At 41.3% G+C, this 248,700-nt stretch overlaps 2 protein-coding genes across 2 annotated transcripts; one reads left to right on the top strand and one right to left on the bottom strand.

Annotated features, from left to right (window-relative positions):
* The first annotated feature begins 8,004 nt into the window (after positions 1-8,004).
* On the top strand, positions 8,005-33,975 carry CHST7 (carbohydrate sulfotransferase 7). Its single transcript, XM_030849856.2, has 2 exons — positions 8,005-9,674; positions 31,046-33,975. The coding sequence occupies exon 1, from the start codon at positions 8,180-8,182 to the stop codon at positions 9,641-9,643; it is 1,464 nt and encodes a 487-aa protein (XP_030705716.1). The 5' UTR covers positions 8,005-8,179; the 3' UTR covers positions 9,644-9,674; positions 31,046-33,975.
* Positions 25,451-181,519, bottom strand: SLC9A7 (solute carrier family 9 member A7). The gene is made up of 16 exons (XM_030849855.2): positions 181,070-181,519; positions 109,764-109,963; positions 107,732-107,809; positions 101,806-101,882; positions 98,809-98,921; positions 82,656-82,761; positions 82,182-82,323; positions 81,120-81,225; positions 79,774-79,862; positions 79,568-79,681; positions 77,249-77,360; positions 74,190-74,343; positions 59,095-59,158; positions 50,020-50,102; positions 41,893-41,998; positions 25,451-38,178 (listed from the first exon to the last, which is right to left on the bottom strand). Exons 1-16 carry the CDS (start codon positions 181,395-181,397, stop codon positions 37,957-37,959), a joined length of 2,094 nt encoding a protein of 697 aa, XP_030705715.1. The 5' UTR covers positions 181,398-181,519; the 3' UTR covers positions 25,451-37,956.
* Positions 181,520-248,700: the final 67,181 nt, after the last annotated feature.

Below are 248,700 nucleotides of genomic sequence, written 5' to 3'. Positions count from 1 at the left end.
AAAGAAAAAACAATGAAAAGAATTGAGGACAGTCTCAGAGACCTCTGGGACAACATTAAACAAACCAACATTCAAATTATAGGGGTCCCACAGAAGAAGAGAAACAGAAAGGGACTGAGAAAATATTTGAAGAGATTATAGTTGAAAACTTCCCTAATATGGGAAAGGAAATAGTTGATAAAGTCCAGGAAGCACAGAGAGTCCCATACAGGATAAATCCAAAGAGAAACATGCGACGACACATACTAATCAAACTATCAATAATTGAATACAAAGAAAACATATTAAAAGCAGCAAGGGAAAAACAACAAATAACGTACAAGAGAATCCCCATCAGGTTAAGAGCTGAAATGTCAGCAGAAACTCTGCAAGCGAGAAAGGAGTGGCAGGACATATTTAAAGTGAGGAAAGGGAAAAACCTACAACCAAAATTACTCTACCTAGCAAGGATCTCATTCAGATTCAATGGAGAAATTAAAACCTTTACAGACAAGCAAAAGCTAAGAGAATTCAGCACCACCAAACCAGATTTACAACAAATGCTAAAGGAACTTCTCTAGGCAGGAAACACAGAGAAGGAAAAGACCTATAATAACGAACCCAAAACAATTAAGAAAATGGGAATAGGAACATACATATTGATAATTACCTTAAATGTAAATGGATTAAAAGCTCCAACCAAAAGACATAGACTGGCTGAATGGATACAAAAACAAGACCCGTATATATGCTGTCTACAAGAGACCCACTTCAGAAATAGGGACACATACAGACAGAAAGTGAGGGGATGGAAAAAGGTATTCCATGCAAATGGAAATCAAAAGAAAGCTGGAGTAGAAATTCTCATATCAGATAAAATAGACCTTAACATAAAGGCTAGTACAAGAGACAAAGAAGGACACTACATAATGATCAATGGATCAAACCAAGAAAAAGATATAACAATTATAAATATTTATGCAACCAACATAGGAGCATCTTGATACATAAGGCAAATGCTAACAGCCATAAAAGGGGAAATCGACAGTAACACAATCATAGTAGGGGACTTTAACACCCCACTTTCACCAATGGACAGATCATCCAAAACGAAAATAAATAAGGAAACACAAGCTTTAAATGATAAATTAAACAAGATGGAGTTAATTGATATTTATAGGACATTCCATCGAAAAACAACAGAATACATATTTTTCTCAAGTGCTCATGGAATATTCTCCAGGATAGATCATATCTTGGGTCACAAATCAAGCCTTTGTAAATTTAAGAAAATTGAAATCATATCAAGTATCTTTTCTGACCACAATGCTATGAGACTACATATCAATTACAGGAAAAATTCTGTAAAAAATATAAAAACAAAGAGGCTAAACAATACTCTACTTAATAACCATGAGCTCACTGAAGAAATCAAAGGGGACATCAAAAAATATCTAGAAACAAATAACAATAAACACACGATGACCCAAAACCTATAGGATGCAGCAAAAGCAGTTCTAAGAGGGAAGTTTATAGCAATACAATCCTACCTCAAGAAATAAGAAACATCTCAAATAAACAACCTAACCTTATACCTAAAGCAATTAGAGAAAGAAGAACAAAAAAACCCCAAAGTTAGAAGAAGGAAAGAAATCATAAAGATCAGATCAGAAATAAATGAAAAAGAAATGAAGCAAACAATAGCAAAGATAAACAAAACTAAAAGCTGGTTCTTTGAGAAGATAAACAAAATTGAGAAAAAATTAGCCAGACTCATCAAGAAAAAAAGGGAGAAGACTCAAATCAATAAAATTAGAAATGAAAAAGGAGAAGTAACAACTGACACTGCAGAAATACAAAGGATCATGAGAGATTACTACAAGCAACTATATGCCAATAAAATGGACAACCTGGAAGAAATGGAAAAATTCTTAGAAAAGCACAACCTTCCAAGACTGAACAAGGAAGAAATAGAAAACATAAACATAACAATCACAAGCACTGAAATTGAGACTGTGATTAAAAATCTGCCAAGAAACAGAAGCCCAGGACCAGATGGCTTCGCGGGAAAATTCTATCAAACATTTAGAGAAGAGCTAACACCTATCCTTCTCAAACTCTTCCAAAATATAGCAGAGGGAGGAACACTCCCAAACTTGTTCTACAAGGTCACCATCACCATGACACCAAAACCAAAGGAAGATGTCACAAAGGAAGATAACTACAGGCCAAAATCACTGATGAATATAGATGCAAAAATCCTCAACAAAATACTAGCAAACAGACTCCAACAGCACATTAAAAGGATCATACACCATGATCAAGTGGGGTTTATCCCAGGAATGCAAGGATTCTTCAATATACGCAAAGCAAGCAATGTGATACACCATATTAAAAATTGAAGGAGAAAAACCATATAATCATCTCAATAGATGCAGAAAAAGCTTTTGACAAAATTCAACACCCATTTATGATAAAAATCCTCCAGAAAGTAGGCATAGAGGGAACTTACCTCAACATAATAAAGGCCATATATGACAAACCCACAGCCAACATTATTCTCAACGGTGAAAAACTGAAACCATTTCCTCTAAGATCAGGAACAAGAGAAGGTTGTCCACTCTCACCACGATTATTCAACATTGTTTTGGAAGTTTTAGCCACAGTAATCAGAGAAGAAAAGGAAATGAAAGGAATCCAAATTGGAAAAGAAGAAGTAAAGCTGTCACTGTTTGCAGATGACCTGATACTATACGTACAGAATCCTAAAGATGCTACCAGAAAACTACTAGAGCTAATCAATGAATTTGGTAAACTAGCAGGATACAAAATTAATGCACAGAAATCTCTGGCATTCCTGTACACTAATGATGAAAAATCTGAAAGAGAAATTAAGGAAACACTCCCATTTACCACTGCAACAAAAAGAATGAAATACCTAGGAATAAACCTACCTAAGGAGACAAAAGACCTGTATGCAGAAAACTATAAGACACTAATGAAAGAAATTAAAGATGAAACAAACAGATGGAGATATATACCATGTTGTTGGATTGGAAGAATCAACATTCTGAAAATTACTATACTACCCAAAGCAATCTACAGATTCAATGCAATCCCTATCAAACTACCACTGGCATTTTTCACAGAACTAGAACAGAAAAATTCACAATTTGTATAGAAACACAAAAGACCCTGAGTAGCCAAAGCAACCTTGAGAAAGAAAAACGGAGCTGGAGGAATCAGGCTCCCAGACTTCAGACTATACTACAAAGCTATAGTAATCAAGACAGTATGGTACTGGCACAGAAACAGAAATATAGATCAATGTAACAGGACAGAAAGCCCAGAGATAAACCCACGTACATATGGTCACCTTACTTCTGATAAAGGGGGCAAGAATATACAATGGAGAAAAGACAGCCTCTTCAGTAAGTGGTGCTGGGAAAACTGGACAGCTACATGTAAAAGAATGAAATTAGAAGACTCCAAAACACCATACAAAAAATAAACTCAAGGGCTTCCCTTGTGGCACAGTAGTTGAGAGTCTGCCTGCTGATGCAGGGGCACGGGTTTGTGCCCCAGTCCGGGACGATCCCACATGCCACGAAGCGGCTAGGCCTATGAGCCATGGCCACTGAGCCTGCGCGTACGGAGCCTGTGTTCCACAACGGGAGAGGCCACAACAGTGGGAGGCCCGTGTACCGCAAAAAAACAAAACAAAACATAATAATAATAAACTCAAAATGGCTTAAAGACCTTAATGTAAGGCCAGATACCATAAAACTCTTGGAGGAAAACATGGGCAGAACACTCTATGACATAAACCACAGGAAGATCCTCTTTGACCCACCTCCTACAGAAATGGAAATAAAAACAAAATAAACAAATGGGACCTAATGAAACTTAACAACTTTTGCACAGCAAAGGAAACCATAAACAAGATGAAAAGATAACCCTCAGAATGGGAGAAAATATTTGCAAATGAAGCAACTCACAGAGGATTAATCTCCAAAATTTACAAGCAGCTCATGCAGCTCAAAATGCAAAAAACAAACAACCCAATCCAAAAATGGGCAGAATACCCAAAGAGACATTTCTCCAAAGAAGATATACAGATTGCCAACAAACATGAAAGGATGCTCAATATCACTAATCATCAGAGGAATGCAAATCAAAACTACAGTGCATGACTCTTTTGTCATGAAGAACCTAGGGGTAAAGCAGGAATAAAGACGCAGACCTCTTAGAGAACGGACTTGAGGTTATGGGGAGGGGGAAGGGTGAGCTGTGACAGGGCGAGAGAGAGTCATGGGCATATACACACTAACAAATGCAGTAAGGTAGATAGCTAGTGGGAAGCAGCCGCATGGCACAGGGATATTGGCTCGGTGCTTTGTGACAGCCTGGAGGGGTGGGATGGGGAGGGTGGGAGGGAGGGAGACGCAACAGGGAAGACATATGGGAACATATGTTTATGTATGACTGATTCACTTTGTTATAAAGCAGAAACTAACACACCATTGTAAAGCAATTATACCCCAATAAAGATGTTAAAAAAAAAAAAAAAAAAACTACAGTGCAATACCATCTCACACCGGCCAGAATGGCCAGCATCAAAAAATCTACAAACAATAAATGCTGGAGAGGGTGTGGAGAAAAGGGAACCCTCATACACTGTTGGTGGGAATGTAAATTGATACAGCCACTATGGAGAACAGTATGGAGGTTCCTTAAAAAACTACAAATAGAACTACCATACGACCCAGCAATCCCACTACTGGGCATATACCCTGAGAAAACCATAATTCAAAAAGAGTCATGTACCCCAGTGTGCATTGCAGCTCTACTTACAACATCCAGGACATGGAAGCAACCTAAGTGTCCATCAACAGATGAATGGATAAAGAAGATCTATACAGATATATATGTCTTTATATATAAAGATATATACAATGGAATATTACTCAGCCATAAAAAGAAACGAAATTGAGTTATTTGTAGTGAGGTGGATGGACCTAGAGTCTGCCATACAGAGTGAAGTAAGTCAGAAAGAGGAAAACAAATACCGTATGCTAACACATATATATGGAAACTAAAAAAAAAAAAAAAAAAAGGTCATGAAGAACCTAGGGTCAAGACGGGAATAAAGACTCAGACTTAGTAGAGAATGGACTTGAGGATATGGGGAGGGGGAAAGGAAAGCTGGGACGAAGTGAGAGAGTGGCATGGACATATATACACTACCAAATGTAAAATAGATAGCTAGTGGGAAGCAGCCGCATAGCACAGGGAGATCAGCTCGGTGCTTTGTGTCCACCTAGGGGGTGGGATAGGGAGGGTGGGAGGGAGACGCAAGAGGGAGGGGATATGGGGATATATGTATACGTATAGCTGATTCACTTTGTTACACAGCAGAAACTAACACAGCATTGTAAAGCAATTATACTCCAATAAAAAAGTTAAAAAAAAACCCACAAAACTAAAAATAGAACTACTGTACAACCCATCAATCCCCCTACTGGGCATACACCCTGAGAAAACCATAATTCAAAAAGAGTCATGTACCACAATGTTCATTGCAGCTCTATTTACAATAGCCAGGACATGGAAGCAACCTAAGTGTCCATCGACAGATGAATTGCTAAAGATGATGTGGCACATATAAACAATGGAATATTACTCAGCCATAAAAGGAAACAAAATTGAGTTATTTGTAGTGAGGTGGATAGACCTAGAGACTGTCATACAGAGTGAAGTAAGTCAGAAAGAGAAAAATAAATACCGTATGCTAACACATATATATGGAATGTAAAAAAAAAAAGTTTGAAGAACCTAGGGGCAGGACTGGAATAAAGACGCAGACATAGAGAATGGACTCGAGGACACGGGGATGGGGCAGGGCAAGCTGGGACGAAGTGAGAGAGTGGCATGGACATATATACACTACCAAATATAAAATAGGTAGCTAGTGGGAAGCAGCCGCGTAGCACAGGGAGATCAGCTCAGTGCTTTGTGACCACCTAGAGGGGTGGGATAGGGAGGGTGGGAGGGAGATGCAAGAGGGAGGAGATATGGGGATATATGTATATGTATAGCTGATTCACTTTGTTATAAAGCAGAAACTAACACACTATTGTAAAGCAATTATATTCTAATAAAGGTGTTAAGAAAAATATAATGGTCTGGGGGCTTCCCTGGTGGCACAGTGGTTAAGAATCTGCCTGCCAGTGCAGGAGACACGGGTTCAATCCCTGGTCCAGGAAATCCCCCATGCCGCAGAGCAACTAAGCCCATGTGCCACAACTACTGAGCCTGCACTCTAAAGCCTGGGAGCCACAACTACTGAAGCCTGTGCACCCTAGAGCCCACGTGCCACAACTACTGAGCACACGTGCCACAACTACTGAAGCCCACACTCTCTAGGGCCCACGTGCTGCAAGTACTGAGCTGCACGCTGCAACTACTGAAGCCCGCGCACCTAGAGCCGCCCTCCGCAGCAAAAGAAGCCACCACAATAAGCCTGTGCACCACAGCGAAGAGTAGCCCCTGCTCGCTGCAATTAGAGAAAAGCCCGTGCACAGCAACGAAAACCCAACGCAGCCAAAAAAATTAATTGATTAATAAAATAAAAGTAATGGTCTGGGGTTTCTTAGCTGAATATGAAAAATTGAGAAGTAAGTGGGGGTAGTGGTCAATGAGGTTGGAAAATAGAGAGGATTTGAACCAGTGGCTGAAAGGAGAGGGAACTGTGGACAAAAAGCAGAATGCCTGAGCTAGTGATTTCAGAGGTGGAGTCGTTGCTGTGATGAAAAAGACTAGAGGAGAAGATCTTTGGAGATATTTCCACTTTTGCAGTTTGAACACCTTCCCCTGGTGGAGATGAGTACATTTGCTTTCTATCGTCATTAACCTTACAACACCTTCCCCAAGGGGGTGTTCATTATCCTCCCGAAACAGAGCAAAAATTAGCGTTTTTAGTTCTCTTGGATTTCAGGCACTCTGATCTGCCTCTTGGACTTCCTGTCACTTTTTCATCCACCCTTGAGTACATGTTCCTCCTTATGGGTCCTTTTATTTTTTTTAACTTTTTATTTTATATTGGAGTATAGCCGATTAACTATGTTGTGATAGTTTCAGGTGCACAGCAGAGGGACTCAGCCATACATACACGTGTATCCATTCTCCTTATGGGTCCTTGTAAACACTGAGCTCCTGAGAAATTCCACCATCCTACCACTCTGAGTCTGTAAATGTCTTTTGCTCATGTGTGTCATAATAGGCTAGGTTATTCTGTGCTAACAAAGGACCCCAAAATCTCAGGCTGGAAGGTATGGAGGCACTAAAACTTATCTGCATTTTACAAATGAGTAAACTGATCTTCAGGGTGTCTGTAAAACGTGCATGGCCCTCAGCGGGCAAAATCCTAGGAAGACGACACTTATATTTCCGCAAAGGCTACACCTAAACAATTAAATGCTCTGAGTGAACGCAGTTGTGCTTCCAATTCCTCTGGACCACGATGCACTATGCAATCTGCGTCTTTATGCTAGTGGAGAAGTGCTCCCATCCAGAACTCAGTAACACCCACCCCGGGGCTGACGGGGGCGCTGGATGTAGATAGTGACCAGGGGCCCCATTCTAAATAGTGTGGAGGCGAGTCTGCTTACGACAGAGATGGCCAAGCAGGGGACATAAAACAGGAGAGACAGTGGAGTTCTCCGGGTGGGGTCCACGTTCTGTCACTGGGTACATTCTGTACACACGAGCCCCTCCCTTGCCTGCACTCAATTCATGAAGACTTGACTTCATCACGGAGGGGTTGGGGAAAGGTGGGGTCTGGCTCCGTGCGCCCCAGCCGGCGTCCCCCGCCCCGCGGCAACCCCTCCCAGATCAGGCAGAGCCCTGGACGAACCCCAGCGGGTACAGAGGCGGGGAGAAGCTGCGGGGTGGAAGGCGGGGCGGGCCGCTGCCTAGCCGGCCAATAGGCGGCTCTCCAGCGCGGAGCCTGGAGAGGGCAGGGGATTCGCCACTAGCACCACCGCCTCCAGAGTTTCCCTTGTGGATGCACAGCCCTAGTGACTCCGCTCCTCCCGGCGCAGAGGGGCTCCAAGAGGCCGGAGGAGCGCACTCGGGACGGGATTTCCGAGGAAAGGGAGAGGAAGGGCGCCCCACCCGCTCTGGAGGGGTTCAGTGAACGATGAAGGGCCGGCGGCGGCGGCGCCGCCGAGAGTACTGCAAGTTCGCGCTGCTGTTGGTGCTGTACACGCTGGTGCTGCTGCTCGTCCCCTCTGTCCTGGACGGCGGCCGCGACGGGGACAAGGGCGCTGGGCACTGCCCGGGCCTGCAGCGCAGCCTGGGAGTGTGGAGCCTGGAGGCGGCGGCGGCGGGCGAGCGCGAGCAGGGCGCCGAGGAGCGGCCCGCCACGGAGGAGGACGCGGGCCGGTACCCCAGGTCCCGGGGCAACCTCAACGGCGCCGTCGGGGAGGCGGCGTCTCGCGAAAAGCAACACATCTATGTGCACGCCACCTGGCGCACGGGCTCGTCGTTCCTGGGCGAGCTCTTTAACCAGCACCCGGACGTTTTCTACTTGTATGAGCCCATGTGGCATCTGTGGCAGGCGCTGTATCCGGGAGACGCCGAGAGCCTGCAGGGCGCGCTGCGCGACATGCTGCGCTCGCTCTTCCGCTGCGACTTCTCGGTGCTGCACCTGTACGCGCCGCCGGGGGATTCCGCCGCGCGCGCCCCAGACGCGGCCAATCTCACCACGGCCGCCCTCTTTCGCTGGCGGACCAACAAGGTCATCTGCTCGCCGCCGCTGTGCCCCGGCGCGCCCCGGGCCCGCGCCGAGGTCGGCCTCGTCGAGGACGCCGCCTGCGAGCGCAGCTGCCCACCCGTGGCTCTCCGCGCCCTAGAGGCCGAGTGCCGCAAGTATCCGGTGGTGGTCATCAAGGACGTGCGCCTCCTCGACCTGGGCGTGCTGGTGCCCCTGCTGCGCGACCCCGGCCTCAACCTGAAGGTGGTGCAGCTTTTCCGCGACCCGCGGGCCGTGCACAACTCGCGCCTCAAGTCTCGGCAGGGGCTGCTGCGCGAGAGCATCCAAGTGCTGCGCACCCGCCAGAGGGGCGACCGCTTCCACCGCGTGCTGCTGGCGCACGGCGTGGGCGCTCGACCCGGGGGCCCGTCCCGCGCACTACCCGCCGCCCCGCGCGCCGACTTCTTCCTGACCGGCGCGCTCGAGGTGATCTGCGAAGCCTGGTTGCGCGACCTGCTGTTCGCGCGCGGCGCGCCAGCCTGGCTACGGCGCCGCTACCTGAGGCTGCGCTACGAGGACCTGGTGCGGCAGCCGCGCGCCCAGCTGCGCCGCCTGCAGCGCTTCGCCGGGCTGCGCGCGCTCGCCGCGCTCGACGCCTTCGCGCTCAACATGACGCGCGGCGCGGCCTACGGCGCGGACCGGCCCTTCCACCTGTCGGCGCGCGATGCCCGCGAGGCCGTGCACGCCTGGCGCGAGCGCCTGAGCCGAGAGCAGGTGCGCCAGGTGGAGGCCGCATGCGCCCCAGCCATGCGCCTGCTGGCTTACCCTCGCAGCTGGGAAGACGGCAACGCCGAGCCGTCCGAGGACGAGGAGACGCCGCCGGAGACGGGGGCCGAAGGCGCCACGTAGCCCCGCTCCCGCGCGCCCGGGACGGATCCGGGTAAGGTGGCCCCCGGCAGGGTAGGGTCAGGAAAGGGTCTTGGGGAACTTGGATCAGCCTTCAGGGGGAGGGGAGGGATGCCGTCTCAGATCGATCTCACCCGATGAAAATAGATCCGAGCGGTAGGGGAAGTCCAGCTGGGAGCATTTGGGAGAGTCATTGGGATCTCTAGCATAGCCCCCTGCCTTCTCAGAGGAAGACCTAGAGAAGCGAGAGGTTAATTATGGCTAAGGCGGAACGCAGGTCTCCACACTACCAGTTTCCCCTATGAAGTAAAAGGTAGGATCGTCTGTGGAGAATGAGGAATGGGGGAAGGAGAGGGAAGAGGGATATCACGGGTCTGAGCAGAGTAGAGAAGGTTTGAAAGTCACAATGAAACTTGAGACTGGGAATTGACATGAAAAGTACAGGATTTCGGGGACCATATGAGGTCCATGATTATGACTTTATCTTGATGCCACTAGGTACTGTGGGGAAACCTTTTGCAGCAGTGTTTGCAGGCACAGGGAAAACCAAAAGCAAAAATTTGGGGGAAAGTTATTGACTCTTATCCTACCTACCCCTAATCTGTTTCATATTTCTCTGCCTCTGCCTCTCTGACGTGTGCAGACTCCAAGGCGTTCTTTCAGATTTACCAAACATACAGTCATAGGCCTCTCTTGCAACAGCTTTTGCACATGTGTGTGCCTCAGGCTCTGGTATACTGGCGTGGAATGGACTTTGCTTTCCCCTGGCTCGAGGGGTGGCTCCCCCCACCTCCCACCTCCGCCCCCAATGGCTGGCGCTCCCAGGATATTTGACCATATTCCGTTCACATCAGGTCACAAAAGCTGCCTGGTCTGCTTCCTCTAGTGCAGACAGAACCTCAGGGCTGGGCTTCCCTCACTCTGCCCGATCCACTTGAGAGATGGAACCTTGGATCGGCAGTAGCAGCTTTGGCTGTGACTGCTGAAGGAGCTTTGTGAAAAGACATTCCCTTTCTGCCCCCCTCCCATTTTTTTCTTTCTCTGTAAAGCATATATCCTAAGGTATCCTAAGATGCCAAAATGGGGCTTAAATGATCTCAAAATGTGTTCAGTGTCTGGGTCGGTCTATGGCCTGTTCATTGGGATGAGGGAAGTTTGTTCTACGTGATGTTGACCTCAGGAGTCTAGTTAGTGGCATGGGAATGCGATTTCCCAAACTTTGTGTGAGCTGGAAGAGTGCAGCCTTCTGCACTGTGCAGTCCAGAGGAGGAAAAGCAGTGCCGGGTGGGCGGAAATGACTTAAGTTTCCATTCATTAGTTTATAGTGTAATTCAGTATTCCTCTGGGATGAAGCCCTGAGGACAATAGTCGAAGACGTTAATGAAGATGGATTTTGTTGTTGTGAATAGAGCCAGGGTTTCAGAGTGATTTCGGAAGCTGATTTTCCTCCTAGTGATCAAGTCGTTTTCTTAGTTTCTGTAATTGCTTAGGAAGTCTGTGTTCTTTCCTGATTTCCAGAGTGAAGGTAAAAGGAACAGGGTGACTTGTCACATTTTAACAAAAACATCCTTTCATCTGCTAATCCTGTATTTACAGATGTAACATAATGGGTCTCCAATCCTCCTTCACCGGTCTGAGGGAACGCCTCTCGAGGACAAATGGCTGCAGCATTTTATGGTTTTAAGAATTGACAATCTCCCAGAAACTCTGACTCTTTTTTTTTTCATTTTTACTAACATTTGGCACTGACTGGGGTGAGGTAAGAAAGTGAATAGAGAGGAGGGTTAGAGGACACAGTCTTCATCCTCTAGGAGGTTAGAGTCTGTGCACGTGACAGTGACTATGGGGCCAGACATCAGTGCTGCTGTTTGGAAGAGCCAATGGGGCTTCCTTTGCAGGGCTGCAGGGACATCTGGGAACAAGCTTTAGGCTCTTTCATACTCTGGTGACTGAGCTCTTCCTCCCACATTTCTGCTGGAATTATCGGCCACTTACCATGTCACCACCAACTAGTGGATTTATCAAAATGCTGGTTCCGAGAAAGGTAATGTTACCAACCAACTGATGAGTTTCCAAAAGTCTGTCACACTCCACTCTAGGAATGGGAAGGGGATGGATCCTCAGGTGCGATGTGTTGAATTAGGCATTGTGGATATATCATTACTGTGACTGTCGATGAAAATAAGCAATAAACAATCTATAATAAGAATAGGAAAGAGTTTCATTTGAGCCAAACTGAAGACTATAGCCCCGAAGACCGGAAGACAGTCAGATAACTCTGAGGAACTGCTCCAGAGAAGCTTGGTTTTCAGACCTGTTTTACATCTTGTCAGAACAAAGAACACTAAGCAACTCAGGGATCCGTTCCTTCAAGGTTTCCAAAAACAAACAGACAAACAAAACAAAACAAAACAGATCAGCACATACACCGCGAGCCAGTATGTCCTCAGCACCTGGGAAGGGAGTCTTATCATTGAAGGAGTACCAGCATGAGCATCCCAGGAAGGAAGGCATTTAATCTTTATTTTTAACACAGACATTCTTTACTTCTGGTCAATGCGCCCTTTTCTTTAATAATTAAAGTAGAAGTACCGTGTACGTTTGATTAGGCCACAAACAGGCTGTTTTAGTTAGCATCACATTCGGGTTAAATCATGTATAAGCCAGAATGGCTTCCCCATACCTCCATATGTGAACATTTCTTTCATCATGACATATTATCAGTTTTACAGATGAGAAATCAGAGATTCAGAGAAGTCAGGTACCTTGCCCAAAGTCACACCTGGGCTGCTGGGCTGCTGAGCTGAGTGTTAGACCCCAGAGCTCAGAATCTCTCCATTATAACACACCCTCACCTGCCCCCCCCCTTTACCATCCCCTGGCACCCTTTTGGCACTGCAGCCAGGCATAGTGGCTACTCTAGGGTGAGAACCACACTTAGCTTTATTACTAACAAACACTGAACAAACCAATAAAATATCTCTGAGCGCTGCCAACAGCACCTACACGGGAGAGCCCCTGACTCTATAGCCGTCCTCCTCATGGCTGTCCTTCGCTCGGGGCACCTGAGCACCCTTGGGGCACCCTTGGCTCAGCAGTGAAGAGGGACTGCACGTGAATTAACCTGAGCAACTTCTGGATGCTCCAGACCTGACAGCCAGGATTTGGCAGGGAGGGAGTCAGTGCGCTTTTTTCAGGGCTGGGTGGGGACCGCAGCACCAAACCAAGTCATCGAGGACCCCAGGCCCTTTCCATCTTCTTGGCTTTCGTTCACCAACTTATCTTCCCACTGTCACAAGATGGTAGCCTCAACAAGAAGCATCACTTCCTCACCCAACCACACAGGGTTGTGAAAATGAAGAAAGGAAGGAAGGTGGTTACTAAGGGGTAGCGTTTTCCCTCATGTATCTCTCTTTCCTCCAATCTGGTTATAAAGCCATCCCCAGAAACCCCTACCCCAGTCGACTTCCTTTTATGTCTCACCAGCTAGAACTGGGTCACGTGTTCTGCCCTAGCCCAGTAATTGGTGAAAGGGAAGGGGGTTGTCATGATTGGCTTAGACCAGTGCGTTCTCGGCCCTGGCTGAACATTACAGTCACCTGAGGAGCTTTTTTTTTCTTATGTCAATATTAAAAATACTCCATCCTCAGAGATTCTGATTTAATTGGTCTGGGGTGGGATCCAGTTATATAATTACTGTATAATCCCCCAGTGCAGCCAAAGTTGAGAGCCACCTACCTGGACCCGTCATGCTTCATCCCCTGGGCTGAGCCCTTGCCACTGGAACAGGATGAGGATGCAGACTAAAGTTGATGAGCAGCGAACTGTCTGCCATAGTCATTTATGTGAAAGAACTTGGAGCTGTGAAATACCAAGCAGCTGTAGGGTGTTAATATGGAAACGTCTTAAATTATTCACGGCTCCATTTATCACCCTCTCACATTCCTTCAAATGCTTCGTTGTCTGTATCTCCTTATCTCTAATCCATCATGGTACACTATCCACTACCATTCTGAACAGACTCATGTGCTGTCCTATCCTTTTCAGCAGGTATCCGTTTGACCTCTGCCCTTGGTAGGACCCAAGATTTCATTTCATTAGGCATTTAAGACATCTTGGTCTTTGTTCTTCACAAGATAGATGGACCCTCTGATTGAAATTAGGAAGGGAGGTAAGTGCGTAACCGAAACCCCAACAATCAGAAAGTGTTCTTTCTAAGGAAAGCATCCAAACAAAAAGAAATGAGCAGCCATCACCAAATCCCTAACAAAGCATTTTGAAAGTCATTCGATTTTAGTAAAGCCAAATGGCTTATGTATAAAAATCACTGAAAGGGAAATCTCTTGCTTAAACAGTAGTCTGTACTGCTAAAGAATAGGCTTTGTTAAACATTGTTCCTACCTAGAATTTCTCATTCAACAAAATTTGTTCAAATCCCTAATTGTAGTAAAAGAATGAAGCTAGAACACTCCCTAACACCATGCACAGAAATAAACTCCCAATGGATTAAAGACCTAAATGTAAGGCCAGACACTATCAAACTCTTGGAGGAAAACATAGGCAGAACACTCTAGGACATAAATCACAGCAAGATCCTTTATGACCCACCTCCTAGAGAAATGGAAATAAAAACGAAAATAAACAAATGGGACTTAATGAAACTTAAAAGCTTTTGCACAGCAAAGAAACCATAAATAAGACGAAAAGACAACCCTCAGAATGGGAGAAAATATTTGCAAATGAAGCAACTGACAAAGGATTAATCTTCAAAATTTACAAGCAGCTTATGCAGCTCAATATCAAAAAACAAACAACCCAATCCAAAAATGGGCAGAAGACCTAAATAGACATTTCTCCAAAGAAGATATACAGATTGCCAAAAAACACATGAAAGAATGCTCAACATCATCATTAGAGAAATGCAAATCAAAACTACACTGAGGTATCACCTCACACCAGTCAGAATGGCCATCATCAAAAAATCTAGAAACAATAAATGCTGGAGAGGGTGTGGAGAAAAGGGAACCCTCTCGCACTGTTGGTGGGAATGTAAATTGATACAGCCACTATGGAGAACTGTATGGAGGTTCCTTTAAAAATAGAACTACCATATGACCCGGCAATCCCCCTACTGGGCATATACCCTGAGAAAACCATAATTCAAAAAGAGTCTTGTACCAAAATGTTCATTGCAGCTCTATTTACAATAGCCCGGAGATGGGAACAACCTAAGTGCCCAGCATCGGATGAATGGATAAAGAAGATGTGGCACATATATACAATGGAATATTACTCAGCCATAAAAAGAAACGAAATTGAGTTATTTGTCGTGAGGTGGATGGACCTAGAGTCTGTCATACAGAGTGAAGTAAGTCAGAAAGAGAAAAACAAATACCATATGCTAACACATAATATATGGAATCTTAAAAAAAAAAAAGGTTCTGAAGAACCTAGGGTAAGGACAGGAATAAAGACACAGACGTAGAGAATGGACTTGAGAACACGGGGAGGGGGAAGGGTAAGCTGGGACGAAGTGAGAGAGTGGCATGGCCATATATACACTACCAAATGTAAAATAGATAGCTAGTGGGAAGCAGCCGCATAGCACAGGGAGATCAGCCCGGTGCTTTGTGACCACCTAGAGGGGTGGAATAGGGAGGGTGGGAGGGAGACGCAAGAGGGAGGAGATATGGGGATGTATGTATATGTATAGTTGCTTCACTTTGTTATAAAGCAGAAACTAACACACCATTGTAAAGCAGTTATACTCCAATAAAGATGTTAAAAAAATTCCTAATTGTAAATTAATGTAGGTACTGTGTTCGAGCCAGAGGGCTAGAAGTTAGGATGGGGCGTGTGTGTGTGTGTGTGTGTGTGTGTGTGTGTGTGTGTGGCAGGGATGCAGTAAGGTGCGAGCAATTTTTAAAAACACATCCACATCCAAATTATTATTGCCCCCTTGTGAGGCTAGTGCTGCCTTTGACCAAGACATTCTTGGAGCTCCCCCTTGGGGCTGCCTTCCCAGGCAGGACCCCCTCAGTTGATGGTGGATTTAGTGTTTAGGAAAAATCACAGCTCATCAAATGTGGTGAGTGAAGCAGGGGAGGAGGCTGGTCCTGCGAACTGAGGTGTGGCCATAGAGTAGTAGCAGAGTCATTCCTTGGCTCATATGAAATCAGGTTTTATATTAGGGTACAGGAACCCAGGCATCAGAGCCTGGCTTTCCTGGTTACTGCATGATTGACCTTGGCAAGTCCCTAAACCATTTTGGCTTTAGTGTTCTACCAGTAAGAAGATGAGGTTGAATTAAGAGGATTTACGAGTTTTCTTGGCACTAAGTGGGGGTGTGTGTGACATTTATCGAGTGCCTATTTTGTGTACTGTGTTACTAGCTTAGTGCATGTTGTCTGAGTTAGTCCTCATCTTAGCTTTATGAGGTACGTAGTATCCCCGTTGTATGGATGGTGAAACAAGCTCAGAGAGGTTGGGTCATTGCTAAGGATAACACAGCCAGAGGATTAAAATCAGGTGCTCTCTATTTTGAAACTAGTGTTAAAAAATTTTTAGGAATAATATAAGCACATGGCGAAAAAAGAGTTCAATAGTTTAGGAGGATATAAAATACCTGCCAGGCTCACTTCATAGAAGTAACCACTACGTTTCTTGTGATATATGTCTAGAAATACTTTATGCAAATTCAAACAGAAGTATGTAGGCTTTTGGTACTTAAATCTTTTTAATTCCTTAAAATTTAAAAATTGAGATCTGACATAACATTATATTACTTTCAGGTGTACAATGTAATGGTTCACTCTTTGTATATATTGCAGTAGATCGCCACAGTTAGTCTAGTTACTATCCATCTCCACACAAAGTTACGTAGTTGTTTTCCTTATGATGAGAAATTTTAAGATCCCCTTTCTTAATAACTTTAAAATATATGGGAATTCCCTGGCGGTCTAGTGGTTAGGACTCCGTGCTCTCACTGCTGAGGGCCCGGGTTTGATCCCTGGTTGAGGAACTGAGATCCCACAAGCCGTGTGGCACGGCCAAAAAAATAATAATAATACACACACACACACACAGCATTATTAACTGTAGTCACCATGCTGTATATTACATATCCCTGACGTATTTATTTTATACCTGGGATTTTATACCTTTTGACCCCTTCACCCAGTGCCTCTGGCAACTACCAGTCTGTTCTTTGCATCTGCAAGTTCATGGGTTTTGGGGTGGGAGGCGGAGGGCTAGATTCCACATATAAGTGACAGCATACAGTATTTGTCTTTCTCTTTCTGACTTATTTCACTTAGCATAATGTCCTCAAGGTCCATCCATGTTGTCACAAGTGGTGATATTTCATTCTTTTTTTATGGCTGAATAATAGTCCCTTGTACACGTATATACCACATTTGCTTTATCCATTCATCCACTGATGAACACATAGGGCATTTCCATATCTTGGCTATTGTAAATAATGCTGCAGTGACCATGGGGGTACAGGTATCTTTTTGAGTTAGTGTTTTCATTTCCGTTGGGTAAATACCCAGCAGTGGAATTGCTAGATCATATGATGGCTCTATGTTTAACTTTTTGAGGCGCTTCCATCCCATCTTCCATAGTGGCTGCACCAATTCACATTCCCACAATTCTTTGGTGACAGGGAGGGGCACTTTGTTGTACTGGATTTCTGCTGTCATCTACTTAAAGTCCAGAAACATGATGGCAAAGATGAGGTTATGAAAACCGTGCCTTTGAGGAAGATGGTGGAGAGAATTCGAATTCGCAAGTCCCAGATTCTAAATGATGAGGTAATCACTATCTTGGATAAGTACTTGAAGTTGTGCTATGGAGAGAACATGGCCATGGGGCACGTTCACCGCTCTCAGCCACCCATCTACCAGTCCCTGGCCAGCAGCTGAGGGCACGTATATCACCTGGTTTTTTTTTAATAAGTAAATAAATAAATTTATTTATTTTTGGCTAAGTTGGGTCTTTGTTGCTGCGCGCGGGCTTTCTCTAGTTGCGGCGAGCGGGGGTCTACTCTTCGTTAGGTGCACGGGCTTCTTGTTGCGGTGGCTTCTCTTGTTGCAGAGCACAGGCTCTAGGCCCGCGGGCTTCAGTAGTTGTGGCTCGTGGGCTCGAGAACCCAGGCTCAGTAGTTGTGGTGCACGGGCTTCGTTGCTCCTCGGCATATGGGATCTTCCCAGACCAGGGCTCGAACCCATGTCCCCTACATTGGGAGGCGGACTCCCAAACACTGTGCCACCAGGGAAGCCCTATCACCTGTTTTTGAGAAGTCCCAATACTGACTACATTTAATAACTAAGGGCATATTTTTCGTTCTATAAATTTAGTGAGAATTTTAGGGACTATTTTTCAGTATCTTTGTGCCAGTTAAAGTGGGATGCTTTTTTTTTTTTTTTTTTTTTGGCTGTACGGCTTGCGGAATCTTAGTTCCCCCACCGAGGATCGAACCTGGGCCCCCTGCAGTGGAAGCGCAGAGTCCTAACCACTGGACCACCGGGGAATTCCCTAAAGCGGCATGCTTTTCAATCTAAAAAGCTTAATTTTATAAAATTGACTTACTTTTCTAGACTAAAATTGTATATGCTTTTGGTAATTGGAAACTCTGAGAATATTGGCTGCTGATTGTTGCCGTCATGTTCTTACAAAATTATTTTCCATTTTTTATAGAATGTTCCCACAGCTAGCTGTGTCATAAGGTACTGCTCAGTTCATCCATTTATCCTTTGGCAAAGGGTCAGTAATGTTTAGAGAAAGATTTGTGGGCTTAAACAAGAAACTTAATGCCAGCGAATTGATTTAAAATCCTTTACCGATTAGCATTAAACTTAATGATTAAGTATTTCACTTTTGTTTAGGGATTTTTCTGAGGGTCTTTTGTGAAGAATCTTTTCTAAGTAATTCTTTCCTTTCCTTTTCTGTGTCAGTGTTTCAGAAAATAGTGAACTCGAGTCCTCTGCTTTCTCTAAATCCACTTGTGACAAAAGCTAATTTGTGAGGTATGATTTAAAGGTTACAGAGATAAAACTAATGAAACCTAAAAAGACAAAAAGTTCCTATATCTTCTTTTCAGTGACTGTCTAGTATTTCATTGTAGGAATGTATTGTAACATATTTAACCAGTTCCTAGTCCCAACATTTCATTGCTGCATTTTTAATAGCATCTTTTGCATACATGTAAGTACATCTGTAAGAAAAATTTCTGTAGTAGGGTGATGGTATAGAGCAAAAGGTATACAGGCTTTTTTACATTTTGAGAGGTTAAGTTGTTCAACGTTGCACCAACATCTGCCCCCACCAGCTGTTTCTTGGAGTGTCTGCTTCCTAGACTTTCAACAACAAGCATTTTATCTATTTATTTTTTCAGCATGGCTAGTGTGATAGGTGGAAAACCCTTTCTCCCAGCGCCCTGGCCCTCTCTGACCCTACAGTTCATCTCAGGCGGTGAATAAATGCCTCCCACCTCAGGCTGTGATAACCAGATGCCAAGATGAAATTCATTCCTTAGTCCTTCTTCGACGCACCTGGGTTTGCAAAGTGTCACTTCTGTGGTTCTTTTGAAGGACTGGACACATCTTGAAATCAAAGTGATCATCCCTTTATAAAACCACACTCACACAGGACATCAGATTGTAGCAAGCTTCTTATTAAGCTGAACTTCTCCTACTACTGCTGCAGGGGATTGTACCTAGTGACTTGAACTTCAGCTATTTCGGGACACTATCAGTGGGGAACTGAGGCTGATTTTAAATGAGGTTGAACTCTATACATTTTCTCTCTAGTCCTGAGAGCCCTCTTTATTGGGGGTGGGTGGAGGGCAGAAGTGCCCATTTACAGTTGTTGAGGCAGGATTCAGAGGATTTTCAAAGAGGCTTTTTTAGTCTGGGCAGGGATTTGTTTCCCATGAATATTAATGTAATATAAATAATTGGGAGTGATGCTTTTAAAAAACATTTATAAGCAGCTGGCTTAAAATTCCTCAGTCCAAACAGTACAGAAAAGACTGAAACTGAAAAAAAGCCTGGCCCCTCATCCTCTCACTTCGTAATGGAACCTGAGGAACTTGCTCTATTGAAAGAACCATTTCTGCTCAGGTGCAGTATAAAATAAGAACAGTAGGGACTAAGAAACAGCTCTGGCCCAAGTTCAAGAACACAGGGAAGTGGAGAACTACTGGGGAGTTGAACAGGAAGCAGTTTCAGTCGGAGCAAAGTTGCTGAGCTCAGTGATGTCTGCATGGGAATGGAAAGCCTTCAGCTCTGCCCCAGCCCACAGGCGCCAAGCCAGAGCCCATCAGTCCACTGGATGCTGACAAGACATTGGAACGGCAGCTGGCAGTGAATGTTTTGAAATCTGGGGGGTTAAGGGGTGGTGGAAGACGACCACCACGTTTGACTTCAATGATGACCGCAGTGAGCAAATTTCTCCTCCCCTGAAATGGATGCAGCAGGGGGCTTGGCTATAGAGTCACATTCTAAAAATAGCCACTGAGGTAGACTTGTGTTCTTCTTTTTTCTTTTTTTTTGTCATCATTATTTTTTTTACATCTTTATTAGAGTATAATTGCTTTACAATGGTGTGTTAGTTTCTGCTTTGTAACAAAGTGAATCAGTTATACATATACATATATCCCCATATCTCTTCCCTCTTGCATCTCCCTCCCTCCCATCCTCCCTATCCCACCCCTCCAGGCGGTCACAAAGCACCGAGCTGATCTCCCTGTGCTATGCGGCTGCTTCCCACTAGCTATCTACCTTACGTTTGGTAGTGTATATATGTCCATGCCTCTCTCTCGCTTTGTCACGGCTCACCCTTCCCCCTCCCCGTGTCCTCAAGTCCATTCTCGTAGGTCTGTGTCTTTATTCCTGTCTTACCCCTAGGTTCTTCATGACTTTTTTTTTTCTTAAATTCCATATATATGTGTTAGCATACGGTATTTGTCTTTCTCTTTCTGACTTACTTCACTCTATATGACAGACTCTAGGTCTATCCACCTCATTACAAATAGCTCTTGTGTTTTACACTCGTGGAATGGAAGCCCTTTCTTTTAAGTGTTACCTTCAGGCAGAGGTGTTAGAAGGAGCCCCGAAGGCACAGGGAGAGTTGTGAGAATGCAGGGCAGTCTCTGGGCCCTGCCAGCAAGAAGCCTCAAATCTGGCCTGAAATCCAAACGCTTAGAGGGCCAGCTTGGACAGATTAATCTCGTGTGATTAAGATGGTTTGGTCACAGTAACCAGCAGGCTGGAAACAGCAGCCTAACTGAAAGGCTGAAGTCGAACATTACAGAAGCGTTTGTAAGCTATGGGGAGCGGGTGGGGACTCGAGACTCTGAGTTCTTTTGTAAAGATGATGAACTGGGGAAAGTTAGGAACAGCACAACTGGGAGGCTGGCTGAAGCAGTCCTGACATACATACAGATCAAGTGAACATCAAGGAAAAAATGTCCCAGGGCTTTGAGGGTCACTTTCCCCATGACTGAGACCAGACATTACCAAAAAGGACGCATTACTGCCTCGGAGAGCTTATGGGAACAGTAAGCCAAAAATACTAAAACCAAGATAATGTTTTAAAAATAGGACTTCCTTTCAAACAGCCTAGAGCTGGCGTATGTTAAATATACAGATTTTAGAAGCAATAAAATAGATGCTGTCTCTTCCTGTTAAATAAAGGATATTGCTAACAGGGATGTGAGAAGGGAAAACAATACATTTTTCAGGTTCTGCAAACAACAAAAAAGTTAAACTTTGTTGCCTTTCTGTGCACTCCCCTCCCCCACCCCATCCCCCCCAGCTGGGAATTGCCAAGGAGACTATTTTACAAAAAGGAGATGGTTGGCTAAAAATAAACACACAGCCCTACCGAAGACCAACAAAACTCCCAGCATTATCGAATGCCTTTTAGATTTATTTTTATTTCTCAGCAGTCAAAGAGAAGGAGAAATCATTCTGAGCTCAGGAAAAATCCATGTCCTGCTCCTAAGTATGGCAATCTCTGGCAATCCTACAGGCCCAGGAGAAGACTGGTGTACGGCTCGCCAGTGTCCCGTGAGAACGTGAACCTGCTGTTGGCCATGGGGCCATTTCATCCCTGCCAGACTGTGCACAGTGCTAGGAAAGGGTGGCACAGACACAGTGCCTCGCTCCGCAGGGAGAGAGAACCAGAAGTGATGGGCTAGACTTGGGGTGACACACAAACTCTGTAACCTGACTAGCCATCCTAACCTGTGAATCCTGAAGCTGATCGGGAGTGGCCCTAGTGCCCCCCACTCCATTTGGCCCCCTGTAGAGGCCAAAGGGCTGCCTGAATGGTAGGTCAAAGCTTCCCAACCCTGTGCCCTCACTAACCTCTGCCAACCCCACTTGGTAGTTGGCAAACATCTACAAGTGGGCGGTCAAATATATATTATAAAATACTGACTCCGTTCCTTTATTTGAGTTGGGAACGACTTTACTCACAAAAGCAAGTAGGTACACCAATTAAAATTGTATCTTGGAGCAGCTCAATGAAAGGAAAAAACAAAAGTCAACTAGCCAAACTCACGTCTTTCCAAGTTTTATTAACACTGGTTTGGAGCGCATTCCTTTTGTTCTGAAGTGAGCTCAAAAATTTAGGAAAGTTTTAGCTGGGCGTGGGTATGATAAAATTGGAAACGTGTTATTATTTTATTCTCTTCTATTGGGGAAATGTAATGGCCATTCCGTTTTTGCACTGGCTGACTCTGGGTCTTGACTAATGAGTCCCATGGAATGAGGTTTTATTCTGAATTCCGGAGCAGAGAAGTGAGTCCTCTTCTCCCACTGGAGGCAGGGAGGGATGGAGATGCAGCTCAGCTCTAGACATGGGCTGCCCAGGGTCAGGCAAGTGGCTTCTCCCCTAGTTTCCCCCTTTACTCCCCAGGCAAGAGTTTTGTTTGTTAGTGGTTTTTTTTTTTTAAAGATTTCTTTGAATGTGGACCATTTTTAAAGTCTTTAAATTTGTGACAATATTGCTTCTGTTTTATGTTTTCGTTTTTGGGCGGCAAGGCACGTGGGATCTTAGCTCCCGGACCAGGGATCGAACCCACACGCCCTGCATTGGAAGGCGAAGTCTTAACCACTGGACGGCCAGGGAAGTTCCTTATTTTTCTTTCAAACTCAGTCTCTGTTTTCACCTAAAGGGAGAGTTGTTTCATGTATTAAATAGGACTGAAGCTAGTATTGACTAATGCAAAGATACTGGTGCCCCCTGCCACTGCTACTTCATTTTTCAGATTGAAAGTCTGGAAACGATTTATAACATGTATGCTGCTTCAAGTACATTTCTAGGCTATTTGGGGGGTGTGGTTGTATTAGCAAACTCCATGTTTCCTGTTCCATTTTGCTTTAGAGTCACAGGGAGGGAACGCTTGCACTTTGACATTTCTGGTATTTCAAGTATTATTTTAACATTATCCCTAGGCAGCGCCCTTAAAAAAAAAAAAGACAACTTAATGGCTCTATTGTCACAAACTTTGTCAGTTATTTCCGTTTTCCTTGGCACTGCATTTCACTAATTTGAGGTGAAAACAGGAAGGTGAAGAAAGCTTAACCAAGGTTAACATAAATTTAGATGGTAACATCACTCACAAGGGGACTGTTCCAGAGTAGGATATTGGGAGATGACCCCCCACATACACACAAAACACGTCGCCCTTGAAAAGGAGGCTAATGCCTGTCCTCGGCCCATTTGTTCTGCAGCGGGTCCGAGAGGAAGGCTGTTACAATAGGCTGGAAAGTAATTCCCCCGTGATAACGGGACCCACTGAATACCCGGAAACCTCAGCTCCCGCAGCCAAGATGCCAGGTCCCTGCACCAACTTTTAGCATCTGTGAAGTGGCTTCTGGTGGAGAACCTGGGGCACCTCACCTGGCACAAGTGTGTGCGCAGGGACAGGCGAAACCAAGAAAACTGGAAGGAAAGAGGGTCTAGTAGAAATCTACAAGTGCAATTCAAGGAGGGGAGGGAGGTGCCCATGCCGGTTCGCACAGCCACGGGGGACGCCCAGGGATCGGTATCTGACTTGAAACGGGCCAGGAAGGCCACTGAAAGAGGCAAGTTCATTTGGCCGAATCTTCTGTTCTCAACCTTGAAAGCCGGCAGGAAGTTGATTCTTCCTCGTCCCCCATCCCAGCTTCAAACGTTGAAAAAAGTTTGATTAAAATGCTAAGAGTGTGTCTTCCTGGGTTATTCCGCCCGGAGAGCCTCAGCCAAGCCAACTGCAGGAATCACAGCCTGGAATGACGTTTCCCTTTGATGGCAATGAGGCTATTACTAGGTCAACCAGCTGCAGTTAGGGCCCGGCTGGTCATTTAAGTACTCAGGGGAACTGTAGCAAAGGAGATAAAATACACCCAACTCATGGGAGTATGACTTTGAATCTTTAAGTAAACAATCCATTTTTTAAAAGTACAAGTGAATTAATTTGAGTATTAATTAAGCCATTAAGGAATGACTTCACACTTCAATGCCACATATTAAAAAAAAGCCTTTTATACATGCTTCACAAAACAATATACAGAAATCTCTGTAATTCTGGAAATTAATTGCACCAAGACAGTTTTTAAAATTATCTATTCTCTATTATCATACAGGATAGGTCTTGAAATAGTTTTGACTTCAGAATGACCAGAAGGGTCTACACCATTTCAGGTGGTTCAGGCAGTAGTAAACATTCTCCCCAGACGCTGGACAAGCGGAAACAATTTTAACCAAGAAGTTTAGTAGCTTAAAATTTACTTCTACATTGTTAAACATCTAGCAGTTGTAAAAGGGCAAAGCTGGCTACTTGGTAACTGTAGCTGGATGATAACCTGAGCGTTCACTTTTAAACTATGCATGCAAACTTGAATACTTCATTGCTCCAAATGAATCAGGCCCCATAGTATTAAGAAGAGTGGGGTCTGGAGTTAATTAAATTCTTAATCCTATATCTAAGGAGCTTAAGAATTTGGGGGATCATCACACTAAGAATTCATGGACATGTTAGTGTTTTAAACACAACCAAAAGTAATTAAAATGGGAGGAAATTAACTGATAGTTTTTGTAGGGTCTACTTGGAGGTGAAGTGAGAACTGGAAGGTATTTGAGCATCCCTGCCCTGGTGCAGTGACATTCAGGAACTGAGACCAAACCAGAAGAACAGGAATCCATTTCTGATGTGAAGAAAGGGCCTTGTGGGGTTGCTGCCTGGGCCCAGCCTGGCTTAGCAGGACTTCAGAATTGTTCTTCAAATACCCCAGAGGCAGTAGTAGATCTTTGAGGGCACCTGTTTCTCCTTTCGTCCCACCTTGTACTGCTGGGTGATTTGATAAAAAGAAAATTTGGACTTACAAAAAGCAGCTTTTCAAGTAGATTTTTAAAAAGTTTTTAAAGAAGGTTTTTAATAAAAGGACTTAAAGAGTGCTTATGGGTCCACAGGTTGGGCTGATAGTATCTCCATAAACATCTGTCAGGACATGGGATATGATCAGGCAACATTTAGCACTTGGTTAGTTTTTGACAGAAAGCCATCCTGAGTTACTGCCAAGTGTTCTCAGTCTTTAAAATGACCCAAATGGAGAGCTGAATGCATTGTACAAAGAAAGAGTGACAGAGGAAAACATTTTATTTTGAAATAACTATAGACTCATGGGAGGTTGCAAAAATAGTACAAAGAGGTCCAGTGTACCCTTCACCCAGCTTCTCCCAAAGGTAACATGTTACACATCTTACACATAGATCAATATCAACACCATGAAATTGACATTGGTACAATCTACAGGCCTTATTCAGTTTTTAACAGTTTTTACGTGCACTCATTTTGTGTGTATGTGTGTGCATAGATCTGTGTGATTTTATCACATATACGTAAACATCACCACAATCGAGATACAGAACTGTTCCATCAGCAAAAAGAAACTCTTGTGCTATCCCTTTATAGTCGCATACCCTACCTCATCCCACCCCTTTCCCTGGCAAACACCAATCTGTACCCCATCTCTGTAATTGTGTTATTTCAAGATTGTTATACAAATGGAATCATACAATATATGACCTTTTGAGATTGTCTGTTTTCATTGAGTGTAATTCTCTGGATATCCATCCAGGTTGTTGCATGTATCAATAATTCATTCCTTTTCATTGCTGAGTAGTTTTCCATGGTATGGAAGTACCACAGTTTGTTTAACCATTAACCCATTTGAAGGGCATTCGGATTGTTTCCAGTTTTGGACTATTACAAATAAAGCTGCAGTGCATATTTGGGTATACGTTTTTGTGTGGACGTAAAATTTCATTTCTCTGAGATAAATGCCCAGGAGTGGAATTGCTGGTTTGTGTGGTATATTATGTTTAGTTTTATAAGAAACTACCAAACTGTTTTTCAGGGTGGCTGTACCATTTTACATTCCCACCAGCAATGTATGAGAGAGAAATTTCTGTGCAGCCTCGCCAGCACTTGGTATTGTTGCTATGTTGTATCTTAGCTGTCCTAATAGGTATGAAGTGGTATGTTATTGTACTCATTTGCATTTTCCTAGTGGCTAGTGATGTTGAACATCTTTTTGTGTGCTTATTTGCCATCCATATCTCCTCTTTGGTGAAATGTTGGTTCAGGTGTTTTGCCCATTTACTAACTGGATTGGTTTTTTACTCTTGAATTTTGAGAGTGATTGGTATATTCTAGATAAAAGCCCTTTGTCAGATATGTGGTTGTAGATATTTTCTCTCAGACTGTATCTTGTCTTTTCATCCTAACAAGATCTTTGGCAGAGCAGAAGTTTTAAAATTTTGATGAAATCCGATTTATCATTTTTTCTTTTGTAGATTGTGCATTTGATGTCATGTCTAAGAACTGCCTGTCCCTCACCAGTATCACACTGTTGTGATTAATGTCGTTAGATGTAGCTTAATATTGAATAGAGTGACTATTCCTACTCTATTCTTTTCCAGAAAGGTTTTAGCTATTCTAGTTTTTTTGCCTTTCCATATAAATTTTAGAATAAGCTTCTCTGTATGTATAAAAGGCATTGATAGAATTTGGTAGGAATATTGTTAAAACTATAAATCAATTTGGGGAAAAAATGACATCTTTACTTGAGTCTTCCAATCCATGAACATAGTTATATCTCTCTATTGATTTAGATTGTTTGATTTCTTTTATTGGTGTTTTGTAGTTTTTGGCATACGGGTCCTTTATTGTTTTGTTAGATTTACACCTAAGTATTTAATTTGAGCGATCATAAATAGCATGAGTTTTAAAATTTGGTTTTAAGATATTCATTTCTAGTATATATAAAGTTGATTTTTAAATATTGATCTTGTACCTGCAAATCTGCTGAATTCACTTATCAGTTCTAGGAGTTTGTTTTGTATTCCTTGGGATTTTCTATGTACATAATCATATAAACACAAATAAGGACTGTTTTCTTTCTTTCTTTCCAATCAATATGGCTTTTCTTTTTCTTGCCTTATTTCATTGGCTAGAACTTCTAGCACTATGTTGAATAAGAATGGTAAGTGCAGACACCTTTGTGTTCTTCCTGATCTTAAGGGGGAAGTATTCAGTCTTTCACCATAAATAATGAGGTTAGATGTTGGTTTACGTAGATTTTTTTAAACATCTTTATTGGAGTATAATCGCTTTACAATGGTGTGTTAGTTTCTGCTTTATAACAAAGTGAATCAGCTATATATATATATACATATATCCCCATATCTCCTCCCTCTTGCGTCTCCCTCCCACCCTCCCTATCCCACCCCTCTAAGTGGCCACAAAGCACCCAGCTGATCTCCCTGTGCTATGCGACTGCTTCCCAGTAGTTATTTTACATTTGGTAGTAAATATAAGTCCATGCCACTCTCTCACTTCATCCCAGCTTACCCTTCCCCCTCCCCATGTCCTCAAGTCCATTCTCTACGTCTGTGTCTTTATTCCTGTCCTGCCCCTGTGTTCTTCAGAACCATTTTTTTTTCTTTTTAGATTCCATATATACGTGTTAGCATACAGTATTTTGTTTTTCTCTTTCTGATTTACTTCACTCTGTACAGACTCTAGGTCCATCCACCTCACTACAAATAGCTCAAATTTCATTTCTTTTTATGGCTGAGTAATATTCCATTGTATATATGTACCACATCTTATTTATGCATTCCTCTGTCGATGGACATTTAGGTTGCTTCCATGTCCTGGCTATTGTAAATAGTGCTACAATGAACATTGGGGTGCATGTGTCTTTTTGAATTATGGTTTTCTCTGGGTATATGCCCAGTAGTGGAATTGCTGGGTCATATGGTAGTTCTATTTTTAGTTTTTTAAGGAACCTCCCTACTGTTCCACGTAGTGACTGTACCAATTTACATTCCTACCAACAGGGTAGGAGGGTTCCTTTTCCTCCACACCCTCTCCAGCATTTATTATTTGTAGACTTTTTGATGATGGCCATTCTGACCAGAGTGAGGTGATACCTCATTGTAGTTTTGATTTGCATTTCTCTAATAATTAGCAATGTTGAACATTTTTTCATGTGCCTGTTGGCCACTGTATGTCTTCTTTGGAGAAATGTCCATTTAGATCTTCAGCCCCTTTTTTGATTGGGTTTTTGTTTTTGATATTGAGCTGTATGAGCTGTTTGTATATTTTGGAAATTAATCCCTTGTTGGTTGCATCATTAGCAAATATTTTCTCCCATTCTGTTGGCTGTCTTTTCGTTTTGTTTATGGTTTTCTTTGCTGCACAAAAAAGTGGCTTCTTTAGGTTACACGTATGTAACTAATCACAACCTACTGGTCTCAACATTTTACTACCACCTCAAGTGAAGTGTAGAAACTTTATGTCCATTTAGGTTCCATTATCCTGTGCCCTTTATAATTCTCTTATAATATTTTCTCTCTGTATATTGAGAACTACATCATACAATGTTATAATTTTTGCCTCAACTGTCAAACATAATTTTTTAAACTCAAGAGAATAGTCTATTAAATTTACTTCTATTTTATCCTTTCTGTTCATTCTTCATGATGTTTCAAGTTTCCTTCTTTTATCCTTTCTTTTCTGCTGGAAAAACTTCCTTTAGCAGTTCTTTTACAGCAGTTCTATTGGCAATAAATTCTCTTAGTTTCCTTCATCTGAGAATGTCTTTATTTCACATTCATTCCTGAAGGATATTATCATGGAATATAGAAGTCTGAGTTGACAGTTATTTTCTTTCAGCTCTTGAAAAATGTCATGCCACTTCCTTCTGGCCTCCATGGTTTCAGATATGAAATCCACTGACATTCAAATCATTGTTTCCATAAGTAGTGCATCATTTCTCTCTAGTTGCTTTCAAGATTTTTTCTTTGTCTTTACTTTCCCGAAATTTGATTATGCTGTATCTTGGTGTAGATTTCTTTGGGGTTTTGTTGGGGTTCACCCAACCTCTTGAATCTGTAGGTCTTTTGCCGAATGTGGGAAATTTTTAGCCGTATTTATTCAAGTACTTTTTCAGCCTCGATCGCTATCCCCTCTTTCTGGAACTCTGATTTTAAAAAAATGAACACTAGATCATTTATTGTAGTACCACAGGTCCCTGATGCCCTATTCATCTTTTTTCACTCTACTTTCTCTCTTTTGTTCAGATTGGGTAATTTCTATAGTTATATTTTCAGACTCACTAATTCTTTACTGTCATCTGTATTCTGCAATTTGGCCCATCCAGTGAGCTTTTAAAATTTTGGTTATTGTATTTTACAGTTCTAAATTTTCCATTTGGTTCCTCTTTCATTTTTGTATTATATTTCTTTGCCAGGAATTTTTTTTTCTTCAAGTAACTGCTAATTGAAGTATTTTTACGATGGTAGCTTAAAATCCTTCTTGGATAATTTCAGTATCTGTGTTGTTTCAGTGTTGGCATCTGTCAGGTGTCTTCTCTCACTCAAGTCAAAATCTCCCTGGTTCTTGGTTTGACAAGTGATTTTTTTTATTATATCCTAAACATTTGGCATACATTTGAACATATATTATGAATCTCTGAATTTTATTTATTTTAGCAGGCCTCCACTGACAATGTGCTGGTAGAAGAAGGGGTGCATCACCTGGTTATTGCCAGGTGGGGGTGGTAGTCCAGAAGCCCTGGCTTCCCCTACGCCTCTGCTGACAGGAGGGGGGATTTTGTTTTTGAGGTGCTTGGGTTCTTTCTAGGCTGACCCTTTCCCTGCCCTTTGGCTAGAGATAACAGGCTTTTCATGGGGCTTTTATGGTCTATGGCCATTGGTATTTCTGGCCTGCTGGATTCTTCAGCATCCATCCTAGGATATTGAGGCGGCAAAAAGAAAACCCAGGCAACTCACACCTGTGTTGTTCCTCAACTCCCAAGGTCCCTAGTCAGTCCAGCTTGTTTTTTCTATCCTTCAGAGTCTTATCTTCATCTTATAAATATATTTGGGAATTTTAGTTACACTTTGTGGGAGGAATAAGGAGCAATGAATCTATTCTACCTTACCTGGAACCACAGTCAGCCTGTCTGGAAATCGGTTTTTATTAAACTAAATTCAACTGAAATTTGACATGCTGGCTCTTTTTTTATGTAAATAACCAGTACTAACAGAATGCTAAAGGTCATGAGACAGGCCTCAAGGCATTTATGAAATCAGTTCTTGTCTAATGCTTAATGTGAATCTTTATTGCACATTTTTAATCACCTTGAAAGTGCTCCTTACCCAAACTCTGCTGCATCAGTAGTTCTATCAAGTTTTACTACATTAGAAAATGATGTCAAATCTGGCACATATCCGGGATCAGAGGAAGGATCACAAGAAAGCCAGAAACTGGTGGCAGAACTAGCATGAACATCGTCAGTTCACCCTTTGCCGCTCCCATAAAGTGATGCAGCAATGTGTTTTAATGGAAGATGGAAAAAGCCCAGCTCCCACAGAGGTAGGAAGCTGGACTCGTTGCTTATATACAGCCTCAGTTTTACAGAACAGCTGATCGTGTTGGCATGATTTATTTCGCACATATGAACCAGTACACAAGTGAAAGGTGGATGGTTGCATGGTCGGTGCCTAAAGGTACAGCTGCAGTCCCAGCCCTTACCCCACTCTACCCAGCAGGTCTCAGAAAGTTTTCTTCTCAACAGGCGCCCCACAGCAGCAGCTGCAGAAAGCACAGTCACACTGAGAGAGGTGCCCCTATCTTTATCCTCACCAAACACCTCTTGGGTCACAAGCAGAAATGATAGATACTGATTCTGTATGGGTCTACAGCATTGGATAATGCAGCTTAGGTAGGGAAGATTATAGGTTTCATATTTAAGAGGCCTTATGTCATCAAGGTTCAACAGGCTTTCCGTGGATTTCTGTGTTCTGAAGTTCAAACATCCTTTGTTCCTTCCCTTCCAGGTCAGTCACCACGAACCAGGCCACTCAGCACGTTGTCCCAGCATTGGAGAAGCCATGCTGTGGAGGCAGCCTATCACACTGTCAGAGACTGGGGCTTGACTTGGTACCAACTGCTGTGCTATTCTGCGGAGCAGGAATATTATGAGCTGTTAAATAATGACTGACACATTGGTTGAAATGAAGTTTCCAGTAAGGAAGTGACAGTGCAATGTGGATAATTATGGCAATAAAATAGGAAGAGCTTTAGTTCCCAGCCTGACCCTGCCTCTGCTGGAGCCATGTCAACAAGGCGTTCTCAGAACAAAGAAGAGACGTGATTTGGTACCATTTCCCATCAGCAGGTGTCTGGACAAAACATCAATGTGAATAAGGTTCAAGTGCAGTCCTGTGTATCTTGATTAAATTACTTAATATTAAATAAAAGGTCTGGGTGGTATTTTTTAAAATCTGACTCATCCAGCTCTAATTCAAATAGCTCCCCTCACCCCGACCCTTGAATGGATTTTTAAAAAGTAATTTCTCTCCCTGGGGTGGGAGAACCCTAATGAACTGAAAGAAATTTTTGCTTTTAAATTGTTCTATCTGATGTTTTTGTAAATTATATTATTAAATGACTCTGGAGTCACTGTTAATGACAAGATTTGGTTTTGCTCTGTTATGATGTAGTTCAATTGCATGGTTTAGGGAAAAGCTAGTCTACATACAAAAGAACACAAAGACTATGAAGGAAACTATAGCGAGCTCAATAATCTTAGCAACTAGCCAACACTCAAAGCCTGTTAAAGATGATTGCAGGCCAGGAGAAGTCACAGGCAGAGACCAGGTTTAAAGTGTTTCTTTTCATCCTAAGGCACATTTTTAACATCTAAAAAAAAAATCTGTTGCTGTGATTTTTAGATCTAATTTTAAAACTAAAAATTTTCAAGCATCTCAATTAGGGGTCAGCAAAAAACTTTTCTGTAAAGACCCTGATAGTAAATAGTTCAGGCTTTATGAGCAGCTAGTTGTTCACTGCTGTTACAACTCCTCAGCTCTGCGTGAAAGCAGTCACAGACAGTATGCAAATGAGTGAGTGGAGTGTGTGCCAATAAAACTTTATTTACAAAAACAAGCAGTAGGCTGGATTTGGTCCAGGGGCTGCCGTAATTTGTCAATCTCTGTTCTAAATGAAGTTGGAGAGGAATAGCTTCCACCCAGAACAGAACCTCTCTGTGAGGGAAAGAAACAGACTAAGAACAGGATCATACTGCATTCTTCTACTAACGGACAATACTTTTAGAAATACAAAGCAAGATGAGCTCACCCAGTTAATCTTTTTATTTTGAGTTTTGTTAAAAAAAAAAGCTTTGAGAAAAATGTGTTAAATATCAGTAAAGGCAGGAAAACATGTAGCTAGCTTTATAATATCAATCTAAACATATACACAAAGGCAAACATTAAGTAAAATGCTAGGGAAAGGGAGCACTTTGGGGGCCTAACTCCAGTTTTTCTTATTGCACATAAATAAAAGTTGCCGATAACTCCAAGTCTTCACTTTTTCACAGTCAGACATACTTTAATATTATTTTATATAACATGTTTATATAACATCCTATGTTAATTTTATAAAGCCACCAGTTTGCTACTGTTGAATGGAAGTAAAAGACAAAAATTTCCCCAATTACAGTATGTAAGTAAGCTCTCTATAAAAAAATTCCCCAGAAGGTCACATCAGCCCATATTAAATTCATCCTATTCTATTTAAAAAACTGCTTTTCAGCTATTAAATGAATCTTGGTGGCCTTCCCATTTAATCATTTTAATAGACATAGTAAAACTTCCTAAGTAAGAAGTACCAGATGTATTTTATGTAAAAAATAAAAAACCTAGGAGGTGACCCTACCATGAAGTCATACTTCGAATGAGTGATTTCAGGGACAAATTCCAAATCCATAGACTTAACACCCGCATGACTGAAAATCATCCCACTGCTTCTCCAAAGCCCAAAGCTGGAATAATCACAACTAAAGTCAACCCCCAAATGTCCATGCAGCTAGATACTCAGCCAGTAACACTGGGATCTTAACTTTTTTGAAGTGCTTTAGACAGCAGATGTAGAGTTCTTCACGCTGTTTCCAAGTCCTTTTCCACCTGAGTTGCCCCAACACATACAGGCCCAGATAATTTTCCACTGGCCAAGAGTTGAGCTGACCATGACATGTGGCAGTTCTGTGAACCCATTTGAAAAGGTGGCCATCAGGATGAGAAGGTAACCTCTCCCTCTCCCGAGCACTCTCATGTCTGGTACACACCTTTACAAAGGGCAGCAGAACAGGCAGCCCTCCCTTCTCATCTTTTCCAAGGTTCATGTAGCAGAAAACTGGCTGCCTGTGTGTGCCATGTGGGCCATGGTTAGACTATACCCTGCTTACAAAAATAAAACTGACATCAAAAACTTTGGTTTTGCTCTTTACAATTTCTGCTAGCACTGGCTGACAAGATGGGTTTGTTAATTTATAAAAACTCTGCTTATGAAACTTGGAACTGGAAAAAAATGGTTTCTTTCTAGGTCTCGTTTTGAAAGGCTTGTCAAAGAGCCTACTTGCTTTTCCTCGTTAGACACTAGCATTGGTTTCCAGAATATTTCTCTGTAGATTGTTCTTATTAGGTTTTAGAAAGAGGGAAGGTCTTTTGAGGTATCCACATGGTGAAAGCAGCATTCAGGTGGGTCGTTTCTAAACTCTAACTCTTGGCCACTAGATGCCCTCAATTTACTGTATCAGAACGCAGCAATTGACACTGGTGAGCCAGATTCTCATTTAAAAAAACAACAGAAGAGATCAGAATTCAATGATACCAGTCTACTGTATTTGACAGACTAGCTCCTACACTAATTCACCTACAGAAGCAACATCAAAAAGCAGGCACGAAACCTGTCAAGTGTCCCATTTCTGAAGTGGAATAAGGAGTCATATACTTACTGAATCAGAAAGCTGACTTTCCAGATGCTCTCAGTCCAGATTGCATTTTATAGCAGATGGGAAAATCAGCTTTCTGATCTACCTCTTAGAACTCGCAATGGGTACCAAGGTAGGTTTCCAAGCGGATGATTTTCCCCTCTGATGAGTTGCTTGTTTGCCCTGCCAGCAACCTCCCCTGAGCGCATCAGTGGTGTTTCTACATTTAGCAATCATTTTGTTCACATTAAATAGCTGACATGATAACATTAACTTCCACTCTGGACATAGAAAGGGAGAGCTATGATGGGGGTTGGGAGGTGTGTGCGTGAAACAGACTTCTGTTTTGGAAAGAACCATTACTTCTTTGCCCGAGACTGAAATGTTCGCGGATAGCTGAGATAACATTTTTTCAGGTTTTCTAAAGAGATTTTGTCAACTGAACCATGAAGGACATTTTCAGGTCTAGAGAACACGGCGTAAAGAGCGCCTTGCTGTTTGCTTGATGAAACATTTGATGTCGCAGCGTGATTTTGGGCTGCAGGGCATCAATGCTTTGTCTGGTCACTCTGAGTCCTGATGGTCAGAGTCCACTTAATCACATATGCCCTTCCTATACCTGTTTCCTAGGAAGAAATACCAAATTTCTTTAAATTCCAAATTTCCTTCTTTAGTTCAGTTCTCCTTGTAGTCCCCAAAAAGAGTATGAAAAGGAATTGCAGGCGTTTTTGTCTTTCCTGTGTCAGTGCTACACAAAAGTTTGCATCTCCTTAATCACCTGCTACCGACACCACCCCCACGTGACAGCAAAGTGACCACAACTTTCCACTTAATACGGGGCCTCTGCTCAGGCAATAAATGGGCCCATCCTTACCCTGAGGAGTCCATCGTGGATGCAGGCATGGGGACAAGTAAAGTGTGAAGAGAAAGAAAGTTCACTTGACTGCAATGGGGACTATTAATATAATCTCAGGTTAAACTGCAAAGATACCATCTCAGAAACCTTCACATTTGATTAGTCTGCAGCTCAGTTAAGACAAAACCCCTTTTTTCCCACAGATGGGGGCAAACATGACAGGTTTTTAATCCCCCCCCCCCCCGCCAAACATACACTCAAGTTGCCCATCTCTCCTTCTCACGCTCTAAGGTTTTCAAAAGTGACCTTTTAGGTTGCACTTTTTTTTGTGTGTGTGTGGTATGCGGGCCTCTCACTGTTGTGGCCTCTCCCGTTGTGGAGCACAGGCTCCAGACGCGCAGGCTCAGTGGCCATGGCTCACAGGCCCAGCTGCTCCGCGGCATGTGGGATCTTCCCGGACCAGGGCACGAACCCGCGTCCCCTGCATCGGCAGGCGGACTCTCAACCACTGCACCACCAGGGAAGCCCTAGGTTGCACTTTAAGAGGTACATTCCTGACTTCTGCAAAGATTAGCATGAAACTCTCACAGCTGCCCAGTCTGTATTACCGATCAACAACTGTTTGTTCCACATGACTAACAACTAAAATAAAACGTTCATTGCTAGGCCATTCTTTAAGGTTCCAAATAGGGTCCACTGCAAGTTCTAGACTAGAGACTCTCAACCCTAGCTGTGTATTAGAATCCTTGAGGATCTAGAACAAAGCATGGCAGCCAGGCCCCACCCCAAACCTACTGAATCTGAATCTCTGAGGGTAGGGCCCTAGCATCAATAGTTTTAAAAACTGGCCAGGTAATCCTAATGTGCAGCCAGGGTTGAGAACCTGTGCTCTAGAGCATTCGACTACTGAACTGTCATCCCCCTAACCCAGAACAAACATGTTTATAAGATGACTTGGGATTACTCTCTCAGGGGAACTTTCTTCAGCTGGATGTACCATTACTTAGCAGTTTCGATCTGATTTCTGCCAGACTGGCAACACACACTCAGCCTTGAGTGAGGTGATTTCAGGCCTACTTTTTTGCCACTCAGCACAGGCATGATGCTTCTGAGAGGTGGAAGCATGTTGATGAGTGGACTCACTTCCCATGACCCCTGGTAAGGTCAGGATTAATCTCCACATCTTGCAAACCAAAATTAGGACGACAGGTCAGTGATTCACTCTGATCCACTGAATAAAAAATCCAACCACATAATTACAAACCTAGCTAACTTTTAGCCTTAGCAAATCTCCATTTACTTATATTTAAGTAGGTTAGAATAAAATGTTTGCAGTGAAGAGGACAAAGCCCATGGATGACCATAAAATCAAAATGGACTTTAGTGTAGATACGAAGGAAAGAGAGGAATAAAAATGATTCAATTATATTATATTGAACCATATGAAATTGCCCTATTTTTTTTAAATGGTTGAATGTCAGCAATTTCATATGGCTTAACCTAATAATAAAATTTTCCTGGTTTGCATAAATTATCAATTCAAAAACAAAGTATCAAGTAATGTCTTATTTAAAAATTAACCATTAAAAATGCGAGTCAAGAAGATTAAATGACTGACTTCATTATGGGTGTCCTAGACTGAACTGGGCCACTATTTTGTCTGCCATAATAAGAAAAATGCCCACATTTTATGAAAGCATTTTTTAGAAATTGGGTTTTCAAATATACTAGCACTGAAGCATAGAGACATGGGGAGAATCTCAAACTTGGTTTCCAAGAGTTCTCTCAGTATTTCACCTACTGCAGGTGCGGGCAGGTGGAACAGCTCATCCACAAAGAACCCAAGCTAAAAACCTAAATTTTAAAGCACACTTACACATTAAGCTGGTGCAAGGCTCCCCAGATACCAAGAAAATGGCCCTTCTCTACATGGCATTCAATGTCAAGACATCTGGATTCTTAATCTGTCTACAGTAGACAGAACCTTCCATCAAGGTGAATAATGCTGAACTTTTCATTGACTTGCCTCTGATTCCCCATGTGGCCACTGAAATCTCATGTATTTATTAGCTCAAAGTTTGGAATTCTACTCAGTCGTAAGAATACTATCTTGTATTTTTTTTGCAGTTAGTTTTGTTTGCAGTGAGATTTCTTCCCTCCGAATACTAGCTTGTTCCCTCTTAGGCTTCTTACTGCCTTCTCTTCCCTAGTTAAATTGCACCCCACAAATTGTGGTGTTATTTCTAAATCCACAATAGAACCCAGTCCTATTAATCGTTTTCCAGGCAGTCAGCTCATATGGGAGCCTTCAAGAACTGACTGATTTTTGCAGTGATATCACCATCAGTTTCTAAACAGTTCCTCCTGTCCTCAGATTAATTAAAAACAACAGTATAACACTATTTTGCCTTTGGTTTCAAACATTTCAATAACTTCTTCTTTATGGAGATTTCCAGAGAAGGAATTGGAATTCGTTCCCCCATGTTGAAATGTTCATGGACATATTTTCCAACCTTCAGTCTAGAGGAAACACAGGTAGCCAAAAAGGGCAGGAATCCTGATAGGAGGGTGCAGTCACGCAGCCTCGCTGCTGGAGCCTCCACTCAAATTGCTTTTTCATGTTTTCTGGCCCGTTTAACACCAGCTCCTCACAATCCTTGGAGGTCCAATCTCAACTGCCTTCCCTCACGGTCTTTTTCTAGCCTGTTCCCCCCCTTGCTATTCCTACAACCAGCTAGACCTGCATCTCTGTGTCTGGATATGAAGCCTCTCCTGGGAAGAACCCCCAGGAGTTCTTCAACCTGCCACATCTTGTTCAGATCTGCAGGTGAATGAATGAAGAGAGCATTAAAGCATGCTATTAGTTTGTTTGTTTGTTTAACTCTGAACAGCGCACTACTACGTGAACAAAGTGGGAATAGGTCTGCATTTGTCTTGATTTAGAGACACTTTAGCCCCACTAGCTGCGTCTTGGGTTAAATTTTAAATGTGAAGATATCTTCAGACCCCAATAAAATAGAAGTGTTTAGTTCCATTCAGTCAAGTCCCCACGTCAAGCTCGCAGCCATCCTCATCCCGCCAGTGGGCCTACCCCGTCACTCAGGGCTCGGGGCGGGGAGTCACGCGTTATCCTCCAGGGGAAACACCAGGCGGGTGCCCCGGCTGGAAACCTTCTGCTCTCCCATTCCCAGGTCTCGTTCCAGCACCTCCTCGGCGCTCGTGGGGGCTGCGTGGGAGCTTGAGGAGCCGTTCGCAGTCACTGTGCTGTCCCCGTAGGTCAAGGTGAGGTCGCCCTCGGTCAGGATGAAATCAGAGTCTTCCTCTCTCAGCGGCTCTTGGTTCTGAAACGTGCAACAAACACCATGAACATCAACAACAAATGGAAGACCACTATTTTCCTGGGCTGAAGCCAACCCCAACCTCAGCTCCTCATCTGAAAAGAGGGATCATAAAACTTGCCTGCCTTGAGCCTCTAGCATGATAACTGGATGCAAACTGTAGAGTGCTAGTCAATGTAAGGCTGTTGCTGAACCAGCACTTCAAACACCAGAAAGCAGTTCTGATTTTAAATGCCTGACAGCTTGGGGACAAAAAGTGACAAAAGGGAAGAAAGGGAGATCAGCTCCAATTTTCGGCTTCCCAACCCACAAAGGTAGGAAGGAGTAAGGTCCCTGGGCAAACCTACAAATAGGTTTCAGGTCCTCTCTTCTTTGGGAAGGTCTTCCGGGGGTGGAGGCGGCCTCCTGCCCTGTACAAACCACCGTAAACCCACCTGGTTTACAGTTGAACTACTCTTTGTCCTAGTCAGCAATTCAGGGAAGAGGATAAGCCATAATTAGGATTTCCTTCCTGTCCCCACAGAAACACCCTGATGGGAAAGAAGCCCTCAGGTGGATGAAGCAAGGGACAGAGAGGGAGGGGACGTTTTCTCGAGCATCTATTATACGTCTGCCAGGAACGTCACAGAAGGTCTCATTTGATCCTCACCCCTTCCCTATGAAGGGCACAAACACTTGGGTCACAGAGAAGAAAACCTGAGAGAACCCATGGAATTTGCCTGTGGCTGTCCAGCTGCTTGGAAGCAGAGTTAGGATTTATGCTGTCCCTAGACTAGTTCTACCCACATAAAAAATGTGAAAAATCACCCCGTCGGGAAGAGGACTGGTGGGGCATCTCATGCTAGGCAGCGGTGGTAGCAGAACAGACAAGGCTGAGCAAAGCAGGCTAAGTGGCAGCCACTTGAAACTATGAGACTACGGGGAGAGTGTCAGGAAGCAGCGTAAAGTCAGGCACAACCTTTCACCCTCCGATGGTTTAACAAGCAAAGCAAGGGGCCCCCGCTGCACGGCCGTCAAACACGGGGAGCTTCTTCCTTGAATGGCAAACATATGCTTCCAAGCCGCTCCACGTAAACCGTTCTTTCTCTCCTACCTCCCATCTCCCTTCAAAGTGCATTTGCGGTCCTTCAGCCTCGTGTATGGTGTGGGATGCTGAGTCTACCTCCCTGACAGCCATGTGGCCCCCACTCAGTCTCGCTGCCTGAGTTTGGGGTAGATTCTCCCGTGTCCGGGCTGGGGATCCCCATCTACGTGAGAAGCCACCGAAGAGCAGTGACCTCCTCCTCTTCCTGGCGCCCTTGCTTGCGCTGCTGACCTCTTAGGAGGTGCTAGATCAACGCCTGTTAAATGCACTGACCTAGGGAGGACCCGTGGGTTCTGGCCCATCTCTGGGCACGTAAGAGTGACAAGCACATGCTTGTTTTCTGCATTGTTTCTCAGTGACGTCGGCTTCTCCACTCTCCACAGTGTGACTCCACTTAATCAGGGCTCCGGCTTTTTTAACAGGCAAGCACGCAAGTCCTCTTGATTGCTGCCTCCATCCCTCACCGGAATGAGGCAGGGAGCAAATGTACAGTTCAATTAACATCCTTGACTCGGGCAGAGCATAATTCTAAAGCTCAGTCCAAACTCCCCAATTTCCTCCTCTCCATTAGTAGTTCTGAAAGTCCTGAAACTCCATCTGCTCCATGATGGTTTTCTTAACAACAGATGACATCATGTTCCCTGTTTTAGCACGTTCCATTTCTCCTGTTCATACATGTGCTAAGTAATGTTTTTGTTCATCTCTGTCAAAATCTCTCTCCCAGGGCTCCTTAGCTCCCAATGTTTAGGAGAAGACTCTCCTGGCACGTATTTTGCTGTTTCGAGGTTAGGAGCCACACGGGGACACAGAGGAATACAGAACAACTGCATGTGCGGGGAATTCTGCAAATGGAGCCAAGCCCCTCCCTCCCCAGCAGCACAGAGGAACCCCCAGATGGAAGCTCCGGCGTGGCCCACTCTGACCCCTCGCAGTGGGAAGCAGGGCCACAATTCACTGACAGGAGAAAACAAGACTGGATATTGTCCCATTCCATGATGAAACTCACAAGCCCAGACAAATAGTACCCCAGGAAAGGTCACTCAGAAACAAGGACGTAGTAAAACCCAGTGGAGAGAGATTTCCAGATGGAAGCTTAAGGAATGTTCTATGCTGACGACAAAACTATCCCACACCCTTGAATTCCAGATGACAGGATTGACAAAAAGTTTTGTTCAGCTGAAGGTTTGTGTAATTACATAACTAGCTGTCCAGTGAGGGCTGCTATGGAAATGGCGTGAAATAACCCTGCAAACACCTGCAAGCAAGAGTGTCGTGGGAATGTGTGCATTTAAATAGCCACAGATCATTTTCGTTAGGTGGAAGAACACTGTTTTCTAGGCGGTTCTCAAACCTAAATTTCATTTACAGTTAGTGGAAATGAGGAATAACGAACATCTTCCATATCTCCCAAAGAATCCTGGTGAAGTATAAAACGCCCTCCAGGTGATGGGAGGGCCCACTCCAAAGTGTGTCAAACAGCCCAGAGAATGGCTCATCTGATGCCCTCACCCGGCACTAGACTCCACATGGATCCCCCTCCATTCTCTCACCTCTGGCTTCCTCAGTTAAATTTCCAAAGACTCTTTGCTCTCACTCTCTCAGCAGCAGGCCTCTCCGTGTCTGGAGGTGGCTGGGACCCCAGTCAGGACCTCAGCCCAAGGCAGTAACGGCAGAATAGAGGGTGGTTCTTGCCTGTAGCCCAAGTCACCGCATCTTGGGTTGGCTGTGGGGAGTCCACAGCCCAAACATTACCCCAGGAAGCAAACCTTGGGCAGGCTCTGGAAGTGGTCAGGGGAGCACTTTCAATTTAAGTCCCTGGAAGTATATTGAGTTTATGCTGAGTTCACAGTAGGCCAGATACCCCTAACTGATGTGTGAGGAATAGTTGGTAAGCTTCCGATTAGGTAAGGTTTTTATAAAGTTTTCATAGTGGGTTAGTTACTTTACTATTACAGACACATGAAAAGTGACCCTTGTAAAACCTAAGTAAGAAGGAAGACTTTAGAAATTGGTTAAAGGAGACTAGAGCTAGAAGGCAAAGAAACACGTAAGCCCAGTGAAACAAAATCCAACAGTGTAATCAGTTGGAGCTTCTTTAGCGGGAGAAGTGAGGATGCCGAGTCACTACCCTTTGTTTCTGATGATAAAACACATCCAAATGGCCCACACTGTCACTTTACACAGAGGTCCAAACTGAGCAAACTATTTAGCATTCAAAATAAGACAGATTTATTAAATAAAATGGGATGGGAAATTATAAAAGTAACTTTTTAATCTATTGGTCTGTATCCTTCCAACATAAAAGGAAAGGTAATTAGCATTATTACCTAGGCTCATATTCCACTAAAAACTCACCATAAGCATTAAAAATCACTTTACAAAACCGGGAGCAGTTCTAAGGAAATGGTGTTCTTGGCATCTGACCCATTTTTTGTAATTTAAAAACAGTTTATCAGAGGTGGCACAGGAATTCCATTTGTATATGGGGAGGGGCTGGGGAGGCTGGAAGCCTCAACTATCTTTAAGAGAAGGAGACGTTGATGCTGTTCTCTGTCATGTTTGGTAGAAATTCAAAGCAAAGGCCATAGCAGAACTGCAGTGTTACCATAGCAACCTGGCCATGCTGTACTTACGTCGTACACCTGGGGACTGGTCAGACATCGAGCGAGCAAGCCACACCAGGCTGGGAGAGTGGTGGTTAATGGGGGGCCACTGTGTGTGAGGATGGGCTTCAAGTAACTTTAAAAAGAGAATTAAGGAAAAGTGCCTGCAAAGAAAACACACACCCAACAAAATGTGTTTAGAAATCCCAAAGAGTAAATCATCTGGCATTCTACCCCCAAAAAGCCTCTTTTCCCCCATTTTACCAGTACAATACAGAAAGTACCTGTAGTCTGCAACAGTCTGAATCCAAGATTAAACTATGCCCCAACAGCCTTAAATGTTACCTGTTAACTTTCAGGTTGGCGGTTCCTCATTTTCAGTTAAAAAGAATATCTGATTAATTAGAACACCCTTCTGCCTTCTTTGTTATGCTGAATGAGAATTTTGGTTTTGATCAGCCTTCCAGCTTTTGACACACAACCAGCTCATGTTTTGGAAACAGGAAATCGTGTAGCGGGAGTGGAGATGTTACAGCCCCTGGGTCCCCTCCCCCCAGAGGTCACATGGTGGAAAAGTTCGAGGTGGACAGGACCTGAAAGGACTCGGCAAAAGGCAAAACGGTTTCACGAAGGTCACTCAGACCTCAACCTCCCACCTTCCCATACAGGACTACTCTTCCCTCTACCTGCTGCCTCTCTCCCAGACTCTCCAGCACAGTTTCTCCACCTCGACACTAGTGGCATTGTGGGCCAGATCACCCTTTGTCGTAGGGGGCTGTCCTGCGTTGTAGGATGCCTAGCAGCATCTCTGGCCTCTGCCCACTAGAGTACCCCCAACACTTCCCTCAGGTGTGACAACAAAAATGTCTCCTGACATGGCCCAGTGTCCCCTGAGAAGCAAACCTGCCCTCAATTGAGCCCCCTGTTCTAACATGAAGGTCAACTGTTCTGTGGAGACCGGCTCAGGGTTTGCCAATCTACGGATATTTGTGCTGGCAAATGTGCAGCCCTGTGTCACATTACGATGGAGCTGGGACCATTTCTGATACCCAGAGCCAAAGCAATGTGGAAAAGGTGGAGACCTACAGGGCCACCTCAAATGCAGGAAAGGCCAAGAGACTTTAAAGGCAGGTGAGAAGGAGTCACAGCTGTCTGTACCCAAGCTGATGACTGCTCCGAGCACCATCACTTCCTGTCTTCATTCAGAGCAGCATGAGAGAGAAAAGGCTTCTCTACAGGAGATGGAAGGGTGAGCCCTGGGTAAAATTCTGACTGGGAATTACTCATCAAAGGAGGATGTGCGGGCTCTGCTGGGCCTCTATAAGCAGAACAAGCCCCCTCTGACTGCTGTCCTCATTCCTAGAAACAGCCCCTACAGGCCTATCAGTTTCCTTGTGTCTTCAGCTCAGAAGCTGACAGCAGCTGGATTTGCAGAATGACTAATACAAAAGAGTTCCGGTGAACCCAGAGGCTACCTTTTAGTTCCCTGTCTTGGGCAGTTCAAAGACAAGCTCGCTCTTCCCAAATACAGAAGGCCCTCTAACAACTTCTTTAAAAGAGAAAAAATATTTACAGATAGATTTTAAATATTCAGATTGTTGGAAGGGCAAAATTGAAATATCAAGCCTCCCTCCCACCCAGTCTTTCTGGTAATTTACCATTACAACTTTATAGAATACAGTTTTTTTCGCCTATTTCCTGATTTATAAACTGTAGTCAGCTTTTAGCTCCCTCTTATGAAGGATGGTAAATTTAATTCATTTACATTCCTGCCTCTTTTCAATTTTTTTCCTTTCTAATTTTTATTTATAATTAATTTTATACTGTAGATATATAACATTTGCATTCTGTAACTAATAAGCAAATATCTGCTTTGTCTATGGACTGAGCCTAATGTTAAAGACCAATAAGCAGCACTTGTAATTTATGAATATTATTCACTGTAACCAAGCAGAGTGGTTGGAATACTATTAAAGGAAATGTAATACAATGTCATTTAAACTTTGTTAGAAAAGAACATTTGAGTATCTTGCAAAAAAAAAAAAGATCTTCTTTTAATTTCTTTTTGATCTTGTTCACTTCTTCTGGGTTATAACAAATCACTGTCCCCTTAGTTGGATTTTGTTTTGTTTAATCCTTATGTTATTTTCCCCCCTTCTTATAGAGTCTGCACGGTGCTAAACTTTCTGAATTCTTGCATGTCTGAAAGCCACCCTCCTTTTTTTTACTCTTTTTTTTTTTTTGCGGAGCACAGGCTCCGGACACATAGGCTCAGCAGCCATGGCTCACGGGCCCAGCCACTCTGCGGCACGTGGGATCCTCCCGGACCGGGGCACGAACCCGCGCCGCCTGCATCGGCAGGCGGACTCGCAACCACTGCGCCACCAGGGAAGCCCTGCTCATTTTTGATTAACAGTTTGGGTATAGAATTCTAAGCTCAGAAAAAATTTTTTCATCCTAGGACTTTCATTTTGTTGATGGTTTCCTTTGCTTTGCAGAAATTTTTTAGTTTGATGTAAAAAATTTTACACGTGTTTATTTTTGCTTTTGTTGCCTGCGCTTTTGGTGTCAAACACAACAACAACAACAAAAAATCAGGGCCAAGACCAATGTCAAGGAGCTTTTCCCCTCTGTTTTCATCTAGGAGTTTTATGGTTTCAGGTCTTACATTTAAGTTTTTTTTTTTTTTAATTTTATTTTTTATTTTTTATTTTATTTTTTTTAACATCTTTATTGGAGTATAATTGCTTTACAATGGTATGTTAGTTTCAGCTTCACAACAAAATGAATCAGTTATATATATACATATATTCCCATATCTCTTCCCGCTTGCGTCTCCCTCCCTCCCACCCTCCCTATCCCACCCCTCCAGGCGGTCACAAAGCACCGATCTCCTGGAGGGGTGGGATACATTTAAGTTTTTAATCCATTTTGAGTTGATTTTTATGAGTGGTATAAGATGAGGTCCAGTTTCATTCTTTTACATGTGGCTGTCCAGTTTTCCTAACACCATTTATTAAAGAGACTTCCCTTTTCCAATTGTGTTTCCTTGGCATGTTGGTCTTGACTCTATATGCAAGGGTTTATTTCTGGACTTCTTATTCTGTTCCTTTGATCTGTGTGTCTGTTTTTATGCCAATGCCATACTTTTTTGATTACAGTACCTTTGTAATATAATTTGAAATCAGGAAGTGTGATGCCTCCACCTCTGTTCTTCTCCCTCAAGATGGCTTTAGCTATTTAGGTTCTTTTGTGGTTCCATACAAATTTTAGGATGGTTTTTTTTTTTCTGTGAAAAATACCATCAGAGTTTTGATAGAGATTGTACTGAACCTGTAGGTCGCTTTCGGCAGTGTGGACATTTTAACAATATTAATTCTTCCAATCCATGAACACAGGTATCTTTCCGTTTACTTGTGTCTTCTTCAATTTCTTTTGTCAATGTTCTTTAATTTTCAGTATATGGATCTTCACTCCTTGGTTAAATTTATTCCTAAGTATTTTATTGTGTTTTTTTTTGCTTTTTTTTTTTTTGCAGTACACGGGCCTCTCACTGTTGTGGCCTCTCCCGTTGCAGAGCACAGGCTCCGGACGCACAGGCTCAGCGGCCATGGCTCACGGGCCCAGCCGCTCCGTGGCATGTGGGATCTTCCTGGATCGGGGCACGAACCCGTGTCCCCTGCATCGGCAGGCGGACTCTCAACCACTGCACCACCAGGGAAGCCGTATTTTATTGTTTTTGATGCTACTGTAATGGATTTGTTTTCTTAATTTCTTTTTTGGATAGTTCATTGTTAGTATATAGAAATGCAACTGATTTTTGTATGCTGATATTATCTCCTGTAACTTTAGTGATTTAGTTTAAAAGCTTCAAGCAATTTCTTGGTAGAATCTTTAGGGTTTTCTATATGTGAGATCATGTCATCTGCAGAGACAATTTTACTTCTACCTTTCTGATTTGTAGGCCTTTTATTTCTTTTTCTTGCCTAACCGCTCTGGTTAGGATTTCCAGTAGTGTGTTGAATAGACGTGGCAAGAGTGTACACCCTTGCCTTGCTCCAGATCTGACAGGAAAAGCTTTCAGCTTTTCACCATTGAGTATCATGTTAGCTGTGGGTTTGTCATATGTGGCATTTATTATGTTGAGGTACATTCCATCTATACCTAATTTGTTGAGAGTTTTTATCATAAAAGAATGCTGGATTTTGTCAAATGCTTTTTCTGCATCTATTGAGACGATCACATGATTTTTATTTTGTTACTGTGGTGTTCACATTGATTATGTGGCATCCCCCAGGGATAAATCCCACTTGATTACGATGTCTGATCCTTTTAATGTGCTATAGAATTCAGATTTTTAGTATTTTGTTGAAGATTTTTACATCTATGTTCACCAGGGATACTGGCTTGTAATTTTCTTTTCTTGTAGTGTCCTTGGTGGGCTTTAATATCAGGGCCATGCTGGCCTCAAAAAATGAATTTGGGAGTATTCCCCCATCTTCAATTTTTTGGAAGAGTTTGAGAAGGGTTAATTCTTTTTTTCTTTTTTCTTTTTTTTGGCTGCACTGCACAGCTTGTGGGATCTTAGTTCCCCCACCAGGGATTGAACCTGGGCCCTCGGCAGTGAGAGCCCAGAGTCCTAACCACTGGACCTCCAGGGAATTCCTGGATTAATTCTTCTTTAAATGGTTGGTAGAATTCACCAGTGAAGCCATATAGTCCTGGGCTTTTCTTTGCTGTGAGGTTTTTAATTACTAATTCAATGTCCTTGCTTGTATTGGTCTGTTCAGATTTTCTATTTCTTCATGATCCAGTCTTGGTAAGTTGCATGTTTCTAGGAATTTATCCATTTCTTTTAGGTTATACGATTTTTGGTGAATAATTGTTCACAGTAGTCTCTTAGCCTATATATTTCTGTGGTATTAGTTGTAATGTCTCCTCTTTCATTTGATGTTATTTATTTGAGTCTTCTCTTTTTCTTAGTCTAACTAAACGCTTATCAATTTTGTTCATCTTTTCAAAAAACCAACTCTTAGTTTTGTTGATCTTTCCTATTGTTTTCTGAGTCTCTATTTTATTTATTTCTGCTCTGGCCTTTGTTATTTCCTTCCTTCTACTAATTTTGGGCTTCGTTCTTCTTTTTCTAGTTCCTTGAGGAGTAAAGTTAGGTTGTTTGAGATCTTTCTTTTTTCTTAACGTATCACTTGATGTATCACTTATCACTATGAACTTCCCTCTCAAAACTGCTTTTGTTGCATCCCATAAGTTTTCCTGTGTTGTGTTTCCATTTTCATTAGTCTCAAGATAATTTTAAAATTTCTCTTCTGATTTCTCCATTGACCCACTGATTGTTTAGGAGTGTGTTGTTTAGTGTCCACATATTTGTGAACTTTCCAGTTTTTCTCCTGTTACTGATTTCTAGTTTCATACTATTGTGGTCGGAAAAGATACTTGGTATGATTTCAATTTTCATAAATTTGCTAAGACTTGTTTTGTGACCCAACATATGATCTATCCTGGAGAATGTTCCATGTGCACTTGAGGAGAATGTATATTCTCTTGTTGGATGGAATGTTATGTATATGCCTAAATGTCATTTAGTCTAAAATGTAGTTCAAGCTCAATGTTTCCTTATTCATTTACTGTCCAAATGATCTATCACTTTAGCATTTTGTCACTCTCCTGTGAACTCTCTCCAATTTTCTCTACATCCTTTCCAAGCCCAGTGAGTAACATGCATTCTGAATTACAATGTAGACAAAGTTCATATAACTTAAAAAAATCCCTGGGGGTTCTATTTTAGTTAATAGCAAACAAGGTAATTTGAACCATCTTTTCAACTGAGGCTAACTAGAAAAGCTGGGAAAATAAAACACAACAAAATTTTCTGCTTAATGGCATCAGAAAGCTACCATGGCAGTGAAGAGGGCCAGAGTCTGGAAAAGGAAATCCAAGAGGTGAGCCCTGCACACGGTGAGCCACGTTTTCCCTAAAAGCACCTGAGAAGCTAAGCAGAGCATCTGGCAGACTCACAAAAACAGAGTGAATCTGACAAAAACTGGAGTCCAGGGTCTTCTGAGGAAGTCTACATAAATACTCTAGGCTCTAGGTTGGAACCCTAGAAGAAAGGGCACACAGAAAACAGACTAATCCTCACAGGAACTGAAGCCCAGGTTCATATCACCTTTATTCCCGATTGGATTAAAGTGATCTGGAATTGCTCATTCCCCTAAACTTGCCACTGACCAGATGTAAGGTAAATCACCTCTGAAAGATGAAAGATGATAACCTCATCTAGAGCATCTCAAATTTTCTCTATACTTTTTCATTGCTCATGTCTGTCACTTATTTAAAAAAAAAACAAACAAACACAGAAGTACAGAAGGTAAACAATAAAGCTCCTAGAAGATATCATAGGAAATTGGCTTTATGACTTTGGAGTAGACAAAGATTTCTAAAACAGAACACAAACAATAATAACCAGAACAGATAAGATCAAGAAATTGGATTGGACCTTTTGTTCATCAAAAGATTCTATCTAAAAGTGAAAAGGCAAGTCACAAGTAGAGAAGATATTTTTTATCACATATAACTAGCAAAATACTAATATCTAGAATACAAAGGAACTCTTAAAATTGGTAATAAAAAGGCCAATGACCCAAGAGAAAAATGGGTAAGAGACTTGAACAGGCACTTCACAAAGGAACATACCAAAGGGCCAGTAAATATATGGTAAGGTGCTCAACCTCATTAGTCACTAGGTAAATGCAAATTAAAACCACAAAGGAGTATCATCTATAAAAATATTGAATCACTGTGTTGTACACCTGAAACTAATATAATATGTAAATCAACTATACTTCCATTTAAAAAAACCACAATGAAATACCACTATAAATCCACTAGAAGGGCTAAAATTAACAAGACTGGCAATACCAACCGTCAGTGAGGATGTGGAGCAAATGGAACTCTCATATGCTAGAGGTAAGTGTGAAAAGTGGTACCACCATTTTATAAAACTGTTCGACACCATCTTCTAAAGTTGAACCTTTGCATGTCCTATGACTCAGCAATTTCACTCCTGGGTATACTCCCAACAAAAATGTATGTAAACATGCGCCAAAAGACATGTATAAGAATGTTCATGGCGGTATTTTTCATCATAGCTCCAAATTAGAAACAATCTACATGTTCATCAACAGGATGATAAATAAATTATGATATAGTCATACAATGAAATACTATACAGCAATGAAAATAGATGAACATGGATGAATCGCACAAATAATGTCAAGCCAAACAAACCAGATACTAAAATATAAACACTCTATAATCACATTTATACAAAGTTCAGAAACAGGTAATATTATTAAGTGTTGCTAGAAGTCAGGAGAGTGGTTATGTTTGGGGAGGAGAAAGGGGCAGTAATTGGGTTACGGCATGAGGGGAATTGGTAATTTTGTGTTTTGTGACCCGTTTGGTATTGAGTGTACTTATTTTGCAATAACTCGCAGAGCAATTATGATTTATGTACTTTCCTATATGTATTCTTTATGTCAATAAAAAAATTTTAAACACTTTCAAAGTCTCCAAAGACCATATATAAGCTACCTACCCATTTGACCGCTATGTCAACCTAAGAAACCATGGAAGTGTAACTTTTTGGTTTTTAATTTTTCACCTGGGGCCAAGTGAATCTACTAGAACAGAGTCTGCCGTGCATGTGGTCCAGTTAAGGCCAGGATCAGACTTGGCCAGACCTGGTTCAGCCAATAGGAATCATCCTCTCCACATAGATTAACTGGCCAACCTCCACTTCCCTTCCTGACCACAGCATGGTTCAAGTGGAATTTTAACTAATTCACCTACACAGGCATATTTCCCTTGGACACAAAGCTCTGAAGTGCCACGTGAGTCTACCAGGCTGTGGACTGGCTACCCTAATGATGTGCAAACATTCTTCTTGGCCAGAGAGATGCTAGTTATGACTGCCTGTGGTTGAATGATCATTGCATGTGTCCCAAGAGAGGACTGACTACACCTGTAGCAGCAAGCACACATCTTTCCTTGCTCATCAGAAGTCATTCACTGACAACTCAACAAGAGGATTTCATCATTGATGTTGCACAAATACAGGGAATCCTCTTAAAAGGATACTTGTGGTCAAAGCTGTACCACAACCTGAATAGCCATGCACTCTCCTGCTTTGTCCGGTTTCCTCTGGCAGTATCTGGACCATCCTAGGAACAAACAAGAAGAAAGATACTTAGTTGCAGAAAAGGGATTGAAATACGGGGAAAAGCTTCCCTTTCAACCATAACCTTTAGAGATTTTGAGTTCAGGGTCAAACATCCTGTATCACCAAAATTTCAAGGATTTATAGGGAGGTAATATTTTAAAAGAAATCAAATAAGTCCAAAAGGCAGACAAATCCATCCCCAAAGAAACAGGCTTGGTTATGTCTGAGAGTAGACCAACTCAATGTAGTACAAAATTTCTTTTGGCATTTTTACTGTAATTTTCCTCAGAGTGCCTTTTAGCAGGTTAATTACCCTAAAGTAGTCTAGATCCTAACAGGCCAAAATTGATTTATAGAGAAGATTAAAGAAAGCATGTGCAAAACCAACTTTCCAGGTCCCCCACAGCTGGCCTGGGGAAATCACGCTTGGTTGAGTTTCCTGACAAACCAGCCAAGGGCTCTTTGTGGTCCTTACCCAGGCACCTGCATTGTGTTCCAGGCAGTTAGTAACTTGCCCTCCCAGCTTTAGGAAGGGGGGGTGGTGGGCAGGGGAAAGGGAGCCAGAATCAGCATCTCTGTTATTTTCTCTGCCCTCAAGTAGTACGTTCCTTTACTACTCTTCTCATGCCTTTCCAACTCAAACATCCCCATCATTTCATTTTCAAAGTAACTGGCACAATCAAACATTCATTTGTGGTTTAGGAAATCTGTTCTGTGTGAGTAGGATAAGCAGCACAATTAATATTAAAAAGTGGACTGATGGCAGCAGTCTGAGGGCAGTGCTGGGGTTCTATGTTGCTGGATGACAAGCTCTGAAAGTACAGGCTGCTTGTGAAGTGCAGCCATTTTCATCATCCTCCTCTTGAATGTTCTAGGGAGAGGCAGCTCTACAAGTAAGGAGCAATCAAGAATAACCAAATAGGGCTTCCCTGGTGGCGCAGTGGTTGAGAGTCCGCCTGCCGATGCAGGGGACACGGGTTCGTGCCCCGGTCCGGGAAGATCCCACATGCCGCGGAGCGGCTGGGCCCGTGGGCCATGGCCGCTGAGCCTGCGCGTCTGGAGCCTGTGCTCCACAGCGGAAGAGGCCACAACAGTGAGAGGCCCGTGTACCGCAAAAAAAAAAAAGAATAACCAAATAAAAGTTGAGTCAACGATTACAAGTATGTAGTTCCAAATCTCAGTGGGTGTAAATGCTACCTGTAGTAGAGATGCCAAGAATGAGTCAGAAATCTCTGAGAAGGTAAGATACAGACAAGCATAGGGAGGGAAGTTAGCAAGCACTATTTAAATTCCTAATATTTCCAACGGCAAAGATGACTTTTAAAAACAGTGTCCCCCACGGTATTTGAGGAATGTTTAGTGACATATATGCAAATGGCTTAGTTAAATGGGCCCTTCTGTGGATGAGGAAATAAAAAGGAGAGACCCCAGAGACCAACTTTATTTCACATTTTAATAAATCACATAGGGAAAAGGGGGCACAGAAATGTCTCTATTTGCAGATAACAATCATTCCTTCAGGTAATTAATTGCTAGCCCAATGACAACTCTAGGGAGATTTCAAAATGCCACACGACTGAGTGGAAAAGCGGTAGATGACTTTTTTGAGAGATGACCGTTTTACGAAAAAAATTAAATGCTTCTTTATACAGTGATAGGCTCTAAGCTCTTGGTTCTAAGTGTCTGTAGAATCTTACTAAAGAAAGAACTAGCAAGATGATAAACATCTTCTGGAAGGATGCTATAAACCATTGGGCATAAGACAAGTTCCCCAAAGTCACTTGTCTGCTCTTCCACTAAAATAACAATGAAAATGGCAAACCCCTATTCTGTCATCCTAACCTCTGCATTATCAAATCACAGTGCATTCTCATCACCTGCAACACTTAAGTTCTTGCCATCCCACCTTAAGGAAGCTACAGGAGACTGACCTATATAAGCCCCAAGAGGGACAATGAAAATGAGTAAAGCAAGGGAAAGGCTTTTTTTTGAAGGCAAATTAAGAAAAGGTCTTTTCAGGCTACAAAGAGATATGCCTACAGTCCACAAATAAGATAAAGCGACCTTAGAAATGTAAGACACTAAGAGCCAACCCTGAAGGGTTACAAATTCAGGGCAAATAAAAAGTGCAACTCTGTAACGGGGGTGTTAAACAACTTCTTATTCTAAGAGATGGGGCCAGAAGCATGATTATGTACAGGAAGAACTTGGATAAATCCACATATAGAGGCTTTGGGGAAATCGGGGAGGGTCTGTGGAACAGGACTGATTTTTTTAAGCTGACCCAGAAGACAACCAACAACTGCTTCCTAGCATGATTTGGGCGGCTACCACTCACAAGCCAGCCAGCCCTTCCTGCAGGCTCCAAGCAGGGATCAGTGTGGGTGCAGGTGATCCTACAGTAGGTGGGCCGCCTGCCTGGGCTGCCCAGAGAAAAAGCGGGGACTTGGCTCTCCCACCATGCCCTCCTCAAAACCTCCATCCCCACCAGGACGGTTCACACCCCCATGTCTTTAGTTCAGGCTGCTTCTAGAATCCAGAACACCCTTGCATATTCTCACCTTCTTCCACCCACAACACCTACCTGGCTGATCCCTATTCATCTTTCAAGGCTGTGCACAAGGATGGCATCTCTGAGAAATGTTTCAAAGGCAATGGAGTGCTCCAAGAGGCGTAGGTGTAACCATCACAGGCTTTCTCAACAGACTACCTGGGCCCAAGTCCTAGCTCTACTCCTGACTGTGCCTTTGCCCTGCTGTGTGACTCTGGGCAAGTTTAAATTGAGACATAATCGACATATAACATTGCGTATGTTTAAGGTGTACACCAGTGTTGGTTTGATGTTTATATATTGCAGTTTGATTACCACCGTAGGTTAGCTAATGCCTCTATCCTGTCACATAATTACCATTTCTATCTTGTGGTGAGCACAATTAAGATCTAGTCTCTTAGCAACTTTATAGTTTATAATATAGTATTGTTGACTACATTCACTATGCTGTACATTAGCTCTCCAGAACTTGTTTATCTACTAGTTGCAAGTTTGTACCCTTAAACATCTCCCCAAATCTCCCCCTCCCCCATCCCCCAGCCCCTGGTAACGACCATTCTGCTCTCTGTCCTTATGAGTTACACAAGGGATTTTAAAACATTTTACTGAAATTGTTAATAGAGAAGCCCCTTCAGGAAAATAAATACCACTAGCTCTGCTTATCACCAATTTTTGAGCATGAAACAATGAACGGCTATTTCTCCTGCATTCATTAAGCACCTACTGTGTGCCAGGTACCATGCTGGGTGCTGGAAACACAAAGAGGAATGAGACCCAGCACCTGCCACTTGAGGAGCACATTTCCAGAGGGGGAGACAGACAGACAGATACATATGGGGTGAAGAAAAAGAAAGCAGATTGAAGACCTGGGGAGTGGCAAAAAGGTTCTATTTTGAAATAATTTTTCTAGAACTAATGAATAATGATTTCTGGGTAGAGTTATATTTCATTCCATTCTTACTGTTAAGAGATGTATTTTTTATGTTAAGGTCATTACAATAATGAGAACAGCTTATTTTTTTTTTCAGAGATGGAGCAGAATACTGCCCCTGCCCCCCAAAGATTTCTACATCCTAATCCCTGGAGCCTGAGTCTGTTAACGTTACATGGCTAAAGGGGCTTTGTGGGTGGACTTAAGGTTTTCCAGGTAGGCCCAGTATAATCACACGGGCCCTGAAAAGTGGACAAGGCGGGCAAGAGAGTCAGAGAGATGTGGTGGGAGAAGAGGCAGGAGAGATTCAGAGCATGAAGTTTTCATAGTTGGAAGTGGAGGGGGTCAAGAGCCAGGAAACGCGGGTGCTTCTAGGACCTGAGCTTGACTCCCAGCCAATGGCCAGCAAGGAAACAGGACCTCAGTCCTACAAGCACATGGAAGGGAATTCTACCAACAACCTGAAGGAGACTGGAAGTGGCTTCTCCCCCAGAGTCCAACCCCACTGACACCTTGATTTTGGCCTTAAGAGACCTAAAAGAGAGAAACCAGTAGAACCCACCAGACTTCTGACCTACAGAACTATAAGACTGTGTTGTTTTAAGCCACTGAGTTTGTGGTAATTTGTTACAGCAACGATATGAAACTAATGCAGAGCAACAGAGTACATAATTGATGCAACCCGATTTGGGTCTTTTTCATGTCCCTGGGATGATGGGGCCAAGATTTCTCAGAAGCGGGTAACACAGGGTTTAAAAACAGGGAATTAAGAGCTCCACACTGTCTCCACCAGGGTTTCTCAAATTGTAAAGTGCACACAACCCTCCTGGGCACCCTGTTAAAGTGAACATTCTGATTCTGTGATTCTCTCAGGTGGGGCCTGAGAGTCTGCATTTCTAACGAGCTCTCTGGTGATGCCCAGGCTGCTGTCCACGGGGACACTTGGAACAGCAGGGGGGAGGTTCACAGTCCCTCTTGGAGAAGCAGACAAGGCCCTCCGCCATCTCACCTCTGCCACTCTCCACCCTTATCCTTCATCACATTGTCACCAAACCCTTAAGGACAGAGATTCATCTGTCATGTTTGCAAATGTATTCCCAGAGCCTGCAAGAATGTTTGAAATATAACAGATGCTCCACAAATATTTGTCAAATGAATGAATAAATGTTAATTTTGAACTTCTAAGACAAAAAAAAAAAAAGAATAGCAGAAAGGGAAATCAGGGGCCAAGGGAGGCCATCAGAAAAACAAAAAAGTGTGGTGGGGAAGGCAGTCAGAGAGTAGTCATCTGAGGAAAGGCACTTCAGCAACTGTTTGAAGTTAAAGATTTAAGGGACTGGATGTCAGATTTTAGCCTGGAAGGAAACTGGGGGAGGACCCAGGAACAAACAAATCCAACTTGCTCAGAAAGGTATATGTGAATGCAACTATAAACAGCTGAGTTTCTGCAGTTTTCAGGTACACACACACACACACACACACACACACACACACACACCACGAGCACAGTGGTTCCCTTCCCCCACATTCCACTAATATCCTGCTTGTGACCTTGTCCTGCTGAGATGACAGAGGCGGGATACATTCAGATTCGTGTTCCTGCCTACTCCAAAGCGGTCTCATCAATGAGCGCGCTTCTGTAAACTTGGGGAAGGAAGTGCATGATGTGTCTGCGTGTCCGGCCAACATAAATCTCAGCTGCATCTGGCATGAAAAATGCCCCCTTGAATGGGTTGGGAGGCCACCCCCAGGCCCAGGCAGCTTGCCTCCAGCTGGGCTTGTTTTTGTTTTGGTTGCAAAGTCACCAAGACCTCCACAGAAACAAAGCAGCTGAGTCTTTTGTTTTGTTTTGTTGTAATGAGTCAAACTTGCCAGGGACATGAAGCTTAAGTCTATCCACAATATTCTTATGCTTCCCTCACATAGAGCCAAAAGTTCTGGCCAACAGCTCCCTTCTTTCGCCCACATGAGCTAATATTCTGTGGCTCTGTAGCCATGACTCTGTTTATAACCTTGGGCTTCTAGGACCGGTGAGGAAAATCGTGCTCCTTGTAAATTGTGCTTTCCCATCAAATATCACTTTTTTGTTTGTTTGTTTGCTTTTAGCAAGATGGGGAACAAACATCTGGACTTCCCCCATCTCTGATTTCAGTTTCATGGCAACATTGAGCATGTGATCTGGATCCATTTCAGCGGAAGCTGCGAGGAACCCAGGGTTTCACCCAAAACTGAGAAGCCCATTTAGTTCTCTGTTTTACTGGTTTCTCATGACCACTGAGTGCTCCCAGCCCTGTTGTTAATGGCTTACTGGATCAAGAAGTCAGGCCAGAAGGACTTGGAAAAATGAGGCCCTTTCTGCATGAGGGCATGAGTCATTTTTCAGAAGGTGTCCTGAAGAACTGAACTTGAAGTTCGCCTTTTTTTTTTCCAGTCTGACAGCAATCTTTTTTTTTTAACATCTTTATTGGAGTATAATTGCTTTACAGTGGTATGTTAGTTTCTCCTTTATAACAAAGTGAATCAGTTATACATATACATATGTTCCCATATCTCTTCCCTCTGACAGCAATCTTGAAAGACTTTCAAAATGCCAACAGAACTGCCTTTGAGGGCCCTCTGCACGACTGCGTATGAGGTTTGGAAGGAGGGCGGTTAAAGCAAAGGTGTGACACAGCTCCTGACCAGGGCCGGCCAAAGGGGCGCCACTGGGAGTGCAGCGGAAGTGGCTACCACCTGCCTGGTCAAAATTGGCCCAAAGGGCGGTTTCCAATGTTTGCCCTGCCTGAGGCTGGGGGCGCTACCTTAACTATCACTGCATGGACTAAATGTACCGCCAGAACCCATAGCATTTAGGACCCACTGCTTTTCAAACATTTCCACAGCAAGTTTGTTACTAAGTCTAGTTACAAGCCCACTGTCTCTGAGACATAGTAAGTTCAGCTACATGAAACCAACCAAACCATTTCATGTATTTCCTTTCACAGATGCTTGAGTCCAGAGGCAGGAGCAATGGAAAACAGCAAAATGGCCGGGGGGAGGGGGTCGGTATTGACCAACTTGGAACTGTCAAGATGAAATTGCCCCAAACCCTTGATATCCACCTGGCAGTGACCTGTTTTTCTTACAAAATTAACTTGACAGGCCACAGGTCTATGGAGGATGTGTATCCTACCAGAGCCATTATTTTCCCTTCAGTGAAATGAGGATGTCCATCATGAATTTCACCCAGGTTTCCTCAGATCCCAGTTTGGGGGAACCCAAACTGTCAGACTCTAAATTGGCTGCCAGGTGCACAGTTCCTGAACCCCTGTTTTCTAAAGTCCTTAATCAAAGCTCAAGTCAAAGAGCAACTTTTCAAAAAGAGCTTCTCATTGAAGCCACATGTCCCCACTGGCACAATGGCCGATTCTAATATAGCCGCAAAGGTCTTCTGGAGCACCGTTAAAGTGGGCACCAAATCTCCAAGTGAAGCTCACTGAAAGCTCTTCCCAAAATGCCTAGAACTTTCAGAGGTCATGGCTTTGTGTTCCTTAAGGGGCATCAACCCAAGAATGGCTCATCAGGCTGTAGCCACCCTCAGAGAAGGCTGTGGTGGCAGCCCTGGGCCCCACACGGCCCCACATTTTGCAAGATGTGTTAAATCAGATTTGGTAGCTGGAGTCATTTAGAAGATCCTAGGGAATCTAAGACGTGCAAACTGGATTTGGGATTAAGTGCAATGATGAGTGTGATGCAAAGCGGACTGAAAGAAAAAGAAACACTCAACATGGCTTTGTGGACAACACATGCACGTGGTGAGTGAAGCTTCCCATGCCCTGTGCTGCTCTTGCTCCCCCATCTTCCCATCAAATACCAATCAGGCCCCCCCATGGACCAGGCACTGTGCTCAGCACTGGGTATTCTATGCTGAACAAAACAGTTCTTCACTCCCAAGGCCAAATAATAACATTTTGGAAACACATCTCTGCTCCTGTTGTGCCTTTCCCTTCCCCCACCTTGCCTGCCCAGGAAATGCTGGTCTGGGGAAGGAGCAAAACCTGGAGGCAGGGCTTCCCTGGTGGTGCAGTGGTTGAGAGTCCGCCTGCCGATGCAGGGTACACAGGTTCGTGCCCCGGTCCAGGAGGATCCCACGTGCTGTGGAGCAGCTGGGCCCGTAAGCCGTGGCCGCTGGGCCTGCACGTCCGGAGACTGTGCTCCACTCCGCAGCTGGAGGGGCCACAGCAGTGAGAGGTCCGCGTACAGCAAAAAGAAAAAAAAAAAAACCTGGAGGCAGAATGAGCCCACCAGCCCCACAACAGGGCTGATACAGCAGCTTTAGAACATGGCTGCCACTTCGCTTATGCTCCTCCCATCCAGAGGTGATGGTCTCTATCTCCTCCCACTGAATCTGGGCTGGCCCTAGCAACTTGTTGTAACCAAGAGCAAGTCACGGAAGTGACGCTGTGTGACTCCCAAGGTTAGGCCAGAAAGGGCCACATAGTCTCCACCCTGCTTGCTGGGACACGGGCTTTTGGAAGCCTGAGCCATCACATAAGAAGTCCCATACCCTGAGGCCATGGAGAAGCCATCACAGGCATTCTAGGCGCCGGTCCTAGTCTGAGTCCTCCCAGCCCAGGCGCCAGACATATGAGCGAATGAGCCTTTGGATGATTCCAGCTCCCAGCTGTTGTTTCCCCCAGGTTTCTTCATGGAGCAAAGGCAAGCTGTCCCGACTATGCCCTTTCCAAACCTAGAGAATGCATGTGGATACGAAATTGTTGTTCACTTTCCTTCCTATGTTTGGGGCAGTGCATTATGCTGCAAGAGTGACCGGAGCAGATGGCAAAACCAAGGACCAGCACGCGCCTCTTCCCCCACCATCCCCACCCCCGCCCCACCCCGGTCTCCATCAGAATTCTCTGTGGCAGCAGGAACTCTTCCCTCCTGTCACACGAGATGCGGCCATAGCACTCTTGCCCTCACCTGCTTCTACAGCTTCCACTCCAGGCTGTCACTGCCACCACGATCCTGCCCAAACCTTAACCGTTAGCCTTGCTGTGACCTTCATCGCCTATGGGGCTGAGGGCTGCTGCTCTGCTACTGCCGCGCCATCACCCAGCGTCCCTCCTCTCTTGCTCAGATTCCCTGGGCTGCAGAGTTGATCACATCCCTCTCCTTCCCAGAACCAGTTACCGTGAGCCAATCACCGATGTATCCATATATCCATTCTTGGAAGGTAGGGAGTCAGCTTAAACACACTTTTTGGCCCCTTAATATGTTAAGAACAGGGACTTTGGACTCAAATCCTGCCTCCATCATTTTCAAATTCTCTGACCTTAGATGACTCACTTCAACTCTCAAACTTCAGCTTCTAATCTGTAAACTGGGGATAACAGTTCCTACTTCATAAGGTTGTTGTCAAGACCACAATGAGGGAATCCACGTAAACTGCTTGGCGTGTAGTAAACGTTCAATAAATTTTAGCTATTTTTAATAACACCTCCCTGGGAAGAAGCATCTCTTGTGACTTACCCCTTGTAAGACTTGGAAGCTGTCATTGTTGGGTGGTGGGTCTTGATCTGGATCAACACCAACTCTATAAGTCATCAGAGAGAAAGACAAGGAGAAAAACAGAGAGTATTAGCTTGGACCATAGCGGCCAGGCTGGCTCAAAGTAGCCAAGAGGCTGACCATCTTCCCAAGGTGGAAGGAGTGGTTAGCTAAAAGAAGGGAAAGGCTGTCATGCAAAAGTCGTGCGAAAGAGGTCATACACCACATCAGATCCCAGGGGTAGGCCGGGCAATCAACCTGTGTGCTGACACCTTAAGCAAGACCTCTGGAGAACGGCAGCAGCGGGCAAACTGTCCGCCTGCCCTCCTGCACCAGATGGCCCCAGGTAGCAAAAGGTGGGTTCCTGCCGTCCCAGGCCTCTTCCTCTCTGCTGCTTCCTTACTCCCCTCTGACCTGCTTTTATTTCCTAACCTTTTGTTATGGAATTTTTCATATATCCAGGTAAGTTTTGAAAGAATTTATAGTGAATACCTGTATACCCCTCACCCAGATTCTACCATTAACATTTTGCTGTATTTTCTTTATTACATACCTAGCCCTCTCTCTATCATCCACCTTATTTTTTGGATGAATTCAAATAAAGTCGCAGACATCCATACACTCCCCCTAAATATTTCAGCATGCATATCATTAACTTTCTATCCTGGTGGCCCCGCATCCCCCTGCAGCACAGATGACCTGAGAACTCACACGTTTGAGATCAGCAACTGAAGACAGAAAGAAAAAGCAAGGTGGCACAATCCACTTATAACAAAATCCATGAAAGCACTAGGGTAAGCTGACTTGGCTTAGCAACATACCAACCATTGCCCTATGTATCTGTTAATTCTTTATCCTTGAACCTTCCTCATTGTAAGGCAGAGAACCGTGGCACTGATGACACGGATAACATGGGGCAGCGGAGGAGGAGACAAAGATGCCAGGAAAATTCTCTACTTTCCTTGTTCCCTCCAATATTGCAAAGAGTGGCTGGGATCATAAAAGCCAAACAGAAAACACAGCTTTCAGCAGGTCTGATTTGAGCTTGAAGAGAGGTGCTGAATGGCCTTGACCATGTGTGTTATTTGCTGTCTGGCACCAGGGCGCTGACTCCGATGAGCAGACAGTGGATGTGCAAAGCCCCACGTGTGCCTTATTTTTCCTCCTCTCCCTCCCGCTTCTCCACCTGTGATGCCCAGGATATAGCTTGAGAAAAGAGACTAATGGAAAGGAAGAATAGAAGACAACACAGACATACTGGCAGCCTCCACTCTGTTTTACTCCAGGCTTGCCGAGCACTAAGCTAAGGTGCGTGCCCCCTGGATGGGGGTGAGGAGATACAGAAGGAAAGGGAACAGTCACACCATATTTTGCTGAAGGCAAAGTTTAAAACCCACGAGATGAATTCATGCATTCAGCAAATATTTACTGAGTGCCTACCAAGCCAGGCCCTGTTCTGAGCACTCTGTTAAAACCTATAGTGTACCTGGCACCAGATTTCCTCCCCACAGGTCTGAGGTTTGATGGAATCTTTGTAGTGAATTAGATTGACTTCACTGTGTCTAGAGGTCAATTTCTGGCAGGAGTTTCTGAGGCCTGGAGGCTTGACCTCATAGCTGGACATTATCCAGGGACTTTTTTTTTTTTTTTTTTGCGGTACGCGGACCTCTCACCGTTGTGGCCTACTCCCGTTGCGGAGCACAGTCTCCGGACGCGCAGGCTCAGCGGCCATGGCTCATGGGTCCAGCCGCTCCACGGCACGTGGGACCTTCCCGGACCGGGGCACAAACCCGTGTCCCCTGCAACAGCAGGCGGACTCTCAACCACTGCACCACCAGGGAAGCCCCTATCCAGGAACTTTTGAGCAACAAACCTCACAGAGATTTTTTTGGAAATGAAATATTCTGGGGTCCCAGGACTACCCACAGAGGTCACACGAGAGCCTCAGTGCTTCCAAAGTGTCTAACATACTGAAGTGGTAGAGGAGAGGTCACACTGAATTCCTAGCTGTTCATCTTTAACTCTCACCTGATTTGAGAGTCTCTAATGTACGTTCCATAGAGAAATGTCCTCTATATGGTGTCAGATCTGTAAGACCAACAGCTATAGGAATCCAACATTAGGTCTTGTTCTGTGGATTCTACAGCCGCATGGAGCCACTTCATGGCAGACTAATTTGCATAGATGAGCTCCCCAGTAAAGCATCAGAGAGAGGAGCAGAGCACTGGTTACCAGTCTGTCTCCCAGACAGCCTACCGGAAAGCCTGGTGACACAGCAGCCTTCTGCCTAACCACAGAGAGGCTATTGTGGGGCAGGAGCAACGAGATGATGTGATCTGAAGGGCATGGCGGGCAGGATGGCGAAGAGCACAGCAGCTCATATCTGCCACGGACAGTCTCTCCTTTCTCTACTGTGAATTTTGAAACAGGTGTATTGCCTTTGTAAGTAGCTTCCACGCAGTAAAGATAAAACATATGGATTTTATCAGCCTAGGTGAAATAGGAACCCTATGGGTAAGAGAAAAGGCTTAAGTGTGCCTTGTCCTACAATGAAGAAAATAAAGCCAAACATAATAAAAGCTTCCAAATGAAGTCTAGCCCCCTCTATTCTTTCAACTAACCTCTGCTAGGAGAAAAAAAAATTGTTTAACAAGAATTAAAATAAATTCTGTTTAACAAGAACTGCTTATAAAGACTAGGTTTTGACTATTTTCATTCAAGTCCTGGAAACATAAGAGGACTTCATCTATTATCCTCGGCCCACATGGCCAGGCCAGAATTCAAACAATGGAGTACGAAACACTGGAATAACCTGATAAACTCACAAAATCAGGGCCACCCTAACCTCATCCCAAACTGGTTCGACATTTTGCTTGGGGGAACTTGAGGATGATTCTAGATGCACATCATCCAACAGAACTTTCCGCAGTGATGGCAGTATTCTAGATCTGCACTGTCCAATGTGGTAGCCACCAGCCACATGTGGCCACTGTGCACTTGAAATGTAGTTAATATGACTGAGGAACTGCATTTTAAGTTTTATTTCATTTTAGTTAATTTAAATTTAAACAGCCACATGTGTCTAGTGGCTACCAAATTGCACAGTGCAGATTCTAGAAAGTACTAATTCCAGCCATGTCTCTCTAGCATCACTTTTTTCTCTGCCAAAAAAAATGACAACTATCTGCTTCCTTCTGCCTTCTCAGTGATAATACCCAAGATTCCTGCTGGGATCCTGTGGAGACGCAACTCTGTAGTCCCACACATATTAAGTAAAAATTTGCTTGAACTGATTACTTAGACAATGGAGAGATTTCTCACTTCCTCGGTATAGAAAATAAGATTGAAAACCCGCTGAAAGCTCTTCTATACAGATACTTGTCATAAACATGAAAGGAATGACAGGATTAGAAAATCACCACTTGCCCCTCACAGTGTAATAATTGTTCTGAGACAATTTTACCAGTGGGTAAAAGGTTGTTGGGAATCTGACTATTCATATGATGTTAAAGGATCACTCTACAGGTAACTTCTTAGTTACAAAGGGAAAACAGTGCTTTTATGGAGAGACCTGGCGTCTAAAGTGATCAAATTTAACATCACTAATAAAAGGACAGCCTGACAACATGCACCACCTGATATGATGCAACAAGAAAGTATAACATCACTTTTACATTATTTTTGCGCCCCCCAAAATGATTATCTATCTCTACTCAAGAGGAAAACATATTTAAAAAATCCACTTTGTAGGGCATTATGCAAGACAATTATCCTGAAAATCCTGACTCCTTAAAAAAAAAAACAACCCTCAATGTCATAAGAGACAAAAAGAAGGAGGGGAGGATTGTTCTAGATTAAAAGAGACTAAAGGGGCTTCCCTGGTGGCACAGAGGTTAAGAGTCCGCCTGCCAATGCAGGGGACACGGGTTCGAGCCCTGGTCCTGGAAGATCCCACATGCCGCGGAGCAACTAAGCCCACGTGCCACAACCACTGAGCCTGCGCTCTAGAACCTGTGAGCCACAGCTGCTGAGCCTGAGCGCCTAGAGCCCGTGCTCCGCAACAAGAGATGCCACCGCAATGAGCAATGAAGACCCAAGGCAACCAAAAATAAATTAATTAAAAAAAAGAAAAAAGAGACTACAGAGGTGACAACCAGGTCAGTCAGAGCACACAGTGACAAGGAGCGGGGGGAGGGGCACGGAGCCACCACGGGCCTGAATTTAAAAAAAGATGACAGCCAAAGGAAACTTTGATTGGATCCTGGATCCTGTGTGTGTGTATAAAATTCCTGTTGCTTTCTCAGGTGTGATAAATATACTGTGATTATGTAGAAGACTAGATTCCTAGGGGATACATGCTGAAGTATTTAGGGGTAGAAAGTCATGATGTTTATAACGTACTCTGAGGCACTCAGAAATGGTTGAGAGAGAGAGAGAAAGAGAAAATGATGCAAAAATGTATGACAAAATGTTAATAATTGGCACATCCAGGTTAGAACTTGGATATTCATTGCTCCATTCTTTCAGCTTCTTTTACAGATTTAAAATTTTTCACAACTTAAAAACAATATTTAATTATATCTTTGGTGAAAATGTTTCACAAATACGTGAGTACAATTTCCTGTCTCTATAATTTAATCTAATTTACTAATAATGATGATTCGGGATCCTCATATTACTCCAGGGTCTGAAAAATCACAAATTGTGAAGATTCATGGACACAGGGTGCTATAATAGGTAAATAGGTAGATACAGTCTAATAATTACACGGGTTTTTTAATCCCAGATAAATCTTAGAATATTCTGTTGAGGTTTTCCTCCTAAAAGTGAAGGGCAAGGAGAAAAATGCTAGTTAACTGAAACATATGGTTAACTAAATTCCAACCAAGACAGCCATCCTCAGAGCTGGTTGTGCACATCCCCTGGAAACCCGCAGTTCTGAGCACAGGCCTACCCAGAGTAACTTGGGAGGGCCCCTTGGAGGGTCTCGGAGGTCCCTGCTACTGACATAAGTGCTGAATAGGAGAAAGTAAACCTGCTTCCCAGCTTGCTACTGGGTTTTAAATGCCAAAAGAAAACAGACCAGGGGACTTGCGACACAGACCGTGTTCTGCGATTTCTTTCCCCATTCAAGGCTGTTTACTTCAGGACAATTGAATGATTACTTTTCTGGCAGAGTTGAGGGTCTCTTGGACCAATTCGCAAGGATGATAATGGACCCCTACAAAGGGCCTCACCCTTGGGGCAGGGTGTGTGGTGGTGTGCTGGGCAGCAAGAAATACCAGGTACAGTATTTTAAGTACAGTGCTTCAGAAGACTTAGGGTTCGTTAACTTTCTGAAATTCCTGGTTTTAGGAAACTGTCCACAATATATATTTCCCTCCTGACCTGTTATAACGCTTTTGATCTAGGCTACCATACAAATCTAAAACTTCTGTGCTGTTTCATTACATCATATTTTAGCACTCCCCTGATACATCAGGGTTGAGCTCATCTAAGCACATACAACAGTCTTTTCTTCCAGAATGAACTGAATTATCCTTACTTTCATTAAGAATAAGACAAATGTGGTAATCCCATACCAAATGAGAAAATAAAGCTATCACACTGATGTGCTCATTCTGGAATGAATACAAAAAATGAATCATTTCCCTTTTGATATAGTATGTACATTCTGATTAACCACCATATAAAATGCCATGAAATCTCAGAAATTTTAGAAGCTAGATTTAATCAACAGGTTTTTACTTTTTAATTGGAATGGCTGAGGTCCTAAATTATTTGGGGAATATGAGACACACATGTTCACATAAAACCTTGAACAACAAACAGATCATTATCAGAATTCTCTCATGTCCCAAGTGTAATAACTTGCACTTTGCCTGAGGGACCTTCCTTCTTGAAGGTTGGATATTTCAAAGGAAAGGATTTCTCCCCTGCTACTTAACTGGTAGTTACAGTCAGGTCTCTGAAAATGAATTTGTGTGTGTGTGTGTGTGCGTGTGTGTGTGTGTGTGTGTGTGTGAGAGAGAGAGTATGTGTGTGTATTTTAAGCAGGAGAAAAAAGTGTGAATCCAGGGAACTTAAATGCTTCAATTAACTGTATGCATGTCATTATAGTTTACATCGGGGCCTGGCAATATCCCAAGATTCATGCCCCATGACAGGTACTGCTGCTTTTACCACTGTCCTCAGAGAGTAAAACACTTTCACAACGAGAGAAGAGCAGAGTTCAAGCCTGTTTTGTGTCTGATTTATCTACCAGCACCCAGAATCAGATCAGGAAGAAAGCATGCCAGTTAAAGATATGGAAAGGAAAGAAGAAACACTTTACTCTGATAGTCCCAAATCACCACCCTTAGGCATAATCAAATGATAAACTTGGATGGACACTGAGAAACAAATTGCATTAGAAGAGTCTTTCATTATCTTCTGATTTAAGGAAAAATCTGTGTTTTGTATCTTCTGCTTCACCATGATAAGGTACAAGTACACAAATTTATACTTAAAAAGTAAAACGGCATTGGTGCTTAATTAAAATGGTATAAACCATACCTCAGTCATGGCTGAAATACAAAATTCGAGTTCTCTTTATGACTTAAAAGCCTTGTTTACTAGATCACAAGCAGAATTTTGTGGGGAAAGCATTTGTGGCTCTGAAAATGGGCTGCTCTTAACACTAAGCTCAGCTGTACACGGAGAGACTCGTCAAATCCAGCTTTGGTGCCACACGCTGTCCAAAATGGGGCAAGGGGGGACAGACTCTCAAGAACACCAACACATTAATCAGTCCAGAGGAGGGTAGAATAATGATTAACTGGACCTCCTGCCCCTTTTCGAAAAGGGGCAGACGGTTGGCGCACACGGGGAAGGAAGAAAGAGACAAACAGCATAAAGAGAAACATCTCAGGTTAGAAAGAGGAGAAAAGCCAGGCCCAGTTAATTTGTTTCTGAGGATGCCCTGTGTCACCTGAAGTACTGCCAGCGGTGTTCATTCTGGTCCTCTTCGGAGGGCTCCTCGACGCCAACTCTGGGCAGCAGAAGAAGGGAACGTGAGTGTGACGGGGACAACAGGGGAACTAGGAGCTCTGGGCACATGACCTGGACCACGTCCATCAAAGAATAAAATCCGCACCCCCTCTTAAACTGTCCCCCTGTTCTCTAAAACCCAGAGAGGCTGCTAAATTTACATCAAAAGCAACAATGTTAGCAGCCACGTCAAATGAGGATTGATTAGGAATGAAGACAAGCCTCTCAAAATATAACGTAATGAAATCAGAGTAATAAATGCAACTCATAGAAAATGACTTCATACGATTTTTCAGGAATTCATGTTTTATAAAGCAAGACACATCCATACAAAAACTAGAAAACAGAAAGTTGTTATTAAACATATATTTGAAGTGTTTACACGCAATTTTACACATATTTGACAGAAAGAACACTGTATCACTGAAAACAGCAAAAACAGAAGATAAAATGGCCTTTTTTTCTAGACAAGTAATCACACTGTCCATGGGTGGTACCCTAAGGTCAGGAACCCAACTTCTGCTATTCTCTTTACCTTATGGCTTCAAGAGTTGACACGGTCTATTTTCACCTCCCTTAATAACTGCTGGGTTATTCAGACTACAATTTGAATTACACCATCATACTAAGAGCAGGGTTTCACAACCTCAGCATTACTGACTGACATTTTGGGCCCTGGCCTCTACCTGCAATATACCACCAGTAGCACCCCACTCCAGCTGGAGCAACCAAAAATGTCTCCTGACATTGCCAAATGTCCCGAGAGGGCAAAACTGCCCATAGCCGAGAACCTCTACTCTTAAGTCCTGCATTCTCAGTGGGGGGTGATATAGACCCCAGGGGCATGAAAATCGGTTCTTATGGGACAAAAATTTTTTTTAGATATTACAGTGGTTTGTAGCCCTCTAAGCACCATAGTACATAAACAGATACATAGATCTGTGGTATTAAAATTTCAGTGGAAGAGGTAGATAAAAAGAATATTTTTAAAGGCGCTTATTCAGAGGGGCAGTGATGGAAAAAAAAGGTTGAGAAACACTGCGCTAGATAATGCCCAAATACTCATGCTACTAATATGCCCTGAAAAAAGCAAGTGAGAACATGATGCTTCTTAAGGTGGTACTTTTAATTAGGTATATGTTCAGAATGTGACTTAAACCAGACTACAGTATTGAAAAATTGTAACAAATTCCAGAAAAGCAAGCTGGATTCCATTAATGTAAGATTCACTAGTAATAATAGTAGTAATAGCAGCAGTATTAAGGTTATGATTAGCAATGATAATGTCATAGCTAAAATACACTAAATGCTTTCCATGTGCCAGATGGTACATTTAATGGCAGAATTCTTTATCATGTTTATTTGGTATCACATTTTATCTTCACACTGTTGTCATCCCCATTTACCCAGACAGGAAACTGAGAGCAAGAGAGGTTAAATAAGTTGCCCAAGGTCACAAAGGTAGAAAATGATGGAACCAAGATTGCAACTGAAGCTGTTAGATCCCAGAGCCCTAGCTCTACCCCTTACAGGATATTGCCTTTGACTACAAGGTGGTGTCTTTAAATTCTTTTAAAATATCCAGTAACAAATGCTATTACATAAAGATCTCAGGGCTTCTCCCTGCCTTTATTCCTTAATTTATCTTTAAAGAGCTTTATCTTAAACTCTCAATGTGACAGGATTATACCTAGCAGAGTGACCTTACTTGTCCTTGAGTGATTGTATTGCTGCACTCTGGAATATGAAGGTTATCCTGTTCATTTGGCTGCCTGGGTGTATGCCATTAACCCTCCACAATCACCACCACTTCATTGGTGTGTCACTTGAAGCTGGGCCTTCCAAGAGGACAGCCACCATGCCACCAAAATGTGCTCAGGACATAGATGAGGCTCATCTGCTGAATCTGCTCATCTGCTGAATCTGCGCATCTGATGGTTTTTTCAAGTTGCCAAAATTACAACCTTTGTGAATAACAACAACTTGCTCAAGAGACTAAGAAAAATAGTATGTAGTTTGTATATTACCAGAAGGCAATTTGAAGTTTGTATATTACCAGAAAGCAATTTGAGCATTTTGCCATTATGTTTTAAAATAGCAATCACATGCTCGACATCACTAATTATTAGAGAAATGCAAATCAAAACTACAATGAGGTATTACCTCATGCCAGTCAGAATGGCCATCATTAAAAAGTCTACAAATAATAAATGCTGGAGAGGGTGTGGAGAAAAGGGAACCCTCCTCCACTGTTGGTGGGAATGTAAATTGGTGCAGCCACTATGGAGAACAGTATGGAAGTTCCTTAAAAACTAAAAGTAGAATTACCGTATGATCTAGCAATCCCACTCCTGGGCATATATCAGGAGAAAACTATAATTCGAAAAGATACATGCGGGAGTTCCCTGGTGGCCCCCGTGGTTAGGATTCCGGGCTTTCACTGCTGTGACCCCGGTTCAATCCCTGGTTGGGAAACTGAGATCCCACAAGCCGTGTGGTGTGGCCAAAAAACAAAACAAACAAAAAAAAATACACATGCACCCCAATGTTCATTGCAGCACTATTTACAATAGCCAAGACATGGAAGCAACCTAAATGTCCATCAACAGAGGAATGGATAAAGAAGATGTGATATACGAACACACCACACACACACACACACACACACACACACACACACACACACACGAGATGCAATATTACTCAGCCATGAAAAAGAATGAAATAATGACATGTGCAGCAACATGGATGGTGAATCACTTTGCTGTACTCCTGAAACTAACACAACATTGTAATAAATTAACTATATTTCAGTTTTTTTAATGGTTAAAGAAATAATAAAAAAACAAAATAGCAATCACAAAATTTCAATTTAAAAAGATAAGTTGGATTTCTGGAAAGCAGTGACCTGGCTTTGGATTTGTGGTTATATTCATTTTATATTATATACAGACTAGAAATTAGCCATGGTTAAAAGTCATAGCTGGGCTTCCCTGGTGGCGCAGTGGTTGGGAGTCCGCCTGCCGATGCAGGGGACACGGGTTTGTGCCCCGGTCCAGGAAGATCCCACATGCCGCTGAGCGGCTGGGCCCGTGAGCCATGGCCACATGGCCCACTCCGCGCGTCCGAAGCCTGTGCTCCGCGACGGGAGAGGCCACAACAGTGAGAGGCCCACGTACCGCAAAAAAAAAAAAAAAAAAAAAAAAAAGTCATAGCTAACTCCTAATTATTTATGTAGGAACTCCAAGTCCTACCCTGGGCTTCTGACTTCTGGGCAGCCACTTAGCAGCTGATCAGGACCTCTGTCAGCAGCCTGGAGAAGTAAGAAACAACTAGGTACTGATCTTACTGAGGTCACAGATGTCAAAACACCACACTGAACTTCAGGGGGTTTCCGAAGCATTTTAGAATAAGAACCTGGTCCACATAAATGATCCGTGGCCAGTAAGTAACACCATAAGCCCAAGCCACAAAAACCAATCAGTCTCATTACCTTATTTCTGAGGGAATTTCTTTTAATGTAATCTCCGTAAATGTCAGTTTCTACCTCTAACATATCACTATTTATACACATCTGAAAAAAACGCAATGAACTGACACCATATGTATTTTTCACCAATGGCACACTTTGCTTCATTACACTATCTGAGTAGAGTTGGACAGAAAGAAGGAACTAATATAGAAGCAGATTGAAATTAAAAACAGAGAAACAACACAGAAAATCAATGAAATAAAAAGCTAGTTCTTTGAAAAGATCATTAAAATTGACAAACCTCTAGTAAGAGTGAAAGAAAAAAAAAAGAGAGAAGATGCAAATTACCAATACTGTGTCATGAATGAAACATGGGATATCACTACAGATCTCACAGACATAAAAACAATAATAAGGTTATGCTATGAACGACATAAACATGACAATTAGATGAAAATGACCAATTTCACAAACTGCCACAACTCACCAATATGAGATATAGCTGTTAAAGAAACTGGCTTCATAATTTATACAATAAAACTCCTGGAAAAGAAGACTCCAGGACCAGTCGGTTTCACTGGAGGATTCCATAAAACCTTCAGGAAGAATTAACACCAATTCTAAACAACCTCTTCCAGAAAACAGAAGAGTAGGAAACATGTCCCAACTCATTTTGAGAGGCCAGATTACCCTGATACCAAATCAAAGGCAGTATGAAAAAAGAACACTACAGACCGGTATCCCAAATCCTTAACAACAGATTAGTTAATAGAATTCAGCAGTATGTAAAACATGTATTTATACACCACAACCAAGTGTGGTTTAACAAGCAAGGGTCGTTCCGTATTTGAAAATTACTCAATGTAACCTATCATATTAACAGGCTAAACAAGAAAAATCATATGATCATATCAACTGATACAGAAAAGCATTTGATAAAATTCAACATCTGTTCATGATAAAACTCTTAGAAAACTAGCAATAGATGAGAACTTCCTCAACTTGATGATGAACATCTACAAAAACCCTATAGCTAACATCACACTTACTGGCGAAAGACTGAATGCTTTCCCCTTTAAGATCGGGAACAAAGCAAGGATGTCTGCTCACATCACTCTTATTTAACATAGTACTGATGGTCCTAGCCAGAGCAATAAGTTAAGAGAAGGAAATAGCACACTGGTTGGAAAGGAAAAAATGAAACTGTCTCTATTTGCAAATGATCTGATGGTCTACACAGAAAGTCCCAAAGAATTTATAAAAACAAAAACAAACTCTCCTAGAACTAATAAGTGAAATTGGCAAGGTGTCAGGATACAAGGTCAACCTACAAAAACCAGCCTTATTTCTATATCCTGGCAATGAATGCACAGAAAGTGAAACTGAAGATAGAATAACATTTAAAATAGCTCAAAACGAAGAAGAAATACTCAAGACGTAACTCTAACATATACAGGCATTCTATGCTGAAAACTATAAAATACTGCTAAAAGAAATCAAAGAAGACATAAATAAATGGAGAAACGTGCCATTTTCATGGATTGGAAGACTGAATGAGGTAAAGATGTCAATTCTCCCCAAATTGATATACAGGTTTAACACAATTCCTATGAAAATCCCAGCACAAGTTTTTTTTTAAAATGTAGTCAAGCTTATTTTAAAATGTATATAGAAAGGAATTAGAAGAGCTATGACAATTTTGAAAAAGAATAAAGTGGGAGGACCCACTCTGCCTGATGCTCAAGCTTATTATATAACCACAGTTATCAAAAGTGTGGTACTGGTGGAGGTACAGACACATAAATCAACAGAACAGAAGAGAAACAGACCCGAATGCATACAGCGAACCGATTTCTGGCAAAGGAGAAAAAGTAATTCAAAGGACAGTCTCTCTTACAAATTGTGCTGGAACAACTGGATAGCCATAGTCAAAAAAAATAAAATAAAACCTCAACCTAAACCTCATGTCTAATATAAAAATTAACTTAAGATGGATCACAGATTTAAATGTAAAGCATAAAACTAAAAAACTTTTAGAAGATAACACAGAAGAAAATCTTTGGGACCTAGGGCTTGATGAAGAGTCTTTAGACATAACACCAAAAGCATGATGTTAAAAATAAATAAATAAGTTGCATTTCATTAAAATTAAAAGTTCTGCTCTATGACAGACTGTTAAAAGACAAGCTACAGACTAGGAGAAAATATTTGCAAACCACATATCTGATAACAGACTAGTATCTAGAACAAATAAAGAATTGACAAAACTCAATTAAAAAAACAAATAATCCAATTAGAAAATGGACAGAAACCTTGAACAGATATTTCACCATTGCTTATTTGAATGGCAAATAAGCACATGAAGAGATATTCAACATCATCAGCCAGGAGAAATGCAAATTAAGACCACAATGAGGTAGCCCCACATACCTATTAGAACAACTAAAAAAAGTGTCAACACCAAATGCTGGCAAGGATATGGGAGAAACTGGATCCCTCATGCGCAGTCATTTCCTGACCTCTCACCATGTGCTAGCTGTTATGTTCTAAGTGCTATATATATCCCATTAATATTTTCACAATCCAATTATTATATGTGTACATATACAGCTTGCACACATCAGGGAAAGCAGCCCCCACTCCCGGCTCTGGGTAGGACTACTTCAATGGTCCATTTTTTGAAAAGGGTTATGAGAAGCGCAAAATGTCACAAGTCAACTGTCTACTCTCAGTGGAAAGTTATTTGGTCCTGTATGTGTTGCGGGGGGGGGGGGGGCGGTCAGAAAAGAACTTATGAAATAGCCTGAAAAACAAACACGATTTAACCAGGCTCTGAGCATCCAGGGCACCTACTGGGTAACCAGATAAATAGCAGCAGGAAGTAATCTCAGAGAGGTCACCAAATGCAAAGGTTCTCAACTCTGTGCAGGGTAAACCTCCTTTCTTGCTCTATTCTGCTACACAGAACAAAGATGATACCATCTTATGTCTCAAGTTTAAAGCCAAAAATCTGTACATTTTCTTCTTCAGATTTCTACTTCCACAGATGAATTATTTTCCTTAATATGACTCGAAATTCACGCCAGGAAACTGAAATTTTAATCATCCTGAATTTTACAACATGAAAACGGTCCCTAACACAGCAAGCCTTTCGGGCAGTATAGCACAGTAGCTAAGAGTGTGCCTGGGTTCAAATCCCAGCTTGCCCACTTAAAGCTTTGTGACCTTGGGCAAGTTATTGCTCTGTGCCTCAGTTTCCTCAGCTCTAAAATGAAAATAATAGTAGTAGCTTCCTTATAGGAATGCTATGAGGATTATCTTAATGTACGTGTTGGCATCTCAACCAACAACTGCGCACAAATGTTAGCTATTGTAAGACTCTTACTGATAAGCCCGCCCAGGTTCTGCAGACCCACTCAGATCTGAGGCTGAGACCCACTAACCCAGAAATGGTGCAGCCGGCAGTGGCCACGCTCAGGAATCCCTGCCTCCCATCAATATAAAAGTTCCAGAAGAGGGAGACTATTCTCTCAAATCCAAGTTTTCTCCCTGACCCCAAGGATGACTGCAAGATCCTTGTCGGTTTCTCCCTCCTTCAAGCTAGGTGTACTCCGCAGTTGTCAGCCCTGAGCAAACTAACAGCCAGCAGAGAAAGAAAAAAAACATTGCCATCTTGTGGCTTTTCAGAGAATTCTTCACATCTATGCGCCACCCAAGTCTTCTCATTCCCAGCATGTTCACCCTTTGCAGATCTGAAACTGAGGCAAGTGGCAAGAGCACTTTCGATGACGCAGAGGACACACTTAGAGCTGCAGGGACCTGGAGAAAAGGTGACAGCACGCTTTTATTTAACGTGAAGGAATACAGAGGCCGAAAAGACATGAGGAGCTTGTCTTAAACCAGGGTCAGAGTTAGGCTGTGGGTCTCCTGACCCCTGTTCCAATGTCCTCTTTACTGTAAGGTGCTGGAGCTCACAAGCACAGTTTGCAATTGAAATACTCTTAAAAAAAATCAAACTTGGGTCAATGACCTTCCATACTGACACAGCTACAAAACCACAGGCCGGGGATGTCCATGAGGCTGCAAGAAGTGAGGGTTATGCAGGAAATGTCACCTCTTCTGTGCACTAAAGCAAGAAGAGACGGCGGCATACAGTTTCCTCCTAAAACAAAACTCTAATGGCCTCCCTTTATGTCCAGCTGATGAGCTTATTTTTCAAGGTCTTAGGTTTGATTTCAAAGGAATGTGAAATGCCAGACATTGCCAGCAGCTATGTCTATTCTCTCTCCTGCAGCTTTAAGACTTTTTGAATTCTTGCCCTAATGTCGCGGCGCTAGCAAGGTCCAGGTGTTTCTAATTCCTTGTGTTTTTGTACCCACAAACAGTTTAATGATTTTTTTTTCTCGTGGAAAATTCAATACTCTGAATTTTTATTTATTGTTTTTAAATTTTTAATCTTTCCCCAAACAAAACAAGAAACTATAAAAGCCTTCCATGTACTAAGCTGTATGTAGCACCCCCTGAACGGGAATAGTGACATAGTTAGACACAAAACTGGCCTTGGTTTCAAACCAACCTTATATTAAGCCATGACAACATGGGCGTCGTGCCTCCACCAATGATCCAGACGGTGAAGAAGACAATGAGGAGGGTGGTTGTGAACATCATCTGGCGTGCGTAGGATGCCGTGTCTCGAATAGCCAGTGCAAATGCCATCGCTCCCCTGAGGCCTGCAGGGACCAAAGAGGAAGCTGTCCTGTCATAAGGATAAATAACAATGTGTCCTCAAATCCACTGCTGCCACCTGGGGCTAATAAATTGTATCTGCTTATGCTTCAGGAGTCGAGTTGTTTTATACAGAAAATAACTTTAAAGGAATAGGATTTCCTCCTATTTGAAGTTTTCTTTTGCAAAATGCCCAAATGCAATGAGAAAAACACTGCACAGCTTTGTATAGCACATTTTAGAATAATACTCTTTTATTACTGAAATAATTCTCCTGCTAATAACATGAACCAAAAAGAAATATAAATAAGAAATAATCATATAAGCTCTCTAAGTCTGTGATCCAAGTACTACCCCAGCCCTATACAGTCATTATAAACTTAAGAAGCAGGCTAGGTATGAGTATGTGAAATGCACAAAACAGCTCAGCATTTCCTGAGCAAAGCCAAGCAGAGAAGTAACAATATAACCTGATCTATATCAGGAGTTGGTGAGTTTTCTGTAAAGTGTCAGATAATATTTTAGGCTTTGTGGGCCAAGAGGAAAAACCAAGGATGTTACGTAGGTACTTACATAAAAGAGAGAAAACAAATTTCCACAAAATTTTATTGACAAAAACCAAGAGCATGATAAGTACTATAAGTATAATATATAAGTGCCGTGTTATAAAACTATAATAAGTAATTATAATAAGTAATAATAATTATTATAATAATGAGTTCAATTTATTGTAATCCAGGTCTACTAGTGAAAAGAATGGAATTCTTCTGGGGGTGGGAGATTTCAGTTAATTGGGTTTCAAAGTTAGTGTCCCCTATCATCAAATAGGTTGCAAATATTCATCTGTAAAAGCCATTCTTAGCCCGTGGGGTAGATGAAAACAGGCAGCAACCAAATTTGCTGACCCCTGGTCTACAGCCACATTTTTATGTTCTAGAGCTTCTCTTTCTAAGCTCTTTTGTTCCTTCCCCATACCATGCTCCTAATTTGTTCTATAGTAAAGACTTAATCCATGGTCTTTAATAGCTATCTAGTATAAATTCCTATTCACCATGCGTAAGACTGTGTGTATATTATGAGAATGAAAAATTAACACTCATTATATTTCTTCACATATTTTCCCACCTTTTCCAATAATTTCACAATTTCATTAACCTGAGAACTTCACAACAGTTCACTAAAGAAGAGTGATTCAGCAAAATATACATTAAAAAATAGAGCAAAGTTGATGTTCTCTATTAATCTGTCCTAGTCAAATATTGACACACATCTAGACCATCCTACAGCCAGCTACGACACCACTTAATATTTAAACCTTTAAATGGACGTTGTCTCAAAGAAGAAAACTTGAGGGCCAGAGAGAGACAACGCATGCTCCATTTTTCTTTATTAGGTAAACACTGTAAGCAATATGAAGGTGAAACCTCAGGTATTTCTTTCATAGCCTCGAAGAATGAGTTCCTTTTGAAAGCCAGATTTCTCCCAGCAGAAAATAATTTTGACAGGAGATATCTTTAAACAGCACTGTGTACTTCTCAGTCTTTTAGCACAGAAGATAATGAACACACTTAAAAGTTTGTCTAGGTGATAGAGCTATCTCCAATTAATCTTTCTCTTTCCACTGGCATTTTTCTAATATGTATGGACGATCTGGTCTGTCATTGCCCTCCTCAGAAACCTCTAACGTTTCCCAGCTGCTCTTGGATAAAAGCCCAACTCTTTGGCATAGCACTGGAGCTTCTCCGTGGTCTAGACTCCAGCAATGATTCTTGAAGTCTGGTCCTCAAACCAGCTGCAGCAGCAGCAGCAGCTGAGAAGATGTTAGAGATGCAAATTCTCGGGGCTCACCCCATACCCTCAGAATCACACTCTGGTGGTGGGGCCCAGCAATCTGCTATTAACCGGCCCAACAGGTGATTCAGATGCAACCTGAAGGCTTGCACCAGTTTACATGCAATTTCCCTTTCCAACCTCACTCTCGTTCTGCATTATCCCATGTGTCTCACATTTAAACCAGACTGCTACCCTTCCCTGAAAAAGCCACACACAGCAATGCTTTCCTGCCCTTCCAACCTGCCACCTCCTGAAATGCCACTGCATCCAAGTCCAGTTCGAAGGCTACCCCTTGGCGAAGATGGCCCTGGGCCCTGCTTTTCTTTTGTGCAATTCACTAGCCTCTCTTGTGCAATTCACCAGCCTCTCTTGGGAGAAACTTAGCTCTTTGTACACCTGTCTCCCCCCAGTGGACTGTGAGCTCCTGGAAGGAGGTGGGTTTCTGTATCCTCCACAACCTTGAAGTGTGACTTATATAACAAGGATGCTCAACAAATGTGTGTCAGAGTGAAAGGAAATCATTAAGGCGGGCTGTGTACTTAAGTGCAGATGCAAGCAAGGACTAGACAAAGCAACTGCTTTGCTGAGCAGTGCCTGCTGGTGTGATTTCAGTATGACTCTCTGAGGCCTCCAAGAACTACTGTGTGGCAGTAAAGGGCTGCTACTCACGTTGCCTCTTGTACAGCCTCTCCCCCTTCCCGGACAGAGGCACCTTTAGGGGTCACGGTGGCCTTTTGCCTATCTCCTCCCTCTGCTCTACAGAGATGCTCTTACTTGGGTCTCGTCTATAAAGTCGGATGCTTTCCACTCTCACTGCACCATCTACCTCATGCCAATTGCTCTCTCCTTTCTTTATCTCCACATATTTCTTTATTGTCCTTTGTCCCCTCAGTGGCTTCTCCACTCTTCTCAGCTTTGTAGTGAAGAGGAAGCATTTGGGAGACAGTGTAAGTCAAGCAGAACTATCACAGCTGTTATCTTCCAGTTTGGGGCTCATCTTGCTAATGTGAGTATATTTTATTTCTTTTACTCCATAGAAAGTTAATAAAACTCATTTTATTTACATTTTTTTTTTACCTGAAAACATCATCATGTGTTGAAAATTCCAGCCAATCTTGTGCCTTCTGCCCAAGTTGAGGAAGAAGGAGAGCGGGTAGATGTGTGCAGCTCTTCCCAGGAAGATGGCAACCTGGCCGCCAGGTGGAGGTTAAGGGCCCAACAGGTTTCCAGGATAGCACTTTCACACAACCTGTGACTGAGCAGAGAGTTTTAGGAATGCCATGACACCTTGCTGTGATCAGGAGAGTTGCACAGAGAAGGCAGGCTGTCTCATTTCCCACCAAACAAGTCTCAGCAGCAAGTGGGATTCCACTGGCCAATTTTCCCAACCTCCTGGCTCACAGAGACAATTTTTGGCCTGTTAAACACACTGTTGTAACTTCTTGATTTGATTAAACTGATATGGACCAAGTCTCCGACCTACCTAAAAATGAGTCCAGAAATAAGCTAAGGTGCCGTGGCTGGGGTGGGGAGTTAAGAGAAGCAAACAGCGTGCTGGACTCTATTGGAAGAAAAAAAATCACAAGAAGAAAAAATTACTAACCCCCGAGTCAAACTATAAAGAGAAAGCTTGGTGGGTGAGCTTGTAAGCTTTGGTTGGAAGTAAACATCAGGGGTTTGTATGACCAGGAAGATACTACAAATAAGAGGTGGGGAAACTTACAGTATTCCTACCATGAAGACATATTCATATTCCTCACAAGGATCACCCTGGGGAGATTTATCTGCCTAAGTGGCTAACATATCTTTGGGGAGGTAAGAGATGGAAACGGAGGAGTGTGGAAGAGGAACTCTTACTGTGCAAACCAAAGAATTCAGGGAAACCGGTCATTCGTCACTTGCTGAGTTTAGAACAGAGCCCAGCAGAGAGATGCACACTGCCCTGGTCATAGGAGGAAACCACTGTGGGAGCCAGAGGAACAGGGAGCTTCCGTTTCGACCAGCCGGAGCTGCAGCTGTTTCAGACAGAAGCGAGGGCGGGACTGTCTTCTGCCTTCTCTAGGATAAAATACTAACTACTTTTCTTCTTTCTCGCTCTCTTTTTTTCCCCTTTTTGCTATTGTTTTGTTTTCTTTTTCACAGAAGGAAAGAGGTCGTGCTTATAACATTCTATCCCAGGAGCCACGCATAAGTCCGCAAGTGGAAGCAGCCTTCAGGATTCACAGAGGCCCCGGCTCTCCCTTGAACAAGGCCCCCTCGCTGTAAACAAGGCAGCACTCTCACTCTCTCTCACAGGATGCCGCGCTAAGAATGCAAATCAAAATGACATGCCAGGTCTTTCTTAAGAATAAAAACACTGATCCGCTGGATCTTTAGCTTGTGGTCTGTTGAGTGTGTAAATCTAAGAAATGAGCCCCAGTTGAAGCAGATAACACTCTAACTGGCAGGACTCTGGCATGGCATTAGGCCACTGTCGCTCTCTAGCTGCTTGGTGAGTATCATTTATACCTGCACAATAAATGAGAAGCCCAGAAGAGAAAAATACTCCTTTTTGGGGGGGCCAGCATCCCAAGATCTAAGGATACCCATGAGACCTCAGAAAAGGCAATAGTGGACTCCTGCTATAGTTCCAAGGCCCAGAAGAGTTCACTTTAACGAAAACAATAAGGATCTGAGGCCAACTGAGCAAAGCCCTCAGCTGTCCACGTACTGCTGGGCATCTGTATCTCTCCTCACTTGAGAGGAGCCAACCCCCAAAACTGTGTCTCTCTTCCAAAAACTGCTCTCACGATGGGACTAAATCAAAGAACCCAGTATTTCTCCATTTCATCTGCCCTTCCTCTCCATTTCTTTTTTTTTTTTTTTTTTTTTGCGTTAAAGAAAAGGGTCACCATACGGAAGCTTGGGTGAAAGCGTGCACACTGCCTGTGGGCTGCCCTGGGCGGCGAGAGGAAGGGCTGCTTGCAACCACGTGCAGCTGAGAGCAAGAGACACAGAACCTTCAGGTCTTCCAAACGGGGAAGCTCCTGGATTGGAATTCACGTGGCGATGAGAAAAAAACAATTTGGGGGACTGATACTGGTTGCTGATTTTTAGCTCTGCTAGGAAGGGTGCTTTAAAAAACAAACTACCACCTGCCAATCACCAGTGTAACAGAAAGGCCACCTTACACAGAAAATGCAGAAAGGGTAACCCTAGAATCAACACCGGTCCTTGAAATCAAATACACTTAGCTTTATATTTACCACTTAAGCCTTCTTTTTCTCGTCATAAAAATACCATGAACCAGTGCTGGCTCAGTCACCTCCCCGCCAAACTAGAAATTATTGTTGTTACAGCTTCCGCAGCAGTGGTCGTCTTTCCGTGTAGAAAATGGGGGAACCAAAAAAAGGATACAAAAGCTCCAATGATGAAAACGGGGCTGAAAACGTGCTTCTGGAAGGTAAACAGCGCCAGGCCCATGTAGGAGAAGATGAAGTTCTCTGCCAGGAAGTGTAACACCTCAAAGAGCTGCACAAAAAGGGAAAAGGAAGCCGTAAACCCTGTGGGTCCCCTCCCTTGTATTCGCAGGTCACTTGTGGGGACACAGGCCTCTCCCTCACCTGCTTCGTTCGACTTCTTGATTCCACCGACAGATTGTTGTAGGTGTAATGAGCTTGTGTGATTCCACAGAAAAGGACAGCTACAACGCCTGGCAAGAGAGTTTAAAAAAAAAATCAATGGAGGGAAAAAAAGAAGCAGAAAAAAATCCTACCTGAAACAAAAAGTTAAGGTAGTCAAGCCCAGCATATCCAACTTCCTGAAAGTTTTTGAAAATTTCCTATTACTGAAAGCTCCCTCTGCCCACACTTCTCGTATCAACCTTTGCTTCTCCCAACCCTGCCCTCCTTCAAAGACAAGGCCACTGATTTACCTCTTGTTCCAGATTTAAGAGTATTCTCTCCCCTCTTCTAAACTCCTACTGAATTGGCCATCTCTATATGGCATGGCATTTAGCATTCATTCCCTCAAAGAGACTGTGAAGTGTGCGCCCATCACACACTTTTGTCATATTCCTCTCTGTTCACTGAATGAATGCATTTAATTTCAAACCAATGCTTTATATTTTTGCATGGTCTAGGGCTTCAGACAAAATGGATCCAGAGTACTAGTCCAATTATCCTGGCCCTGATAATCTAGATTTCTGGTTAACGGTGACTATTTTATTGTGTAAGACAATTAACACACCTGGGACTTTGCCTATATATTTACAGATGATTGTCAAGTTTTAAAGGAAGTGGGGCATATAAAGATATGCTGCAATATTTTGAAAAGACGATAAAAAGGACTTCCGAATTACCTGGATTATGTATATATAGTAACTGTACTTGAGTTTTCTAATAGAAAAATCCAATGATTTATTTTTTTTAATGAGGGAATGTGAGGAACTAAAACCACATGATCACTCCCACTAATAATCTATGAAACGGGCACCATAAAAACACAGTATTGAAAAGCAATGATTAAACAGACCAAAAACAAAACAAGGAAAAATTGTGCTCACACTCATCTGAGTAAAAGCAAAATTACCTTTAAAAGGATATATATTTTGCTTGTTATTGCTACTGTTTGTAAAATAACGAAGCAATCCAGGGGAGGATACAAATGAGGTGTTAATATATTCAGTAACTTTTGCAGCTAAGTATCTACTTATAGTTAGAACGAGTACTCAAGGATGTAACTGAGTTTGAAACAATAAAGCTTATCCTTTAAAAAATATGTAGCTCTGGGAAACTAAATTATTCATAAGGCAGAACACCAGCCTTGCTCAGCAGTCCTCCATATGGACACTCCGTGAGTGGTTTATCAACTCTGGGCAGCAGCTATTTAAGAATTCTTCGCTCCCCTCAAGCTCCCACAGCCTCCGCCACAGTGAGGGGAAGGGTGGCCAAGGGCAGAGGAAACCCACCGGTAAACCCACAGGCTTCTGCCAAAAGGAAGGTGCTCCACGACATCAGGAAGAAGAGCGCCGTCTCCAGCAGGGGGAAGCAGTGCAGCTTGGTAAACTTGGTCACGTCAGCTCCTGTCAAGGAACTGTCTCCAGCAACAAGCATCAGGGTCACCGAGAACCACGCTCTCTTAGCCCAGGACCCCTCCCTAAGGGCTACCCTTTCCCTTCGGCTCTTCCTTTGGGGCCCCAGAGCTGCTGCTTGGTTTTGAAAGTAAAGAAAATGAAGCTTCCCAGTAGAATAGAGGTTTCCAAGGGCTGGGAGAGGGGAGGATATAGGGATCATATTGTTTAATGGGCACACACTTTCTGTTGGGGATGACGAAGAAGGTTCGGGAAATAGCGGGGATGGTTACACAACACTGTGGATGCACCTAAGGCCACTGAATTGTACACTTAAAATGATTAAATCTTAACCTGTGGAAGGCTTGCCTGCTCATTCTGCACTTTGCTTTTATGTTGGTTGGTTTGTTGGTTGGTTGGTTTTTAAGGCAATATTGTGCAGTCCTCGGCTTAAGGAAGGCCACCTTGCTGTAATTTCCCCAGATAGTCCCTGGCTACTTACGGCCACGTTAGTCCCATATGGCCTGGAACAGTGGACAACAGCAGTCAGGCTGCGGCTAAAGTACTTCACAGCCTGCTTCCTCCCAGCCTCCTGAGAGGTGGTCCCTGATTCCCAGCCTCCTCCTGGCTCTTCCACTCTTTCAGCCCCACCCCACCCCCCAAAAAAACTGACACTTCCCCCAAGCTCCTATCTCCGACAGGTTTATAGGGAGGACAGAAAACACAAAGGTGAGGACAGAGCTAAGCCAAGAGCTACACTCTCAAACATTTTCTCAAACTCTTAGCTAGGCCATCGACTGTCATGTTTCACCAAAGGGTGACATTTCAGGAGCCCCCAGCCCCCAGTGGGACAATTAATTTAAGATTCATTTCGGAAAGGAAGAACTGAGAACTTTCTTTTCCCAAGTGCAATGCCACATAGTCATACTTAGGCAGGGGCAGAAACTACAAAAAGGATATTAGAGCAGTCACAACACCAGTCACAGCTCCCATGGTAAAAGAGCCACTAAATATACCTAGAAAAATGCCAACTGACTTAAAAAAGGCAGCAGCATCAAAGGCGTGAGTGTTCAGCCCCGCTGGCTGGTAGGCAACAATAGACCTGGAGTTTAAAGAGAGAGTTAAAAAACACTAAGCTGGTTTTACACCATGGTACTTACAAATATCGACAAACATAGGCATCTACACTCTGCAGAGCACTCCCCATGGTATATTCATTTAATTTAATCTGCAGTCACCATGTTATGATGGTATCGGCATTCCAACCGCTGCCAACTGGACAAAGCAACGTAACTTTATCAACTAAGTCGATAAACCTCATTTAGAAGAGCACCCAATTCAAAATTTAACACTTTTAAGATGGGCCTCTGATTTTAGCCCAGAGCATTCAGGAAGCCAGAGTCTCTCTTCCCAGGCAGAAATATTGTTACTTACGAGGACAGTACAATGGCAACAGCATCATTTAGGACACTTTCTCCAAACAGAAGTGCGTAAAGGTCCACATCTGCATGCAATTCATTAAATATCGCCAGGACAGTCACTAAAACATGGGACAAAAGCATACAAGTTAGTTTCGGTTTCTGACTTTAAGCCATTGATAACAAATTCATAGAAGCAATTCTTATCTTTGGTGGGACAGGGTGGTTTGGGAGACAGGAAGGGAGTCAAAGATGGGTCGTCTGTCTATGGCAGAAATGAAAATGGCAATCTTCCTAATCTTAATGAGGAGTGATATGATGCTTGATTCTAATAACACTGTGCTCTCAACTGTAATCTCATCACACTTTGAAAACACTTCTATTACAGAACGTAAAAAATAATCACAATTAATGTGACTTGGCTCTACTGGTGGGGTGAAATCTCTTTGAAGGCAGAAACCCTATTTTATTTTTTATTTTATTGAAGTATAGTTGATTTACAAAGTTGTGTTAGTTTCAGGTTACAGCAAAGTGATATCTGAATACACACACACACACTCTTTTTCGTATTCTTTTCCATTACGGTTTATCACAGATACTGAATATAGTTCCCTGTGCTAGTTTATCCATTCTACTGATATATATAACAGTTTGCATCTGCTAATCCAAATCTCCCATTCCATCCCTCCCCCACCCTCCTCTCCTTTGGCAACCACAAGTCTGTTCTCTATGTCTGTGAGTCTCTTTCTGTTTCATAGATAGGTTCGTTCACGTCATATTTTAGATTCCAAATTAAGTGATATCATATGGTATTTGTCTTTCTCTTTCTGACTTACTTCACTTAGTATGATAGCCTCTAGGTCCATCCATGTTGCTGCAAAGAAACCCTATTTTATTTTATTTTATTTTTCATTTTATTTTTTAAATTAATTAACTAATTTATTTTTGGCTGTGTTGGGTCTTTGCTGCTGCGTGTGGGCTTTCTCTAGTTGTGGGGAGCTGGGACTACTCTTCGTTGCGGTGCGCAGGCTTCTCATTGCGGTGGCTTCTCTTGTTGTGGAGCACAGGCTCTCGGCGCGCGGGCTCAGTAGTTGTGGCGCACAGGCTTAGTTGCTCCACGGCATGGGGGATCCTCCCGGACCAGGGATCGAACCCATGTCCCCTGCATTGGCAGGTGGATGCTTAACCACTGCGCCATCAGGGAAGTCCCATAAGCACCATTTTAATCTCAAAATCTTAGTGGTAAAGCATTGGAAAAAGGACTCCGCACATGGAAAGATCATAAACCTGGGCTCGCTGGGGATCTGAAGAGCATGTAAACTTGGTGCTAGCTGGCTCTGCCATGCTCCCAAACTAGAAAATAAAAGTGCAGGTTCAATTTCCTGGTAATTTGTCATCGGCCCAGACTTACACCTTTTAAGATCCAAAAGATACAACAAAAAGTTTATTCAAAAATTTGTAATATAAGAGAATGGACTTGAGGATATGGGGAGGGGGAAGGGTAAGCTGTGACAAAGCGAGAGAGTGGCATGGACATATATACACTACCAAACGTAAAATAGATAGCTAGTGGGAAGCAGCCGCATAGCACAGGGAGATCAGCTCGGTGCTTTGTGACCACCTAGAGGGGTGGGATAGGGAGAGTGGGAGGGACGTAGACGCAAGAGGGAAGAGATATGGGAACATATGTATATGTATAACTGATTCACTTTGTTATAAAGCAGAAACTAACACACCACTGTAAAGCAATTATACTCCAATAAAGATGTTAAAAAAAAGAATATAATCTGGAAAAAAATAACGTAATACTTTGCTGTACACCTAAAACTAATGTAACATTACATATTAACTACAATAATTTAAAATTTTTAAATTAAAAATAAAAAAAACATAATGGGGGCAAAATGCCTATTTCTGGTCATTCAAGTTTGAGTTTAGAGCTAACAAAATCAATTTTTCTTTAAATGTCTGTTAATGACCACCAGGAATAAAAAGAAAGAACATGGAAATAGAAACCCTATTTTATTGATCACTGTGCTCCAGCATAGGGTCGGGGCACAGTGAAGGTTTAATAAAGGATTACGAAATAATGAAAGTCTTCATTTATAACAGAGTATACATAATTACACTTCTCACAGTTTTCACATTTCATAGACATTTAAAAATCAGCTATTTTCCATTATGAACCAAGATGGCAGAGTAGAAGGACGTGCTCTCACTCCCTCTTGTGAGAACACCAGAACCACAACTAGCTGTTGGACAATCATCCACAGGAAGACACCAGAACTTACCAAAAAAGATACCCCACATCCAAAGACAAAGGAGAAGCCACAATGAGATGGTAGGAGGGGCGCAATCACAGTAAAATCAAATCCCATAACTGCTGGGTGGCTGACTCACAGACTGGAGAACACTTATACCACAGATGTGCACCCACTGGAGTGAAGGTTCTGAGCCCCACGTCAGGCTTCCCATCCTGGGGTTCCAGCAACGGGAGGAGGAATTCCTAGAGAATAAGACTTTGAAGGCTAGTGGGATTTGATTGCAGGACTTTGACAGGACTGGGGGAGACAGAGACTCCACTCTTGGAGGGTGCACACAAAGTAGTGTGCACATCGGGACCCAGGGGAAGGAGCAGTGACCCCATAGGAGACTGAACCAGACCTACCTCCTCGTGTTGGAGGGTCTCCTGCAGAGGCAGGGGGTGGCTGTGGCTCACCATGAGGACAAGGACACTGGCAGCAGAAGTTCTGGGAAGTACTCCTTGGCGTGAACCCTCCCAGAGTCTGCCATTAGCCCCACCAAAGAGCCCAGGTAGGTTCCAGTGTTGGGTTGCCTCAGGACAAACAACTAACAGGGAGGGAACCCAGCCCCACCCATCAGCAGACAAGCAGATTAAAGATTTACTGAGCTCTGCCCACCAGAGCAATACCCAGCTCTACCCACCACCAGTCCCTCCCATCAGGAAACTTGCACAAGCATCTTAGATAGCCTCATCCACCAGAGGGCAGACAGCAGAAGCAAGAAGAACTACAGTCCTGCAGCCTGGGGAACAAAAACCACATTCACAGAAAGAGAGACAAGATGAAAAGGCAGAGGGCTATGTACCAGATGAAGGAAGAAGATAAAACCCCAGAAAAACAACTAAATGAAGTGGAGATAGGCAATCTTCCAGAAAAAGAATTCAGAGTAATGATAGTGAAGATGATCCAGGACGTTGGAAAAAGAATGGAGGCAAAGATCAAGAAGATGCAGGAAGTGTTTAACAAAGACCTAGAAGAATGAAATAACAAACAGAGATGAACAACACAATAACTGAAATGAAAACTACACTAGAAGGAATCAATAGCGGAATAACTGAGGCAGAAGAACGGATAAGTGACTGCAAGACAGAATGGTGGAATTCACTGCTGCAGAACAGAATAAAGATAAAAGAATGAAAAGAAATGAAGACAGCCTAAGAGACCTCTGGGACAACATTAAACGCAACAACATTCTCATTATAGGGGTCCCAGAAGTAGAAGAGAAAGAGAAAGGACCCAAGAAAATATTAGAAGAGATTATAGTCGAAATCTTCCCTAACATGGGAAAGGAAGTAGCCACCCAAGTCCAGGAAGCACAGAGAGTCCCACACAGGATAAACCCAAGGAGAAACACACGGAGACACATAGTAACCAAATTGGCAAAAATTAAAGACAAAGAAAAATTATTGAAAGCAGCAAAGGAAAAACGACAAATAACATACAAGGGAACTCCCATAAGGTTAACAGCTGATTTCTCAGCAGAAACTCTACAAGCCAGAAGGGAGTAGCATGATATACTTAAAGTGAAGAAAGGGAAGAACCTACAACCAAGATTACTCTACCCAGCAAGGATCTCATTCAGCTTCCATGGAGAAATCAAAAGCTTTACAGACAAGCAAAAGCTAAGAGAATTCAGCATCACCAAACCAGCTCTACAGCAAATGCTAAAGGGGAAATGCTAAGTGGGAAACACAAGAGAAGAAAAGGACCTACAAAAACAAACCCAAAACAATTAAGAAAATGGTAATAGGAACATACATATCGATAATTACCTTAAACGTGAATGGATTAAATGCTCCAAGCAAAAGACACAGCCTTGCTGAATGGATACAAAAACAAGACCCCTATATATGCTGTCTACAAGGGACCCACTTCAGACCTAGGGAAACATACAGACTGAAAGTGAGGGGATGGAAAAAGATATTCCATGCAAATGGAAATCAAAAGAAAGCTGGAGTAGCAATATTCATATCAGATAAAATAGACTTTAAAATAAAGAATGTTACAAGAGACAAGGATGGACACCACATAATCATCAAGGGATCAATCCAAGAAGAAGATATACAATTATAAATATATATGCACCCAACATAGGAACATCTCAATACATAAGGTAACTGCTAACAGCTATAAAAGAGGAAATCGACAGTAACACAATAATAGTGGGTGACTTTAACACCTCACTTATACCTATGGACAGATCATCCAAAAAGAAAACAAATAAGGAAACAGAAGCTTTAAATGAAACAATAGACTAGATAGATTTAATTGATATTTATACGACATTCCATCCAAAAACAGCAGATTACACTTTCTTCTCAAGTGCGCACGGAACATTCTCCAGGATAAATCATATCTTGGGTCACAAATCAAGCCACAGTAAATTTAAGAAAATTGAAATCGTATCAACCATCTTTTCTGACCACAACGCTATGAGATTAGAAATGAATTACAGGGGAAAAAACGTAAAAAACACAAACACATGGAGGCTAAACAATACGTTACTAAATAACCAAGAGATCGCTGAAGAAATCAAAGAGGAAATCAAAAAATACCTGGAGACAAACGACAATGAAAACACGACAATCCAAAACCTATGGGATGCAGCAAAAGCAGTTCTAAGAGGGAAGCTTATAGCTATAAAAGCCTACCTAAAGCAACAAGAAAAATCTCAAATAAACAATCTAATCTTACTCCTAAAGGAACTAGAGAAAGAAGGAAAAACAAAACCCAAAGTTAGCAGAAGGAAAGAAATCATAAAGATCAGAGCAGAAATAAATGAAATAGAGACAAAGAAAACAATAGCAAAGATCAATAAAACTAAAAGCTGGTTCTTTAACAAGATAAACAAAATTGATAAACCATTAGCCAGACTCATCAAGAAAAAGAGGGAGAGGACTCAAATCAATAAAATTAGACATGAAAAAGGAGAAGTTACAAGAGACACCACAGAAATACATAGCATCCTAAGAGACTACTACAAGCAACTCTATGCCAATAAAATGGACAACCTGGAAGAAATGGACAATTTCTTAGAAAGGTATAGCCTTCCAAGACTAAACCAGGAAGAAACAGAAAATATGAACAGAACAATCACAAGTAATGAACATGAAACTGTGATTAAAAATCTTCCAACAAACAAAAGTCCGGGACCAGATGGCTTCACAGGTGAATTCTATCAAACATTTAGAGAAGAACTAACACCCATTCTTCTCAAACTCTTCCAAAAAATTGAGGAGGAAGGAACACTCTCAAACTCATTCTATGAGGCCACCATCACCCTGATACCAAAACCAGACAAAGATGCTACAGAAAAAGAAAATTACAGACCAATATCACTGATGAATACAGATGCAAAAAGCCTCAGCAAAATACTAGCAAACAGAATCCAACAACACATTAAAAGGATCATACACCATGATCAAGTGGGATTTATCCCAGGGATGCAAGGTTTCTTCAATATATGCAAATCAATGAATGTGATACAACATATTAACAAATTGAAGAATAAAAACCATATGATCATCTCAATAGATGCAGAAAAAGCTTTTGACAAAATTCAACACTCATTTATGATAAAAACTCTCTAGAAAGTGGGCATAGAGGGAACCTACCTCAACATAATAAAGGCCATATACGAAAAACCCACATCAAACATCATTCTCAATGGTGAAAAACTGAAAGCATTTCCTCTAAGATCAGGAGCAAGACAAGGATGTCCACTCTCGCCACTATTATTCAACATAGTTTTGGAAGTCCTAGCCACGGCAATCAGAGAAGAAAAAGAAATAAAAGGAATACAAATTGGAAAAGAAGAAGTAAAACTGTCACTGTTTGCGGATGACATGATACTGTACATAGGGAATCCTAAAGATGCCACCAGAAAACTACTAGAGCTAATCAATGAATTTGGTAAAGTAGCAGGATACAAAATTAATGCACAGAAATCTCTTGCATTCCTATACACTAATGATGAAAAATCTGAAAGAGAAATTAAGGAAACACTCCCCTTTACCACTGCAACAATAAGAATAAAATACCTAGGAATAAACCTACCTAGGGAGACAAAAGACCTGTATGCAGAAAACTATAAGAAACTGATGAAAAAAATTAAAGATGATACCAACAGATGGAGAGGTATACCATGTTCTTGGATTGGAAGAATCAATATTGTTAAAATGACTATACTACCCAAAGCAATCTACAGATTCAGTGCAATCCCTATCAAATTACCAATGGCACTTTTTATGGAACTAGAACAAAAAATCTTAAAATTTGTATGGAGACACAAAAGACGCTGAATAGCCAAAGCAGTCTAGAGGGAAAAAAACGGAGCTGGAGGAATCAGACTCCCTGACTTCAGACTATACTACAAAGCTACAGTAATCAAGACAGTATGGTACTGGCACAAAAACAGAAACGTAGATCAATGGAACAAGATAGAAGGCCCAGAGATAAACCCATGCACCTATGGTCAACTAATCTATGACAAAGGAGGCAAGGATACACAATGGAGAAAAGACAGTCTCTTCAATAAGTGGTGCTGGGAAAACTGGACAGGTACATGTAAAAGAATGAAATCAGAACATTCCCTAACACCATACACAAAAATAAACTCAAAATGGATTAGAGACCTAAATGTAAGACCACACACTATAAAACTCTTAGAGGAAAACATAGGAAGGACACTCTTTGACATAAATCACAGCAAGATCTTTTTTGATCCACCTCCTAGAGTAATGGAAATAAAAACACAATAAACAAATGGGACCTAATGAAACTTCAAAGCTTTTGCACAGCAAAGGATACCATAAACAAGACCAAAAGACAACCCTCAGAATGGGAGAAAATATTTGCAGACGAATCAACGGACAAAGGATTAATCTTCAAAATATATAAACAGCTCATGCAGCTCAATATGAAAGCAACAAACAATCCAATCCAAAAATGGGGAGAAGACCAAAACAGACATTTCTCCGAAGAAGACATACAGATAGCCAAGAAGCACATGAGAAGCTGCTCAACATCACTAATTATTAGAGAAATGCAAATCAAATCTACAATGAGGTATCACCTCACACCAGGTAGAATGGGCATCATCAGAAAATCTACAAACAACAAATGCTGGAGATGGTGTGGAGAAAAGGGAACCCTCTTGCACTGTTGGTGGGAATGTAAATTGATACAGCCACTATGGAGAACAGTATGGAGGTTCCTTAAAAAACTAAAAATAGAATTACCATATGATCCAGCAATCCCACTACTGGGCATATACCCAGAGAAAACCATAATTCAAAAAGACACACGCACCCCAATATTCATTGTAGCACTATTTACAATAGCCAGGTCATGGAAGCAACCTAAATGCCCATCGACAGACGAATGGATAAGGAAGATGTGGTACATATATACAATGGAATATTACTCAGCCACAAAAAGGAACGAAATTGGGTCATTTGTTGAGACGTGGATGGACCTAGAGACTGTCATACAAATTGAAGTAAGTCAGAAAGAGAAAAACAAATATCATACGTTAACGTATATATGTGGAACCTAGAAAATCGTACAGGTGAACCGGTTTGCAGCGCAGAAATTGAGACACAGATGTAAAGAACAAATGTATGGACACCAAGGGGGGAAAGCGGCAGGGGGGTGGGGATGGTGGTGTGATGAATTGGGCAATTGGGATTGACATGTATACACTGATGTGTATAAAATTGATGACTAATAAGAATCTGCTATATAAAAAGATAAAATGATATTAAAATTTTTTTTAAAAAATCAGCTATTTTCCAGACCAGCAGCTCTCATACTTTTGATCTCAGGACTTCTTTACACCCTTAGAAAATTTTGAGGCCCCAAAGAGCTTTAGTTTTGTGGGCTATAGGTATCAATACTTACTGTATTGAATAAAACAAAAAATTAAATATTTATTCATTTAAATTACTAGTAAAACCATTATATGTTAACATATTTTTAATGAAAAATAATTATATTTTCCAAAACAAACAAAAAAAATTGTGAGAAGAGAGCCACTGTTTTACATTTTCTCAGATCTCTTTAACATGTGAAGTAATGGAAGATAGATGGTTCTCATATCTGTTTCTGCATTCGATCAACAGAGAGTCAGTATCACACATTATATAGCCCCTGGAAAACTCTACTCAATGGTACACTTGTGAAAGAACATAAGTAAAAAAGACAAATGATGTACTACTATTATTATTAAATCAGTTTTGACTTTATGGACCCACCCGAAAGGGCTTTGGAGTTTCTCAACTTCGGTTCTGCTGATATTCGGGGCCATATAACTCTGTCGTGGGGGCTGTCCTGTGCCTCATAAGACAGTTTAGCAGCATCCCTGACCTCTACCCACAAGATACCAGTAGCACTGCACATTCTCCCCTGCCAAGTTGTGACAACTAAAAATGTCTCCAGACATTGCCAAATGTCTGCTGGGCAGGGGGGTGGGGGGAGGGGTGTGGCGCAGAATCATCCCCGGTTGAGAACCACTGCTCTAAATGTACACATGCAGGCGGGGTTCTCTTTCAACACTCACACCCAACTACCTCCTGCTTTGTTAGTTTCTGCCATAAGGACCTGAAAAACTAAACTGACTTCTTCAGCTTCCCTTGTGGTGAGTGCCACTTTTGCTGCCTGGAAGAGGGAGGAGACTGGACGCAGTGCAGTCATCCTGCCTCCATGGGGCAACTAAGGTGTGTCTGAAACCCAAGGGTAATGACCTAGAAAGACTGAGTGCCTGGATGCCTGACTGTAGTGGCAGCCATGGCACCAGCTCGGAGCCGTTAGCCAAGTTAAATAGCTCTCTGTTTAAGCTAGTATTAGCCAGATTTTTCTGTTATTTGCAGCCAAGTGCATTACTAACTGATACTATTAGAAAACAAAACGAAACAAATATTTAGCACTATTATAAGCCAACCACTCTTGTAACCATCATCCAGTTCAAGAAATGGAACTTTGCCAACCCCCACAGAAGCCCCCCACAATATGTTCCATCCCACTCTCAAGCCCCTTCCTTCACTCAAAAGTAACCAGTAACATGATTTATAGAATCATTTCCTTGCATTTCCTTATAGTTTGACCACTGATGTATATTCCTTGACACTATCATTCGGGGTTTACCCATTTTCAAATTTATTGTTTTAATACTTTACATCTCTTTTTCTCCATGGGTTCCCCCTCCATTCCTTTCTGTCAGCTCTCTTTTCATAACGCCCTATTGTGTAGTCCTCTCATTTCTGAATTTTCCAATCCTGATGTATACAGTTCTTTTATAACTTCTATCGTTTTCTTAACTTACTTTAGCTTCTGTTGGAATGTTAATAAAGTTTCATCTGCTTTGGGACCCTCTTCTTCTGGTATGACTTCATTATCTGTAACTTTATTATTCATAGGGGTTATCCCCATTTTTTCTTATATTTACATGAAGTTCAACCTCAATCCATTTCTGCTGCCCATATTAAGTGAGGTGGGTAGGGGGTAGAAGGCCCAGAACAGCTTTTCCAGTTTCATGGCTCTAGGGCTCCCTCTTCTGGTTTTACATTGAAGTATTAAAAATATGGTCCAGAGGTGTAGCCACCCAGAGGTGTAGCCAATACTCAGATCGACTTCCTCTGGCCTTCTCCACCATTACTATCTGAGCTTTCTTTCTCCTTTAATGCCCAATCAATCAAGGTCTGTGCTCCGAGCAGGTCATTTTTAGGCAGTGGCTCTGTCCTTGCAGAGAGATCTTCTACAAGGAACTTCCTGAGAGGTCTGAGGGCCCAGGTCACTCCAGCAGCCTCACGCCTCCTCCAGTCTCCTTGCCCTCCCCCACAAATTAGAGCCTGAAAAGCCTCCTCCCAATATTCACTGATGTTATCCAATACAACCATAAAATTCTTTGCTCCCAGTGGGGATCCCTCCTTTTGACTGTGAATACTTGTGGGAAATTTCTAGGTTCCCTGACAATCAAAATGACCAGCAGCCCCTCTTTCCTTTGCTTCCTCCAGCACAGTTGCTGTTCTTATCCCTAAGTCTCACTGCTACAGGTAGTTTGACCCCCCTAGTTGATAACTGGGGATTCATGGAGATACTCTGTCAGCTAGTAGAGTCTGTGTTTTCTTTTTTGCTTGTCTCGCTTTCTCTATTTTTGTTAGGGATTAAGGGAGATTCTGAAACCACTTCCCATCACGCCTTTCTCTTCGAAAAGTTCAACTCATTTATTGAGAGTACACAAAAAATAATTTGGAGTTGAAAAATGTCAGCTATATCATGAGGCTGCTCCAGATAATCGTAAATCTAGGCACTAAAACCACTACTCTAAGCTTTCAGATGCTAACCAGACATCAACAGGGGGCATCACCAGCAGGCATACTTCCTAAAGGACAGACATGTCATCTGCATAAAACAAGACACAAACAAGGTCAATCTCTTTCTTCCACCCTTGAAAACAGTTTGTCAAGTTACACAACAGGAAAAATCTTCAGGGATTAGGCTAAAAAAAGTTCTTGTTTTCTGGATTATTTATTACATTAACGATATGTGTGGCTCCTTACATAAAACCTGTGATGGTTAATTTTACTTGTCAACTTGACTGGACCATGGGGTGCCCAGATTTTCGATTAAACATTATTCTGGATGTGTCTGTGAGGTTCTGGATGAGATTAACATTTGAGTCAGTAGACTGAGTAAAGCAGATGGCCCCCCTCAATGAGGGTGGGACTCATGTGGTCTGTTGAAGGTTTCACTAGAACAAAAAAGGCAGAGTAAGGGAGAATTCACTTTCTCTGCCTGTCTTTGGACCCAGACTGGAACTACAGCATTGGATCTCCTGGTTCTCAAGCCTTTGCACTGCAGATCTTGAGACTTCTTAGCCTCCATAATCACATAAGCCAATTCGTTACAATCAAGCAGTCAATCAATCAATATGTCTCTTTCCCTCTCCCCCTCACACACACATGTCTCCTATTTATTCTGTTTCTTTGAAGAAACCTGACTAATACAAAACCTCTACTCTTAGTTTATCGTTATATGACACAAGAATTGTCTTGTTTTGAACCCAATGTTGAAGAAAAATTAACAATGATAATAATAACAATGGTTAAGGTCTTACCGGGAAGCAGGCACTATGCTAAACATTTTACAATCTCATTTAGTCCTCATAAAAACCCTAGGAAGGTAGTAGTATCATATCTCCCAATTTAGAGATGAGAAAACAGGCCCTGTGTGGTGGGCTACTTTCTGCTGCCGTAACAAACTTCCCAAAATCCCAGTGGTCAAACCCGAGAGAAATTTTATCTATTACTCATACAGTACGTCCACTGGGGGTTGGCACCAGAGGCCTCTGTTCACATCAGTCAGTCAGTCAGTCAGGGACTCAAGACTGGTGGAGGCTAATCTCAACGAACAGAGCACAGGGCTGGCAGCCCAGGACACCTGGGTCCCAGGACTTTATCAGTGAGCGTTCTGGCAGGAAACAGATGAGTAATTTGAGAAGTGTTTATAAAGGCATTATTTATAGAAGTGTGTAGAGAGCACGGGAGAGGGGGAGGGCAGTACCTGTGGCTGAAAACAGGGAGCTTTTATACCATCCCTAGGCTCAAAGAGTCCAGGGAAGGAGTGGTTGCCAGAACCAGGAGCTGTGTGGAGAGGGTCACCCAACAGGAGCCGTGACCTTTGTTCAAGGGACACAGCCAGCCCACAGGGACCCTGCATGTCGAGCCTCCTCCCAGTCTCCCACTGGTGCTCTCCCCGCGGACAAATCCAATGGGAAAGTAGAAGGCAAAGGAACCTTTGCAATCTTCCATACCAGTCAGCCTCCCAGTGCCAAGAAGAGAGTGGGGAAGGGTAGTGTGGAAATGTGGAGGGGCAAACGGAAGCCATCCAATAGTGCACAGCAAAGTCCAAAGACAGAGTAAAGCGAAGCCTTGAGTACATGATTTTCAAAAGCCCCTTTGACTTTTAAACACTATTTTCCTAAAATACTACTGTACCAGTAGTAAAAAAAAAATAATAATGTGTAGTTAACTCATTTATTTATGACAATAAACACTAGCTCTGCATAATTAATAATGAACACTTTGTACTGGTCTGAATTTGGCTGTTCTGAATTTCAATTTCTCATTCTCCCTGCCCATCACCTTAGAAAGCAGGGCAGGAAGTCGGCCATGTCCCTCCTGGGCAAGCCTGTGCCCAACCAAGATGAGGACTACGGGTGTGGACAACCAGAAGATGATGCGGGGGTGGGGGTAGGAAGGGGATGACAGACTGGGTGAGTGGCTCCCCCCACAGCTGGACCCTTGCAATCAGAGAGAACAAGGTCACAGCAGCTGTTTCCAACCGGACATGGACTGAGAAATTACAATTCACTGACTGAAGACTGCTGGTACAGGTATCTAAAAAGCAGTGGGAAAAATGAAAGAACGGTGGAAAGAGAAAGAAGGAAAAATCAAGAACCTGACTTTGTTCCTTCAACTAACTTTCCCTGAACACTCCATCTGTGTACTAAAGAGTACTTAGCACTTGCGAACGCTCAGCACAAAGCGGCAAGTAATGTTATGTAGAAAATAGACCCGACTCAAGAGCTGTGGGAGCTACTGACTGAAGCAGTAAAGGAAGAATAACCAGTCAGGTGGCAGATTTGAACTCAGTCTCAAAGACTAAGCAAAAGACTGACCAGCCTGGGTGGTGCAACTAGAGAATTACTCTCTGACAGCACAGATCACAGCTTTTGAAACCTGTGAGTGGGTCTGACTGACTCGAGGGGTATAGAAGTGACAGGATTCCAGTGAGAGGAATCACTGCATAATGGCTCACAAGAAGGAATGGCGCTCATTTTCTCTGGTAGCTGCTTATGAATGTAGCAATACTACAGGTTGGAAACTTATATTTTCTTTCCTGAATTGTGGATCCATTTAAGTAACAGTCCACAAAGATGGCACGTGGCACCCATGACACATAACCACGGAATGGAGAGGGCTCCTGGTCACAGAGCAGCCTATAGCATACCACGCACAGGCTGCCCTCATCAATGGAAAGACCAAACACAAGAGCCAAGTACAGTGAAATCAGGGACAAGGACTCTTACTCTTTCATATCCATCAATACCACTACATATCCCAATACCAGAATTTCTGTTTGATGCACCAGGCACAAGAAGTCAATTTGGTCTTATGGTTCCCCTCTAACTCTGCACTTAAAGTTTTTCTTTCTTTTATGGCCCAAGTTCTCAAACAACAGATTTTTAGGAAGCTGGTAAAACACTTTTAATTTACAAAAACATTTTACATTTCAGAAAGATTTCCATTAAAAAGCAGTTAAAGTTAATGTCCTGATGTTTAACAAGTTTAAAGTTTCAATTTTCTAGAACTTTCATTTCTATAAAACCTTTACTGTGCCAATCTTCACAGGACAAATAAGAATGGTGTGTCATGGTAATGCCTTCCATTATTTTCTACCACAGCATGGACACATTAAAGTGAAGTAAACAATTACAAAGATAATCTGGAAAAATAAGCCTTTCTATCCAATTAAATGAAGCGACACTATGGCTCACAAAACAGTATCAGTAATCTTTATGTTACACTAACCTCCCTTTGCTTATTGGTGGTACTAATAAGATTTTAGTAGTAAAGTTATAGATGAGTATAGTTAGTAATATATTTTCAGAGACACTAAACACCTTTCTTAAACTTATATAGAATCATTTCTCAACAGACACACATTTGGAGATGTCACAGACATTGTAGTGTTAGAATAATAAAGCTACTTTTCACAGTGCTTAGATTAAGTGCTAACCTATTACACACACACACACACACACACACACACACACACACAGAGGTAAAACAGAGAAATCTCTGCCTGAGTCAGAAGATGTTGATAGAGACCAACATAATCAGCCGATGCTATGCTCAACACTTTACATGCATTATCTCATTTAATCTTCACAGTAGCCCTTCACAATAGGAAACAGGTACCATTATTCCTACTTCATAAATGAGGAAACTGATGCTCAGGAGATAAAGTGTGCCCAGGCCACCCGCTTACTGACTGGCAGGGCTAGAACTCAAACCACCACCTGCAACTCCACATCCCACATTCTTCTCACAAACAAGGGTGCTTCAACCAGCCAAGTCTTCAGTATCAATTTACTTAGAGTGTTTGTAAGAAAACAGGGGGGTGAGAGGGACCTCCCTGGTGGCCCAGTGGTTAGGACTTCACACTTCCACTGCAGGGGGCATGGGTTCGACCCCTGGTCAGGGAACTAAGATCCCACATGCCTCGTGGTGCGGCCAAAAAAAAAAAAAAGGAAAAAAATTTTTTCAAAACATAAAAAAAAAAAATAGGGGGGTGGTGAGAGAGATCAACGGTTTTTGGATCATCAAGGTTTTTCAGAGCTACACAACTGTCTAGAGCTGTGCTATCCAATGCGGTAGCCACTAGCCACATGTAGCCATTTTAAACTTAAATTACTGAGCATAAAGTTCAAAAATCAGTTCTTCTTGCACTATCCCACATTTCAAGTGCTCAATAGCCACAAGTAGCTACTGGTTACCATAAAGGATTGGGAAGACTATAGAACATTTCTATCATCACAGAAAGGTCTACTGGGTAGCGCTGATCTAGAGGACCCCCCAAGAGGCACGGTGAAGTGGAGGTGGGGCATGGTGGGAATCTGTATATCTTAGAGATCATTACTGCCCAGAATGTTAGAGGACATCATAGACAATGAAAAGACCTTTCCATCTGTACTGTAAGAACAAGATCAGCTCTTTCTCCATAAATTCTTTCCCTGCAATGGCACTCTCAGTAGTTAACACTAGAGGAAAGAATAGCCGTAACTACTTTATGTGAACCGATTCAATTATGGGTTCCAACTTGGAGAGGAGAGCTTGTTTGTTTGTTTTGAGCTGCAGGGGAGGAAGGGTATATAATAATTCCACTTTTAAGAACTGGTTCAACTAACACTTGAAAAATACAAGGTAAGAGATTTATGAATAGGAACCACATCACAGTGTGCAGGAACATTGCACAAAAGGACTTTACAAATTAAATTACATTCACTACAGGTACTGGTGTGCATTTCTACTAAGCAAAGGTATTATTTAAACCAAATGATAGGTTTCCTAAAAGAATGAAAAAGCACAACACTGAGAAAAAAGACAGTCTAAGTGTAAAAATTATGACTAAATTAGACATTCTAAAATGAAAGACAAAAGGGAAATACAGGTGGAAGCAACCCAAGGGCTTGTTGGCAGATGGATGGATAAACAAGATGCGGTATATTCATACAATGGAATATTATTCAGGTTTAAAAGGAAGGAAATTCTGACACATGTTATAACATAGATGAATCTTGAGGACATTATGCTAATGAAATAAGCCAGACACAAAAAGACAACTTCTGATGATTCCACTTATATGAGGTATCTACAGTAGTCAAACTCATAGAGACAGAAAGTAGAACGGTGGTTGCCCAGGACTGGGGGGTGGGGTGGGGGGAGGATGGGGTGATGTTGCTTAATGGGTATAGAGTTTCAGTTTTGCAAGATGAAAAAATTCTGGAGATTGGTTGCACAACAATGTGAATATACTCAACACTGCTGAACTATACACCTGAAGATGATTAAGATGGTAAATTTTATGTTGTTTTTTTTTACAATAATAATAATAAGAAGAAAAGGGAAATGCAGGCCCTTAGAAAAGCCATCTAAGTCTGTTAAACCACTTACTGGTCTCTTCCTCCACTGTTCCATGTTAATACTAAAGTCTCCCTACTGTAATGAAAGTTAATGATTGCTCTGAACTTTTTAAGATTTAAATAATAAAACATCATAATGATAAGGCCAAATATGCAAATACCTGGGTCAGTAGCAGAGATAACTGCTCCAAAAAAGAGACAATCCGTGTAGTAAAATTTATCCGAGAGCTGCCCCACAATCTTCATGAGCTTCACCACACCATACATGAGATTTCTGTAAGAAGGGAAGGTAAACTATGTCAGAAGGAAAAAAAAAGAAAAGAAACCCATCTAATCGAGTAACCTGGCAAATGAGCAAGCAGAGGAGTACTAGAATACTGTACTTCCAGAGAGGTTTGTGAAAACATCGGGCAGCTGCCGTGCTTGGACACTTACCAGGAACATGTGCAAATAAGACTTTGGCACCAAGTAATGGTCTGCAGTTAATGTCATCTTGCTGAAATATCTGAACACTCCATTTTAAAAAACTGTGCTTATGTACAACTATGAAGTATGATCCTTAATTAGCAACAGTTAGGGCATTTTAAGCAACTGGGTAGTAGGGAAGAAAGGAAGAGAAAGAACCCTGCAAAATGAGAAATGAATTGCTACAAAACTCCCAGGATTCTAAGACAATGCATTTAAAGTCATGGAAATGAGTGGACTGGATGGAGCTGGAGAGAAAAAAAATGGGTTGGCCACAAAGATCCAACTGGTCAACTTCTCTGCCAATAATTATTTCAAAGAAGGGAAGAGAGGCAAAACTCTTTGAACATCCCATTAAAATATCAGCATACTCATGGACATACCTGGCTTCTCACTCTTTGCATGGGTTAGGCAGGCCAGCAGCAGCCCTCCTTATACTGTGCAGAATGTGATATGGCCCAAGAAGGACCACCAAGTTAATATTTCAACTTGGCCAGAGCACATTTCCTACAGGACAGCTGACAAATTGGGAGGAGTGAAGAGTGTTAAAAGGCCTAGTACATGTTATTAAGGGTGTGTGTGTGTGTGTGTGTGTGTGTGTGTTGGTAACTGCTGTAGGGATTAGGGGAATAAAAACAACCACAGAATAAAGAGAAATTAAGAAAATCCCATTTACAACGACACTGAAAAGAATAAAATGCCAAAAATAAATAGCCACAGAATAGACTCATTGTACCCTACAGCCAACCCCCAATAATAAGATTCTTAAAGGTCAAGACCGTATCGTTGCTCATCTTTGTACCTTAGGTGTCTAGAACAGTAGATTGACGAAGCTAGAAGTTCAAGAACTATTTGCAGAATTGAATCCTTTTGAGAATAAATAGCTATAACTTAGTGTTTGCCTACTGTGTGCCAGACATTGACACTGTTCCAGACACCTAAACAGTTATATTTCAAATCACAGGAATTCTATGATACAGAGTTGATTTGCTCTTTGTTGCTTATCAAAGGCTTCTTTCACCTACTTTTTAAATATTTCTTGAAACTTAGACCTTCCTCTCCATTTCCTTCTATCATAAGCTTAGATCTGAGCAATAGACTTCTCCGTGGTAGCGTTTTCCCTATAGTCACCGATACCAGTTATCTAACCTGTCACTCTTCAGTGGCTTGTCTCTCTTAAAGGACGAAGTCCAAGCCCCTCCTGTTTTAGTGGCATAAAAGCCTCCTGCTTTTATCTCCAGCTTTCCAGCTAATTTTTTTTAATTAACTAAAGTTCACATTTCAGTCAGATTTCCTTAGCTTTTACCTAATATCCCTTTTCTGTTCCAGGATTCCATCCAGGATACCACATTACATTTAGCCATCATATCTCTTTTGTCTCCTCTTGGCTGTGACAGTTTCTCAGACTTTGCTTGTTTTTGATGACCTTGGCAGTTGGGGAGGAGTACTGGTCAGGTATTTTGCAGAATGTGGGACTTGTCTGATTTTTTTTTCTCATGATTAGACTGAGGTAATGTGATTTTGGGAGGAAGACACAGCAGTAAGCGCCATTCTCATCACAGATATCAAAGGTACAGCGTATCAACATGATTTACCAATTTTGGTGTTAACCTTGATCATCTGGCTGAGGCAATGTTTGCCTGGTTTCTCCTCTGTAAAGCTACTCTTTCTTCTTCCTTTGCATGATGTACTCTTTGGAAGGAAGTCACTATGGACAGCCCACAATCAAAGGGGGGAAGGCCCAAGCTTCATCTCCTTGAGGGGGGTTGTATCTGCATAAATTATTTGGAATTCTTCTGCACAGATTTGTCACTTCTCCCCCATTTATTTATTCATCCAATCATTTATTTATATCAGTATAGACTCAAATATATTTGTTTTATGCTTTGGGTGATGATCCAAAACAATGTTATTTCTTTTGTTGTTCTTTAGCCATTAGGGAGGGGGGGTTTTCAGGCTGGCTCTGTGTCCCTTTGACATGCTCCATATCCTTTTTGTTTGTTTTCTGAGCACTTCCTTACTCTCTGACATTATAAGATGCTCCATTGTCATTTTGTATATTTGCTGCCCCAGCCCTAGAATCAGCCATTTCTGCAAGGGGTCCTGGTTCTTTTCATTGAAGAATGCTATTAGAAACTAAGATCTGGGGACTAGGTTTTATTTTATTTCAGTGTTAATGAATCTTAATTTCAATTTAAATAGCCACATGTGGCTCATAGCTACCACACTGGACAATGTAACTCTAGATCTGAATTACAATCATCATAAACATCAAAATACTGGAATCTGGCCCTTGCCAGGGGCTGGGGGGGTGGGGGAAATGGGGAGGTGTTGCTCAAAGGGTACAAACTTCCAGTAACAAGATTAATAAGTTTGGGGATCTAATGTACAACATAGTGATTATAGCTAATGATACTTTACCACATACTTGAATGTTGCTAACATGTTCTTACCACAAAAAAAGAAATGGTAACCATGTGACCGGATGAAGGTGGTAGCTAATGCTATGGTGGTAATCATTTTGCAATTTATAAATGTGTCAAATCAACACACTGTATACCCTACACTTTCACAATGTTATGTGTCAATTATATCTCAGTAAAGCTGGGGAAAATATTGGATTCTGTGGACCCATGTGGATCTCATCTCTTTGGAAGTGTGGTAATTTGGTTATATGACAAAGAGTCACTTACCCGATAATGAAGCAGGAAACGGCAGTCCCCAAGAAGGCATAGGCCAGAATAGACCCAAGGTTTCTGAAAAAGTGTCTCTGAATAAAACAAAAAAGCAGGAATTACATTGTGAATTTTGACAGTGAACATTAGAAACACTACAAGTCTCTAAAAAGTGAAACTTTACTTACTGCTTCCATTATATTAATTAACAACTGAAGTTACTCCTGAATAATGTTATTTAGCCTTAGAAAATCATGGTTTTAAGATATCCTTTGTCCTACCAATCAGTAAGCAAGCAAGCAAGGCCTTAGTAAATTTCAGAAAAAACTACTCTGGCTGATTATATTAAATTACATTTTGTGTGGGGGGTGTGTGTGTGTGTGTGTGAGAGAGAGAGAGAGACAGAGAGACAGACAGAGAGAGAGAGAGAGAGAGAGAGAGAGAGAGAGAGAGTATTATGTGTGTGTAAGTAGACCAATCATTTTCACAGATTTAACCCAAACTATTTTACCCTAGTGATTCAACTAGTCACTTCCAGTTCTGGTGGTACTTTAGAAGAACATTACAGATATAAGTTTGAAACCAATAAACTATGAAAGTGCTAAGTAGCTTTCTGGTTAACTCAGTATCGGAGGCGTCTTCTGATATTCATCTGAATTAATCTTTGGAGCCTGGGAAAGAGGGAAAATAGAGATAGGTGTGGAGAAACAAGAAACAGGTAGTTCATCTAAGATGGGCAAATTTAAAAGTATGTGTACACACACACACACACACACACACACACACACACACACACGAATTTACTTCTCATAAATCACTGGGCCTGTGGATATTCTGATGGGGAAAATCCATGTTCTTGGGACCCTGAGACATGATCCTTACTTCTCAAGGCATAAAGCTGTTCACACTGGACAATCATAACTATTTAACAAAAACAGACAAACAAAATCCCCTAAACACCCTAATTAAACAGGAACCAGGAACACTTTATCTAGAAATTTTAAAAGGCAGGAGAGCCCCAGCATGTGAGCTAAGCACCATCAGGGAAAGAGAGGGCACAGAAGAAGCACTCAGCCTGGATCAAGCAGCCTTCACGAAGTCTGATCAGACACAGGGCTGCAGGCGACCACTGGCCTGCATTCCAGACAGAGGACCTAAGACCTTGGCTTCAGCCTTCCCCAATGCCTGCCCCTCTCTGAGGCTGTGAAGAAGGCATCAAAGAACCCCTAGTGGCCCTAAACCACCTGCTCAGAACAGAATCCTTCAAGGGCTTCCCACACTGACAGTCATCAAATGAAGGTACTGCCTGTACATATTATAGACACATTATGTTTGCCTCCTAAATCAGTCATTGTCCTCAGTCTTTTTTTAATGCTAATGCATTTATATGCCACTGTTTTGAAAAAAAAATTAGGCTTCAAAAAAAAACCAACAACTGTGACCTACTTGCCTTTAAAAGCTCCATCAAGTGCTTAAACCAGGGAGGGAGTGCATCAAGGACAAGACATGAGACCAATGAAACCCATGCGAAGTATCCAGGAGCAAAATTTTAACCCTAGATGTGCTTTCCCTTGCCACTCGGCTTTCTTTTGGGTAATCATTCCTATGGTTGGTTTGAATATATTAAGTAAATTTGTATTTATGATATTAGCCAAAGCAGAAAATTAGAAATGTAAATCTACCACCAAAAATGCATTCATGATATATTCTAAAATCACACACACACACACACACAAATTACCCATCCCATTCATATCTGTTGATATGAACTGGAATTTTATTGCATCTTGAAAAGGTATAACATGCCACTTATTTGTATATTATTACACCTAGTATTTCATTATATACTTCATAGTTTACAGAGTACTTTCGCATATTAGCTCATCCAATTCTCACAACAACCTCATCATGAAGGTGTTTTTTGGACCATTTTATATGAGAGACAACTAAGGCTCAAAAGTGTGATGTGAGCTGCCTGAAGTCACATGTCTACCAAACCGCAGCACCAGAACTGGAAAGCAGGTCTTCTGACCCCAAGGCATTGCACTCTCACCGCACAAGATGCCCTTCTTGATTCCCACCACATCCTTTTAGGGAAGAAGGACAGGAGGTGTCTAGTGGAATCCTGTATCTTTCATCATCTTCTTATTTGGCCTTAACAGTTCACAGTCACGTGTGGTTCACATAGCCATGACTGGTTCAGTCTCTCCCTTCTTTTCCCTTTCCATTATAGAATGGCAAAAAGAAACAAAAGGAGATGACATGCCCTGGTAAAGCCTTTGAGAATATAAACCTAAAACAGATCAGGATGAGAAGGTTTGCATTCAATGAAAATCCACCCGGCATCCCAATTCCTAGTTGTACCATTCTAAGCCTTACATTCCTACTCCTTGGGAAACCTCATCATCGCCCATTCCCCTGACAAATTTGAACATGGTGTGTGTGTGTATGTGTGTGTGTATTGGGGGAAATGCACAAAACATGAAAGCTCCTATAGGTGAATTCTTTCCCTGCCAATGCCCTCTAAGCAAACTGAGTGGTAGCACAAAATCAGAGCTAAGACCATGGTACTTTTTTCAAGTTAGAAAAAAGAAGGCCCATGTCTGAATGACAACTACATGTACCTAGGTCAAAGGGTATGAATCTGTTTACATACCAGAGGTTAAATGGTGAAACACTTATTACACATTTAATTGGGAACATTTAATCAGAGATGGCAACCACATAAGTACCAACTATTTAGGTGCCTGATTAAAAAGGAAAGAGACTAAACTAAGAGCTAATAATAACCTTTAAGACTAGCATTTCAAAAACAACTTAAGCCTGTTATTTGTTTTTCTTCTGAGAAAATGAAGCTGACAAAGGGAAGGCTCTGCAAACACTAAGGGTTTTTTTAGCCATTAGAGTGGCTTTCACAACCAATGGTTTGGTTTCATTTTTTTTTTTTTTTTTTTTTTGTGGTATGCGGGCCTCTCACTGTTGTGGCCTCTCCCGTTGCGGAGCGCAGGCTCTCGACACGCAGGCTCAGCGGCCATGACTCACGGGCCTAGCCGCTCTGCGGCATGTGGGATCTTCCCAGACCGGGGCACGAACCCGTGTCCCCTGCATCGGCAGGCGGACCCTCAACCACTTGCGCCACCAGGGAAGCCCGGTTTGGTTTCATTTTAAAGCAACTATGACCTTGATTATACATTAAGTTTAGTTATTTAAAATACCAAATTATTCATCACCCATTTGATCTTAAGAGCAGCTCCCAAACTCTTTATTCAGATAAAGAATACCATTATTTATACCTGTAAGATCATCTACCATTTTTTACATGTCAATAGCTGACATATAGATTCAGATTACTCTGGCAACCTCATAAATAAGTCTGAAAAAGGATACTTTTTCGGTACAGAAAACCTATATCTGGAAAGAATGTAACACAGAGGAACAACTCTAGGCCCTCCAGTCAGACAGACAGGCATAACCTTGACTCAGTCCTGCACCACCTACATAACCTCAAACGTCACTTAATCGTTCTCAATTTGGCTTCATCATCAGTAAAATGCAGGACATTCTCTACATGTCTGTGAGTGTCCAGATGTGCGTTGGGCTGGTGTGCAGAAACACAGCCTCCTGCTCCTCAAGCATCCATTGTGGAGAGGGGACTTAAGTTCCATCCCTCCTCCCTTGAAGGTGATGCAGTAAGAAGGGGCCATGTGATCTCTGAAGGGCGAGATTGGCTTGACCCTGACTTGTAGCCTTGACTCTCTTACGGAAAGTGGGGGAGTGCTCTTGCTCCTATGGCCTCCATGCTACGAGCAAAAGAGGCAGCCTTTGGTAGGCCCAACAATTTCTACGATCTCTCCATTTCAGCCTCCGTATCTGTGACTGTGACCGACTTGGTGGCTAAAGGGCATCTGTCTTCAATTCATGAGGTCGGCAGTAAGGAGCCCCATTACCAAGGGCTAAACTATATCATCCAAGATGCGTCACCAGGGACTTTGGGTCATAAATTGATCATTCAGTTGCCAGTTAGCTCCTTGTGTCTGTTTATAAATGAGTTGGAAACCTGGGGGAGAAGGGGTGTGAGGTAATCTACCACGTTCACATTCTTACAGAGTTTCTGTGATGATCAGAAATAATGTATATAAAAACCGAAATAAAGGATATATGCAAAATTATTTATATCATATGCTCCATAAATAACTATATTTGTGTGGGTTGGGAAGAGTTTAAAAACCTTCTGAAAACTGCAGATTTGCTTTGACAGAAGAACCAGCCTGATGGGCAGGCACCCTCTCATAAAATGAGTTGTAACTGTTCCCTCCTCTATGTTCTGAAAGATTTTGGGTAGGACTCATTATTTCTTCCTTAAATGCTAGATAGAATTCACCAGTGAAGCCATCTGGGCTTACATAAAGGTTTTTAACTATGAACTCAGTTTATTTCATTAATATAGGGCTGTTGAAGCTTTCCATCTCTTCTTGGGTCAGTTTTGGTAATTTGTGCCTTTCGAGAAATTTGTCCATTTCACCTGGGTTGTCAAATTTATTGGTACAAAGTTGTTCATATTATTCTCTTATTGTCCTTTTAATGTATGAAGGGTCTATACTGATGTCCCCTCTTTCATTCCTAATATAGGTAATTTGTTTCTTTCCTCTTTTTTTTTTTTTACCTTGATTGATCTATCTAGAGGTTTATCAACTTTGAAGGCATTCTCTACTTCCTAAGGATGTTACTGAGTTTTATTGGCAGCCAAGATCTCTCTTCTCTAGGCTCACTGAAAAGGTTTCCTTTAGTCCCCTTTCAGAAAGACAGCTGAAACAAGGTCCTTGGCTGTTATCTGAAGTAGGCCCTTTTGAAGGCTAAATTTTCACAGAATAGTCCCACAATGGGGAGGAAGGGAGCCACTCACACTATTTATAAAGGTATTTGGTATTTTAAATATTTAGGGGCTTAGGCCCAACCTTGCTGCTGAACACAATGACCCTCCCTCAATAATGGTATTTTTTAAACTTTTTACTTTGGAGTAATTATAGATTCACAGAAGTTGCAAAAATAGTGCAGAGAGGTCCCATGGTACCTTCACACATTTTCCTCCACTGGTTATATCTCACATAATTGTAGTGCAATATCAAAACCAGGAAACTGAAATTGGTGGTACAATGTGTGTGCATAGTTCTATGTCATTTTATCACACGTGTAGATTCTTGTAACCACCACTGCAATCAAGATGCAGAACTGTTCCACTGCCATGAAGATTTCTCTCATGCTACCCACTTTATAGTCACAGCCACCCCCTCCCCTTCTCATCCCCACCATCCCTAACCCCTGGCAACCAATAATTTGTTCTCCATCCCTATAATTTTGTCATTTCTAGAATGCTATATAAATGAAACCATATAGTATGTGACCTTTTGAGATTGGATTTTTTTTTTCACTTAGCATAATGCCTTTGAGATCCATCCAGGCTGTTTTGTGTGTCAATAGTTTGTTCCATTTTATTGCTGAGTTGTATCCATGGTATGGATGCTTGTTTAACTATTCACCTATTGTAGGACATTTTGTCTGTTTCCAGTTTGGGGCTATTACAAATAAAGTTATTATGAACAACCATGTACAGTTTTTTGTGTAAACAGTAGTTTTCATTTCTCTGGGATAAATCCTCAGAAATAAAATCACTGGGTCATATGGTAATTTCAACTTTAGTTTTATAAGAAACTGCAAACATGTTTTCCAGAGTGGCCATACCATTTTACATTCCCACCAGCAATGGATAAGAGTTCTAGACTTTAAAACAGAAATGAGTCACTGATGATGAGTCAACTGTAGTCTCTGAGTGGGTATAGAACACAGTAATAAGCAATCTGAGAGAAGGAAAAAAACTAGAATATTGTACAGGAAAATTAAAGCAGAGATTCCCATGCTTTAAGAAATACTGGCAAAAATTCCTTACCTTCTTTAAACTGTATCCAGCATGGAAAATAATTGGAGGCAGCAGAATGTTGAAAAAGACCTCTGGATCAAATGTTACCTAAAAGTTTAAAAAGAAAAAAAGCCAATTTTTTTGTTGAATACCAATTGGTGCCATAATATTTGCTTAATATTTTAAGCCACTGACTAAAGTTTGAATATTTAAAACAAATGACATAAATGTGAAAAATCACAGACTCAGCACAGTAGAGAAGCCACAGCTCCCATGAGCACTGGCCTGTTCTTCTCCACACGGTACTTCTGCCTTCTACTCTTGGTGTGTTGTTGAATATGTATTAAGACACAACAATTCAATGCAATTTTGAGAACTCACAGAAAGCTTCTGGTCAATGTTCTTAAACAAGAAATGAAAACATCTTGATTTTTACCAAACCTTTATAAAAGTTCAACTATAATAAAAGATGCAGTCGTGAGTCTTTATTAATTTTCTGTATCCTACCACATAATGATTTATAGACATAATCTTACTGAATTTAAGTCTCTTTTGAGTGACCAGCCATTTGTGATATGTAATGTGGACTAGATCAAAGTCTCCAGTGGTGCTAGTGACTTCCTGAATATCAACATAAATTCATCAACTCTAAGGGGACTAAAACTACCTGTAGGCAATCAGGGAAATCACTCTGGAACTATGAGCAAAGCCTTATCACATCCAGAAAAGAATTAAACATTGTATAAAGCCTCCTAAACTTTTTTTTTTTTTTTTTTTGCGGTATGCGGGCCTCTTACTGTTGTGGCCTCTCCCGTTGCGCAGCACAGGCTCCGGACGCGCAGGCTCAGCGGCCATGGCTCACGGGCCCAGCTGCTCCGCGGCATGTGGGATCTTCCCGGACCGGGGCACGAACCCATGTCCCCTGCATCGGCAGGCGGACTCTCAACCACTGCGCCACCAGGGAAGCCCCCTCCTAACCTTTTTAAAGAATTTGTTCACGTTGGTAGATTAACTGGCTCTTATTTCAATTAATTATTTTAAATCTCCATTCTAATTATTAAATGTAAACAGCCATTAGTGTGGTATTACACTGGGTATCTTTCTCAGTTGCATTTAATTTCACAAATGTTTATGGAAATTCCATGCATTCTTATGAAGGGTTGAGAGCAAAGAGCTCACTAGGACCGCCCTTAGGGACAGAGAGAAGATGGGCATGTTGAACACTCCAGGTTGAGAATAATTTTCTTTAAGGATTATGGCAGATCCTGAGAACAATAATAATTTAATTTTTGGAGCACAGGCTACACTCTTTGACTGCAAGCTTTCACATATTAAAGGGGTCTCACACAACTTGGATCCCCAGACTTTATACGGAAGCCCTCCTGCTGATAAGCCCGGGTCTATAAGGTACTAGAATGTATGTGGATAAATACAGATCTTGTGCTTATCCTGGAAATCACCCAAGTGAAATGAAGAGATATATAATCCCTTTTCCTGTGGAGTATTTTAGCTACCCCCAACATTAAATGAAAAACAACATGTGGACTCAAATTCTAAGACAACAAGACATTTTTCCTCTGAAGATTCATTAAGCCTTTGGCACCAATCACCAATGAGAGTGGGAAACTCAATAAATGTTTGTAGAATATGGTAAAATAACCACGAAGAAGTAAGAATAACACTTCTGAACACTGATTATAACAAGCTAAAAAAAAATAAGAAACCAATCTTAATTTAAGAAAGAAACAATCTCATCCCTAAACCATAACAAGAGTAAGAGACATAATCAAAAAGAGATGGGAGTTGGACAGACGAGCTGAGTGGGATGTACGAACCCACTGCACCATTGGTGGCCCACATCAGTCTGACAAAGCTAAAAGGCTCAAGTTCAAATATGGTTCCTTCTCCTCATCACAGTCCAAAAGCTTCCTAGCCAAACTGACAGCCAGGAATGTTACTGATGTTCCAGGAGTGTCAAAAGATTTCTGTTCACAAAGTTGAGACAGAATCGGAAAATCAAAAACCACGTCAGGACCAAAGTGGCTGAGCGGCCCGAGCTCACCTTCCTCAGCATGTCATTCTGCTCTACACTGTTGACCTTGCCAGGGCTGATTTCTCCTTTCAGGGTGTATTCGAAGAACTTCCCGCTGACATTCACTAATAAGGTGCTGAAGGCCCTGTCTTCCTGAGTGCAGCTGAGTGACTTGTCATGACCACTGGTGGCAGTGGTGCCGTACCTCAGGATCACCCCGACGATGAGCCCTGAAACAGAGTGGAAGAAAACATCAGGCCTGTGGAAGGACACAGAGAGCATGGGAATAATGGCAACAACTAAGAAACTCTGAAGTAATCTTAGAGACCAGGTAGGTGATGTGTATTTTAGGGACAACTACACAGTCCTTCAAAAGGGTTAAGAATCCATCTATTCTGGTTTGAGTCCCTCAGCCACCAAGAGGACAAGGTAGGACAGTACCTTTCGGGATTATGACAGTACTCCGAGTACTATGAACCACTGATCATGTCTCATTTCTCAGGTTTCTGCTGGAGGAAGATGGGGTGATAAGAGGCAAAGGTTTTTTCTGCCTAGCACAGCACAAAGCAGAACCACTGAGCTCTTTGATTTGCACCAGCAGCATCCCTCAGGCCATCCGCCAGTGAGGACAAGGCCTCGGGAATTTCTAGTTGTTACAAATGCAATTTGTTTTGCCACACACTAGAGGAAGGGAAAAAAAGAAAAGAAATGCTTTTGCTGAGGTCATTTCAAGTATTGGGTATCATGGAGAAAATAATTACATCCCTTAGGGAGCTAAACAGCACAGTGCCAATTTTCACAGTCATGATTCAGGGACTGGAGAGCTGGCTTCTTGGGGCTATGCCATTGACACAGCTAGCATAATTAGCTGCAAGTCTTTCCGTCTCATTCTGTTCTTAGCAGGGTTTTCCCTTTAGGAGGAAAAAACCAGCAAAATTGAGTGTAAGCATTTAATTCCATGAGTTATGAAGAAATGTTGCTCCCCTGGTCCCGGACATGAGTCACACATGCCCAAGTAAAAGTGAGGGAAATGTGAAAAAAAAGAAAACATAAATAACAACCAGACACTTTCCACAATTCTCTCTTAGGTGGAAAACTTCAGACCTCTCTCTATATTCAGTTCTTTGCTAGCAATATTAAGAGAGAGAATGGTAAAATGCTCCCCCATCTCATTTTGCCATTAATGGAGAAAGTTATATGAGAAAAAGAAAGAAAATGTTTATTATATCCTATGTATAATGTTCTACAATGTCTCTTATCACCAAGACATATGAGAACTCACAAGACATTGCTGAAGAACAAATAATATATAAAATCCAGAAAGATATAGTTTTTTAAGCCAAACTCTGTGCTCTGTGTCTGTATTGCTTTATTATTGTTGTGGTGGTGGTGGTTGTTAAATACCTGTACTAACATGCTTGAACTTTGTTGACTTTTGTGAACAAATAAAGTTGTAAAATTTTACTACAGATTAAAAATGAGGTTCTTAATAATCTCAATTTGAGAGCTTGGTCTCCGCGCTCTGGAAGGTACGCACATGGTTTACATTTGGCAGCCAATAAAATAGACTGGGGTCCTGAGCAGTCTCTTTTTCTGGCTTGGCTGTGCCAGCTCTAAGGGAAATTTGTCATATGAGGTGCCCATAAGGGGCCTTTGTCATCCTCACCTTCGTTGTGTCAACCTGTACAACGAAGGTCCTTTACTCTCTTAAGACTATTTTGGGGAGTAAACTTTCTAGATCTTGTGAAGGCTGCATCCTTTGCACTCTCTTGTGGGGACGCCTCTAGCGCGTTATTGATTTGTGTCACTATTAACATATCTCATCAATGGCCAGACGATGGATCCTTTAAATTGGGGAAACGTCTAAATTGGTGAATTTTTAGAGCGCTCTCATAAACAGCCATTTTACTGGTACCTATGAAAAAACAAATTAGAAGGTGGTAAAAAAAATAGCTAACCTAAGAACTCCCTCAGTTTAAAACAAAACAAAACAAAAAAACCAGTTTGGGAAGCCTCATTTGTGGTCTCAACTTACCCTCAATGGGTCTTACAGATGCTAATGAACAGGAGATTAATTGTTAATTAGGTTGATTAACAGGAAAATGAGAACCTGAGAGAAAGTCTATAGATTTCTTTCCAAAAAGGTGAAAAATTTAAAGGGACTCGTCCCAAAAGGATAAAAATCTTCAGATGGTTATTAAGAAATGGGATAAATAAAACAGATGTTAATGGGATTAAAACAAAAGGTTTTGATACAACACTACCTAAGGTTGGATGGGCCAAAGGGACCCCCTATGGTCCGCAACATTAAAGGGCCCCAAACAAGTCCACTCTATTTACCCCAGTTAAATATATATATGCTTTTTACCCAATTGTAACCCAATTTTTACCCAATGTGTAACCAGGCCTCTTGATGGCTAAATATCTTGAGATAGTAGATAGTAGATCATACATTTAACTCTATATAGAATTAACTGTAATAGTGCAACTCTAGATGTGGGAAGAAGCAACAAGGGAAAACATCCCCTGGATCATAACAGACTAGTAAAACAGAAGATCCAGAGAATTTTAGGTTACTAACAGGGCCTAATCCAAAATTTAGCACATTGAGTGGCCTATCAACACAATCCTCATCTGATCTAGGAATGAGCCTTCTTAGCACCTCGGGACAAATTGGTCAAGAAATGCCTCCCAAACCTTGGTCTAATTTACGACCAAGAGGGGGTGCTGTGGAAAAAAAAAAATGTTGCCTGCCATTCCAGTAAACAAAGAATATTGCCGGCCATAAGCTGCCAATGTAACCGCGCCCCCCACAACCCAAGGTGTGCCCTGGGGAGAATTCAGATGGAGAAAAACATGATGTGAACATAGATAGTTAAAATGCATATCAAAGAAATAATTTCAATGAGCCAGACTCTTGCATCTTCGCAGACATAGAAAAGTGCTAAATTCATTAACTTGACAGGTCTGGTTTTTGTGATTAGTGGTAATCTTTTGATGTTCGACTACACATTTCGGTTTTTTTTTCCTGCAAAAACTCCTATATATCCTGGCTCCTCCCTTACCTCTTTGGAACAGATCCTCCGAGCTATCTGAGAGGCTGTTTCCTGGGCTGTATAGTACTCAGTAAGGTCCCTGAATAAAACACGTTTCGCTTCAGTTAACAGTGTCTTCATCAGGAAACCAAAGTAAGTCATTTACAAAAGGCTATCCTTCTCCCAAATCAATAGCTGCTTTACATAACTCACTGTTTCTTTTCAGTACTAGCTTCAATATTTGCAGAGCTAACTAAAAAAATAAACCACAATAGCACAGGGTCTTCACAATGACAACTATTCTAACAAAAGAGGAGTTGTGATACTGTGATTTATAATAAGATATATTTGGTCTTTGTCCCAGTTTCCTGTTACAGAGCTCCTAACCCCCCCCCGCCCCCCCAATCTCTGAAGTGCTAAGTGTCTTTTTGTATGCTAATGAGGTGGCTGGTGGCTGGGGGTTCCCGGATTAGCCTCCGAATGAGGGCTGGTTGCCAGGGGAACCAACCAGGTGATTAGAGAGTTGGAACTTATTTATTTATTTATTTATTTATTTATTTATTTATTTAGGCTGCGCACGGTCTTCATTGTGGCATGCGGGATGAGGACTTCTTAGTTGCGGCATGCAGACTCTTAGTTATGGCATGCGATCTCTTAGTTGCAGCATGCATGCGCGATCTAGTTCCCCAACCAGGGATTGAACCTGGGCCCCCTGCACTGGGAGCACGGAGTCTTACCCACTGGATGACCAGGGAAGTCCCCAGAGTTGGAACTTTTAATTCCACCCCACCCCCTGACCTCCATGCAGGGAAGAGGAGCTAGAGGTTAAGTGGATCACTAATGGCCAATGATTTAATTAATTACACCTATGTAATGAAGCCTCAATAAAAAGTCCCAAAGTACACAGGTTCAGAGAGGTTCTGGGTTGCTGCACACGTGGAGCGCCAGAGAGGGTAGCTTACCCGAAGAGGGCATGGAAGCTCCATGTCCCTTTCCACATACCTTACCTTATACATCTCTTCCATCTGGTGGTTCCTGAGTTATATCCTTTGATAATAAACCAGCAATATAGTAAGTAAATGGGCTTCCTGAGTTCTTTGAGCTATTTTAGCAAATGATCAAAGCTAAGGAGGGGAACATGAGAACCTCTTATTTATAGCCAGTTGGTCAGAAGTTCAGGTGATAACCTGGACTTGTGACTAACCTCTGAAGTGAGAGGGGCAGGGGTCTTATGAGGCCTGTGGGATCTGATGCTATTTCCAAGTAGACAGTGTCAGAGTTGAGTTAAATTGTGGGATACTCAGTTGGTATCCACTAGAGAGCTGGAGAACTGCTTAGGTGTGAGAAAACTCCCACACATGTGGTCACAGAAATGTCCAGTAAGAGTATTGAGAGCAGAAGGGAAACAGGAGATTTTTCCTTACAGGAGGCTTTTATTTGCAGACAAATTCCTCAACTACAGGAAATACCCTCGCAGTCTCTGTCCGTAATCATCACCATCATACCTAGAAGCATTATTAGATGACGAATATTAAAAATAATAATACATACTTATAAAATCTTTCCCTCCCTACCCGGGTCCAATGTGCCCATGCTAAAGATGTGATGGAGACAGTGAAGGTGATGATGCTGCCCCCTTGTGTTAAAATATGGCAACAAAGCCCCCTCACAGCAAAGATACAGGTTAAAACGTCCTGATTGATAGTTTTGACCAAAAATATACCAAGCAACAGGATTTGCTGCTAATTCAAGGTAGAGTTTGAGTAGCTCCTCAGACATTTAGATTCATATTTATTACCACTGGAGTCCATGGCACAAAAGGACAGTCATTGCTATATTAAGTTCACGTGTGGCATCTTCCACTTCAAGAAAGAATAAGACATTAGGACTGCAGAGGGGTATTTTAGTGAGAATATAACAAAGACTTGGAAAAAATATGAATGGCATATTTCCATCTTCTAGATATGGAAGACATCCTCTGACAGGGAACTATAAAGAGGTCTTAACTACAAGGAATTAGAATTTGACATTAGATATTTTGCAAAGCTCAGAAACTTCAGTATTCCCAAAAAAATGATGGAGAACAATAGAGGCATTAATGACTTTACTGGATCAACATCATAGTGTTCCAGATTACAAAGAGCAATAATCTACTGTGTGTGGGCCAGAAAAATATCACATGTCAACTGATGAAAAGAGACTCACTGATTTCACAGGTATATGACTAATGCTAGGAAAGAATTTAGTTTTGAACTTTTACAGAAAGCAAATATACATGAAATTCCTTTGACATCTGATGTGGCTTAAAGCAACATGGTGAACTCCAAAGGTGCAAAAATTCAAGACTTTTTCAGTAGAAAAAACTCAAGACTGTTGCAACTTTTGAGTATGAAAAAACTCCTGTATTTGCATATTGTGCTGATGGTATACAACTGCCAACTTTTCTAATGTTTAAAAGAAACACATAACCAAAAAAAGAACCCTATATACAATTTATGCATGTGCCCATTGGTGGTATGAGGAAGGAACTTAATTATGGACAAAGCATTGTTCAAAAATGCTATGAGGCCATTAAAGGAACTAGCCCCACTAGTCTGGTGCCAGTTTCCGCTTTTGTGACTCAGGTTGTTGGGAAGACAGTTGAACAAATTGACACTCAGCTGTAATTCTAGACAGCTATCCACCTGCTGCAATATTTAAATGTCTCTATTAATAAGCCTTTGTTAAGGAGTTGGGAACAGGTGCATGGATGCACTGTTCTCTAACGAGACTCCACCTTCCCTTATATGAGCTACTGGGAGCAGATGATCATCAGTTCGGTTTGGCCACCGCTATGGGGATTTTTACAGCACTGTAGGAGTTGTTCTGAGTTCTAAAGCTTCATCTGAAATTCTGAGAAAAGAAAGCGTCCCATTCCACATCCCGTTACACAGTGTTTGAAGAGAGTGATAACTATTTCTAATTGAGCAAATAAAGAGGATGCAATGGGTGCCAGCAGTGACAATGATTTTTCAGGTTTGAGGGTCATTTAAGCGACTCTTGTATTAAGAATGTATGTTACAGCCTTTTCAATATCCTTTTCTACTTGTTCTATTACTTATTATGCAGCTGTGCTATTCATTGATATATTCGTTTCAAGGAGAATTCATTTAAAATATTTTTGTTACTTGTTTTGAATATGTAGTGAAATACTTTTTAAAAACATTTTTTGTGTGTGTATGTGGTACGCGGGCCTGTCACTGTTGTGGCCTCTCCGGTTGCGGAGCACAGGCTCCGGACGCGCAGGCTCAGCGGCCATGGCTCACGGGCCCAGCCGCTCCGCGGCATGTGGGATCTTCCCGGACCGGGGCACGAACCCATGTCCTCTGCATCGGCAGGCGGACTCTCAACCACTGCGCCACCAGGGAAGCCCTAAAAACAATTTTACTGAGGTACAATTCACATACCATAAAATTCCCCATTTTAAGTGTACAATTCAATGATTTTATTATATTCGCAGAGTTGTGCAATTATCACAATCTAATTTGGACCATTTCCTTTTGCAGTCACTCTCTGTTTCCCACTCCCAGCCCCAGGCAACTGATCTATTTTCTGTCTCTATAGATTTGCCTTTTCTGGACATTTCATATAAATGGAATCATACAATATGTACTCTTTTGTGTCTGGCTTCTTTGTCTTAGCATACTGTTTTCAAGGCTCACCCATTGTGGAAGAAAGGTATTAGTACTTCATTACTTTTTATTGTTGAATAGTATTCCATTGTATGGATATACCATATTTTGTTTATCCATTCACCAGTTGATGAGCATTTGCGTTGGTTCCACTTTTCTGCTATTATGAATAATGCTACTATGAACATTTGCATACAGGTCTGTATGGACATATGTTTTCATTTCTCTAGGGTTGAAACCTAGGAGCAGAACTGCTGTGTCATATGGTAAATCTATCTTTACTACTTTAAGAAACTGTTGAACTGTTTTCCATTTGGGAAACTGTATACCATTTTATACAATTTATACCCCCACCAGCAAAGTATGAGAGTTAAAGGTTGTTTACATGCTCTACAACACTTGTTATTGTCTTTTGATTGTATCTATTTCAGAGAGTGTTAAGTGATATCTCACTGTGGTTTTAATTTGCATTTCCCTAATGCCTAATGATGTCAAGCATACTTTTGGCTATCACAAATAAGGCTGCTATGAACATCCATAAAACAGGGTTTTATGTGAACATGTTTTCAATTCTCTAGGGCAAGTACCCAGTGTGGGATTGCTCAGTCATTGGGCAAGTGTATGTTTAACTTTATAAGAATTGGTCAAATCATTTCCCAGTTACTATACCATTTTGCAACAATCTACCCAGTGCCAAGCAATGTATGAGAGTTCTAGCTGCTTCAAATCTGATAACTCTTGACAATACAACAGAAAATCTGTGAATCACCAATCAGCCAGCCAATGCTATTCTGATAAAGGTTGACTTTAATTAAAGAAATAAACGGAGTCTGTAGCCCTTCAAGACAAATGTTCTGTCTTGCTTCCATCAGTATATGAGATACTAAAATAGTGAAAATCAGGCCCATCAGCCAAGAGTTCAACCTCCAATCCAATGTTCCTCTTCTTCAACAGCTAAAATTCCAAAGATTTGATTAAAACCAACATGGAACAAGTTTATGTGAGTCAAAAAACACCATAATTGCTAAGTAGTTTCCCTAAATATGGAATGTCACAGTTAAGAATAAGAGGAAGAAAATGACTTTAAGTCTTAGATATCTACTTGGGAAAACAAGATATGGAAAAATCATTATATTGTCCCATGAAGTTCTTGGGACACCAGGAACATCTTCTCATCATTGCTGTGCTGCACAGCATTTCTCTATGGGTGACCAGATACCACATACCTTCTGACAGTCTTTACAGAATGGAGATGCCCATTCTAGTATATAATGGAAGAGTGGGAGAGTCTTTCATTGAAAACTAGGAACCAAGGAGGCAGACTTGGACTCGATGACTGAATTTTTTTAAAAATAGATCTTTATTGGATTATAATTGCTTCACAATACTGTCTTAGTTTCTGTTGTACAACAAAGTGAATCAGCCATATGCATATATATATCCCCACATCCTCTCCCTCTTGAGCCTCCTCCCACCCTCCCTATCCCACCCCTCTAGGTCATCGCAAAGCACCGAGATGATTTCCCTGTGCTATACTGCTGCTTCCCTCTAGCTAACTATTTTACATTTGGTAGTGTAATACATGTCGATGCTATTCTCAGTTCACCCCAGCATCTCCCCCACCCCGCCCCCATGTCCTCAAGTCCATTCTCTATGTCTACGTCTTTATTCCTGCCTGCCACTAGGTTCATCAGTACCATTTTTTTTTAGAGTCCATATATATGCGTTAGCATATGGTATTTGTTTTTCTCTTTCTGATTTACTTTACTCTGTATGACAGACTCTAGATCCATCCACCTCACTACAAATAACTCAAGTTCGTTTCTTTTTATGGCTCAGTAATATTCCATTGTATATACGTGCCACATCTTCTTCATCCATTCATCTGGATGACTGAACTTTTAACTAGAGTCCAATATGGTACTCAAGTATAAACTGATTACACTTGCCTCCTTCTAGGAGGGGCCTCTGCTGGCTCAACACCTCCAGGGCCCGGAGAGATTATTTCTGTCTAATCCAGGGCTACAGTCTCAGGAAGCCATTGTTGCCACACACCCAAACCACACTGTCCAAGCTCTATCTACCTGGCTCCTTTATCTCCCCATTGGTTCCAAATTTTGATAACAGAGAGAGTATCACTAATTCAACCCCTCAAATCCCAAGCAATATGGATGACCACTCAAATTCTTAAACATATTTTCTTTAAAATGCTTTTAAAATAAAATTCACAGATTTTGAGAAGATAATGGGAGGCTAGCAGATTCCTGGATAATGTCTAAGGACCTTAAGTCAGGTATTTGAATATTTGATTCTGCCTCATACTCTGACATTTCCCAAAATCAAGGACGGTGTACTTGTGGCTGAATCATCACTCAACACATTTTAATTGCTGTTTTGTGTATTCCCCCTTTAATTAAAACACACTAATCAAGTTCAAGTCAACTGCCAAAGGACTACAAATGTTACTACAGCAGATTATCACATATTTTCCTGACCCATTTGCCACTCTTTAAAGGTCCAGGACAAGACTTTCAGCTAAACATCAGCTACCTTTTGAAATAAATTAATCAATCTTTCCTCTGAGCCTCTGCCTGGAACTCTCTTCCCACTCTCTGCTCCCTAACCATCTTCAATGGGTTAACTCCTACTCGTCCTTCAAGTCACAATGTAGATATCACTTCTTCCAGGCAGGGAAGCCCTTCCTGATACCACAGGACCGGGTTGGATTCTCCACAATCAGGGCTGCCCTCACAGACTTCAACATGAAAGAGGCTCCCTGGAATTGTTCAGGACACAATGTACACAACCATATGTGGCAACCCATCTCATCATGCATTTCCGGAACAGTCTCTGATAGTGACTACGTTATCAGAACAATGATTGCACTGCACTGTGACTGCCACTTAAGTGCCTGTCCCTCATCCCCAGGGCTAATTTTCCTGAAGGCAATGCTCAATTAGTACTCACCACCCATCCCTGCATCTGACTACCACAACCACTCAGTAAACGACAATAGACTACGGAGACATTAGCCAGTAGCCATGTGTTAACGAGGAATTACCCCATTTGAGTTATAAGAAAAGAGCCTTAGTTCTGATGCCTAAGGAAGCAACTACATATTTTCAGCCTCTTACCTGCCATTAAATTCAAGGATGCCCACCTTTATCAGCCTTTATAATTTGGTCTAAATTAATAAATAAAATTCAAGTACTCTCATAGGGTAAAAAACTTCCAATAATTTTGAGGCATATTACAGAATCTACTCCCTAGAAGCCCTGAATTTAAACAACACTGCAAATAAACAAATGCACTAATCACAGTTATCTTAGAGAGCCATGAAACTGGAACACACAATAGTAACTACATTTGCTGCTCTACTTACTCCAATTACTAAGGGATGGTTGAGTCTTAAACTGAAATACATGCAAATATACAGATATACACAACTGAAAAGGGCAGGTTTGGAGACACATGGTAAAATAAATGAACAAAACAGAGCTTGTGTGTACTTACCTCAATTTCTGATGGTATATATTTTTTAAAAAAACTATTTAAGAATTCACCTGAATTCAAAGACTATCAACCAAAATAAACTATCTGCAGTGGACTGACTGTGTTCTCTCAAACTCAAACTCAAACTCTCAAATATATGCTGAAGCGCTAACCCCCAAAGTGATTGTATTTGGAGATCAAGCTTTTAGGAGGTAATTAAGGTTAGAGGAGGTCATATGGGTGGGGTCTTAATCCAATAAAATTAGTGGCCTTATAAGAATAGGAAGAGAGATCTCTCTCTCTGTGCACATGCACAGAGGAAAGGCCAAGTGAGCACACAGTGAAAAGGTGGCTTATCCAACAAGCCAGGAAGAAAGGCCTCACCAGAACCCAGCCCTGGTGGCATCCAGATCTCAGACTTCCAGCCTGTGAGAAAATAAATTTCTACTGTATAAGCCATCTAGTCTGTGGTATTTTGTTATGGCAGCCCATACAGACTAGCATACTATCTTTTTGAGAAACTGCAGGTGGCCTCTCTGGACCATCAGCAATACCTCTACAGCTAATTCACAGCCCACCTCCCAACCAGGAAACATTTCTTTTACAGATGAGAAGTTAAGCTCTCACTGCTGTAATACAGGGTCCCTAAACCCTACTCCAGAAATGTCTTTTGCTTATTTGTTTTGCTTTTCCCATACCACCATCATGAGTTTTCTTAATCTTCCAAAGGAGACTTACACCATGTTGACCTCCTGACATGAAGTCCCACTTTGGTAGAAAGTATTATCCTATGGCACTAACCAAGAAATTACCACACCTCTGTTCTCCCTGCTCAAACCTGATAGGGCCAGACCCAAGTTTAATTTTCATTAATGCTTTTAAAACATCACACACTTGGGAAGATCCTGAAAATGTTTAGAAATTTAGTCATAGTCACACAATACATAATTTTTTACTTAGGTGACCAATACAACAATTCAGAAAAGGGGGACGGGACTTCCCTGTTGGCATGGTGGTTAAGAATCTGCCTGCCAACGCAGGGGATACGGATTCGATCCCTGGTCCAGGAAGATCCCACATGCCACAGAGCAACTAAGCCTGTGCGCCACAACTACTGAGCCTGCGCTCTAGAGCCCACGAGCCACAACTACTGAAGCCCGCATGCTCTAGGGCCCACGTGCCGCAACTACTGAGCCCGTGAGCTGCAACTACTGAAACCTGTGCAGCTAGAGCCCGTGTTCCGCAACAAGAGAAGCCACCACAATGAGAAGCCTGCGCACCGCAACGAAGAGTAGCCCCTGCTCGCCACAACTAGAGAAAGCCTGTGCGCAGCAACAAAGACCCAATGAAGCTAAAAATAAATAAAGAAAAGGCTGGGGGGGGGACAAAGTTTTAAGTTCAAATTGATTAATTACATATACTAGTAAGATAACTATAAGACTATAGGGCATCCTTTAAAAAAATTTTATTATGAATTATATCAGATATCTAAAAGTAGAGGTATAGTATATATAAGGGATAAAGAATAATATAATTGGGAAGGAATATACAAGGGGGTTCAAAGGTACAGGTAATTTTCTGTTTCATAAGCTGGACAGCAAACACAGGTGTTTATTCCATTTTTTATCTGTATATAAGTTATATATAGTATTTCAAATATTTACTATATTTCACAAGAATTTATTATGACAAGAATGGTCTGCCAGTCATCTACATAGCTTTCACTCAGCTTAATCAACAGTGCATTACCAAGAGAGCTAAGAACCCTTCGTACCCTTCCCAATCAATCCCCCCCTTTCTCCCACTCCACTGCCTGGAAACCACTAACCTCAATCTGGTGTTTATTATGACCTTAGAGTTTAAATTACGGATAAATATATTGTTTAATTTTGCATGTCTTTGAATTATGTATGGTATGAGTTATCCTGGAACTTGCTTTTTTTTCACCCCTTAATATGCTTGTAAGCATCATCCATATTGACATGTGGCTCTGGTTCATGTGGTCTCGCTGCTCTGTAGTATTTCAGCATATGGGTACATTTTCCTTCTGCCTCTCTGTGCCCCTTCCTGGATAATGCTTCAGATACACTGTCTGGTTCACCAATTCTCTCTTCAGTTCTTTACCCTCTCCATTGGGTTTGTAGTTTCAATGACTATTTTCAATTTCTTGAAATTCTATTTGGTTCTTTACCAAATACACCTGACTTTCTGTGTGTTAACAGAATCTGGACTAAGAGTTGAAAACAGTATCTACAATCCTCAGCTCTGCACCCTGTGGCTGCTGCTCACTTATTCCAATCTACGTCATGGAATGGATAACAACACATTATTATAAAAGGCCTACATGTCTCCTCCAAAGGGTAATGGCTAAATAAAGTCTGACCCCCCTCACAAAGTCGGGAACACGGTCATCACTCAATAAATGTTTGCTGAAAGAATGAGATAATGGAAATCAAAAACTATAATTTGACTACAAATAATATTAACAGATTATACACACAGGGAAGCACCAGTTCCCTAAATTATGAAGATAATGCCTTTTTCCCTTGCAATTTATGTCTGGGTTTTGGCAGGCAATGAAACAGTATCTGGAAAGATTAGATTTCTGTATTTTTGTTGCAATTTCTTGAGTCATGAAATTGGTGTCTGGGAAGTATCAAAGTCAACACTAATGACACAACAAGAAACACTTCACACCATATACCCAGCAAAATCCTTTATGTGTTTATGTGAGTAGAATAAAATGTAATTACTCACTGGGTTTAATTCAGTCCAGCTGAAAACTATACATTATTTAACAGCCTACTTGATAAAATTATTTTAAAACAAAACACAGAGTGGAGAAGAAAATCTGATTTTCTACCAGATTTTCTCTGATAGAAAATCTGTTGTTCATCCTTCTAAGAGTTGGTACCAAACAGATATACTCCGCATTCCAAGAGGGGAGGGCTCTGGGCTGGGTGCTGAGGAGACTGAGATGGCTGGGACACAGCACCTCCCCCCTCAGCCCCCCACCAGCCCACCCCGGGGAACACATAATTAACAATGAATTCAGAGGCATAAAAAGGCGGCACAGTGAGGAACAGAATGAATAATTCTTTCAGGTGAAAAAATAGTTCAGGAAAACTTCACAGAAAAGGTGACTTCTCAGTTGGGCCTTTCAAGATGAGTCAGACTTATTTTGATGAAAGAAGAGGGGGGTGTGAACTATACTTCAGAGAAAGCCCTCAGCATGAGGTGGGAAAGTGAACACTGACTAGAACAGCAAGGCTGGGGAGAAGGGGGAAGGTGGAGACTGAGCATCAAGGAGTGAGGAAGATGGTGAGCCATCTCCTTAAGCCAAGCTCACAAGAGCAGACTTCAGCCCACAGGGCCACAGAGACTTCTGGGCTAAGAAGGGGCATGATCGGGACTGACTTTTGGAAGATACCATAGTAGCAATACAGAGAATTAACTGCTGGAGAGAGAGGCTACAAGAACAAGAACTTCATCAGGCTTTCCTAAAAACATCTGCCTCTCAGGGGAAAAATATCAAAATCATTCCTCCAACTAAGAAGATCCCTACATTATCCCATCGGCCTCCACCTCTTTCTTTCATTCAAGTGCTGGTTATCATTCGGGTTCACACAAATAGGACCCAGAATGCTCTGAAAAGTTACCCACCCAAACCTACAGATTAAGACAGATTTAGGAGTTACAGAGACAAACCAACCAAATGTAGTTGTAGGGACCTTATTTGCATCTTAAATCAAATTGAAAAAAAAAAAAAAAAAGAGTCAATTGGGGAAATGTGAACTCACCAGACATTTGGCAAATATTATGAAATTACTGTTATTTTTGAAGGATGATAATGTATTGTGGCTATGTTTTTTAAAGATTCCTTATCTTTTGGAGATAAATGCAAAAATATTTACAAATAAAATTTGGAATTTTGTGTCAGTGACGTGGGGAGGGGTAGCCGTGGGGGATATAGATGAAACATGATTGACTATGAGCTGGTAATTAACAATGCTGGGTAATGGGGACATGGGGTTTGGTTTATTATACTTCTCTGTATGTGTGTGTTTTGCATACCACCAAGCAATTCTCCAATACCAGCTGGGTTTCCTATAATTCAACTCAATTCTGACACTATCTACCTAGAGATAGTATCAGATACCACAGGTTAAGGGCTCAGTCCCACGATACTCCCCCAAACCCACTTCAGATACCAATCACAAGTCCAGGTTATTCACCTGTCCTTCTGACCAACTGGCTATAGATCAGTGGCCTCCACAACACCCTCTCTGGGTTGGATTAATTTGCTAGAGAGACTCACAGAACTCAGAGGAACATTTTACTTACTAAATTACTGGCTTATCATAAAAGGATATAACTTAGAAATAGCCAGATGGAAGGGATGCTTAGGGCAAGGTATGTGGGAAGGGTTGCAGAGCTTCCATGCCCTCTCTGAGCACGACACCCTCCCAGCACCTCCACATATTCACCAACCCAGAAGCTCTACAACCTTGTCCTTCTGTTTTTTTAATGGAAGCTTCGTTATATAGGCATGATTGACTAAATCATTGGCCATTGGTGACTGAACTTAATCTCCAGCCTCACTCCCCCTCCTCAGAAGTCAGGGGGTGGGACTGAAAGTCCCACCCCTATAATCACTAGCTGGTTTCCTTGGCAACCAGCACCCACCCTAAGGTGCTTTCCAAAAGTCACCTCATTAACATAAACTGAGGTGTGGTTGAAAGGGGCTTGTTATGAATATCAAGATGCCATTCTAGCTCTTATTACTTAGGAAATTCCAAGGCTTTTAGGCTCGGTGCCAGAAACAAAGAAACCAAATATATATTTCTTATTATAAATCACACTATCATAAGTTTTTGTTATATTGTGGTTTACTGTCTTGACATTTATGTGTGAAATTTTCCATAATAAAAACTGAAAAAAGTTCCACCCAACTTGAAACTTTAAAGCAATGACTCTAGCAACTATAGTTGTAAGACAGTCTTCTCCCCCATGCTCCAGAACCTTAACCAAACTTCTGCTCCACATCTCCCTAACACCTCTAACTCAATAGGTCCGAGAGGTGATTCTCACTCCTCCCTGTAAACATCACTTCTCGCCCCCATTCCCTGTCCCTGTGAGACCAGATAACTTCAAGTCATCCTCATCTCATTCATTCACAAGGCAGTCATCTAGTTCTGCACAAGTAGCAACAATTCTTCTCACATAAACTTTTTTTTTGACAACCTCCTCACCTCCCTGCACCCATCTCATGCTCCTCAGCAGTCCACCTCAAAACCACTGCAAGGATGGCAATTCTAAAATAAACATCTCTGCCAAGCTTCGAGCCTTCTGATGGCTCCTTGCCATCTATAGCACAAAAGTCTCCACTTCTGAGCAAAGCACACTCTGTTGATTTCTTTGTGTTTACAAGGTCCTGAGGTTTTCCTGATACCATCTTAGTGAATCCAGTTCTCACAAAGGACACGAAACCCATTTTAGAGCTCATTATCTGACTAGTGAGTGGCACAGCCTGTTCACCTCTGACAGCCACAGTCACAACAAGGGATCTCCTGAGGCGGAGTGGCCAGACAGCCCTTACCAGAAAGCCAGTGTCACCATTCAGCCAGCAACCCCCCAGTTCTATATTCATGCTGTGGCCCCCCCCGACTGCCCCCACGAGAGATGGGACCCAAGGCTCATATATTCACAGCGGCTGGCTGACTAGATAGGCAAAATGTGGCCACAAAACAGAATTTTGCTCTGTGTGACTAAAAGATCTATTTAAGGTGCAAACTCAAGCCCAATCAACTGTCCTCCTCCTTAATATCAGAGTGACAGCTCCTAAGCAAAGGAATCCAGATATTAACCATAAAAGGAGGAGAAATTAAGCCACTAAAAAGGATATACTTTCTGGTAAGAATAACAAATAGGCGTATGAATCACCTTTATAAAAAGCACTCAAAATAGGTTAGCAAAATTCAAGTGGAGAGTGTTTGGAGAATATGCCAGCCACTGGAGAGCAGAGCCCAAGATGGCTTTTTCCAAGACCATCCACTATGTTGTCTATTTCTTCTTTCCATGTGCCTCTCAGTCACTCAGCCCCAAACTATAGCTTTTTTCTTTTTGTAGACAGATGAAAAATGTCTCCCTAGCCTCAAAGCATTGATACTAATGGACAATCTGGAAGAAATGGACAAATTCTTAGAAATGCACAACCTGCGAAGACTGAATCAGGAAGAAATAGAAAATATGAACAGACCAATCACAAGCACTGAAATTGAAACTGTGATTAAAAATCTTCCAACAAACAAAACCCCAGGACCAGATGGCTTCACAAGCGAATTCTATCAAACATTTAGAGAAGAGCTAACACCTATCCTTCTCAAACTCTTCCAAAATATAGCAGAGGGAGGAACCCTCCCAAACTCCTTCTACGAGGCCACCATCACCTTGATACCAAAATCAGACAAGGATGTCACAAAGAAAGAAAACTACAGGCCAATATCACTAATGAACATAGATGCAAAAATCCTCAACAAAATACTAGCAAACAGAATCCAACAGCACATTAAAAGGATCATACACCATGATCAAGTGGGGTTTATTCCAGGAATGCAAGGATTCTTCAATATACGCAAATCTATCAATGTGACAAACCATATTAACAAATTGAAGGAGAAAAACCATATGATCATCTCAATAGATGCAGAGAAAGCTTTTGACAAAATTCAACACCCATTTATGATAAAAACCCTGCAGAAAGTAGGCATAGAGGGAACTTTCCTCAACATAATAAAGGCCATATATGACAAGCCCACAGCCAACATCATCCTCAATGGTGAAAAACTGAAAGCATTTCCACTAAGATCAGGAAAAAGACAAGGTTGCCCACTCTCACCACTCTTATGCAACATAGTTTTGGAAGTTTTAGCCACAGCAATCAGAGAAGAAAAGGAAATAAAATGAATCCAAATCAGAAAAGAAGAAGTAAAGCTGTCACTGTTTGCAGATGACATGATCCTATACATAGAGAATCCTAAAGATGCTACCAGAAAACTACTAGAGCTAATCAATGAATTCAGTAAAGTGGCAGGATACAAAATTAATGCACAGAAATCTCTGGCATTCCTATATACTAATGATGAAAAATCTGAAAGTGAAATCAAGAAAACACTCCCATTTACCATTGCAACAAAAAGAATAAAATATCTAGGAATAAACCTACCTAAGGAGACAAAAGACCTGTATGCAGAAAATTATAAGACACTGATGAAAGAAATTAAAGATGATACAAATAGATGGAGAGATATACCATGTTCTTGGATTGGAAGAATCAACATTGTGAAAATGACTCTACTACCCAAAGCAATCTACAGATTCAATGCAATCCCTATCAAACTATCACTGGCATTTTTCACAGAACTAGAACAAAAAATTTTGCAATTTGTATGGAAACACAAAAGACCCCGAATAGCCAAAGCAATCTTGAGAACGAAAAAAGGAACTGGAGGAATCAGGCTCCCTGACTTCAGACTATACTACAAAGCTACAGTTATCAAGACGGTATGGTACTGGCACAAAAACAGAAAGATAGACCAATGGAACAGGATAGAAAGCCCAGAGATAAACCCACGCACATATGGACACCTTATCTTTGATAAAGGTGGCAGGAATGTACAGTGGAGAAAGGACAGCCTCTTCAATAAGTGGTGCTGGGAAAACTGGACAGGTACATGTAAAAGTATGAGATTAGATCACTCCCTAACACCATACACAAAAATAAGCTCAAAATGGATTAAAGAGCTAAATGTAAGGCCAGAGACTATCAAACTCTTAGACGAAAACATAGGCAGAACACTCTATGACATAAATCACAGCAAGATCCTTTCTGACCCACCTCCTAGAGTAATGGAAATAAAAACAAAAATAAACAAATGGGACCTAATGAAACTTAAAAGCTTCTGCACAGCAAAGGAAACCATAAACAAGACCAAAAGACAACCCTCAGAATGGGAGAAAATATTTGCAAAAGAAGCAACCGACAAAGGATTAATCTCCAAAATTTACAAGCAGCTCATGCAGCTCAATAACAAAAAAACAAACAACCCAATCCAAAAATGGGCAGAAGACCTAAATAGACATTTCTCCAAAGAAGATATACAGACTGCCAACAAACACATGAAAGAATGCTCAACATCATTAATCATTAGAGAAATGCAAATCAAAACTACAATGAGATATCATCTCACACCAGTCAGAATGGCCATCATCAAAAAATCTAGAAACAATAAATGCTGGAGAGGGTGTGGAGAAAAGGGAACACTCTTGCACTGCTGGTGGGAATGTGAATTGGTTCAGCCACTATGGAGAACAGTATGGAGGTTCCTTAAAAAACTACAAATAGAACTATCATATGACCCAGCAATCCCACTACTGGGCATATACCCTGAGAAAACCAAAATTCAAAAAGAGTCATGTACCAAAATCTTCATTGCAGCTCTATTTACAATAGCCCGGAGATGGAAACAACCTAAGTGCCCATCATCGGATGAATGGATAAAGAAGATGTGGCACATATATACAATGGAATATTACTCAGCCATAAAAAGAAACGAAATTGAGCTATTTGTAATGAGGTGGATAGACCTAGAGTCTGTCATACAGAGTAAGTCAGAAAGAAAAAGACAAATACCGTATGCTAACACATATATATGGAATTAAAAAAAAATGTCATGAAGAACCTAGGGGTAAGGCAGGAATAAAGACGCAGACCTCTTAGAGAACGGACTTGAGGTTATGGGGAGGGAGAAGGGTGAGCTGTGACAGGGCGAGAGAGAGTCATGGACATATACACACTAACAAACGTAGTAAGGTAGATAGCTAGTGGGAAGCAGCTGCATGGCACAGGGATATTGGCTCGGTGCTTTGTGACAGCCTGGAGGGGTGGGACAGGGAGGGTGGGAGGGAGGGAGACGCAAGAGGGAAGACATATGGGAACATATGTTTATGTATGACTGATTCACTTTGTTATAAAGCAGAAACTAACACACCATTGTAAAGCAATTATACCCCAAAACAGATGTTAAAAAAAAAAAGCATTGATACTAAGTAACACTGAACAGAATGAAGTGAAATCTACGATTGGTGACAATAATCAATTTAATGACAACACACACAATGGTACCTCTCCGGATTATACATAAAACAAATATTCATTGAGTAGCTTACCACATGCCAGGCACTGGGAGTACAGCATTCAACAAGAGTGACAAAAATCCTGCCCTCGTAGGGCTTACAGTCTACTAAGGGAAAGAATGTTTTAAAAACAAGATAAATAAGTTAAATAGTACATTGTAAGTACTGAGGAGGAAATAAAGGAGGGAAGGAGCACAGGTGGTGTTGTGGGTGGTCCTGGGGTAAGACAGTGATGCAATATTACAGAGCAATGAAGAGGTGATAAACCGTCCTAAATACAAAAGGTTATCTGCTCTTCTCCTTGCCATTATATTCTCCACCAGTTATGTCTGTCCATGTTTTTAAAAACAAAATGCCCGCATCTTAATTACTGAAACTAACAAAAATAAAAGTGTTCATCTCATCATTTGACAAACACATATTGAGAACCCACTCTATGTATAAGACTGTGAAAAGCACTAAAAGGGACAGACCAGAAACAGTACACAATGACTCCTGCCCTCTGAGAGTCCATAATCCATTTGAAGGCAAAATGCAGAAAAGAAAAAAAGCACTAGAGAGACAGTGCATCTATCATCCTTCTAGTTATATTCCAGCAGTGGACGCTCATGGTTCTCAGAAGAATCATGAAGCAGTCAAATGCTGTGTGAGCAGGGAGGTCACCTCACTGTCTATCGGGGTGCCGATGGCAGCCTAGTGTAACAGAAAGGAAAGGCCTGCTGCAAAATACACCGTGAAGAATAAGTCAAAGGAATATGATGATTAAGAAGACATAAATGAGGCAAAAGGACAAAAGAGAAATAAAAGAAAACACCAAGGCTTTGAGCTAAGGTGGCTGGTAAGATGTGGATACCATTTATAGTAATGAGAATGTACAGCGGGAAAGCTGGTATTAAAAAATGAAAGGTGTCCATCCTTCTCAAACTCTTCCAAAAAACTGTGGAGGAAGGAACACTTCCAAACTCATTCTATGAGGCCACCATCACCCTGATACCAAAACCAGACAAAGATACTACAAAAAAAGAAAATTACAGACCAATATCACTGATGAATATAGATGCAAAAAGCTTCAACAAAATACTAGCAAACAGAATCCAACAGCACATTAAAAGGATCATACACCATGATCAAGTGGGATTTATCCCAGGGATGTAAGGATTCTTCAAAATACGCAAATCAATCAATGTGATACATCATATTAACAAACTGAAGGATAAAAACCATATGATCAACTCAATAGATGCAGAAAAAGCTTTTGACAAAATTCAACACCGATTTATGATAAAAACTCTCCAGAAAGTGGGCATAGAGGGAACCTACCTCAACATAATAAAGGCCATATATGACAAAGCCACAGCAAACATCATTCTCAATGGTGAAAAATTGAAAGCAATTCCTCTAAGATCAGGAACAAGACAAGGATGTCCACTCTGGCCACTATTATTCAACATAGTTTTGGAAGTCCTAGCCACGGCAATCAGAGAAGAAAAAGAAATAAAAGGAATACAAATTGGAAAAGAAGAAATAAAACCGTCACTGTTTGCAGATGACATGATACTGTACATAGGGAATCCTAAAGATGCCACCAGAAAGCTACTAGAGCTAATCAATGAATTTGGTAAAGTTGCAGGATACAAAATTAATGCACAGAAATCTCTTGCATTGCTATACACTAATGATGAAAAATCTGAAAGAGAAATTAAGGAAACACTCCCCTTTACCACTGCAACAATAAGAATAAAATACCTAGGAATAAACCTACCTAGGGAGACAAAAGACCTGTATGCAGAAAACTATAAGAAACTGATGAAAAAAATTAAAGATGATACCAACAGATGGAGAGGTATACCATGTTCTTGGATTGGAAGAATCAATATTGTTAAAATGACTATACTACCCAAAGCAATCTACAGATTCAATGCAATCCCTATCAAATTACCAATGGCACTTTTTACGGAACTAAAACAAAAAAATCTTAAAATTTGTATGGAGACACAAAAGACGCCGAATAGCCAAAGCAGTCTAGAGGGAAAAAAACGGAGCTGGAGGAATCAGACTCCCTGACTTCAGACTATACTACAAAGGTACAGTAATCAAGACAATACGGTACTGGCACAAAAACAGAAACATAGATCAATGGAACAAGATAGAAGGCCCAGAGATAAACCCACGCACCTATGGTCAACTAATCTATGACAAAGGAGGCAAGGATACACAATGGAGAAAAGACAGTCTCTTCAATAAGTGATGCTGGGAAAACTGGACAGCTACAAGTCAAAGAATGAAATCAGAACATTCCCTAACACCATACAAATAAAATAAAATAAACCATACAAAAATAAACTCAAAATGGATTAAAGACCTAAATGTAACACCACACACTATAAAACTCTTAGAGGAAAATCTAGGAAGGACACTCTTTGACATAAATCACAGCAAGATCTTTTTTGACCCACCTCCTAGAGTAATGGAAATAAAAACACAAATAAACAAATGGGACCTTATGAAACTTCAAAGCTTTTACACAGCAAAGGAAACCATAAACAAGACCAAAAGACAACCCTCAGAATGGGAGAAAATAATTGCAAACGAATCAACGGACAAAGGATTAATCTCCAAAATATATAAACAGCTCCTGCAGTTCAATATTAAAAAAATGAACAACCCAATCCAAAAATGGGCAGAAGACCTAAATAGACATTTCTCCAAAGAAGACATACAGATGGCCAAGATGCACATGAAAAGCTGCTCAACATCAGTAATTATTAGAGAAATGCAAATCAAAACTACAATGAGGTATCACCTCACACCAGGTAGAATGGGCATCATCAGAAAATCTACAAACAACAAATGCTAGAGAGGGTGTGGAGAAAAGGGAACCCTCTTGCACTGTTGGTGGGAATGTAAATTGATACAGCCACTATGGGGAACAGTATGGAGGTTCCTTAAAAACCTAAAAATAGAATTACCATATGATCCAGCAATCCCACTACTGAGCATATACCCAGAGAAAACCATAATTCAAAAAGACACATGCACCCCAATGTTCATTGCAGCACTATTTACAATAGCCAGGTCATGGAAGCAACCTAAATGGCTATCAACAGACGAATGGATATACAATGGAATATTACTCAGCCATAAAACGGAACGAAATTGGGTCATTTATTGAGACGTGGATGGATCTAGAGACTGTCATACTGAGTAAAGTAAGTCAGACAGAGAAAAACAAATAGCATATATTACCGCATATATGTGGAGCCTAGAAAAATGGTACAGATGAACCGGTTTGCAGGGCAGAAATTGAGACACAGATGTAGAGAACAAACGTATGGACACCAAGTGGGGAAAGCGGCGGGGTGTGGGGGTGGTGGTACGATGAATTGAGCTATTGGGATTGACATGTATACAATGATGTGTATAAAACTGATGACTAATAAGGACCTGCTGTATAAAAAAATAAATTAAATAAAAAGAAAAAAGAAAGGTGCCAACTCTGTCATCACATACACTGATTTCAGAGCATGGCACATTCAGGGGGAAATGGCCCAAATGATGAGAGCATTTGCTTCCAAGGAAGAGAATGGGATACATTTCTGTCCAGCAACAAAGGGAGGCCTAGTTTTCAGCTGTCTTCTCTTGGAACTTTTGAATTTTGTACTATGATATATATTACCTTATCAAAAATTAATTTTAAAAAGTGGTGAGTGGAAAAAAAAAGTGGTGAGTGGGACTCCCCTGGTGGCACAGTGGTTAAGAATCTGCCTGCCAATGCAGGGGACACGGGTTCGAGCCCTGGTCCGTGAAGATCCCACATGCCGCAGAGCAACTAAGCCCATGCACCACAACTACTGATCCTGCACTCTAGAGTCCACGAGCCACAACTACTGAGCCCACATGCTGCAACTACTGAAGCCCGCGTGCCTAGAGCCGTGCTCCACAACAAGAGGAGCCACCGCAGTGAGAAGCCCGCACACCACAACGAAGAGTAGCCCCCGCTCACCATAACTAGAGAAAGCCTGCACACAGCCACGAAGACCCAATGCAGCCAAAAAAAAAAAAAAAAAGTGGTGAGTTTCAGGACTGTATTGTAGAAATTACATTTTTTCCTGATTTATTATTATTATATAAATCAGTTTTCCTATATGTACGTGTAAAGTAATACACATACATACACACATTTTTAAAAGACAGCAATATAAAATCGTAAAAAACAGAAAGCCAAATCCTATGTACTCCACCTTCCAAAATAACCTCTGTTAACATGTGGACTGAATACAAAGACCTGTAAGGCAGATATGCAAAAATGACATCTGAAGCCACAGATCAGAGAATGAAAGAAAGTTATCAGAACAAGGACTGGCCCTTGGGCACCTCCACATTTAGGCAAACAGAGTGAAAGGAGGGACAACTGGGCAGACAAAAGATCCTCCTCTGTGACGGGAAGAACCTCATTCGAAAATACTACTGAAAGCATCATGAATACCTGGAATAGGGGAGCAGAAGTGAAGGCCCCCACAGATGTAAAGGTAAGAGAATGAAGGCTTTCCTCTGAGTTAGCCAACAACTGCCATACATCGGATGTGACTAGCAAATTAGATGTTCATGTGCCCTGAAGAGCCTGGGAATCCCCAAACCACAAGGTGACCTAATCTGAGATTCACTGGAGGGAAATCCAGTCCATCATGTGGTATCTAGTATGGAAAAATAACATGGAAAAAAAAAGAAAAGCAAACCTCCAAAAGTCAGATGGTGAAACCATCCATGCAACCACTGGCTGATGGAAAGGATACAGTGCCTGCACTGGACTGGCAGCGGGGTCAGGGGGTAGGCGACAAGTCTATCCCTAGCAAGGCATGGGTTCATGAGCCTTTTCTAGTCTGCATATAAACATAGCATAATGCCTCTGTTCTTATTCTGTCCTAAACAACCTTCTGACGACAACCCAGGGTCCCCTGCTGCTGGTCTACGCAGAGAAAACGCTCCGCTCTGCCTGAATGTACATTCTGCTATGCTGCACAGTCAACTCCCTTACCATAAATTAATAAACTGGCACTCTGGTTTAGGTACAGGCTCTCTGAGCCTGACCAACATAAGCCTGGCCCTGAGAGACAGAGTCACTCAGGTTGCTGATGACTGCAGCTTTTGAGCAGGCAACGTCCTTATCCAGAGTCTGGACCAAGATACATGCTACCAGTGTGACTTCTTGCAGCCTGCCAGCCTTCTCCTAGCAACATCTGTGCCACAGGCCTTAACATCAAACTGCAAAAGCGTCTATTCTCCCAGTTATATTTCACAGCTCACTCCTCTCATGACAACGGCAGCTGTGTTCTCCATGTCTGTTTTAAGGGTGATTAGATAACACCAATATTTTCTGCTAACCCAGTCACTTTATACAGGGGTAAAAGTCACTGTTAAAAGTCATCAGAAAACAGCTTGGTATACAGCAATCGCAAAAATCTCAAATATACAGACTCTTCATCCTTCATTACTGAATTAACTGTCCTACTCGGACATGGCTCACTTAGCAGCACACACAGAAGAGAGAGAACCCCTTATGGCTTAGTGTATACAGAGCAAGCAGGATGTATTCCCCGCCCAAGTCCCATTCTCTCCTTTCTGCCTCCAAGACAACCATCGCTCATGTTAGTTTATGTCTCGTCCAAGGTTTACTAAATATCCATAAATATATAATATTCTTCTGCTTCTTTTAACTTGTATAAATAGTATCATATAGAATTAGGAAACAGGTTCAGCTGCTGGAACAAAGACCCAAATAATAGTGGCTTAATTGAGACAAGAGTTTATTTTTCTCTCACATAAGAGTCAGAGTATAAATATTTCTGGGATAAAATAGTGGCTCCCCAGTCTTACTGCTCTACCATCCACAGGGTATTGTCCTCACCATCAGGCCCACATTTCAGGGAGAGAGAACTGAGACCAGGACAAGGAAAGGTTCTCCCCTTCTCTTTATGGGGACAGCCTCTAAACTGCACACACTACTTCCACTCACACCCTTACACCCCGCTGGCCAGGACCTGGTCACGTGGTCACATCTGGCTGTAAGAGAGGTTAGAAAACAAAGTCTTCTTTCTGGGAAGCCATTTCTCCTTCTAAAATTCCATGTATATGGAAGAAACAGAAAGCAGATACTTGGGGACAAGTAGCATTCTCTACCATAGTTACTGGATGGATTCTGCTGCATCTCCCTTTTTTCGCTCAAATATGACGTTTTTTTGATGTTTTTGAGAGTTACCCATGTTCGAAACATATAAGTTCACGCACATTCACTGCTGTTCAGTTGTATGTCGCGCACCTTATAAGGGCTCACGTGACAGATCTGCTTTACAATTTAGGATCTATGAATCCTAAATTAGGATTTATGAATACACCACGTTTATTAAACTTTTCCCCTATTGCTAAGCACCTGGGTCTTTTAAACACTTAAATTACAGTGTTTGGATCACATCAGGGGAAATGTTATGTCAGTTAAATGCTAAACTATATGGAGCATAGTAGTTGAGTATGTACTCAAGTACACTCTGATTGCTTCTAAAGCCTTTAAGGTACCCTACAGCAAGCCAATTAAAATAGAAACCAATAATATTAACTACACTGTACATAAAAGGAAGAATTAAATGAATGGTCTTCCTTGACTTTCTGTTGCTGTAGTCAAGCATTACATGGTTTCTGGGTTTCTTGACAATTGAAATAAAAAGGAAACTTGTGTTCTGTTTGATTCCCATCATCTGATAAAAGGAAATAAACCAGTTAAGTAAAACAGATGTTTGCTTAATCCTAATTCTAAAACAAATCTGTCACAAGAGCCCTTATCCAAGGCTCAAATAGCACGAAAGGATAATGTCTTTCACAACCAGTTATACAAAAAAAAAATGCACAAGACTTCTCCAGGAGAATGTTTCCTTGGTTGACCCTTAACAGAAGACTTAACATTAAAATTTTTTCCGCAGAGGGTCAGGGTAGTGCCCCAGGTTCAACATGAGATTCCTGCCTGGAGGGGGACATCCATGAGGACCTGACCACTCAGGAAAGGCCAATTCTCCCCCAGAGCCTGGTGGCTTCCCTGTGGTTTGGTACTTTTGGAGATCATACTATTAGTGACTCTGGTATAATTAGGGGATTTTCTCTCTCCTGTAATTTACTCAAGGTTTCAAACCATTTTGGAGAAGTGAAAGGATACTGGTTACTTCTGTGTGTTTTTTTCATGACTGTAAAACACCCAAATATAGTATCTTTCTTTTCATTTTTACTCATATTAAGTAGTTACTTTTTCTAAACCACAGTTACAACACACTACCCCAACGTTGTTTGCTTCTCCTTATTACTCTAATTTGCCCCAAACAGAAAAGGTACATTTTAGTATGTTAAAACAGTTTCAAATCAATTAGTGCAGGATAAGAAATACTTATTGAATACCCACTTTGTACTAAGGATTTTACTTAACAACATTCTCTCTTAATTTTCACCATAACTTTATGAAGTAGGGATCATTAACACTACTTTACAGTTAAGAAAACTAGATCTTCAAGAGTAAATAATTTGCCTAAGGTCACAAAGCTGGTCTGGTCACAAAAATTATAGAACTAGGATTCAAACTCATATACTTCAATTCCAAAGCCAGAATTCTTTCTGCTATTTCCTGATGCCTCCCAGATGACAAATGAATTGTATGAAAAATTTTGCTCAACTTTATAAATAATATATTACCTATTTTATTGAACCCCTAAACCTCCCCTCAACACAGGCTACTCTCTATAATCTGGCCATAATGACTGTCCCCCCACCCCAATCTTATTTCCTACTATGCTCTACACGGATCTCTTCCCTCAATCTGACCTGACAGGTTTCATCATTGCCTCCGCATTTACAGACCACACATTCATTCAGCAAATATTTTTTGAGCTTCTACTATGTCCTATGCACTGTTCTAGTCTTTGGGGACACGTATCAGTGAACAAAACAAAGAGAAAGTCCTGCTCTCATGGAACGTTACTTCTAGTAGAGGGAGAAACACAAGAAACAAACTTAGTAAATTACATAAGTAAAGAACATGGTAAGTGCTATGGCAAAAAATAAAGCAGAGAAAGTGTTAAAGAGAGTAGTGTGGGGTGGAAGATTGTAATTTTAGAAAGAACCAAGAGAAACTCCAGAAGAGAAAAACATAATCTTAGAATTTTTGTTTCATTTTCAAGTTCAACAGCAGACTAGACACAGTGGCAGAGAGAACTGGCAAACTGGAAGATAAATGTGTTGAAAGAGATTCATTCATCAAGCAAATTAATATTTATTGAACATCTACCATATATCAGACATTGTGCTAGATGCAATTACTCCACCTTTATACCTTCACAAACTTTCTTTTCACCTGGATTACATTCCCAGGTTAAACCTCAACTTTCTAAAGTCTACTCAAGTTTCTTGTTCATGTTGATATTTTATTTCTCTAAACAATTACTCTACTTATCATTTTAAAATAATAAATATTTGGGAATTCCCTGGCGGTCCAGTGGGTAGGACTCCGTGCTTCCACTGCAGGGGGTATGGGTTCGATCCCTGCTCGGGAAACTAATATCCCCCGCAAGCTGCACGATGCAGCCAAAACAAAAAAAATTTATTTGTATGACAGATCAGACCAGTTCTTAAATTATTCCATATCCCTAACTAGACTGTAAACTCCTTAAGGATTAGTTCTATAGATAAGATTTCTTTTACATCTCCCACATGGAACAGCTCAGTACATACAGCAGGCATTCAATAAACACTTGACTGTCCAATCACTACTAATTAGCTAGTTAACCTTGGGCATATTGCTTGAACCCTCCTGGGCCTCAATTTTCCCTCCTGTCAGCCAAGGTTAAGTGAGCTCTATTTGCAAAGCCAGAACTGACAGGCAGCTCTGCTTAAGCAAGGTTAAGTAGGTGAATTTTGGCCTCAACCTGACTGAGTTCAAATCTCTGCTTCTCAATTACTTCTCAATTACGTCTCAACTGATGGTTTTGGGTAAACTACTTATCATACCTTGGCTTCCTCATTTGTAAAGTAGATGTGTTAATAACAGTACCTGCCTCATAATGTTGAGGTAATATTTGTAACCAAGGACGCTGTCTGTGACTGGAAAATGTAAGAATTGTGCTCAGAATACACTCATATCAAGGAAACAACACCAGAAACTCTGAGATAAGTGTGGACAATAAAGAATCAATGGGATCAGGGCTTCCCTGGTGGTGCAGTGGTTGAGAGTCCTCCTAACGATGCAGGGGACACGGGTTCGTGCCCCGGCCTGGGAAGATCCCACGTGCCGCGGAGCGGCTGGGCCCGTGAGCCATGGCCACTGAGCCTGCGCGTCCGGAGCCTGTGCTCCGCAACGGGAGGGGCCGCACAGTGAGAGGCCCGCGTACCGCGGAAAAAAAAGAACCAATGGGATCAAATGTCTGAGAGCCCGCGCACTCTGGAACCTGCGTGCCACAACTAGAGAGAAGCCTGCACGCCATAAGGAAGAGCCCGCGTGCCTCAACAACCCGATGCAGCCAAAAAAAAAAAAAAAAAAAGTCAATTAAGATAAAATTCCTTAATATTATCTTTAAATTACTGTCATTACAACTGTCTAATTTTCTAAAGTTTAATTGTATATTCTATCAGCTACATCATGGACTAAATCTATTTGGATGATGGCTGGGGATTAACCACAGTATATATTATTTCTAGGTTCTCATTTTTGTCAAAGTATGAACTTCAAAGAGTTAAAAACAAGATTCTCATTAAAATGCATAGTGAACAAATGTCAAAAATATTTAACTACTTAATTAGGGAACAGGCAGAATGGTAAAAAGCTGGTTTCGAGGAGGAAAGGAAAGATCAGTATATTCAGAGTCAATGGAAGAAAGAATGCAGAAAAAAAGATTGGTAAACTAGATTTTAAAATACTGATTTCTATGGTCTGAATGTGTGTGTCCCTCTCCTTTGCTCCCACAATTCATATGTTGAAATCCTAACCCCCAAAGGTGATATAGTAGATGAGGGTTTTGGAAGGTGCTTAAGTCATAAGGGTAGAACCCTCATGAATCAGATTAGTGTTTTCTAAAAGAGGTTCCAGAGAGATCCCTGCCACCGTGTGACTTGACTGAACAGCTTCTTCTCTATAATGGCTCAAGTGCAGTTAGCTCCTGGAAATGGCCGCAATATTGTTAATAACTATACTGTGGTTCATTGATCCTAAAATTAAAATATGAGTCCATTAATATAAGTTGTGGATCTAATCAAATTTCTGTGAGGGCACCATCATCCCTGGTTAGTTAAGAATGACAAATGCCACATATGGTCTATTTTTCAGTTTTGAGAAGTCTTTACATATACATTACTTAATATTATTCCTGGCAAAAGCACTCCAAGGTAGGCAGTGCACATATTAGCCTTATTTTGTAAATCAAGATGCTGGAATCTACAAATAGTAAGTGGTCTGCTTAAGTACAGGTGGGTATTGAAGAGTGAAGCAATGACTCAGACCCAGGACTTCTGACTCCTAAGCCAGTGCTCATATGTATAGAAGTGGATGCATGATACATCTCCAAGTGGCTAACTGGTTAAGTGAACATTTGCAGGGCCTTAAAGGGCTCTGCCTTCCAGTAACTTCTGGTAACATATGCTTATTTTTAGAGTACTTAAGCTCATAACAAATGGAAATCAGTCAAGAAAGGACTCCCTGTTGCCTGCATTACTCAGCCACTAGATGCTGAAAGCCCTGAGATGACTAAGGCTGGATCCTACTCAGTAAGACAAGAAGCCTAGCACAGAGCAGGAGTGCGGCAGTACAGGCAAGTGCTAAGGAAGCACAGAGGAGGGGAAGTAAATACCTTTCCCAAATCTGCTCTCAAACTCCCCAGTGACTCACCCTGAAAAACACTTGAAATATTGAACTGTAAGAGATCTAAGCCTATTGTGAAGGCACTAATTCTTCTCATTCAAAATAGCAGCAGGAAATTGGAGGTCTAACTGACTTACACCCAAACAGGAAGGGTTGACTCTGATATCAATAAGCAAATAATTCCCAAATGACTTTCAAACCCTATTTGAAGCTGTTTTGATCATGCTTTAGTTTTTCTTAATTTTTTTCTTTTTTCTTTTCTGTTTCTCATTCCAGTTCCTTGCTGTTTGGGAAAGGGAGGACCACCCTGTCCTGAAGTCAGTTGGCTTCCAGATAAAGCCAGAACTCTGACCAAAAAGATATGGGCTGCCCAGGACAAAAACAAAACAAAAACCCTAGGTCTGTATTCCCTACACTGTACATTTCATCCGTGTGGCTCATTTATTTTGCAACTGGAAATCTGTACCTCTTAGTCTCCCTCACCTAATTCTCTTCTCCCCTCACCCTCATACATATACCACATCTTCTCTATCCATCAGTAATTATACAATATCTCCATAGGGTGACAGATGGTAACTAGACTTATCCTGGTGATCATTTTGAAATGTACAAAAATATCAAATCGCTACACTGTATAACAAGAACTAACATAGTGGTGTAGGTCAATTACACTTCAAAAACAAACAAACTCATAAAGAGATCAGATTTGTGGTTACCAGAGGAGGGCGTGGTCAGGAGGGACGAGGAGGAACCGGATGAAAGTAGTCAGAAGGTACAAATTTCCAGGTATAAGATAAATAAGTACCAGGGATATAATGTACAACATGATAAATGTAATTAACACTGCTGTATGTTATATATGAACGTTAGTAAGGGAGTAAATCCCAAGAGTTCTCATTACAAGGAAAAAAAAGTTTTTCTATTTCTTCAACTTTGTATCTGTATGAGATGACGAATGTTCACTAATCATTTCATGATGTATATAAGTCAAATCATTAAGTTGTACACCTTAAACTTATACAGCATTGTGTATCAATTTTCTCTCAATAAAACTGGAAGAAAAAAAGAGCTTAAAGCAACAAAAAAAGAGAATAAACTTTAAAGACACAATGTGGATGTAATATTTAACTCTTTATGTAATTATAAAATAAACAAATGATAACTTAAAAAAACCTAGTCCTGGTTCTTCATCCTGGACATTTGGTCACATGAGTTATGGCAAAACAGTCACTAGAATAATCTAATTGCATTTCCCCCCCAAATAATGAAATAATTGGGAAGGGGGTGTCACATTCTTGAGCATTGCAGACAGGAGCTATGTCATAAAAAGCAAAGTTGCAGCTACAGTCTATATTCCTGGAAAATACTCCAAAGGTGCTCCAAGTAATATAAAATGGTCATATATAGTATAGACATTAATTATACAAAGGGTCAAGTGACTAGAAATCCCACTTAGTACCACAAAAATTGCCCTAATATTTCTCTTGTTAATTTATATTATGTTTGGGTAATAAAGTGTTAAAGTCACTGAGAAAAAAATTCTGTTCAAGGAAGTCTAAGCAGTCCTCTTCTTAAATATCCTAATAAATACTGACATAGGGTCATCCAAAATCTTAATTCTCCTTAGAAACATACTTTAATATATATCCAACTGATTAAAATGACTTAAAGTAAAAACACAAATCTAGTTAAAAGATTAATGAATACAGTAAGAAAAAGAACAGAAAAAAATCCATAATCGAAAAAAAGAAAAAAGTTATCTGAGGAAAACCATAGAAAATAAGCTTAAAATTCTGTACTTTTTGCTGACAAGAGCAAAGTGAAAACACAAGAATAAACATGAGTTTCGTTTTCTAGCCTAAGGGTTAATAAATTTTTAAACTGTTGTTATAGTTACTAACTTTTTTTATTTTTTAGATTCCACATATAAGTGATATCATACAGTATTTGTCTTTCTGTGCCTGACTTGTTTCACTAAACATTATACCCTCCAAGTCCACACATGTTGTTGCTAATGTCAGTGTTGATGGACACCTAGGTTGCTTCCATATCTTGGCTATTGTAAATAATGCTGCCATGAATGTTGGGATGCACGTATCTTTTTGAATTAGTGTTTTCGTTTTCTTCAGATATATACCCAGGAATGGAACTGCTGGATCATATGGTAGTTCTAGTTTTCGTTTCTTTTCTTTTTTAACTTTTTATTTTATATTGGAGTATAGCCGATTAACAATGTTGTGATAGTTTCAGGTGCACAGTAAAGCAACTCAGCCATAGATACTAAGGGTTGATTAAATTAAAAAATTATTTTGTTGGTCGTGTGCTCTAAGAAGAATCTGTCTCAGGGTCTTTGTGGAAATTGAGGGAAAGAGGACCACTAAGGTCAATAGCCTTAATAACATTTTTCTCCAAAACGCAAAGGTATTCCATATATACGTAGCCCTCAGAGAAAACTAAAGACATGATGTCAGTTTGATTCTATAAGGACAACTCTGGGGGTGGAACACTGGAGGGCAAAATACTATGGTCCAATCTTTCATTTCCTGGTGTTGTAGGCTGAAATTATTTTTTAAAGAATTAATAAGTAATATATTCCTTAAGAACATTCTCAAATTCTAAAATTTTCAGCCAGGCTTCTGACACAAGCAGGATGAATGACCAACATGACTAAGATCATTACTGAGGACCTCAATAGCTGTTTATTTAAAAGCTCTATAAGCTACAGTTTCCAAGTGTATCTTCTTGCCTGCTAAAGAAAGGTTCTAAAATCACAAAAAAGATTTCCTCAGAAAGCAACTCTGGTTCAAGCACTTGAGCAATTACTTGATTCAAGCACAAAAGCTTGGTACCACTGAGGGGCACCGCATCACCTCCACATCCTATCATTTCCCAGTCCTGCCAACCCTGCTTCTTAAGTACTCACTCTTCCTGCTCATCATAGCGAGTTAGTAGTTCAACTTACTAACATTACTTTGGTTCAGTCTCCTGCCTGGACTTTACATAATAATTTCTTAACTTTCCTCTCCGCTTCTAACCTGGTTCCCTAATCATCCATTCTCCAACCACCACCAGACTAACTTCTCTGAATCACAAATAAGGCTAGTCATGCCATAGCCCTGCTTAAAATTCTTCAGTGACTTCACTGCCCCTGGAAAAGAAACCCAAGCTTCTTAACATGGCATTCAAGGCCCACAAAGACCTGGCATCTGCCACCTCTCCAGTTTCACTTTCTACCACCATCTGGCCCTCACACATAAACACTCGTCCTATTCAACACCTCAGAGACGGACTTCCCTGGCTGTCCAGTGGTTAAGACTCTGCACCTTCCAATGCAGGGGATGCAGGTTTGATCCCTGGTCGGGGAACTAAGATCCCACATGCCACGAAGCGTGGCTAAAAAATAAAATAAAATAACAAAACAAAATACACCTCAGAGTGCCCCTCACTCACCTTGCTATCATCCTGACAATGATATCCTCCAAGACCTTCCTCACAGCACTGGCAGAGAGGAGAAAGGGAAAAAAAAAAGAGAGAGAAAAAAAAAGGAAGACAAGAAAAATAGAGAAGAAGGGAATCTCAGCTAAGGGGGCCTCTCATCCAAATAAACCCTGGGGATCTCTGAGATGATGTATCAAAGCAAAACCACCTACACATACAGACTGCCAAGACTATATCCTGAATTCCCAGAGCAAAATCTCTCCAAAAAGCGATAAAGCATCATATGAGTGGATGTTAAAGATGAAGTCTCTTGATACACGAAAACCCAAACTTAGGAACAAACAGATTGAAGAAAGGACTTCAAATCGCATTCCCACAAGATGATTAGCTCTGGTCCAAATACATATGATGATGTTAATAGTGCTTTTAAAATATATTTCCTGTGTTGGTTATCTTACTGATCCTATTTGAAGATATAATTTGATTTAACTGTGAGTTGATCTTACAAAATTCTAGTAAATATTTTTATTCTTAAATGAGTTTAATATAACAGCCTGCTTAGGTTCATGTGTTCCAACAGATAATGTTCTTTTCACTTCTAAAATTAAATTACTCAATGAGAACTGCCAGAAAGAGACTTTATTAATAATTCTCCAGAATGATAGAGAACACACAAGATATGTTTCCATTTTACCACTCTAATCAGCTAGCAGAAGAGTGGAATTTTCAAAGATGCAAACAGTTCACCTAGGTCATGTTACCCTGGATAGAAATCAGAGCTGCAAGAGAATAGGAGACTGAGGGAAAAGAGCACATCCCTCAGCCTCTGGTTTCTCTGGCTTACAAATCTAGAGCAAATGGTCCTCTTCCTTTAAATTCATCCATTCTGCTTCCAAGAAATAAGTAAGTTAGCTGTGAAATTCAGTTTCCTGTAAAGTCATCTTCAGATGCTTCACAGTTTTAAATTATTATAAGTATCACAACACAGCTTGGATTTCAAAGTGAAGGGCCAGGATTGAGAAAAGACCCTCCCCTCCATGCATCACCATCCAACCCACTGCAGACTATGGAGATTCTCAGTCAGCCAGTATTGGAGCCATCACGAAGAAGGCCATCATGGGCCTTGCCTTTATGGACCTTGTGGTCTAGTGCAGGTAGGGAGGAGTAGCCAATAAAAAAGTAAATCAAGGGCTTCCCTGGTGGTGCAGTGGTTGAGAGTCCGCCTGCCGATGCAGGGGACACGGGTTCGTGCCCCGGTCCGGGAAGATCCCACGTGCCACGGAGCGGCTGGGCCCGCGAGCCATGGCCGCTGAGCCTGTGCGTCCGGAGCCTGTGCTCTGCAACGGGAGATGCCACAACAGTGAGAGGCCCGCGTACCGCAAAAAAAAATAAAATAAAAAAGTAAATCAAGAGAAGAGATGATTATGTATTGTGCTAAGTGCTGTCAGTGAAAGCAGTTGGTGACATGCACCAACAAGGGGCACTTTTTTTTCCATTTTGCTTCCTACATTCTCAATAAACGTATAACTTCATGGTTTGGACTATTAATTGCACAAACACTAGAACAAACATGGATTTTCTATTCTAGTCTAAGGGTTGATAAACCAAAAATCTATTTTGATGATCCTGTGCTCTATGAAAAATTGCCTCTGGTTTTTTGTGGAGGGGTGGGTGACTGGGTACCAGGATCAGCAACGGTCTTAGTGGTACTTCGTTACAAAATGCAAAGGTGTTCCACACATGAGTAGCCTATGAACACAGGTTTCAAAATAAGCATAAAGCCTTAACTTAGAGTTTAATTATACTTTAGGGTCATCACTACCTTAATGTTTAAACATCTGTTTAAGTCCTCCTAATAAGGGAGAAATGCCTGTTTGTTTATGGCTTTTCTAAATATAAATGCAGTGATCTATGGCTTTAAAAAAACACTTTGTTACAATGTTAGTTAATCTAGCTAATAAGAGTTATTTGCAGAAAATGGAACATAAGAGAGAGTAATAGAGGTTTTTCATGTACAAGTAAAAACTGTTTCCTTCCCACATCTTAGTTACCCGAATTATTCTCAGATTATTTGTAAAAACTAAAGTTCAGTGAGGCAATAAAAGAGTTTTATCAACCCCACTTATGACATTTAATTTAAGCATTTCACACAAAGAATTGGAGTATTAAAGAAAGTAACCAAAAAAGAGATAGATGCTGATCACAAAGTCTTTTCACAGGCACATATACCAATAAAACCATGAAAAAGAGGATTAAATAAGTGATCTGAGTGCTCCAAAACTTTATATACAAAGTTACTCCTTTGTGTCTGTGGGTCATTGTAACAATGAGACTGCAATTTACTAGATGCCATTCACAAGTTCTGCTGTGGGCTCAAAGCAGACGTATGGGGGGGGAACCTCCAGAAGATTCTTCCACAGTAAGCAGTAACCTTCTGTCATTTTAGGCCACCACACAGAAATAACTGTCACTCACAGCTTCAGTCACAGAGTGGGATGTATCATGCTTCATTCGGTACAAAATAGGACAATGAAAATACCAATAACTTGATCAATACTATGGACAAAAAAATTGTTGCCTGCCATTTCAGTAAACAAAGAATGTTGCCTGCCATTCAGGTACCCAAATGTTGCCGGCCACCCTGAGGGGAATTCAGGATGGGGGAAAAACAGGATACTGGCTCTAAATAGTTAAGACGCATATCAAAGGAATAATTTGATATTATCAATATTATCAATAAGCATAGACTCCGACATCTTTCCACACATAGAAAAGCACACTAAAACCTCAAGTTAAAACATAACTTGAGGGCTTCCCTGGTGGCGCAGTGGTTCAGAGTCCGCCTGCCGCTGCAGGGGACACGGGTTCGTGCCCCGGTCTGGGAAGATCCCACATGCCGCGGAGCGGCTGGGCCCGTGAGCCATGGCCGCTGAGCCTGCACATCCGGAGCCTGTGCTCCGCAAAGGGAGAGGCCACAACAGTGAGAGGTCTGCGTACCGGAAAAAAAAAAACAAACATAACTTGAGGTGTCTGTTTTTGGTGATCAGCAGTAATCTTTTGATGTTCGACTACATGGTTTTTTTTGGTTGGTTGGTTTGGGTTTTGTTTTTTGTTTTTTTAGCAAAAACTCCTATATATATATATCCTGGCTCCTCCCTTACCTCTTTGTATCAGTTCTTCAGAGAGCCTGTGAGAGGCTGTCTCCCAGTAAGGTCTCGCAATAAAACATAACTCTCAATTCTTAGGTTCTGTGGGGTTTTTTCAGTTGATAATATATTTCAGCAACCCCTGGTCAGCCAGCAGTGAGAGGAAGCTGAAGTGCTGTGATAAAACATCAGGCTGCTTGCAATGTCGACCTAGAAACCAAATCACTGCTTTGTAGCAAAGAATAAAAATCATGATACAAAAGCCACATTCAATCTACCCACCTAGCAAAAGAAAGATGAATAAAATATATAAATCACTACCACACGTAACTGGAGGACTTGATATGAGAAGTAATATATTACATTGGGTTGGCCAAAAAGTTCGTTCGGGTTTTTGGTAGCATCTTACAGAAAAACCCAAACGAACTTTTTGGCCAACCCAATAAAATAATATAATGTGGTATTATAAGGCTCATCTTGGAAAAGGAACAATTTGCTTTCTTTGCTGTGACTAAAGGGCCTGGGTTGGGCAGTCCATATATTAACAATGAGATTTCTCATAAGAAAAGGCAAAAAACCTCAACAGAGCAATGTCTGAAGCCCTGAGCCAGCCCCAAGTGCACACCCATTGCTCAGACCTTGCCTGGGTTTCCTCCCAAAGCAAACTCCCTCGCTCTCCTATGAAGAGGCGAAGCAGGAGACTGCAAAAGCATCACAGCCGTGAGCCCTGCAAAAGATGCCAAGAGGAACTTTGAGGAATGGGCTGCCTCAATAGCAGAGGGCGTCAACAGATGCGAAGTGAGGCCCTATAACTGTAGCATAAGCCTTCCCTTGGCTTGTACAGGGGTACAATCCAAGGGGTAGGTGCTCTCCTCAGCCATGTAAGGAATCTGTGCTCCCCAGAAACTGCCCAATGACATAACTGTACAGCTGTAACCTGCATGAGCATTCTGACTCAGTCATCAACGATAACCTTAAAAAAAACAACTACTAATTCCATTCTTTTGCTATGATGAAGAATGCAGAAGAGAAGCTAGAGGAATTGGAATGGTTCAAAGCAGGGATTCTGGAGCCAGACTGCCCGGGTTCAAATCTCAGCTTAAGGGACTTCCCTGGTGGTCCAGTGGTTAAGAATCTGCCTTCTAATGCAGGGGACGCGGGTTCAATCCCTGGTCAGGGAACTGGAATACCACATGCCTTGGGGCAACTAAGCCTATGCGCTGTAACTACTGAGCCCACGAGCCACAACTAGAGAAAGAAGCCCGTGCACCACAACGAAAGATCCCGCATGCTGCAAAGAAGATCCTGTGTGCTGCAACTAAGACCCGATGCAGCCAAATAAATTAATTAATTAAATATTTTTTAAAATCTCAGCTTCACCGTTTACTAAGCTGGATGACCTCAGCCAAGTTACTTCTTTTTGCCTCAATTTTCTCATCAGTAAATGGTAAATGGCATTGCGTTGTTATGAGGAACTGAGTTCATATTTATAAAGTGCCCGGAATAGTACTTGGCACATATTGAGAGCACTGTTTATTAAATTTTTAATTAAATTTTAAAAAAATAAAATAATGAAATAAAATAGTTTACACAGCTAGGAAGAACCCCTGACCCCATTCAGACCTCTCATCAGAGCTGTAGTTGGAGTTCTGTTCTCTCTTCTGCCCCAGACCACTTAACAGAACTGCTAACGGGAGTCTCAGTGCCATGATGGGTACAGATATTCACTATTCTCACCTTCTCGTTGCTATAACCCTGATTCAGGTCCTCCTCATCCCCAACACAACCACTCTCAAGGCATCTCCCCAGCTGGTATCACTAACCTCTCATTCCCAGGCAGCAGTGCAGTTGCAGTGATGGGTTCAAGCTTGCAATCAGACTCCCAAGACCCAAACAGGTTTTCAGTTAATATAACATTTACTTCGCTTTAGAGTAGGACACGGACAGGAAATACATCAGGGACAGCAGCTTCATCTCCATGGGAAGCCCAGAAGCCATCCCAGTACACAGTTCTTCTGTCCCCTCACCCACACCGGTGGTGAATGACTGCCACAGTGGGAGCCAAGATGTTCAGGGGTCTTGTTGAGACACCACAGTCCCTTTTCCCATCAGTCTTTTATACCATCCTCTGCAGGCTAAAGGTCCACACTCCAACTGACACCTCCCCAAGCCAGGTGCAGCTCCATACAACAACCGAGGCAGACACAATATCCCCCAATTATCTTAACTCGACTGTTTCCAAAGACACAGAATATGGGAGACCAAGATCATTCTTAAGGCAGGTCTAAATCAACCCAAACCTTTGCTCACAAATGCCAACCCATCCTTTAACAGAACACAGCCTCAAAACTCCAAAAGGGCAAATGAGGTCCACAAAGGATTCTGTTCCCTGAATCCTATGTTTCCTGTGTTATGCCCTACAGTGATCCCCACATGCCCTAACCTCAGCCACACAGCCTGACCTGGCTTTCGGTGCACCATAGACAGTTGTGTTCAATTCAGTGTCAACTCCTTGGGTGCAGAACATTTTCTTTATTTCCTCTTCCCACCACTCGGCACTGCAGCATAGTCTCTTAAACCTGAAAAACTCAGCAAAACATTAACTGCATTTAAGCAACTAATAAAGCTGGGTCATCCAAAGAAGACATACAGATGACCAAGAGGCACACGAAAAGCTGCTCAACATCACTAATTATTAGAGAAATGCAAATCAAAACTACAATGAGGTATCACCTCATACCAGTTAGAATGGGCATCATCAGGAAACCTACAAACAACAAATGAGGGAGAGGGTGTGGAGAAAAGGGAACCCTCTTGCACTGTTGGTGGGAATGTAAATTGATACAGCCACTATCTGTATCAACTGAAGAACAGTATGGAGGTTCCTTAAAAAACTAAAAATAGAACTACCATATGACCCAGCAGTCCCACTACTGGGCATATACCCAGAGAAAACCATAATTCAAAAAGACACATGCAAAAAAAAAAAAAAGACACATGCACCCCAATGTTCATTGCAGCACTATTTAAAAGCCAGGACATGGAAGCAACCTAAATGCCCATCGACAGACGAATGGATAAAGAAGATGTAGTACATATATACAGTGGAATATTACTCAGCCATAAAAAGGAACGACATTGGGTCATTTGTAGAGACGTGGATGGACCTAGAGACTGTCATACATAGTGAAGTAAGTCAGAAAGAGAAAAACAAATATCGTATGTTAACGCATATTTGTGGAATCTAGAAAAATGGTACAGATGAACCAGTTTGCAAGGCAGAAATAGAGACACAGATGTAGAGAACAAACGTATGGACACCAAGGGGGGAAAGTGAGGGTGGGGTGGTGGTGGTGGGATGAATTGGGAGATTGGGATTGACATTTATATACCAATATGTATAAAATAGATAACAAATAAGAACCTGCTGTATAAAATAAAACTCAAATAAATAAAATAAAGCTGGGTCACAATTATTCTGCTACAGTGAAGGAATGCTACGTCATTTTCTCAGTGTCTGAATGACAGTGAGGACACACATGAAATGTTAAAGACCGAAAGCCTAATCCAAACCACTCTCTCGATTTTTCTGTTTCTCTTGCTGGAAGAAGCAGCTCCAGAGGGATCATAAAGCTAATTTCTTAATAACCTCCCCCACATAGCACTCCCATAGCAGTCCTTGTGAGAAGGGTCTGTGTCCCTGTACAATAAATAACCACAAATACTTGGGTAGTCAACATACGACTTAATTTTGTGAAAATCATGGTTGGGCTTACTTGGGTCTCTTTATGGAAAGATTGAAATCTGTAATTAATAAACAATACGAAAATAAACACAAAGAACTAATCAATATAAATGAGGGATGTCCCAAAGTTTGACTCAGGCACAAATCAGCTTCAGTCTTCAGAAGTAACTGAACGTCTCCCTCAATGGCATTTTGGGTATTCCTTAACTGTTAGTGATCAACAACCATGTGATAGCAAGATATAGAATGTCATCACATGTGACCAGCATATCAACATGAGTAATATAAACAAGGCATGCCTTTTGTATTTATTATAAAGTCTATTTGTAATTTGGAGTACAGATTGCCTTATGTGTTTTACATGTAGAAATTCTACCAGTCTCTTGAGTGATATATTCATCTTTATTATTGTAAAAATAAATGTTGATAAATGACTAGGAGAGCTGTTGATTTTATATACAAAACAGTTAACTTATTAATAATGCATTAAGGGGACGCGGGTTCGTGCCCCGGTCCGGAAGGATCCCACATGCCGTGGAGCGGCTGGGCCCGTGAGCCATGGCCGCTGAGCCTGCACGTCCGGAGCCTGTGCTCCGCAACGGGAGAGGCCACAACAGTGAGAGGCCTGCGTACCGCAAAAAAAAAAAAAAAAATGCATTAAGATGGACACAAAAAGTACAAACCATAAAGGGAAAAACTGACAAATTGGACTTTATCAAAATCTAAAACTTCTACTCTTCAAAAGGCACTGCTAAGGAAATGAAAAAAACAAGCCACAGACAGGGAGAAAATACTGCAAACCCCTTATCTGATAAAGAATTTGCACCGAAAAAATATAAAAGCACAACTCAAGAAGACCAAAAGAAAAAAGAAGATTAAAAATGGGCCAAAAAATATGAACAGAGCACAACAAGGTATACAGACTGCAAATAAGCACAAGAAAAGAAGTTCCACATCATTGATCATTAGGAAGATGCAAATTAAAACAACAATAAGATACCACTTCACACTAGAATGGCTAAAATTAAAAATTCCTAAATAAGAAAAATTGGTAAGGCTGTGGAGCAATCTTCCACACTGCTGCTGGGAATGCAAAATGTTCAGTCCCTTTGAAAAAGGTTGCCAGGTTTTTCTAAAGTTAAACATACACTTACCATACAACCCAGAAATCTCACTCTTGGGTGTTTATCCAACAGAAATGAAAACACATGCCCACACAAAGACGTGTAGGCAAATGTTCAGAGCAGCTTTATTTATAATACCCAGAACTGAAAACAACCCAAATGTTCAACGAATGGTGAATGTGCAAGTAAACCATGATGCATCCATGCAATGGAATACTGCTCAGTAATAACAAAGAAACAGACTACTGATACACACAACAACATGGATGAATTGCAGAAGTATTTTGCTAGGTGAAAGAAGCTAGACACAAAAGGGTACCTAATATATGACTTCATTCACTTGAAGTTTTAGAAAAGGCTAAACTATAGGGACAGAAAACAGACCAGTAGTTGCCGAGGGCTCTGCAAAGATGCACAAGGACTTTCTGGGGGGATAGATGTTCTACATATTGATTTTGGTGGTGGTCACACAAGTGTATGTGTATGGGAAGACTCACCAAACTCTATATATAAAAAGAACGAATCTTATCGTATGAAAGTATATCTCAATAAACCTGACTTTTAAAAAGGAATACATTAAGAAATAAACAGGTAAACAGTGAAGGTTGAATGAACAGTGCAATCACTAAATAACTTAAGGAAAAACAATATATCTGGTTAAGTCAAAAAATATCTAAAAGTTTAAGTAACAACACAAGATACAATAATAGACATTAGGTTATAATTCTAATCTTTGTAGAATTGTTTGGTACCATTAACATCACAAAACAAACTTCTAGAGTTGCATTTAATTTCTAGCTATCTCTTCGGTATCACACAAATAGGACCTAATGAACTCCCCCATGCAATCTAGCAGCTGACAGTGCTGAGAAATTACACTCTGTAATGTCAAACTTTGAAAACATGACAACTGACATTTTTAATAAAATTGCAATAATAACGCATCCCTGAGTAAAATATAGATTTAGTAAACTCAGAGATTCATTTTAAGTTGGTGATACTTTGGTTTGGTGTTGGCCAAATACGAATTTTCAACACTTGCCATTCAACAATTAGCCAAAATAGTTATTCAGTGTTATGTCTAATACAAGTGATCAATCTGTTAACTTTAAGGATGCCAAGTTTTTGGTTCATGACAAGCCAGCCTCCACCAAACCGATATCAAAATACACTCTGGGTTTTGCCTTCTCTGCCTTCAAGCACTTATGCTAACATCTACACTAGAAACCCTAAGCCACTTTCAGTACTTTGATTTGTTTACATTAATTTTCAAGATACTTCATTTCAAGGTAGAAATGTAGTAAAAAGCATTTGACAATTTTCAGGAAATATCCTGGGCTGTGAAAATGAGAGTAAAGAAAATGAAAAATAATGTGGCTAAGCCAATTTAAATGAAAAGTATCCCAGAACAACAATACAATTTAAAGATATAATGGACAAGAAGACCTCATTTATAATATTAACAAAAACATAAAATATCTAGGTTTAATGTTAACAAGAAAGGTGCAAAACTTAAGAGGAAAACTCAAAAATACTCCTGAAGAACACAAGAGTCTTGGAAAATAGAAAGGCATAGGAGGTCCTTGAATAGGAAGAATCAACACGGTAAAAATTATTCTTCCCACACTGATTCATAAATTCAATGCTATCCCAATAAAAATACCAATAGGCATTTGGGAACTAGAGAATTCTAGAGTCATATGCCAAACTAAACAGACAAGAACCGGGAAAACTCAAGGGGAAAAATGAGCAATGAGGGACATTAGCCCTAACATATTTTAAAATATTCTAAGGGCTGAAACCATTGGAACTATTTAATACTGGTACAGTAATAATATTGATGGCATTAATTCATGAATAGAATCATACCAATGGAACAGAATAGAAATTTAGGATATGATAGAGAAGGCATCTCAAATCAGCAGGGTCGATATGAACTTTTTAGTAACTGGTGATGGTACAACTAAGTAGATATTTGGGGAGCATCTTTCTAACGATGAAGTCCAGACATCTTAAGAGGAAAAACTGAAAACTTTGACTACTTGATAGCAAAAACAACAAACTTCTAAGAGGAGGAAAACACATAATCAGGGTTTTTAAAAAAAAAGATAAACTGAAAAAAATAGTTGCAACCCATCACAGATAAGGGGGCTAATCTCCCTAATATATTAAAAAGGTCCTACATGGAAGCAACCTAAGTGTCCGTTGACAGATGAATGGATAAAGAAGATGTGGCACATATATACAATGGAATATTACTCAGCTATAAAAAGAAATGAAATTGAGTTATTTGTAGTGAGATGGATGGACCTAGAGTCTGTCATACAGAGTGAAGTAAGTCACAAAGAGAAAAACAAATACGGTATACTAACACATATACATGGAATCTGAAAAATAAAAAAGGTCTGAAGAACCTAGGGGCAGGACAGGAATAAAGACACAGACATAGAGAATGGACTTGAGGACATGGGGAGTCAGAAGGGTAAGCTGGGACAAAGTGAGAGAGTGGCATGGACATATATATACTACCAAATGTAAAATAGCTAGCTAGTGGGAAGCAGCTGCATAGCACACGGGAGACAAGCTCGGTGCTTTGTGACCACCTAGAGGGGCAGGATAGGGAGGGTGGGAGGGAGACGCGAGAGGGAGGAGATATGGGGTTATATGTATATGTATAGTTGATTCACTTTGTTATAAAGCAGAAACACACCATTATAAAGCAATTATACTCCAATAAAGACGTTAAAAAAAGTCCTAGAATCAAGAAAGAGACAAGTCCATAAGGAAAAAGTATGTAAAGAATATAAATAGGCAATTCACAAGAAAAAAATATAAATGGCTCTTAACCTTTTGAAAAGATATTCATCATTATTTATAAGAGAAATGCAAATTAAATGACACTAAGATACCATTCTTATCTCTCAAATTGACAAAAATCCAGAAGTTTGACAACACATTCTTTTGGCAAGACTGGGAAAATGGGCACTTTCATTGCTGGTAAGAGTGAAAAATAGTACAACTTCTAATGAAAAGAATCTGGCAATATCACCCAAAATTGCAAATGTATTTACCTTTTGAGCCAGCAATCTTACTTCTAGGAATCTATCCCACAGATACAACCACACGTGTACAAGATGTTCAAGGTTATCCAGTTCAGTATTGCTTGGTGACAGTAAGCCTGGAAACCATCCTAGCGTCCAACACCAAAGGACTAAATTATGGTACAGCCACACAATAGAATACCTTGCAGCTATAAAAGAAACAAATGGGGAAGACTTCTTTGTTCTAATATGGCAACATCTCTAGGATAACTTAAATGAAAAACACAAGTTGCACTACAGGACACATGGTATATACTACCTTTTATGGAGGAAGGGTGGAAGTCAGAACATATATTTGTTATTTGCTTATATTTATGTGAAGAAATACAGGAAAGACAAACAAAAGTGGTTACTACAATGTCAAGGAGAAATGAATATAGAGGGACGCAGCATACATTTTCTTTTTTTTAATATCTTTATTGGAGCATAACTGCTTTGCAATGTTGTATTGGTTTCTGCTGTATAACAAAGTGAATCAGCTATACATATACATATATCCCCATATCTCCTCCCTCTTGCATCTCCCTCCCAGTTTCCCAATCCCACCCCTCTAAGTGGTCACAAAGCACCAAGCTGATCTCCCTGTGCTATGTGGCTGCTTCCCACTAGCTATCTATTTTACATTTGGTAGTATATATAAGTCCATGCCACTCTCTCACTTCGTCCCAGTTTACCCTTCCCCCTCCCCATGTCCTCAAGTCCCTTCTCTAAGTCTGTGTCTTTATTCTTGTCCTGCCCCTAGGTTTATCAGAACCAACTTTCTTTTTTTTTAGATTCCATATATATGTGTTAGCATATGGTATTTGTTTTTCTATTTCTGACTTACTTCATTCTGTATGACAGACTCTAGGTCCATGGACCTCACTACAAATAACTCAGTTTCATTTCCTTTTATGGCTGAGTAATATTCCATTGTATGTATGTGCCACATCTTTATCCATTCATCTGTCGATGGACACTTAGGTTGCTTCCATGTCCTGGCGATTGTAAATGGTGCTGCAATGAACATTGTGGTACATGACACTTGTTGAATTATGGTTTTCTCAGGGTATATGCCCAGTAGTGGGATTGCTGGGTCATATGGTAGTTCTATTTTTAGTTTTCTAAGGAACTTCCACACTATTCTCCATAGCGGCTGTATCAATTTACATTCCCACCAACAGTGAAAGAGGGTTACCTTTTCTCCAAGCCCTCTCCAGCATTTACTGTTTCTAGATTTTTTGATGATGGCCATTCTAACCGGTGTGAGGTGATACCTCATTGTAGTTTTGACTTCATTTCTCTAATGATTAGTGATGTTCAGCATCCTTTCATGTGTTTGTTGGCAATCTGTATATCTTCCTTGCAGAAATGTCTATTTAGGTCTTCTGCCCATTTTTGGATTGGGTTGTTTGTTTTTTGCTACTGAGCTGCTTGTAAATTTTGGAGATGAATCCTTTGTCAGTTGCTTCGTTTGCAAATATCTTCTCCCATTCTGAGGGTTGTGTTTTGGTCTTGTTTATGGATTCCTTTGCTGTGCAAAAGCTTTGAAGTTTCATTAGGTGCCATTTGTTTATTTTTGCTTTTACTTCCATTTCTCTAGGAGGTGGGTCAAAAAGGATCTTGCTGTGATTTATGTCATAGAGTGTTCTATGTTTTCCTCTAAGAGTTTTACAGTGTCTGCCCTTACATATAGGCCTTAATCCATTTTGAGTTTATTTTTGTGTATGGTGTCAGGAGGTGTTCTAATTTCATTCTTTTACATGTAGCTGTCCAGTGCTCCCAGCACCACTTACTGAAGAGGCTGTCATTTCTCCCTTGTATATTCTCTCCTCCATTAGCAAAGATAAGGTGACCATATGTGCGTGGGTTTATCTCTGGGCTTTCTATCCTGTTCCATTGATCTATATTTCTGTTTTGTGCCAATACCACACTGTCTTGATTACTGCAGCTTTGTATTATAGTCTGAAGTCAGGGAGCCTGATTCCTCCAGCTCCATTTTCCTTTCTCAAGATTGCTTTGGCTATTTGGGGTCTTTTGTGTTTCCATACAAATTGTGAATTTTTTTGTTCTAGTTCTGTGAAAAATGCCACTGAATCTATAGATAGCTTTGGGTACTATAGTCATTTTCACAATGTTGATTCTTCCAATCCAAGAACACGGTATATCTCTCCATCTGTTTGTATCATCTTTAATTTCTTTCATCAGTGTCTTATAGTTTTCTGTGTACAAGTCTTTTGTCTCCTTAGGTCGGTTTATTCCTAGTATTTTATTCTTTTTGTTGCAATGGTAAATGGGAGTATTTCCTTAATTTCTCTTTCAGATATTATATCATTAGTGTATGGGAATGCAAGGGATTTCTGTGCATTAATTTTGTATCCTTCAACTTTACCAAATTCATTGATTAGCTGTAATAGTTTTCTGGTAGCATCTTTAGGATTCTCTATGTACCGTATCATGTCATCTGCAAACAGTGACAGCTTTACTTCTTCTTTTCTGATTTGGATTCCTTTTATTTCTTTTCTTCTCTGATTGCTGTGGCTAAAACTTCCAAAACTATGTTGAATAATAGCAGTGAAAGTGGGCAACCTTGTCTTGTTCCTGATCTTAGAGAAAATGGTTTCAGTTTTTCACCACTGAGAACAATGTTGGCTGTGGGTTTGTCATATATGGCCTTTAATATGTTGAGGAAAGTTCCTTCTATGCCTACTTTCTGCAGGGTTTTTATCATAAATGGGTGTTGAATTTTGTCGAAAGCTTTCTCTGCATCTATTGAGATGATCATATGGTTTTTCTCCTTCAATTTGTTAATATGGTTTATCACATTGATTGATTTGCAGATATTGAAGAATCCTTGCATTCCTGGGATAAGTCCCACTTGATCATGGTGTATGATCCTTTTAATGTGCTGTTGGATTCTGTTTGCTAGTATTTTGTTGAGGATTTTTGCATCTATGTTCATCAGTGATATTAGCCTGTAGTTTTCTTTCTTTGTGACATCCTTGCCTGGTTGTGGTATCAGGGTGATGGTGGCCTCGTAGAATGAGTTTGGGAGTGTTCCTCCCTCTGCTATATTTTGAAAGAGTTTGAGAAGGATAGGTGTTAGCTCTTCTCTAAATGTTTGATAGAATTCACCTGTGAAGCCATCTGGTCCTGGGCTTTTGTTTGTTGGAAGATTTTTAATCACAGTCTCAATTTCAGTGCTTGTGATTGGTCTGTTTATATTTTCTATTTCTTCCTGATTCAGTCTTGGAAGGTTGTGCTTTTCTAAGAATTTGTCCATTTCTTCCAGGTTGTCCATTTTATTGGCATATAGTTGCTTGTAGTAATCTCTCATGATCGTTTGTATTTCTGCGGTGTCAGTTGTTACTTCTTTTTCATTTCTAATTCTGTTGATTTGAGGCTTCTCCCTTTTTTTCTTGATGAGTCTGGCTAATGCTTTATCAATTTTGTTTACCTTTTCAAAGAACCAGCTTTTAGTTTTATTGATATTTGCTATTGTTTCCTTCATTTCTTTTTCATTTATTTCTGATCTGATCTTTAAGATTTCTTTCCTTCTCCTAACCTCGGGGTTATTTTTGTTCTTCTTTCTCTAATTGCTTTAGGTATAAGGTTAGGTATCTGTTCCCTGCCCAGACAGCAGGGCGTTAAAACAGTGGCTGATTAGGGGGCTCTTGCTCATTCAGGCCTGGGGGAGGGAGGGGTATTGTGGTTATAATTGGAATGCGGGGGGGGGGCCTGCAGTGGCAGAGACCAGCATGACGTTGCAACAGCCTGAGGCACAGCGTTTTTTCTCCTGGGGAAGTTGTCCCTGGATCACGGGACCCTGGCAGTGGCGGGCTGCACAGGCTCCCGGGAGGGAAGGTGTGGATAGTGACCTGCGCTTGCACACAGGCTTCTTGGTGGCTGCAGCAGCAGCCTTAGCGTCCCATGCTCGTCTCTGGGGTCTGCGCTGATAGCCGTATCTCACGCCCATCTCTGGAGCTCATTTAGGCAGTGCTCTGAATCCCCTCTCCTCACGCACCCCAAAACAACAGTCTCTTGCCTCTTTGGCAGGTCCAGACTCTTTCCCAGACTCCCTCACGGCTAGCTGTGGCGCACTAGCCCCCTTCAGGCTGTGTTCACGCAGCCAACCCCAGTCCTCTCCCTGGGATCTGACTTCCGAAGCCCGAGCCTCAGCTCCCAACCCTCGCCCATCCCAGCGGGTGAGTAAACAAGCCTCTCAGGCTGGTGAGTGCTAGTCGGCACGGATCCTTTGTGCAAGAATGTCTCTGCTTTGCCCTCTGCACTCCTGTTGCTGCGCTCTCCTTCGTGGCTCCGAAGCTTCCACCTGCCCATCCCCCGTCTCCACCAGTGAAGGGGCTTCCTAATGTGTGGAAACTTTTCCTCCTTCACAGCTCCCTCCCAGAGGTGCAGTCCCCATCCCTATTCTTTTGTCTGTTTTTTTTTTTTTCTTTTGCCCTACCCAGGTACATGGGAATTTTCTTGCCTTTTGGGAAGTCTGCAGTCTTCTACCAGCATTCAGCAGTTGTTCTGTAGGAGTTGTTCTACATGTAGATTTATTTTTGATGTATTTGTGGGGAGGAAGGTGATCTCCACGTCTTACTCCTCCGCCATCTTGAAGGTCCCACTGGGGCATACATTTTCAATGTGTCCCCTTTAAGTTTCTTTTCTATTTGGACCGTGTAAATGTATTACCTATTCAAAATTTTTTAAATATTTGCAAAAGAGAGTCAGGAAGGGCAAAAAATAACAATAAAATTATTAAGAGCTACATATACTTGTTATAAAACTATATAGACTATTTAAATTATAACTAAATTTCTTTTGCTGTCGTTGAGTCCAACTTCAATTACTTTTTGGTCAGAGAACGTTCTTTATGATTTCAATCTTGTAAAATTTAATAAGACTTGTTTTATGGCCAAGCATATGACCTATTCTGTAGAATGTTCCATGTCTGCTTAAAAAGGATGTGTGTTTTACTGTTGCTGGGTAGACTGTTCTATAAATGCCAGTTAAGTCAAGTAGGTTGATGGTGTTGTTTAAATCTTCTGTAACCTTGCTAACTTTTTATGCAGGTGCTCTTTCAATTATTGAAAGGTATAGAAGTCCCTACCCATTATTGTTGAATTGCATCTCTCTTTTCAAGTCTGTCCATTTTTGCTTCATGTGTTTTGGAACTGTTTTTAGGTGTGTACACATTCATAATTTTTATATCTTCCTGAGGGCATTATGAAGTGTTGCTCTTTATCTACAATAATATTTCTTATCTTAAAGTCTATCTTGTCTGATAACATAGCTACTCCACTGCTTTTATGATTAGCGTTAGCCAGAATGTATTTCCATCCTTTTACTTTCAACCTCTGTGTGCATGTGCGTGTGTGTGTGTGTGAATCTAAAGCGTAGTTCTCAGCAGGGAGCAATTTTGTCCCCCGAGTGACACCTGGCAATAGCTGGAGAAATTTATGTTTATCACAACTGCATGGCTACTACTGACATGTAATGGATAAAGACCAGGGATGCTACTAAATATCCTACAATGCACAGGATAGCCCCCATAACCAAGAATTATCCAGTCCAAAATTTCAATGGTACAAGGTTGATAAACCTCATCTAAAGTATGTCTTTTAGACAGCATAGAGTTGAATCTCAGTTTTTTCCCCTAGTGTGACAATGTCTGCCTTTTGATTGCAGTGTTTAGTCATCACATTTAATGGTTGGGTTTATGACTGCCACATTTGCTATTTATTTTCTATGTTTCATGCCATTTTGGTTCTTTCTTACTTTCTCACTGCTTTCTTGTGTGCATGCGCATGCTTTCTCTGTCTGTCTGTCTGTCTGTCTGTCTCTCTCTCTCTCTCTCTATATATATATATATATATAATTTGTGTGTATGTGGAATTTCAATTCCTTTTTTTACTATATTTTTGAATTATTTTTTATTTCCATAGTGGGTGTTCCAGGGATTACAATAGTCATCTTGATCGCAATCTACTTCAGTGTGATGCTAATTTAATTCCAGTAAAATATTGAAACTTTCTTTGATTGTAGCTCCATTTCCATGTGATTCTCTACTGAAACGTAATGAAAACATTCCATTTTTAAGACGAATTGTGATGGGCAATGAAAAGTGGATACTGTACAATAATGTGGAACGGAAGAGATCATGGGGCAAGCGAAATGAACCACCATCAACCACACCAAATTCTGGTCTTCATCCAAAGAAGGTTAAGGTGTATATGGTGGGATTGGAAGGGAGTCCTCTATTATAAGTTCCTTCCGGAAAACCAAATGATTAATTCTACAAGTACTGCTCCCATTCAGACCAACTGAAAGCAGCACTCGACAAAAAGCATCCGGAATTAGTCAAAAGAAAATGTATAATCTTCCATCAGGATAACACAAGGCTGCATGTTTCTTTGATGACCAGGCAAAAACTGTTACAGCTTAGCTGGGAAGTCCTGATTCATCTGCCGTATTCACCAGACATTGTACCTTCAGATTTCCATTTATTTCAGTCTTTACAAAATTCTCTTAATGGGAAAAATTTCAATTCCCTGGAAGATTGTAAAAGGCACCTGGACCAGTTCTTTGCTCAAAAAGATAAAAAGTTTTGGGAAGATGGAATTATGAAGTTGCCTGAAAAACGGCAGAAGGTAGTGGAACAAAATGGTGAATACATTGTTCAATAAAGTTCTTGGTGAAAATGAAAAATGTCTTTTATTTTTACTTAAAAACCGAAGGAACTTTTTGGCCACCCCAGTATTTTCTGTTTCTATACATTTGCCTTTTCTAAACATTTCATGTAAATGGAATCACACAGTAGGCAACCTTTGTGCATGACTTCTTCCATTTAGCATAATGTTGAGGTTCATTCATGTTTTAGCATGAATCACTACTTCATCCTTTTTAATCTCTAAATAGTATAAACAGTCCTGCATGGTAGTGGGAACTGCAAAAATGACTATGCAAGCTAAAAGCAAGAAAAGCAATCTTAATAATCAATGGGGAAAATATAATCATTCAATGATCTTTAAAAAATGTCATCAAAACATTAAGGACTCTTACTCTTGGCTATAAATGTAAAGAGAAATGAAAAGATAGTAAAACTTATATTTATTTAGTACCCTGTAAGTTAAAACACCAAAAATATTAAGAATTAAAGGGTTTTTTCTTGGGACTTCCCTGGTGGACCAGTGGGTAAGACTCCATGCTCCCAATGCAGGGGGCCCAGGTTCGATCCCTGGTTGGGAAACTAGATCCCACATGCATGCCACAACTAAGAGTCCGCATGCCGCAACTAAGGGTCCGCATGCCGCAACTAAGACCTGGTGTAGCCAAAATAAATAAATAAAAATTTTTAAAGGGGTTATTTCTTTGTAGAAAACTTATCAAAAGTAGTTTGAACAGTGCTTGCTTTCTTTCTCTCACTGTATAACTTACTGTACAACACAGAGGGATACAGAGCAAGCGTCTTCTCTATGCCTTGGTGACCTGTCACACTCCTTTCTAGGTTAGGATCAGTTTTCACATTATAGCCTTAGCACTTTCCATGTCTTGAAATCTCTCCAACAGCTCCTTCAATATGAAGATTTTTTGCTGGCATCACTTCCTCTGGATCGTCATCCTTTTCATCACAACCACTTTGCTCATTTACATCAGTAAGTTCTTCACTAAGTTCATCTGGCTGTACATTTAGAGTTTCTCGAATGGTGGCAGTGTCGACATTTCTGCTATCAGCCCTTTCTTCTATTATTCCACTTACGTTTGATACAAATTTCAGTGTTGTTACTTTTCATTTCTCTGCTGCACTTTCATCTTTCTTGGCCAATTCCCTCTTTCAGCTACCCATTTTTGTAAAATGTCACATGGATTTATCACTGGCAGACAAGGAGGCAACCCAACTGCATGCTTTGCTGTCTGTGTGTGAACTGAATAACAGGTGGGCAGTGAGCACGGACAGACTTTGAAAGACTGGTCACTCATCTCGATGTCCATTTGTTATTTATGTAATACAAAGAGCTAGCAGGAAAGTCTGAACTTTATGCAGTTACTCACAGTTAATATACCATGGTACCAGAAATTTGAACTGTGTTGTTAGGGACTGATGTTATTTAACTAAACCATGGTAACTGAAATTCATACATATCAGACTGATGCAAAGTGAGGACTACCTATGTTTTGGGTGGGTAGGACTTCTACGTTGCTTCTAACCAAAAGAATATGGCAAAGGTGATGGGATATCATTCCTGCAATTACGTTACATTATATGAAAAAGGTGAAATGATTTTTCAGATAAAATTCAAGTCCCTAATCTTCCTTGTTACGAAGTCTACTTTATTTGAGATTAACCTAGCTACTTCAGCTTTCTTTTGTTTAGCATTTGCATGGTGTATCTTTATCCTTCCTTTTACTTTGAATCTATGTCTTTATATTTAAAGTGGGTTTCAGGACTTCCCTAGTGGTCCAGTGGGTAAAACTCCAAGCTCCCAATGCAGGGGGAGCCTGGGTTCGATCCCTAGTCGGGGAACTAGATCCTGCATGCATGCAGCAACTAAAGAGTCTGCATGCTGCAACTAAAAAAAGATCCCGCGTGCCACAACAAAGATCCTGAGTGCCGCAACTAAGACCCTGTGCAGCCATAATTAATTAGTTAGTTAGTTAAAGTGGGTTTCTTGTAAACAGCATACATGTTATGTCTTTTTTTTAAAATCCGATCTGACAATTTCTTTTAGACCCTTCACATTTAAAGTGATTACTGATATGGTGGGGTTAAAATCTATCTTGTTAGCTGTTTTCTATTTGTTCCGTTTGTTCTTCATTTCTTTTTTTCCTCTCTTTCTTCTTTCTCTAGGCCTTATTTAGTATTTTTTATGATTCCATTTTATCAGTTCTATTGCTATGTTTACTTAATGCTTGTTAGCTTGGTAGTGGGGAGGTGGGAGATGGGGGCAGTCTCTTCTGTTCCGGTCAATCATCAATATTAGATAGGTACTGTGGCCCCAGGTCTTGGGGTTGCGGCCTCCATAAGCATGTGATCCTCTTCCAAGCAAAATTCTGTGCCCAGAATTATGGTATTCCTTTCCTTCCCTAAGAGTAGAGCTTCTTTGTTTTTCCTGTTCTTTCTCAGCTGCAGTGGGTTTCTACCAGTTTTTGTTCCCCTTCTTCCTGCAGATTAAGACTTTTGTTCCTTTAGGAGATGAGGAGACATGTCTAGGCAGATTTTGGCAGTGGCTGTTGTTCTGCTATCCTAGCCAGCACATGGGGGACACTTTCTCAGGAGTCTCCCTGATCCTCCCTGTGAGCACCTGGTGGGGATCCTGAAGGAAAAGTCTGCAAGACAGAACCTTCTATACCTATGGCCCCCAACCTTTAGTAACTCATTAACAATTTAATATTATTGGCTTATATGACATTGGCAGTGTCTATCCCAGGTAAGCAAATGCTCACGTGCTATTTCTCCCTGCAGTGCCACCTGCATCACTCCTGATTTGGGGTTAGGTGTAAGCCCGGAAACCTTAGTTTTCCATTGGGTTCAAGAAAAGTCATTAATTTGCAATTTGTCCAGCTTTTTTCTTGTTGTAAGGATGGGAACTCTACACTCCACATCTCTGAACTGAAACCAGAAGGCTGTTGATTAGTTTTTCAAGCGTAGTTATATCTTGTATGCAGCCTTTTCTCACAGTCTAGATATTTGAAATATTAAAAGACTGTGTCAAGCAAAGTATAATGTACTAACAATTCGCTGAACATTTTGTTAATCCAACAGACTGGATATTCTTATAGTGTTAATACCTAATCAAGGATTCTGATCAGTTTGAAATAACTAATATTCTTGCCTGGGTTGCAGTAATTTCAATTAAAAAAAGAACTGGGCTTCCCTGGTGGTGCAGTGGTTGAGAGTCCACCTGTCGATGCAGGGGACACGGGTTCGTGCCCCGGTCTGGGAAGATCCCACATGCCGCAGAGTGGCTGGGCCCGTGAGCCATGGCCGCTGAGCCTGCATGTCCGGAGCCTGTGCTCTGCAAAGGGAGAGGCCACAACAGTGAGAGGCCCACGTATCGCAAAAAAAAAAAAAAAAAAAAACTTATTGGGAATTCCCTGGTAGTTCAGTGGTTAGGACTTGGCACTTTCACTGCCGTGGCCCAGGTTCAGTCCCTGGTCAGGGAACTAAGATCCTGCAAGCCGTGTGGCACGGCCAAATAAAAAATAAAAATAAAAAGGGTCCTCCCGTCTCTCCTCATATCTACCACCACCTCCTCTCCCTAAATAATATATAATAACTCAATCAAACAGCATCAGTAGATAAGCTTGAAAAATAGCTGATGTGGGGTTTGTTAATGCATAAACTTAACATTTCAAATGTGAACAACTGTTTATCATAATTACCTCATCTCATCCTTTAAGCAGATATTAAATGGCTTTGAGCAGATATTAAATGGCTTTTAAGCAGATATTACATGGCTTTAAAAGGTGTTGTGCCTCAACACCTAGCTTCCTTTCCCCCAGACTGCTGATAGGAATACTGGCTCTTTTGATCCTGACCATGCAGCTTTCCTCTTCCCTTCTGGACCATATCTAGGTATTGGACATACTGTATATCAGAATAGGCATTCGATTTGAGGAAGGACCTTCACACCAGTCCTGGGCTGATGTGCCCTCAGATCCACTTTCTGCCCTTTGCTGCTCTGCTATGTGTTGCAGGGGACGGGAAAAGAGGGGGGACTCCTGTAAACTACTTTTCCAGGCCCCCTTGCAAGTGGCTTCCAGTTAAATTAATCCAATGGGTGGCACTGATAAGAGACTAGAGGGTGAGAGGAATGAAGTCAGGGTATCTCAGGCGACCTCACTCCCGGGCTCTGGTAACACCACCTTCTCCCTATGTCCGCCCCTGGGGTGACAGTGGCTTCCTGCTGTTCCTTATCTCTAGGTCGCTTCAATGCACGCTGGTTGGCTTCTCAGCTCTTCCAATGCCTTGGTTCACAGTTGTCTCCTACTGTACTACTTGCCTCTTTTTTCCTGAGTGGACTGGGATTGGGACTTCATCTGCCACATCAGAGCTTCACTCTTTACCAGATTTCCCCACAATGAATAAAAATCACTACTGCAAAGAAAAAAAAAATGTTGCCTGCCATTCCAATTCTGCAAGGATCAAGCCATTAGCCACTGCTGTCGCCCACCAGTTCATACATATTCTAGCTCCTCCATTACCTCTTAGGAGCAGTTCCTCAGAGCTATCTGAGAGGCTGTCTCTCAGGCTAAAGTCCCCGAATAAAACTTAACTCACAACTTTCACGTCGTGCATTTTTCTTTCAGGCAACACTACAGTATTACCATCTTGTCTGTGTCTCTCTCCAGTGCCATCATAAACACTCTGCACAACACTGCCATTGAAAAGAGACAATTCTCTCATTCATGTCACTGAAGAGAATCACTCTGGCCCATTCATAGCCTACTCTGTTAATGAATGCAATTGTTTCCTTCCCCAGTTCTCTCAACAGCAAAAATGTACAGTAGCCAACAGATTCCTAGACTAGAATAAGATCATCCACGGTAGGCTTGTTTTAAATGTGTGTCTATGTGTACATAAAAATGCATAACTGCATAAAAACACAGACACACACATGAAGTCCACAGTTCAAGAAAAATAAAACAAAAAGAGTCTGTATGGGGGTTACCATGACAAAAAAGAAAGACCAAAACTCCTTCATGGAATTAAGGCTTCCACTTCCAGACAAGAAAGAGAAAGAGGGACTGGAATTATCTTCATGCCTGAAACAAACACAAACTTAAATACATGAAATAATGGTTTTCAAGGCACTGGACATCAGGCAATGAAGAAAAGTGATCCCTGAGAGATGCGGGGAAATGAGGTAAGCCCTTGATTGCTCCAGCTTACTGCCTTAAGAGCGTTTCCAAGCCACAAAACAGGGAGGGGAAACAGAGACAAAGTCTAGCCAACTCCTGAAACTGAAAAAGCTGGGATTCTGGATACAAAAGCAGCTAAGGTTCCCAGGACTGAGCACCAGAAAGGAGACCTAAACAGAGAAAGAATCCTGGAGATCCACAGGGGGTCTCTACCTCAGGTATTCAGAAGAGATCAACATATGCATATGAGGGGAAAGAATAACCTGAAAGGATTATGGATACAGGGTTCCTTTGCGGGGGGAGTGATAAAAATGCCCTAAAATTGTGGTGAATAATGGATAGATCTACATAGGAAATCATTAAGAATATAGAGGTAAAACAATTTTGTAAAAGAATAAAATTGGAGGACTCACACTACCCAATTTTAAGATGTACTACAGAGCTGCAGCAAGCAAGACAGTATGGAACTGGCACAAAGCTAGACACAGGTATCAGTGGAACACAGGAGAAAGTCCAGAAAAACATCCATACAGATATGGGCAATTGAGGGAATTCCCTGGTAGTCCAGTGGTTAGAACTCTGCACTTTCACTACCAAGGGCCCGGGTTCAATCCCTGGTCAGGGAACTAAGATCCTGCAAGCTGCGTGGCATGGCCCCCCCCCCTCAAATATATATGTATTTCATATTACATATCCAACAAAAAACTTGATTCCAGAATATATAAAAAACTCTCAAAAATTCAAAGAAAACAATACAATTAGAAAATGGGCAAAAGACTTGAACAGTCACTTCACCAAAAAGAATATGTGAATGGCAAATAAGCAGATGAAAAGATGTTCAGCATCAGGGAAATGCAAATTAAAACCACGATGAGATACCACTACACATTTATTAGAATGGCTAAAATTAAAAATACTAACAATACTAAGTGCTGAAGAGAATGTGGAGCAACTGGAACGCTTACACATTGCTAGTTGGAACGTACAGCTACTCCAGAAAACAGTTTGGCAGTTTCCTTATAAAGTTAAACATATGCTTACCTATGACCCATCAATCCCACTCCTGGGTATTTACCATAGAAAAATGGAAACTTATATTCACACAAAAACCTGTATGCTAATATTTATAGTAGCTGTATTCATAATCACAAAAAAACTGGAAACAACCTAAATGTCCCTCAACTTGCAAACAAATAAACTATGGTATATCCATAAAATGGAAGCAATAAAAATAAACTAATTATAGACACATGCAACAACATGGATAAATCTCAAAGGCCTTATGCTGAGTAAAAAAGCTAATCCCAGAAGGTTACATACTGAAAGATTCCATTTATGTTGACATTTGAAAAGACAAAACAAGAGTGATGGAGAACAGATCAGTGGTTGTCAGAGTAGGGTGGTAACATGGGTTTTTTAGGGTGAAGGAACTAATATTCACCTCAATTGTGGTGATGGCTATACATATCTATATATATTGTAAAATTCATAAAACTGTATGTCAAAAGTCAATATTACTTATGAAAATTTTTTAAATAAAATTAATAAATCTAAAAAGGTAATGATTTTTAAAATAAAAGTGGGACTTCCCTGGTGGTCCAGTGATTAAGACTTCGCACTTCCAGTGCAGGGGGCACGGGTTTGATTCCTGGTCAGGAAACTAAGATCCTACATGCTGTGAGGCACGGCCAAAAAACCAAAAAAGTGTCTTGAAACCAAAGAACCCCCAGGAACCCAAAAAGCTAACAGTCAATTGATAACACAGGAAAAAGTTAACATAATAGGCCTGATGTTGCTATTTCTAGGAGGCCCTGCTTGTATGACTGATCCGTGCAATAGCTCCTGGGAACTTGGCCTGTAAAATATCCCCTATGCTACTAATTGATAAGGTTGTTTTATGTGCCTGGAATGCTGAATATGGCCATACAAGCCTTGCTGGATAGTTTCTGCAAATGTAATTCACAGAGAACACCTGCTTTCTTCTGGGAATCAGAAATTTCAGTAACAGTACCTAATCAGTCCCCAATTAAAAAAAAAAAAAACTCCGAGTCTTGAGCAAGCTTCCCTAGGCAGAAACACTGTGCAGGCACTGCTGTATTTAATCGCTGGAGGAAGCAGCTTGTTCTGTGAAACCCCACCCCTTTGGAAGCCCACATCTAGACTCTTCCAGACTCCACCCATTATGTCTTTTTCCCTTGCTGATCCTGCTGTGTATCCTTTCGCTGTAACAAACCATAGTGGTGACTACAAATGTCCCTAAATCCCATGAGTCTTTCTAGCAAATCACCAAATGTGTGGGTGATCGTCAAATGCCCAAAACAGTTCCAAAATATAAGTGGTACTTTAAATCTTAACCCTTTCCTCAAACCTTTTTTTTGGATCTGTACTGCCTACTCTTTAGCCTCTCCTAGAATCCTAAGCAGTGCCATATCCACTGTAGTCTTGAACATCTGCATTAGGCCCTTGAAGGAGCCTCATATGTGACACCCGAGTTCCAAGTGGAACTCAGAGCCTGGTGTAAATGTTACAATTAGGTTCAGCAGCAAATAACAAAGACCCATTTCTCTCTCACTTACAAGGAGTCCAAAAGTATGTAGTCCAAGCCTGGCATGGCAGCTCTATGTTATCAGAGACCTCAGCTCCATCTAACTGTATTGCCAGAAATGCCTTCCATTCCCAAGGTTACCTCTTGATCCAACATGGCTGCTGGAGATCTAGCCATAACATCCACATTCAAGATGACAGAAGTCATGGCAGAAGAAGGGCATGCTCCCTTCCTTTTAAGGACACTTTGCACTAACCCCAAACAACACTTCTTCTAGTCTTTAAGCCAGAACTTGGTCATATGACCATACCTAACTGCAAGAGAGGCCAGGAAATGCAGTGCTTTCATTACACACAAATATGCTGAGCTAAAAATCAGGGTTCCATTAGAAAGATGAAAGGGAGAATGGATATTGGGAGGTAACTGGAGTCTCTGCTACACCTAGTTAGTTCTACACTCAACACAAAGTAATCTGTGAATCAACTGTTTTAATAACCTAAGATAATTTGAGGTCAACGTGTCTTTACCTAAAATGTGTTACAGAGGTAGATATGGAGAAGAGTGATAAGAAAAGATTTGTTGAGTATAAACCTAAACTGCTACTTCTTTCTTCTGCCTGCTCAAATATACTGTTGATCCCCTCAGGAGGAAATGAACACATTCCTAGAAAGACACAAACTGTCAAAAACTGACTCAAAAAGAAACAGAAAATCTGAATAGATCTATGACAAGGAGATTGAATCAATAATCAAAAACCTCCCCCAAAAGAAAAGCTCGGAACCACATGGCTTCACTGTTGAATTTTACCAAACATTTAAAGAAAAACTAATACCAATCCTTCTCATACTTCCCAAAAGTTGAAAAAGAGTGAACATTTCCTGACTCTAGGAGGCCAGCATTACCCTGATACCAAAGCCAGACAAACACATGACAAGGACAGCTACAGACCAACAGTCCCTACGAATATAGATGCAAAAATCCTCAACAGAATACTAGCAAACAGAATTCAGCAGCATATTAAAAGAATTATACACCATGACCCAATGTAATTTATCCCAGGAATGCAAAGGTGGCTCAATATATGAAAGTCAATCAATGTAATATACCATATTAATAGAATGAAGGGAAAAACCCACATCATCACCTCAACTGATGCAGAAAAAGCATTTGACAAATCTAACACCTTTTCATTATAAAACACCCAATAAACTAGAAATAAAAAGGAATTTTCAATATGATAAAGGTCATATGTGAAAAAAACACATCTAACATCATACTCAATGATGAAAGACTGAAACCTTTTCCCCTAAAATCAAGAACAAGACAAAGATGACTGCTTTCACCACTTCTATTCAACATAGTACTGGATGTTCTAACCAGAGCAATTGGGCGAGAAAGGGAAATAAAAGGCATCCAAATGGAAAGGAAGAAGTAAAACTATCTCCATTGGCAGATGACATGATCTTACACACATAAAACCCTAAAGAATAGACACACACACACACACACACACACACACACACACACACACACTGTTAGAGATAATAAACAAATTCAACAAAGCTGCAGGATATAAAATCAATACCAAAAAAAAAGCAGTCATACTTCTATATATTAGTAATGAACAATCCAAAAAGGAAATTAAGAAAATAACACCATATATAAAAATTAACTAAAAACAGATCAAAGATCTAAATTTAAAAGCTAAAACAGGGAATTCCCTGGCTGTCCAGTGGTTAGGGCTCGGTGCTTTCACTGCCAGGGCCAGGTTTGATCCCTGGTCGGGGAACTAAGATCTTGTAAGCCACGTGGTATGGCCAAAATAAATAAATAAAAGCTAAAACTATAAAACTCTTGGAAGAAAATATAGGAGGAAAGCTTCATGGCACTGGATTTTACAATGAATATGATACCAAAAGCACAAGGAACAAAAGAAAAAATAGATAAATTGAACTTCATCAAAATTAAAACTTTTGCGCATCAAAGGACACTATCGTAGAGTGAAAAGGTAACCCAATGGATAGGAGAAAATATTTACAAATCATGTATCTGATAAGAGAATAATATCCAGAATATGTAGAGAACTACAACTCAACAACAAAAAATAATCAAATTTTTAAAATAGACAGAGGCTTGAATGAACATTTCTCCAAAGAAGATATACAAATAGCCAACGAGCACATGAAAAGATGCTCAACATTATTAGTCCTTAGGGAAGCATCAATCAAACCCATAATAAACTACCACTTCACAACTACTAGGGTGACTATTAAAAAAACAAACAGAAAATAAGTAGGAAAGGATGTGGCGATATTGGAACCCTTGTGCATTGTGGTGGGAATGTAAAATACTGCAGCCACTTTGGAAAACAGTTCAGTGGTTCCTCAAAAATTTAAACACAGACTTACCCTACGACCCAGGAATTCCACTTCTAGGTATATACTCAAAAGAACTGAAAATAGAAACTCAAACAGACACTTGTATGCAAATGTTCATAGCAGTATTATACCACCAATAGCCAAAAGGTGGAAACAACCCAAGTGTCCCTGAACTGATGGATGGATACACAAAATGTAGCGTATATATACAATGGGATACTATTCAGCCACAGAAAGGAATGAAGTTCATGTACCTGCTACAACATGGATGAACCTTGAAAATATTATTTTAAGTGAAACAGATAAAATATTGTATGAATACACTTATATGAAATCTCTAGAATAAGCAAATTCATAGAGACAGAAAGTAGATTAAATGTTATCAGGGGCTAGGGTGAGGGAGGAATGGGGCATTATTATTTAATGAGTACAAGGTTTCTATTTGGGGTGATGAAAAAATTTTGGAAATAGTGGTGATGGTCACACAATTTTATGAATGTTATTAATGCTAGTGAATTATACAGTTAAAATAATTTAAATGACATTTTATGTTATATATATTTTACCACAATAAAAAAAGAAAGAAAAACCCACCATGTGGCTTATTAGCTAAATATACAATTTTCTGCAAACACATACTCACCTATCCCTTCATTCTCCTTTCTTAAACAGTTCGCTGTGATTCAAGCAGATGTTTTCACAAAAGGTTTCCTTCTCAGAAACTTCACTCTCAGTGTAAATCCGGGGCACAACAACTTGAAGGAAGGACCTTTAATGCTAAGCAGTATTACAGCATCTCATTTTTTGTTAGACAAAGTAGAATCCATTAAATAAATATTCCCATAGCACCTACTATGGGTTAGGCACTGTTCTAGGGGCAGAGACAGAGCAAACAAAAGAGATATTCCTGCCTGCACCAGGCTTCTTTCTCACGTATTGTGTTTTGGAAAATCTCTCCAGGAGACTATGATATGCCTGTGACAACTAGCACAGTAAGAGCAGAGAGACCCGAGCGCTTGACAGACCCAGTTCTACCCGCTTCCCCACCTCTGTGATAGCGATGTCTAGAGATGAGAAAACTTTTAAGCAACTGCTCCCACCTGAGAAGGCCTAGTGCAGCCACTCTGATCACCATTTGACTACATTCCTCCATAACACTGGGAGACTTCCGTCATACTGTCTTAGTTCGGGCTGCTATAACAAAGTACCATAGACTGTGCAGCCTATAAACCAGAGAAATTTATTTCTCCCAGTTCTGGAGGCTGAAGTCCAAGATCAGGGTACCAGTATGATCGGGTTCTGGTGAGAGTCCTCTTCTGGGTTGTACACTGGCGACTTCTTGTTGTATCCTCACATGGTGGAGAGTTCTCTGGGGCCTCTTTTTAAGGGCACTAATCCCATTCATGAGGGCTCCACCTTCATGACCTAATTACTTCCCAAATGCCAAATGTCCCAATACCATCATCACCCTGGGAGTTAGGACTTCAACATACGATTTTTGAGAGGCCACAAATGTTCAGTCCATAACACATATCAATGGAGTAACACCTGGAATGTGGCCTTTGGGGTACAAATGAGCAGGTATCTTGGCTTTACTTGGATTCAAGGGCCCCAGACAGATCTAGCATAGGAAAGTTGATTCTTCCAAACTGGCCAGCCTCACCCCTTGCAGCTGTACACTGGAGTTTGGAGACAAAGTCCCAGCTAATAATAAAGGGTCACTTTGCTTTGTTTTATACTCTGGGCATGGATTTCCCTCAAAGACCTCCTGAAACCAGGTAATCAGGGCACGATTCAGGTTCTGCTCTATCCTGGCTAAACACATCCTCAACCTATTAATCTCATCCTTTAATAGATCCCCATTTACCAATCTCAAACATGTGACTCTAAACAAATGAGGTACTAAGCCTAACTTCCAATTTCTTCATCTCGCAGAATGGGGCCAATAATACGGTCTTCATACATTTGATGTGATGGTTAAATGGCTTAAAGTATGCAAAATACTTAATATGGTGCTTGACTATTATAGCAGGTGCTCAATAAACAGCTGCTATTCTTTTCCTTCATTTATTTAATTACAAGCAACATAGTGAATGTATTTAAGGGGTGAAAACTTAAATATTCTATAGCAGTGAGTTTCAAACTTCAGTATTTAAAAGAAAAAAACCTTGGTAGTGTATTGAATCACAGATTTCTGGGCCCCACTGAGACATTCTCAGTCAGTCTGGGGCCAGACATGCTATTTTTAACAAGCTCCCAGGTAATGCTGATAGGTCTATTGAAACAACTTCATAAACTGAAGATGAATGCCCTCTTCAAACTGGATCACTTAAAATACAAAATTTAGTTTATCAACAGCTGACAACAACAAGAAATATGCATGCAAATCCTACTACTTCTCTTTTCTGGATTATGTATTACAAAGTACTCATCAAATACTTCAGAGATTGGCTAGCTGCTTTCCAAACCTGTTCCTCTTACTCCAACTAGACGATATTTCCCTGCCTCCCTTCCAGTTAGATGTGGCCTCGTGACCAAATTCTGTCCAACAGAAGCTGCGAAGCAATGTGCAACACTTCCAGGCTTAGTGTCTAAGCCTTCCCCATATGATCTTCTTTTTCTTGCCTCATTCGTTGGCTGGAGGGAGAGGATTCCAAAGCCCCAAGGGATGGGGAAGCCACAAGATGGAAGACACCTGGTCCCTGAATCACCACATGGAGAGCCACCTGCCAGACCCTTGCACTGGCCCATTACATGAGTAAAAAATGAACTTTTCTCTGGTTAGGCCAGAAATTTGGGGTTGGTCTATTATAACAGCTAGCATTACCCTAATACAAATATCCACATTGATTAAAAGAGAGGGATCATGGGCTTCCCTGGTGGCGCAGTGGTTGAGAGTCCACCTGCGGATGCAGGGGACACGGGTTCGTGCCCCGGTTTGGGAAGATCCCACATGCCGCGGAGCGGCTGGGCCCCGTGAGCCATGGCCACTGAGCCTGAGCGTCCGGAGCCTGTGCTCTGCAACGGGAGAGGCCACAACAGTGAGAGGCCCGCGTACCGGAAAAAAAAAAAAAAAAAAGAGAGAGGGAGCATGATTTAACCAAAGGAGAAAAGTCTCCTAATATATACTCTCTTCTAAGTGGAACAGAGGCAGTTTTTCAAAAAACTTGTGAACTTAAAAATCAAACCAAAAAACTGAAATGAAAAAGAAGTTACTGATTCTTAAGTCACGTAAGCCTAACATCACCTCATGCAACCTAAAGTCAGTGTTACACAGTGTCAGAAAGAGTTTAATGAGAGTAACAGATGGGTTGTAGACAGCCTCACCTGTACAACATTTTAGACAGAACAGTTAACAAAGTTACCAGCTAAGAAGTTACAGGGAGGTTAACATCTCCCCCAATCTTCTATTTGAATGAAAATTTCAAAACAGACAAAAAGTTGACAGAATATAAAGCACACCTTTTCATCCACCACCTAGATTTAACAATTGCTAGTATTTTGCCATATTTTTCCTCTACGTATGTGGTGAATTTTTTTCGACTGAACTTTTTGAAAGTTGCATACATTAGGACTCATACACTTCACCCCTAAATACTTCAGCCTACATCTCCAAATAAGTACATTCTCCTATATAAATAACCTTAATTATCACACCTAAGAAAATAACAGTAATTTCCTAATCATCTAATACCAAGTCCACATTCAAATATCCCCAACTGTCCCCAAAACATTTTTATAGCTCATTTTCATAAACCAGGAGCCAATCAACTGTCCTGTGCTACATTTGGTTATGTCTCTTTGGTCTCCATTAACTCAGAACACTGTCTTAGTCTGCTCAGGCTGCTAGAACAAAATACCACAGACTGGATGGCTTAAACAGTATTTCTCACAGTTCTGGAGGCTGAGAAGTCCAAGATCAAGGTGCTGGCAGATTCGGTGTCTGGTTAGGATGCTCTTCCTGGCTTGTGGGTTGCTGCCTTCTTGCTGTATCCTCACATGGCAGAAGAGAGAGGGCACTGATCCCATCATGGAGAGTCCACCCTCATGACCCCATCTAAACCTAATCTCCTCCCAAAGGCCCCACTTTCAAAGACCATCACATTGGGGATTGGGACTTCAACATATGAATTTTGAGAGGACACAATTCAGTCACTTATCTTGCCTTTCTGTTTCCCTTGACATAGACTTTTTGAAGAAACCAGGACCAACTGTCTTGTAGACTGTCCCATATTTTGGATATGCCCGTTTTCACATGGTATTTTATAACTTATTTCTCTATCCCCTATATTTCCTATAAACTGGAATATGTGCCTAAACCTCGATTAGATTCAGATGAAACATTCTGAGGACGAATACTACATAGGTAAAGCTGCATGCTTCCTCTTGCAACACATCAGGAGGCATATAATACCAGATAGTTCCACAAGGACCAAGGATAAATTTGATGACTTGAGTATAAGATGGTGACTGCCAGACCTCTCCACTGTAAAGGTACCTTCTTTCCTTTGTGATAGGTAAGTAATCTGTGGGGTGATACTCGGCACCATGCAAGTACCATGTTCCCCAACAACCTCTCACCTATGGCTCTGGAATTCACTGAAAATCCTTGTCTAAATCAACTGTCCTTGCGAGCTGTGAAATGGTGATTTCTAATTACATCATTCCAAAAAGGTTCTAAGAAATGCTTTCAGGAAATGTCATTTTTCTAATTTTAAGACACATTTTACTTCCATTTCTAATTTTTAAATAACTGATGTTATCGAACCACACAACTTATAATCTATTTCTAATGCATTTTTGCTACAAAAAAGGTGTTTGCTTTATTTTTTTAATTTTTATTTTATATTGGAGTATAGTTGATTAACAATGTTGTGTTAGTTTTGGGTGTACAGCAAAGTGATTCAGTTAGACATATACATGTATCTATTCTTTGTTTGCTTTATTTTTAAATGTTTCAATTGCAAAAGTAATGTGTAAGTGTTATAGAAATTTCAGGCCATTCAGAAGAGTACAAAAGGAAAAGTAACATCTCCCCTCTCTCCCTCCCAACAACAGGTCCCACTGTCAAAGGATAACCACTGCTAAGTTTGTGCATCCTTCCAGAGCACACATATCATATATAAATGTATATGCATCATGTTTATGTATATACATCATATGACTTTCAAAAAAATAAATGAGATACTATACATACTGCTCTGTGCCTTGTTTTTTCCCACAAAACTATGTGTGGGCAGCTGCCCTAAAAGGACATCTCAAAACACCTCTTTTTCCCAGCTGCATAGTATTCCTTAGTGGGAATGTGCTGTAGTTTAACCAGTTCCTTCTTAATGAGTATTGCAACTTGTTTCTGCTGCAACAAATATTGCCATCTATATAACGTAACATGCTAGTGCATGTATTTCTGAAAAATAAAGTCCAAGAATGGAGACTGCTGGATAAAAGAGTAGAATAGCTACCCTGTAAATTTTTTTCTAAGTATTAACAAATAGCCCACCAAAAATTACGATTCTCATCACTCCCACTAACTGTATCCTAATGCATTTTAAAATTACAGCAGGTCTCTGCTCAAGTAGCAATGCTGGCCAAAGAATCACAAATCTAAGTTGAAAATGGAACTAATATTTACCAAGTAAGTACCAGACACTGCACTTGACCTTTACAATATCACAATAATACAAAAATTCTGTGAGGTGAGTGGCATTGTCTCCATTTTTGAAAAGAGGAATCTAAGGCTCAGAGAGCTTGCCCAATGTTACACAGCTTTATAAGTAACAGGGCCAACATTTGAACCCAGGGGATCTGGTACCCAACTGAGACTATACAGAGCTTCCCCAAACTAGGGCCAAAGTGAAGGGCTCTTAAAAATAAATAAATAAATAAGGGCTCCGGATTAACCAGGAAGAGGGTGGTTCTGAAATGTTTGCTCACAGGCTCAAATGTTAATTTCATGCTACTGCAAAAAGCCATATTTCCTCTTTCAGACTTTGGCTTTGAACCCACCCTCAGCCTGTGCTTAGGAATTCAGCTTCAACAAAACAACAATGAGCCCACCGTCCACAGAACCTGGAGGGGCTGACCAACATGTACTTGGAAAGTTGACAGGCGTGGAGGAGGGGGAAGCCAGAAGCAGGCAGTGGGCTAGCATGGCAAAGTTAGATATTCTGGACCCATATCAGTTGTCACAAAAACATTATGGGGGAAGTGGAACCACTGTACACACGAGAGAGAACCACAATTAACTGACACAGTCTGTTTATGACACCTTTCCCTGCCTCAAACACTCGCTGTTTCTGCTGCACAGACATGCGGGGCTTGGTAACTTCAGGACGGCACTCAATCATGTACCGAGCCAGACAGCTGGGAGCTCCCTGCCCTGACAAAACAGGTTAGACTGGTGCCAGGCAAGCACCTTATCCACTGCCCTGCAGCTCCCATCGCAGGGTCTGGGGGCTGCCTTCAACGTCCCTGGAGAGTCTAGTCTTTCGTCACCTTCCCTTGTAGCTGCCTGGACCAGTGGCCAGGGAGGAGGAGTGCTTCTAACTGTCCCTTGGTGAGTAGGGGAATTCCTTTCAATTTAAATGCTAAGCATTCACAGCATGTCTCTTCTTGTCCTTAGGTCCTTTGGGATCTATCTGTACACACCGCTCCTAAAGTAACATCAACTCTTTTGGGGAGATAGTGGGATAAAAGGAGCGAGGAAGAGGAGGGAAAATCGCTTCCCCTTTCCCTGTCTTGTCTCCCTTCCAAACACAGGGTTCCAAAAGTTTCATGGGTAGTCAACAATTGAAAGATCACAGAAAATTGATAACAATGTGATTTGAATAGGGAGAAGCGGGCATCAAACTGGGTGATTTGAGGAGCATCTTAAAATGCCACAACAATGCCACAGAATGGAGGCATGGACATGCTATTAGGTGATTCCACTTCCAAAGTTAAAAAGAAAGCACAAAAGGGTATAAAGTGATGTCTCCCTCCCACCCCTATGTCCCACCCACCTAGTTCCTCCCCCACAAGGAAACCAATGGTACTAGTCTATTGCATGTCCTTCCAGAGATATTTTACAACTACACCAGCAAATACATATATTATCACATTTTAATATATTACTATATATTAATACATTGTATCATATATGTATATATCACAACTTATTTTAAATATTAAAGCCTTCCCTCTCAAAGTACCACTTAAATATTTTTAAAGTGGCAGGAATTAGATTTTTTAAATTTCAAAGTAAAGAATTGAAATTCGCAGCTGAACTCTTTTCACTCATGAAAACTTACCAACATTTAAAAGTTAAATTGGTCACCTCCATAAATTAAGTTGGGCACCCAGCACACAGCTGATACTTAACAAATGTTTCCTTAGATCTTTTTGTCCTTTATTACTCAGAGGCAACAGGACAGTTACTCATTTCCTCTATTGATATCAAGAAATGAAATCTGATTTCTTACTATTAAGAAAGAGAAGTCCTGAAATTTGCACTGCATTCACATAAGTATTCAAAGATTTTCATACCGAATTTTAATCAGAATCCCTATCCCAATAGTCTAAGTATACATTGGCTAGTTAGCTTATCAAATGACATTAGAATTCAGAATTGGGGGCGGGGGAGACTTGAAACAGTAGACTAAATATCCCTGAGAAAAAGAGAAATATTTTCTCTCAATTATAGGCAACCCACACCAAAATATTAATATTTGGCAGAACCTAGGACATCTCACATTGACAAACAAATTTCTTAATGCATTTCAAAGGAAGATTAAAAAACCCAAAGACACAGAACAAAATTACAGAGAATGCTATGAGAGGATGTTGCCTTTTCTGAACATCATCAATTAAACCAGATTTCCGCAAGACAAAATGAAACAGTACACTGGTAGCACAATCCCAATGACTAAAAGATTGAGATGAGTTTAAAAAGTACATATCCACAAAGGAAAATTCCACTGTTGTTTTCAAGCCTTAAGATAAAGGTGACTGAGCTGCTAAGAACATGAAGTACTCCTCAGAAAATCCATTTTTAAATCCCATTTCCATGCACTTGAGCATGTATTTATGAGCCTGTCAGATCTACCTTCTAAAAGTATTTCACACTGTACTTTAATGAATTGGATCTAAGGGCTATAAAATAAAAATATTTTCATGGCTATCTATATACATATAAAGGCAACGTTCATTTGCACTATGGCAGAGTCAATCGCCTGAAATGACAACATGCTTCAACTCCCCACTCTGCTACCTGCTCAGGAAACCTTCGAGCTTACCTGCAGCCTGGGCATCAGTCGTCACCGACTGACACAAACCACAAAGCTAAAGAATGGCCAGGTTTGTGTTCACACCTATAATTTGCAATAACCAAACTCAGTTTTAGATCTGGTCCTGTTTCAACTCAAGTCCTGTTTAGGCCACTACCTCTTTAAAACTAGAGGGCTCCCTGACAGCACTTCATAACCTTGGTGGCCATGAGCCTGGGCTGTCAACAGTCAAGAACCATGAGAAGCAAGGCCCAGGGCCAAGGGTAATTGTCACATTAAAGATTAAGGTGTCTGCTTTCCATTCTCTATCAGGGAATCCTGAATGGAAATTGAGTGGAGAGATCCCTCCAGTATAAGTGATGAAGTCAAATGTTCCCTACTGAGAACAGTCGTGAAGTGGGCTCATCTATTTCACATGAGGATGCCAACCCGGGCCTTAACTCCACTGAATTAAATTCAAAAAGAGAATACTTGGTTCCAGTTTGGAGTCATGTCATGGTGGGCGGGGGTGGGGGCGGAGTGGGGGCATGGCGGGGGGAAGAGGGATGATTCAGATTGTGGCTGACATCCATGTAGTAACGGAAGATTTGTGCTGACCACTGTGCATGTAAAACACCGTGTGCCATTAAATCCAGAAAAGGATGGTGGCATTAGCCCACCTTTCACAACAAAAGAAGGCTGACTCCAGAATTAAAACCACTACTTTTCCTCTTCATACACCCTTAAATGTATCTTCGAAGTCGTGTCCTTCTTACAATCTGAGGAATAGGAAAGCTCCTCTTAGCTTAGAGAAGGCAAGTAACTGGGTAAAACTTCCCACCTGGACATAAGAGTGGGAGGCGTGCCCATCTCCCCGACTAGGCCCGCCATGGCGGTGCACCACTCTTAAGTCCTGGACCACGCTCACCTTTCACAGTGCTTCAAGCTTCGACTTTATTCACAAGAGATCCGGGAACACAGATGTCAGAAGTGGGCGCCCACCCAGGTTGACCATGGACGCGGCGGCATCCACCAAGCCCCGTCAGCCGCAACCCAAGCCGAGGAACGCTCAGTCCTCGCCCCACCCTCACGGTGGCCTGCTTACTGGGGCGGTGCGGTTCCTGGGAGGTCACCCACCTCCCGCCACCGCACACACCCTGTGGAGCTGAACTGGGGCGGGGGCGCGAGAGGGGGCAAAGCTGAGACAGAACCGATCGGACAGAACCAGGCCACCCCGGTGCCTTTCATTTTCCCGGTTCCCCTTGAAGAAACGTCGAAATGGAGTGGAATTCTCTTTCATGGTAATAGGGAGCCCGAAAATGCAGACAGTTGACCTTGGGAACCAAGACCGTCGCAGCGGGAAACGGAAAAGAAACGAAACACGTCGGCAAGTGAAGGGGGAGCACAAGGCGACGACGGGGGGCGGGGGGGAGCGCAGCAGCCCGGGCGGCCGAGGGGAGTCGGGGACGGTGGGCGCGGGTGCAGGGTGCTCACCGTAGATCATGGCCAGCCCGGTCTCGTGCAGGAAGCGCACCCGGCGGTGCTTGAAGAGCCAGATGGTGAGGATGGTGAGCGTGAGCAGCAGGATGAAGGTGAGCAGGCTCACGCTGTCCTGCCGGTGGCTCTCCTCCGCCTCCTTCTCCGTGGCGAGCTCCTCCATGGCGCTGCTGTCCTCGGCCGCCGCCCCAGAGGAGGAGGCCGAGGCCGCCGCGCGCAGCCCCCGACCCAGCAGCAGCGGGAGCAGCGGCAGCAGCAGCAGCCGCGGTGGCAGCGCCCGAACCACCCGCTCCGGGCCGAGGCGTGCCGCGTCACCAGGCTCCATGGCCCCAGCGCCGCCCGCGCGCCTCCTGCGCGCTGGGACAGGCAGCCCGCGCCGTCGGCGGCTTCCCGTGGCGCCGCCGACCTGCCCGAGTGGCCGCTGAAGCCGCAGCTCCTCCTCCCGCTCGCGCCGGGGCCGGGGCCGCGCCGGGAGCCGCGCTGGGGGAGGGGCGCGCGCAGTGCGCAGGATCCCCAAGCACCGCCCCCCGCCCGCGCACCTGTCCGGCCCCTGGCCGCGCCGCGGGCCCGCCCCGTCGCCTCCCCAGCGGGGTCGCCGGTCGCCTTCCAGCCTGCGGGCAGGACCGCTGGCCCTCGCCTTCTGCGCTCCTCGCCTGGTCCCGGCGTACCTGGCCAGGCCGTCTGGGCTCGCGGGGCCACTTCCTGGGCACTCGCCGCCGCGCTTCGTAAACGGGACGCCAGAGGTCGCCCGTGCCTGGCAGGAGCATCCTCTTGGATGTGCGGTCTCGAGTCCTGTGTCTGGGACCACTCGAAGTATTTGATCTCCGGCCAGTGTGTAGCCGCCCTGGGCCCAGTAAAGTGGGGACTCTGGAGAAGCCGAGGAGCCTCGAAGCCACGTTACCCCCTACACCTCTCTTCCCACGTCTCTCAGAGTGCCTTCCAGCATTCATGGCTTCCCAGAATCCGCCAGGCTTCATTCAAACCTCGGCTTTAGCCTGACCCAAAGTGAGGACCGATAAGGGATTGAAATGAGGGAAGAGCGTTAAAATAGCACCTTTACCACTTGGCAAGTAGACTGACTTCTTATTCTGGACTGTGTAACTAACCCTCAGGGGGAAGCGGGTTGAACCAGAAGGAACTGGACACTTGCCATTCCAGGTAGATAAGCAGCAGGTGGTTGGGGAGGGGCAATTACCCTAGTGGCCCTTTTATGTTGACCTGTTGGTAGCCCAGGGAGTTTTTGGTGATTCTTAAGACCGGGCCCAGGTCTGGAAAAAAATCGTAAAGTGGACTCTAAATGATAAAGCCTCTTGGAACAAATCCTCAGGAACAAGAATTTTCAATCTACCTTGTTCCTCTGGTCAAGGAAGAAAAGAGAGATTGAGTTGATCACTGAATTCCCAGCGCCTAGCACTGTGCTCATAAGCGTTTACTGAACCACTCTGAAATCCGTACCAACTGTCCAAGTTTTGTCTCCCAGAGGAGTCTGCATTTTTAAGAGAATTCATTGAAGAGAGCAATGCTTAACTAAAAGGAGTAGTAATAGGGTAGAGATGGTATTAGGTAGGAAAGATATGTGAACCAGACTTCCTGGTTCCCCTCTAGGTGAGCACGCTGCCAAGGCTGCCCAGTACCTTCTTTGCAGCAGGAGAATCTCTTCATCTAGATTTTAGCTAGCATCTCTCCCTGTTCTTCCAGACTGTCACACAGCCCCTACAAAATCAATATACCTTGAAGTTCCATGCAGCTTCCCAATGAAACTGCAAACACTAAAAATGTGGATAGTCACAGAGAAAGTTAACCAATGGGAAAACTTGATCTAAGTTCTGGAGACTCACTAAAAGCCATGTTTGCTGAAAATCTAATTTCTGGAGAGTCACTAAAAGCCATGTTCACTGAGCATAATATTTAATATCACAGCCTCTTAGATTCCCAAAAGTCAAGGGAAAAGCTTCTCTCTATAGGTAACACTGAGGACAACTCAAGAGCTACCTTAAAAGTACAGATTTCTGGACTTCCCTGGTGGCGCAGTGGTTGAGAGTCCGCCTGCCGAAAAAGTACAGATTTCTTAGTACTTACGGCAGATCGTGTTTTCCAAAAGCGCCAGAAACCGGGTTTCCAATCCCACATGCTCTTCCATAACTTTGCCACTCCTGCATTAAGAGGTGGCAGCTATGTTCACCCCCCCTTGAACCTCGGTAGACCCTTACTGCCTCAAAGAATAGAATGTGGTAACTTGTAAAGCTACGTCGTAAAAGGCAATCGGGTTCCTGCCTGGCTCACTCTTTTTTTTTTTTTTTTGCGGTACGCGGGCCTCTCACTGTTGTGGCCTCTCCCGTTGCAGAGCACAGGCTCCGGACGTACAGGCTCAGCGGCCATGGCTCACGGGCCCAGCCGCTCCGCAGCATGTGGGGTCTTCCCGGACCGGGGCACGAACCCGTGTCCCCTGCATCGGCAGGCGGACTCTCAACCACTGCGCCACCAGAGAAGCCCCTGGCTCACTCTTAATGCTCTTGCTCTCCACTCACTTTGGAGCCCTGAGCTTCCATGTAAGAAATCTAGACCATAATGAGATATCACCTCACACCTGTCAGAATGGCTATTATCAAAAAGACAAGAGATAATTATTGCTGGTGAGGATGTGGAGAAAAGGGAACCCTTGTGCACTGTTGGTGGGAATGTAAATTGGTGCTGCTACTATGAAAAACAGTACTGAGGGTCCTCAAAAAACTAAAAATAGGACTATCATATGATCCAGCAATCCCACTCCTGGGTATATATCCAAAGAAATTGAAATCAGGATCTCATCGAGATATCTGTGCTCCCATGTTCATTGCAGCATTACTCACAATAGCCAAGATATAGAAACAACTTAGGTGTCTGTCAACAGATGAATGGATAAAGAAGACGTGGTATATACATACACTGTGGAATATTATTCAGCCATGAGAAAGAAGGAAATCCTGCCATTTGCAACAGCATGGATGGACCTTGAGGGTGTTATGCTAACTGAAATAAGTCAGACAGAAAAACAAATACTGTATGATCTTACTTATATGTAGTATCTAAAAAAACCAAATTGATAGAAACAGAGAGTAGAGTGGTAGTTACCAGGGGCTGGGGGTGGAAGAGATGGAGAGATGTTGGTCAAAGAGTACATACTTCCAGTTATAAGATAAACAAGTTCTGGGAATCTAATGTACAGCATGGTGATTATAGATAATAATACTGTACTATATACTTGAAAGTTGCTAAAAGGGTAGAGCTTAAGTGTTCTCACCACAAAAAAAGAAATGGTAATTATGTGACAGTATGGAGGCATTAGCTAATGCTATGGTGGTAATCATATTGCAATATATATGTGTATCAAATCAACATGTTGTATTCGTTAAACTAACACAATGTTATATGTCAATCATACCTCAATAAAGCTGGGAAAAAAAGAAATCTTGAAGGTTCCATGCTGGAGAAACCATGGAGAGACCACATAGCAGTAGAGACAGACACCACAGAAGCCAAACTTTTTGAATGTTCCCAGACCAAATGCCACACACATGAATGAGTGAGCCTTCAGATATTTCATTCCCAGATACCATTTTACTGTAAACATATGAGAGACTGCCCCCCACAAGGAAGAACCACCTAGCTGAGCCTAATCAATACCTGAATCTATGAGATAATAATAACATAATTTATGTTATTTTAAGCTACTAAGTTTGAGGGTGATTTCTCCCATAGCAATAGATAACCAGAAGAGTATTTATAGTATAAAGTGGTTGCCTCAGGTAGAGTATGAAAAGATTAGTCCCAGCTATTCACAAATATACACCAAAGAAAACACTCCATTATCTATATATATTTATATATGAAAACTAATGTATATGATACAAGGGTTCTGATTCCAGTTAACACAGAATAATCACACTCAACCCATTCTCTCCCACTGAATGCAACTATAAAACCTGAACAGAATGCATGGAGCAGCTATTTGAGGACTCTAAAAAATACATTGTACCAGGTGATTTGAGGAAAAACACCCAAATTTGAAGTAAAACAACTGGCAGCGAGTTTACAATTTTTTTCCCTCCAGTAGCCACCGGACTGGACTCAAGGCAGCCCAAAACCCAGTAAGGGGCATTGACATGGACAGAAAGCACAACAGGACGAGCGAGAAATAGATCTCCTAATGTTCAGAGAAAATAGGGAAGTACCATTTTTTCTTTTCTCCAATCTCTCACACCCTAGCCAATAGGCAATCCCCCTATGACAGCTGAGTCAACCATGACAATGGAGGGAGCAGTGCTCTCAAGTGCCTAAAATGACAAGGGAGGGGAGATCTTTCCTCTGATTGGAGTAGCTATGGTCCCAAACCAGTGGGGCAACACCCTATTTATATATATTTTTTCTCTCTCTGCCCTCCTACTACTTGGCCCCAGACATGAGTGAAGTTGCAGGAAGTGCACGGCAGAGAGGAGTAAATAAAGACTCAGATTTCTTGCCAAAGAATTGAAAAGGGGGACTCCAAGGAGTAGCAAAGTAACAAGGAGATTATGCAGAGGGAGTTGCTTAGGAAAACAACCCTATCACATTGTTTTATGAGCTCCTAGATTCACCCCAACCTGCATGTGGATCTGATCTTACATAGCATACCAAAGACTGTGGTAACTGAACTAAGAAACAGATCGCCACCCAGATCCTAGACTAGCCACTGGTTAAAACACATGTGGGACAGATCTAAATAGCACTGTAAAACTTTTGAAAACTGAATTGACTCTGGAGCCATGATCCACAAAAGGCAGGTCAGAACTTACGATCTGGACCCTACCAAGTTGACTATAAGCTAAAACAAAAATATGAATATTCCTCCATGCGATTAAAACAAGATATAAAGCCCCGTAACATAATATTTTAAATGTCCAGACTACAGCCCAAAATTATTTGGCACATGAAGAACCTTAAGAATCTCAACTATTGATTGCCTATTGAAAAGGCGTTCAATAGACACCAGTGCTGAGATGACACATGACATAGCTATTGGAATTATCTAAAAAAGACTTTAAAGCAGCTATTTTAAAAATACTCCAACAATCGCTTCTCCACTTTTTGGCTAAGATCAGGTGTAAAAACGCTCCAACAATTTAAAGCAAACAGTCTTGAAATGAATATAAAGACAGAAAATCTCAGCAAAGGAGTAAACAATAAGGGAAGAACCAAACTGAAATGTTATAACTAAAAAATATAATAACTGAAATTTTAAAGGTGACTAAATGGGCTCAGTAGCAGAATGAAGATGAGTCAGTAAATTTGAAGACAGATCAATAGAAATTATCCAAATTGAACAACAGAGGAAAAATTGAGAAATAAATTAATATAGCCACAAAAACCTGGAGGATAATAACAAAAGGTCTAATATTCACGTGTTTGGAGTCCCAGGACAGGAAAAAGAGTGTGATACAGAAAAAAAAAATATGTGAGCATATAATAACTAAAAACATTCCAAAGTTAGCAAAAGAAATAAACCTGCAGATTCAAGAACCCCAGCAAAGTCCCAACAGGGAAAACTCAAAAGAACCAATGTCCACACATATTGTATTCAAACTGTTGAAAAGAAAGACAAAGAAAATACATTGAAAGCAGAAAAATAACAAATTACATTTAGAATAATGACAATTCAAATGATTATGGATTTCTCATCAGAAACCAAGGTGGTCATAAGGAAGTGCACAACATTTTTAAAGTGCCAAAAGAACTGTCAACCCCAAATAATATATCCAGCAAAAATAGCTTTCAGGAATAACAGTGAAATAAAGACATTCTCCAAAGCAGGAAAACTGAGAGAATCCATTGACAGCAGACCTGCTATAAAAGGATGGTTAAGAGAAGTTCTTCTCTTTATAATAGTTCTTTAAAATAGGCTTTTTGAAAACAAAAATTATAACATGATCTAATGGGATTTTCAATATATGTAGATGTAATACACAAACAACCATAACATAAAGGGCTAGGGGGATAAAGGTACCTATATGTTAGTATGGTTTCTATATTCCACTTGAATTGGTAAAATATTGATTCTAGGTAGACTGTAAAAACTTAAGTATGTATGTTGTATTCCCTAGAATATACAAAGAGATAAAAATTTTAATAACACAATAGGTGAATTAAATGGAATACTAAAACGTGTTCAAAGGAATCTAAAAATAGGCAGAAAAGGGGAAATGGAGGAACAAAAATCAGACAGAACAAAAGAAAACAAATAATAAAATGGTAGACATAAATCCAAACATATCAATAACTACATTAAATGTAAATGGTCTATACAAATCAATTAAGAGAGAATGTCATAATGGATAAAAAACAAGACCCCAAAACAAGTGCCTAGAAACTCACTTCAAGTGCAGAAGCCAGCAAAGAGCAAGACAGTGGCAGCCTTGGAGTGGAATCGGGCCCGAGGAAGGGCCATTGGTTTATCACACCCAAGAAGGCAAGCATGGTGCAGCAGCAAAAGCTTGAGTAAAACCTAGCGGTCAGGATCTGGAAGAACATCAAACATGATGTGATGAAAGCCAGCACCAGCCTGCCCGAGAACCTGGCACTGCTGAAGACCCTCACCAAGAAGGTGGCAGCCTTCTCCTCCACCAAGACACCTTCCTAAGGATGCTGCCCCAGTAGAGGCCATCACCACAGCCCCCTCCTCTGTGCTCAGACTTATGCAGGTAACTCCATACGGAGGAGGGGGCTTGCTAGGCAGAGCCTTGGGTTGCGCCTTGAACTTTAGTGGGGGCCTGGCCCGTGAGCAAGTGATCAGCAGGTCCGAAGTACACTGGTTGGCTTCCCAGAGTGCTGAGGACTCCACACAGGCCAAGGCCATGAGGATGCCTTCAGCCACTTCCTGTGTCCACCCTCCCCCTCCCCACATCCTTTCTCCACTGGTTTAACCCAGGGCAATAAACCTGACTTTGTCATTCAAAAAAGAAAGGAAGAAGTTCACTTCAAATATCCTGACATAGGTAGGTTTAAAGTAAAAGGATAGAAACATGTATACCATGTAAACATGAATAACAGAAAGCTGGAGTGACTTTATTAATATCAGACTTAGACTTCCCAGCAAAGAAAATTACTCGGAATGAAGAGGGACATTACATAACAATAACTGATCTACGCACCAAGAAGACATTACAATCTGCACTAGTTTTCTATTGCTGTGTAACAAATTACCCACAAACTGAGGGACTTAAAACAATGCACATCTGTTATCTGACAGTTTTTGTAGGTCAGAAATCAGGGCACAGCTTAACTAGGTTCTCTGCTTCAGGTGCCTGCAATCTAGGTATCAGTTAAGGATACAGTCTTATCATAAGCTTGACTGGGGAAAAATCCCCTTCCAAACTCATCCAGGTTTGGGGAAGAATTCATTTCCTTGCAGCAGTATAACTAACTAAGGGCCCTAGATTTTTCTTGGCTGTCCTTTGGAAGCCACCCTCAGATATGAGAGGCCACCTGCAGTTCCTAGAGGCTAGCTGAAGCTCCTTGCCATGTGGGTTTCCTCAACATGGCTGCTTACTTCATCAGTCCAACAAAGATAATCTCTCACTCCAGTTTGCTAAAATGGAGTCTTACATAATGTGAAATAATTATGGGAGTGACATTTCATCATCTTTGCCATATAACATGACAATCAAGAGAGTGACATACCATAACATTTGCCATATTCTACCCATTAGAAGCAAGTCCCTGGTCCTGCCCCTGCTCAATGGGAGGATATTACAAAGGCATGAACATCAACAGGTTAGTTCATTTGGACGCACCTTCTTAGGGACTGCCTACCACACAGTTCTAGCTATGTGTGTGCATCAAATACCAGAGCTTTAAAATACATGAGGCAAAAGATGACAGAACTGAAAGGAGAAATAAACATGTCCACAATTAGAGTTGGAGATTTCAATACTCCTCTTTCTGTAATAGATAGAACTAATAGACAGAAAATCTGCAAGGATACAGAAGATCTGACCAACAGAATCAACCAACTGGACGTAATTGACATTTATGGAATGCTCCACCCAACAACAGCAGAATATACATTATCTTTAAGTGCACATGGAACAAAAGTCTGCAATCAGTTTCACTGGGCTAAATTCACTGGGCGAAATTCAGCAAGGCTGGTTCCTTTTGGAGGCTCAAGGGGAAAATCCATTTCCTTGCCTCTTCCAGCTAATGGAGCTTCATTACCTGCCTCATGGTCTTTTCCTCCGTCTTCAAAATGAGCAGTGTAGCATCTTACTTCCATTGCCACATCTCCTAATTCCTCCTTTGACTTTCTTGTCTCCCTTTTATTTTTTTAAACATCTTTATTGGGGTATAATTGTTTTACAATGGTGTGTAAGTTTCTGCTTTATAACAAAGTGAATAAGTTATACATATACACATGTTACCATATCTCTTCCCTCTTGCGTCTCCCTCCCTCCCACCCTCCCTATCCCACCCCTCCAGGCGGTCATAAAGCAACGGGCTGATCTCCCTGTGCTATGCGGCTGCTTCCCAGCAGCTACCTACCTTAGGTTTGGTAGTGTATATATGTCCATGGCTCTCTCGCTTTGTCACAACTCACCCTTCCCCCTCGCCATATCCTCAAGTCCATTCTCTAATAGGTCTGTGTCTTTATTCCCGTCTTACCCCTAGGTTCTTCATGACATTTTTTTTCCCTTAAATTCCATATATATGTGTTAGCATACGGTATTTGTCTTTCTCTTTCTGACTTACTTCACTCTGTATGACAGACTCTAGGTCTATCCACCTCATTACAAATAGGTCAATTTCGTTTCTTTTTATGGCTGAGTAATATTCCATTGTATATATGTGCCACATCTTCTTTATCCATTCATCCTATGATGGGCACTTAGGTTGTTTCCATCTCCGGGCTATTGTAAATAGAGCTGCAATGAACATTTTGGTACATGACTCTTTTTGAATTACGGTTTTCTCGGGGTATATGCCCAGTAGTGGGATTGCTGGGTCATATGGTAGTTCTATTTGTAGATTTTTAAGGAACCTCCATACTGTTCTCCATAGTGGCTGTACCAATTCACATTCCCACCAGCAGTGCAAGAGTGTTCCCTTTTCTACACACCCTCTCCAGCATTTATTGTTTCTAGATTTTTTGATGATGGCCATTCTGACTGGTGTGAGACGATACCTCATTGTAGTTTTGATTCGCATTTCTCTAATGATTAATGATGTTGAGCACTCTTTTATGTGTTTGTTGGCAGTCTGCATATCTTCTTTGGAGAAATGTCTATTTAGGTCTTCTGCCCATTTTTTGATTGGTTTTTTTGTTTTTTTGATATTGAGCTGCATGAGCTGCTTGCAAATTTTGGAGATTAATCCTTTGTCAGTTGCTTCATTTGCAAATATTTTCTCCCATTCTGAGGGTTGTCTTTTTGTCCTGTTTATGGTTTCCTTTGCTGTGCAAAAGCTTTGAAGTTTCATTAGGTCCCATTTCTTTATTTTTGTTTTTATTTCCATTTCTCTAGGAGGTGGGCCAAAAAGGACCTTGCTGTGATTTATGTCATAGAGTGTTCTGCCTAAGTTTTCCTCTAAGAGTTTGATGGTTTCTGGCCTTACATTTAGGTCTTTAATCCATTTTGAGCTTATTTTTGTGTATGGTGTTAGGGAGTGATCTACTCTCATACTTTTACATGTACCTGTCCAGTTTTCCCAGCACCACTTATTGAAGAGGCTGTCCTTTCTCCACTGTACATTCCTGCCTCCTATATAAAATACAAGGTGACCATATGTGTGTGGGTTTATCTTTGGGCTTTCTATCCTGTTCTGTTGATCTATATTTCTGTTTTTGTGCCAGTACCATACTGTCTTGATTACTGTAGCTCTGTAGTATAGCCTGAAGTCAGGGAGCCTGATTCTTCCAGTTCCGCTTTTCGTTCTCAAGATTGCTTTGGCTATTCGGGGTCTTTTGTGTTTCCATACAAATTGGGAAATTTTTTGTTCTACTTCTGTGAAAAATGCCAGTGGTAGTTTGATAGGGATTGCATTGAATCTGTAGATTGCTTTGGGTAGTAGAGTCATTTTCACAATGTTGATTCTTCCAATCCAAGAACATGGTATATCTCTCCATCTATTTGTATCATCTTTAATTTCTTTCATCAGTGTCTTATAATTTTCTGCATACAGGTTTTTGTCTCCTTAGGTAGGTTTATCCCTAGATATTTTATTCTTTTTGTTGCAAAGGTAAATAGGAGTGATTTCTTGATTTCACTTTCAGATTTTTCATCATTAGTGTATAGGAATGCCAGAGATTTCTGTGCATTAATTTTGTATCCTGCAACTTTACCAAATTCATTGATTAGTTCTAGTAGTTTTCTGGTAGCAGCTTTAGGATTCTCTATGTATAGTATCATGTCATCTGCAAACAGTGACAGCTTTACTTCTTCTTTTCTGATTGGGATTCCTTTTATTTCCTTTTCTTCTCTGATTGATGTGGCTAAAACTTCTAAAACTATGTTGCATAAGAGTGGTGAGAGTGGGCAACCTTGTCTTGTTGCTGATCTTAGTGGAAATGCTTTCAGTTTTTCAACATTGAGGATGATGTTAGATGTGGGTTTGTCATATATGGGCTTTATTATGTTGAGGAAAGTTCCCTCTATGCCTACTTTCTGCAGGGCTTTTATCATAAATGGGTATTGAATTTTGTCAAAAGCTTTCTCTGCATCTATTGAGATGATCATATGACTTTTCTCCTTCAGTTTGTTAAGATGGTGTATCATGTTGATTGATTTGCGTATATTGAAGAATCCTTGAATTCCAGGAATAAACCCCACTTGATCATGGTGTATGATCCTTTTAATGTGCTGTTGGATTGTGTTTGCTAGTATTTTGTTGAGGATTTTTGCATCTCTGTTCATCAGTGATATTGGCCTGTAGTTTTATTTCTTTTTGACATCTTTTTCTGGTTTTGGTATCAAGGTGATGGTGGCCTCGTAGAAGGAATTTGGGAGTGTTCCTCCCTCTGCTATATTTTGGAAGAGTTTGAGAAGGATAGGTGTTAGCTCTTCCCTAATTGTTTTATAGAATTCGCCTGTGAAGCCACCTGGTCCTGGGCTTTTGTTTGTTGGAAGATTTTTAATCACAGTTTCAATTTCAGTGCTTGTGATTGGTCTGTTCATATTTTCTATTTCTTCCTGATTAAATCTTGGCAGGCTGTGCATTTCTAAGAATTTGTCCATTTCTTCCAGGTTGTCCATTTTATTGGCATAGAGTTGCTTGTAGTAATCTCTCATGATCTTTTGTATTTCTGCAGTGTCAGTTGTTACTTCTCCTTTTTCATTTCTAATTCTATTGATTTGAGTCTTCTCCCTTTTTTTCTTGATGAGTCTGGCTAATGGTTTATCTATTTTGTTTATCTTCTCAAAGAACCAGCTTTTAGTTTTATTGATCTTTGCTATCGTTTCCTTCATTTCTTTTTCATTTATTTCTGATCTGATTTTTATGATTTCTTTCCTTCTGCTAACTTTGGGGTTTTTTTGTTCTTCTTTCTCTAAGTGCTTTAGGTGCAAGGTTAGGTTGTTTATTCGAGATATTTCCTGTTTCTTAAAGTGGGCTTGTATTGCTATAAACTTCCCTCTTAGAACTGTTTTTGCTGCATCCCATAAGTTTTGGGTTGTCGTGTCTCCATTGTCATTTGTTTCTAGGTACTTTTTGATTTCCTCTTTCATTTCTTCAGTGATCACTTCGTTATTAAGTAGTGTATTGTTTAGCCTCCATATGTTTGTATTTTTTACAGATCTTTTCCTGTAATTGACATCTAGTCTCATAGCATTGTGGTCAGAAAACATACTTGATATAATTTCAATTTTCTTAAATTTTCCAAGGCTTGATTTGTGACCCAAGATATGATCTATCCTGGAGAATAGTCCATGAGCACTTGAAATAAATGTGTATTCTGTTGTTTTTGGATGGAATGTCCTATAAACATCAATTAAGTCCATCTTGTTTAATGTATCATTTAAAGCTTGTGTTTCCTTATTTATTTTCATTTTGGATGATCTCTCCATTGGTGAAAATGGGGTGTTAAAGTCCCCTACTATGAATGTGTTACTGTCGATTTCCGTTTTTATGGCTGTTAGTATTTGCCTTATGTATTGAGGTGCTCCTATGTTGGGTGCATAAATATTTACAATTGTTATATCTTCTTCTTGGATCAATCCCTTGAGCATTACGTAGTGTCCTTCTTGGTCTCTTCTCATAGTCTTTATTTTAAAGTCTATTTTGTCTGATATGAGAATTGCTACTCCAGCTTTTTTTCATTTCTATTTGCATGGAATATCTTTTTCCATCCCCTTACTTTCAGTCTGTATGTGTCTCTAGGTCTGAAGTGGGTCTCTTGCAGACAGCAAATATATGGGTCTTGTTTTTGTATCCATTCAGCCAATCTGTGTCTTTTGGTGGGAGCATTTAATCCATTTACATTTAAGGTAATTATCGATATGTATGTTCTTATTCCCATTTTCTAAATTGTTTTGTGTTTGTTATTGTAGGTCTTTTCCTTCTCTTGTTCTTGCCTAGAGAAGTTCCTTTAGTATTTGTTGTAAAGCTGGTTTGGTGGTGCTGAACTCTCTCAGCTTTTGCTTGTCTGTAAAGGTTTTAATTTCTCCATCAAATCTGAATGAGATCCTTGCTGGGTAGAGTAATCTTGGTTGCACGTTTTTCTCCTTCATCACTTTAAATATGTCCTGCCACTCCCTTCTGGCTTGCACAGTTTCTGCTGAAAGATCAGCTGTTAACCTTATGGGGATTCCCTTGTGTGTTATTTGTTGTTTTTCCTTTGCTGCTTTTAATATGTTTTCTTTGTATTTAATTTTTGACAGTTTGATTAATATGTGTCTTGGCGTATTTCTCCTTGGATTTATCCTGTATGGGACTCTCTGTGCTTCCTGGACTTGATTAACTATTTCCTTTCCCATATTAGGGAAGTTTTCAACTATAATCTCTTCAAATATTATCTCAGTCCCTTCCTTTTTCTCTTCTTCTTCTGGAATCCCTATAATTCGAATGTTGGTCCATTTCATGTTGTCCCAGAGGTCTCTGAGACTGTCCTCAGTTCTTTTCATCTTTTTTTAATTCTGCTCTGCAGTAGTTATTTCCACTGTTTTATCTTCCAGGTCACTTATCCGTTCTTCTGCCTCAGTTATTCTGCTATTGTTCCCATCTAGAGTATTTTTCATTTCATTTATTGTGTTGTTCATTGTTGTTTGTTTCATCTTCAGTTCTTCGAGGTCCTTGTTAAATGTTTCTTGCATTTTGTCTATTCTGTTTCCAAGATTTTGGATCATCTTTATTATCATTATTCTGAATTCTTTTTCAGGTAGACTGCCCATTTCCTCTTCATTTGTTAGGTCTGGTGGGTTTTTATCTTGCTCCTTCATCTGCTGTGTGTTTTTCTGTGTTCTCATTTTGTTTATCTTACTGTGTTTGGGGTCTCCTTTTTGCAGGCTGCAGGTTCGTAGTTCCCGTTGTTTTTGATGTCTGTCCCCAGTGGCTAAGGTTGGTTCAGTGGGTTGTGTAGGCTTCCTGGTGGAGGGGACTAGTGCCTGTGTTCTGGTGGATGAAGCTGGATCTTGTCTTTCTGGTGGGCAGGTCCACGTCTGTTGGTGTGTTTTGGGGTGTCTGTGGACTTGTTATGATTTTAGGCAGCCTCTCTGCTAATCGGTGGGGTTGTGTTCCTGTTTTGCTAGTTGTTTGGCATAGGATGTCCAGCACTGTAGCTTGCTGGTCGTTGAGTGAAGCTGGGTGCTGGTGTTGAGATGGAGATCTCTGTGAGATTTTCACCATTTGATATTGTGTGGAGCTGGGAGGTCTCTTGTGGACCAGTGTCCTGAAGTTGGCTCTCCCACCTCAGAGGCACAGCACTGACTCCTGGCTGGAGCACCAAGAGCCTTTCATCCACCCGGCTCAGAATAGAAGGGAGAAAATGTAGAGAGAAAGAATTAGTAGAAGTAGGAAGAACGAAAGAAAGAAAGCAAGGAAGGAGGGAAGGAAGGAAAAAGGAAAGAAAGAAGGAAGATAAAGTAAAATAAAGTTATTAAATTCAACATAATTATTAAGAGAAAAATTTTAAAAATTAAAAAAAAAACGGATGGATAGAACCTTAGGACAAATTGTGGAAGCAAATCTATACAGACAAAATCTCATACAGAAGCATACACATACACACTCACAAAAAGAGGAAAAGAGGAAAAAATCATAAATCTTGCTCTCAAAGTCCACCTCTTCAATTTGCGATGGTTGGTTGTCTAAAGGAGGGAAGGAAGGAAAGAAAGAAAAAAGAGAGAAAGAAAGAAGACAAAATAAAATAAAGTTATTAAAATTAATTATTAAGAAAAAACAATTAAAAAAAAACACGGACGGATAGAACCCTAGGACAAATGGTGGAAGCAAAGCTATACAGACAAAATCTCACGCAGAAGCATACATATACACACTCAGAAAAAGAGGGAAAGGGGAAAAAATCATAAATCTTGCTCTCAAAGTCCACCTCCTCAATTTGGGATGATTCGTTGTCTGTTCATGTATTCCACAGATGCAGGGTACTTCAAGTTGATTGTGGAGCTTTAATCCGCTGCTTCTGAGGCTGCTGGGAGAGATTTCCCTTTCTCTTCTTTGTTCTCACAGCTCCCAGGGGCTCAGCTTTGGATTTGGCCCCGCCTCTGCGTGTAGGTCGCCGGAGGGCGTCTGTTCTTCGCTCAGACAGGACGGGGTTAAAGGAGAGGCTGATTCAGGGGCTCTGGCTCACTCAGGCCGGGGGAGGGAGGGGCATGGAATGCGGGGCGAGCCTGCAGCGGCAGAGGCCGGCACGACATTGCACCAGCCTGAGGCTCACCGTGCGTTCTCCCTGGGAAGTTGTCCCTGGATCCCGGGACCCTGGAAGAGGCGGGATGCACAGGCTCCCCAGAAGGCAGGTGTGGACAGTGGCCTGTGCTTGCACACAGGCTTCTTGGTGGCGGCAGCAGTAGCCTTAGCGTCTCCTGCCCGTCTCTTCGGTCAGCACTTTTAGCCCCGGATCACGCCCGTCTCTGGACCTCCTTTAAGCAGCGTTCTTAATCCCCTCTCCTCACGCACCAGGAAACAAAGAGGGAAGAAAAAGTCTCTTGCCTCTTCGGCAGCTCCAGACCTTTTCTCGAACTCCATCCCGGCTAGCCGAGGTGCACTAACCCCTTCAGGCTGTGTTCACGCAGCCAACTGAAGTCCTTTCCCTGCGCTCCTACCAAAGCCTGAGCCTCAGCTCGCAGCCCCGCCCGCCCCGGCGGGTGAGCAGACCAGCCTCTCAGGCTGGTGAGTGCCGGTCGGCACCAATCCTCTGTGCGGGAATCTCCCCGCTTTGCCCTCCACACCCCGGTTGCTGCACTCTCCTCCGCAGCTTCGAAGCTCCCCCCCTCCGCCACCCACAGTCTCCACCCGAGAAGGGGCTTCCTAGTGTGTAGAAACCTTTCCTCCTTCACAGCTCCCTCCCACTGGTGCAGGTCCCGTCCCTATCCTTTTGTCTCGGTTTTTTCTTTTGCCCTACCCAGCTACTTAGGGGGTTTCTTGCCTTTTAGGAGGTCTGAGGTCTTCTGCCAGCGTTCAGTAGGTGTTCTGTAGGAGTTGTTCCACGTGTAGATGTATTTCTGGTGTATCTGTGGGGAAGAAGGTGATCTCCGCGTCTTACTCTTCCGCCATCTTCCCCTCCTGTCTCTTGCCTCCCTTTTTAAGGACTCTTGTGAGTATATTTGGGGCCCATTCAGACAATCCAGGTAATCTCCCCATCTCTAGATCTTTAACTTGATCACGTTTGCAGTGTCCCTTTTGCCAGTAGGGTAATATATCCACAGGTTCTGGAAACTAGGACATATATATAGGAGGCCATAATTCAGCATACCACATATACTTGTTGAATAAATTGAACTCGTAGTAAGAAACATTTCAAAGAAGAATTCTGCAGGCCCAGGTGGTTTCACTGGTAAATTCCACTGAAAATTTTTACGAAGAATTAACACCAATACTACACAATCCCTCAGAGAAAATATGAGAGGACTGAACTCTTCTCATTTTATGAGGCCAAAATTACCCTGATACCAAAACCGACAGACAGTTCAAGAAAAGAAAGCTGCAGAACACTATCTCTCATGAACTTAGACATAAAACTCCCCAACAAAGTATTAGCAAATTGAATCTAACAGAAAAAAGAAGTATACATCACAACCAAGTGGTGTTTTTCCTGGGATTGTAAGGCTGGTTTAACATGAGACAACTAATCAATGAAATCTACCATATTAACTATCTAAAGAAAAACCACATGATCATATTGGTGCAGAGAAAGTATTTGACAAAATTGTTGACTTGTCCATTCATGATAACAACTTTCAGCAAAACAGGCATAAAAGGGAACTTCCTCAACTTGATAAAGACCATGTATAAAAACAAAAAACAAACAAAAAACCACTACTGCTAACATCATTCTTAATGTTGAAGACTGAATTATTTCCCCCTAAGATGAGGAAAGAGGCAGGAAGGTCCACTATCACCACTCCTATTCAACAGTGAAGTGAAAGTCTTAGTCAGTGCAATAAGGCAGAAAAAAATAACAAAAGGCGTACAGATATTGCAAAAATCACAATATATAAATTTAAGTCGAATACTGAGGAAACAGAGGAACAAAAAACCCAGAAGAAACAAAATGAAAAGGAAGGGGGATAAAAGTTATCAAAGGATATTAGAAAATTTCTCCTATTCACAGATGGATATAATTGTCTACTTAGAAGATCCCAAGGAATCCATAAAATCCTAGAACTATTGCTATGTACTAGCTATGTGCAATTTGAGGTAACAAGTTTTAAAATATATCATTCACAATAGTAGAAAATAAAAGAAAATACTTAGATTTAACAAAACATGTTCAGGATCTATATGCTGAAAACTACAAAATGCTGATGAAAGAAATGAAAGAAGGCCTCAATAAATGGAGAGACATACCATATTTATGTATCAGAAACCTAGCAAAGATGTTAATTCCCTCCAAACTGATGTACAGACTTAATGCAATTCCAGCCAACATCTATGAAGAAATTTTTGTAAATATAGACAAGGAAAATCTAAAATTAATAGGAACATCAAAGTAACTAGAATAGCCAAAACAAATTTTTAAAAGAAGAATAAAACTGGAGACCCCATACTACCCAATTTAAGATGATTATAAAGCTACTATACTAAGTAATAAGGCATAAAGCAATCAAGGCAAGGTATTATTGGCGAAAGAATAGATGTATAGATCAATGGAATGGAATAGAGTCCAGACATAGGTCTACACACTAATATGGTGAACTGATTTTTGACAAAAGTACATACGCAACTCAATGGAGAAAGTACATTCTTTTATACAAATGGTTTGAAATAATTGGATATTCATATGCCCAAAAAAATGAACTCAATTTAAAAATAGGCAAAAGACTTTGACACTTCACAGAAGAGGATATGTGGAGGACAAATAATGACATGAAAAGATGTTTAACATCTGTAGCCATTAGAGAAATAAAAATTAATGCCATGATTACTACCTATTAGAATGGCTTAAGTACAAAATGCTGACAACACCAAATAAAGGTGAGAAAGCAAACTACCTAGAACCCTTGTACACTGCAGGTGGAAATGCAAACTGGTATAACCACTCTGGAAAACAGTTCGGCAGTTCCTTATAAAATTAATATATATTTACCCATAAAAGCAAGCAATCCCACTCCTAGGTATATATCCAAGAAGAATGAAACTTATGTTCATAAAAAAACCTATATAAAGGCTTCCGGGAAGATGGCAGAAGAGTAAGACGCAGAGATCACGTTCCTCACCACAGATACACCAGAAATACATCTACATGTGGAACAACTACTACAGAACACCTACTGAACACTGGCAGAAGACCTCAGACCTCCCAAAAGGCAAGAAACTCCCCACGTACCTGGGTAGGGCAAAAGAAAAAAGAATAAACAGAGACAAAAGAATAGGGACGGGACCTGCACCAGTGGGAGGGAGCTGTGTAGGAGGAAAGGTTTCCACACACTAGGAAGCCCCTTCGCGGGCGGAGACTGTGGGTGGCGGAGTGGGGGAGCTTCCAGGCCACGGAGGAGAGCGCAGCCACAGGGGTGCGGAGGGCAAAGCGGAGAGATTCCAGCACAGAGGATCGGTGCCGACCAGCACTCACCAGCCCGAGAGGCTGGTCTGCTCACCCGCAGGGGCGGGCGGGGCTGGGAGCTGAGGCTTGGGCTTCGGTCGGAGCACAGGGAGAGGACTGGGGTTGGTGGCGTGAACACAGCCTGAGGGGTTAGTGCGCCACGGCTGGCCGGGAGGGAGTCCGGAAATGTCTAGAGCTGCCGAAGAGGCAAGAGACTTTTTCTTCCCTCTTTGTTTCCTGGTGCGTGAGGAGAGGGGATTAAGAACGCTGCTTTAAGGAGGTCCAGAGACGGGCGCGAGCCACGGCTAAAAGTGCGGGCCACAGAGACAGGCATGAGACGCTAAGGCTGCTGCTGCCGCCACCAAGCAGCCTGTGTGCCAGCACAGGTCATTCTCCACACCCACTTCCGGAGAGCCTGTGCATCCCGCCTCTTCCAGGGTCCCGGGATCCAGGGACAACTTTCCCAGGAGAACGCACGGTGCGCCTCAGGCTGGTACAACGTCACGCCGGCCTCTGCCACCGCAGGCTCACCCCACACTCAGTGCCCCTCCCTCCCCCCGGCCTGAGTGAGCCAGAGCCCCCGAGTCAGTGGCTCCTTTAACCCCGTCCTGTCTGAGCAAAGAACAGACACCCTCCGGCGACCTACGCACAGAGGCGGGGCCAAATCCAAAGCTGAGCCCCTGGGAGCTGTGAGAACAAAGAAGAGAAAGGGAAATCTCTCCCAGCAGCCTCAGAAGCAGTGGATTAAAGCTCCACAATCAACTGGATGTACCATGCATCTGTGGAATACATGAATAGACAACAAATCATCCCAAATTGAGGAGGTGGACTTTGGGAGCAAGATTTATGATTTTTTCCCCTTTTCCTCTTTTTGTGAGTGTGTATGTGTATGGTTCTGCGTCAGATTCTGTCTGTATAGCTTTACTTCCACCATTTGTCATAGGGTTCTATCCATCCATTTTTTGTTCTCTTAATAACTATTTTTTTATTTTAATAATTTATTATATTTTACCTTACTTTATTTTATTTTACTTTATATTCTTCCTTTCTTTTTTCCTTCCTTCCCTCCTTCCTTCTTTACTCCCTCACTCCCTCCTTTCTTTCTTTCTTTCTTTATTTCTTTCTACTTCTACTAATTCTTTCTTTCTAATTTTTCTCCCTTTTATTCTGAGCCAGGTGGATGAAAGGCTCTTGGTGCTGCAGCCAGGAGTCAGTGCTGTGCCTCTGAGGTGGGAGAGCCAACTTCAGGACACTGGTCCACAAGAGACCTCCCAGTTCCACGTAATATCAAATGGTGAAAATCTCACAGAGATCTCCATCTCAACACCAGCACCCAGCTTCACTCAACGACCAGCAAGCTACAGTGCTGGACATCCTATGCCAAACAACTAGCAAGACAGGAACACAAACCCATCCATTAGCAGAGAGGCTGCCTAAAATCATAACAAGTCCACAGACACCCCAAAACACACCAACAGACATGGACCTGCCCACCAGAAAGACAAGATCCAGCTTCATCCACCAGAACACAGGCACTAGTCCCCTCCACCAGGAAGCCTACACAACCCACTGAACCAACCTTAGCCACTGGGGACGGACACCAAAAAAAATGGGAACTACGAACCTGCAGCCTGCAAAAAGCAGACCCCAAACACAGTAAGATAAGCAAAATGAGAAGACAGAAAAACACATAGCAGATGAAGGGGCACGATAAAAACCCAGCAGATCTAACAAATGAAGAGGAAATAGGCAGTCCACCTGAAAAAGAATTCAGAATAATGATAATAAAGATGATCCAAAATCTTGGAAATAGAATAAACAAAATACAAGAAACATTTAACAAGGACCTAGAACTAAAGATGAAACAAACAACGATGAACAACACAATAAATGAAATTAAAAATACTCTAGATGGGATGAATAGCAGAATAACTGAGGCAGAAGGACGGATAAGTGACCTGGGAGATAAAATAGTGGAAATAACTCTTGCACAGCAAAATTAAAAAAAAGAATGAAAAGAACTGAGGACAGTCTCAGAGACCTCTGGGACAACATTAAATGCACCAACATTCTAATTATAGGGGTTTCAGAAGAAGAAGAGAAAAGAAATGGACTGAGATAATATTTGAAGAGATTAGAGTTGAAAATTTCCCTAATATAGGAAAGGAAATAGTTAATCAAGTCCAGGAGAGTCCCATACAGGATAAATCCAAGGAGAAATATGACAAGGCACATATTAATCAAACTGTCAAAAATTAAATACAAAGAAAACATATTAAAAGCAGCAAAAGAAAAACAACAAATAACACACAAGGGAATCCCCATAAGGTTAACAGCTGATCTTTCAGCAGAAATTCTGCAAGCCAGAAGGGAGTGGCAGGACATATTTTAAGTGATGAAGGAGAAAAACGTGCAACCAAGATTACTCTACCCAGCAAGGATCTCATTCAGATTTGATGGAGAAATTAAAACCTTTACAGACAAGCAAAAGCTGAGAGAGTTCAGCACCACCAAACAAGCTCTACAACAACTGCTAAAGGAACTTCTCCAGGCAAGAAACACAAGAGAAGGAAAAGACCTACAATAACGAACCCAAAACAATTTAGAAAATGGGAATAGGAACATACATATTGATAATTACCTTAAATGTAAATGGACTAAATGTTCCCAGCAAAAGACACAGATTGGCTGAATGGATACAAAAACAAGACCCATATATTTGCTGTCTACAAGAGATCCACTTGAGACCTAGAGACACATACAGACTGAAAGTAAGGGGATGGAAAAAGATATTCCATGCAAATGGAAACCAACAGAAAGCTGGAGTAGCAATTCTCATATCAGACAAAATAGACTTTAAAATAAAGACTATGAGAAGAGGCAAAGAAGGACACTACATAATGATCAAGGGATCGATCCAAGAAGAACATATAACAATTGTAAATATTTATGCACCCAACATAGGAGCACCTCAATACATAAGGCAAATACTAACAACCATAAAAGGGGAAATTGACAGTAACACATTCATAGTAGGGGACTTTAACACCCCACTTTCACCAATGGACAAACCATCCAAAATGAAAATAAAAAAGGAAACACAAGCTTTAAATGATACATTAAACAAGATGGACTTAATTGATATTTATAGGACACTCCATCCAAAAACAACAGAATACACTTTTTTCTCAAGTGCTCATGGAACATTGTCTAGGATAGATCATAGGATGGGTCACAAATCAAGCCTTGGTAAATTTAAGAAAATTGAAATTGTATCAAGTATCTTTTCCAGCCACAATGCCATGAGACTAGATATCAATTACAGGAAAAGATCTGTAAAAAATACAAACACATGAAGGCTAAACAATACACTACTTAATAACGAAGTTATCACTGAAGAAATCAAAGAGGAAATTAAAAAATACCTAGAAACAAATGACAATGGAGACACAACGACACAAAACCTATGGGATGCAGCAAAAGCAGTTCTAAGAGGGAAGTTTATAGCAATACAATCTTACCTTAAGAAACAGGAAACATCTTGATTAAACAACCTAACCTTGCACCTAAAGCAATTAGAGAAAGAAGAACAAAAAAAACCCCAAAGTTAGCAGAAGGAAAGAAATCATAAAGATCAGATCAGAAATAAATGAAAAAGAAATGAAGGAAATGATAGCAAAGATCAATAAAACTAAAAGCTGGTTCTTTGTGAAGATAAACAAAATAGATAAACCATTAGCCAGACTCATCAAGAAAAAAAGAGAGAAGACTCAAATCAATAGAATTAGAAATGAAAAAGGAGAAGTAACAATTGACACTGTAGAAATAGAAAAGATCATGAGAGATTACTACAAGCAACTCTATGCCAATAAAATGGACAACCTGGAAGAAATGGACAAATTCTTAGAAATGCACAACCTGCCAAGACTGAATCAGGAAGAAATAGAAACTATGAACAGACCAATCACAAGCAATGAAATTGAAACTGTAATTAAAAATCTTCTGACAAACAAAAGCCCAGGACCAGATGGCTTCACAGGAAAATTCTATCAAACATTTAGAGAAGAGCTAACACCTATACTTCTCAAAATCTTCCAAAATATAGCATAGGGAAGAGCACTCCCAAACTCATTCTACGAGGCCACCATCACCCTGATATGCAAACCAGACAATGATGTCACTAAGAAAGAAAACTACAGGCTGATATCACTGATAATCATAGACGCAAAAATCCTCAACAAAATACTAGCAAACAGAATCCAACAGCACATTAAACAGATCATACACCATGATCAAGTGGGGTTTATTCCAGGAATGCAAGGATTCTTCAACATATGCAAATCAATCAATGTGGTACACCATAATAACAAATTGAAGGAGAAAACCATATGATCATCTCAATAGATGCCGAGAAAGTTTTCGACAAAATTCAACACCCGTTTATGATAAAAACCCTGCAGAAAGTAGGCATAGAGGGAACTTTCCTCAACATAATAAAGGTCATATATGACAAACCCACAGCCAACATCATCCTCAATGGTGAAAAACTGAAAGCATTTCCACTAAGATCAGGAACAAGACAAGGTTGCCCACTCTCACCACTCTTATGCAACATAGTTTTGGAAATTTTAGCCACAGCAATCAGAGAAGAAAAGGAAATAAAAGGAATCCAAATCGGAAAAGAAGAAGTAAAGCTGTCACTGTTTGCAGAAGACATGATGCTATACATAGAGAATCCTAGAGATATTACAAGAAAACTACTAGAGCTAATCAATGAATTTGGTAAAGTAGCAGGATACAAAATTCATGCACAGAAGTCTCTGGCATTCCTCTACACTAATGATGAAAAACCTGAAAGTGAAATCAAGAAAACACTCCCATTTACCATTGCAACAAAAACAATAAAATATCTAGGAATAAACCTACCTAAGGAGACAAAAGACCTGCATGCAGAAAATTATAAGATACTGATGAAAGAAATTAAAGATGATACAAATAGATGGAGAGATTTACCATGTTCTTGGATTGGAAGAATCAACATTGTGAAAATGCCTCTACTACCCAAAGCAATCTACAGATTCAATGCAATCCCTATCAAACTACCACTGGCATTTTTCACAGAAGTAGAACAAAATATTTCCCAATTTGTATGGAAACACAAAAGACCCCGAATAGCCAAAGCAATCTTGAGAACGAAAAACGGAGCTGGAGTAATCAGGCTCCCTGACTTCAGACTATACTACAAAGCTACAGTAATGAAGACAGTATGGTACTGGCACAAAAACAGTAAGATAGCACAATGGAACAGGAAAGAAATCCCAGAGATAAACCCATGCACATATGATCACCTAATCTTTGATATTGATGCAGGAATGTACAGTGGAGAAAGGACAGTCTCTTCAATAATTGGTGCTGGGAAAAGTGGAGAGGTACATGTAAAAGTATGAGATTAGATCACTCCCTAACACCATACACAAAAATAAGTTCAAAATGGATTAAAGACCTAAATGTAAGGCCAGAAACCATCAAAATCTTAGAGGAAAACATAGGCAGAACCCTCTATGACATGAATCACAGCAAGATCCTTTTTGACCCACCTCCTAGGGAAACGAAAATAAAAACAAAAATAAACAAATGGGACCTAATGAAACTTCAAAGCTTTTGCACAGCAAAGGAAACCATAAACAAGACCAAAAGACAACCCTCAGAATGGGAGAAAATATTTGCAAATGAAGCAACTGACAAAGGATTAATCTCCAAAATTTATAAGCAGCTCATGCAGCTTAATATCAAAAAAACAAACAACCCAATCCAAAAATGGGCAGAAGACCTAAATAGACATTTCTCCAAAGTAGGTACTGACTGCCAACGAACGCATGAAAGAATGCTCAACATCATTAATCATTAGAGAAATGCAAATCAAAACTACAGTGAGGTATCATCTCACACCAGTCAGACTGGCCATCATCAAAAAATCTAGAAACAATATAAGTGCTGGAAAGGGTGTGGAGAAAAGGGAACACTCTTGCACTGTTGGTGGGAATGTAAATTGATATAGCCACTGTGGAGAACAGTATGGAGGTACCTAAAAAAACTACAAATAGAACTACCATATGACCCAGCAATCCCACTACTGGGCATATACCCTGAGAGAACCATAATTCAAAAAGAGTCATGTACCAAAATGTTCATTGCAGCTCTATTTACAGTAGCCCAGAGATGGAAACAACCTAAGTGTCCATCATCGGAGGAATGGATAAAGAAGATGTGGCACATATATACAATGGAATATTACTCAGCCATATAAAGAAACGAAACTGAGCTATTTGTAATGAGGTGGATAGACCTAGAATCTGTCATACAGAGTGAAGTAAGTCAGAAAAAGAGAGACAAATACCGTATGCTAACACATATATATGGAATTTAGGGGGGAAAATGTCATGAAGAATCTAGGTGTAAGACGGGAATAAAGACACAGACCTACTAGAGAATGGACTTGAAGATATGGGGAGTGGGAAGGGTGAGCTGTGACAAAGCGAGGGAGAGGCATGGACCTATATACACTACCAAACCTTAGGTAGATAGCTAATGGGAAGCAGCCGCATAGCACAGGGAGATCAGCTCGGTGCTTTGTGACTGCCTGGAGGGGTGGGATAGGGAGTGTGGGAGGGAGGGAGATGGAAGAGGGAAGAGATATGGGAACATATGTATATATATAACTGATTCATTTTGTTGTAAAGCAGAAACTAACACAGCATTGTAAAGCAATTATACTCCAATAAAGATGTTTTAAAAAACCCCTTTATATATATATAGTTAATCACCACTTTATTTGTAATACCCCCCAAACTGGAAACAACCCATATGTCCTTCAATGCGTGAATAAACTCTAGTACATCACACAATGGAATACTACTCAACAATAAAAAGGACTAAACAATTGATATACCTAATAACTTGAATGAATCTCAGAGGCATTATGATGAGTGGCAGTCTCAAAGGTTGCATACTATAAGAATCTATTTTTATGACATTCTCTTTTTCCCCAGCTTTATTGAGATATAATCAACACATAACATTGTAAATTGAAGTGTACAATGTGTTGATTTGATACATTTATAAATTACAAATTGATTATCACCATAGTGTTAGCTACCACCCCCAACCCTTCACATAGTTTTTAGGACATTCTTGAAAAGACAAAACTATAGTTATGGAGAACAGATCAGTAGTTGCCAGGAGTTAGTAGGAGAGGAAGAGTGTAATTATAAACAGATAGCACAAGGGAGGTTTTTGGGGTGACAGAATTGCTCTGTATCCTGATTGTTGTAGTGGTTATATGAATCTGTACACATGTTAAATTCATACAAGTGTATATTAAAAAATACATTTTACTGTGTGTTGATCTAAGTAATTCCTCCACATCATGTGTTAACAAACCCTTTTGTTACCCTTGGACATTCTCCAATTTTATATTGGTTTAAGTAGGTCGTTAAGGCTTCAAGAAGTCCCCTAAACATTTCACAATATAAGTCAAACCTTTTTGCTGTACACTTGAAACTCAGTGATGTATGTCAATTAGATCTCAATGAAACTGGAAACAAATAAAAAGTAAAATAAAAACCATGATTTGGAAAAAAAAAAAGAAAAGTCCACTAGAGATATATCCTAAGTTCAGTTACCCTGAAATGTGGCAGGACGTGGCAGGAAAGGAAAGCTGAACCCTTAAGTCCAGGCACATCCATAGGGTACTATGAAGTCTAAGGGCATAAATCTTAGCATCATGGTGAGGGACCTGTTTTCTAGAATTGGAAATCAAGTGTCCAAAATTAATTCTCTGATAGGTTTTCACAGATAAGCTGGAGAGTTACTAATTTACTGAGGATTTAATTAAAAAGAAAAAACCACTTCGAATATTTTCAACTAAGGACCCCAATCTGGTGGAGGATGGTAACTTCAGGCTGAGCACGAGATTCCTGGAGCACCACCCTGTTTCCTCACCATCAACCAATCAGGAGAAAGTCACACACCCTGCAGCCCTCACCCCAAATTTGGCCTATAAAAGCTTCTCCCTGGGGCTTCCCTGGTGGCGCAGCGGTTGAGAGTCCGCCTGCCAATGCAGGGGACACATGTTCATGCCCCGGTCCAGGAAGATCCCAAATGCCGCGGAGCGGCTGGGCCCGTGAGCCATGGCCGCTGAGCCTGTGCATCCGGAGCCTGTGCTCTGCAACAGGAGAGGCCACAACAGTGAGAGGCCTACGTACCACAAAAAAAAAGCTTCTCCCTGAAAACCATCAGGGAGTTTGGGGGTTTTTGAGCATGAGTCACCCATTCTCCTTGCTTGGCCCTGCAATAAATCTTTCTCTGCTCCAAACTCCGACCTTTTGGTTTTTTGGCCTCACTGTGCATCAGACACACAAACTTTCACTCAATAACATTACCACAGGGAACTTCCCTGGTGGTCCGATGGTAAAGAATCTGCCTTACAATGCAGGGGATGTGGGTTTGATCCCTGGTCAGGGAACTAAGATCCCACATGCCATGGGACAACTAAGCCTGCGCCACAACTATTGAGCTCAGGCACCTCAACTAGAGAGCCTACATGCTGCAAACTACAGAGCCCACACACTCTGGAACCCGCATGCCACAACTACAGAGCCCACGCACCCTGGAGCCTCCACACCACATCTAGAGAGGAAAAGCCTGCACTCCACAACTAGAGAGAAGCCCACGTGCCACAACGAAGGGCCCGCATACTGCAATGAAAGATCCCACATGCCTCAAGGAAGATCCTGCATGCTGCAACTAAGATCTGACACAGCCAAAAATAAATTTAAAAATAAATAATAAAATTTAAAAATAAAACAGAATAAAATAAATTAAATTACCACAGTAAAATCTAGCTTATACTGACTAATACATTTGTGATTTGTCCCCTGCCCACCTCTCTAGATTCATCTCTAGCTGTGGCCCCTACTCTCTTACTCTTCCCTAAGTGCATCAAGAAAGCCTAATGCCTCTGGGATGCTGTATATGCTCCTCTGTCTGCCTTATAATCATTTTGACCTGACACCTGCTGCCAGTAGTTGAAAGCCCAGTTCAGATGCTACCTATTCCAGGAAACCTTGTTAATATAGGTTAGGTCTATTTCCTAATATAGGTTAGGTCTATTTCCTATATTTTCCCCTAATACCTTGTGATTAATTGTAATATGACCCTTTCCATGTTGTAGCACATTATCTAATTATTTGTTGATATCCCACTTTACTTTAAGCTCTTTAGAGGCAGAAATTGAGTCTTTTTTGTTGTTGTATTTTTTATTGTTGCTTTTTATATTTATCTCTAGCTAAATAATGCATTGAGCACAATGCCTGGTACATAGTACATGTTCAAAAACATTTGCTGAATAAATGATTAAACATACATAAATAAAGCAGAGGATTTTTTTTAATGTTTAGCTATATACATATAATACAATTTAACTGCAAGTCATTTTGTGAATTCTATATTTTTCCAAGGTACCTCATGTGGCTTTTTGATCATCTACTTTATTTAGAATTCGTATCTTTTTAGTTATCACTTGCTTTTGTCTAATATATTTTCTGCCCCCTTCTTACTTTCATTGATCTATTTCTACGGAATCCACTTACTTGATTTGTGTCAGTAAATATGTATAGTTAAAATTCAGTGCAGTCTTGGAAAACTGAAAGGATTTAAATATATTTTATGTATTTAATGCTATAATTTTCTTGTAACATATTCCAAATTAAAGTTACTTTTAAATATAAAAGAAAAGGTTTGGGGGTTTTTTTTCAGCAATTTTATCATCCCCAAATCACAGTGCTCCATTTTTTCTTCTATTTCCAAGGGCCAAAAATCCCTCCCAATTCAAATTCAGTCTCAGTTCAGATTCTCTTGAAAAAAGGCAAAGTCATTTCTAGATACTCATAGTTTTGTTTCTTATTAAACACATTGAAATTCCTTTAAATGTGAATCAGTTAAGCAAAGCCTTGGGAAACCTCCAGATTCCTTTTAATTATCTTAAAGTAATCTGAAGATAGTTAAGCAAATGCTGGAGAGAATGCCCTTATTATCAAGATGTTTTAAAATTTTTAAAAAGAGCCTATTATGAGCTAAAAATACTCCTCAAAGCTTTTATTAACAGTTCAGGTTTGTCCCTTATATCTGCCTTCTCCTGTCTCACTACATTAAGCAAAATGTTGGTATTGCATTTTTTAAGCTCCTTTTAGCATCCTGCAAATTTGGGCTTCCACCCAGAGATGGCTGCAGTGCACCATTCTGTGAGTTGATGACAGCTAAGGTCGAATAGCCCCTGGGGAACTTCTGTGGATGTGTTGACTACCACAAGTATAAACAGATGATCCTGTGGATGTGTTGACTACCACAAGTATAAATAGATTATCCTTTTCGTAATGCAAGATGGGCAAAAAGACACAGGGAAGACCCAGGTACCATTACCTGCATGCCTGCATGAAACCACACAGACTACATGTTTATGATTCGGTAGCCATATTAGAAAAGTGCTGCCTCAGACTCTAGCCAGAGGTTAGCCACAGTATACCTTAGGAGTCCCCTCCACAGACGTTATCCTTCTTCCCATGGTGGCTGTAGACTTTTGCCTCTGACATGTACAGGAAAACTCATCAGTTAAAAGGAACTCATCAGGTTTATTAGAAATACTTTTGCTATAAGTAGCAGAAAACCTGTCTCCCAATGGCTAAAGCAAATAGGAGTTTATCTTACTCATATAACAGGAGTTTTCTCTGTAGGAAGCTGCTAGTACAGGTTCAGTGCCTCAAGGATATAAGGACCGCAATTTCACATAGCCCAGCCTTTATGACTGAGAGACAGATACTGCAGCTAAAACCGAGTCCCCACTAAAACTGAGTTCCCCTGCCAATTTTATGATTAACTTTTGTATCCAAAACTTTATTCCCTTTCTTGTCCCATCCCTGTTCCCCTTAGGATTAAGGAGTATCAAAGAAAAAGGGGGATTGAAACTGAGCAGGACACTTCAGGGCCTTTCCGGGAACAAAAGCCCCTCTGTATCCCCTATTTCTTGTTTGTAGGAAAAAGGCTTTTGTCTCCTAGGTTTTCCCCAAGTTCCAAAGAGCAGACTTAAGCAGTTACAAATTAAGGAAATGAGGGAATGCAGAAACAAAGAAAAAGCAGTTAAAAAAGAAAAGTAGGAGCTCCGGGAAGATGGCGGAAGAGTAAGACATGGAGATCACCTTCCTCCCCACAGATACACCAGAAATACATCTACACGTGGAACAACTCCTACACAACACCTACTGAACGCTGGCAGAAGACATCAAACCTCACAAAAGGCAAACCCCCCACCCACGTACCTGGGTAGGGCAAAAGAAAAAAGAATAAACAGAGACAAAAGGATAGGGACGAGACCTGCACCAGTGGGAGGGAGCTGTGAAGGAGGAAAGGTTTCCACACACTAGGAAGCCCCTTTGCGGGTGGAGACTGCGGGTGGCGGAGGGAGAAAGCTTCGGTGCCACGGAGCAGAGCACAGCCACAGGGGGGCAGAAGGCAAAGCGGAAAGATTCCCGCACAGAGGATCAGCACTGACCGGCACTCACCAGCCTGAGAGGCTTGTCTGCTCACCCGCCGGGGTGGACGAGGCTGGGAGTTGAGGCTCGGGCTTTGGTCGGAGCGCAGGGAGAGGACTGGGGTTGGCGGCCTGAACACAGCCTGAAGGGGTTAGTGCACCACGGCTAGCCGGGAGGGAGTCCGGAGAAAAGTCTGGACCTGCCGAAGAGGCAAGAGACTTTTTCTTCCCTCTTTGTTTCCTGGTGCGCGAAGACAGGGGATTAAGAGCACTGCTTAAAGGAGCTCCAGACGTGGGCCCAAGCTGCGGCTAACAGCATGGACCCCAGAGACTGGCGTGAGACGCTAAGGCTGCTGCTGCCGCCACCAAGAAGCCTGTGTGCGAGCACAGGTCACTATCCACACCCCCCTTCCGGGGAGCCTGTGCAGCCCGCCACTGCCAGGGTCCCGGGATCCAGGGACAGCTTCCCTGGGAGAACGCACGGTGCACCTCAGGCTGGTGCAACGTCAGGCCGGCCTCTGCCACCGCAGGCTCACCCCGCACTCCGTGCCCCTCCCTCCCCCGGCCTGAGTGAGCCAGAGCCCCCGAATCAGCCACTCCTTTAACCCCGTCCTGTCTGAGCGAAGAACAGACACCCTCCGGCGACCTACACACAGAGGCGGGGCCAAATACAAAGCTGAGTCCCTGGGAGCTGTGAGAACAAAGAAGAGAAAGGGAAATCTCTCCCAGCAGCCTCAGAAGCAGTCGATTAAAGCTCCACAAACAACTTGATGTACCCTGCATCTGTAGAATATCTGAACAGACAACGAATCATCCCAAATTGAGGAGGTGGACTGTGAGAGCAAGATTTATGAATTTTTTCCCCTTTTCCTCTTTTTGTGAGTGTGTATGCTTCTGTGTGAGATTTTGTCTGTATAGTTTTGCTTCCACCATTGGTCCTAGAGTTCTATCCGTCCTTTAAAAATTTTTTTTCTTAATAATTATTTTTTATTTTAATAACTTTATTATATTTGAACTTACTTTATTTTATTTTACTTTATCTTCTTTCTTTCTTTTTTTCCTTCCTTCCCTCCTTCCTCTCTTCCTCCCTCCCTCCCTCCTTCCCTCCTTTCTTTCTTTCTTTCTATCTTTCTTTCTTTCTATTTCTATTAATTCTTTCATTCTACCTTTTCTCACTTTTATTCTATGCCATGTGGATGAAAGGCTCTTGGTGCTGCAGCCAGGAGTCAGTGCTGTGCCTGTGAGGTGGGAGGGCCAACTTCAGGACACTGGTCAACAAGAGACCTCCCAGCTCCACATAATATCAAATGGTGAAAATCTCACAGAGATCTCCATCTCAACACCAGCACCCAGCTTCACTCAACGACCAGCAAGCTACAGTGCTGGATATCCTATGCCAAACAACTAGCAAGACAGGAACACAACCCCACCCATTAGCAGAGAGGCTGCCTAAAATCATAATAAGTCCACAGACACCCCAAAACACACCACCAGACGTGGACCTGCCCACCAGAAAGACAAGATCCAGTTTCATCCACCAGAAAACAGGCACTAGTCCCCTCCACCAGGAAGCCTACACAACCCACTGAACCAACCTTAGCCACTGGGGACAGGCACCAAAAACAACTGGAACTATGAACCTGCAGCCTGCAAAAAGCAGACCCCAAACACAGTAAGATAAGCAAAACGAGAAGACAGCAAAACACACAGCAGATGAAGGAGCAAGATAAAAACCCACCAGACCTAAAAAATGAAGAGGAAATAGGCAGTCTACCTGAAAAAGAATTCAGAAAAATGATAATAAAGATGATCCAAAATCTTGGAAATAGAATAGACAAAATGCAAGAAACATTTAACAAGGACCTAGAAGAACTAAAGATGAAACAAACAACAATGAACAACACAATAAATGAAATGAAAAATACTCTAGAAGGGATCAATAGCAGAATAACTGAGGCAGAAGAACAGATAAGTGACCTGGAAGATAAAATAATGGAAATAAGTAATGCAGAGCAGAATAAAGAAAAAAGAATGAAAAGAACTGAGGACAGTCTCAGAGACCTCTGGGACAACATTAAAAGCACCAACATTCGAATTATAGGGGTTCCAGAAGAAGAAGAGAAACAGAAAGGGACTGAGAAAATATTTGAAGAGATTATAGTTGAAAACTTCCCTAATACGGGAAAGGAAATAGTCAATCAAGTTCAGGAAGCACAGAGAGTCCCGTACAGGATAAATCCAAGGAGAAACACACCAAGACACATAATCAAACTGTCAAAAATTAAATACAAAGAAAACATATTAAAAGCAGCAAGGGAACAACAACAAATAACACACAAGGGAATCCCCATAAGGTTAACAGCTGATCTTTCAGCAGAAACTCTGCAGTCCAGAAGGGAGTGGTAGGACATATTTAAAGTGATGAAGGAGAAAAAGCTGCAACCAAGATTACTCTACCCAGTAAGGATCTCATTCAGATTTCATGGAGAAATTAAAACCTTTACAGACAAGCAAAAGCTGAGAGAGTTCAGCACCACCAAACAAGCTTTACAACAACTGCTAAAGGAACTTCTCCAGGCAAGAAACACAAGAGAAGGAAAAGACCTACAATAACGAACCCAAAACAATTAAGAAAATGGGAATAGGAACATACATATTGATAATTACCTTAAATGTAAATGGACTAAATGTTCCCAGCAAAAGACACAGATTGGCTGAAAGGATACAAAAACAAGACCCATATATATGCTGTCTGCAAGTGACCCACTTCAGACCTAGAAACACATACAGACTGAAAGTAAGGGGATGGAAAAAGATATTCCATGCAAATGGAAACCAACAGAAAGCTGGAATAGCAATCCTCATATCACACAAAACAAACTTTAAAATAAAGACTATTAGAAGAGACAAAGGAGGACACTACATAATGATCAAGGGATCGATCCAAGAAAAAGATATAACAATTGTAAATATTTATGCAGCCAACATAGGAGCACCTCAATATATAAGGCAAATACTAACAACCATAAAAGGGGAAATCAACAGTAACACATTCATAGTAGGGGACTTTTACACCCCACTTTCACCAATGGACACATCATCCAAAAAGAAAATAAATAAGGAAACACAAGCTTTAAATGATACATTAAACTAGATGGACTTAATTGATATTTATAGGATATTCCATCCAAAAACAACAGAATACACAATTTTCTCAAGTGCTCATGGAACACTCTCTAGGATAGACCATATCTTGGGTCACAAATCAAGCCTTGGGAAATTTAAGAAAATTGAAATTGTATCAAGTATCTTTTCCAACCACAATGCTATTAGACTAGTTATCAATTACAGGAAAAGATCTGTAAAAAATACAAACACATGGAGGCTAAACAATACACTACTTAATAACGAAGTGATCACTGAAGAAATCAAAGAGGAAATCAAAAAATACCTAGAAACAAATGACAATGGAGACATGATGACCCAAAATCTATGGGATGCAGCAAAAGCAGTTCTAAGAGGGAAGTTTATAGCAATACAAGCCCACCTTAAGAAACAGGAAACATCTCGAATAAACAACCTAACCTTGCACCTAAAGCACTTAGAGAAAGAAGAACAAACAAACCCCAAAGTTAGCAGAAGGAAAGAAATCATAAAAATCAGATCAGAAATAAATGAAAAAGAAATGAAGGAAATGATAGCAAAGATCAATAAAACTAAAAGCTGGTTCTTTGAGAAGATAAACAAAATAGATAAACCATTAGCCAGACTCATCAAGAAAAAAAGGGAGAAGACTCAAATCAATAGAATTAGACATGAAAAAGAAGTAAAAGCTGACACTGCAGAAATACAAAAGATCATGAGAGATTACTAAAAGCAATTCTATGCCAATAAAATGGACAATCTAGAAGAAACAGACAGATTCTTATAAATGCACAATCTGCTAAGACTGAATCAGGAAGAAATAGAAAATATGAGCAGACCAATCACAAGCACTGATATTCAGACTGTGATTAAAAATCTTCCAACAAAAAGCCCAGGACCAGGTGACTTCACAGGCAAGTTCTATAAAACATTTAGAGAAGAGCTAACACCAATCCTTCTCAAACTCGTCCAAAATATAGCAGAGGGAGGAACACTCCCAAACTCATTCTACGAGGCCACCATCACCCTGATACGCAAACCAGACAATGATGTCACAAAGAAAGAAAACTACAGGCCAATATCACTGATGAACATAGATGCAAAAATCCTCAACAAAATACTAGCAAACAGAATCCAACAGCACATTAAACAGATCATACACCATGATCAAGTGGGGTTTATTCCAGGAATGCAAGGATTCTTCAATATACGCAAATCAATCAACGTGATACACCATATTAACAAATTGAAGGAGAAAAACCGTATGATCATCTCAATAGATGCAGAGAAAGCTTTCGACATAATTCAAAACACATTTATGATTAAAACCCCACAGAAAGTAGGCATAGAGGGAACTTTCCTCAACATAATAAAGGTCATATATGACAAACCCACAGGCCACATCATCCTCAATGGTGAAAACCTGAAAGCATTTCCACTAAGTTCAGAAACAAGACAAGGTTTTCCACTCCCACCACTATTATTCAACATAGTTTTGGAAGTTTTAGCCACATCAATCAGAGAAGAAAAGGAAATAAAAGGAATCCAAATCGGAAAAGAAGAAGTAAAGCTGTCACTGTTTGCAGATGACATGATACTATACATAGAGAATCCTAAAGATGCTACCAGAAAACTACTAGAGCTAATCAATGAATTCGGTAAAGTAGCAGGATACAAAATTAATGCACAGAAATCTCTGGCATTCCTATACACTAATGATGAAAAATCTGAAAGTGAAATCAAGAAAACACTCCCATTTACCACTGCAACAAAAAGAATAAAATATCTAGGAATAAACCTACCTAAGGAGACAAAAGACCTGTATGCAGACAATTATAAGACACTGATGAAAGAAATTAAAGGTGATACAAATGGATGGAGAGATATACCATGTTCTTGGATTGGAAGAATCAACATTGTGAAAATGCCTCTACTACCCAAAGCAATCTACAGATTCAATGCAATCCCTATCAAACTACCACTGGCATTTTTCACAGAAGTAGAACAAAAAATTTCCCAATTTGTATGGAAACACAAAAGACCCCGAATAGCCAAAGCAATCTTGAGAACAAAAAACGGAGCTGGAGGAATCAGGCTCCCTGACTTCAGACTATACTACAAAGCTACAGTAATGAAGACAGTATGGTACTGGCACAAAAACAGTAAGATAGCACAATGGAACAGGAAAGAAATCCCAGAGATAAACCCATGCACATATGATCACCTAATCTTTGATATTGATGCAGGAATGTACAGTGGAGGAAGGACAGCCTCTTCAATAATTTGTGCTGGGAAAACTGGATAGGTACATGTAAAAGTATGAGAGTAGATCCTTCTCTAACACCATACACAAAAATAAGTTCAAAATGGATTAAAAACCTAAATGTAAGGCCAGAAACTATCAAACTCTTAGAGGAAAACATAGGCAGAACCCTCTATGACATAAATCACAGCAAGGTCCTTTTTGGCCCACCTCCTAGAGAAATGGAAATAAAAACAAAAATTAACAAATGAGACCTAATGAAACTTCAAAGCTTTTGCACAGCAAAGGAAAACATAAACAAGTCCAAAAGACAACCCTCAGAATGGGAGAAAATATTTGCAAATGAAGCAACTGACAAAGGATTAATCTCCAAAATTTATAAGCAGCTCATGCAGCTCAATAACAAAAAACAAACAACCCAATCCAATAATGGGCAGAAGACCTAAATAGACATTTCTCCAAAGAAGATATGCAGACTGCCAACAAACACATAAAAGAGTGCTCAACATCATTAATCATTAGAGAAATGTAAATCAAAACTACAATGAGATATCATCTCATACCAGTCAGACTGGCCATCATCAAAAAATCTAGAGACAATAAATCCTGGATAGGGTGTGGAGAAAAGGGAACACTCTTGCACTGCTGGTGGGAATGTAAATTGATATAGCCACTGTGGAGAACAGTATGGAGGTTCCTAAAGAAACTACAAATAGAACTACCATATGACCCAGCATTCCCACTACTGGGCATATACCCTGAGAAAACCATAATTCAAAAAGAATCATGTACCAAAATGTTCATTGCAGCTCTATTTACAATAGCCCAGAGATGGAAACAACCTAAGTGTCCATCATTAGATGAATGGATAAAGATGTGGCACATATATACAATGGAATATTACTCAGCCATAAAAAGAAACGAAATTCAGCTAATTGTAATGAGGTGGATAGACCTAGAGTCTGTCATACAGAGTGAAGTAAGTCAGAAAGAGAAAGACAAATACTGTATGCTAACACATATATATGGAATTTAAGAAAAAAAATGTCATGAAGAACCTAGGGGTAAGACAGGAATAAAGACACAGACCTACTAGAGAATGGACTTGAGGATATGGGGAGGGGGAAGGGTAAGCTGTGACAAAGCACGAGAGAGGCATGGACATATATACACTACCAAACGTAAGGTAGATAGCTAGTGGGAAGCAGCCGCATAGCACAGGGAAATCAGCTTGGTGCTTTGTGACTGCCTGGAGGGGTGGGATATGGAGGGTGGGAGGTAGGGAGACGCAAGAGGGAAGAGATATGGGAACATTTGTTTATGTATAACTGATTCACTTTGTTATAAAGCAGAAAGTAGCACACCATTGTAAAGCAATTATACTCCCATAAAGATGTGAAAAAAATTTTAAAAAAGAAAAGTAATGATAATTTAAACCATAGTCAGCAATAAAACAGAGTCCTAGTTCCTCCTCAAGGAATATACATAGCAATCTGACACACATTTTTGAGTTGCTCTGCAGGAACTAAGACCCCCTACCCAGGTGGAGGATTATGACTCTGTGATGAGCACAAGCACGTATACCCCAGATTGATTGGAACCAGAAGGTTAATAATTGAAATTCCTGAAACATCACCCTGTTACCTCACCACCAACCAATCTGAAGGAAGTCCACAAGCTGCAACCCTCACCCCAAATATTGCCTTTAAAACCCCTTCTCTGAAAGCCATCAGGGAGTTCAGGCCTTTTGAGCATGAGCTGCCTGTTCTCCTTGCTTGGTGCCCTGCAAAAAATGCTTGTACTTTCCTTCACCTCAACCTGGTGTCAGTAAATTGGCTGTGCTGTGCAGCGGGCAAGTGGACCCAAGTTCAGTTTGGAAAGACAGCTCCAACCATAGGGTCTAGGTTCAGAGTAGGAAGATGGGAGAAGGGCCCCTGCAGCCTCTCTCCTTTTATCAAGAAGGCAAAAGATTTTCTAGACCTATCTCTCTGAGTCCCAGCATACTTCAGCTTGGTCTCATCACCCGGAGCTTAAGTTACCACCTCTGGGTGCAAGAGAGGCTGACAAAACAAGGAGCGGGATTGTCATGATTGGCTTAGTGCAGTTGTGAGGCTGCTGCTTCATAGAAAATCAAGGATCCATTCATTAGCTACAAAGAGTGTACGTACACCAAGGTCTTGGGACTTGTACCAATGTCTGCCTCAGCAAGACTGTTCAGGAATATTATACCCAATTAAAAGGCCTTTGTTTAGAATGTGGCATGGAGTGGGGCAGGTACCGTACCTGCTAAAAGGATTCTCTTCTTGTGTTCAGCCATGAGAAAGGAACAAAGTACTTACACATGCTACAATATGCATGAACTTTGAAAACATGCTAAGTAAAGGAAGCCAGACACAAAAAGTCACATATTGTATGATTCTATTCATATGAAATATCCAGAATAGGTAAATCCATAGAGACTGAATGCAGGTTGGTGGTTACCAGGGGTGGGGGAGAAGGGGGAATGACGGCAACTCCTTAATGGGTTCAGGTTCCACTGAGGTGATGAAAATGTTTTGGAACTAGAGAGATGATGTTTGCACAACATTGTGAATGTGCTAAATGCCACTGAATTGTTCATTTTAAAATGGTTAATTTTGTCTTGTGAATTTCACTCAATAAAGAAGAGTATTCTGTTGCCTTCTACTGAAAAAATGAAGACCAGCTTTTTGCAAATAATCTTTGTATAACATTTATTCTTCAGCTCCTACAAACTCATTTTGGCAGTAGTAGTTTCAATAAGAGCCACTGATTTGCAACCGAGGCAGAGATAACTAGTCAGCCTCCAATATCCCCTTCTTCTATCCTTTGCTCCTTAGTAATGGAAACCTAGTCAATGTGCCCAGCAAAAAAGCAAAAACAGAAAGCTATAATTTCCCAGCTTCCCTTGCAGCAAGCTATGGCTATAAGTTCTGTTCAGTGAAATGTGAATGGAAGCATTGGGTGGGTCTCCCAGTTGGATCCTTAACAGTGTATGACCATTTGTCCTACCTTTTTTTTTTTTCTGTCTTCCAGCCTGCACAACAGACTTGATGGCTGAAGCATCACCTGCCAACTTGGACCATGAAGTGACCTTGAAGATGGAAGCTGTGCTCTGAGTATGGTAGAGCAAAAAGAGAAGAGACTGAAGATACTATACCATTCGTGGACAGCCTACTTCCAGATTTCCTTTACCTGAGAGAAATGGGAGAGAAAGTTCTATCTTATTTTTTGTTAGGAGGAGGGGGTTGTTATTTACAAGCAAACTTAATTGTAACTGATACAGCAGCATAACATCCTTCAGACAATCCTTCATTCTCTAACTCATTTAAGATCGTACAGCCCAGGGCTTCCCTGGTGGCTCAGTGGTTAAGAATCTGCCTGCCAATGCAGGGGACACGGGTTCAAGCCCTGGTCCAGGAAGATCCCACATGCCGTGGAGCAACTAAGCCCATGCACCACAACTAGTGAGCCTGCGCTCTAGAGCCCACGAGCCACAACTACTGAGCCTGCATGCCACAACTACTGAAACCCGGGCGCATAAAGCCCGTGCTCCGCAACAAGAGAAGCCACCGCCATGAGAAGCCCACGCACTGCAATAAAGAGTAACCCAACTAGAGAAAGCCTGCGCACAGCAATGAAGACCCAACGCAGCCAAAAATTAAATAAATAAGTAAATAAATTTATTAAAGAAAAAAAATATCATACAGCCCAGAGCATGAGTAACATACTCCACTCCAAGGTAAGAATGGACCTGCCTACAGGGCTATACCCTGTTCTGTAACAGGCGTTGCTGCCATTTACCTGGTCTGTCTGATAAGAACACTAAGTATACATTTCTATCAATATACCTCAGAGGTCACAGGTTGGCCAAACCCATTCCGTAAGTACATTTTGTTTGGCCATCACATTTGTTTATTTTATTATTAATACTGTTATTATTTTTTTATTATTTTTGAATTATACTTGAACATGGTAAGGGGGCATGTGCTCTCCAGTTTCCCATAATCCCCTCACTGTATTTTCTCAAGCTGAGTGCTTCACATCTGTACAGAACCTACTGGGCTCCTGAAGGCATTAATGAGAACTATCCCTGGAAATGATTCATTCAACTTGGTACTTAAGAAATAAAGGAAGTGTCGAGAATTAGTCAAAATTGTCTCAGCTTGAAATGATTCACTAACAATGAACTGAAGTCGGAATGTATTGATAGCAGACAATACAAAATATACCCCATGGCTCCAATGTTAATTTCAAATTTCTCTCTATGAAGAGAATGCCTTAGGATGTGATTAGGGAAGCATTTTTGTCTTAGTCCTGTTGAACTTCAATTCCACCAGTGTCAGAGTCTGTTTTCTTGTATCTGGACTTCAAAGATTTTCAGTCTGTCTTTATCAACTGCAGGCAGTTCACATATCAACTACGTGTCCAGACTGCTAACTACTGCTGAATAGTTGCTGCTGAATGGATCATTCAACTCTGGAATGTAAGTTGGTCCTACTTGAATGTAAGTTCTTTGAGGCCAGAAATCATGTCTGCTTTCCTCACTGCAGTCTCCCCAGCGCCTAGCACACAGGGCCCGGTGCATAGCAGTCACCTAGGGCTTCGTGTATGGTTTTGCAGGTTGTTTCCTAGAGTGTGTGCCAAGAGGATAGCACATTAGCCAGCACTAAAATCCAGCCCTCCCTGCTCACCAAACCTGCACCCTGGTGTGGGCTTCTTCCAATTGAGAAGATGAGGGTTTTTCTAACTTGCACAAAGGTCCTCTGGGCTCCCCAAGCTAAGTGAGAAGAGCTACACCTACCCAGAAAGTGAGCATTTTTGTAATTCACACAGAGTTTTCTTGTGGAATGGCAGCAGCTCTGGAGGCTCTCAAAAATAATTTTGATATGCTAAGGGAAATAAGTCAGAGAAAGACAAGTACTGTATGATGTCATTTATGTATGGAATCTAAAAAATAAAGCAAACTAGTGAATATAACAGAAAAGAAGCAGACTCACAGATGTAGAGAACAAACTAGTGGTTACCAGTGTGGGGGGAGCAATATAAGGGTGGGGGAGTGGGAAGTACAAACTACTGGGTATAATATAGGCTCAGGGATGTATTGTATAACACAGGGAATATATCCAATATTTTTTAATAACTGTAACTGGAATGTAACCTTTAAAATTGTATTAAAAACTTTTAAATTTTTTAAAAAATAAAATAAAATACAAATAACTTTTAAATAAATAAATGCCCTCCTTCTATGAGCACTTTGTAATTCTGGCCACAGCCCCAGGTGGCCCCAGGAAGGGCAGCATGGGGCTTCCCATTGTTGTGTTTCTGCTCATTCCTATGTGTTTCACTTAGCGGTGGAACAATTTTTAGACTGCATTATGTGGATCTACCATTGATAAACTTGTGAGGTGGAAAAGAAAACTACTGAAAATCTATGTCCCAAAGGAACTTTCTGGGGTGATAATAATATTCTATATCTTGAATGTAGTTTGGGTTACACAGGTGTATGCTTTTTTCAAAACTCATGAAATGGTCCACTTAAGATGCGTGCATTTTAATGTATGTAATTGTTATCCCAAAGGAAAAAATTAACCATCAACAATATTAAACTCCAGTTAACTTTATGCATACTTAAGTACTTAAGAGGAGATGTACTGATATACGCAATGCATCAAAAATAAGATCGATGGATGATGAAGAGATAGATAATGTGATAAATCAAATATAATGAAAAATTAATTATAGAATCTAGATGGAGAGTATATGGGTGTTCACTGTAAAATTCTTTCAAATTTTCTGTGCTTGAAATTTTTCATAATAAAATATTGGGGAGAAAAAAGCTATGCCCCACAGTAGCAGATTGGATTATTGTGCTCACTCTTTACTCTCTCCCCTTATTAACATTATATCACCATACCCTTTGCTATGTGACTTTGCAGGGACTCCCAGTAAAGTAGGTAGAGTAAATTTCCTTGCCCTATGGGCTTCATCCTTGGTCATGTGACTTGCTTTGGCCAATGAGACAATAGCAAACACAGTATGAGCAGAGGCTCTAAATGTGTTTACTTGGCTTAGCCTGGCATCTTGTGCCTCTACCATCACCATGAAAAGAACATGACCCATGTCGCTGCTGTTATCAGATCTGAACTTGACCTGCAGCCTGAGGCAGAACTGCCCAAACTAACCCTGAGGCCCATGAATGAGAAATAACTGCTTGTATAAGACACTGAACTTTGGGATTGTTTGTTACACAGCATTATCACAGCAGAAATCTAATTACACATTAGATCCATTCTGTCACAGAGGTTAAATGTTTCCATTGGAGAAATGGTTGTCCTTATCAAAATTCAGTGCCCTAATTTAGTGTCTGTGAGACCTATGGCTATATTGTCCTTGTGAGAGGCTGTGGTGGGGGAGGATTAAGGCTGACTTTGAAGTGTTTTGACCAGGACTGAGGCTAGGGCAGGTGCTTCTAACCAAGGCAAAGGGCACACTTAGAACAAGAGGGTAAATCAGGCCATATTCCCTCAGAATATGCTATATTATCTCTTTGGTTACATTTTTGAGACAAACTTACATTTTCAGTGAAACAAGTGTACAAGTGTAACCACTCTTTGAAAGTGGGTTGTGGAGCTAGTTGGAGTCAGAAGAGACCTTAAGGAAGATCTGTATTTACCTAATTGTACAGATGAGAAAATTGAGGGATAAATGCAACTGACCTATGCTTACACAGGTAATTGGTGGCAAAGCAAGAATTAGAACCCAGGTCTCACTGTGTGATCCAGGTCCCAGACTGGCCTGGAAAAGCATTCAGCTAAATGATAGATTCTGCTTAAGAAAACAATAGGTTCTTGCTGAAAACTCAACTGCTGTTTCTTTGCTCACCACTTGAGCCTGATTTGATATTTTAATCCTTTCATTGAAAGGGGCAAGAGCTTCCTTCCTAACAACATTTATTACACACACACTCACCAAGGCAACAAGGATTGGATTCTGAGTGACTGTGCTTGGTGGGGGGCAATCAGAAAGATACAGCTGACCAGCTTGAAGTTTGAATTTTCTTACACCCTTGCTACTCAAAGTGTGGTCCGAGGAACAGCAGCATTGGATCCCGCTATAGAATCTTGGGCTCTATCCCAGACCTGAATCAGAATGTGCATTTCAACAGGAATCCCAGAGGATTCAAATGCATATTAAAGTTGGAGAACCACTGCTCTGTAACCTTTGCGGTGGTTTTAAAACATGGTCCCAAATTATTTGACTTTCCTCCCATTGAGAGTTGGGGGGTGCTATGGTCTCAATGTTTGTGTCCTCCCCCCAAAGCTCGTATGTTGAAATCCTAATGCCCCAAAATGATGCTATTAGGAGGTGGGGGCTTTGGGAGGTGCTTAAGTCATGAGGGTGGAGCCTTCATGAATGTAATTAATGCCTTACAAAAGAGACCCCAGAGAGCTCCCTCACCCCTTCCACCACATGAGGATACTACAGAAGGTGCCAGCTATGAACCAGAAAGCTGGCCCTTACCATAATGTGACTATGCTGGTGCCTTGATCTTGGACTTCCCAGTCTCCAGAACTGTGAGAAATAAAATTTTCTTTTGTTTATAAGAAAACCCAATCTGTGATATTTTGTTATAACAGCCTGAATGGACTAAGATAGGAGGGGTCTATGCCCCTCCCATTGATGCTGGATGAGCCAGTGACTGCTTTAACCAATAGAGTACGGCACAAGTGATGCTGTGTGACTTCCGAGGCTAAGTCATGGTCTACTTTATTCACGGTAATATTCTCTCTTAGAGCCCTGAGCAGACATGTTAGGAGTCCCTATCTTGAGGCCCCAGTGCTAGAGAGGCCACATGTAGATGCTCTAGTCAACAGTCCAAGCTGAGCCCAGCCTCTGAAGAACCATTTCTGTCAAGGTATCAGGCACATGAGTAGATCTATCTTAGACCCTCCAGCCCATCTGCTTGCTGCACATCATAGAAGGATTGCTGTCAATACCACGTGGAAGAGAAGAATCACCACAATAAACCGTAAGAAATGATTGTTGGGTTGGTTTTTTTGGCCACACCACGTGGCATGCAGGATCTTAGTTCCCTGAACCTGTGTCCCCTGCAGTGGAAGTGCAGAGTCTTAACCACTGGACTTCCAGGGAAGTCCAAGAAATGATTGTTGTTTTAAGGCAGAAAGTCTTGAGGTACTTTATTATTCCACAACAGGCAACACAGTCCTCAAGCTTAGCTACACTCCGAACATTCCCTCCCCCTTGAGAATGAATGAATTGGTCAGGGGTACAGCCTGGGCATTGGGATTTTTAAAACCTCCCCAGGTAATTCCATTCCTCAACCAAGCTTGAGAATCCCTACTCTTTAAGGTATTATCATATTATCTTAGATCACTTAACCTTTCTGCACTTAAGTCTTTTGGATTTCATCAACTGAAAATGAACATAATCACTTTTACACTGAATCACCTGGGTGATTCCAGCTGTCTGCCTGCCCCCTTGCCAGGCAGCTACCTAATCAGCTATTTTTCTTTAAGCACACGTGTAATTTCTCAGTAATCCATGAGGGCCTAATAAATTTCGGTGTTGAGACAGGCATTATAGATTGGCTAACTAAAACTCTTTTTTCTCCTTGCCTACCTCTGCTATCAAGGCTATAAAAACTAAAAACTCCATTTCCCAATCTCCATTACAGTTAAGTCCTGTGACAAGTACAGATGATTTCTAGTTTCTCTTCTTCCTCTTCCTCCTTTTTCCTGATGGAATGCAGATATGATGGTTAGAGGTACAGCAGTCATTTGCAGCCACAAGTCAAGGAGCATGAGGATGGAGGCCTGTATATTAAGGATACCAGGGCAGAAATCTGAGGATTGCATCTTGCTAATCCTACCAGATGGCTTTATCAGTCTGGGCTGGCTACTATTTATATGATGTATTAGCCACATTTGACTGTTTAAATTTTAATTAATTAAAAGTCAATAAAATTAAATGTTCAGGCCCTCAATCACACGACAAATTTCAAATCCTCAATAGCTACATGGAGCTAGTGGCTAATGTATTGAACAGCTAGAATCTTAGAACATTTTCATCATCAAGAAAGCTCTACTTGACAGTATTGACCTAAAGCATCCCTAACGGATACAGTGTGTTTTGAAGGGAGCTCAGAAAAGGAAAGATTGGTTTTAAAATCATCTTCCAAAGGCAAAATCATGTGCACTTCCCTACAAAGGCTAGGTTTGTTTCTGACTAAAACTGAAGCTACAGGGTTTTACTTGGTCCCTCTTTTTTGCCAAAAACAAACAGTGAGAATAAAATCATGCTATCCTTCCAAACCAATCATGTTCCATGATCTCTCAAAGCCAGGAGGAAAAAAAATGTTTCTGCAATGATTTGAAGCAATAGTCAGAAATGGAAACAGGGAAATGCTGAAGAGATGCAAGTAAAAAACAGAAAAGAATGAGCCAGAACAAAATAGAGATGATCTCTATTCTGTTTTCTAATATCCATCCTTGAACAGCATATAATGGGCTTTCAGACCCACTGGATTTCAGGTGAAGCCAGGTAATGGAAGAGGATTCTTATAGCCTAGCGGCCTCAGGGGTTTCTACGTAATAGGCAGAGGCTAACACAATTAACTGCTGTAGCTTTGCATTGTTATGGGTGTCATCTAAAAGGTTTTTTCTTATTACAATATTGTAAAAATAAATAAAGTCAAGAAAAAAACAGAAAATCTCATATCCAAGTTATATTTGTTTGAATCTTTCCTTCTTTCAGTGTTGATTAAATTGACCGAGATAAACTACCTATTCTACCATCTGTGCATTAAAGTCAATGTCTAGGGCTTCCCTGGTGGTGCAGTGGTTGAGAATCTGCCTGCCAATGCAGGGGACACGGGTTTGAACCCTGGTCTGGGAATATCCCACATGCCGCGGAGCAACTAGGCCCGTGAGCCACAACTACTGAGCCTGTGTGTCTGGAGCTTGTGCTCCGCAACAAGAGAGGCCATGACAGTGAGAGGCCCGCGCACCACGATGAAGAGTGGCCCCCGCTCGCCACAACTTGAGAAAGCCCTCACACAGAAACGAAGACCCAACACAGCCAAAAAGAAAGAAGCTTTCATTAAAAAAAAAAGTCAATGTCTATTCTCCAGGTGGGACAAAGCCATGTTTACAATCAAATGCAGGCACACAGGTTCACATTCATCATCACTTCTTCATGTGCAGCCTTCTACTTGCTTATGCATGGGTGTTTGTCCACCTCACCTGTTAGGATGGCTATTAACAATAATACAAAAAGATATACGTGAGCAAGCATGCGACTATGTCTTCTGCCCAAGTTTCCTCCTTCCCCATATTCAGCCATACAGATCATAGAACTGTTATTAAAGTACTTCTCTCAACCCTTCATTTCACCAAATAGTGAAATATCCAGGGTCAATCATATACAAGCACTATAATTAATAGCAGGCAGTATAGCTTAATGGAATCAACTTCAGGAATTAAAGTCTTTTCTCTGAATATGGAGTATGTTGACAGTAAGTGCCCATATATCAAGGAAAAGTGACATTGATGAAAAATGCCAGAAGCTAACAAATGGAAAAGAAAGCCATACACAATTGGTTTCCCTATATCTAATAATCACTAATTATCTTTTCATTGACTTAGGAAATATTTAATGAATTCCTCCTGTGTACAATGCTCTGCAATCAAGTTAGTGAATTCACCAACTCAGAGCCCTGCTGTCAAAGAACTTATCATTCTTTACAGGTTGAGGCTCTTCTGCTCCAGCCACAGATGTAGGCTTTTCACAGAGGTAATGGCAAGGCTGGAACATCACACTCAGAAAATGAGCAGAGACCAAGGTAAGCAAGGCAGCCAGAACAGACCAAACTGTGCCCCCAAACCATTCCAACAGAAGCACCCCTGCTGCTTCCTGTGACTCCTGGAGGCTGGAATGTAGACTGTGACCCTGAGGTTCTGGCATCTCAGTGGCACACTGCCCTGGAGATTGGGTGTCGCTGTTGCCATTGCCACCACCATGGGACACATTCCTCACTGTTGCTAATTCTTCACCTCTCCCGCTTTCGATACAAAGTACCAGGTGGATGTGTTTCATTGGCTCAGCCTAGATCATGTGCCAGCCCCCTAGCTGCAAGGGAGGCAGGCAAAGCAAGCACCAGCTTTTTGAGCCCTGGTCCGGGAAGATCCCACGTGCTGCAGAGCAACTAAGCCCGTGCGCCCCAACTACTGAGCCTGTGCTCTAGAGCCCGTGAGCCACAACTACTGAAGCCCTGTGCCTAGAACTACTGAGCCTGTGCCTAGAGCCTGTGCTCCCCAACAAAGAGAAGCCACCGCCATGAGAAGCCCGTGCACTGCAACGAAGAGTAGCCCCCGCTCGCCGCAACTAGAGCAAGCCTGTGTGAAGCAACGAAGACCCAACACAGCTAAAAATAAATAAATAAATTTATGAAAAACAAATTTATAGGATGAGCAGCAGAGGTAGGGGGTTCAGATATTGGGCAACATACCAACGAAAAATACACTATATGAGCTACATACAAAGTACAATGGGCATTCAAATGAAAGGTAGATCACGTCTAGCTGGTGCAATCAGAAAAATTTCTCCAAAAGATGATTTTTAAGGTGAATTTTATAGGACAGTATGATTTGGACTTGGGAAGATGTGGAGAAGAGCATTACAAGTGAGGGGGCAGCATGAGAAAATAAATACACAGAGTTGGGAAAATGTGGAGGCAGGAAATGACAGGATTTTATTCCAACAAGCATTTATTAAACATATGATGTGTGCCAGGCACTCTGTTCAGCACTGGAGACTAAGACGTGAAAGGCACACTCTTTGCCCTTAGGTGTTCACAGTCTAGTGGGCAGAGACCACATCAAACTAAAAAACGTCTGTACAGCAAAAGAAACCATCAACAAAGTGAAAAGGCAACTTATGGAGTGGGATAAAATATTTTCAAACTATCTATCTGCCAAGGAGTTAATATCCAAAATGTATGAAGAACTCCAACTCAACAGCAAAACAACAAATAATCCAATTTTAAAATGGGCAAAGGACTTAGACATTTCTCCAAAAAAAGACATATAAAATAGCCAACAGGTATATGAAAAGATGCTCAAAATCACTAATTATTGGGGAAATGCAAATCAAAATAATAATGAGATATCACTTTATACTTGTTAGGATGGTTATTAACAACAGCAAAAAAAAAGATAAGTATTGGCAAGGATGTGGAGAAACTGGAACATTTGTACCCTGTTGGTGTGAATGTAAAATGGTGCAGCCACTATGGAAAATGGTATGGAGGTTCCTCAAAAAATTAAAAATAGAACTACCATATGATACAACTATCCCACTTCTGGGTATTTATCGAGAAGAATTGAAATCAGGATCTCAGAGATATATCTGCATTCCCACATTCATTGCAGCATTAGCCAAGATGTGAAAACAACCTAAATGTCCATCAACAGATGAATGGATAAAGAGAATGTAATATAAACATACAATGTAATATTATTCAGCCTTAGAAAGGAATTAAGTCCTGCCATATGTGACAACATGGATGAACCCGAACATTATGCTAAGTGAAAAAAGCCAATAACAGAAGGACGAATACTGCACGATACCACTTACATGAGGTATCTAAAATAGTCAAACATATAGAAACAGAGAGTAGAATGGTAGTTGCCAGGGGCTGGGGGAAGGGAGAAATGGGGAGTTGCTGTTCAGTGGGTATAAAGTTTCAGTCAGGTAAGATGATTAAGTTATAGAGATCTGTTTTACAACATAGTGCCTATGGTTAAAATTACTGTATCATAGACTTAAAATTGTATTAAGAATGTAGATCTCATGTTAAATGTTCTTACCACACACAAAAAAATTTTAATACACCAGGATAAGTGCACTATACACTGGAGGAATCACAGACCAGGGTCACTTAACCAGCCTCAAGGGAATTAGGGAAGGCTTCCCCAAGGTAGTGGGCTAGATGTGAAAGACAAGTCAGAATTAGCCAGGTGAAGAAGTAGCAGGTATGGGTGTACTGAGGTTTGAAGGAATTCCTAGTAGAAGGAATAGCATTGTATTAGTTTGCTAGGGCTCCCATAATAGAATACCACAAACTGGATGGTTTAACAACAGACATTTATTATCTCACAGTTCTGGAGGCTGGAAGTCCAAGATCAAGGTGTCGGCAGAGCTGGCTTCTCCTGAGGTCTCTCTCCTTGGCTCTCAGGTGGCTGCCTACGCACTGCATCCTCACACTGCATGGTCAATGCTCTGTCTATGTTGTCTGTGTCCTAACCTCCTTTTCTTATCAGGACACCAGAAATATTGGATTAGGGCCCACTTATATGACCTCATTTTACATCAGTTGCCTCTTTAAAGGCTCTATCTCCAAATAAGCCACATTCTGAGGTCCTGAGGACTTTAACATATGAGTTTGGAGAGGGGACACAATTTTCAGCCCATGACAGGTATTCACAAAGTCATGGAGGTGAAAGGATGCATTGTATGCTTGGGCAACTGCAGGAAATTGGTATAGCCTGTGACTGAGTGGTGAATGATGAGGCACAACTGAGAAGTTTGGGTTTTACATGAAGGTGATGGGAAAATGTTGGGGAGCATCATGATTGGGTCATGTTTTTGAAGGACCACTGATTGTGGTGGGACCAAAACCAGAAGCCAGGAAATGAGTTGTATCAGTTAGCTTTTTAAATTTTTTAATTTTTTGCTGTGGCAGGAACTTAAGCCCAAACTTAACGGCTTAAAAAAAACCCATATTTATTTATCTCACTATTTTGTGCTTAGACAATTTGGGCTGGGCTCAGATGGGAAGTTCTGCTGATCTGGGCCAAGCTTGGCTGAACCTGGTTGGGCTCATGCATTTGCTGTGAGTGGCTGGGTCAACTGGGTGCTGGCTGGTCCAGGATAGCTGAGATGGGATGGCTCATCTCTGTTCCACATGGTCTCTCAGCCTCCAGCAGGCTATTCTGGGTTTGCCCACATGGCAGTAGTGGTAGGGGTTCCCAGAGCAAGAGTGGAAGCACACAAGGTTCCATTAGCTTCTCACTTGAAATTCACACAATATTGCTTCAACTGCAAAGCAAGTGTCAGGGCCAGCCCAGAGTCAAGGACTGGAGAAAGAGATTCCATCTCTCGACGGAAGGAGCTGCAATTATTTGTGGCCATTTCTGCAATCCACTACAACAGCTGGGAGGTAACTTTTTGTAATTCAGAAGGAAATAAATGAGAAGAACCAAACCAAATTAATGACAGGATGGATGAGAGACTGACTTGGGACAAGTGACCAGACTTGGTGATTGAATGGGTCCCCTGGCTCTGACTTGAGCAGTGAAGAGATTGGTGACGTCATTTGGAGGACGAGTGTGAAGAGAGGGGCTGATGGTCAATTTGCCCAGATTATATCATTAAATGCATTCAGATTAACCTCTGTTACAGTTCTCAACTCTTGCTCTTGCATGCACAGTCTTTATAGTTTGCTGTAACCATGGAACAGTGTTATCTGCTCATGAATGAGATAAGAGTGTTAGTGGAAAGGATGGATACCTCTGGGTAGCAGTTTTCTGTTCCTCCAGCAAGAGAGAACTTTTACTGTGTTAAGCTGTAGAGAAATACTAGAGGATATGTTTTCCCAGTTTCAGGGCTTGCATCTAGGACTTTGCACATGCTGTTCCTTTTCCTTGAAATGCCTTACCACTCATTTCTTTGCCTTTCCCTTGTGTCTGCTTTTTTCTCATCTACCAAGTTGCAGTTTACATGTCATTCTCTCAAAGAGACCTTTTCTGACGACCCTATCTAAATGCACACTACTCTTGCCAGTTACTTTCTATTACAGTGCCCTGTTTAATTCTTACTCAGCAAATTTCACAGTCTATTGCCATTTTGGTTTGGCTTATTTATGCATTTTGTGTCTCCCATTACTCTAAAATGCAAGATCTGAGATCAACAATATCGTTTTATTCACCCCACACAGAGCCTGGCACATTCTAGGTGCTCAATACATATTTGTTGAATGAAAACAGACTATTATCTCTATGGCTGGAGTTCTTCTTTTTGAATTTGCTTTAATATGAGTTTAGAAACACACACTGAAAAGTAGAAGGAAGCTTTTGATATTGAAGATGTGATTAAACACTGGAGTGATTTACTAATATGGTATATATTGGGTTGGCCAAAAAGTTTGTTCGAGTTTTTCTGTAATCTTACGGAAAAACCCGAACGAACTTTTTGGCCAACCCAATATTTACTGAGTGTTTGCTATGTCCTTTGTATGCATTAAGTCATTTAGTTTTCATTACAAGACTGAGATAGTGACATAGGTGCTATCATTATGCCCACTTTACGAAAGTATTAAAATTCATGGTAGAGCCCACACTTAAAGCCAGGCCTGTGCTCTTAACCACTGTGCCATAGCTTCTTTAAAATTATTCTGCTAGTTCCTTTAAAAGGCCTGTTTTCTATCTGTCTAGTACAAGTCTGCTTAGAGATGGGCTAAATAAATATTCCATCAAGTTCCTTCCCAGGCCTATGAATCAGTAAATAAATGCATGGCCATCTGAAATGAATGTTAACATTAGTTCCTGTTTCTTTATATGGATAGCCTATTTGAGCTGAGCAGTGAAAATCAAAGCTCCAAGAATTTGACTACACTATCAAACCAAATGTTTGAATAAGTTAAAGCAGTCTTTTTGAAATATGCTATATCCGCTAAGACACCAAAAGCACAAGCAGCAAAAGCAAAAATAAATAAGTGGGATTACATCAAACTAAAAAGCTTCTGCACAGCAAAAGAAACAATCAACAAAGTGAAAAGGCAACCTAAGGCATAGGAGAAAATATTTACAAGTCATGTATCTGATAAGGGATTAATATCCAAAATATACAAAGAGCTCATACAACTCAATAACAGCAGAAACAAACAATCCAATTAAAAGATAGGCAGAGGACCTAAATACACATTTTTCCAAAGAAGACGTACAAATGGCCAACAGGTACATGAAGATGCTCAGCATCAAAAATCATCAAGGAAATGCACATCAAAACTACAGTGAGGGGCTTCCCTGGTGGTGCAGTGGTTAAGAATCCCCCTGCCAATGCAGGGGACACGGGTTTGAGCCCTGGTCCGGGAAGATCCCACATGCTGCAGAGCAACTAAGCCCGTGCACCACAGCTACTGAGCCTGCGCTCTAGAGCCCACAAGCCACAACTACTGAGCCCACGTACCACAACAAATAAAGCCCGTGTGCCTAGAGCCCATGCTCTGCAACAAGAGAAGCCACCACAATGAGAAGCCCGTGCACCGCAATGAAGAGTAGCCCCCACTCGCCGCAACTAGAGAAAGCCTGTGCACAGCAATGAAGACCCAATGCAGCCAAAAATAATAAACATAAAATTAATTAATTAATTAAAAAACTACAGTGAGATATCACCTCACACCTGTTAGAATGGTTATTACCAAAAAAATAAGAGATAACAAGTGTTGGCGAGGATGCAGAGAAAAGGGAACTTTGTGCGCTGTTGGTGGGAATGTAAATTGGTGCAGCCACTGTGGAAAACAGTATGGAGTTTCATCAAAAAAATTAAAAATAGAACTACCATATGATCCGGCAATTCCACTTCTGTGTGTATATCCAAAGGAAATGAAATCAGGATCTTGTCGTGATATCTGCACTCCAGTGTTCAATGCAGCATTATTCACAATAGCCAAGATATGGAAAGATCTAAGTGTCTGCCAGTGGATAAATGGATAAAGAAGATGTTATCTGTCTATCTATCTACACAATGGAATATTATTCAGCCATGAGAAGGAAGGAAATCCTGCCATTTGCAACAATATGGATGGAACTTGAGGGCATTATGCTATGCTAAATAAGTCAGATAGAAAAAGACAAATACTGTGTGATCTCACTTACATGTGGAATCTAAAAAAGCTGAACTCATAGAAACAGAGAGTAGAATGATGGTTACCAGGGGCTGTGGGTGGGGAAAATGGGGAGTTATTGGTCAAAGAGTACAAACTTCCAGTTAGAAAATGAATAAGTTCTGAGATCTAATGTACAGTGTGGTGACTATAGTTAACAATACTATATATACGTGAATGTTGCTAAGAGAGTAGAAGAAAAAGATAACTGTGAGATGATGGAGATGTTAACTAACCATATTGTGGTAAGCAGTTCACCATATATGCATGTATCAAATCATCACGCTGTATCCCTTAAACTTACACAACGTTAAATGTCAATTATATCTCGATAAAACTGAAAGAAAAAGATTCCTAATCAAGGTGCTATCATGCAATCTAATTATTAAAAAAGGAATATGCTACAAACTATCAGCAGATAAGCTGATCTTCTTAATTCTCCTATAGGTCCAACCCTTTAATGAAAAAAATTAAAATGCTTATTCCTTTTGAAAAACAAAACTTGTCAGATGATCCTGTATCCACTATCTATTGTGGTGTAACAAACCATCCCAAAACTTAGTGGCTTAAAATAATTATTTACTCAACATGGATAAACCTTGTGGATATTATGCTAAGTGAAATAAGCTAGTCACAAAAAGGCAAATACTGTATGATTCCACTCACCTGATGTATCTAAAGTAGTTAGATTCATAGAAACAAAAAACAGAATGGGGATTGACAGGGGCTGGGAGGAAGGAGGACAGGGGAGTTGTTTAATGGGTACAGAGTTTCAGTTTTCAAAATGAAAAAGTTCTGGAGGTTGGTTGCACAGCAATGTGAATACACTTAACACTACTGAACTGTACACTTTAAGATGGTAAATTACCTGTTCGTGTTTATAACCACAATTAAAAATAAAAAGATAATTATTATAATTATTGCTTATTATCTCTCACAATTCTGTGGGATGGCTGGAATTCAGCTGTGTGTTTCTTTGGCTGGTCTTGGGATCTCTTATGCAGTTGTGTTCAGTTGGGATCTCTAAGGGTGGCTTGGGTTGGAACCTCTAAGATGACCTCTCAGGCTCCAGGACCTCTCCCCACATGGCCTCCAATCATTCAGCAATCTAGCCTGGACTACCTTATGTCATGGCAGCTGGACTCCAGGAGGAAGAAAGCAGAAGCTGTCATTCACTCTTATGGCCTGGGCTCAGAAATCCCATAATAACACTTTCACCTTATTCCATTGGTCAAAGCAAGTCACAAGACCAGTCAAGATTCAAGGTGTGGGAAGACAGAGTTCAGCACTTGATGGGAGGACTGGCAAAGAATTTGTGGCCATCTTGAATATACCACAGGGCCCAACCATCAGATTGTTTGGGTCCTGGTGTATGTTTTTAATTAATTTTTATTGGAGTATAGTTGATTTACAATGTTGTGTCAGTTTCTGCTGTACAGCAAAGTGAATCAGTTATACATATTCATATATCTATTCTTTTTCAGATTCTTTTCCCATATAGGCCATTACAGAGTATTGAGTAGAGTTCCCTGTGCTATACAGTAGGTTCCTATTAGTATATATATATAGTAGTGTGTGTATGTCAATCCCAATCTCCCAATTTACCCCTGCCCCCCTCCCCCGCTTGGTAACCATACGTTTGTTTTCTACATCTGTGACTCTATTTCTGTTTTGCAAATAAGTTCATTTGTACCAGTTTTTAGGTTCCAAATATAAGCGATATCATATGGTATTTGTCCTCCTCTGTCTGACTTACTTCACTCAGTATGAGATTCTCTGGGTCCTTGAATGAGTGATTATTTCACTGTAGGAGAATATCCCTTATTTTTGTGGAGGACATAGCCTCCATTCCAAATAATCAAGAATATTGACAGAGGGCTCCACTTCCAACATTCTGAAGCCAGGTGTGGGCATAGAAGCATAAGAGAAGGATGCATGGGGACCATTTAAGCAAGAGCAACATTATTAGTCCCTGAATCCTAATGCCAGGTCAAGCTTCAGTGCTGATGTCTGCTCAACATCTCAAATGGAGATACTTAAATCCAAGTACTATTTGGGTCTGAGAGAACTGCCTCTATCACATCACAGTGGGGCTTTAACTATCAAAATCATCACTGCATTAATTTGAAGGCTTTTGACTGCAAGTGGCAGAAAATTCAGCTCACACTGGTTTAGCATCATCATAGTAATAACAATAATGATAAGGCTTACGTAACTGTGCTAGACACAGAGATGCACCCCCAGGTCTCCCTTAAGACAGCTGTGATAGCCTCCAGTTGTCAGTTCCTTCCAGGGCTGCCTCAAGTGCAAAGGACCACCTCCCTCAAGGTCACACCCTTCTGAGCCCATATCCAATGACAGAGCAATCAGAGGATCAAAAGCCCACCTTGAGACTTGAACTCTGACAGGAAATACTTGCTCTGGAGATCCCTGCTGTATTGGCTGAGGCTTTGTCAGACCTACCTCATTGCTGCCCCATCCTGCTTCCTCCTCCTTTCACAGGTGTTGACCCCTTATAAACCTCTCGCTCCCCAAATTGCATTTCAGTGTCTGCTTTTGGAGACCCCGACCTGCAACAGTGGTCTGACCAGTGGTAAATTTGGCTTCAGGCATGGCCATACACAGGAATGCAGAGACTCAAACATGTTTTCTATCTCTCAGTATAGCTCTGCTCATATCCGTATGTTAGCTCATTCAGGAAAGGCAACCTCATGGCTGGAAGGTGGCAGCAAGGAACTTCTGGGGTAGGCTTCCAATTTCACAGCCAGCAGAAAGAAGCAAGCATCTTTATTTATCCCAGCATTCCCAGAAGTCCTGAAGTTCATTCTAACTAGGTCTAGCTGGATCAAATGCCCCAAGTCTGAACAAATCACTATGGCTGGGAGAAGGCGATGCTGATTGGTTTAGGTCCAGGACACATGCTTCACACTGAGTTAGGGTGGGAGAGGAATAATTTGCCATATGGAAGCCATGGGAAGTGGGCAGAGATTGGGTAAAAGGATACTCACACATCCCCCACAATCACTCCTTGAGACACTCTTAATCTTATTCAGATTAAAACTTGGTAAAAATCTAAACTTTGATCAAGATAAAAGATATCAGTAAAACGGAGTCTAGATTGAGACTGGGAATATCTCAGTTGAATGTTATACACCAAAAGCATTTCTAGAGTGCCTATCACGTGTGGAGCATAATACAAGGTATTGTTAGAAGATAGTCCCTACCCTCAAGGTACTTAAAATTTAATCAAATATTTACTCAGTCAATGACAAGAGGTACTTGCAGAATGGTATCAACACCTTTAAGGGAAGAGTAGACTTTCTAGGAATCTCACACATGTGGAATGGAGCAGGAAAACCAAGAAATCTGCTGATGGGCTGGAGAAGCCATTTCAAAACCCACATACGTGACTATGGTTATGTGAACTGCAGGCTTTCCTGAAGAGCCTATCCATTGTTACTTTTGCCTACAGTTTTAATAGTCATGGTAAACTCTTTCTCCTGCTCAGTTTAGAAGTCACAGATTATGAAAGGGAGGAGGAGTGGACAGTGTGATCCTAGAGACAGTAAGAAGGGATGACTAACAGGCTAAGAGACAGAGGAGAGAATGTGTGGCTGAACCACACTGACTCCATTTGTCAGCTCCATCTTGCGCCTGCACTCTTACCACCTCCCCTTTCCACATGACTGAGCTTTAGCTCAAGCCAGATAAGTTCCCTATCAACTTTTACCCTTGCCTTCAGCTGATATAAAAACTGGAAGAGTGGCTTTTGCTGACGTGGATGCTTAATGGTCATGAGCACCCTCAGGGAGGAAAAACCCTCAGTTCCCATCAATGTAGGCGGTGCTTCTCACTTGGTAGTCAGATTTTATTTTTAGCTTTGGCCCCTTTAAATTCCCCTGTACCCCTTTCATCAGTGTGGAGTGCAGCTTCGAATGCCTCTGGATCGTAGTCGTCCACCCAAGTCCTGCCTGTATGTAAGTTACTCACCACAAACTTCATAATTGCACTTTATGGAACAGCCTGCTTTGCTTTTTAGTCTCGAAGTTCCTTCTCAGTTTGGACAATATTATTCAATATCTCTGCCTCCCAACACAGAACCATCTGTGGAAGCTGTAAGAAACTGCAACTAAGTAGAATAAATAAGCTATACATAGAAAAATGTCTCAAAGAAATATTTTAAAAAGAGACCAGAAGGAAATACATCTAAATGTTTCTAAGTCTAAATGAGTAATTTTCTTTCTACTTCTTTCTATTTTTGAAATTTTCTATAATAAAGATGTAATATTTTTATACGAGGGGAAAAGCAAATGTTACTTTAAAACCCCAGCTGGTAGAACTATAAAAGCACACTGAGGTGAGCCATAGGGCAAACAGTCCTACACATCTTGGTAGCCATGGCACCATGGGACACAAAGGAAAGATCAAATTATACATAATATACACTTTGAAAGAAGGCAGATAATTCTACAATCTATTTTAAGAAGTGTTCTACTGGGAATTCCCTGGCGGTCCAGTGGTTACGATTCCACACTTCCACTGCAAGGGGCACTGGTTCGATCCCTGGTCGGGGAACTAAGATTCTGCAAGCTGCGTGGCACAGCCAAAAAAAAAAGTGTTCTATTAAGACTGTTCAATTTTAGAGAAAAAAATTTGGCACTAAAAGTGGTAAATTGAGTTGCATGGAAAATTCCCTTATGCAGAATAATGCTTGCCCCAGAAAGCTCATTTACTTGAGTAAACAAGGCATCACTGGAGCACATGGGAGGACCATGGTGAAAACGCCATCCTCATTAGATGTCTTCCACCTTGACCTTGAGAGTGGGCATCAGCATGGAGGTGGGGCTAACAGGGGCTAAAGCATACAAAGGACTCTAGGAAGCACTGGCGCATCGTGGAGTTGTGCCAGGACAGGGTTGGAAATGCTTGCATGCTACGGCTGCAGCCAAACCCAAGTCAAGCAGACCTCCATTTCTGAGCTGTCACCCTCTACCCCCAACACATATACACTCTCACATTCTCTTTTTTTAAAAATATTTTATTTTCGGGCTTCCCTGGTGGCGCAGCAGTTGAGAGTCCACCTGCCGATGCAGGGGACACGGGTTCGTGCCCCGGTCCAGGAGAACCCCACATGCTGCGGAGAGGCTGGGCCCGTGAGCCATGGCCGCTGAGCCTGCGCGTCTGGAGCCTGTGCTCCGCAACGGGAGAGGACACAAGAGTGAGAGGCCCGCGTACCGCAAATATATATATATATTTTAATTTATCTATTTGGCTGCACCGGTTCCCAGTTGCGGCACACGGGACCCTCTAGCTGCAGCATGCGGGATCCAGCTCCCAGCCCAGGGATCAAACCTGGACCCCACCACACCCCACACAGGAGCGTAGAGGCCCAGCCACGGGACCACCAGGGAAGTCCCTCACTCTCACATTCTCAATCCCAGAAGGGCATAGGTCTGGTGAAGAAGGGTGAGTCCAGGCCTGGCCCAAAAGAGTTGATTTAAGCGTCAGAATGAGTATTTTCTTTTAATTTAATTTTATTTATTTTTTTATACAGCAGGTTCTTATTAGTCATCCATTTTATACACATCAGTGTATACAGGTCAATCTCAATCGCCCAATTCATCACACCACCATCCCCACCCCACCCCCCGCCGCTTTCCCCCCTTGGTGTCCATACGTTTTTTCTCTGCATCTGTGTCTCTATTTCTACCCTGTAAACTGGTTCATCTGTACCATTTTTCTAGGTTCCACATATATGCGTTAATATACGCTATTTGTTTTTCTCTTTCTGACTTACTTCACTCAGTATGACAGTCTCTAGATCCATCCACGTCTCTACAAATGACCCAATTTCGTTCCTTTTTATGGCTGAGTAATATTCCATTGTGTATATGTACCACACCTTCTTTATCCATTCGTCTATCGATGGGCATTTAGGTTGTTTCCATGTCCTGGCTATTGTAAATAGTGCTGCAATGAACATTGGCATGCATGTCTCTTTTTGAATTATGGTTTTCTCTGGGTATATGCCCAGTAGTGGGATTCCTGGGTCATATAGTAATTCTATCTTTAGTTTTTTAAGGAACCTCCATACTGTTCTCCATAGTGGCTGTATCAATTTACATTCCCACCAACAGTGCAAGAGGGTTCCCTTTTCTCCACACCCTCTCCAGCGTTTGCTGTTTGTAGATTTTCTGATGATGCCCATTCTAACTGGTGTGAGGTGATACCTCATGGTAGTTTTGCTTTGCATTTCTCTAATAATTAGTGATGTTGAGCAGCATTTCATGGGCTTCTTGGCCATCTGCATGTCTTCTTTGGAGAAATGTCTATTTAGGTCTTTTGCCCATTTTTAGATTGGGTTGTTTGTTTTTTTATTATTGAACTGCATGAGCTGTTTAAATATTTTGGAGATTAATCCTTTCTCAGTTGATTCATTTGCAAATATTTTCTCCCATTCTGAGGGTTGTCTTTTGGTCTTCTTTACGGTTTCCTTTGCTGTGCAAAAGCTTTGAGGTATCATTAGGTCCCATTTGTTTATTTTTGTTTTTATTTCCATTACTCTAGGACGTGGATCTAAAAAGATCTTGCTGTGATTTGTGTCAAAGAGTGTTCTTCCTATGTTTTCCTCTAAGAGTTTTATAGTGTCCAGTCTTACATTTAGGTCTCTAATCCATTATGAGTTTATTTTTGTGTATGCTGTTAGGGAGTGTTCTAAGTTCATACTTTTACATGTAGCTGTCCAGTTTTCCCAGCACCAGTTATTGAAGAGACTGTCTTTTCTCCATTGTATATCCTTGCCTCCTTTGTCATAGATTAGTTGACCATAGGTGGGCGGGTTTATCTTTGGGCTTTCTATCCTGTTCCATTGATCTATATTTCTGTTTTTGTGCCAGTACCATATTGTCTTGATTACTGTAGCTTTGTAGTGTAGTCTGAACTCAGGGAGTCTTATTCCTCCAGCTCTCTTTTTTCCCTCAAGACTGCCTTGGCTATTCGGGGTCTTTTGTGTCTCCATACAAATTTTAAGATTTTTTGTTCTAGTTCCGTAAAAACTTCCATTGGTAACTTGATTTGGATTGCATTGAATCTGTTGATTGCTTTGAGTAGTATAGTCATTTTCACAATACTGATGCTTCCAATCCAAGAATATGGTATATCTCTCCATCTGTTTGTATCATCTTTAATTTCTTTCATCCGTGTCTTATAGCTTTCTGCATACAGGTCTTTTGTCTCCCTAGGTAGGTTTATTCCTACGTATTTTATTCTTTTTGTTGCAATGGTAAATGGGAATGTTTCCTTAATTTCCCTTTCAGATTTTTCATCATTAGCATATAGGAATGCAAGAGATTTCTGTGCATTAATTTTGTATCCTGCAACTTTACCAAATTCATTGATTAGCTCTAGTAGCTTTCTTGTGGCACATTTAGGATTCTCTATGTAGAGTATTATGTCACCTGCAAACAGTGACAGTTTTACTTCTTCTTTTCCAATTTGTATCCTTTTATTTCTTTTTTCTTCTCAGATTGCCGTGGCTAGGACTTCCAAAATTATGTTGAATAATAGTGGAGAGAGTGGACATCCTTGTCTTGCTCCTGATCTTAGAGGACATGCTTTCAGTTTTTCACCATTGAGAACGATGTTTGCTGTGGGTTTGTCATATATGGTTTTTATAATGTTGAGGTAGGTTCCCTCTATGCCCACTTTCTGGAGAGTTTTTATTATAAGTGGGTGTTGAAATTTGCCAAAAGATTTTTCTGCATCTATTGAGATGATCATATGGTGTTTTTCTTCAATTTGTTAATATGGTGTATCACATTGATTTGCGTATATTAAAGAATCCTTGCATCCTTGGGATAAATCCCACTTGATCATGGTGTATGATCCTTTTAATGTGCTGTTGCATTCTGTTTGCTAGTATTTTGTTGAGGCTTTTTGCATCTATATTCATCAGTGATACTGGTCTGTAATTTTCTTTTTTTGTAGTATCCTTGTCTGGTTTTGGTATCAGGGTGATGGTGGCCTCATAGAATGAGTTTGGGAGTATTCCTTCCTCTGCAATTTTTTGGAAGAGCTTGAGAAGGATGAGTGTTAGCTCTTTTTTTTTTAACATCTTCATTGGGGTATAATTGCTTTACAATGGTGTGTTAATTTCTGCTTTATAACAAAGAAAGTCAGTTATACATATACATATGTTCCCATATCTCTTCCCTCTTGCGTCTCCCTCCCTCCCACCCTCCCTATCCCACCCCTCCAGGTGGTCACAAAGCACCGAGCTGATCTCCCTGTGCTATGCGGCTGATTCCCACTAGCTATCTACCTTACGTTTGGTAGTGTATATATGTCCATGCCTCTCTCTCACTTTGTCACAGCTTACACTTCCCCCTCCCCATATCCTCAAGTCCGTTCTCTAGTAGGTCTGTGTCTTTATTCTTGTCTTACCCCTAGGATCTTCATGACATTTTTCCCCTTAAATTCCATATATATGTGTTAGCATACGGTATTTGTCTTTCTCTTTCTGACTTACTTCACTCTGTATGACACACTCTAGGTCTATCCACCTCATTACAAATAGCTCAACTTCGTTTCTTTTAATGGCTGAGTAACATTCCATTGTATATATGTGCCACATCTTCTTTATCCATTCATCCGATGATGGGCACGTAGGTTGTTTCCATCTCTGGGCTATTGTAAATAGAGCTGCAGTGAACATTTTGGTACAAGACTCTTTTTGAATTATGGTTTTCTCAGGGTATATGCCCAGTAGTGGGATTGCTGGGTCATATGGTAGTTCTATTTGTAGTTTTTTAAGGAACCTCCATACTGTTCTCCATACTGGCTGTACCAATTCACATTCCCACCAGCAGTGCAGGAGTGTTCCCATTTCTCCACACCCTCTCCAGCATTTACTGTTTCTAGATTTTTTGATGATGGCCATTCTGACCAGTGTGAGATGATATCTCATTGTAGTTTTGATTTGCATTTCGCTAATGATTAATGATGTTGAGCACTCTTTCATGTGTTTGTTGGCAGTCTGTATAACTTCTTTGGAGAAATGTCTATTTAGGTCTTCTGCCCATTTCTGGATTGGGTTGTTTGGTTTTTTGTTATTGTAAATTTTGGAAATTAATCCTTTGACAGTTGCTTCACTTGCAAATATTTTCTCCCATTCTGAGGGTTGTCTTTTGGTCTGGTTTATGGTTTCCTTTGCTGTGCAAAACCTTTGAAGTTTCATTAGGTCCCATTTGTTTATTTTTGTTTTTATTTCCATTTCTCTAGGAGGTGGGTCAAAAAGGATCTTGCTATGATTTATGTCATAGAGTGTGCTGCCTACGTGTTCCTCTAAGAGTTTGATAGTTTCTGGCCTTACATTTAGGTCTTTAATCCATTTTGAACTTATTTTTGTGTACGGTGTTAGGGAGTGATCTAATCTCTTAGGGAGTGATCTAATCTAATACTTTTACATGTACCTATCCAGTTTTCCCAGCACCACTTATTGAAGAGGCTGTCCTTTCTCCACTGTACATTCCTGCCTCCTTTATCAAAGATAAGGTGACCATATGTACATGGGTTTATCTCTGGGCTTTCTATCCTGTTCCATTGATCTATCTTTCTGTTTTTGTGCCAGTACCATACTGTCTTCATTACTGTAGCTTTGTAGTATAGTCTGAAGTCAGGGAGCCTGATTCCTCCAGCTCCGTTTTTTGTTCTCAAGATTGCTTTGGCTATTCGGGGTCTTTTGTGTTTCCATACAAATTGTGAAATTTTTTGTTCTACTTCTGTGAAAAATGCCAGTGGTAGTTTGATAGGGATTGCATTGAATCTGTAGATTGCTTTGGGTAGTAGAGTCATTTTCACAATGTTGACTCTTCCAATCCAAGAACATGGTATATCTCTTCATCTATTTGTATCATCTTTAAACTCTTTCATCAGTGCCTGATAATTTTCTGCATACAGGTCTTTTGTCTCCTTAGGTAGGTTTATTCCTAGATATTTTATTCTTTTTGTTGCAATGGTAAATGGGAGTGTTTTCTTGATTTCAGTTTCAGATTTTTCATCATTAGTGTATAGGAATGCCAGAGATTTCTGTGCATTAATTTTGTATCCTGCAACTTTACCAAATTCATTGATTAGCTCTAGAAGTTTTCTGGTAGCATCTTTAGGATTCTCTATGTACAGTATCATGTCATCTGCCAACAGTGAACGCTTTACTTCTTTTTTTCCGATTTGAACTCCTTTTATTTCCTTTTCTTCTCTGATTGCTCTGGCAAAAACTTCCAAAACTATGTTGAATTAGAATGGTGAGAGTGGGCAACCTTGTCTTGTTCCTGATCTTAGTGGAAATGCTTTCAGTTTTTCACCATGGGGGATGATGTTGGCTGTGGGTTTGTCATATATGGCCTTTATTATGTTGAAGAAAGTTCCTTCTATGCCTACTTTCTGCAGGGTTTTTTTTTTTATCATAAATGGGTGTTGAATTTTGTTGAATGCTTTTACTGTGTCTATTGAGATGATCATATGGTTTTTCTCCTTCAATTTGTTAATATGGTTTATCACATTGATTGATTTGCGTATATTGAAGAACCCATGCATTCCTTGAATAAGCCCCACTTGATCATGGTGTATGATCTGTTTAATGTGCTGTTCGATTTTGTTTGCTAGTATTTTGTTGAGGATTTTTGCATCTATGTTCATCAGTGATATTGGCCTGTAGTTTTCTTTCTTTGTGACATCCTTGTCTGGTTTTGGTATCAAGGTGATAGTGGCCTCGTAGAATGAATTGGGGAGTGTTCCTCCCTCTGCTATATTTTGAAAGAATTTGAGAAGAATAGGTATTAGTGCTTCTCTAAATGTTTGATAGAATTCGCCTGTGAAACCATCTGGTCCTGGGATTTTGTTTGTTGGAAGATTTTTAAGCAGTTTCAATTTCAGTGCTTGTGATTGGTCTGTTCATATTTTCTATTTCTTCCTGATTCAGTGTTGGCAGGTTGTGCATTTCTAAGAATTTGTCCATTTCTTCCAGGTTGTCCATTTTATTGGCATAGAGTTGCTTGTAGTAATCTCTCATGATCTTTTGTATTTCTGCAGTGTCAGTTGTTACTTCTCCTTTTTCATTTCTACTTCTATTGATTTGAGTCTTCTCCCTTTTTTTCTTGATGAGTCTGGCTAATGGTTTATCTATTTTGTTTATCTTCTCAAAGAACCAGCTTTTAGTTTTATTGATCTTTGCTATCGTTTCCTTCATTTCTTTTTCATTTATTTCTGATCTGATTTTTATGATTTCTTTCCTTCTGCTAACTTTGGGGTTATTTTGTTCTCCTTTCTCTAATTGCTTTAGGTGCAAGGTTAGGTTGTTTATTCGAGATGTTTCCTGTTTCTTAAGGTGGGCTTGTACTGCTATAAACTTCCCTCTTAGCACTGTTTTTGCTGCATCCCATAGGTTTTGGGTCGTCGTGTCTCCATTGTCATTTGTTTCTAGGTATTTTTTGATTTCCTCTTTGATTTCTTCAGTGATCACTTCGTTATTAAGTAGTGTATTGTTTAGCCTCCATGTGTTTGTATTTTTTACAGATCTTTTCCTGTAATTGATATCTAGTCTAATAGCATTGTGGTTGGAAAAGATACTTGTTACAATTTCTATTTTCTTAAATTGCCCAAGGCTTGATTTGTTACCCAAGATATGATCTATCCTGGAGAATATTCCATGAGCACTTGAGAAAAATGTGTATTCTGTTGTTTTTGGATGGAGTGTCCTATAAATAACAATTAAGTCCATCTTGTTTGATGTATCATTTAAAGCTTGTGTTTCCTTTTTTATTTTCATTTTGGATGATGTGTGCATTGGTGAAAGTGGGGTGTTAAAGTCCACTACTATGAATGTGTTACTGTTGATTTCCCCTTTTATGGCTGTTAGTATTTGCCTTATGTATTGAGGTGCTCCTATGTTGGCTGCATAAATATTTACAATTGTTATATCTTCTTCTTGAATCGATCCCTTGATCATTATGTAGTGTCCTTCTTTGTCTCTTCTAATAGTCTTTATTTTAAAGTATATTTTGTCTGATATGAAAATTGCTACTCCAGCTTTCTTTTGGTTTCCATTTGCATGGAATATCTTTCTCCATCCCCTTACTTTCAGTCTGTATGTGTCTCTAGGTCTGAAGTGGATATCTTGTAGACAGCAAATATATGGGTCTTGTTTTTGCATCCATTCAGCCAATCTGTGTCTGTTGGTGGGAGCATTTAGTCCATTTACATTTAAGGTAATTATCGATATGTATGTTCCTATTCCCATTTTCTTAATTGTTTTGGGTTCGTTATTGTAGGTCTTTTCCTTCTCTTGTGTTTTTTGCCTAGAGAAGTTCCTAGAGCAGTTGTTGTAAAGCTGGTTTGGTGGTGCTGAACTCTCTAAGCTTTTGCTTGTCTGTAAAAGTTTTAATTTCTCCATTAAATCTGAATGAGATCCTTGCTGGGTAGAGTAATCTTGGTTGCAAGTTTTTCTCCTTCATCACTTTAAATATGTCCTGCCACTCCCTTCTGGACTGCAGAGTTTCTGCTGAAAGATCAGCTGTTAACCTTATGAGGATTCCCTTGTGCATTATTTGTTGTTTTTCCCTTGCTGCTTTTAATATGCTTTCTTTGTATTTAATTTTTGACAGTTTGATTAATATGTGTCTTGGCATATTTCTCCTTGGGTTTATCCTGTTTGGGAGTCTCTGTGCTTCCTGGACTTGATTAACTGTTTCCTTTCCCATATTAGGGAAGTTTTCAAATATAATGTCTTCAAATATTTTCTCATTCCCTTTCGTTTCCTCTTTTTCTTCTGGAACCCCTACAATTCAAATGTTGTTGTGTTTAATGTTGTCCCAGAGGTCTCTGAGACTGTCCTCAGTTCTTTTCATTCTTTTTTCTTTATTCTGCTCTGCAGTAGTTATTTCCACTATTTTATCTTCCAGGTCACTTATCCATTCTTCTGCCTCAGTTATTCTGCTATCGATCCCATCTAGAGTACTTTTCATTTCATTTATTGTGTTGTTCATTGTTGTTTGTTTCATCTTTAGTTCTTCTAGGTCCTTGTTAAATGTTTCTTGCATTTTGTCTCGTCTATTTCCATGATTTTGGATCATCTTTACTATCATTATTCTGAATTCTTTTTCAGGTAGACTGCCTATTTCCCCTTCATTTGTTAGGTCTGGTGGGTTTTTATCTTGCTCCTTCATCTGCTGTGTGTTTTTCTGTCTTCTCATTTTGCTTATCTTACTGTGTTTGGGGTCTCCTTTTTGCAGGCTGCAGGTTCATAGTTCCAGTTGTTTTTGGTGCCTGTCCCCAGTGGCTAAGGTTGGTTCAGTGTGTTTTGTAGGCTTCCTGGTGGAGGGGACTAGTGCCTGTGTTCTGGTGGATGAGGCTGGATCTTGTCTCTCTGGTGGGCAGGTCCACATCTGGCGGTGTGTTTTGGGGTGTCGGTGGACTTATTATGATTTTAGGCAACCTCTCTGCTAATGGGTGGGTTTGTGTTCCTGTTTTGCTAGTTGTTTGGCATAGGGTGTCCAGCACTGTAGCTTGCTGGTCGTTGAGTGAGGGGGGGGTGCTGTCATTGAGATGGAGATCTCTGGGAGATTTTCGCCGTTTGATATTATGTGGAGCTGGGAAGTCTCTTGTGGACCAGTGTCCTGAAGTTGGCTCTCCCACCTCAGAGGCACAGCACTGACTCCTGGCTTCAGCACCAAGAGCCTTCATCCACATGGCTCAGAATAAAAGGGAGAAAAAGTAGAAAGAAAGAATTAGTAGAAGTAGGAAGAAAGAAAGAAAGAAAGAAAGAAAGGAGGGAAGGAAGGAAGGGAGGGAGGAAGAAAGAAATAAGAATAGAATGAAAGAAGGAAAGAAAATAAGAAAGGAAGGAGGGAAGGAGGGACGGTGGGAGGAAGGAAGGAGGGAAGGAAGGAGGTAAGGAAGGAAAAAAGAAAGAAAGAAAGAAAGAAGATAAAGTAAAATAAAATATAATAAAGTTATTAAATTAAAATAATAATTATTAAGAAAAAATTTTTTTTAAAAACCGGATGGATAGAACCTTAGGACAAATGGTGGAAGCAAAGCTATACAGAGAAAATCTCATACAGAAGCATAGACAGACACACTCACAAAAAGAGGAAAATGGGAAAAAATCATAAATCTTGCTATCGAAGTCCACCTCCTCAATTTGGGATGATTTGTTGTCTAAAGGAGGGAAGGAAGGAAGGAAGAAAAGAAAGAAAGAAAGAAAGAAAGAAAGAAAGAAAGAAAGAAAGAACGAAAGAACGAAAGAAAGAAAGAAGATAAAGTAAAATAAAATAAAGTTATTAAAATCAAAATTATTAAGAAAAAAAATTTAAAAAAAAGAATTGGACGGATAGAACCCTAGGACAAATGGTGGAAGCAAAGCTGTACAGTCAAAATCTCACACAGAAGCATACACATACACACTCACAAAAAGAGGAAAAGGGGAAAAAATCATAAATCTTGCTCTCAAAGTCCACCTCCTCAATTTGGGATGATTCGTTGTGTATTCATGTATTCCACAGATGCAGGGTACATCAAGTTGATTGTGGAGCTTTAATCTGCTGCTTCTGAGGCTGCTGGGAGAGATTTCCCTTTCTCTTCTTTGTTCTCACAGCTCCCAGGAGCTCAGCTTTGGATTTGGCCCCGCCTCTGTGAGTAGGTCACAGGAGGGTGTATGTTTTTCGCTCAGACAGGACGGGGTTAAAGGAGCCGCTGATTCGGGGGCTCTGGCTCACTCAGGCCGGGGGAGGGAGGGGCATGGAATGGGGGGTGAGCCTTCAGCGTCAGAGGCCGGTGTGATGCTGCACCAGCCTGTGGCGCACTGTACATTCTCCCAGGGAAGTTGTTCCTGGATCCCGGGACCCTGGCAGTGGCAGGCTGCACAGGCTCCCCGGAAGGGGGGTGTGGATAGTGACCTCTACTCGCACACAGGCTTCTTGGTGGCAGCAGCAGCAGCCTTAGCGTCTCATGCCCGTCTCTGGGGTCCGCGCTTTTAGCCGTGCCCCGTGCCCGTCTCTGGAGCTCCTTTAAGCAGCGCTCTTAATCCCCTCTCCTCACGCACCAGGAAACAAAGAGGGAAGAAAAAGTCTCTTGCCTCGTCGGCAGCTCCAGACCTTTTCCCGGACTCCCTCCCGGCTAGCCGTGGTGCACTAACCCCTTCAGGCTGTGTTCACGCCGCCAACCGCAGTCCTCTCCCTGCGCTCCGACCGAAGCCCGAGCCTCAGCTCGCAGCCCCGTGAGCCCTAGCGGGTGAGCAGACAAGCCTCTTGGGCTGGTGAGTGCCGGTCGGCACCGATCCTCTCTGTGGGAATCTCTCCGCTCTGCCCTCCACACCCCTGTTGCTGCGCTTTCCTCCGCGGCACCGAAGCTTTCCCCCTCCGCCACCCGCAGTCTCCGCCCGTGAAGG

Source organism: Globicephala melas, chromosome X, assembly GCF_963455315.2.
Source record: "Globicephala melas chromosome X, mGloMel1.2, whole genome shotgun sequence".
Taxonomy (NCBI): Eukaryota; Metazoa; Chordata; class Mammalia; order Artiodactyla; family Delphinidae; genus Globicephala; species Globicephala melas.
The sequence above is the reverse complement of the archived record's forward strand: the minus strand, read 5'-3'. Positions and strand labels throughout refer to the sequence as shown.

Coding starts and splice junctions, on each gene's coding strand:
- CHST7 (XM_030849856.2), top strand. CDS start 8,180: ATGAAGGGCCGGCGGCGGCGGCGCCGCCGAGAGTACTGCAAGTTCGCG.
- SLC9A7 (XM_030849855.2), bottom strand. CDS start 181,397: ATGGAGCCTGGTGACGCGGCACGCCTCGGCCCGGAGCGGGTGGTTCGG. Junction 77,361..79,567: donor TTTTCATCATTGGAGCTTTT/GTATCCTTTTTT, acceptor CCTGGCGGCCAG/GTTGCCATCTTCCTGGGAAG. Junction 50,103..59,094: donor GCTTCCAAGTCTTACAAGGG/GTAAGTCACAAG, acceptor GTTTGTTCCTAG/GATGGTCCAGATACTGCCAG.